At 43.9% G+C, this 288,358-nt stretch overlaps 1 long non-coding RNA gene and 2 other non-coding genes across 3 annotated transcripts; 1 reads left to right on the forward strand and 2 right to left on the reverse strand.

The window, feature by feature from the left end:
• Window positions 1–13,287: 13,287 nt before the first annotated feature.
• On the reverse strand, window positions 13,288–235,276 carry LOC126161544 (uncharacterized). Its single transcript, XR_007534930.1, has 3 exons — window positions 235,084–235,276; window positions 181,708–181,744; window positions 13,288–13,370 (listed from the first exon to the last, which is right to left on the reverse strand). It is a non-coding gene; the product is annotated as an uncharacterized LOC126161544 (long non-coding RNA).
• Window positions 81,123–81,196, reverse strand: Trnat-ugu (transfer RNA threonine (anticodon UGU)). The gene has a single exon. It is a non-coding gene; the product is annotated as a tRNA-Thr (tRNA).
• Trnas-cga (transfer RNA serine (anticodon CGA)) lies at window positions 115,994–116,068 on the forward strand. Its single transcript has one exon. It is a non-coding gene; the product is annotated as a tRNA-Ser (tRNA).
• Window positions 235,277–288,358: the final 53,082 nt, after the last annotated feature.

A 288,358-nucleotide genomic window follows, 5' to 3' on the forward strand; every position in this document is an offset into this window, starting at 1 on the left:
TTTTCGGAAGCCATTCCCTTTTTCATACAGATTTTCTTTCTCGAAACACATCAAAATACGTTAGCATAAAACATGTTTCAGATTCTACAACTGATTTACTTGAGAGATGTAGGTCTATGATTACGTGCATCTGTCCCACAACCTTTCTACAAAACAGAAATGACCTGTGCTTTTTTCCAGGCGGTAGGTACCCTTCGTTGCTCCTGCGACCTACGATAAACTGCCGCTAGAAGGGGAGCAAGTTCTTTCGCATAATCTGTGTGCAATCTTACAGGAATGCCATTTGGTCCACATGACTTTCCACTACTAAGTGATTGTAGTTGCCTTTCTACTCCACGATCACTTATCTCAATAACTGCGTTTTTGGGGTACGTGCGTTGATTGAAAGAACTTCCACAGTGCAACAGTTTCGGAAGACCGAATTCCGTATTTAGTGTTCCTCTCTGTCAACTTCCACTTCGGTGCCAGTAAGGTCACTGAGGGACTGAAGAGAAGACCTCGATCTCCTGACTGACCTTTCATAAGACTAAAACATCTTAGGGTTTCTAATCAGATCGGATGGCGCAATTTTATTTTCAAATTCGTTGAATACTTCTCTTATTGCCAGCCTTTCGCTCATTTCGCTACGGCAAGTTTCTGTCGGTCAGTTAGGCTTTGAATTTGCTTAAATATGTGATAAAGCTCTCTTTGCTGCAGTCTTATCTGAAATTTTCGCTGCAGTTCTTGAAGATTAAGAGGGTTGTTACACACGCTTTAGACCTGAGGGCTTCTTACGCAAAGCAATCGCACACTGTCAGATCAAGTGATCCGGATAGCCAGCTACGTCCACTTTCAACATCTGTTATAGTCGGGTTAGTACTGTATTTCCTCTGCTCTGCTGTGTTTCTTTGTACCCTGGAACTCTGCTCTCCGGGCCACTTTCATTTGCCCTAGCCCGTCCGAGCGTCTGTTAGACAATGATCAAGTCTTCTGTTGTCGGCTGTAGTAATTTATGTATTGAACATGGAGCGCCGGCTACCTGGCGACAGCATACAAAATTAAAATACCTTCAGTTGTAATTGTAACTATGCAGAGAATAATGTGTAAAATAAAAGATTACAATGCAAGTAAAATACGGTATACAGGGTGTTACAAAAATGGAACGGCCAAACTTTCAGGAAACATTCCTCACACATAAAGAAAGAAAATATGTTACATGGACATGTGTCCGGAAACGCTTACTTTCCATGTTAGAGCTCATTTTATTACTTCCCTTCAAATCACATTAATCATGGAATGGAAGCACACAGCAACGGAACGTACCAGCGTGACTTCAAACACTTTGTTACAGGAAATGTTCAAAATGTCCTCCTTAGCGAGGATACATGCATCCACCCTCGTCGCATGGAATCCCTGATGCGCTGATACAACCCTGGAGAATGGCGTATTGTATCACAGCCGTCCACAATACGAGCACGAAGAGTCTCTACATTTGGTACCGGGGTTGCGTAGACAAGAGCTTTCAAATGCCCCCATAAATGAAAGTCAAGAGGGTTGAGGTCAGGAGAGTGTGGAGGCCATGGAATTGGTCCGCCTCTACCAATCCATCGGTCACCGTTACTGTTGTTGAGAAGCGTACGAACACTTCGACTGAAATGTGCAGGAGCTCCATCGTGCATGAACCACATGTTGTGTCTACTTGTAAATGCACATGTTCTAGCAGCACAGGTAGAGTATCGCGTATGGAATCATGATAACGTGCTCCATTGAGCGTAGGTGGACGAAACTAAAATGAGCTCTAACATGGAAATTAAGCGTTTCCGGACACATGTCCACATAACATCTTTTCTTTATCTGTGTGTGAGGAATTTTTACTGAAAGTTTGGCCGTACCTTTTTGTAACACCCTGTATAATACACGGTCCAGTAATATGAATGTGACCACCGCCTACGTTCGATGTGAACGAGTAACAGCCACTCACAGACGGCAGGTAGCAGCACTAGCAATGGTAATGGAGGGGGGGGGGGGGATAGTATGTAAAGCGCGTCGGCGGACGAAACCGAACGAGGTGGCGCAGTGGTTAGCACACTGGACTCGCATTCGGGAGGACGACGGTTCAATCCTTTCTCCGGCCATCCTGATTTAGGTTTTCCGTAATTTCCCTAAATCGCTTCAGGAAAATGCCGGAATGGTTCCTTTGAAAGGGCACGGCCGATTTCCTTCCCCATCCTTCCCTCACCCGAGCTTGCGCTCCGTCTCTAATGACGTCGTTGTCGACGGAACGTTAAACACTAATCTCCTCCTCCCCTCCTCGGCGGACGAAGAAAACAATGCAGTCGTTGTCGTAATGCGGAAACGGAGGGACTTATCTGATTTCGAAAAGGCCATGATCGTTGGCTTTCGGCTCAGGGGTGGAACCACTTGAGAAACGGCTAAGTTCGCCAACTGTTCGCGCGCCGCCGTAATTACAGTATACCGTACATGACAAAATGGCGCCATCCGAAACCCGCGCCGAGGCAAATGTCGTGTACCACTGCTCATAGACGACAGGAGTGATCGACGTGCTAGTATCGGGCAATTGACCTCCCAGATGAACCAGAGAGCTACCAATAGTGTCTCCTCAACGACCTTCAGCCAACGCCGCTGCGTATGGGCCTCCACAGCAGGGCCCTGGTCACGCACCCATGCTGACTGCGGTTCATCGGCGACAAAGGCTGGAATTCACTCTCTAATACAGCAACTGGACGTCCCTTGGGTGGCGACAAGTCGTCTTTCCAGATGAATCACGTGTTGTTCTCCATCGGACGGATGATCATTGGCCTATACGGCGTGAAACATCCCAAAACAACATCCTGCAACAATCATCGAAAGGGTCCAGGCCAGAGTAGGGAGTGTCATGGTCTGGGGAATGTTTCCGTGGCATTCCCTGGGAGATGTCGTCATTCTGAAAGGTTAAATGCCCCAGCATAAGTATGCATCTATGATTGGGTACCATGGCTACCCTATATGCAGTTTGCTTTTTCTCGGCACATGGCATGTACCAGTAGGACAATGCAACGTGTCACACAGCTCGCAGTATACGTGCGTGGTTCGAATAGCACCAGGTTCATTTTACCGTACGGCCCTGGCCATCAAACTTCCCGAATTCAAACCCAGTCGAGATCCCTTGGGACCACCTCGATCGGGCTGTTCGTATCATGGACCCTCAACTGAGAAATCTAGCTCAGATGGCAAAGGTACTGGAGTCGTCACGGCTCCACATGCCTGTAGGTACCTTCCAGAACCTCACTGACGCTCTTCCTGCACGTCTCACTGCTGCAAAACGTGGTTATTCAGGCTTCTGACTCGTAGTCACATTAATGTGAGTGATCAGTGTATTAGTCGAAGGACAAGAAATGGATCCAGTAGTTGAGATAGGAATGAGAAAGGACTGTAAGCTACCGCCGATGTTATTCAATCTGAACACTGGACAAGCAATACAAAAAGCCAAGGAGAAATGGGGAAAGGGAATTAAAGTTTCGGGAGGCTAATCGGTGACATTATAATTCTGTTGAAGACAGCAAAGTACTGGACAATATAATAAGGGGTAGGCAGGCACTGCCAAGTTTTTGAATTCCCTGAGGAATGTTCACAGTTATTTTTAAATATTTCTAAATTTTTGTAACAAGATCAAATATTATCGTGAAGACTCACTAACCTGTTGTTTGCGAGCGAATGTAGTGATGTGTGGAGCGAGTCGCGCGGCAAATGACAGACGCAGGTGTTGCACAGCCTGAAAACATCGCTGTTTGCTTGTCAAGGAGAAACGAAGGTGAAAAGAGTAGCGTTGTAAAAGACTGTTTTCAAAACAGACTATCAGCTGACACATTCTGAGCCAAGTAAATAAAATTAGTGCTGCACTAACGACATGTTCGGTCTTCACATGCTTAGCACTAAGTATCTACGGGCAAACGACTTATCTAGCGTAATCGTAATGAACTGCACACAGAAATCTTTCTCGTCAATCAGTCTATCCATTGAAGAAACCCATCTCAAAATCTCTACAGACTTTCTGAGATTAGCTTACGGATGTAGGTAGAGAAAGGTTGCGGGGGACTTTAATTTATTAGGGTTCAGACTGTTTACCCAAAATATTTACAATTGAAAGTTGAACATCTAACAGACAATTTAACATCAATAAACACTATCAAAATTACAGACCCACTTTCATTACAATAAATTTAAGCAGATAACTTTCATACTGCCCAATCACATTAATGTGACCACATGTCAAAATACTGACTATACTTATACCTTTTGTAGCACGGACCGCTGCATGGCGTGCAGGAAGTCACTTACATTCTACTGCCGTGGTCAGCTGCGCTAGGTATGTCGGTTGAGGATCCACGACGCAAACGGCCTAATTGAGATGGTCCCGCAGATTCTCGATTGGGCTTAAATCCGCGGCGTTTGGTAGCCAGGGAAGTGAGGATAACTGATCCTGGTGCTCTTCTAACCATGGACGTACACTGCTAGCTGTGTGACACATAGCATTATGCTCCCGGTAAATGCCATCGTGCCGAGGGAAAACAAACTTTAATGTTGACACTTTGCCAGGTTTTCAGAGATATGTTAAGATGGCTCTCTTATAAGTGTTTGTAGCTTTGTACGCTGTAAATATTCAAGTATTTATTACTTGACTAAACTAACTTTATGTTTTTAATACGTATTAACACTTTGCCGTCCGCACGTCACGTACAAATTTATTCGCTTGGCGCCGGCAGCGCTAGTTCGGATTACTTGGCTTGTCGCCGCCCGCTTGTCACACTTCCGTTGATGACAAGCTTCAAACACATTGACTTTTGCGAGCTGTAATTTTTCCGCAAAATCCTCTATTTTGCCGTATCGTTCCACAAACTCGAGTTGTCTTTTCAAGTAACTTCTCTGCGAGTTCTACACTGTTACAATAATTATCCATGTAGAGGTGATGCCACTTTCCATAAGAAGGTGTCAATAGTTCCAGCATTGTTTTTGCTAAATGTTGTCCAGCGCCGGAATATATCTTGAGTGAGGAAGTGTATCCCGTATTCGAATCACACAGCATCCGAATGAGTATCACATATTTGGTAATTTTCGACGGATTGTAAACTTTAAAATTTAACTGTCCACGCCGCGGTTTCATTCCTTCATCAATTGAGATGTTTTGACTTAGATTAAACGTTTCTTTAAACTTTTTGGAAAAATAATCAATTACCAATTGCACTCTGAAAAGCCGATCGGCATTATCCGGTTTATTTTTGTTGTCGAAAAAATGTAAAAATGATCATATTTGTCTGAATCGGTAGCGGGACATCGTTTTCCGAAATATAGGTGTGTCTATCAACGGACTCGTTGACCAGTAATCATCGATCCTTGCTGTTTTTACAATTCCCTTAAGGATAACAAGCCCAAACCATTTTCTAAGTTCGGGTCCCGTGACATCGACAAATTTGGCATTTTTTTTATACAGTTTCCTTCTATTGCAATTTTGACTGTAATCCTTGTTGGTTTCGTTGCTAATATATTCAAACAGATCGTTCCCGATATGTAATTCTACGATATTCACGACGCTCTGTGTATCTTTGTGAAATATGTGTGGACCCGTAGATCCTTCAAATTTATTATCGGTCCTCAGTAAATCATAGTCTGTCTTCTTCGTCTGATTCATCCGAATCAGTTGGCAACCGAAGCGTTCGCCGAATTCTTCTTGGACGTATTTCACTATCTTCCGACGATTGTGCTTCACTTTCAGTTTTTTGATATCCTATGTCTTCTTCCCAATCGGCCAAGTCGTCCGTAACGTCAGACAAGACGTCCGCGCATTCATCGTAAATAATCGTATCGTCTATTTCGTCTGCCATGATGAAAGCGCACAAGTAGTTACAAAAACAAAAAACTTGTTGACGTGTGTAACTTATTGCTACATAAACAAAACACCAACAGAATCAAAAAGATACTAAAGTGCTGTCACCGGCCACTGCGGGATACTATGCACACGACACCACTGTGGTGTCGCCGGTCAGCAAAGTGTTAATATCACTTATGCGTTACTCTTTGTCGAATCACTATAAGATGACTGATGCCCGCGCCCCCCTCCCCCACTTTTTTAGCCGATAGTACAACATTTTCCGTTAGACCACAGACCATGAAACGATATTGTAAACTGACCATCGTTTTATTGTATATTTTATCGCCATGTGACAGTTCCACTGGGTCACTTATTTTTGCTGTAGGAAACTATTTCTGTCCACTCTTTAAATACTGATAACATTACGTTTTACGCTGTTACATATATTTCTTACTCGATACATCGTCGGCCACATACCAAGCAGCTAGTAGAACTTTTTACGTAAGACGATCTTAGGCACATCATGCTAGATGATAAAGTGATTACTGCTTCAATGTATACTGTGTTTCTTACATGCCATTCCTTTGCCATAGCAAACTACCTTTGTCACTTTTTCTGAATATATCTTCATGTTTGTCATTTGTTTTTTTTATGTTCATATGTCATCTGGCAGTGTAATGTATTGCTATAACGATTAAGACGTAATATTTGTGTGTTGTCTGTTCTATTGAACATGTCCTATGCAGCAGACACCAAAAAATACAGTGTTCATTTTAACTGAAGACACTGAAATATTTAGGAAACTACACATTGGATCACAAAAGTTATAGTTCCAATTGGTTTGTCCCGGAGGGCACATCCGACGATACCACACTCGACCCGTCACCCCACCCGTGCAGAGGTGGGAACCCTCGCTTTTTATTGCAGATTACGACTCTACGGCAAAATCTAAGTACGATTTGTCTGAAACAATTTAGTTTCGCCACAAATGGCGCTGTAATCAGAAGAACAGAAATGAGTACACAATCGTAATTTCAAATATGCTGCTCAATGGTCCTTGAATATCCAATGGCACGTGGGACCGCATCTCCACTCTGCGAGTGTAGGACAGGCCAGCATTTCATAACTTCTAACTAGAAACGCCCTTCGCAGCGTTGTATTCCTCAGACATTCCGAACAGGGGACTACTCGACGCACCCCAGTGGCCGTATAATGAACTATGACGTATCAAAACTGCGACCGGAACTGACTTATCGTGCAGACGTAGAACAGATAGCGGCTCTAAACATTAAAATACTTGAGCAGTATTTATTGCCTGCACACCTACCTGTCATTTGGAGAACAGACGAGTAAGTGAGCGATGAGTGTTGCAAGCACAGAAGAAAAAACTAAAAAGACTCTGATTTACGGAGAATGCAGGAGAAATGTTGAGGCTGATGTTGCCTTGTATGCCAAGCCTTTTCTAGAGAAAGCTCGCTCTAGTTCGATTTTTTTACAAGGTTATGAACGCCTTTTATGTCTCATGGCAGCGTACAGACCGACGAAAGGAAACCAAGCAACGGTCTTATAGGAGAAGCTAGTGAAATAACTGTACTAGCGGCACTGCACCACAACCCACGGATAAGCGCCCTGGAACTACACCGCGATTCCGATATATCCGTATTGTCACGATACTGCATCGTCACAAGTTTCAGCCATACAACGTTTCACTGCTTCAAGAACTTCATGGCGCCGATTTCCATAATCGTGTAGTGTTTTGTGAATCGGCACGTCAACAAATGCAAACGACCCCCACGTTCTTCGCGGAGATACTATTCTTCGTTGAGTCTACATTTATAAACCATGGTAGCGTTAACCGGTAGATATGCATTACTGGAGTGTAGACAATCCCCACTGGTTACAGCAAGTTGACCATCAATGCCCTTGGTCGGTTAATGTATGGCTTGTCATCATGGGGAACGAACTCATTGGTCCGTATTTTATCCACGACACGTTGAATGGACGAAAATATCGAACGTTGTTGGAACAGGAACTACCGGCACTACTGCAGGATGTTGCCCTGGATGTTCGATAACGTATGTTGTTTCAGCACGACGGTTGCCCAGCGCATTACGCGATTGAAGCACCGGAGGTGTTAGATCGTGCTTACACTGGTCGGTGGAGCGGCAGAGGGCCTACTAATTGGTCCGCTAGGTCGGCGGATTTGGCGTCGCTGGATTTCTTTCAGTGGGGATATTTAAAAGATAAGGTGTACCACTAAGTTCCAACAGGCCTTGAAGACATGGTCGACTGCATCAGAAACTCATTTGTTGACACTCCTGCAGATGCTTATCTCCTGTGTACGGTCATTTGAAATGCGTATCACTAAGTGTGTTGGAGTTGGCGGTACTATGTTTGAACACTTACTCTGACTGGAAAAGTGGAGCAACGTTCGCCGTGAGCCACGGTCTGTGGCGCGTCCAGTAGTTTCCTGTTCGGAATGTCGGAGCTTGGTTGGTGGATTCGTGGGGAGGGGACCAAACAGCGAGGTCATCGGTCCCATCGGGTTGGGGAAGTAAGTCGGCCGTGCCCTTTCAAAGGAACCACCCCAGCATTTGCCTCAAGCGATTTAGAGATATAATAGAAAACCTAAATCAGAATGGCTAGAGGCGGGTTTGAACCGTCGTCCTCCCGAATTAGAGTCCAGTGTGCTAACCCTGCGCCACCTCGCTCGGTTATGTCGGAGGAATACGACGTTGCGAATGAGATTTGCAATTAGAAGTTATGAAATACTGGCCTGTCATACCCTCGTAGCATGGAGGTGGCGTTCCACGTGCCATTGGACATTCAAAGGCGACTGAGCAGCATGTCGTAACTTTACGATTTTGTACCCATTTCTATTGTTCCAGTTACAACGCTATCTATGGCGAAACGAATAAAATGATTCAGATGAAACGTATGCAGATTTTGCTGTAGAACTGTAATCTTCAATAAAAAAACGTGAGTTCCCATAGAATATTTCACGCATGGTGTGGGGTGGGGGGGTCGAATGTGATATCACTGGATGTCCTGTTCCGGGAGAAACAAATTAGGAATTACTACTTTTTGTGACCCGATGCGTAGTTTTCGAGATATTTCAATCCCTTCGGTAAAAAATGAATACCCTGTATATAGTATATCTGGAGGCATGACTGTCTCGACAACTTCGGTGCGGATGCAAAATAGGGCCGTGCCCCTTGCCGGAATACAGGGCTCGCTGCGAGCAAGTAGGTGAACGGACAGTGGAAGCTACAGGCGTGTGAAAAGTTGAGAGTTTGGGTCGGACGGTAAACGTGTCCGGATGTCCGAGGCAGTAAAGGCAACTGTTCGTTTTAAGCAAGAGATCCTGGTTCTAGTCCCACTGAAGCACAAATTTTCAACTCCCACCATGGAATTGTTTCGATGCCAGATTGCTATTGGAGTCGGTCCCTCTTTCAAAATGTATTAAGATTTTAGGGTGGTCCATCTGAAGTTTCGGATGAGATTATCTCCAAAACTATACGTCGGATAAAAATAGTGGATAAGACGAGTTCGTAAGCTCAAAGGGGGACATCAAATGATACTACACGTGACCACCAGCCCCCGCCCCCTTGTGCGGGGCGGGGGGGGGCAACTTATAAATCTTAAATTGAAACACCTATTTATCTTTGACGATTCGGATTCTCCATAAAAAAGTAATCAAGCTTTGTCTGAAACATTTTTTAAACCATTGACAGATGGCGCTGAAATCGAGAAAAATGTAAAATTGGGGAAGAACTCTGATTTACTTAGAATTATCCGAGAAGGACGCATCAAATCGATGAAAAATGTGCACCAATTCTTTCGTTACGCCAAATTAAGCTATTTTTGTACAAAATGTACTGTATCCTACTTTTAGCGTTACCCAGGAACAACGACATGGACGTAGTCGAATGATGTTCCCATGGGGTGCTCCATTAGTGTGAGTTCCCTTGCCTTTCACATGTTGGGATGCTTCATTAGTGTGAGGTCCCTTGCCTCTCACAATTTGGGGTGCTTAATTAATGAAATTATCCACGAAGAATTTGTTCAAAATTTTCCACATTTGTTTCAATGCATAAATTCAGTCGTCTGCGGGAATTGTCCACAGTTTTGAGCAGCACAACCCGTGGTATGGCTGCACACGCTCTTCGAATGCGTTGCTCCATATCGTTTCTGGTTGAGGCCTGTCTTTCATAAACAATATTTTTTAAATAACCCGACAAGAAACAACTGGGAGATGTTACGTCTGGTAAACGTGGAGGCCACGGCATTGGTCCATCGCATCCTACCCACCGACCAGGGTACCGTAAATTTAAAACGTTCCGCATTTTTTAGCGTAATGGGGAGCCGCTCCGTCCTGTTCGAACCACATTCGTTGCCTAGTTTCTGAATCAACATCTTCCATTAGCTCCAACAAATCGTCGTGGAGAAGTTGTAAATAAGATTCCCCAGTAACATTTCGGCAAAAAAGGTCCTATCAAGCAACCGCTTAAATTTCCACATCAGACCCATTAACGACCATTTGTGTTGATTGTCAACGGGTCTGTGCCAGCGTGGATTGACAGGGGACCAATAATGACAATCATGAAGATTTAATTCGCCATTGTTTTTGAATGTGGCTTCATCAGTGAACATAACGTATCTAAGAAAATCATTGTCGTCTCTTATCTCCAAGGTCGATTGACAGAAATGCACACGTATTTGCATATCTTTCGGCGTTAATGCCTGTGTCAGAGTGATATGATATGCATGACACTTATGTGGCTTCAAAATCCTCAAAACAGTTGATTTTGGTATTCCAGTTTGTCTCTGAATCGCACGACTACTGATTTCGGGATCCAGTTGAACACAGGCGACAACGGTAAGGGTACGAGCGTCATTTTCATTGTATTCGCGATGACGAGGTGGACGGTGTATGTATCCATTTCGAGCTCGCCGAGTGCAATTTCGAATAATGTTTTCACTTGGATGTCGTCTTTTTGGGAAACGATCAGCATAGAATTGCGCAGCTGCAGCATAGTTGTTATGGCACTCACCTAAAATTAACATCATATCAACAATCTCTGCAGGAGGATAGTGAGCCATGTTTCGCTAAAGAATAATTTACTTTCGTCAGCTGATGTTTACGGTTCACAATCTGGAAGTGAAGTGAAGTCTGATCGCATTTCACCGACCTTTATACTGAGCCATAATTCGCAGTTTGGCCCCAGTAACGCCACAGCCGGGTGAGTAATGCAACTGTGAAGTATTCCCTAACGAGATTTTAATACCATTCCGCCTCCCTCCATCAAAAACTGTGGCGGGTAGGATACATTTTGTAAAAAAATAGCTTAATTTGGCGTAAGAATTGGTGCACATTTTGTATTGATTCGATGCGTCCTTCTCGGATAATTCTAAATAAATCGGAGTTTTTCCCCAATTTTAATTTTTTCACGATTTCAGCGCCATGTGTCAATGGTTTAAAAAATGTTTCAGACAAAACTTGATTACCTTTTTATGGAGAATCCGAATCTTCAATGAAAAATAGGTGTTTCAATATAAGATTTATAAGTTGCCCCCCCGCCCCGCACAAGGGAGCGGGGGCTGGTGGTCACGGGTAGTATCATTTGATGTCCCCCTTTGAGCTTACAAACTTGTCTTACCACTATTTTTACCCGATGTATAGTTTTCGAGATAATCTTATGCGAAACTTCAGGTGGACCACCCTGTGTTTAGTCACCTGCTTCTGATATCTTATGCTTATATACCATCTGTCAAAGTTACATTTTTAATTATGCTACATTCAAAACGCAATACAGAATTCCTTTCTCCTTACCCTTAATTTCACTCCAGTCTGCAGACGCGTTTGCTGCTTACTTATGCTCTTCGTACTGTAATCGTTTGTTCCAGTTACCTCCTAATATCCTTTTAATAATACACATGTGGTACGTATATGTCTCTGACACAATTGTCCATCTGTGAACACACTGACTGAAATTGCTTTATCTTTGCTCTATATGATTTTCGCGTGGGTGGAAGTGACAGCTGGTGTTCAACAACGAAAGCGAGCGAATACAGTGAATTATAACGTGGCATTAGTTTCGAGGATTTATTACTGCTCTCGGTAAACATTTCGTTTTTAAGTTTGACGCTTGCACGTTTTGTGGTCGTTCCCGGAACTACTATGCCCGCTATTTAGTAATTGGATAATATTCAACATCCAGAAGGAGATTTTCACTCTGTAGCGGAGTGTGCGCTGGTATGAAACTTCCTGGCAGATTAAAACTGTGTGCCCGACCGAGACTCGAACTCGGGACCTTTGCCTTTCGCGGGCAAGTGCTCTACCATCTGAGCTACCGAAGCACGACTCACGCCCGGTACTCACAGCTTTACTTCTGGCAGTACCTCGTCTCTTGCCTTCCAAACTTTACAGAAGCTCTCCTGCGAAACTTGCAGAACTAGCACTTCTGAAAGAAAGGATATTGCGGAGACATGGCTTAGCCACAGCCTGGGGGATGTTTCCAGAATGAGATTTCCACTCTGCAGCGGAGTGTGCGCTGATATGAAACTTCCTGGCAGATTAAAACTGTGTGCCCGACCGAGACTCGAACTTGGGATCTTTGTCTTTCGCGGGCAAGTGCTCTACCATCTGAGCTACCCAAGCACGACTGACGCACTGTCCTCACAACTTTACTTCTGCCAGAACCTCGTCTCCTACCTTCCAGACTTTAAAGAAGCTCTCCCGCGAACCTTGCAGAACTAACACTTCTTTTCTGAAAGAAAGGATATTGCGGGGGCATGGCTTTGCCACAGCCTGGAGGATTTTACCAGAATGAGATTTCCACTCTGCAGCGGAGTGTGCGCTGATATGAAACTTCCTGTCAGATTAAAACTGTATGCCCGACCGGGACTCGAACTCGGGATCTTTGTCTTTCGCGGGCAAGTGCTCTACCATCTCCTGCTTCGCAGGAGAGCTTCGCAGGAGAGCTTCTGTAAAGTTTGGAAGGTAGGAGACGAGGTACTGGCAGAAGTAAAGCTGTGAGACCGGGCGTGAGTCGTGCTTCGGTAGCTCAGATGGTAGAGCACTTGCCCGCGAAAGACAAAGATCCCGAGTTCGAGGCTCGGTCGGGCACACAGTTTTAATCTGCCAGGAAGTTTAATATTCAACATGTTGGCACCTCTAAGTTCAGACTTTTTAAGCTATTCTTTTTGAAATATATTTTATATGCCAGCAAGTCGAATATAAATTTGCTGCACCTTCGTTCTATTTTGTTGTTGTTGTTGTTGTTGTTGTAGGAAGCACTTGAAAATGACGTGCATGGCCGAAATTGGCCAATTGTTCGAGTTTTAATAAAGTGAATAAGCAGTAGACGAGGTGGAAACTTCAAAATATCGTTAAAAATATAGTTATGTGGCCACCATAAAAAGAAAATAAAGAGTTGGATACGTACGGTGAGAGCGAAGAGACGACCAGATCCTCTTCCAGAGTTCCAGCAAGCCGGGACTGCGTCACTCCCGACTCGCGCTCCTGCAACAGAAATAATGCCATACAGCTCCACCTCTAAGCTCTCCGTGTTAAAGGATACGGCAAAGCGGAATAATAAATTACGATAACAGCCACGTGTGGACAGGTGCCAATCCTATAGCGATGGTGGTAGAAAGGCACAGGTTCGCTGTAGGATCTATATGTGGGTAGGATTGGTGGGTGATAGACTCATACATTCTTACATTTTACAGTACTCTTAATAGGATTTTTTATATATGGCAACGACGAGGGTCACCATTTTAACAGCTGCAATTGCTTACACATTTCCATGCAGCATGGTTCTCATATATATCTTAAGTAATACGCGAATTAGAAATTTTACTAACTGAAGTTCGACAATTTGACGGAGAAGATTAACCATCAAATCTACACTGGTGTCTAAAATTAAAGCAACAAACCGAAATTTTATAAGAGTGCTTTTATTTTGCCACAGAACAGTATAGTCAGGTGACAGTAAAGTAGAAACAACAGCAACAAAACGCAAACAACTGCAACACGCATAACGGCAGACAGAAATGCTTTTTGTTTTTTCCGAACTTAACGGATTTACACACACGTTCCTACAACAGGTTAATACGCCCAGCATGAGGTGTTACCACCTCTGGCAGCAATGCAGGCCTGACAAACGACGAGGCATACTGTGAATGAAGCCATCAATCTCATGCTGAGGCAGTAACGCCCATTCTTCCTGCAACGCTGTTCGCAAGTCTTGAAGAGTGGTTGGTGGATGCTGACGTGATGCAACACGTGTCCCTAGTGCATTCCAGACGTGCTCTATGAGGTTCAAATCGGGAAAGCGAGCAGGTCACGCCATACGTTCAATATCTTCCGTTTCTAAGTAAACATCAACCACGCTTGTTCTATGAGGTCGAGCATTATCGTTCAGCAATACTAAGTCTGGGCCCACAGAATTTCGCAACAACCGCACATGTGGTCCGAAGATCTCATCACGAAAACTGACAGCAATAATATCTTGGCGATTTAACCTTACAGTTTCATGAAGTGGTGTTCGAGTGGTCAACGTAATCCCTGCCCACACTATTAGGGATAATCCTCGATATCAGTCTCTCTCCACAATGTTTGGGTCCCGAAATCGTGTTCCACATTCCCTTCAGATGCGAATTCTTCCAGAACCAGTGTCCAGACCAAATCGGGACCCTTCTGTGAAAAGAAAATTGGTCCACTGTTCGAGCGTCCAGGTGGTATGTTGACGGCTCCACTCTAGACGTTCCCTTCTGTGAAGACGCGTCAGGGATACACATACAGCAGGTATCCAACAATAAAGGCCATTCTGCCGTAGCCTTCTGTACACCTACTGCCTCGCTACAACATGTCCACTGGATGCTGCGAGGTCAAATGCCAGTTGCCGTGCACTATTAAGGCAGTACCATCGTGCCCCTACAGCCAAATAACGGTTCTCTCTTGCTATGTTACACTTGGTCGGCCCCGCCCTGGTCTTCGGGACACAGTTTCGATCTCTACAAACTATCACCATATCCGAAAAACAACAGAATGACTCACGTTAAGCCATCGGGCCACATGAGTTTGCGACTGTCCCGCTTTCATTCTTCCCACGATCCTCCACCGCAGAGAGCCTGGTTGGTGTCTTCCCTTTGCCACTCTGCACCGTCTGTGACTGTGTATACAGGGACAGTGGATGTGGGACAACCCGGCAACACTAGCCCGTTTGATAGGTACCCTGACGTCATCATTGGCGTGGTTGTCCGTTGATCAGAGTGCCATCTTCCGAACAGGACACGATCGTACCGAAATCTGTTGACAGTCTGTATAATTATGTCGTGAATTAGACACAGGACGGGGAACTAGCGGTTTGCTGCTTTAATTTTGGACACTAGTGTATTTATTGATTTCAAGAGAGCGTTTGATTCAGTAAGCAGGAAACAGTAGATATATCGCTTACGTATTTTGAAGTTAAAACAAAATTAGCTGACATAATTAAATATCTACATCCACATACGAACTCTGCAAACCACTGTCAAACACAGGGTGTGTCATAATTAATGGCGTTAACGTATACAGTTGAAAGTACACGATACTAGAAACAAAAAAGTCTCGGTAAACATACGGTCGAAATGCATACCTTAAGAGCTACAAGCAATTTTTCATCTTCGATACTGTGAAACAAATCTCTTCTACTGCAAGTTCTTTGCTTTCCATATTTGGGAACTGGCAGTATGGACCAAAAAAAGAAAATAAGTACACTAGACATGTGTTCTAAAACGCATTCCTTAAGAGCTATGGGCACTTGTTCATCTTTACTACTTTGAAACACAACACTTCTAATGATCAAGTGCTCGTAACTTTTAAGGTATGTCTTTTAGAGCACATGTTTGCTGGCTATTTTTTTCTTATTCTGGTCCATACTACCACTTCCCAAAATATGGAAAGCAAAGAACTAGCAGTAGAAGAGATGGTTGGATGGTTGTTTTGGGGAAGGAGACCAGAGAGCGAGGTCATCGGTCTCATCGGATTAGGGAAGGACGGGGAAGGAAGTCGGCCGTGCCCTTTGAAAGGAACCATCCCGGCATTTGCCTGGAGCGATTTAGGGAAATCACGGAAAACCTAAATCAAGATGGCCGGACGCGGGATTGAACCGTCGTCCTCCCGAATGCGAGTCCAGTGTCTCACCACTGCGCCACCTCGCTCGGTAGTTGAAGAGACTTTTTTCATAGTACCGGAGATGAAAAATTGCTCGTAGCTCTTAAGGCATGCATTATCGACCCTATGTTTACTGAGACTTTTTTGCTTTTAGCATCGTGTACTTTCAACTGTATCCGTTTACGCCATTAATAATGATACACCCTGTATATTGCAGCAGGTGCTTAGCATTGCAACGTATGTTAGGGTTTCTTCCGGTTGCAGTCTCGTATGGTTCTCATACACTATTACGGGTCGCACTAGCGTTTTGTAAACGGTAACCTTTGTACACTGAACGCATTTTGCTACTATCCTGACAATAATGAAATCTGCCAACTGCCTTACCTGCCAATGACTCTACAAGATCATTCCATTGTGTATCTTTGCAAAATATTACACCCAGGTATTCCCATTAGTTAACTGTTTCCAGCTGTGATTCACTGATGATGTAGTCATAGAGTACTACTTTAATGCGTTTTTTGAAGAGCACCATTTTATATTTCTGAACATTTAAAACAAGTTATCATTCCTTACATCACTTTGAAATCTTAGACTGGATATTTTTGCAGCTTTTCTCAAATAGTACTTCATTATAGACAACGCATCAAGTGAAAAAAGTACGAGATTGCTAGTAATTTTGTCTGCCATGTTAGTAACACACAACATAAAAGAGTCACAGCATAAATCTCTGGGGAGCCCAGTCGATGATTCCGAATCCAGGATAAATCGTGCATCCTGCGCACTAAGAAATTCTCAATGCAGTAATAAATTTCGTTTCGTTTCGCATATAATCGTACTCTTGTGAATAAACCCTGATGTGATATAGAGTAAAATATTATTCCGATGTCAAGAAATACTGCATCCAACTGCCTCGATCGAAGGCTTGAAATGATGTCGTGCAAGAAAACTGGGTTTCATATAATCAATTTCGAAACGCATTTTGTTTGGCATGTCATTTTATTCGGGATACTTCACTCTATTTGAGGTTTCATTATGTTCTAGCGTTATAAAACAGATGGATATAATGAGATTGGACAGAAAATTTGGGGAGCACATTTTATATTCTTCTTGTAGACGGGTGTGACCTTAATTTTTTTTCAGTCACTGTCACAGAGATCTACGGTGCAGTATGATTCAAATCGGAGCTAAGTCAGCTGCATACTAGGTATAGAATCTGAGAGGGATTCTGTTAGCCCTGCCTTCTTAATTTGAGAAATTGTGGCTGTTTCTCGGGGCGCACACACACACACACACACACACACACACACACACACACACACACACACACACAGGAGTCCCCCATTATATATATATATATTTTTTACACGAAACATACACTTAATATACATATAAACTGTATGTTTCACGTCGTACACGTCAACGGCCATCTGCCCGATTCTGCCCAATGGAGCATAAAACGTTATTCATCTGAAAAGCCATCCGTCTCCATACAGTCGGGACATGGGTCTGCTGTGGAGGCCTACAAGCAGCTACGTTTGCTGTGAGAGGCACCCACATGCCTTGCTCATACTGTGGCATCAAGCAGTCAGGCCTGCAAGATGAGTGGTCTGCCAAGCGAGTGGATTCACTCTTATCTGTCGACTAACATGAACTCTAGTACTCACAATAAAGTTACAAATTACCCTCCTGTATGAATAATGCGCAACGGAAACGCTCATTTGACTATCAGTAATTTACAGAACTCTGACTGTTCACTACGCACTGGCAATACCACATTTTCTTTTTTTATTTAACGGCTTTTATCAACACATGGTCATCGCACTGAATATGAGTGGCGCACACATTATAAATTCTGGATATCATGACAACATACAATTCGAAGGAAAAGGCCACCAATCTTTTTCTTTTCACTATCTTATTTATTCCGATAAATTCTATAACCTAAACACACAAATTCTATAACCTACAACAATGACACATGAGAAATTCCGCCCAGTGGGCATGGCTTTACATTGGTGATTCTCTATCTTATGGTCTCGTAATTATTTAACGCTACAGTGCACTTTCTGGATAGGATGGTGGATTTTTGTTTTTTTTATATCACACTTCGACTCTCACAACCATCATCACGAAACTTTCCTCCAGACCGAGCGGCACAAAAGGAACACGCATAACCCACTACCTCTGCAACTACCTGGCTACTCTCCCATGCAAACCACACATACCCAAATTACATGACATACACCACACTACAACATGGGATACAACACAATAAATAGTCACAAAACTATCACTTTCAGCTTTCCCACTTCAATTAGTATTTATCCCAGTTTCACACGACATTGCCCCACTTCATAATTCTTCTTTCCTACTATGAACTCTGGAGATATATGCACGTCTTCCGGTACAATGCAAGCCAAGTGGCGTTGCTGGATAGACGGCTGACTCACCTTGCTTCTCTCTCAGAGTATTATAGTTTGAATCAAGCGTCACACGGAAACATAACATGCAAAGTAATATTAAGAGCATATTCCTCACACACGCGAGTCCTCAACTGATACCATGGACGAGTACTTCTCTTTATCCTTTGTCTCATACACAGATTGAGACTCACACAGTACTCACCACGTGGAAGTACTCGTCTCTCATTTCAAGTCCTGCACACGCCATTTCTTAAATATTTCAACTTATAGTACACACGCTAGTAATTCAGCTTAACTTAAGCACACGGAAGTATTTCAACTTATTGCTACACGTGGTTTCATTGTGACCGTTGGTCACTTCCGAAGATTTTACAATCCCATAAATATTACCTGCCTGACATTTAATTCTCCCCACAAAAGTTCCTGAAATAGTGAAATTATTATTTCAAACTACTCTTAAATATTCCACATGCATACCATGTCTCCACTCTTTTGTCTTTACGGAACACACCTAAGACAGGTCTTAACAACACAAGATCCAGCGGCAGAGTGCTGAAACATGGCCATTCTTCAGGTCCTCTCGCACCTCTGCCGAGGTGGGGGAGCACCTTGCTACCGTATTGGTCAGCCACATTTCAGGTGCTCAAAGCTCCGGTAAACTTCATCTCTTTCGTTCCACCAAAGGTGGCCAAAGGATCATCTCAAAGATGATCATATATTCACATTCACTATCTGCGGTTAGCAGACGACCATACATTCATTCATTTCACAGATCTCACCAAACCGGATGTAGGGATTTATTTTGTGGGAGTGCACATGTGATCAATTAAATAAATAAATTGTCATTCTTTCCCACACGTATCCGGCTTCGCTGTATTAATTGAAATTGAGTTATTTTACATAAAAAAAGTGTTGTTCTGACAAAAATAATGAAGTATGTTGTACCTATTTTCAATGTCGGGCGGTGCTGTACCCTTTCAGCTGAACGGTCGTTGAGGAAACACTGTTGGTATCCCCTAGGTCCACCTGGGCGGTCAGTTGCTCAACAGTTGCCTATCTGTTTGCCCGTACACATCTCCGCATCGTCATTCACCCCTCCTATCTATGGCCCGTGGTTCACAACAAGTTGTCTCGGCGCCGGTTTTAGACAGCGCCGATTTTTCATGTCCCGTACACTTTAAGCACGGCGCACGCGAACAATTTACAGACTTCGTCGTTTCGGAAATGCTTCCACCATTGCACCGAAAGCCAAAAATCAAGCCTTTTTAGACGCCGATCCATCGCTCTGTTTCCCCATTGCGAGAACGACAGCACTGTTTTCCGCACCCCCTGACACGCTTTATGTACCCTCCACTGCTAGTGCTGCCACATGCCGTCTTTGAGTGGTTACTGCACGTTGATGTCGAACATAGGCGGTGGTCGCATTAATGTGACTGGACCGTGTATTGCTATTAGTGAATGCAATATCTGGAGATACTTTGAAAGTTCTTGAACTGAAAGAAGTAAGATCATCCTGCTTATCATTGGAAAACAGAGTGTCACATTAACACCTGTACTAATTACAGACCAAGTAACTAATTCTAACAATAGAAACACATACATTTTAGGCAAGGAGCGTTTCAGAAGTAAACTATAAGTTCAGAACTAGTAATTTCGAATCATGAGTGGCACAACCAGCCATTAGCTCATAATTTGCAGGACGCTGGAAAACAATGTCTTCAGAACTATTGAAACGTCCATCGAGTCTCTGCATGGACTCTACGTCAACCGCCCGAGGCCCGGGACCCCAGAGATACTTCTCAACTCTGAAGAGGATCAAGGCAGTTTTAAAAGCACAATCCTCGAGAGTAGATTGAGTGCATTAGTAATGCTCTCTATAGACAAAGGCAATGATTCAAAGCACACGTAACTTACTTCAATGCTACTTTTTTGCTTCAAAGGCAGAACTGTATGTTCCATTAAGTTTCGGGTGTGCAGCCGCAAGCATTCTGCTTCTTCTTCTAATATTTCGGCCGTATAACGTTCAGCCATCTTCAGAGTGAGGTGCAAGACTGCCGCTCCCGTGTTAGTTTCGTCCCTTTATACTAGTGTACCGCGCAACTGCGCATGCGGCCACAGATGCAAATGCGCCAGAGACGTTGGTCGGCGGCAGAGACGTGCACAATGCGCCAGTTACATCTATGACTCCGCAGTCGATCTGTGTTGGCACGTCGATATATCATTGTGAGCTACACTGTGACGGCGTCTTTGTGAGTTTATTACAGCAAGTGCCGGATTCCACGATTTATCAAGGTTGAAACCACTATCTCTATTAATTAAATTCAACGTCAAGCGAATTTCAATTGCCTCCTTGACTATCGAGTCCCAAGAAGATGATGTAGTTGCCAAAATTAATTAATAGAGACAGTGGTTTCAACCCTGATAAATCATAGAATCCGGCACTTGCTGTAATAAACTCACAAAGACACCGTCACAGTGCAGCTCACAATGATTAATCGACTGCGGAGTCACAGATGTAACTCGCGCACTGTGCACGTCTCTGCCGCCGACCAACGTCTCTGGCGCATTTGCATCTGTGGCCGCATGCGCAGTTGCGCGGTACACGAGTATAAAGGGACGAAGTGAGCACTGGAGCGGCAGTCTTGCGGTTCACTCTGAAGATGGCAGAACGTTACACGGCCGAAATATTAGAAGAAGGAGAATTCTTGCGGTTGCATACCCGAAACTTAATGGAACAGTCTTTGCGCCGCCAAAACCTGAAGATTCACAGAAGTATGTGTTGTGTGTGCGAGAACTGTTTGTAGGTACGATTCTCTGTCATGAACAGATGATATTGAAGTTATTTCAGAACAATATATACAGAGTGAGTCAGGGGGAAAGGTACGTGTTTTGACGGGTGATAGCATTATTGATTCTGAACAAAAACCTTAATGTCGACATTTGCACTATTCCGAATGGTTTCCGAGATGGAATACTTTTAACGTGCATTTCTATTTATTTTTTGTATTATAGATTGTCATTGATTACAACGTACCACAGTAGTATAGACGAAGTTGAGACGAATATTTTGATACAGGACGTTTGTGGTCTATCAAGTCGGAAAACTACCTCAAACTGGCCTTCAAAAAGTACCTAAGCAACAGCGCATGCACATCGCGCGAGATTTTCAATATTCTCGTGATCTCTCCGCGCAAAATGTTAGTCCTAGACAAAAAATAAATAGGACCTTTATTGTAGCAAGTTTAATTTAGTTTATTTGCGTACTGAGACACGTTTTCGTTGGAGTATGCGGTTTTCGAGCTATTAAAGAAAAACGTACAAATGTGATATTAAACGTGTTCTATCTCGGAAACCATTCGCAGTAGGGCCTATGTCCATATGAAGTTTTTTGTTCAGAATCACTAATACTATCGCGTCTCAAAGCATGTACCTTTCCTCCTAACTGTATTATTTATAGCTATATTTTGTAATAAAATTTTACGTATTGTACATAAAATCTGTAATGGTTTATATGCATGGGCGATTTTGAATCCGCAAGTGAACAGCCAGCTGTTTCAGCCCTGAAACGCTACAGGGTGGGGGAATTTGGTGAATGTGGGAAAGAGAAACCTGTCAGAATCAATGCAAGAGGTCAGGTGACAGTTGGGAGCTGAGGGAGAGGAGAGGGGAGAGAGAGAGAGAGAGAGAGAGAGAGAGAGAGAGAGAGAGACAGAGAGAGAGAGAAGTGGGTGAGGAGTATGATGGGGGTGAGGGGGTGGTGGGGAGAGAGATGGATTAGAAACAGGAAAAGACGTACCTGGAAGAGAGACGGTAGCGGCAACTAGATCCCAGGGGCCTGAGAGCGACACATTGCTTGGCCAAGAAGCTGAAATCTAATTAGCGGAAGTGCTGTCTGTATAAATGCCTGGTGTTCTACTCAAGAGCGGCTCCGCGTGTGGGAAGTACGACTGGCTCGATGCCTGCCACGGGGGAGTTGAGGCCTCTCCACTTAATTTGAAACTCTATGGTCACCATGGAAGGGGAAGCGGCAACTCAGTAATGAAAGTGCCTCTTAAAAATAACATTTTTATTTGCCATTTTCACTTTCAATGGAACTCGGAAGAGTGCAGTCGCAAACATCGGGTTCTCTAGAGGCCTGACCTTTTACAGTCGAAAGTAATCCTTCGAAGCAACCCCAGTTTAATCAGCATTAATACTGTAACAGCCATCACTGTTAACGTTAGAATTATTCCTTGTAAAACTTGTGGTACAGGTACAGCTTCATTTTGAAGATCATTGAAATGAACCAATTGTCACGCTAATCCAGATATTTAGTGTCCTGTGTATCACTGGTATACCTACAGCTGCTTTGAGATATTAGAGTGGCCAACAGATTTAGCTGGAACGCGCCTCGAACTCGCTCGTTTCTTGTAGCGTTTTCAGGTAATGGGCCAGCGAGAAACAAGTGAATCGCTCGAGTATAGGAGCTGATGAACGAGGCGACTCGGTCATACTACTAGCGGAAGAGGATACGATGAAGCATGATAATGAATGACATTCAGTGGAAACTGCACACGCAATAAACGTTTCGATATTTGTACTTTCTTGCCCTCCAGCTTACATACATCGCAGTACCAAAAAATTGCCGCACTTTTCGTCGGTTGAACTTGTACTTAGAAGAAAAATTTTTGTTCGCTGTAATCATACACAATATTTATCAAGCTATTTCATGACCTTTCCGTGGAAGAAATTATGGTCATTACGATGTGACATAGGAGTAATGCTTTGCGCCCCCCCTCTCTCTCTCTCTCTTTCTCTCTCTCTCGCAGTGAGCGTAACCCACAGAACTAAGACTGCCTCTTTAAGCCACGATATGAAATTAAAAACGTTATAGACAAAAATTCGTTTTGTAGAATACAGATCCCTGTTTTGCTCACTTACCACTTCAAAATTGTGAAGCACCTTTGGAAATTAAGAAAAAAGCAAAGACGAAAATATTATGCTGATTATTCCCATAATGGTTCTGAGCTGTAGCTCGGTGGACAGTTTGGTAAATAAGAAATGTTATTCAAATTTTTCAATGCAATTTTCCTAAAATATGTTATCGAGATTTTTTGAACATTCCAGATCCTGTTTTACTTTTTTCTAATGTTACATCTACCGATGTTGCAGAACCTTCGTCTGTGACTGATCGTTTTGGCTTTCTGGGTGTGAGACAACTTAAACAACATTATGAGCAAAAGAAGTGCACCATTTTCTATAATTTTAGTGCGCCAGTTGTGAGACTGTGGTGGAGCTTTAAGCATACCCCTGTGAGGCTATCAAGATCTGAATGCGGTGACCCATACACTGAATAGCCGCTCGTCATAAGACCATGTGGAATATTAAGGCAAAGGCGCGCAGTGGATATTGTGGAAAATGTGAACTTGAACAGAGGTGTCGCAATTAAAAATGAAAAATGGGTACCATAGCCTACGTAGAAATAACGAAGAAGCGTTTCATCAAATATATTGTGTCTTTAAGTTTTATTTATTTCTAATAGGCTTGGACTCGACTGCACAACGGATAAAATGGGTTATTGAACGTGTATGATAATACCCCGGAACAGGGGGCGGGAACTGGAAAGGAAATGCTAATAATATCAAACAGTTTGCTAAGTTCACGTAACCGCCAATGATTGCTGAATTTGTTAACAGATTAAAGGAAATACGAAAAAGGTACATATGAGAACCAATACGCTTTCCTATGTTGAATTCAAATAGCTGAGTGTATGAATTAATTCAAGAAACCGAGACCCCAACTTCAAAGCAAATAATTTCACGCCCGCTTCGTCACGTCGTGTGAAAGTGCTGCACATACGCCATCGCTCTAAAACTCAGATGCAGAGAATGGCTGCAACGGAAGCTGGAAGCTACAAGTTCAGCCCCAGCATCTGTCACCGGCTCTGAGGCAGAGCGTCTCACCACGTTCTCAGCTGGAAACACAGAGGCAGACTGATCGTTCCCTCTCTGGAGTCCTAGGACGACGTTTTCCTCTCTGGAGCTCTGAGGCCAAGTGTTTCTATCCTCTTCTACTTAAAATTTTGCTGGTGCTGCTAACACCGGATTCTCGTTAGTCAATCGCTGTGAACATTCTACGTTCCAACCCATGAAAAATTCATAAAGTCCTTCTTCTTAAAGAAACTGTTGTGATTAACCAATAATACAGATTTCACTCTTACAGTGGTGCAGAACACACACATTCTCTTCCACTATGATTCTAGTTTCACACTTACGCCAATGACAGCGACAGCACGTAGGCACTCACGAGTTTTCCTCCCTGCAACAAAAATAATTTATACGAGCCCATCCTGGGCTCGCTTAAAAAACCCATTTACTCCTGCCCTTCTTTGAGTCCAGCTGATTTCTCTCATTCAGAGTGCCTGATGTCTTCCCATCCTCTTTCGGGTCCCTGTCTTTTTAGAAAGCGTTCACTGCAGCTCACAGCGCGAATTTACAACAGTTCGATCTACTCCCTCCACCTGTATCTGGTACTGGGGCGCTGTGGTCGTTCCAAAGAGCGGCCGTCGCTCAGTGTATACCAGCCAGCGATTTTGATTTTCAGCGGAAGACCCATTTGCGATGTTACCCTTATAGCCCTTGCTTTCTCTCAGTCAGCCAACGGACTCAGCTAACGAAACAATTACGCATATTTTTCAGCACCATATAGAAATGAAATAAAGAAGTACTAATTACATTCACAATGATTAGTGTTCATTTCAGTTACTTGCATGCTTTCATTCTTCGCTTATAATTTGAATTGATTTGATAGTCTAACTTGAACAGCGGGTTATTAATAAAGCTACGCAGCTGATTTGTAAAAACTGCCCCTAACATAATTTTCAGAAACTGTAAGATACGTGAAAATCAACTTACGCATAAAATTTTTTCCAACTCATAGAGGAGATGGTACAGCAACCAGTAATATACGCGGCAGAAATAAACAGCCTTCGTTGCAGGGTTGTAACAGTTATCTATTTACCGATGATGCATTTTATCTGATTCAGTGATACTCAGAGTGGCTACTATGAGTATTATATGGTGTCAGGCACATTGGATACTGAGCATACAAAATGTCCCAGCAAAGAAACTGGCCTTGTCAAATATTCAGAAACATTGCGCGGGGTCCTTGTTGAGATATGTAACGTAGTCCACTGAATACAAAACAGGGTCATACCTAAACAAATCAGTCACCATCTAAATATGTTGGAGGTGTATTTGCTCATATTCGAGCTACAGAAACAGAACTAGGCCCAGTATTAGATGATGGAATCTATGCACAAAGTAACTGAGAAAGTTCGATGCAAGTGCTTCTCTGAGCTGTAGACGTTGGCTCAGAAGAGGAAATCACAAAACTGACGATCATCCACCCAGCCGCCCTCCCCCCCTCCCCACTCACTTACAGTAAGGAAACAAATTTCTTTGGTCCAGACGTCACTAATTCAGCCAGTTTCCTAAACATGAAGCTCGATAACAGCTTATATCACAAATTATCCCGTCAGATAAGCGTCACGTTTCCTCGTATGTGGATGCACACACACACACACACACACACACACACACTCTCTCTCTCTCTCTCTCTCTCTCTCTCTCTCTCTGTATATGCATTATAATTTAAATATGAGATTAAAAGAAATTTTTACACATTTATCAGTATTTTCCCACTGACTAAGAAGTTGTGTATGTGTCAGCACATCATTAGATGCTAAAAACAGTAAGTAGCCCCTTTATGTGTTTGTATGTTGGTAGGGCTATGTAGCGCTCTGCATTAATAACTCTGACAGTGCACTCTGTAAGAGACCCTGTGGCTGGTTAGACTAGCACTTGGAGGTGAACAGCCAGCAGTGATGGAAGTTGCGAGTCAGTAGTGAGCTGTGATAGATGTTTGAGGTTAATAATTAGCAGTGTTGGAGGTTTGCAGTATTAGCGCTAGCGGAAGGTCTGAATGTACACTCCAGGAAATTGAAATAAGAACACCGTGAATTCATTGTCCCAGGAAGGGGAAACTTTATTGACACATTCCTGGGGTCAGATACATCACATGATCACACTGACAGAACCACAGGCACATAGACACAGGCAACAGAGCATGCACAATGTCGGCACTAGTACAGTGTATATCCACCTTTCGCAGCAATGCAGGCTGCTATTCCCCATGGAGACGATCGTAGAGATGCTGGATGTAGTCCTGTGGAACGGCTTGCCATGCCATTTCCACCTGGCGCCTCAGTTGGACCAGCGTTCGTGCTGGACGTGCAGACCGCGTGAGACGACGCTTCATCCAGTCCCAAACATGCTCAATGGGGGACAGATCCGGAGATCTTGCTGGCCAGGGTAGTTGACTTACACCTTCTAGAGCACGTTGGGAGGCACGGGATACATGCGGACGTGCATTGTCCTGTTGGAACAGCAAGTTCCCTTGCCGGTCTAGGAATGGTAGAACGATGGGTTCGATGACGGTCTGGATATACCGTGCACTATTCAGTGACCCCTCGACGATCACTAGTGGTGTACGGCCAGTGTAGGAGATCGCTCCCCACACCATGATGCCGGGTGTTGGCCCTGTGTGCCTCGGTCGTATGCAGTCCTGATTGTGGCGCTCACATGCACGGCGCCAAACACGCATACGACCATCATTGGCACCAAGGCAGAAGCAACTCTCATCGCTGAAGACGACACGTCTCCATTCGTCCCTCCATTCACGCCTGTCGCGACACCACTGGAGGCGGGCTGCACGATATTGGGGCGTGAGCGGAAGACGGCCTAGCGGTGTGCGGGACCGTAGCCCAGCTTCATGGAGACGGTTGCGAATGGTCCTCGCCGATACCCCAGGAGCAACAGTGTCCCTAATTTGCTGGGAAGTGGCGGTGCGGTCCCCTACGGCACTGCGTAGGATCCTACGGTCTTGGCGTGCATCCGTGCGTCGCTGCGGTCCGGTCCCAGGTCGACGGGCACGTGCACCTTCCGCCGACCACTGGCGACAACATCGATGTACTGTGCAGACCTCACGCCCCACGTGTTGAGCAATTCGGCGGTACGTCCACCCGGCCTCCCGCATGCCCACTATACGCCCTCGCTCGAAGTCCGTCAACTGCACATACGGTTCACGTCCACGCTGTCGCGGCATGCTACCAGTGTTAAAGACTGCGATGGAGCTCCGTATGCCACGGCAAACTGGCTGACACTGACGGCGGCGGTGCACAAATGCTGTGCAGCTAGCGCCATTCGACGGCCAACACCGCGGTTCCTGGTGTGTCCGCTGTGCCGTGCGTGTGATCATTGCTTGTACAGCCCTCTCGCAGTGTCCGGAGCAAGTATGGTGGGTCTGACACACCGGTTTCAATGTGTTCTTTTTTCCATTTCCAGGAGTGTATATCGGTCATGGAGATTTATTACTGATGATTCTATAATTTGGTTTGAACTGGTTGTCGCATGATGAAGGTAAAATCTGCTAAATACGTTGTTACCTCAGCAACAAAATCTTTGCTTTGTAACCACATGCCTAGTAGTAGTTAAGGCCTTCAGTAGTTAGAATCTCTTATTTAGCTGGCAATATTGGCACTGCATTGCTGTAGTTCGTGGAATTAAGATTTTGGATGTGGTAAGTGACTTATAATATGTGTGGGTTATTGTTAGGATTTCTTCTTATTCAGGGCCATTCTTTTGTATTAATTAGTTGAAGTCAGGTTATCATTTTTGAGCAGTCAGTTTGCGTTGCGCTAGGATATGGTGGGTCAGTTTGGAAATGATAAGAATAAGTAAAGAGAAAGTGGGCTCAGTACGTTCAGTTCCACTCAGCAGTTGCAGAATTAAATAATGTAGAAGTTTCAGCTTCTCCGTTATTTCAGTTTATGTAAAAAAAATTATTAAGAAGTTTCAAAACGTCTGTAGACTAGTCAATAATAATTGTTGTCCACACTTCACTGGAGTGGGGGAGAGCAGCCGATCATAATAATGTTACGAGGGGCGTTCACTAAGTAATGCATCACATTTTTCTTTCTCGACCAGTTTCGTTCGAAAAAAATTCAGAATTTTTTGTGGGCCATTGTGAAATACACTCCTGGAAATGGAAAAAAGAACACATTGACACCGGTGTGTCAGACCCACCATACTTGCTCCGGACACTGCGAGAGGGCTGTACAAGCAATGATCACACGCACGGCACAGCGGACACACCAGGAACCGCGGTGTTGGCCGTCGAATGGCGCTAGCTGCGCAGCATTTGTGCACCGCCGCCGTCAGTGTCAGCCAGTTTGCCGTGGCATACGGAGCTCCATCGCAGTCTTTAACACTGGTAGCATGCCGCGACAGCGTGGACGTGAACCGTATGTGCAGTTGACGGACTTTGAGCAAGGGCGTATAGTGGGCATGCGGGAGGCCGGGTGGACGTACCGCCGAATTGCTCAACACGTGGGGCGTGAGGTCTGCACAGTACATCGATGTTGTCGCCAGTGGTCGGCGGAAGGTGCACGTGCCCGTCGACCTGGGACCGGACCGCAGCGACGCACGGATGCACGCCAAGACCGTAGGATCCTACGCAGTGCCGTAGGGGACCGCACCGCCACTTCCCAGCAAATTAGGGACACTGTTGCTCCTGGGGTATCGGCGAGGACCATTCGCAACCGTCTCCATGAAGCTGGGCTACGGTCCCGCACACCGTTAGGCCGTCTTCCGCTCACGCCCCAACATCGTGCAGCCCGCCTCCAGTGGTGTCGCGACAGGCGTGAATGGAGGGACGAATGGAGACGAGTCGTCTTCAGCGATGAGAGTCGCTTCTGCCTTGGTGCCAATGATGGTCGTATGCGTGTTTGGCGCCGTGCAGGTGAGCGCCACAATCAGGACTGCATACGACCGAGGCACACAGGGCCAACACCCGGCATCATGGTGTGGGGAGTGATCTCCTACACTGGCCGTACACCACTGGTGATCGTCGAGGGGACACTGAATAGTGCACGGTACATCCAAACCGTCATCGAACCCATCGTTCTACCATTCCTAGACCGGCAAGGGAACTTGCTGTTCCAACAGGACAATGCACGTCCGCATGTATCCCGTGCCACCCAACGTGCTCTAGAAGGTGTAAGTCAACTACCCTGGCCAGCAAGATCTCCGGATCTGTCCCCCATTGAGCATGTTTGGGACTGGATGAAGCGTCGTCTCACGCGGTCTGCACGTCCAGCACGAACGCTGGTCCAACTGAGGCGCCAGGTGGAAATGGCATGGCAAGCCGTTCCACAGGACTACATCCAGCATCCCTACGATCGTCTCCATGGGAGAATAGCAGCCTGCATTGCTGCGAAAGGTGGATATACACTGTACTAGTGCCGACATTGTGCATGCTCTGTTGCCTGTGTCTATGTGCCTGTGGTTCTGTCAGTGTGATCATGTGATGTATCTGACCCCAGGAATGTGTCAATAAAGTTTCCCCTTCCTGGGACAATGAATTCACGGTGTTCTTATTTCAATTTCCAGGAGTGTATTTTGACATCAGCGCCTGTAGTTGATTATGTTCCCACGGGTATCGGCGCTATACGTAGCCTTCAAAATGGCTTCTATAACGGGGGTTCGTACCAAGCAGGGAGCTATCGCTGAGTTTCTTTCTTTTGGACGAAAACCAGAACACATCAGATATTCACGGGCGCTTGCAGAATGTCTACCGACACCAGGCAGTGAACAAAAGCAAGGTGAGTCGTTGGGCGAGGCGTCTGTCACGACTGCAACGAGGTCTCGCAAACCTATCCGATCGTCCGAGTACTGGTTGGCCGCATACAGCTTTGACTCCTGCAGGTAAAGCCACAGCTACGGTGTTCTGAGACTCTGAAGGATTTATTCTGTTTGAAGTCCTCCCTCATGGTGGAACGATCACCTCTGAAGCGTATTGCCCTACAGTCAGGCAACTGAAAACAAAAAACCACTTCAGCGTGTCTGTCACTACAAAAATGCAGATGCCCATGACAACGCAACACACAGAAGTCTGCGTACCCAACAGGAAATCACAAAACTTCATTGGAGTGTTCTTCCTCATCTACACTACTGCCCGGATCTCGAACATCCCGACTTCCATCTGTTTGGCCCAATGGCTGATGCACTCCGCGGGAAGCAGTACGTGGATGATAGGTGCGTTATTAACGCAGCAAGACCTTGGCTCTCACGTCGACCAGTAGAATGGCACCATGCGGGTACACAGGCCTTCCCATTAAGGTGGTGCAAGTCCGTCACGTTGAACAGAGATTATGCTGAAAAATGGAATTTTGTAGCCAAGAGAGTGGGGAATAATATGGTGTATTGGAATGCTGAATAAAACCAACCTGCTTTCAGGAAAAAAGGTGTTTCATTAGTTATTGAACGCCACAAGTAGTTTCCTCTACACAGCGTAGGCACAAGCATGATTGAGTCCATGTGCTGTCTAAACGTTCCGTGCATGAAGCAGAGGGGATAGATTGTCACAAGAAACTTCATGTGGTACAGGTCAAAGACATATCACTGCCGTGAGGGAATATTCGGAACTATTTTCCTTGTATGAGCGTGAAACACGCAGTTCGCTCCTCCAGTTTACTGGTGCACATGTTGGAATAGGCCTACGTGTGGAAGCTGCTGGCTGTGACAAGACTCCTTCCCCTTGGTACTTGTCTGCGATATGTTGCTGTCGCCAACAGAGTCACCCGCTGCGGCTGGGTGTGGAATGTCGCTCTGTACAACACCACCTGCTTTCAGTCATTGCGGTGGTCGTTGGGTCGTCGGGATGGGGGGAGGGGTAAAGTAGGAGGGGGGGGGGAAGGGGAGCTGCGGTAGTGCGAAACTCCTAATCACTGGCTCAGTCTGCCGACAAACACTCGATCTGCGCCAACACAGTCCACAAAGCGAAATGTCAGGGGGCGTCTCGCAGCGCCATGAAGGGATTTAACGAACGAAAATATTAGCGCCACTGTAAACACGCTCATCCTATACCACCAATGGCGACATTGTCTGTGTTTATGCAGTTACTGCATAAGCACAGACACTGTCGCCAATAATGGTGTAATCACGCCTGGTAGGGCTAAAATGACGAATAGAAAGTAACAATTGTCTTTTTAAGCTTAGTTTCACGAATATGCAAGCATCTGGATTGTGACTCTGTGACGTGTGGAGGTTCGGACCGCCACTGGGGGGCGACCGCTCATGACAAGCGGGAAATTCGGGTTCCAGTTCTGGCACAGCACAAATTTTCGTTTGACCGAAGTAGTTGACATTAGTACCCATTCACAATTTGTGAATCATTTCATGATACTCTCATGCTACTCAATACATCCTTCCACTTTGCTTAAGTTAACCGTCGGTTGGCCAGGCAACCCATCAGCTACACACATGCGCGCGCGTGCGCGGTGCACACACACACACACACACACACATACACACACATACACACACACACACACACACACACATGTTGAAGTCAGATATAGTGGGAAAAAGTGTAGTGGCACCAGTTGCAAGATTTCTGGTCATGTCAGCATAGCGCACAGTGGACCAGAATACTGAGTACCTGTTCAAAACAAAAAAAAATCTGCCAAAACATGGCCAAAAATGAGTATAATGTGGTTTCTGACCCTTCTCAAAATGATTTTTGTATCCAAATACAAAAATTCAAAATGGTGGATCCAGTATGGCTGAAAGAATCAGGAAAAAATGAATGAAGTGAAAAAAATGTTTTCGGCGAACACATATAATTTTATTTATTGTAAATCAGCCTCTATTACTGTCTTTATTACAGAAAATATACATTAGTAACAAAAATTGGAACTTTCATAAGCCACCTTAATTTTTTTTCTCTTGTGCTTCTTGTTGATCATCTATATTCTCATCATCATCTTCTTCTTCTCCGACGCTTGTATCCTCTTTCTTATATCCTCCATCATCGCCATCATCTTCTTCCTCGTAATCCTCTGCAACAGGTACCAAGAGGGCAAAAGCTTCAGACGACAATGTTTTCACTCTCCTCAGAGATGGTTTCCGCAATGAAGAAAGATAGGGATTGGTTGTTGCCAGTAGTCTCCGCAACGCATCCTCCAAATTTCTCACACGAAGAGACTTTCAGGCAAAGCTTAGGTAAATTGTTTTATTAACTTGTTTGTTGATCTTCCGAAAGCAGACCGATTGGTAAAATTGTAGTATTTATATTTTTATTTTGTAATAGCTTGCCAGCAATGTTTATATTTTTATTTTGTAATAGCTTGCCAGCAATGTTACAGAAATAACTCTATGATTGTGTGTGAATGTGTGTTTTATTCGTATTTTACTAGAAGTTTCAACTTTCGTATCTTAGAGTAAATAACATCATTTTGCATTTGTCACTTAAAAATGACTCAATGCCAGAGTTAAGACTAGTAGCTGGATTGTAAGACTGATTCGCCAAGATAATACTATACACTATATACTTAAGGAATGAAATAAAAGGCGGACTATCGTGGAATTTAAAACGGGTCTTTCTTTCAATCGCGTTGTACAGTTTCTTTGTTTAGCAGTCTGGTAAGAAGTTTATTAGCAAAAAACAATTTTAAATTCAAGATTAAATAATGAATTAAGTGTTCTTAATTAAGTAAATACGTTGTGGATTGGCCCTCTTTTTAAAAAAGTTTCGGTGTGGTTTCGCTGAACTAAAATATTTCATCCGAACGACGAGGCAGTTTTCTATCTCGGATACCTCGGCACGCGGCTCACAAATGAAGCCACGTTGGACCTGAAATTTAATCATCGAAAGAAACAGCTGGCCGTTTCTAAGGCCAGGATTCAATAGAATCAACATTATTCTAGCCGGCCTATTAAGCAAAACTTCTTAACCGCGAACATGTTCTTTTATTTCTGGCCACGTTTTCACCATTCCGGTCCACTGTGCAGCGTTATAAACACAAAATTATTTTGAGGAATTTGCAAGAAGAGATCTCATGATGAATGCGAAAATATAAATTCGGAAAAAACTGCGTAATGTACGTATTATCGCACGAAAGAAAGATATAAAGTAAACGCCCACAGCAGTAGTAGAGGTTTATATGCCGAGTAGCTCCACAGATGAGGAAGATATTGATTGTGTGTCTACAGTACTTTGAAGTTTGTACATGTGCACTACAGCTAGATAATGTAGTGTTTATATTAGCAATAGTGTACAGGTCCCCATTAGGAGATTGGGAGCTATTAATAAAGAAGTCTGACTCCCTATTATGCTGTCTGTCAGACAAAAAGAAGAAGTTATTAATCTGTGGTGATTTCAGTGTAAGGTTTCTAAGCAGTTCTGATATGAAAAGTGAACTAGAAGTGTTATTAATGACATATATCCTAGTGATCAACTTCCCTACACGTATATCTCAAGACAGTAGCACTCTAATAGATAATGTATTTGTGCAGCAAGAGCATGTAACACTAACACATGCTTTCCCTGTGATAAATGGATTATCAGATCATGATGCAGAACTGATTAACTTTCAAAACCTAACAGGATGTACAGTTCATAAACCTTTAAGTAAAAGTGTAAGACTGCTCAAACCGGTATCTACAGAGCACTTCAGACAAGGTGTAAGAAATGTTAATTGGAAAGATGTATATAATGAGCCAAATGCTAATGATAAATGCAACATATTTCTTGGTAAATTTATATCTCTTTTTGAACGTTGTTGCCCCAGAAAAATTGCTTAATGTAACACCAAACAGTTTTCAAAGAAACCTTGGATTACTACAGGTATTAAAGTGTATTCAGAGAGAAAATGAAAATTGTATGAGACAGCAAGAAGACCCAGAAGTAATTTTACACTATAAAAATAATTGTAACACACTGAGAAACGTTTGCAGAAAATCAAAAAAATATGTATATTACAGATGAAATTAACAACCCAGACAATAAAATCAAATCATTATGGAATGTTGTTAGAAGAGAGTCTGGAAAAGTAGCCACTGGGATAGGTAGTATTAACATTAAAGAGAATGATACCATCCTAACCAACAGTAGACAAGTAGCTAATGCATTTAACAACCATTTCTTAAGTATACGTGAAAGAATTGGTGGGAATATCTCAAATGGTTCAAATGGCTCTGAGCACTATGGGACTCAACTGCTGAGGTCATTAGTCCCCTAGAACTTAGAACTAGTTAAACCTAACTAACCTAAGGACATCACAAACATCCATGCCCGAGGCAGGATTCGAACCTGCGACCGTAGCGGTCTTGCGGTTCCAGACTGCAGCGCCTTTAACCGCACGGCCACTTCGGCCGGCCGGAATATCTCAAAAGAAAAAGCCAAGCAGTACATGGAAGAGGCAGTTTTTAGAAATCCTTGTCAGATTAATTTTCATCTAGCAATCTCTTGTGAAATAAGGAAAATCATTAAATCTTTGAAAAATAAATGTTCTGTTGGGGTAGACGACGCCTCTAACAAGATATTGAAACAATGTGGAGCAGCTGCATCTGATGCTCTGAGTCACATCTGTAATGCATCGCCGGCCAGAGTGGCCGAGCGATTCTAGGCGCTTCAGTATGGTACCCCTCGGCCGCTACTGTCGCAGGTTCGAATCCTGCCTCGGGGATGGATGTGTGTGATGTCGTTAGGTTAGTTAGGTTTAAGTAGTTCTATGTTCTAGGGGACTGATGACCTCAGAAGTTAAGTTACATAGTGCTCTGAGCCATTTGAACCATTTTGTAATGCATCACTAACTCAAGGTATTTTCTCAGACAGGTTAAAATATGCCATTGTCAAGCCTCTCTACAAAAAAAGGAGCACCACAGATGTCAATAATTATCGGCCAGTATCTTTGCGTACAGCATTTTCAAAAACCATCGAGAAAGTAACGTACTCAAGAGTGGTTAGCCGTCTCAACAGTAATGGGATACCTAATGAATCATAGTTTGGATTTCAAAAACGCTGTTCTACTGAAACAGTAATGTACAATTTCACTGCCGACATAATAGAGTGTTTAAATAGTAAAATGTCGCCAATAGGAATTTTCTGTTACATATCCAAAGCATTTGATTGTGTGAACCATGACATTACGTTACAGAAATTACAATTCTACGGTATAAATGGAACAGCATATGAGTGGTTTACTTCATATCTACAGAACAGGAAGCAAAAAACTTCTTTATATAGAATAAGTGATTTAAGGAAATTTCCCACTTCATCTAACTGGGGTGAAATTACATTAGGTTTTCCATAGGGTTCGATCATGGGTCCCCTTCTGTTATTTATATATCTTAATTGGAAAATTCATATTTTGGATCTCCTAAAGCGATTAGGTTCAGCAACTATTGTAATCAGCATAATTGCTTATCTTGAGGACATAGAAATTAGCAAGCTAACATACTTTGTATACTTTCACTCTCTGATGTCATACAGAACAATATTTTGGGGGAACTCAACACTTAGGCAAAAAGTATTCACTGCCCTAAAGAAAGTGGTTAGAATAATGTGTGGGGCTCATAGTCGCATATCTTGTAGGCATCTATTTAAAAGATCAGGAATTCTTACAACAACCTCACAGAACGTTTATTCAGTAATGAAGTTTGTTCTCAACAACATGAACCAGACTAAAAACAACAGTGACATTCATGTTTATAATGCCAGAAGAAAGAAAGACAACACTATCCTCTACTTAACCTATCTTAAGCACAGAAAGGGGTAAAATATGCTGCTGTAAAACTTTTCGATAAATTACCACATGAAATAAAATGTCTGACAGACAGCAGTAATAGTTTTAATAACAAATTTAAATCATACCTCCTTGACAATTCCTTCTATGCCATAGACGAATTTTTGAATAGGAATAAATAAATCTACAGGTATAATATATGCATTTTGTGCCATTTAAGGGAATGGGGTAGCTAATAAAAATTTTAATTTTTTTTTAAACCTTTGACTCATGTGTGCATTTCTTATTGCACTTGATACGTTCCACATCATAACGGTTTCCGTGAGATTGATCAATGGCTCACGTAACTAACTAATAACTAAAGAAGGTATGGTTAAATAAAAGGAATTATTCATACAGTTAAGGGTTATGAAAATGTAATAGGATTTATTCATGTAGTTAAAAGTTATGACAATTTAATATTGATGGGCCACAGGAAGTCGATAGTGAGAAAAGAACGGCAAGTAAAGTAGCGGGACGACATGGACTGAGGGGCAGCAATGAAAGGTGAAGTCGCATAGTAGGATTATGCACTTGACAAAATTTAATCATGGCTTGCTTCAGGAATCATGAAAGAAGACTGGAAGGCATTGGAAGATTTCGGACAGATTGCGTAGTGGTAACACCGAGAATTGTAATATCTCTCTATATTCTACTAATTATCCCTGCACAATTCTATGAGTGAATTACGTTCCTAATTGACCATCTATATACTCGCAGAATCGATGCGAAAAGTAGTACAGTACTATTATTATTCCATGAGCGCATAATTACTCTTTGTAAAGTTCTCTCTGGTGTGTGTTAAGAGGACTTCTAGGATTTTCTCCGCATTGAATAGTTGTAATTTTGCCATCGAGATTACTGGAAGAAAAAGATTGAAAATACATTGTAAGCTACTCAAGAAAATATATACTGAGCATTTACATCAAAGGTGTGTATTATATATGTATTCTCTAATTGGAAATTTGCACGGAGATGTCGTTTCGTTGGTAATCAGAAGGGAACTTCCGATGTATTGGAAACGAACCTGCAATTATTAGATCCAAGAGCTCCATTATTTCATCGGATGATTAAACTCTGTCAAAGCAAACTTTCCGCTTGATCTGAGGTTTCCCGACTGACAACGTAACGCAAAAAAACCAAGACATTTCATTTACACAGGATCGCAGATCGCTTCGAATCATCGAGACTGCGGACAAGGAGAGTCATCGTCCGATTCTGATTAAACAAATAAAGCTTAATTATAGCTTTCTTGAGCGACTGTGATGACTGTGATATGGCTGCTTATGAATGAGATCATTAATAAAATACTAATAACTAAATTTCCTCTTCACCAGCAACCAGTATAAAAAACATAATATTAAATAAAAAATTATAGTCGCATAGTAGGATTATGAACTTGACAAAATTTAATCATAGCTAACACTTGCTTTAAGAATCATGGAAGAAGACCAGGAGACATTGGAAGATTTCGGACAGATTGCGTAGTGGTAACAGCGAGAATTCGGAAATAGATTTTAAATTGTAAGTAATTTCCAGGGGAAATGTGGACTTTCACCATATTTTATTGGTTATGAGCTGCAGAATAAACCATAGAAATAGCAGAAAGGCGAAAGTGACGTAATGGGAGCTGGGTGAACTAAAAGAACCGGATGTTTTCGTGAGATTGAAAGGGAGCATTAGGCAACGATTGACTGAAAATGGAGAAATGAATACAGTAGAAGACAAATGAGTAATTTTGAGAGATGGAATAGTGAAGACAGTCAAGAATTAAATAGGCAAAATGACAAGGTTCGATTAGAAACCCTTGGATAACATACAAGATACCGAATTTAACTGACGAAAGGAGAAAAATAAAAGACGCAGCAAGTAAAAGGGAATACACTTGTTCAAAACATGAGACTGACAGCCAGTGTACAACGGTCAAGAACGAATGGATAGAGGGGAAATAGGAAGGTATAGAAGTCTGTAAGTCGAGTAGCATTCGCTTTCTTGTCCGCCATCAGTCGTATGCTGTTGTATAGAAGCTTCAATCTGGCGCTACATGCAAGTCTAAAAATACGGTGGTATATGCATTAAAACTGTAGACATGACAGAAAATGTCGTGTGACCAGTGAATCGGTGAGGGAAAAAAAGAGATATAACGTAAGTCAAACAATTTTCACTGCCTGGGGAAATTTATTGACAAAAGTCCGAAATATAAGCCATTTGTACGCTGGTCTCTTTTCACGAAGTTTTAAGTCCAGAGGCACAAAGGAGGTTGCATGATGAAACAAAGCTTTTACTGCGACTGAACTACGAACCGTAAGAAACAATATGACAAGGGGATGACTAATGTTTTGGGTTATGAGTTTATCTGGAAACGCCACAAGCGCAGTAATGTTCATTTGCAAAATTAATAAAAATATTTTGGTGTATTATTGTTACCCAGTGTTGAATGGCGTCAGATTCACTGCTAGCAGAATTATTCAATTATTAAATCTGTCACTACTGTAAAGAAATGCCGTCAGTTTCATGCACCATTATATCCCAAATAAAAGCATTCTCAATGCGCTACAAGCCAACATTTGCTAGTAAGTTACCTATCAATACAGGAAGAAAAAGCGTCTACAGACGCTGAAAGCAAGTTCAATCTTGTTCTCACGACAGCTCAGAAAAAATTACGACTTTACCCTGAAGCTGTTTTACTTCAAGACAGAATTATCTACGTGATCAATCATGAGTTAAAATTCATTTTCACTGATGTTATTTTAGTTGACGTCTGGATTAATACATGATCTAATGCTGTACAATTGTGGAAGGTGTTCTTGAACTATGCATGTTGTGTGGATTTGGAATCTCGTTTCATAATTATTGGATTGAAGTCGATTTGGAAGAAGAAGCTAGTGATGTTTGAATAACTAGCATCGACTGTAACAGGGCAGACACGGACGAGTTTACCCCTTAACATTTCCAGAAGTTATTTAAACATTATATACCATGAGCAAAGGTTAAAATTCAGTTTTTGGAGGCATAAAGATAAAAAAGCTAGTTTTCCCTTAAATAAAATATAATACTGTAGAAACGCTGACGCATGCAGATAACTATTCTTTGTGTCACGAAGTTGCAGATTGGCGAATAACCATCGACTATAGAAAATGAAGCACAGAGTGTTCGATTATAACACTCAAAAGATCGTAAGGGAGAACGCAAGACATTTATAAAGAAAGGTGTCGGTTCGCACGTAGCAAGTTTAGGCATTACAACACGGTGATAAAAGCTGGAGAGCTCTGTACGATAGTGAAACTTTGATTATCAACAGAAAATGCGATCTACAAAACATGTTACAGGGAGATGATGGATCAGAGGGAAAATTCTCACTTCATAAGAAGCAGAGGACGAATACAGTCTGAAATCGTGTAAATCAACCTGGCAGCAGCTAAGGAAACAAAGATTAAAGTTTTGTGGACGCTGCACTTTCCCAGGAGTTATTCAAACATTATATACCATGAGCCACACACACCTGCATGCCATACCGTTGCTCGGCCTCCAATGGAATGGATTTTTCGTAACCGACAACGAGCAACCAGGCCCAATGGGATTCGCGCAAAGGACTGCCTTTAAGAGATGGGTGCGGCCGGCATTAATGTTTTACGTCGAGGTTGGAGCAGATTTCCTCCTTAGCTCCTCCGGAGACCCAGACTTATTGTAGACTTGACCAATTTTAAGAAAGACAGTACGCCAGATCTTACATTTCCAACTCTCTTTTTTAACATTTTAAATATGCATCACGGTTTCAGAATAGTTTACACTGATGGCTCCATACAAGGGAATTCCCTTCACTGCTCTCTAACGTTCCCCGACCACGTCACAAGGAATCGCCTTGGCGATCAGTACACCGTTTTCGCTGCGGAGCTCCATGCGCTCCTGAAGGTACTGGAGCACATGCGTCGCCCTGAGGGCAAACGGTTTCTTATCTGCCACGATTTCCTTAGTGCCTTACAATTCCTACAAAACCTGTAAACAGCTGAGAAGTTGGCCCAGCTCGCTCCAACAGCAGGGTAGGCAGGTGCCATTCTGCTGGGTGCCAGGGTATGTGGGGATACCGTGAAATGAACAGACCGATCGGGTTGCCAAAGAGGCCTGCAGAAGACAGGATGTGGCAGAGTATCCTATTCCCCTACAGACTGTCGTTTTTGCACTCCATAGGAAGTTCATGCCGTTGTGGAATGAGGAGTGGCTGGCAGTAACAGACAATAAGTTGTGGTTGGTGAGGTCGACTATCCGGCTGTGGCGTTCCTCTTGGTGGTTGCTCAGGCAGGATGAAGTGACCCCACACGTCTTCGCACTGGGAACTGCCCTCTTAGACATGGCTTTTTACTACGAAGCGAATATCTCCCGTTTTGTGACGCTCGTGGCGTCTGTATGCCACATTTTAACAAAGTGTATTTTATACCGTGATGCAAGGGCAGAAGCAAATATCGACATCTGCTCTCTATTTCTGCTGATGATGAGACGAGTGTCACTAAAGTTTTAAAGTTTTGAGATGTGCCTCGACTTTGGCCTAAACTTTTAGGCTGGCGGTTTCGGTGTGTTGAAGAGTAGGTGGCTCATCCTTTTACCTTCCTTGTGGTCAGCTAGCAACGTATATCTGCTATAGTGCTTTAATTCCTTCTATCACTTTCTTCCTGTTTAGTTGATGTTTTAATATTGGCGGGATACTTCGATTCACGCTTTCGTGTAGGTACACCACACAAATTTCCACATTTTGTCACGTTTAGTTTCCGGTCTTTTTATACTCCTGTGTATTTTCGCGACGCTCGTTTCCAACTGTTTCCGCGCGGGCGCTGAAGACGTTGTTGTCGTGCGCCCATACCCACACATCTATCCACCCCACCAATTCAACGATCCCAAAGAATTAAACGTACATACAAGATTATGACAAACATCAGAAGATCATGACATACATAAGAGGATTAAAATATCCCATGGCTCCAACAATTTAAAAAGTAAAGGACCCAGAGACAGCACAGAGAAGCAGCGGAAGACGTAGGCAGGAATCTATCCTATCAAAAGGAAAGCTCTTGAGTAGCACAGCCAGAGAAAGAGGTTCTAAGAAAACCAGGAACCAAGAGGATGGATGAAAGGAAATTAGCCCACGAAGAAAGAATGAGAGTCCTACGGAAAATCAGGAAAACGAATCTAAACGCACTATGGAATCGAAGAGGGACACTACGCAGGTAATACGAATATGTAAAGGTTGTCCAAAAATTCTTATTACAGACTTTTAGGGGTTCTACAGGGAACTTAGTGGATGAAGTATTCATAAGGAACCCAAGTCCGGAAATGTACCACTGGGATGTAAAAAATCTCAGTTATTTGACTGGATTTGCGATTTCCTGTCAGAGAGGTCACAGTTCGTAGTAACTGACGGAAAGTCATCGAGTAAAACAGAAGTGATTTCAGGCGTTCCCCAAGGTAGTGTTATAAGCCCTTTGCTGTTCCTTATCTACATAAACGATTTGCGAGACAATCTGAGCACGCGTCTTCGGTTGTTTGCAGATGACGCTCTCTTTTATCGACTAATCAAAACAAACTGCAAAACCATTTAGGAAAAATATCTGAATGGTGCGAAAAGTGGCAGTTGACCCTAAATAACGGAAAGTGTGAGGTCATCCACATGAGTGCTAAAAGGTACTCGTTAAACTTCGGTTACACGATAAATCAGTCTAATCTAAAAGCCGTAAATGTAACTAAATACCTAGATATTACAGTTACGAACAACTTAAATTGGAAAGAACACATAGAAAATGTTTGGGGAAGGCTAACCACAGGCTGCGTTTCATTGGCAGGACACTTAGAAAATGTAACAGACCTACTAAGGAGCCTACACTACTCTTGTCCTCTTTTAGAATACTGCTGCGCCGTGTGGGATCCTTACCATATAGGACTGACGGAGTACATCGAAAAAGTTCAAAGAAAGGCAGCACGTTTTGCATTATCGCGAAATATGGGAGAGAGTGTCACAGAAATGATACAGGATTTGGGCTGGAAATCATTAAAAGAAAGGCGTTTTTCGTTGTCACGGAATCTTCTCACGAAATTCCAATCACCAACTTTCTCCTCCGAATGCGAAAATATTTTGTTGAGACCGACCTACATAGGGAGGAACGATCACCACGATAAAATAAGGGAAATCAGAGTTCGCACCGTAAGATATAGGTGTTCACTCTTTCCGCGCGCTATACGAGATTGGAATAATAGAGAATTGTGAAGGTGGTTCGATGAACCCTCTGCCAGGCACTTAAATGTGATTAGCAGAGCATCCATGTAGATGTAGATGTAGCTGTAGATGGAAGTTCGGATCACTTCACGATAAGTGCACATAGTGTGTTATTGCCAAATAACAAAGCTCGATGAAACTTGGACCATACATAAGAAGAACAGCTACAGTACATTACATTACAGAATAAAACTGAAAGAAATACGTAGTGAAACGGACAGAAATGGCACTTTTATTCAAAGAAACTAATTAAAGTGAAGTAACCGTGATTTATGATGGTCTCCTGGGCAATACGAAAGGTGGAAATTTGTTCTTGATAGTGTGCGTGATAACCAAGGACGGCAATGCGTGCTCTGGAACGCGCTTCCGTACAGGCCACAAAGCTGCTAAGGAGCTATTGTGGCAAGGCGTTCTGTACTAGACTGTAACATTTCTTTCTATGTATGGTCCAAGTTTCGTCGAGCTGTGTTATTTGACAGTGGGACATCATGTGGAAGTTAATTCTGTACTTAAGTTTTGAACATCAGTGGGTGCGATGTGTGTGTGTTCGTGAGTCCACAGAGGCTGTACCATTGTAAACTGCAATACACTGACTGGAGGGTTAATCAAATTGTAAGAAACGCTGTGACCCAAGACTCGTATATCTTAGATGTTATAATTGAATTTCCCTTGTCAGACCGTTGCTTTTAATGGCCGTGTGTAGTTGCTGCACGATGCACAAGGGGAGCAGTCGGTGCCTATGGAAGCTGTGGAGGCGAAATGATTTGCTGCGGCGGTGGATGACGTGGCCGTGGCGGTCTCGGGATTCTCGGTTGCCGGGGCAACGTGCCACCCCTACATGGGTCACTGCCCCCTGCCTGGCGCCGGGCTCGGATGGGAATCGGCTTTCTCTCAACCGTCCCTTGTTTGCTCGCCCTAGCGCAGCCCACGGTCGTCAGCTGGCCGCGAAGAACCGTGCTCGCCTTATATTGATCAGTAAGAAGTACGTATCGACCAACTCCATAGCCGAATTCAGGTGCGCAAAGATGAGAAGCGCAGATGTCGTTTGCGGAACGAACCAAGTAAGGCGGTCAGCTAAGGAAAACAGCGCGGGTAAATGACCAGGGAACACGGGAAAAATGAAAGGCTAGCAGGAGAAGGTTTATCTTACTTTATTTTTTCTTTCATATTTTTATTTTAGTTTTTTATTTTCATTTTTAGTTACGCTTGTGAATCGTTGACGGGTGCCGGAGGTGAACCATCTTGTTATTTCCCTGCTGCGTGGTCAGACAGCAGGGTGTTCATTCCACGACAGTTGTAAGGTTATTAGGACATACTAGACTTTTGTGAATAATAAAGATTAATCTTCCTCCTACTGCCTGCTCTGCCCCCCGCCCCCTCCCCCCTCGTCCCCTCGGCCCTACCTTAAAAGAAAAAAAAGTGATCTTGTGAAAGTACAGTTATTTACGTTTCCAAGAAATATTTTTGTTTTACGATGACCATCGCCTTTTTTTCTTTTTTAAAAGTAATAGTTTACACGACTACAAAGCCAAAGGTCTATGCTTTGATACATCAATCCTGGGATTTTTATACAGGGCTATTACAAATGATTGAAGCGATTTCATAAATTCACCGTAGCTCCATTCATTGACATATGGTCACGACACACTACAGATACGTAGAAAAACTCATAAAGTTTTGTTCTGCTGAAGCCGCACTTCAGGTTTCTGCCGTCAGAGCGCTCGAGAGCGCAATGAGACAAAATGGCGACAGGAGCCAAGAAAGCGTATGTAGTGCTTGAAATGCACTCACATCAGTCAATCATAACAGTGCAACGACACTTCAGGACGAAGTTCAACAAAGATCCACCAACTGCTAACTCCATTCGGCGATGGTATGCGCAGTTTAAAGCTTCTGGATGCCTCTGTAAGGGGAAATCAACGGGTCGGCCTGCAGTGAGCGAAGAAACGGTTGAACGCGCGCGGGCAAGTTTCACGCGTAGCCCGCGGAAAATTGGCTCAAGCCACAACTGGAGACCGACAGCGCCGACTTCATCTTTCAACAGGATGGTGCTCCACCGCACTTCCATCATGATGTTCGGCATTTCTTAAACAGGAGATTGGAAAACCGATGGATCGGTCGTGGTGGACATCATGATCAGCAATTCATGTCATGGCCTCCACGCTCACCCGACATAACCCCATGCGATTTCTTTCTGTGGGGTTATGTGAAAGATTCAGTGTTTAAACCTCCTCTACCAAGAAACGTGCCAAAACTGCGAGCTCGCATCAACGATGCTTTCGAACTCATTGATGGGGACATGCTGCGCCGAGTGTGGGAGGAACTTGATTATCAGCTTGATGTCTACCGAATCACTAAAGGGGCACATATCGAACATTTGTGAATGCCTAAAAAAACTTTTTGAGTTTTTGTATGTGTGTGCAAAGCATTGTGAAAATATCTCAAATAATAAAGTTATTGTAGAGCTGTGAAATCGCTTCAATCATTTGTAATAACCCTGTATAAAAAAAGGAGGTAAGGTCGGGGACGGGGACCGCTCAGCCTCCTGAGACCAAATGGAAATGGAAATGCCGTGTGGACGATGATGTCCCATATTTGACCAGTTGGAGACAGATCTGGTGATCTTTCAGTCGAAGGCAACATTTCGACACTCCGAAGAGCATGCTGTGTTACAACAGCGGTATGTGGCCGACCGTTATCCTGTTGGGAAGCACCTCCTGGAATGCTTTTCATGAATGTCAGCACAACAGGTCGAATCACCAGACTGACGTATAAATTTGCAGTCAGTGTGCGTGTGATAACCATGAGTGTGTTCCTGTTGCATCCCAGAAGCTAACCCCAGGCCTAGGTCAAGTATGTTTAGCACGCAGACAAGACTGGTTGCTGGCCCGCAAATGGCCGCCAATGCACGGCCAGCACTGGCACCGGGGCAGAACCAGCTTTTATCAGGAAACACAGCGGACCTTGTAACGGATCTGGGAGATGTGTTAGTTTCTACCGGATTTGTCGATACCAAATCTAATGAGGGCGGTTGTAATTGTTTTCTTATATTTTTGTCAGAATACTTTCTGTGAATTGTAATTTCCCTTATTTTATTCTAATTTGCTTATATGTTCGAGAGTGACAGCATATTGATTAATATTAATAGATGTGACAAATAATATCAAAAAGACTGGCCAAAAGTGGAAGCTTGTCTGTTGTGTGAAATGTCTTTGACGCTGGAGTCGTCCTTGACTGTAGTCAGTCGGCAGTGAACACTCGGTGTGTGACGGTGGAACAATGTACAGGTCGCCGTTATAATAATTTGCAAGTGAACAGCAAAAATGAGTTATTCTACTACTTTTTTATATAAACATCAAGAAGGAAGCACATTCGGAAAAATGGTATTTGAAGCGCCAAAAATGACGCAAACGCATTGAACCAGGGGATTTCTGCAGCCGACGAAACAGCATTATGGTATCATACTTTCACTAGACGACTGAAGCCAACACAAAAAAGTCAAATATCATCTTATAAACATCCACGGAAAAGTGAGTACTGTCAGGAAATATGCTAAATTCAAGTATATAAAAATAGTGAGCATATTTCAAACTCCACTCTGCCCTCCAATGAGGTTTCACTTGACATCACCGAAGTCGAAAATGACGATGCCTTGGGGACAGTGGAATGCACCCTAAATGGCGTATTTCTCGGAACTGTCCTTCAAGTAACCGATTTTTAATGATTGATTGTGTCGTTGTGATCCCAATTTTCACTCAAATTTCTGTCGCACATGCAGTACGATGCGCCAGAGCCATACACTTACATTACCTATGATCTTGCAATTTTAATCACTTAAATATACTACCTAGACAAATGTATTCACGAAATTTCGTTGCTCTACATTATTTTTTGGTGCTGAGATTTTTTTCGTCAGTGAAGTTCAGCACATACGTACATCGGTACACCTGTATATATAATAAACGTAAGTTTGGTTTGTCCGTGCGAGCTGCTGCCACTTCGCAATCCATTCCCGCAGCCCAATGGGGGCTATATGTTAGGGTAGCAGTCCAACACCATCCGTGAAGAAGATTTCGGTATGGAACTGCAGGGATGGGTGCCAAAATAAGGCATCGCGCGAATGGACTTCTTATGGGAAGTCGGTAAAGCAGCAAAGAGTCGAGTGCCAAAGTGTCCGACACCACCCAGAACGTTCCTTCTAGAATGATGAAAAATGTTCTAGAATGTTACAGAATCGTCCAGAATGTTCTAGCATTACCCTGTTGTGACGGGAATACGTTCCAGCTCAGAAGGGTACATATAGGCGATGGAAAGAGGCCTGCGTCAGTGTACAAAGGATCAAGGTAATGTGAAAGTGACATAAAGCGATATAAATTGGCAAGTGGTGAATTGAAAAGAAGGAAACAGAAAGAACAGTGAATAACTGAAACTGATAAGGAGCGAGACGTAAGTTTAGCTTCACAACGGAAGAGAATGAACAGATTGAGAGAAAACTTAGCAGAGATCAAATAAGAGTAGAGGATCAAGTGAAACAGTCAGACATAAACTGCCGAACAAACAAGATTACAAAATGAGCTAACTAGAGTTACAATGAGTGCTGCTTGTGAAAGGCAATGACTCAAGCACATGAAAAAGGTATAGGGTGCTTCATTTCAGATAAGGGCACTCTTGAATACTTAAGTAGTTTTAAGGGTACTTAAGAGCATTTTTAAGCATTCGAGAGTAGTTTTTAGTGTGAAACTTTAACATTTCTACGTTTTTTAATGTTCATTGTTATGATTTTATCGAAGGTTCTCGAGTGATCTAGGATGTTCTCTGGGAACAATCGAAAATAAAGATAAAGCGAAGCGTGACTTTTTCAGTTAGTACTCGTTATATGAACATAAGCGTTATTTGATATCTTCATTCTCATTGTCATCTGCCACTTTTTATAGACGTAATTCCTCTCTCCGCTGTTCCATCTGTCCAAGAGAGTCAGACAACGTACTTACCTCGTGCCATATATATATCTCGTGAAATTACAGTGACGGGAAACTTGGGGGAATTATATTTCGTTCAGAGACTCACTGACGGTCTTTCTCCTTACACACCATTAGCGAATGGAGAGGGAAAGGTGGAAAATGGTGGTAGAGCGACAAGCGCCCTCCGCCAAACACCACTCGGTGGACCGTGGAGCATAAATGCGGAACCTGATACAATTTTTATGTCAGGGCTCGAATATCAGTGTTGATTCCTGTTCCGCTTCTAACTTTAATACTACTCTCTGGAAATTATTTATACATTCTTATACGTTCTTCTTTACAGAAATGGATCCCTAATTGCCTATCTAATGATACCCCCGGGCAAAAACAAAAAAAAAAGAAAAAAGAAGATTTTTAATATTTCTTATAGTTATCGAACGAATTTAAAAATGGAACATTCTGTCATAGTCTATTTATTAAGAGGTATGATCTTACATTAAATGTTCGACTCAATAAGGCAAGTATTAAATTTAAGAATTGTGTATTTGTCTTGAAGCATTGAAACTCATGCTGCGCAAATTACTGAGATTACATTATTCAAGTATTTGAGAATGATAGCACTTAGAAAATTTCAGAAGAAACTTAACACAAAATTTCGAACCGTTTAGAAACTTTTTCTCGTTGACAAACACCTCCTTCCGCCAAAAAGGAAAAAAAGTTATTCACTTACTACATTTTCGGTGTCATGTATTAAAACTTCAACATAAGGCATGACGGTTTCATTCATCTCTTGTTTACTACCAGCTCTAATCACAACACATTTTGTTGTCAGTGCCCACATGTGTCACTGAATTTACCTGCAAAATTATATCATTGTACAATTTATAGTTCTGGAGATACGGCGTCATAAACATTGACATGCGAGAGAAACTCGCTTTTCTTCTAACAGAGCGCAGGTTACCCTCACTATACTCATCCAGAGTTTGATAACGTCAGAAATTAGTGGCTTCCAACAAACTTCAAACATTCGAAATTCTTCTGTACATAGGGGCCGGCCGTTGTGGCCGAGCGGTTCTAGGCGCTTCAGTCCGGAACCGCGCCGCTGCTACGGTCGCAGGTTCGAATCCTGCCTCGGGCATGGATGTGTGTGCTGTCCTTAGGTTAGTTAGGTTTAAGTAGTCTAAGTCTAGGGGACAGATGACCTCAGATGTTAAGTCCCATAGTGCTTAGAGCCATTTGAACCATTTTTTGTACATAGGGGGTTCGAGCCTTAAAAAAAAGTCAGAAAAGTTGAGGTTGTTATTTGTAACTTTTACTTGTCATCAGTTGTACGGGATGGGGAAGATGAAACTGACCCAGAAAATTTTTGTAAGACTGACGCGGAACTGAGACTTCTCAACAAACAGAGGAAGTACCTAGGCAGCAGGAAATATGGGTGCATGGATGCAAAACGATTCGTCAATACCAACTGGTGTAGTCCACTTTGTGGTGCAGTAAGACACTGCAGAGAACATCAGGTCGTATAGATTAGGACGTGTTTGTGGGAAGACGGTTCCATGCAGATAAACGCCCAACACACTGGTGTGTGTACGTAATAAGGTACCCCATATAAAAATATCTGTACTTACATCTGATACACACTGTATATGTGATGTATGCATACATATACAGGTAAAAGGAAGTAGCGCATAAAATAAAAAACATATCGAATATAGGGCACTAAGTCTCAATACACCAGAGTCACATTTCTCAGTTAGCACCAGAGCGAATGAAGTAAACTCGGTAGCACCCATGGAATGATTCTTGGGTTCAGTTCTCTTTACACCATATACAGCTATCTGGACTGTGTGCGTGTGAAAAGCATCAGTCGGTAGGTAAACTCCTCGGACTGCCAGATAAGAGGCAATTTATGTTGCAGGGCTGATACGTCAACGTTATCATATCTGCTGTTCGGCTTTGTAAACACGGCTCTAGGTTGATGGTCAGCTTATCTTTACAACTTCATATAGTTCTCCCGGTGACGAACAATATTGGGGATATGTGATTTTGTTGGACAAAGATAACCGAGAGAAAATGAGACAGACTCCAGAATTCGTCTCCGTTATAAGAGACGCTGCTAATATGAAAAAAGTCACAACACGCTGATAGACAAGATTCCCTCTTGTTTGTGAATGTATTCACGTATGCGTAAAAGTAATTCAGTTATCTCATTGCTGTTCTCTTCCATGACAATCATAAACTGCTTTCACAGAGCTGACGGCTGCTTATGGCACTGTCAGTTACCGTGATTTGTTATGGAAGATCTACGGGATGACTAAAGATTGCATTTTCACCGAACTTATTCAAAGTTTATTCCAAAACAGGAGATTTTATGTGGAATTCCAGGGTCAGCATAGTTGATGAAGATATCGAAGAAATGGCGTACCACAACGAATGTCCTTTCAGTAATGTTATTGAACATCTGTATATATGAACAACCCCTTCCAGCGAACACAATGAGTTTCCTTTATGCCGACCATTTGTCATTAGCAAGTTAAGGGAAATCATTTGAATATGTCTAAGCTCATCTTTCAGATGCACTGCAAGAGTTGAATGTCTATTACTCTGACAATTAACTTCGTCCAAACCCAGCTAAATCCCAGCAAATCTTGAGCACAATCAGGCATGTCGAAAACTTTGCATCACACGGCAAGGGACACAATTAGTAAAAATGGCCGTTCCAAAATAGATGGGAGCCACTCTGGATCGTACTCACGCGAACAGGCAGCACTATAAGACTACGAGAATAGAAGTGGCAGCCAGGAAAATTTATCCTTCACAAGATCACTAGAGCCACATGGGGCTCTCGACCACAAGCCCTGAACGACAGCACTTAACAACATTTTACAGTTTTTCAGTGTATGTAAGCCCAGTCTGGTACAAATCTATACACGCAAACATAGTTGATAAGGCGCCAAACGCTACGTGTAATTTTTTTACAGGTTGTTTGAAACCTAGCCGTCTCCAAATCTATGCGAGGTCTCAGGCATAGCCCCAACAGATATTCGTCGTGAAGTATATGCCAACGAAGAGAGAATAAACCAGGCTGATCAGGAAACCTACCCACTACGGAATAAAATTCCAGCATTCTCAAGTGTGGGGTACAGAAGAAGTTTCCTCGAACTACTTCAGTCTTGCAAACAACGGCAGCTACAACAATGAAGCAATTATGAATTTCTTGTCTTGAGTTTGCATCCATTCGAAGCGAAATACTGTCAACAATTTGATCGAGGACCCCACAGACATGTGTGATGCTGATCGGAAAAACCATGTCTTGCACCAAGCGATTTCCGTATTATCGGCCTGCTGACAGAGCATCTTGGGGGGGAAAGATTTCCCAATGATGAGTACTCCCACACAGTGTTTCTAGAATGGCTCTGTGGCCATGGAGAGTGTCTGAACAACTGGTAGATATTCCGCCCGCTGTGTAACTGGTGTCCATGTAGCCGAACATAACCATTTACAGCCAATGATCGCTTCAGTTGGACCAGAGGACCCAGTTCACTCCGTGTAAACACAGTCCACACAATTAAGGAACCATTGCCAGCTTGCAAGGTGCCTTGTAGACTACTTGGGTCCATGACTTAGTGGGGTCTGCGCCACACTCGAACCCTTCCACCAGCTCTCACCAACTGAAAACGGGACTCATCTGACCTGGCCACAGTTTTCCAGACGTCTCGGGTCCAACCAATATGGTAAGGAGCCCAGGAGAGGCGCTGCACGGCATGTCGTGCTTTTAGCAAAGGTTCTCAGATCTGTCGGTTGCTGCCATAGCCCGTTAATGCAAACTTTCATCGCAGTATCCTAAGGGATACGTTAATCGTCCTTCCCACTTTGATTTCTGCGGTTGTTTCACGCAGTATCGCTTGTCTGTTAACACTGACGACTCTACGCAAACGTCGCTGCTCTCAGTCGTTAAGTGAAGGCATTCGGCTACTGTGCGTTGTCAATGGGAAGAGGTAATGCTTGACGCTTTGGATCTCGGAATATTGAGTTCCCTAAAGATTTCCGGAAAGGAATGTCCCATGCGTCTAGCTCCACCTACCATTCCGCCTTCAAAGTCTGTTAATTCGCGTCGTGCGGCCATGATAATGTAGGAAAGCTTTTCTCATGACTCAGCTGGGTACAAATGACAGCTCCACCAAAGCTCTGCCCTTTTAAACGTTGTGAACACGATACTACCACGATCTGTATACGTTCATGTCGCTGTCCTATGACTTTTATCACCTCAATGTGTGTGGTACAGTCACTGGACTGCATTAGCCAAGCTCTCTTCTGGACATGCCTAGAGGTTTCCACAGCCACCATCTCCTTTATCTTGGCCCACTACCGAAATTTCCGTGTGCTTTGCAATTAATGTGCTTTTTCTAGATCAGGATTTCCTAAACTGTGTTCCGCGGGAAGTGAGTAGGCACTCCGCGAAAATCCATTAATAACATGGGGCATTGTTCTACATTTTGGTGATGCTACTTATTTTTTTATGTTATTGTGATTTCTGTGTTATTGGTTGTGATTTAAAATTATAGTAATCACTGAACAAAACAACTTTTACTCATTTTTAAAAATTTTATTTACGTTCAAAATAAATGTGTGCCATCAGGGTACCAGGATTCTCAAATGTACCGTCAGAGGAAAAGTTTGGGAACCTGCGGTCTAGGTGAAGCAACTCCACGAAATCTATACAATGTTATCCTTTTACACATGAGTTAGTTAACTTTGTTTCCTTCTGGTTTGTCGTATGCGAGCTACTGTAAGATGTTAAACTGCGTCTGAGAAATAAAAGATACAGAAAAAATTTAAGCTAAATAAGAGTAGCGATGGTTCCGCAACTATTTGTTTGCGTGAAGAGTGGTACAGAAATAATCCTTTCCTTTCAGCATTACATGTATGTCGTTTGATTTGCCATAAACATCGAGAAGTCACTCTTTGTGCAGCGTGTTTTGAAGGGTGTCACCTATTCCTACCGGGAGGTAGTACTGCTAGAAGTTGGTACGATTGTATGTCCGAAAACCAACACTTGTTGAAATATGGATCCTTTCACTTGTGATAGTCTATATTTCATTTACAGATGAGGCACGATTCAGAAGAGATGACGTACTGAATTTCCATAATATATTCGTGTGGGCCTATGCCATAATGGAGGTGAGGTATCAGGATCGCTTCATTCATTATCAATGCATGGGCAGGAACTATGGGTGACAGACTTATTAGTCCATAGACTTTACCAAACAGATTAACAGGTGCTGTGTATCACCTATTTTTGCGTGATGAATACCCATGATATTGGAGAATGTTACCTTTGAAAAAAACAACGCCTGTGGTTAATGCACGATGAGAGCACCACACCATTTTCTGCAGCTCGTGAGGCACTACCTTATCGCAACGTTTCATGGAAGATACATTGATTGAGGAGGTCCGGCGTCATGGACTCCCGCTTCACAAGACCTGAATCCGTTGAATTTCTGTTACGGCAACATTTAAAGGCATTGGTGTACGAACAACCAGTCGACAATGTGCAGACGTTATAGAAGCGTGTGACCAATGTTCAGATGGTTCAAATGGCTATTGGCACTATGGGACTTAACATCTGAGGTCATAAGTCCCCTAGATTTGGAACCTAACTAACCTAAGGACATCACACACATCCATGCCCGAGGCAGGATTCGAACCTGCGACCATAGCGGTCGCGCGGTTCCAGACTGAAGCGCCTAGAACCGCTCGGCGACTCCAACCGGCGTGTGACCAATGTGCGTAATGCAATCCGAATGGACCCAGTTGTACTCGAAAGAGTGCGTGTTTCACAGCGAAGAATGGTTGAAGGAGCTATCAGGATGCGTGATAACCACTTGCAGCACTTCACTTCACACTACAGTATACTGAAGTCAGCGTGAGGGCGCCACTATTCAGAGAGGGGAGGCGTTGTCTTCAGTGGTGGGTACCATACGTCGTTGCAGGCGGGAACCACACGCAGCACCGTCTACAGTGTCTACTTCTACGTTACAGATGGGAATGAGAGGACAGATTGGCCCATATCTCAACTGACAGCTGTTTTCGGGAATATCAGTATAGTAACTTTCCTTCTAGATTTGAGCAACACTACCTCCTGTAGGAATATGTCAAACTTGTTTGGAAACATCCATATACATCATGTACAAGAGCGGCCGTGTCACAGTGCCCTGAGGTCCTTTGAACGCTACTTCTGCTTTCGATCATGCCTGAGCGATTTAGGACGAAATCCTGAGACCTAAGTGTTAAGAAGTCTCCAATCCAATCGCATATCTGCATGCACGTACTTTATATACCAGACAGCTTTGTGGAATCGTTCAAATGGTTCAAATGGCTCTGAGCACTATGGGACTTAACATCTGTGGTCATCAGTCCCCTAGAACTTAGAACTACTTAAACCTAACTAACCTAAGGACATCACACACATCCATGCCCGAGGCAGGATTCGAACCTGCGACCGTAGCAGTCGCGCGGTTCCGGACTGAGCGCCTAGAACCGCTAGACCACCGCGGCCGGCTGTGGAATCGTGTCGAACACTCTCTGGAAGAAAAAAAATCCAGCGTCAATATGAGCTCTACTATCTACTGCGTTCTGTATATTATGAACGAACAAAGCAAGCTGGGAGTGACATGGCCGGTAATCGTGTCGATGCCTCCGTAGGAGATGTGCATAGTGTACCGGCATCACAGTTTAAGATAGGGAAGTTAGATTTGGTGCAATATTTCGGAGCGCATAAGTTACAGCCAGGTGCTGGCCGGAATGCAGTAAGTTACGCTGACCAGCAGTTGCGAATGGAATGGAGGCCACAGGGGCCGTCGTACCACTGAAAAGAGTAAACGCAGCAGTTCGCATGTTGCAAGCTATAGGTAGAAGGGGCCCCACTGGCGCAACCGGGGTGTGGGGCATACGTGACTCGGAGCAATGCGCCAGCGAAACAGAAGCACGCAGCCGAGTATAAATAGGTGTTGTTTTCTAACGAGATTCATTCAAGTGTGGCAGCTCTCCTGGACGGCAACGTGTGTCACACTGGCAGGCTACATGCAGCAACAGATGCGGCGACAGCGTCCCAGTCCACGGCGGGTCGTTGGTTCGACACTCTGAAGCCGACGTGGGGTCCGCAGCCAGCCAGGGTGGGCCACTCTTCGGGTCGCTACCGCGAGCAGTCGTCTCGTCTCCCGAAACACGCCGGAGACTTACAAGGCGAGGGCCGCAGGTTCGGACGCCGGAACGGGGGCTGTCGTTGCCGCCGCATTCCCAGCTACGACAGCCGAGGAAGAAGCAGCAGCGGGGCTGAACTGCGGCTCCCGGCGGAGCAGCGCGGAGTCAACGGGGACGGTGGCCGCTGAGTCGGCTGCTGGAGCAGCCATCCTGACGTCATCGGAACTCTACAGCTGGCGAACAAGGCTGGCACGACACAGCGCTGCATTGCACAGGTCGCTAGGGGTACTTCTTCAGCAATGCGGGGCTTGTGACACAGACCGAGGTGAATGAAGCTCTGCAGTGCAAACGAATAAATCATTTGAAAAGCTCGGACGAGTTTTAATACGGCATCTCCTGGCACCCATCCACTACATTTGGTATCAGTCACTACAATAGACTGTGCTAGATGATAAATGGTGCTGTCTTCTGCAATAAAATACAAGGTACTTTTGAAGAGAAAGACAAAAATTTATATATATAAATTTTAAAGGTCTCTTCAATGCCACAGGCAGAGTACTACCTCGGACTGGAGACTGATGGGGAATGAAATCGTCCGTATTTTTTCGGTAGAGCCACTGCTTTAAGGAATCGAGAGAGAGCACGGAAAAAAATTCTGGATGTCCGGAGGGGGTTTAAATCGCGACCCTTCTGAGTGCAAGTCCAGTGTGCTATCCACTGCTCTGCCTCTCTCGGTAACATGGAGGAGAAAAAAAAGAAGGTACCTGTACAACATGGAAAGACACAAAAGTCCGAAGGAGGCAGATGAGTCGTTTCCCGAGATTTGTCACGTGATGTCACGCTCAACAAAAAACTTATCGCCCACGTGTTGCGCTCTGAAGCAGCTGAATCAATTCTGACGCGATTCGCTTGTCCCGCCACGCTATTGCTTTTTCCCTCCGCCGTTCTCCCCAGAGGCTATTTATAGCGTCGGCGGACGGCGACCGCCCCTGGGATAACTAAATAAAAGACGGCTGCCGGCAGGCCCTGTGGCTGTGCGAGGGTGCGTGCGGGGGAGAGTTATGACGAACGGCTTCCGGGGCCCTCTTCCCAGCCGGCTTGCTAGGAGACAATCCGTTCCTCCCTTGGGATTCACACCTGTGCATGTTTGCCGGTACTGCAAAATTTTCATACGAGAATGACAGTGATTCCTTCACTGACATTCGATTTGCAGTATGACAGTGTGTTCGAACGTCGTGAATTATCTCGAAGTTAAACGTTCTACTGACACAGTTACCACGGATTCAGGAAACATCGTTCCTGTGAAACACAACTGTCTCTTTATTCCCACGAAGTAATGAGTGCTACTGAAAGATTCCACATTTCCATACTAGCTGTTACCCGCTGCTTCGCTAGCATATCAGTACTTTTTTAATGATGAGTGATGGTAAGTTAGCTAGAAATTTTACGACATGCCTGTGCATATAGTCGTGTAGAGACATATATATATATATATATATATATATATATATATATATATATATATATATATATATATATATGTGTGTGCGTAGTGCCATTATGTAGGTACGCAATGAACATATTTATATTATTTTTCTGTATGTAGAGTCTGAAAGCATGCATTATATTTTCTAATTTCATTTAAAAATGCCTCGATTCATTACATTCTTCCTGAATTATGATTTTTAGGGGTTTCTGTGGCTCACAAAATACGGGATGTGAGATTTTGCCACCAGAGCAACACACACCAGTCATTCCTCACTTCCATTTTAGTGTGTATTTTGATCGATTCCCCTATGATGACTAATTTTTGATTAACATGTTCAGCTGATAGATTATAATAAAATGTAGTCCCACCAAAAGCCTCCACTTTCCATGTGTAAAGCTGCGCCTCTCTCTATGTCGTGCAGCCTTCACATGATACCGCCATTATGAGTCTTCAAGCGTCTTGGAAGCTGTAAGGATAAATGACGCTCAGCGTGTAAAATGCGATGGGTTTTTGACTGTTCTAAGGTCTCTGTAGATCTTGAGGTCGCCTGACGTTCCGCATCCGAGCTCCAGCGCAACGCCGTACTGGGCAAGGTCCCAGCGGAGGTGGTTTGTCATTGCCTTCCTCCGACCATTATGGGGATGAATGATGATGATGAAGACGACACAACAACACTCAGTCATCTCGAGGTAGGGAAAATACCTGATCCCGCCGGGAATCGAACCCGGGACCCCGTGCACGGGACGAGAGAACGCTACCACAAGACCACGAGCTGCGGACACTCTATAGTCACTATGAGTCACCGACCATAACGCCAGCGTCGTCTGCATGGCAGTCACGTACACCATATTTAAAAATGATGACAATACTCAAAAAGTTTCAACTTTCTAAAGTAGCCTACGGTCTTCCGCAGGGTTTCAGCTATCTCCACACCAAATATCATCTGAATCGGTTCAGCGGCAGAGTCGTGAAAACGTAACAAAATGAGTTACTTCCGCAGTACTGGTATTAGTATGGAAGTATGGAATAAACACTTTGAGAACTGAATAAGGATTGTATTGATTGCGTTTAATCACATTATGTAGAACACATCAACTAATAAAAGCATTTTAATAAATGTGATAAAGTTCAAACGAAAAACAGAAAACAACTTTTTCGAGGAATAAAGATTTTATCTTAATTTGCGTATTATTCTTCAAATCAATAAATATCTTGAACAGTACACTTTGTGATGTAGCCTCTCTGTTTCATCGTAGTTCAAGCTATCTCACAGCAAATTTCATTGATATCGGTTCAGCAGTTTGGTCGCCGAAACGTAACAAACGAGGCTACATTCGCATTTATAATATTACTACGGAAGGACATGGATTAAACTCGTTGAGGATTCTAGCTGTTCCCCACGATTGCGCTCGCGTATTAGTAAAATGAAATGAAATGAAATATGAGTATGGTTAATTGTTCGGGTGACCTTGGTTGGATTGTTTGGAAGTTTGGTACAAATCTTTTTATTTAAAGCCACCTCGGTAACTTGCGCGTCGCTGATGTTAAAAAAGATGTTGAGGATAACGGCCACATCCAGACTCGAGCAGAAAGACATGATCTGGAAGGAATTGAATCCGGGAATCCATGGTCGGGAAACAGCTACGATAAACGCATGACCACGAGCTTTTCACCCAAATTTGAATGCAGTAACGAGGTTACAACTTGTAAGACGCTCATGACGCTCAACGGCTAAAATGTGACGGGTTGGTGATTGATGTTACTATGTAAGTATGGATTAAACTCGTAGAAGATTGTATAAACAAACACTGTAGTCATTACGTTGAATCGTATTATGTAGAACAATAAAAGCATGTTCACAGATATGACAAAGTTCAAAAGTCATAGAAAATAGCTTTTTAAAAAAGAATAATTACTGTTCCAAATTTCGCATTATATTCTTTAAATCAATGAATATGTTGTAGAACACACTTTCTAAAGGGGTCTATGTTCTTCCTCAACGTTCAAGCGACGTTCATTACAAATTTGATCAAATCTATCCAGCGGTAGAGTCGTGGATGCGTAACAGGATTACTTTCGGATTTTTAATATTAGTATGGACTTTCAGAAGGCTTTTGACTAATTGCGTACCTATGGACTATCCCTTCATTTGTGCGGCTGGGTACGTGATTTCCTGTAAGGAAGGTCATAGTACGTAGTAATCGACGTAAAATTCCCCAAGGAAGTGTTATAGGCCCTCTGCTGTTCGTAATGTATATAGACGATTTAAGGAACACACTATAATATAAATCACATCTTATTTCAGTGTAGACGCTGTGAGGAAGACAGAGTCAACTTTTTAAAGGAGCCCTTAAAACTTGGTCACTGCCGGCCGCTTTGCACGATCCCAATTCTCGGAGACACAACCGGGAAGACCTACGATGCCATATCCAGATTTACGGCTAAAGAAGACAAAAAAAATCTAAACGGAATTGTGACCATTGAACTTAATTAAATAAATTAATTAACAACTAAGTTGGTAGCTTTCAACTGTATATTTGTAGTCTAAGCACAACAATCTCGATCTGAAGACATATATGAATGAAGAATAACGACTGTTACCTTGTTATGTGTACGTATACGAATACATTTAAATTGTGGTGGTTAAAAAGTTTTTATGATAGAAACCAATAAAATAAAGGAGACAACCTGAGCAGCCCTCTCAGATTTTTTGTAGATGATGCTGTCGTTAACCGTCTAGGAGGCTCATGAGAAGATCGAAACCAATTGCAAAATGAATTAGACACGAGAAGTGTATGGTGGGGAAAGTGCCAATCGTCTCTCAATAAGGAAAAGTGTGAAGCCATCCACTTGAGTATTAAAAGAAACCTGTTAAGTTTCGGATACAGTATAAAGCAAATTTAAAGGCTGTGAATTCGACTAAATAGCTAGGTAATGTTGTGGGGAAGGCAAACCAAAGACTACGTTCTATCGGCAGATCGCTTAAAAATGCAACAGGGCTACTAAAAGGACTGCCTACAAAACGCTAGTCAGTCCTCTGCTAGAGTACTGCTGGGCCGTATGGGATCCTTACCGTATAGGGTTGACGGAGGACATCGAAAAAGTTCAAAGAAGGGCGGCTCATTTTCTATTACCGCGAAATAGGGGAGAGAGTGTCACTGATATGATAAGCGAATTGGGATGACACTCATTAAAAAAGGAGCATTTTTTGTAGCTGCGGGAGATTTTCGCGAAATTTCAGTTCTAACTTTCTCTTCTCAGTGTGAAAATTTTTTATTGTAATAATAAAATAAGAGAAATCAAAGCTTGCACAAAACCATTTAGGTGTTCATTTTCTCAAAGCACTGTTACATAGAGGAATGGTAGAGAAATAGTCTGAAGGTGGTTCGAATAAATCGCTGCCAGGCACTTAAGTGTGGATTGCAGAGCAGTCATGTAGATTAGAAGTAAGTTTTGAGAAGCAATAAAAATGCATCTTCTTCAAATAATATTTCTTTATTACAAAACAGTTTCCAGCCTATTAGGCCGTCCCTATTAGGCCGTCATTGTGTGACAAGTGACTAGCGCCCACAAGAGACACCATATTACCGTCACAAAGGATCTTTGGCCATGACATTGGTGGGAAATATCAAATAGAGTCCTCATTACTTGTGTCACGTATAAATTTTTTTCAACAGTTAGTCGCTTGGTTTGGTGCAGCTATAAGGGAGAGAGGTTAAGAGTCGAAAATATTACAATGTAAATAGGGACCACTGGGTGAGAGATACATTCTGATACAAATACTGCAAAGATTCTAATGTCAGCAGCTCGACGTTTAGCGGTTAGTATTGCTGCATCTAGATCACGGTTGGCCATGCGATGCCAAACTTCACGCGGGATGAGCATGCGGGCAAAGGATCGACCTCTCTCGGCTTTGCTCGATCCTTCTCGGAAGTGCTCGGTAAAGCGCAACATTTCGTTTACTGTTGTGGTGCGGAATTTTTCGATCGGCACCCATCTCTTCAGTTTGACAGAATTGTCGTCTCAGCGCTGTTTATACTTTGCTATTTGTTCGTGGCATGGAGAATGTTCACAACTACAGTGGCTGTTCGCACAAAATGTGGCAGTCTAGCAATCTATCGTCACAAGCCTTTAAAAATGAACGCCAATGATGAAAGAGAGCAATAAGAATTCTCAACATATATTTGGGAGTGACATAAGTGACACGTACCGAGCTTGCTATGAAACTACATTACAGTACCATGCAGACAATTATAAGGTTTAGTTAACAATGAAAGAGTAAACAGTTACAACGATCGACAGATGGGATTCACTATTCTGTACTTCCATTAGTACTTTCAGCTGAATTTGCAGGCAAGCAGCAAGTGAACAAATTGGTGTTATGAATAGCAAAATTTCTGAAGATGCAGGCATTATTCCACTGTCAGCTGCAACAGTTTTCGATGCAATTCAACGGGGATTATGGAGATTTTATACATTACCACAAAGTAAGTTTGGTAAGTCAAAGTATAGGCCTGAAACGATTTTTCGATTTAAAACTCACTACTCTTCGATTTATGAAGCAAAAAGAAGGGGAGGAACGAAAATCAGAACATCTGGAATGGATTGCAGAACTCACATTTTAAGTGGACCTGACTGAACACTGCCCACAATAAGACACTGAAAAGTGAGACAACACTTGTTTCTGATTTGATGTGGTTGCATTTAAAAATAAAATTTTATTAGGAAGGGACAAATTCTGCCAAAAACACTGTCCATTTCCCTAAGATCACTGGCGTTAAAGGAAACGCAAGGTTGGAAGAATTCATGGTGGTTTTGAAAGAATTACAAGGACAACGTTTTGAGGACCCTGCCAATCTTACATCCATTTTCGATCTGTTTTCTAGACAGTTTGCCATTTCAATTGAAAGCGTCCCTGTGCATTTGCAGCTGCAACTGATTGCTCTGCAACGTAATTCCCGTTTTAATGACAAATACTTTTATCTTAGAACTGTTCAGGACTTCTGCATTCCTTTCCTCAGATATTGCCGGTTGAAGTGGCCGTGCGGTTCTAGGCGCTGCAGTCTGGAACTGCGAGACCGCTACGGTCGCAGGTTCGAATCCTGCCTCGGGCATGGATGTGTGTGATGTCCTTAGGTTAGTTAGGTTTAAGTAGTTCTAAGTTCTAGGGGACTAATGACCTCAGAAGTTGAGTCCCATTTGAATAATTTTTTTTCCTCAGATAGGGTTTCGAAGTTTCCATAATGAGGCTGCAAAGTACTACAATATTTCGATCGATGTATTTGTGTGAAACATTCTTTTTCGATTATGAGACTATATAAATCACGGTTATGTGGCAATCTGAGTCAAAATATCTGTGAAACTGTAGGCATCTCTCTGTGTGGCACTAGTTTGAACAAGATAAAAATTATATTTGTCTTCAGCACGGCGAAAATAGTTCAACAATACTGAAAATTTACTTTGTTTGAGATCTGTGTTGATGCGAAATGTGAAATACAAGACAAGTCATATGCAGTGCGATTGCACTGCCATTTCAGTGCAGTGCGTTTGCAGTTTCCCCTCTTCGCCCTCACACAGCGAGGTGTGGCACTGAAGGAAATGTGCAGCCAGGCTAAGCGATATGACACTCCTACCTACTCATGGCTCAAGAGCTGAATTCTTGGCCAACCCTACTCTAGATTGTGGGGTCCTGGGCCAGAGGTTGGGTGTTAGTGGGTTGTCCTAATCATTTCATCTCATCTACATCGACGCGTAAGTCGTCTTATTGGCATCAAATGGAAAGACTTGAGCCAGCCTGCCAAACATGCTCAATGGGATGTTGATTGGTTGGTTGATTTGCGGGACGGGACCAATCGGCAAGGTCATTGGTCCCGTAGGATTAAGGAAGGATAGGGAAGGAAATCGACCATGCTCTTTCAAGGGAACCATCCCGGCATTTGCCTGAAGCGATTTAGGGAAATCGCGGAAAACCTAAATCAAGATGGTCGGACGCGGGTTTGAGCCGTTGTCCTCCCGACTGCGAGACCAGTGTGCTAACCACTGCGGCACCTCGCTCGTCCGATGAGGTGTTGGGGTGTTTTAGCAAATAACGCCACATGAGCATTTCATTTTAAGGATTAATTGCAATCATTATATACACATGGACATAAAATTATTATTGTTGTTTATGCAGAAGGAGGAAACGTGTTCTTATACAGAATGTAACAGGATAATTGCAGAGACTAAGGACAGTGTACTGAACAATATTAAATCACTACTTACACCACATGCAAATTGATAATTATAGCTATCACGAATAGTATGTTTTTACGTTGGTTAGTACCTCCAAGCACATGTGCCAAGAGCAAGCTATTAATGCTTACCGTCCCCTAGGCAGGACACGAAACAGTTAATCTATACTGCAGCCATTGTCCACTTAGTTGTGCAGTTACAGCTGTGTGGAAAACATCAGGTAGTAAATTATGTGATGTTTGCAGGATGGGCTGATTCAGAGAAGAAACTACTAATACACTGATGTGGGTACATATTAAGATATGACATATGAAAATATACGCACTTTTACCTGTTACAGCCTGTACATGATGATGATGATGATAAGCTAATGATAGACTAAGTAAATAAGAGTGTTTCATTATAATTACAAAAATAATAGTACCAAAGGCATATGGAACGAACAGAAATAATATTGAAGTGCGCAAGTTGTATGTATAATATTGGAGTTTAGCGCTCAGTTCCCGTGTTGCAGAAAAAGAATAATGAATTAAGAATGTTTCTACATTTACGCAAATACACAAATTATTGTTGTGTTATATAACCCAAACATGTTTGACCATAGTTGTGCCATCCTCAGTGGATATTTTATTTTTTTCCTGAAATACGTACAAATAGCTTGTTTTTTGGTTAAGGGACTTGATACATCAGATTTTGTTGTCAACCAAAATTAGCCACAGGTCTAAATTCACAGCATGTCATCTGAAAACGTAAGGGATGTTACAAAATAGTTTGAATTGAAAGTTTATTTATTATCCAGTCTCCACATTGGATGTTATAGTAAAATTCGTGTCATATGCCCGTTTTTGGCCTTACCATTGTAGTATTTTGCTAGTCTTTAGCTGTGACAAGTTTGATTTTACTTACCAAACAAACTTGTCACAGCTAAGCACTGGCAAAATAGTATAACAGCAAGGCAGAAAACGGGCATATGAGACGAATTTCACCGAACGTAAAATATAGAGATGGCACAGTAAACAAAACTTCAGGAGACAGTTAATGACATATCTACTATAGCAAAAACAATAGTTACCATTCTCCCCGTACACACTCTTTACCCTTGTACATCCTTCATCCCAACCCGATATTCGTCATTTCCGTCTTCTTAGCTGGTGCAGTCTGCTTAACTTTCTTTACCCAGAACTCGCTATATCAGAAAACATCTGTTTTGGACACCTATAAATTCTTTTTGTATCTGCCACTATCACTATTGTTATTGTCATTATTAGCGTTATTATTATTGCTGTTATTAGTATTGCTATCAGTTTTAGGGGCAGCAGCAGCAGTAGTAGTACACAACTGCCGGTATTAACTTTATTAGTTCATAGTCAGTATTACTTACAGTGTCACTATAGACACTCAAATCATTTTAATACTCTTCGTCATATTACAATTGTTATAATGATGCAAAAGACACGGCATGAGTGGAACCCTGTTCCGAGGTGAGAGAAGACCTGTTAGCCCTAACTAGATCAGGTTAAATACATAATAAATAAAGAATAACTATCACTCAAGGCTCGTGGTACAACACGTTTATGTCTTAACATTCTTGACGAGGCAGCTATTCTGCGGAATTTACAGGTAAGACAGAAACTATGTAACTTTCTCTACTGTTCATATTTCAAAATTTATTGTTCTGCTCCACGCAATTAAAAGAATTCGCCCATTCTGGGACACGCAGACACTATTCGGCGAAACTGAGTATTTTATCGAGTTTTCGTGTGTCCGGACTACGCATAATCCAGTTCATTTCGGTAATGGGTACGATACGACGGCAGCCGCGAGGTTATCCCTGGTGGTGCAATCAGGGAAATTAACACCAGCGCTGTTGCTGCTCAAATAACGTGCGTCACAGCCCTTTGTTCCGAAAGCCGGAGAGTATTGCTCTGTCTCGAGTGATGACGGCTGTGAGCCACGAGATGAGGTGAGCGGAGAGCGGAGCTGGGAGTGAATATTGTGTTGCGTGATACCCTCATATCTAGCCAATAGAAATCCTGTTAATGTAATTAGTGTTGGCTCGGTGGCTAATATTAGAGCTGACGCCATCGTAGAAAGCATACTGAGCGCTAACAGAAATCCGGTATTCCATCGCCACCACCAAAAAATTTCGTATTTGAAGTAGATGGTTCCACCAGGAAGACTGTTCCCTGTCTGGTATGATTTTTTTTTTAGTAATTTAATTGAAAGCTTTGTTGCTTTGGTAAAAATAAAATTGGTTCTTTCTGTCGTGACAGAATAAATTACTATTAATCGCACCAGATTTGTCGGAGAACAGCAGCAACATGTGTAATTGATCCAGCTTTAAGAAATTCTATTACCTTTTAGCGGAAAATTCGTGCGGTACTCTCCGACGTTAGAAAAGTCGTGGTGTTCCGTTCGGAGCAGGAGGCGACTGTCTTTTCTCATTCGCGATATCGAAAATTACTAAAAAATGAACAGAAATTTTTTTTCGGAGGAAGATCGCGCGGAGAAAACAGGCAGAAGTTACATGAAAGAAACCTAAGGGACCAACTAATTGGATTTGTACGAACATATAAACGGAACTGAAAGAACTTGGAATAAATACTATAACGATGTCGTCACGACAGCCTCCTGTTCCGACAGAACACACGCTGGATCATAAGCTGCATAAATCTTTTAAACAGAAAAGATTATCACAAGTATAATTAATGAAAATAAGGTTGAGAGATTTTCTTTGAAATTAAATAAACTTCAAGTCTTCAAGTATTATATTATGAAACGGAAACTTACATTAACATGGCCACCCATTGTGGCGGTGGAGCGAATTTTCATGATACACATTCTCGCTTGTTTGTGGCTACATATATTTTTAATCACTTAAACTCTTAAATTTACAATAAAATGATTATATCAGTATGGAGCACAATACTTTTGCGTCCGACTCGCAACACATTCACAGAAGAACAGCTAGAGAGCGGCGCGGCTCCCTGCAGAAGTAAAAATTGGCAATTGTTATTTTTGAAACATAGGTGCATCGTTTTTTTTTTTACTGATCGATAGCAGCGTATAACAGTTTATAGCTATCGTGATATTCTGCGCTTTTCAGGAGCGCGGCAAAGATATCTGGTTACAACATTCATTGGTATATGTTAAAAGTTCGCACATACTGACGCGAATACAGAAAAAAAAACTTTTACATGTTAAAAATCGCAGTGATAAAGGCTGTAATGTTACACCTGCTGTCGTTCCCGTTCCATACGAAGTGTTTGATTTTTTGTTACATATTTAGTCGTCAAGAAAGTCATTACCGAAATAGCTCGTCATCAGTTTTGTTGATCAACGAGTAAAATTCCCAGACACAAATATTCTTTTAAGGAGTAAAAGAAACAGGCTGCTCGTGTGATAAGTGTACTACCACGAAAGGCAAGGTTCTGGATTCGTGTATTATGTAGAGAGTGCGTAACTCGTACATGGAAGAGCACAAACAGAAGAGAAACAATAAGTTTCTGTTGATTTCGCTGTGGGTACTCGGTGAAACATTATTGAACGGAAAAAAGACTTATTTGCCACCTGTTCCACGAAGTATTTATTTTTGAGACCTTGGTTATTAGCCCAAGATGTTGTTGTACATTATAGAACATATGTAAACAGGAAAGAATTTACAATTATCAAATTCAAATGGCTCTGAGCACTATGGGACTTAACACCTGAGGTCATCAGTCCCCTAGAACATAGAACTACTTAAATCTAACTAACCTAACGACATCACACACACCCATGCCCGAGGCAGGATTCGAACCTGCGACCGTAGCGGTCGCGCGGTTCCAGACTGAAGCGCCTAGAACCGGTCGGCCACAACGGCCGGCCTTACAATTATCAAAGAAATTAATTTTTCTAAGTATTAATCTTCCGGCTAGTTCATTGCTGCCCCACAAAAATTCCTCTCCTGTTCCACACTCTGTCTCGGACTAGCACTTGCACCTTACGTCGTCAATTATTTGCGGGATGTATTCCAATCTCTGTCTTCCCCTGCAGTTCTTACGCACTTACAGTTTCCTCTAGTACCATGAAAGACACATGTCCCATCATCCTGTCCTTCCTTGTTGTCATTGTGTTCCATACGTCCCTGTCTTCGCCGGTTCTGCGGAGATCATCATCCCTTACTTATCAGGCAATGCGCTTCTATAGAAACCACATCTCAAGTGCTCCAATCCACTTCTTTTCCAGTTTTCCTACAGTCCGTGGTTCTCTACCATGCAATGCTGTGCTCCAAACGAACATTTTCATAGTTATTTCCGACAACTGATGGCAGCAGAAACCCACTTTGCCTGTGACTATCTGCTTCTCATGTCCTCCTTGGTTACTGCATCACGTGCCACTTTGCATCCAAGGTCTAGGAATTCCTAAACTTCATCTATTTCGTAGTCAGCAATATTAATGTTGAATTTATCGTTAGTCTATTCCTCATTACTTTCGAATTTCTGCGATTTACTTGCAATCCAACATTAAACGATAATACTAAATATACAAAATAATACAATCAGAGGAAAGTGATAATAATAATAAATTTGTCGTGAGATCTCATGGGATCAAAGAGCTCAGGTTATTGGTCCCTAAGCTTATGCACTACTTAGTCTAACGTAATCTAACTTACACTAAATGTCGTGTGACTAGGGCCTCCCGTCAGGTAGACCGTTCGCCGGGTGTAAGTCTTTCGATTTGACGCCACTTCGGCGACTCGGCGTCGATGGGGATGAAATGATGGTGATTAGAACAACACAACACCCAGTCCCTGAGCGGAGAATATCTCCGACCCAGCCGGGAATCAAACCCGGGCCCTTAGGATTGACAAAAAAAAAAAAAAATAGAAATGGCTCTGAGCACTATGGGACTTAACTTCTCAGATCATTAGTCCCCTAGAACTTAGAACTACTTAAACCTAACCTAAGGACATCACACACATCCATGCCCGAGGCAGGATTCGAACCTGCGAGCGTAGCAGTCGCGCGGTTCCAGACTGTAGCGCCTAGAATCGCTCGGCCACCTCGGCCGGCTAGGATTGACAGTCTGTCGCGCTGACCACTCAGCTACTGGGGGCGGACATCTAGCTTACACTAAGGACAACACACACACACACCCATGCCCGAGGGAGAACTCGAATCTCCGACGGTGGGAGCCGCGAGGACCGTGACAAGACGCTCTAGACCGCGCGGCTATCCCGCTCGGAGAGGAAAGTGAAATAAATAACGGACATATCGTCTTATAGTGGGCACAATTGAATACAATTTTGATGGATGTTGAGTCCGGTTTAGAAACATTAAGAAATTGACGGTAACTGGTCTCTTTGTACTTTCAGTACTTATCCAGGATGGTGCATGCAGTGTATCCTTGATCACCAGTATTTCCAGCGTGTTGTGCGCAGAGCGCAGTACTTCTGCTACTACCACACAACGGTGTCTGATTTCCAGACAATGCTGCACACGCTGTAGGTGTTTCTGTTTTATGTAGCTTCCACTGTCTGTAGTGTTATTTACATCTGGTGTACACTGATCATTTCACAGATCAACTTCAAATGGTCGTAAGGTCTTATGAGACCAATCTGCTCAGGTCACTCGTCCCTAAGCTTACGCATTACTTTTCACACAGTCAGGAGACAAATACAGGGCGCTGATAATAAAACTAGCCTGGAAAATATTTCGTGCACCTTAAGATAAGCATTTTTACATCATATGCAGCACATAAAGATGATGTATGTTGAATTGTCTATCTTAAAGTGCATGAAACATTTGCCGGTCCTGTTTTATTTTGCCTATCCAGTACATGTCCGGAAACGTTACCTAACAACGCTACAGAGCGTCCAAAAGTTACAAGGGAAAATGTTGTGTCGGCTAGTGTGAGAGTCGACACTGACACAAACAAGGAAGGTGGGAAGTTGCTATGGCCAGTGGCAGGAATTCAAACTGATCTGTACATACCACTTGCAGATTAATAGAACACTTTATTTCTAAAAAGGACAGAAACACAACTTCTTGTTATGAGGTGGCTCGATGTGCTTCCTGTGCATCCTACATGCAATTACTTTTACACACTAATACTACTAAGTATAGTCTTCCTAAAACTCAATACTGATGGTCTCGACGTCTGCGACCGAACTTGGCCCGACCAGCGATGGGCGGCTGGTCAAGTCAGCTTTGACAGAGGGCGCTGAACTGGCGGTGTGGCGCTGCCTGTTCTTTCCATTGGTGTGCGGGTCTTATTGACGTTTTGCGGCACTGTGCTAGTCTGTGTGCAGTCGATGCTTTAGCACTGTACAGAAAACGCCAATGACTACGTCACCTCTGCATCTGTACTCCTCAAGCCATCTTATTGTGTATGATGGAGGGACTTCGTTTACCACAGACACTCCTGCCTTTCCCTGTTCCAGTCGCAAATGGTTCGCGGGAACCACCTTTGCCGGTAAGCCTCCATGATAGCTCAAACCCACCTAAGTTTATCTTCACGGTCTTTTCGTTAGATGTATGTAGGAGGAAGAAACCAACTGGCTGACTCTTTTGCGAACTTGCTCTCTGACCTTCACTAGTAAAGGATATCGTGATGCAGAATGCTTCTCTCTTGCACCATCTGCCAGTGGGGTTGACTAAGTATATCTATGGCGATTACGCACTGTAGCTGTAACTAAACGCACTGCTCTCCTTTGGATCTTCTATATCAGTCATCTCTGGCGTGGATCCCAGACCGATGAACAATATTCAAGTGTGGGTCGAACGAGGGTCTTGCAAACTATTTCGTTCATGGCTGAATTACATTTCTGTCTGGTATATGCCTAAACTGCGACTTGTTTCGCGTCAACGTTCTACTTTAAATCGCTCCATAATCATATTTTTACATATGTTGCGGATGTGAGTCCTTCTAGTGGTTGTTCTGTAATCATTTAATCACACAGTAATAGAGCTTTGTGCACGTTTATTTGCAGTACATCACATTCGCTTATGTTGATGATCAACTGCCAACAGCTGCACCGACTTCTCTGTGTACAACAGCATCATCAACAAAAGGTCTCATAGAACTTCCGATGTTATCCACAGGGTCATTTATGGATACTGTGGAAAGTAATGGTCCTCCAACACTACCTTGGGCTACACCGAAAGCTACTTTTATGTCTGAAAATTTCTCGCTCTCGAAAAGTACGTGTGGTGTTTTCGGCAACAAATGTTAGCTCCAACACTGACAGAATTTAGGCAGAACTCCTCTCATCATTTCTGACAGTATTCACGACGGTTGGTGGCGTCTAGCGTATGCACGCTTGTTGCAACTATGCCCCAGATTTCAATGACAAGTCATTTGTCCTGAATTTTAAGTTGAGTTTTACAACAATTCGTGCACGAATCCAGGCACTGTACTGTAGAAACGTACTTTTATTGTGCTTGTCAATTCATATTTACACCCTTTTTAGTCAAAGGTCATGTTTAGGTCAACTTTTGCCATAATAAGTCATACACTGTGTGATAAAAAGTATACAGACACCCACAAAAACACACGTTTTTCATATTAGATGCATTGTGCTGGCACCTACTGCCAGGTATTCCATATCAGCGACCTCAGTAGCCATTAGACATAGTGAGAGAGCAGAATGGGGCGCTCCGCAGAACTCACGGACTTCGAACGTGGTCAGGTGACTGTGTGTCACTTGTGTCATACGTCTGAAAGCGAGATTTCCACATTCCTGAACATCCCTAGGTCCACTGTTTCCGATGCGATAGTGAAGTGGAAACGTGAAGGGACACGTACAACACAAAAGTGGACAGGCCGACCTCGTCTGTTAACTGACAGAAACCGCTGACAGTTAAAGAGGGTCGTAATTTGTAGGAGGTAGACATCTATCCAGACCATCACACACGAATTTCGAACTGCATCAGGATCCCCTGCAAGTACTATGGGAGGTGAGAAAACTTGAATTTCATGGTCGAGAAGCTGCACACAAGCCACACATCACAACGGCAAATGCCAAACGACATCTCGCATGGTGTAAGGAGCGTGAACATTGGACGATTGAAAAGTGGAAAAACCTTGTGTGGAGTGACGGTACACAATGTGGCGATCCGATGGCAGGGTATGGGTATGGTAAATGCCCGGTGAACGTATCTGCCAGCTATGTAGTGCCAACAGTAAAGTTCGGAGGCAGTGGTGTTATGGTGTGGTCGTGTTTTTTATGGTGTGGGCTTGCACCCCTTGTCATTTTGCGTAGGACTATCATGGCCCAGGCCTACATTGATGTTTTAAGCACCTTCTTGCCTCCCACTGTTGACGAGCAATTCGGGGATGGTGACTGCATCTTTCAGCACGATCGAGCACCTTGTTCATAATGCACAGTCTGTGGCAGAGTGCTTACAAGACAATAACATCCCTGTAATGGACTGGCCTGCACAGAATCCTTACCTGAATCCGGAATGAAGAAAATGCTTCAGCACATGCAACAATATTGTAGGAATTACCACCACGAAGTCATGGATATAAGCATTTCGACCACCGGTACAATCTTGAATTTGACTATCATTTATGCAGCTTATATCTATGGGAAGAAACTGTCCAACCTCCTGAATTCCCTGTGCACCATGTACTAACTGAACGGGTCACCCTTAGCAAATGGTTAGCGATTAAGTAAAGCAGCCATTGGACACTAATTTGGGCTGGAGTATCAAATGGGAAACCTGAATAAAAGTCTACATAAATGTAAAATTTTAAGATGAGTTGTAGATGATTTGCAGATGTAATATCGGTCTGTGATTCGACGGACCAGATATCCCAAAAGGGGAAGCGTGTTACGCCATTGCCTTTCACATCGGTGTCCATAACTTGCAACCAAATGAAAAAAATGGTTCAAATGGCTCTGAGCACTATGGGACTTAACATCTTAGGTCATCAGTCCCCTAGAACTTAGAACTACTTAAACCTAAGGACATCACACACATCCATGCTCGAGGCAGGATTCGAACCTGCGACCGTAGCAGTCCCGCGGTTCCAGACTGCAGTGCCTAGAACCGCACGGCCACCGTGGCCGGCCAACCAAATGAAGAGAAAGCTGTCAGAGCATTTTTGGAGCAGAATCTGAAAGAGTCTGAGCTGACATGACAGAAGTCTCCGTTCCGGTTGTCATACGATTAGCCTCACTGCCGGGATTGGAAAACTGTTGATGCAGCATAGTACGATGTCTATATCACCGCAGTGGTGACCTGGATTAAGCCCTGTTCGAGTCTGGCACTGCATCGCCTCTGGGGGCGAAAGTGATCGACATGACATCCTGTCGTAAAAAGGCTGGTCTGAGCGACCATAAATACAAGTGCTCTAGTTATGTAGTATCTGTCATCAATTACAGTCAGCTGTGACACGTACCCCACCCCATTCGTCGACCTGATGGATGTCATCTGCCTAACTACTACTACACTGCCGAAAACATGCAACACACTCAAGGGAACTTCATTTTACCGACAAGTGAGGCCACAGGTGCCATATGGCCTCTTGCGATAGATTGTCCCAGGAGACTTGCACTTTTTATTGCAATTCGGCGATGGTTCTTTTGGCCCTGGAGAACGATTAAGATCCCGATTCACCATGTCCCACCAATGTTCAATTGGCGAGAGATATGGTGCTCTTGCTGGCCAGGGCAGTGGCTATACACCACGAAAAGTGCGTTGCGTTGCAACAGTTATAAGCCGACATGCACTGTTCTGCTGAGAAAGCACTTCACCTTCCTGTTGAAGAAATGGCAGTAGCACGGGGTAACAGCCTGTGCAATGTAGTGGGTACTGGTTACTTTACCCTGCAGAAACGTGAGATGTGACCGCGAATTGTAAGTGACGGCCCCACACACCGTGAAGTCTCAAATGGGACCTGTCTGTCGTGTTCAAGTGCGGGACAGGTGGCTCACCAAGTCCACGCCATACGCGTGTACGTCCATCAGTTGCATACAGACAGAACCTACTCTCATCACTGAAAACAACAGAGCGCCATTCTGCTCCCCAGTCAACTCTTTCACGACACCAGAGTTGCCATGTTTGAAAGCACACGTGATGTTAATCCTGCTGCACTTAAACAGTTCCCAATGGTCTTTGAAGACACAGCATGTGCACCTGTTTCGTCCTTGGTGATGTTTTCCCGGCCACTGCTGCTGGCACAGTGCGTTGATCTTTACGTGTGGGCGTCCAGAACCTGGTTTGAAAGTGTCGGAATCCATGGACCACTGTTGAAAGTAGCGACACAGCACAGATACATTGCTGCGAAATATGTGCACCACTCGATCGAAACGACCATCCAGCTTCCTGCAGGTCCACAAAGCGACCCTGTTCAAATGGCTGAAGATGTTCAATAGGAATACATACTCGTTTTTCACCTCTAAACTGAGCACAGTCACTGCCTACAAAGTCAAAAGAGAGGATGCATAGAAAGTGCTTCATGAGTGCCGCCTGACTGCCGATGACTATGATAAATGAATCATTAACACTACAATTCCTCAGAATGCACATACGTAGTATGTTCAGAAAGCAAGAGATATACATTTTCATATTTTTTGAAAAAAAAGTGTATTTGAAAAAACTACGAGATATTCTTGATACACTTATTGACTATATTTCCACATAATCACGATCCCATTCAGTGCATGTGGTCAGCTGTGGCAGAAGCTTCTTTATGCCTTCATCTAAGAACTCCCACGCCCTTTCCCCACATCAGTACCCCTCCTCTGCACCTGCTCGTTGGTTGGAAATTTAATTCCACTAATGTCTGCCTTGAGGGAGGTGAAAAGATGGTAATCTGACGGCGCCAAGTCAAAGAGCGGTTCAAAACATCCCAGTCACAGAATCCAAGAGCGCCTTGGTGGCTATGGCTCCGTGAGGGCAGACGTTGTCATGCAACAAGCACAGTCTTCTCCTTTTGTTTTAAAGGCTCCTTCTGAGTGTTTTGGGGTCTTACAAGATTTTTGTGAACTGATGGTCTCCCTCGAGGCAGGAATACGACCAGAATGATGTCTCTTCAATCCAAAAACACTGAGGATATGATTTCTTTTGCCCAAAATGGTGGTTTTGAATATTTTTGCAAATGGGAAATTGGTGTTGCGCCACTTTGACGATTGCCTTTTCGTCTCAGGTGTGTAATGAGGCACCCACGTTTCGTCTCCAGTCACAAAAGTGCTCAGGAAATCCTCACCTTCCGATTCAAGTCACTCAAGGAACTTGTGGGCACTACTGACACGATTTTTGTTGTGCTGCTTTGACAGCTGTTTTGGGACCAATATTGCGCACAAATTCTTGTACATCAGCATTTCTGTGAGCATCTCGTATAAGAGTGTTCTTGGGAGTTGTGGAAACGACATGGAAATTTCATCCAATATCAATCGTCGGTCTTCATGAATAGATTCCTCGAATTTATGCACCAAATCATGTCAAAATGGAGGCCTTCCATTCATCAGTTGGTCATGAATATTCATTTTATCTACATCACTTAAATACACTACTGGCCATTAAAATTGCTACACCAAGAAGAAATGCAGATGATGAACGGGTATTCATTGGACAAATATATTATACTAGAACTGACATGTGATTACATTTTCACGCAATTTGGATGAATAGATCCTGAGAAATCAGTACCCAGAACAACCACCTCTGGCCGTAATAACGGCCTTGATACGCCTGCGCATTGAGTCAAACAGAGCTTGGATGGCGTGTACAGGTACAGCTGCCCATGCAGCTTCAACACGATACCACAGTTCATCAAGAGTAGTGACTGGCGTATTGTGACGAGCTAGTTGCTCGCCCACCACTGACCAGACGTTTTCAATTGGTGAGAGATCTCGAGAATGTGCTGGCCAGGGCAGCAGTCGAACATTTTCTGTATCCAGAAAGGCCCGTAAAGGACCTGCAACATGCGGTCGTGCATTATCCTGCTGAAATGTAGGATTTTGCAGAGATGGAATGAAGGGTAGAGCCACGAGTCGTAACACATCTGAAATGTAACGTCCACTGTTCAAAGTGCCGTCGATGCGAACAAGAGGTGACCGAGACGTGTAACCAATGGCACCCCATACCATCATGCCGGGTGATACGCCAGTATGGTGATGACTAATACACGCTACCAATGTGCGTTCACCGCGATGTCACCAAATACGGATGCGACCATCATGATGCTGTAAACAGAACCTGCATTCATCCGAAAAAATGACGTTTTGCAATTTGTGCACCCAGGTTCGTCGTTGAGTACACCATCGCAGGCGCTCCTGTCTCTGATGCAGCGTCAAGGGTAACCGCAGCCATGGTCTCAGAGCTGATAGTCCATGCTGCTGCAAACGCCGTCGAATTGTTAGTGCAGATGGTTGTTTTCTTGCAAACGTCACCATCTGTTGATTCAGGGATCGAGACGTGGCTGCACTATCCGTTACAGCCATGCGGATAATATGCCTGTCATCTCGACTGCTAGTGATACGAGGCCGTTGGGATCCAGCACGGCGTTCCGTATTACCCTCCTGAACCCACGGATTCCATATTCTGCTAACAGTTATTGGATCTCGACCAACGCGAGCAGCAATGTCGCGATACGATAAACCGCAATCGCGATAGGCTACAATCGACCTTTATCAAAGTCGGAAACGTGATGGTACGCATTTCTCCTCCTCACACGAGGCATCACAACAACGTTTCACCGGGCAACGCCGGACAACTGCTATTTGTGTATGAGAAATCGGTTGGAAACTTTTCTCATGTCATCACGTTGTATGTGTCGCCACCGACGCCTACCTTGTTCGAATGCTCTGAAAAGCTAATCATTTGCATATCACAGCATCTTCTTCCTGTCGGTTAAATTTCGTGTCTGTAGCACGTCATCTTCGTGGTGTAGCAATTTTAATGGCCAGTAGTGTAGTTTCAGTAGATGTTATTCATTCCGTGAATAGGAAACGGATCACAGCACCTGGCGAGATTTCTTACCGACATCTTCCACTCAGAGGGATACTACAAAGTAAGTTTATGCACTGCCGTGTTCCTGCGATGCCCGCTCTGGTCAAGGTATCCTCCCCTACCACTCACTGTTGCCAACCCCCAAATAAAGAAAAAGCCACAGCCTATAATGGTCACAGCACACTTGCGTTCTGAACGTGCCTTGTATTATGCTGTAGTGTCACTCAACAGATTTCTTCAGAGTGCTGCGTTTTCTTTCGGCAGTGTGGACGCTGTCTCTGCTAGATATGAGTGCAGCTAGTTCTGATGCTGCTGGGAGATGAGCTGGTATCTTCCGGCCGGACACCATTATCTGGCTGACTTCAGCTGACTACAGGGCACGGTTCGCAGCCGAGCCCAGGTGCCGCCAGTATTAGACCTGCTGAGCTACAGCCTGTCCTGAGTGCATGTATAGTGCTACTGCAGAGTTGTTCCTGTAGGCCACTGATTTTTCTACTCAGATCCTTGGTTTAGAGCCTTACTCTGATGCCTCCAGCACTGGGCATATCATATGCTGTTGTATGGTTGCACACTCGGGTTAAGTGGCGTGGCTGGCTTACAATGGAGATCTCTGGTATGACACACAAGATGCCTGCCCAGCTCTGATGCAGCTATACTCTCGCCGGGGTGCTGACATGTTTACATCAGTGCGCCTGTCTGGCCTGGTGACTGTGTGCTGGCCACCTCCTGCTGCTTGCCACATGCTGAGTCAAGCCAACACACCGTCCGGAGGCATTCACCACTGCAGGTCACTGATCGCAACAAGAGTTGGGTTCTTTGGGGAAAGAGACCAAACAGCGAGGTCATCGGTCTTATCAGATTAGGGAAGGACTGGGAATGTAGTCGGCGGTGCCCTTTCAAAGGAACCATCCCGGTATTTGCCTGGAGCGATTTAGGGAAAGCGTGGAAAACCTAAATCTGGATGTCAGGACGGGGGATTGAACCGTCGTCCTCCCGAATGTTGCAACAAGACGATACCTGCAACTGCTGTATTAATTATGACGAATAAACGAATGGTCATTCTCTTACAATTTGGTATACGACTTCATGACGGCAAACCACCTGGTTTTACGTAGAAACTGCTGTCAACACCACCTGCTGTGAGGTCAATAAGCCCTTGAGTCAACCTGACCTCCCTACATCAACGAACAATCTTACAGTGCTACTGATTATGTTTGACTATTTGTTTGCGTATACTGAGAAATTAGGGGTTCTTAACACTTCCATAGAGCACACCTGATGTTACATTACTTTCTGTGGAACATCAGATGTCTGCTACAAGATATTGGGTTCTATTTGTCAAATATTCATGGAACCAGTCACATATTTGTAAATGTACTCTGAATAATGTTATAGTGGATGGCAGCTGTAGATATGGTATGGTGTCTATACTTTTTTTAATCTAGGAAGATGCATACTATCTGTCCATCATAGTCTTTTTGAGTCATCAGTCGTATGACTGGTTTGATGCAGCTCCCACCACGAATTCCTCTCATGTGCCAATCTTTTCATCTCAGAGCACCATTTACAATCTACGTCCTCCATTATTTGCTGGACCTATCCAAATCTCTATTTTACTTTACAGTTTTTACCTTCCGTAGCTCCGTTTAATACCATGGAAGTTATTTCACGATGTCCCATCATCTTGTCCTTCTTGTCACTGTTTTCCTTACATTTCTCCCCTCGTCGATTCTGAAGACAACCACTTCACTCCTTACCTCATTAGCCCACCTAATTTTCGACGTTCTTCTGCAACAACATATCTCAAATGCTTCTACTCTCTTCTGTTTGTTCTCCCACAGTCCATGTCTCACTACTATACAATGATGTGCTCCAAACATACATTCTCATAAATTTCTTCCCCAAATTAAGGCCCACGTTTGAGACTACTAGACGTCTCTTGGCCAGGAATACCCTTTTTACCACTGCTGGTCTGCTTTTAATGTCCTACTTGCTCCTTCCGTGTCCGCCGCTCGTGGTCTCGCGGTAGCGTTCTGGCTTCCCGAGCACGGGGTCCCGGGTTCGATTCCCGGCGGGGTCAGGGATTTTCACCTGCCTCGAGATGACTGGGTGTTTGTGTTGTCCTCATCCTTTCATCATCATCCAGGAAAGTGGCGAAATTGGACTGAGCAAAGATTGGGTAATTGTACAGGCGCTGATAACCACGCAGTTGAGCGCCGCACAAACCAAACATCATCTTGCTCCTTCCGTCATAGCTAATCGTGCTGCCTAGGCAGCAGAATTCCTTAACTTTGCCTACTTCGTGACCACCAAATTTCGTATTGGGTTCCTAGATGTTCTCATTTCTGCTTCTCCTCATTATTTTTGGTTTTCTTCGATTTACTCTAAATTCATGTTTTGTACTCGTTAGACTGTTCATTCCATTCAACACATCCTGTAACTCTTCTTCACTACCGCTGACGACTGTAATGTCATCTAGGAATCTTATCGTTGAAAACGCATCAGCCGGTCGGAGTGGCCGAGCGGTTCTGGGCGCTACAGTCTGGAACCGCGCCGACCGCTACGGTCGCAGGTTCGAATCCTGCCTCGGGCATGGATGTGTGTGATGTCCTTTGGTTAATTAGGTTTAACTAGTTCTAAGTTCTAGGGGACTGATGACCTCAGAAGTTAAGTCCCATAGTGCTCAGAGCCATTTGAACCAAACCGTATCACCTTGAATTTTAATCCCACTCTTGAACTTTTCTTTTATATCCGTCATTCCTTCTTCCATGTATAGATCGAACAGTAGCGGCGAAAGACTACATCCTTGTTTACACCGTCTTTAATCCGAGCACTTCGTTCTTCGCCTTGCAGTCTTATTTTTTCCTCTTGGTTTTTCCACATATCGAGTATTGCCCGATTTTCCCTATAACTTACTGCTGTTGTTCTCATAATTTCAAACATCTTGCACCATTTGATGCTGTCGGACGCTTTTTCCAGGTCCACAAATACTATGAACGTTTCTTGACTTTTCTTCAGTCTTGATGGTACCTTTACCTTCCCTAAACCGAAACTGATCATCATCTAACAAATCCTCAGTTTTCCTTTCTATGCTTGTATATATCATGAGCTGTCAAGCTGATCGTGCGACAATCCTCCCACTTGTCGGCTTTTGCTATCGTCGGCATTGTGTGGATGATGTTTTTTTTTAGAAAGTCAGGTGGTATATCGATAAACTCATTCATTTTACACACAAACGTGAATAGTCTTTCTGTTGTCACTTCCCCAAAGTTCTTAGAAATTCGGATGGAGTGTTATCTATCTCTTCAGCGTTATTTAATCTTCAGTCGTCGAAAGCTCGTTTAAATTCTTATTCTAATGCTGGATCCCCTATCTCTTCCCTATCGACTCCTCCTTCTTCTATCACGTTATCGGACGAGTCGTCGTCCTCATAGAAGCCTTCCACGAACTCTTCCAACGTATCTACTCTTTCCTTCGCGTGTAACAGCAAAATTCCCATAGCACTCTTGACGTTACCGCCATTGCTCTCAATTTTACCGAAGTTTTTATTGAATTTTCTGTATGCCGAGTCAGTCCTACCAACAATGATTTCTTTTTAGATTTCTTCACGTTATGCAGATATTTCGCCTTAGCTGCTCTGCACTTCCTGTTTATTTCGATGCTAAGAGACTTATTTCTATATTCTTGAATTTCCCTGAACATGTTTGTACTTTCTCCATTCGTCAGTCAACTAAAGTATTTCTTCTGTTATTCAGGGTTTCTTCGCAGCTGGCTTCCTTCTACCTATGCTGTTCTTTCCATCTTCTGAATATACTGTTTAGAGTGTATCGTTTATGAATAAAGCAAGCTGTGTTTGTGTTTACACGACTTGTTTTCACTTTAACAGCTGACAGTTAGTGTCTGTGTTATATCATAGGAGCCCGTTCCATTCAGCAGCTCACCTCCCACTGGTTTATAGCCCCAGCCATGGCTGCTGTTTACCGAGGCCGTGCTTAATTATCGATCTGGTACGCGTCGCGTGGCAGCGCTCAGTAATTACCGCTGGTAGGGATGGGTTGGGCGTGGTATGGAGGAAGAGGGGGGGGGGGAGGCGTCTAAGGGGCTGCCAGGGGCGCCGTTCTGGGGGCGCGGTGAGTCTGTGGCGAGACTGCGGCTGACTTGCTTTCAGCAGCTCATTAACTAGCGTCGACGGGCCTTTAACTCTACGAATCGATACACTTCTAGGCAAGTGAATTGCTCAAACTAGCCAGCTCAAGACTAATCTTTACAGTCTATCGCTTCATACACTCAGGACGTATCACGGTTCTCCCTTTCGAGTCCGTGGTATGTTTTGCGGCTAGAATGCATACTCACCGACTCAGTCCTGTCACACGAAAGTATCGCGCGAAGGGGTTAGAGAACGTTTAGGTCAGACTGTCTACACCTACATCTACATTTATACGCCGCAAGCCACCCAACTGTGTGTGGTGGAGGGCACTTAACGTGCCACTGTCATTACATCCCTTTCCTGTTCCATTCGCGTATGGTTCGCGGGAAGAACGACTGCCAGAAAGCCTCCGTTCGCACTCGAATCTCTCTAATTTTACATTCGTGATCTCCTCGGGAGGTATAAGTAGGGGGAAGCAATATAATCGATACCTCATCCAGAAACGCACCCTCTCGAAACCTGGACGGCAAGCTACACCGCATGCAGAGCGCCTCTCTTGCAGAGACTGCCACTTGAGTTTGCTAACCATCTCCGTAACGCTATCACGCTAGCCAAATAACCCTGTGACGAAACGCGCCGCTTTTCTTTGGATCTTCTCTATATCCTCTGTCAACCCGAGTGTTTTGCAAGCCACCTCGTTTGTTGAAGGATTACATTTTCTAAGAACTCTCCCAACGAATCTCAACTTGGCACCTGCCTTACAAACAATTAATTTTATGTGATCATTCCACTTTAAATCGTTCCGTACGCATACTCCCAGATATATTCCTGAAGTTACTGCTACCAGTGTTTGTTCCGCTATCATATAATCATACAATAAAGGATCCTTATTTCTATGTATTCGCAATACATTACATATGTCTGTGTTAGGGGTCAGTTGCCACTCCCTGCACCAAGTGCCTATTCGCTGCAGATCTTCCTGCATTTTGCTGCAATTTTCTAATGCTGCAACCTCTCTATATACTACAGCATAATCCGCGAAAAGCCGCACGGAACTTCCGACACTATCTACTAAGTCATTTATGTATATTGTGAAGAGCAGTGGTCCCATAACACACCCTTGTGGCACGCCAGAGTTTACTTTAACCTCTGTAGACGTCTCCCCATTGAGAACAACATGCTGTGGTCTGTTTACTAGAAACTATTCAATCCAGCCACACAGCTGGTCTGATATTCCGTAGGCTCTTTGTTTATCAGGAGCCTTCCAGAAGTCAAGGAAAATAGCATCTACCTGGGAGCCTGTATCTAATATTTACTGGGTCTCACGAACAAACAAAGCGAGTTGGGTCTCACACGATCGCTGTTTTCTGAATTCATGTTGATTCCTACAGAGTAGATTCTCGGTTTTCAGAAATGGCAAGATACGCGAGCAAAAAACATGTTCTAAATTTCTACAACAGATCGATGTCAGAGATATAGGCCTATAGTTTTGCTCATCTGCTCCACGACCCTTCTTGAAAACTGGAACTACCTGTGCTCTTTTCGAATCATTTGGAACCTTCCGTTCCTCTAGAGACTTGCGGTACACGGCTGTTAGAAGGGGGGCAAGTTCTTTCGCGTACTATGTGTAGAATCGAATTGGTGTCCCGTCAGGTCCAGTGGACTTCCCTCTGTTGAGTGATTTCAGTTGCTTTTCTATTCCTTGGACACTTATTTCTATTACAATGAAATGAACACCCTTAGCCGCTTACAGGCGTTGACATACGCCAACGGGGACAGATGAAAATGTGTGCCCCGACCGGGACTCGAACCCGGGATCTCCTACTTACAAGGCAGACGCTCTATCCATCTGAGCCACCGAGGACACAGAGGATAGTCCGACTGCAGGGATTTATCACTGGCACGACTCCCACGAAACCCACATTCTCAACGTATTGTCCCGCACTACATTCGTAGTGCCCCCGCCCATTATACTCATTACTCGCGGCGCGTTGACGATTCCCGTAAGAGTTCGGGCACTGTTTGTGCATTCGCATAGAAGAAGAAGATGGCCAAGTGGCCGGTGAGCCTTAACTATATATATATACTTATTTCTATGTCAGCCATTTTTTCGTTCGTGCGCGGATTTAGAGAAGGAACTGCATTGCGGTCTTCCTCTGTGAAACAACTTTGGAAAAAGGTGTTTAGTATTTCAGCTTTACGCGTGTCATCCTCTGTTTCAATGCCACGGGCTTTCGGCGGTACTATGTTAGTGGAAGCGCTGTGCGTGGTGCTCGGAACTAACCCCATAGACATACCTGTTCGGTATAGGGCACCTACGTACTGGCTAATGACAGGAAAACTCGGTAACTCAATAAAGTAATGGAAGTTATTGGGCAACATGTTACTGAGATGCGCCAAAACATCAAATGGTCTGTAGGGGGATGGGAAGCAATTAATAAGGGCCTTCTCGTTTTCACATTCCTCGCGGAAGGTGCGCAATATCAATCCTAGTCGGGTTACGGTCCATTTTCTGACTGGTCACGGCCTTTATAGCACACGCTTACAAAGCGCGAACCTCTTCCGAAGTGCTGGCTGTAAATGTGCGGGATATGGTTCCAAAGAACACGTAGTAACACGTGGGAACCACCCGCACATATTAAATCACCTCAAACATCTTACGAAGATCTAACAATGGTGCGAAGGGACCCAGCTAAATGGGAATACTAACGAGGTCGCTGGTGCAGCATCGCGCACACTAACAGACATAGTTAAACAAACGCGAACATTTTGCAGAATACAAGCACAGAGACAACAGAAATAGGAGGACGCACGTGGGAGAATACAAGCACCGACACAGACACAAGCACAGACACCAACAACGGCTAGTATTTTAAAAAACCTACGCTGTAACATTACCGAACTATCAGTTTAATAAGCCACAGCTGCAAAATACTAACACGAATTCTTTACAGACGAATGGCAAATCTAGTAGAAGCCGACCTCGGGGAAGATCAGTTTGGATTCCGTAGAAACACTGGAACACGTGAGGCAATACTGACCTTACGACTTATCTTAGAAGAAAGATTAAGGAAAGGTAAATCTACGTTTCTAGCATTTGTAGACTTAGAGAAAGCTTTTGACAATGTTGACTGGAATACTCTCTTTGAAATTCTAAAGGTGACAGGGGTAAAATACAGGGCGCGAAAGGCTATTTACAATTTGTACAGAAACCAGATGGCAGTTATAAGAGTCGAGGGACATGAAAGGGAAGCAGTGGTTGGGAAGGGAGTGAGACAGGGTTGTAGCCTCTCCCAGATGTTATTCAATCTGTATATTTAGCAAGCAGTAAAGGAAACAAAAGAAAAATTCGGAGTAGGTATTAAAATCCATGGAGAAGAAATAAAAACATTGAGGTTCGCCGATGACATTGTAATTCTGTCAGAAACAGCAAATGACTTAGAAGAGCAGTTGAACGGAATGGACAGTGTCATGAAGTGTCAGGAAGTTGTTTCTGAAAGTATTTGTATGGAGTGTAGCCATGTATGGAAGTGAAACATGGACGATAAATAGTTTGGACAAGAAGAGAATAGAGGCTTTCGAAATGTGGTGCTACAGAAGAATGCTGAAGATTAGATGGGTACATCACATAACTAATGAGGAAGTATTGAATAGGATTGGGGAGAAGAGAAGTTTGTGGCACAACTTGACCAGAAGAAGGGATCGGTTGGTAGGACATGTTCTGAGGCATCAAGGGATCACCAATTTAGTATTGGAGGGCAGCGTGGAGGGTAAAAATCGTAGAGGGAGACCAAGAGATGAATACACTAAGCAGATTCAGAAGGATGTAGGTTGCAGTAGGTACTGGGAGATGAAGAGGCTTGCACAGGATAGAGTAGCATGGAGAGCTGCATCAAACCAGTCTCAGGACTAAAGACCACAACAACAACAACAACAACAACGCTGTAACACATGACAGTAAAACAGCTTTAGACACAATATTTAAAGCAGGAAACACAGTGTAGTTTTAATTATCTCCTGGTTATTGTACCAGCAGCTGAAATATAAAATCTGTGACAGAGTGAGTTTTAATCATCTCTAGGTATTGTTCCAGAAAACTTAGAAATCTGTAATAGAGTAGACACAAAGATGATACACGAGTGAGAGAATTACACAAATTGCCCGTCACGATGCTTTTCGCAAAATAGAGCAAAGCAGTTATTGTAGTTATTTGCTATTAGGGATAATTTAGTTTAAAGGTGTTCAATTCCAGTAATCGCGATTTACGACTCAAATGGCTTGAGGTATCTTCGATATGGCTCGGTGGGGGACAGCTGCACAGGCAACTGCATTGAACGCCGCCACGATGCCTTACGGGAGACTTCGTCACCGTTCTAAACATACAGTGTATAAAATCATTGAGAACATAGAGTTCGGGACAACAGCTGGGGATAAGAAGAACCGCATACCAGTCAAGAGTGTTGCTGCTACTGCACTTGTCGACGGACCTTGTGTTTTCTGTGGTTGTAGACTTAATTTTAGTATTGACATTAATGATACATTTTCACACGGTAATGGTTGGCTCACTGTAGCCGTTGTACGTGGAGGTACAGGTGTACCTAGTGTTCCGGGACTTGAAAGTTTTGTGGATAAAGACATTATTGCTTGTCGTACCTACCATGTGGGGGACATCCACTCTTTTGTACTATATCTTTCCTGTCTTCTATTTTGATTCTTATAATATATGTCATTTGTTTGTAATTTCATGTTTCAATCTCCATTCAAAATAATTTTAAGACATGGTGTTTTTATATTAGTCATATAAATGTATTCTTTAATTGTGAAAACGTGAATTACTTAAAGAAATGTTTGATACAACAATGAATGCGGCATATCTCAGTTTCAAATGTTCAGTGTGGCTACATCTTGTAACACAATTAATATCCCACCTGTAATCAGTTTCCTGCCAAATCCTATGAAGCAAGTCTTGATGCAACTACTTGTGTTACGAGTTGTAGCAGCACGTCGAGTTTCTCGCAAGCGGAGAAACAAATACTTCTTTTTTAGTGTAAAGTGATACGCAGAAGTCCAGTGGGGTCAAATAAGATGATCGAGATGGCCAGAATATTGCTCCACCATGCCTAATCCAAGTCGGTGCATTCCTACGAAGATACATGGCAACTTTATGACAATGTGGTGGCGCACCATTCTGCAGGAAAATGAATTCTGTGCCCATATCCTGCTGTGACTGAATTATTAGATAATATTCACGAATTTCCAGGTACGATATGCCAGCAGCAGTTGACTTAGCAAAAAAGGGAGGACCCTCAATCTTCTTAAAAGTTACAGTGCGAAAAACATTTACCTTATGCGATCCCGTACATGTTTGATTACCACATATTCGAATAGTATGCCGATTCGCTTTACCGCAGCTATTGGAAGCCGTCTTCGTCATTCAAAGCAATTTCGTTAAGAAAATCATCTTCGGTCTAGATTTTGTTGAACATTACTTCACAAAACTCAACTCGCTTTTCTTTGTCACTTCCGCTTAAAGCTTGCAGCAGTGCCAGTTTATAGTGATTGAACTGACAGGCGTTTCAATAATACCTTCAACATTGTAAAACCAGGCATATTCCATTCTAATCTGGCACGTCTCTTCGCTTTATCCAGACTACGAATGTAAAACTGCCGAATTTGTTCAACTGCTGAGTCAGACACTGTTGGCTAACCTGGTCCGGCGTTTATGTGATATACAGCCAGTTTCGGAGAAACGATAGTATCAATTAATAACAATCTGTCTCTGAGGTGGTGGCTTGTAACACTTAGTCCTGAATTGTCTCTGAAATGTAGCAGCATATTTGGATCCGTGAAACTATAAACAACACTCCATACGCCATGCAGCGTGTACGACTGCATCATGACTGTCATTGTTACTCATTCGCGCTTGCCACACAGTGGAAACGACGGAAACTAACAGCGTTATGCTGGAATAAAGCTTGAAGACATGCTGCATTCAGTGATGTAACAAACATTTCTGTAAGTTATTAATTCTTTTAACAATCTTCAAGGTTACTTCCGTGTAACTGATTTATAAACATCCTGTATTATACCCAGATGATAGTTGGCAACCAAATGTATTTGTAAAAATTGTAACAAAAGAGGTAGTGTACTCAATTTGGTAAACAGAAATGTGGTACGCCTCTAGGTGGCCGGCCGCTGGTGGCCGAGCGGTTCTAGGCGCTTCAGTCTGGAACCGCGCCACCGCTACGGTCGCAGGTTCGAATCCTGCCTCGGGCATGGATGTGTGTTATGTCCTTAGGTTAGTTAGGTTTAAGTAGTTCTAAGTTCTAGGGGACTGATGACCTCAGCTGTTAAGTCCCACAGTACTCAGAGCCATTTGAACCAACCTCTAGGTGGCTACGGAAAGGCAACATTAAGGGCAGCCAGAAGCTTCCTAACTTGCGGCTGTCCATGATGACGAAGTGGCCAGGAAACGATGATGCGTATATCATAACTTAATAACTTACAGTAAAAAATGAGCAGCCACATAATGAAAGGCGGCTGGTCACCAAATTGGTTCAATTAAGAAAAAACACAGAAGGAGAATTTAAACTAACAAAATTTTCCAAACCTAGCGCTGATCCATCGAAGGAGTATGAAATAAACTCTATTGCCAAAACTCCCGGGAATGGTTGTGCCATTTGAAGATGTGCCCTATATAACACCCACGGTGGGGTATGTAGTGAACATGGCACCACGTCGCGAATTAAACGACTTTCAACGTGAGATGGTAATCCTTGCAAGACGAATAGGTCAGAGCGTATCTGAGGTTGCACAAGAATTAAGATTTCTGAAGTCGATATTGTTTAGAATGGACCTGCAATGTCTAGGGACAGACAAAATCAGCCGCGCGGGTCGACTTCAGGTGTTGCATGAACTGACGTCACGTCACCTCTGCAGAGCCATAGTGGGCAATAGAAGGTCTAGCATGAGTCATATAGTAGCCAGTTTGAATTTGGACAGTCAAGAACCCATTCACACCAGCGCTATACGGTGAAAAATACACCACATAGGCTGAACCAGCGGACAACTAAAAACACATCCGGTGCCTTCCCATAAAGTTCGGCCAGTCAGTTTATTACGTTCAGTATTTACCTACAAATTCTTTTCAAAATAATACCTTTACGCTGTATCTAAGACCAGAGTTCTGACGAGGAACAGGGTATTGCTGTGCCTCTGCTTTTAGTTTATCGGTGCACAGCCGCTGCAGATTTCTTCAGGGAAGTATTGGCCTTCGTAGCCTGACCTTATTTATGAAAGAAACGCTTTCTTGCATGATTTTTCGCTATTAGCAAATTTCGCTGCCTTGGACGTGTTCAAGATACCTGCTTGTGAAACAAATGACAAAGTTACAGCAGCTTCAAGAATAGAAGAATGGAGTCAGAAATATGCATAAAAACTTCTTATAAACCTCCGTTACAGTGAAAAAATATAATCGAATATCGTATTGTCCGCAAATTATTGTGGAGGAAGCTTTATCCAATGGTATGCCTAACAAAGACTGTTTATGAATGTGGTTGCAGCAAGCGCAATTGCATATACATCACTAGCTAGGACGGTTCACAATATTGTCTGTTGAGCTAGAGCGAGGTCGGTATTACACAGACGGTAAAAGATATTGACTTATTTCTTTCGCAACCCAATAGAGGGAACCTTTGTCCTTCATGAATGTCCATAAAGCATTAGTTTACTTTGAATTCTTGACTGATAAACATAGGAAGAGACATGAGTGCAGCTTGCGCGTCACGTTTTGAGACTGTGTTTCTCTATAGGCACCCCAAAGGTCCGAAAATGAGCCATTTGTACAAAAGCGGGTAACACGCTATGGATTGATTAGAAACATGGATGACTTTGAAGTGTCAACGTATTTGGAGGTCTCTTCCAAATGAATACGTGGGAAACCTGGTTTGCCGGCCGTGTGGCCGTGCGGTTCTAGGCGCTTCAGTCTGAAACCGCGTGACCGCTACGGTCGCAGGTTCGAATCCTGCCTCGGGCCTGGATGTGTGTGATGTCCTTAGATTAGTTAGGTTTAAGTAATTCTAAGTTCTAGGGGACTGATGACCACAGATGTTAAGTCCCATAGTGCTCAGAGCCATTTGAACCATTTCAACCAAACCTGGTTTAAAGCATGTCTCTGAGATTCCAAGCAATTATCGACGCTGCGGGCGACTGGACATCTTGTTAATCGTAATTACATTTTTCTTCTGTACATATACGATGTGTGTGTGTATTTTAGTTTGGTGTCAAATACATTTTTCTGCTGATTAATCAGATCACCATCTTACTTAACAGACTGTAAAAACCGTAATAATATGATTACTACCGTCAAATGACTTAACAACTTATTTACACAGATGTGAATTCAGTCTGTAAAATGAAATGTGGGTCTCTGCCAGCTTCAGCCACCCTAAATTCGTTGATTCACATTTAAAATAAAACTGCACTTGACATGATCAACGTTTAAAAATGAAACTGCATACCTGTCAGCGAATTTAACTTTACGGTTGTGTCGTCAGAGATATAAAAACAGAATAAACAAAACAAATGAACACTTGGTCACAGGCTTTACTGCTTATGCCTAAACTAAAAGTTATGCAAAAGATCTCATAAGTGAAATGTCGGGGACATGTGGAGGTTCAAATGTTTTGAGTAAAGGTAGGGAGTGTACAAGCCTTATACACTGAAGAGCCAAAGGAACTGGTACACATGCCTAACGAGCAAGTAGAAGTGCCTCAACACTACGTGGTACGCACCCGACTAATGTCTGTAGTAGCCTAGTGCTGGGGGGGAATAGACACCATGAATCCTGCAGGGCTGCCCATAAATCAATAAGACTACGAGGGGGCAGAGATCTTTTCTGATTAGCACGTTGCAAGACATCCCAGATAGATCAATAATGTTCGTGTCTGGGGACTTTGGTGGCTAGCGAACTGTTTAAACTCAGAAGAGTGTTCCTGGAGCCACTCTGTAGCAATTCTTGAGGTTTGGGGTGTCGCGTTGTCCTGCTGGAACTGCTCAAATCCGTCGGAATGCACAATCCGCATGAATGGACGCAGGTGATAAGACAGGATGCATTCGAACATGCCAGACTCGTCTTTAGATGTATCAGGGGTCACATATCACTCCAAAAGCACATGCCACACACCATTACAGAGCCTCCACCAGCTTGAACAGTCCCCTGCTGACATGCGGGTCGATGGTTTCATGACGTTGTCTCCATACCCGTACACGTCCATCCGCTCGATACAATTTGAAACGAAACTCGTCCAACAAGGCAACATGTTTCCAGTCATCAATAGTCCAGTGTCAGTGCTGACGGGCCCAGCTTTGTATCGTGCAGCTGAAAGAGTACAGTACCACCCGACATTGAAAATAGGTACAACATACTTCATTATTCCTGTCAGTACAACATATTTTTTCTAATAATAACTCAATTTCAATTAATACAACGAAGCCGGATACCAGTGTGGGAAAGAATGACAATTTATTTATTTAATTGATCACATGTGCACTGCCACAAAATAAATCCCTACATCCAGTTTGGTGAGATCTGTGAAATGAATGAATGTATGGTCATCTGCTAACTGCAGATAGTGAATGTGAATATATGATCATCTTTGAGACGTTCTTTTGGTCACCTTTGGTGGAACCAAAGAGATGAAACTTACCGGAGCTTTGAGCGCCTGAAATGTGGCTGACCAATACGGTAGCAAGGTGCTCCCCCACTTCGGCAGAGGTGCGAGAGGACCTGAAGAACGTTCATGTTTCAGCACTCTGCCGCTGGATCTTGTGTTGGTAAGATCTGTCTTAGGTGCGCTCCGTAAAGACAAAAGAGTGGAGACATGGTATGCATGTGAAATACTTAAGAGTAGTTTGGAATAATAATTTCTCTATTTCAGGAACTTTTGTGGGGAGAATTAAATGTCAGGCAGGTAATGTTAAGGGGATCGTAGTAATCTTCAGAATTGACCAACGGTCACAATGAAACCACGTGTAGCAATAAGTTGAAATACTTCCGAGTGCTTAAGTTAAGCTGAATTACTAGCGTGTGTACTATAAGTTGGAAATATTTAAGAAATGGCGTGTGCAGGACTTGAAATTAGAGTCGAGTACTTCCACATGGTGAGTACTGTGTGAGTCTCAATCTGTGTATGAGACAAAGCATACAGAGAAGTACTCGTCCATGGTATCAGTTGAGGACTCGCGTGTGTGACGAATATGTTCTTAATATTACTTTGCGTGTTATGTTTCCGTGCGACACAGGATTCAAACTCTAATACTCTGAGAGAGAAGCAAGGTGAGTCAGCCGTCTATCCAGCAACGCCACTTGGCTTGCATTGCACAGGAAGACGTGCATATATCCTGCAGAGTTCGTAGTAGGAAAGAAAAGTTACGAAGTGGGGCAGTGTCGTGTGAAACTGGGATGAATACTAATTGAAGTGGGAAAGCTGAAAGTGATGTGATTATAATGTTGTGACTACTCCTTGTGTTGTATTCCATGTTGCAGTGTGGTGTATGTCATGTAATTTAAGTATGTGTGGTTTGCATGGGAGAGTAGCAAGGTAGTTTCAGAGGTAGTGGGTTATGCATGTTCCTTTTGTACCGATCGGTCTGGAGGAAAGTTTCGTGATGATGGTTGTGAGAGTCGAAGTGTGAGATATAAAAAAAAAAATCCACTATCCTATCCAGAAAGTGCACTGTAGCGTTAAATAATTACGAGACCATAAGATAGAGAATCACCAATGTAAAGCCATGCCCACTGGGCGGAATTTCTCATGTGTTATTGTTGTAGGTTATAGAATTTGTGTGTTTAGGTTATAGAATTTTTCGGAATAAATAAGATAGTGAAAAGAAAAAGATTGGTGGCCTTTTCCTTCGAACAGTGTGTTGCCATGATACCCAGAATTTATAATGTGTGCGCCATTCATATGCAGTGCGATGGCCACGTGTTGATCAAAGCCGTTGAATAAGAACGAAAATGTGGTGTTGCCAGTGCGTAGTGAACAGTCAGAGTTGTGTAAATTACTAATAGTCAGATGTGCGTTTCCGTTGCGTAATATCCAAGCAGGAGAATAACTTTTAACTTAATTGTGAGTACTAGAGTTCATGTTACTTGATAAATAAAAAATGAATCCACTCGCTTGGCAGACCACTCATCTTGCAGGCCTGACTGCTTGATGCCACAGTATGAGCAAGGAATGCGGGTGCCTCTCACAGTCATCAAGTGTACATGAGTAGACCTTCGGCTCCGAAAGCCCGTATCGATGACGTATCGTTGAATGGTTCGCGCGCTGACACTTTTTGACGACCCAGCATTGAAATCTCCGCCCGTTTGTGAAAGGGTTGCATTTCTATCACGTTGAAAGATTCTCTTCAGTCGTCGTTGGTCCCATTCTTTCAGGATCTTTTTCCGGCAGCAGCAATGCCGAAGATTAGAAGTTTTGCCGGATTCCGGATATTGACGGTACACTCGTGAAATGGTCATACGGGTAAATCCCCACTTCATCGATATCTCTAAGATGCTGTGTCCTATTGATCGTTCGTCGACTATAACACCACGTTCAAACTCATTTAAATCTTGTTAACCTGCCATTGTAGGAGCAGTAAGCGATCTAACAACTGCGACAGACACTTGTTGTCTTTTATAAGCGTGGCCGACCGCAGTGCCGTATTCTGTCTGTTTACATACCTCTGTATTTGAACACGCATGCCTATATCAGTTTCTTTGGCGCTTCATTGTATTACGTATGTGAGGGAGCAAAGTGTCAGAGTGCAAATCCGTTGACGCTTTGTGCATGTGTGTTGCACAGTGTCTAGTAGCCCGTCTATCGAGTCACCTCGCACTTTTTAGTTCTGGGCATACAGTGAGCACGTAAAGACGCCTGGAACAATATAGTCTCATGCCAATTGTGAGTGCGTTCTGTCATTCGATTTCTTAATGCCGAGGGGTTCCGCCTGATTTCATGCAGCCCACATAACGTAACAGTCAACCGTGGCAGCAAAGTGTGGGAATGGTGCAGGAAGTTTTCAGCAGTACGTACAGACATCCATGATGCACGCGGTCATGGAAGGAAGCGAGTGTCAACCCGTGATCCTGTTCAGAGCGTGAACCAGGCGGTTAGCAGAAAGTCTACAAATGATAATTCAGAACACACGAATATAAATGTTGTTATCAGACATGACAATTCTCGGCTACACACTGCCGCTGTAACAAACATGTCCCAGCGGCATTTTAGATGGGAGATGTTTAATCACCCACCATGCAGCCCGGACTTGGCTCCCTCTGATTTTCACCTCTTTTTTCACATGAACCGCTATTAGGACAGAATTTTGGCAGAGAGAACGAAAGTAGAGTATTGGCAGAAAGCACAGGTGGCTGACATGTATGACGAAGGTATTGGACAGTTGGTACAACGTCACGACACATATCTAAGTCGGAGCAGCGACTATGTAGATTGCAGGAAGGTGAAGCTAAATCTTGCAAATAACGCATTTTTTATTTCGCGACTGATATGACGTTGAAAAGAAAATATCTGTCGTTTATTATTTATGGTTTTTTCTACGCTATAGCGGACAGCGTGCCCAATTTTTTGACGTACGTGAATAATTTTTAAAGCTTATAGTGGCCTCATTACGATATGACTTTGGTCTTTTGTTTTTAATGCAACTATATATCAGTTCTGTCACAGGAGTTTTGTTGCACTGTTAAGAGCCTTCCAAAAGGACTTCAGCGACGTAAGCCATGTGCAACGTAAGAAAATACTAACACGAGAAAAGAGCCGCAAACCACTGTCTCGCCATCAGGAGTAGACGCCCCACGAACGTCTGCTTTGCTGTATTCAATGCAAGGAAAAATTTAAGCGAGATACAGCTCGTGTGTGTACCTCTGTGCTTGATGCCCACTAGTATGTGCTCTGCTGTTGTATCGATCAGCCATCTTGCTTCTGAAGATATTATGACTCTCAATGCTAGAGCAGCGGTGTGGTTGTATGTTGAACGGTAATATGATTGTGAAAAAGCACTCACGATCTGTCTTTGCAAATAGCAACAAGAATCAAGAAACTGGAAGCGTGAAGAATTCAGTCCCACAGCGTATAACAAGCGAGTGAAAACAGAAATTCATCTAACATTTTAGAGCGTTAACACACATTGAACAAGTCACTACGGGGCAAATGAATGTACGAGTGGAGACATTACTTTTCAACGCATTTCATTCTTTCCAGATTTCGCTCTGTCAACTACTTTATGCTAATGGTATTCAGAATGGGTTACAGTTCTCCGAATGATGTCTACGAATCGAATGCTGCAAAGTGATGTGACGATTCTGTGCAAGATTTTGTTTCCAGGTGGAGAATCGTTTACAAAACCTGGGCAAATTAATCTGCGCTATATACACAACTGATTAGTTCAAAGTCAATGCTACATGAGAGAAGTTGATAAACAGCGACCATGATCTGCTGATGTGTGGCGCGGGCCTTACAACAATCACATCGCTGGTCCCTATTTTAATTATGGGACTCAAAAAAATAGTCACAATAATCTACTGTTCTTAATAGCTGTGCTGTCAGATTTACTGGAATATACGAGGGCTGTCCAGAAAGTAAGTTACGATTGATCGCGAAATGAAAATCACAGTGAAAAATCAGAAATGTTTCATTTGTAACAGTTAGCTACACCTTTCAGCTACTTTTCTACGTAGTCGCCGTTCTGACTCAGACATTCGTAGTAGCGTTGTACCAACTTTCCAATACCCTCATCATAGAAGGCAGCAAATGGTTCAAATGGCTCTGAGCACTATGGGACTCAACATCTATGGTCATCAGTCCCCTAGAACTTAGAACTACTTAAACCTAACTAACCTAAGGACAGCACACAACACCCAGCCATCACGAGGCAGAGAAAATCCCTGACCCCGCCCGGAATCGAACGCGGGAACCCGGGCGTGGGAAGAGAGAACGCTACCGCACGACCACGAGATGCCGGCCTAGAAGGCAGCCGCCAGTGCTTTCCGCCATTTCTCTACGCTGGCCTAAAGCTCGTTGTCTGTGCCAAAATGTTGTCTTCATAGCCAGCGGTTCGTTTGAGCAGAGATGAAACTCAGTGGGAGACAATTACGGGCTGTATTGTGGGTAACCAAACATTTCCAATTGAAGCGATGCAGGAACACCTTCATTGCCCCTGCAGAATGAGGCTGAGAATTGTCTTGAAGAAGAAACCGCACGACAGTTATGTAATGTTGGTTCCATAGCTTCAGGGGAAAATTCTCACCAGGCCCTCGTACTTGGCGGGAGACACTATTTTCTATAACATCTTTACACGCTCACTAAGAGCTCAGGAATGAAAAGAGCGACATAATTCCACCTAGAGTCATACTAGAGACACTGTCCAACACATCTTTACAAAGCTTTATCGGATTTTCATAGTCATTTCCATTTCGTGGCCGATCGTAACTTACTTTCTGGACAGCCCGCGCATACAGGGTGGACCGTTAAGTCAGTTGTCAGAGATGCGTTTGTCACAATAATACTAAATAAATGAAAATACAAATTTATTATCAACACAGAAATGCGTGTAGACTTAAAAGATCCTACAAAAGAGGGGCCAACTGTTGGTTTCCGTGCTGTTCTAAGCAATCATTGCATCTCTTCCAACATTGATTTACAAATTTTGTCTCAAGTCCCGCGACTGTAGGTTTTCAAATTTTGGTTACATTAATTCCTTCAAATGTTCAATATCACGAATCTTGACGGAATAAGCCTGTCCGTATACTGTCCGAATACTGAGCGACCGAAGCTGGCAGGAGCGGCGCTTATATTCTCCTCTCGCAGAGGCCGCCCCCGTCGTGGTGCGGTCCTAATCAGCGCACACTGTACGACGTCGTTTCACCGAGTTCTCTTCTCTTGCGTTCATCATCTTCGTTCCGGCACTTGAGGTTACGCCAGAACACTAATGTCATAGAGCGAAGTGGCGCAGTGGTTGGCACACTGGACTAGTGTTCGGGAGGACGACGGTTCAAACCCGCGTCCGGCCATCCTGATTTACGTTTTCCTCCATTTCCCTAAATCGTTTCAGGCAAATGCCGGGATGGTTCCTTAGAAAGGGCACGGCCAATTTCATTCCCCGTACTTCCCTAATACGATGTGACCGATGACCACGCTGTTTGGTCCCCTTTTTAACGAGAATAAATGAAGAAAAACTCTTTAATCTCATCTTATTTTCATGATCAGATGTACGACGCAGGCACCTTATTGTCGCATAACATTCTTCGAATACGAGTTTCTTAAATCTAGTCAACTGGATCTGGCAAAATATCGTCCCTTATCTTCTAAAGATTTGTATTTAAGTTCTCTGAACATTCCTATAACACTTCAGTATGACATGCTCTGACATGTACGGTCCTGTCAGCAGTTCACGCAATTCGTTTAATGTGTACCGACACATCGACTCAATGAGGACTCTAAAAGAGTCGCTAGTATTCTAGCATCAGTCACATGAGCTTCTTGTACGCAGTTTCCCTTACTGGTATATTACGCTTTCCGATAACTCTTTCAATAAATCTTAGTCTTCCATTCGTAGCCGATTTGATGTGTTCATCACATGGCATATCCTTGTTTTGTATCATCCTTTCCGAATATTACGTTCTTAGCCACACTACATCTCGACCGGATTTTGTCTCATTGTCAGTTAAGGACTTTCCCGTTGTTTATGGCACGTCTTCCATCAATCGCAACTCTTGACAGAGTGATACATATTGTCAGTAACTGTCACACTATTCTTTGCCATGACAACGTCAAGAAAAGTTCTCCTGACGAAATGGGAAAACCTGATAAACATGCCAACACACTAAGTCTATCGAGAACAATCTCCGAGCACTGGCAACCAGCATACAGCCAACTGTGGCCCACGAAGGGAAAATTATCAGAGAAATGCCGGGAAAATGAACATTCTCGCTAGATGTGGTCTGCCCTTGTCTTCTAGAAATCCAGCACACTCTCACGCTCTACTCACCAAAATGAAAATTCTAGCCGTCGTACAATGGTCTTTCGTGTCTCCCTTCCACATGTGAAATCATTTCCTAAATTAATAACCATGAAGGAGAATCCGTTATTAGGTATGTTCACATTCATAAAGCACAGATATATTGTGTAGCGAAGTCTCTATCCTTCTTCACTGACTGAGATTATCCTTAGTTTACGTAAATTTTCTCGGAAGAATGCCGGAATTGTTTCTGCTTTAAAGATCAGACAGGTTCATCCCTTCATCCATAATCACTTCAATTAGTACTGGACCTGTTATAACCCATCTTTCGATAGGACTTTGTCATCCAGTTTTATTCATTGTCACAACCTATGGCTGTTCGTCATACAACCCTTCTTAGGACACAGTGGAGAACAAGGAGAAGATCTGACGTTTTGTGTTGAAAGTTTCCGAGATGTGAAACTCACAAAATAAAATTGACAACTATGAGCAATAATTAGGACAAATGAAATAGTTACATGAGGTAAATTTCTTCATGAACGTAGTGGTATAATCATGAAAGAATTGTGTACACAATGAAATAAGTCGCAGATACTGAGAACCACCTTATTTAGAAACTAGCTGTAATGGGAGATACTATTCTAGGACTAATAACTGGAGGGCCTGTAGCAGCACTTTAGTCTTTTGCCCCTTTGCAGTGAACTCGTTGCATCTACTGCTCTGAAAAGGAAACATTTTTTTCACCTGAAGGATAAAATACGCAGCAGAAATCCAGTTCTTACCGTCATGCACATTTCTGAAATCCCAGCCCACAGAATAGGCAACTCAAACAGGTGCTGTGTAACGCTGGTTGCCTGCCAAACAGGCATTCTAAAATGTCACGGAACCAGTCGCATACGAAGGCAGTGGATGCTTTAGCTGATCACAAAGGACGTGAAAATTAATTTCACTGGGTCTCTTTCATATTCATACATAAATCCTACAATAAAAGTTATTCTCCTTTGATAAAGATATTATCTAAGGCTGGCATGGGCAACTAATGGTGACCGGCGGGAGTGATTCAAATGCTTGCTTAAGCTCGCGTGCCGTCTCGTTAGGTGATACAAGAACAGAGCTACTGGCGCGAAGAGTAAGAACCATAGCGTCCGTGACGTTAATATTTACGGGATAACGTACCAGTATGAATAACACCCTGCGTTTTTCAAATCATCACATTTGGCGAGTAGTTCCTAATTTTCGTGCCCTTGTTGCATATCATCACCGTTTGCGACCTACCAATATGTACCACAGACGTAGACAGTAAGAGGAAAGTAGCGTGTGTGTGCTGTCGGCACTGATCCAAAAGCGAAAATACTTCTCCCCGCATCCTTTCAAGGTTTTGAGCAGTTTCTCCCACTCTCCGCAGGCACACGAGCACGTGGAGCAAAACTTCGCGCTCGGAGTGGAAAGGTGTTTCTCTTTGTTGTTTAAATCCAGCGGAGGTGGAATGGCACTGCGCATAAGCGGATTAAACAAAAAAGCCACTGTTATGCGCCAACAGCTGCAGACCCGTGGCGAGCTGATCGTCGGCGGGAGTATCCGAAAGTAAGTCCCGGAAAGAGCATAACGCGATCTTCTCGCTCTCCTTACCACGAAATTCTTCCGCGGGCCGGATTGAAACCAATCTTGAGCCGCAACTGGCCCAGCAGGCCGCCGTTGGCCACATGTTATCTGAGAAATACACTGATGCATTAAATAATTAAACCAAGTAACCAATAGACCCATTTGGAGTTGCGCCGTGACACCCGAACGTTCCGGCTGGATGCATCTCTGGCGCGAGCGTGGACTTGAAATCAAATCAGCTTATTAAGGCTGGTTCACACTAGGCAGTAATTTAGTCAAGTGGTGAGTGATTTCGTAACTAAGTGTCTGAACAACATTGTTTCGTAAAGTTAGTAAGTAAAACTTTTAGTAGGCCCGATGCTGTAAGTTGAATAGTACTTGGTCAAGTAGCTTCCCCCACCCCAGCTCACTAACCACTGGCGCGCCACGGGACACTTGTCAACACCGTCTGTTCAGTAGTGCGCATTATTGTCTGTTTTCGTTCCGTTCTCTCGTTTCAATCATCTGTTTCTTTCTTTTCAGGCCGATATTACAATATCACATTTCTTTCAAACAGAAATATGATCAAATTTTCGTCAAATTTATTTGCCAAAGATCTTTGACGTGGTGCTAAAAAGGAGTATTACACTATCGTCATATTTTTCATCAAAGTTCAAGATGGCGGACAACAACAACTTGTTATGGGTTGCAATTGCTTGTATCACAATTGCACTGTGTGTGCATTTGGAAGAGACGCAGCGGAAAAAAGGGAAACATACTTGGGTGAAGACGTGGGTTTTACGTAGAGATAATAAAAGCATTCAGCAAAATTTGTTACGGGAGCTGGAAGTGGAGGATGACAAGTGTTATATAAATTACTTACGAATGGATGAGGATGCGTTTCAGTGCCTGCTCAGTAAAGTGGTTCCTTATATTACAAATCAGAACACCAATTGAGAAAAGCTATATGTGCAGAAGACAGGCACTGCATAACACTGCTATTTCTCACTACAGGAGAGAGATACTCTAACTAATAACACAGCACTCGAATACCACAGTGCACAGTAACCAAATAATTCTGTAAACGTGTGAAGCGATTTATAAAGCACTGAAGGAGAATTATGTGAAAGTAAATAAAGTTTTTACAGTCTATGGGCATTACGAACTATTTTTATTTTTGAATAACTTAATTGACAGAATTAGTGTTGCAACAACTATAAAAGTAATAAAAAGTACGAAACAGATGAATCACTTTTTTTAACTTATGGCATACAGAATTCATAATTAGACAATCTAGAATGGAGAGCTAAGAATTTTTTCTACATTTTTTTTTGTTTTACAGTGTGTCCTTTTCCTCTATCCTGGATTGGTGAAAAGGTACTTCGATGTTTCTACATGTAGAGGTAGATGGCTGTAGCTGTGATCGTGAATTTGAAGTCGCCTGCAGCATATTCCACCTGCCTATCATCACACGATTAATAACACGCACTGTGCCCCTTGCTCACAGCCAATCCCAGTCGAAGCAAAGTTATTAAAAAGAGTCGAAGAAACACACCAACTAACTTTTCAGCCATGTTTACAAACACAATATAGACGTCCAATAACTGTAGCGTGCCAGCACTCCAAGCGGTTAAAATCCAAATTGCTGTGAACAGAAGACGAACGACTTTTATGATGAAATCTACGGTGAGGCGCTAGAGTTGATCGTATTTCTTTGACGAAAGGTGAGATTGGACACGTTTCCCTACTACACTACCACACTTCCTTTGTATCAATATTTGACATATCAACATTGACACATACGTATGATAGTGTAATACCGGCCTCAGCAACATGGTTCGTTGGAGTGACAATGTAATAGTTAACTTTGTTTCTCTTTACGTAGAACAGGAGCGCTTGTGGAACGTGAATTGACCACTGTACAAAAATAAAGCAGCAAAGGCAGAGATGGAAAATACGATAGGAATACCGACGTTTCAGGAGAAGCAGATTGAACTAGAAACTGAAGGTATCAGGTCAGTATTTACTGTTTAGTTTTACATTCTGAACACTGTACTAAAACAAGAAGGTCCAACCCACATCATAACATTAACAGTACGGTATTAAAATTATCACACCACATATTCTTAATGTATCTACCTAACCACAATAAAACAGGAAAGTGAAGGAATAAGAATCATCAGGGATAGGCGCTGACAACGTGTATGTGCCAAATGGTTTAACATATTGAAAGAACGTTACAGAAACTATGAAAATTCAAATAAATTTGGTAAGCCAATATTTAACTAGTTGAAGGAGGAGTGTCAGGGTCCAGCCAGTAGCAAGAAGGTACAACACTGCCTGCAGTTTACTTTCTGCAGGTGTGACTTCTCTTATTCAACTATCCGTGCACTGGATTTTACTATGGACTTACTCTAATAGAAAATTTGAAACAACTTTCCGATATTCTCAGTGTTGAAAAATTCTGTTTTAGATCTTCATTTGCGAGTTCTTTCAGAAGCACATTTGATGCCCCAAGCAAATCTCTTCGAGCAGTCCATTTTCGCACCTATTTCTCTTCACCTCCCCGTCGTGCATCACGTCGGAAACCCTTTCACATAAATCACCTTAATATTTGTGTGTTTTCGTCTGAAGCGTGGATTACAGCATGGAACTTATTACAGACGTGAGTCCTCTAACGGAACACATTTGCAACTGCATACACTGCATCACTTAGTTTTCGTCTTACGCTCACCACAGTCGCATGAAACACAGCTTCGTTAACACGTTCACGCCGGCGCTGCGAATTGTGTTTCTAGCTGTGGAGGAGACGAGCGATTCATACTTTCCTTCACCTGGTGGCGCTGATTTCCCTATGTTCTGTACCTCATAGTGAGCAGGTGGTCCTGAGTCGAATAGCTGCTCACCTGTTGTTGTTACTGTTGTTGTTGTCGTTGTTGTTGCTGACTGGTAATGAATCAATAAAGTGCCGCCCTCCTCCCCCACCCTACCTCACATTCTTTAAGAAATCAAACTATCACGTATAAAATACCGTTAGACATTTGATTACTTTACGAATGAGTTATTTGCTAGGTGTTTGGCATTATGCATGTAAAACCCTTCTAGTTGTAGACGTAAACCGAGACTGAGTAACATTTACTTTTCCTGGAAAAGTTGCTTTTCTCCTAAACTGTGAGTTGTACAATGACATAATTTTTTGGGTATATTCACTGGGTATATGTTAATATTACCTTCAAAATGGTTCGCGAATTGAGTTAGCAGTGAAGAAATAATAAATTAAAATTTATGTTTGATGCTGAAGTTTTACTGCATGAACAACAAACATTTAGTAAGCAAAAACTGTTTTCCTCTCATTACTTTCGGTCATTGTAAACAATAACAAGTTTTGAAAATGTTTGAAATTATGTGTAAAGTTTGTTGGAAGTTGCCAAGTGCTCTCATTTCCAAATACTTGGGGAATATATTGCGGGTAGTTTGCACGTCGTGAATTTCGCTGCCTCTCGCTATATACACAGTTTCTAACTTTAATACATGACTTATTGTCTTAAACCTTTAGTAAAATATTATAAGATTAACCCTTGAACTTAGCAACGTATATATCCGTGCACGCCGGCTGGAGTGGCCGAGCGGTTCTAGGCGCTACAGTCTGGAACCGCGTGACCGCTACGGTCGCAGGTTCGAATCCTGTCTCGGGCATGGATGTGTGTGATGTCCTTAGGTTAGTTAGGTTTAAGTAGTTCTAAGTTCTAGGGGACTGGTGACCTGAGAAGTTAAGTCCCATAGTGTTCAGAGCCATTTGAATTTTTTTTATCCGTGCACCGTCGTCGTGCCTCCAGTGCTAACGACGTATACATGCGACAGGAGTTCATCGTGTCAGGATTACTAACGTCAGATGAGGGTTTTCCAGTAAATACACGCTATATGTGGACAACTGTGCCACTGGCCTTGCCGCAGTGGTAACAACGGTTCCCGTCAGATCACCGAAGTTAAGCGCTGTCGGGCTTGGCTAGCACTTGGATGGGTCACTGTCCGGGTCTGTCGAGTGCTGTTGCCAAGTGGGGTGCACTCAGCCCTTGTGAGGCAAACTGAGGAGCTACGTATTGAGAAGTAACAGCACCTGTCAATAAAACTGGCAACGGCCGGGAGAACAGTGTGCCAACAACATGCCCCTCAATATCCCCATCTGGTAACGCATTAGGGTTGAGGATCACACGGCGGCCGGTCGGTACCGTTGGGTCTTCAAGACCAGTCTAGTCAGTGGTTTCTTGTTTTATTTGTAGACAACTTACACACAAGCCCACCTCTATTCCACTACTTGCAAAAAAGAAGAACAGTTGCAGTATTTACAGGTCTCATGAACAGAAAAGATACACCAAAACTTGAAGGCATACTGCAAAGAAGACAGATGGAATTTAGGTCAGCATACACTGTGATAGCTTTGAAGCGGTATAGCAAAAGAGACGTATGTATGTTAATGGCACGCCATACGGATGCAATGAAACAAGCTGTGAAAATGGAGCGACAAACTAAAACCGGGAAATTTGAACCAGAATTTGTGTTCAACTTCAGCAGTGCAGAGGAAAATAAAGACATGTTATTCGTACTTCGCTGAACGAAATGTTTTCGTGAAACAATGAAATGGCACAAAACAGTCTCTCGGAAAAGACTATTTCATTTACCCAGTTTTATCTCAGTTTTTTTCGAGAAATTTTGGAAGAAAGGAATGAATCAAGAGGTCATCACTCAGACAAGGAAAATTCATTGCAGTTTCGAGAAACGCGCTTTCCAAGCCACGTTGGAACGTCAGTAAAATAACATGGAGCTGTAAGGACATGCATCGTCTGCATCAAGAACAAAAAATGAAAGGAATCGACTTACTGCTGTAAACAACGTGATGTGAGACTGCGTGCTGTGCCTTGTTTCAAAATTATTACAAAAAAAAAAAAACTTTGGAAGCGGCGTCTTTGCATGTTATCTAGTTAGAGGAACGTCAACAATAAAGAACATTCAAAGTATACTTTATTTTAGGAACTTATTGGTGAGAATAAATACAGAAGAGCCTGCGATGATAACCACTCAGAACGGTAGGTGCTGCGGTAATGTCATAATATGTCTACTACGGTGGGGAATGTCGTTTGTGCGTTCCGACCCCACACCAATATGTGCATTCATCAGTGAAAGGGTTAGTGACTAGATTATGAAATCTGCATATCTCCAGCGTGCTGGGTAGTAGGGGACAACAATTCAGTTTAGATTGTGATGCAAAAAGAGACAGCCAAAGTTGCAACTGAAACTGATGTCTATATAGTCGGTGACCGGCTTATGTCTACGCCCGTTCCCAAACCAACCAATGATTTACCAGGTAAAACTTCCGTCGATAATAGTAGAAAATAAAGTGCGTACATATGTCTATAGTGACAATTAACGTTCAATTACGAATGAGACAACTTAATTTTTTTTTTAATTTCGTCAATAACTATGTGAAGTATAGAAAATCAAGCCATTAGGTAGGTAACCAGAAACTGTGTCGAAGTAACCGTCTTGTCTGATGGCGAGCTATTAGTCACATTTTTGCCTGTCAGTCCGTTTTATTAGAGTCAGCGATATTTGATGCCTTACTGTGCGTAAATGCAGCAGATTTACGGCTCTAGGTCATCCATAGACGCGCTTAGAGAGTGGCACATCATCTGCAGACAGACGCCCCCACTTCGCAAACCAGAGGTCGGGGGAGTCCAAAAATCGTCACGCCCACGCATTTGGACACAAAAATTATTGTAGTACGAACACTAGGCAGCCAGATTTTCTGAGAAGATGATTGGCACCTGGTCACTGATGAAGTTAAACCGATCAGTGCGAGAGACAGTTAAATGTAACTCTCAAATCTCCGACCACACTAAATGGAACGAAGAAACGGAGGGTTGCAGACGTCAACAGATTTAGAGCATAGTAAAGTACTCCTTGCGAGGATTTCTCATCACATCCTTGTCCACGGCAAAGCGACAGTGACAGTGGCAGTATCCTCCGAATCGAGGTGCCCACAGCCCAAACTTGACACTGTCGCGTTTTGAGAAGCCCAATCCATTCACGAGCATAGAGGCTAAGTGCCTCATACAGCGTGCACCCACGTTCTGGCCACCAAACGTACGGATATCCGGCGATTGCCACACCAGTACAAGGGCTGACGACAATCGCTTTGTATCGTATTACGCCTCTTGTGACGTGCTACAATGCCTAAAGCAACCTGACAGACTTTCCTTTATGTTCTGTCACGGTCAGCATATATTACTCATTCTCATTTATGTGTGCTAACTTTTTCCTGTCACTAAGTTCACATGTATTCCAAAAATGTGCAGCATCATTAATTTTCCAGTATCACTACAGACTTGTCAGTGTGACAGTGATAGCGTTACATAATTATTTGGATGAAGTGTTGAGTCTTCTTTCAAATGGTTCAAATGGCTCTGAGCACTATGGGACTCAACTGCTGAGGTCATTAGTCCCCTAGAACTTAGAACTAGTTAAACCTAACTAACCTAAGGACATCACAAACATCCATGCCCGAGGCAGGATTCGAACCTACGACCGTAGCGGTCTTTCGGTTCCAGACTGCAGCGCCTTTAACCGCACGGCCACTTCGGCCGGCGAGTCTTCTTTCAAGGTAATGTCGAGGTAAGTAGTATACCATTCGTTCCCCACATATTTTAACAGCCTAAAGAATGGAACCTAAGATATAACGTAGTAGCATATGCGATGAGGTACGAGAATGGTGTCGTTTAATCTCATCTACACAAATTTAGTTAGGCAAATTATGGTATTAATTTGAATAGTCGTTGGTGAAATTTGGACATGGGCGAACACCTATAGGCTGCTTTATGGTGCTTAAGAAGTACAAACTTACAGATTGTATTTAATTGTTCTTTTCTAATAATCACAAATCTCTCCGCTCAGAAAGAACTGTATCATACTTTACCGACATGTTTCTAACCAACGATTTTCAATTAAAGAACTTATTTTACCGTCTTATCGTAGTAACGCATACTTCGTAGGAACATTAATTTCTAGGTAGTACATTCCCTAACAGCGCTCTGAATAAAAAATTGCAACACGACTCTTTCAACTCTGACACAACTAATGTGCATAAACGTATAATCGATATTCATTAGGATACTACTTGAAATCGAATAAAAAAATACTGACCAGTACGACAGCTGCTGACAGGTGTGAGTATTACACAACTGTAAGCCGTAGTTACAAATTCTGACACAAATTATTTACAGAAGAAAGGAAAGATTGGTAGAAATTAGACTGCTGCAATAGATGTCGAAGCACTCGAAAAGGAGAATACTTGGGAAGGGACTGAGATAAGTTTGCAGCCAACCCACTTTATTCTTTCTATACACTGAGTAAGCAGTAAAGAAAACCAAGGAGAAATTCTGAAGGAGTATTAAAACTGAGGGAGAAGAAATAAAAGTTTTGCAGTTTGCCACTCGCATTGTAACTTTGTCTGGGGCGGTACGGGATTTGGATGACCAGTCGAACGGATTGCATAGTGTCTTAAAAAAAAGTCGTGTGACTAACATCATGAATATAAATGAAGCTTAATGGAATATAGTCGACATAAATACAGCGAAGTTGAGAATATTACATTAGAAAATAAGATACTGCAACTAGTATATAAACATTGCTATTTGGGCAGCAAAATAACTGACGATGGCTGAATTAGAGTGTACATAAATGCAGACTGGCAACTGCAAGAAACGCATCTCTTAAAGAGAGAAATTTGTTAACATGAATTTAAATGTTAGTAACACTTTATTGAAGATTTCTGTACGAAGTTTAGCCTTGAACGGAAGCGAAACGTAGGAGACAAACAGTTCAGATAAGAAGAGAATAAAAACATTTGAAGTGTGGTTCTTCAGAAGGACGCTGAAGAATAGTTGGGTAGATCGTGTGATAATGAAGGGGTAATCAATAGGACTGCTGATATTTTTGAAGTATCGGGATTCAGATATACCGATACCTTTATCGGTGGTCGATATATCGAAAATTACTCTCGACATATCGATATAGCAACAGAACGGATATTGACGTACCGGCCAAAAAAATATCGGATGCACATTGTAAGCCAGTTAAGTATTGATTTATTATTAGATATTCTGTACATCATCAAGCTAGCAGCGTGATTATTCGCTTTAGATCAAGAATTGAATGACAATCGATCCACGTTCATGCTTGATGATAACTACTTTGCTAACAATGGTAACTCCAGTTAAGTGGCACAATGAAAGCTGTCCCATGGGTCCGTCGTTCAGTTTCGTCACATATCGGATTTGTCTGGAATGCTTCATGTCGACTTTCCTGTTTTTTCAGTTCAGCAAAGGCCACCGACGTAGCAGTTGTAGTGTCAAAATTGTGTGGTGAAATTAAACGTTGCAGTTTCTGCTCGTAGCGCCGAGCGCCGATTACGTCAGCATTTCCCCTCACACGTCTCCGCCCACAGCAAAGACCAGTCTTGTCATTTAGATTTTTGTTCATCAGTTTCAGTAACAGTTTTTGAAGAATACCAATGTGAAGAAATAGCACACTGATTGCGTTAAAAATTGATTTTTAACGCAACTAATGCGCTATTTCTTCAGATCGGATATATTGTTATTCCATTCACACAACCACCCCCCAGGGCAATAGGACTACTACTTTGTGTCTTCTATACTTGTTTCACACAGACAAAGAGGAAGACTGGACATGATGAAAGCTCATACCGTAGTAAGACCCCTTCACACAGTGAAGGTAAATTAAGTTCAACTACAATTTCAAAAGAACACGTCAAATATTTATCGAAAATTGCGAAAAAATATAATACAAAATAAAAATATCGGCACTCGATACTGCCACTTCTATATAGATATAGGGTGCAGTGCATATCAGCCCTAGTACTGAACTGCGGATATAAATGAACTCGCGGCTCAATATGTCTAGAAGAAAGGGGAGAATTGAGCCTCAGGCATCAAGGAACTGTCAGTTTGTTAATGAAGCACATGTGGAGATTATGAAAGGAGACCAAGGAGTGAATGCAGTGAAAATGTTCAGATGGATGTAGGTTGCAGTAGTAATGCAGAGCTCAAGGACTTGTACAGGATAGACTAGCGTCGAGAGCCTTTTGTAGAACTGAGGACAGCAACAACGTGCAGCGTGTGCCCGAAATGCACAGCCAAAAATTCCGAGGTTATTCAGGGATATTTCCTGAGTATTTTGATATCAGGCACCCGGGGACTTCAGTGTCTTGTTACAGAGTAATTTCATATAATTCGATTCCGTACTACCCTTTATCATTGTATCTCTATTCTACTCAAAATATCTTCACGACAATCCAAATATCGACGGTATGTGGAGTGCAAGTTGTTTGGAAACAGGCTTTTTAGACTCAGATACTGTGCTTGCTGTTGTCAACAGTAATTCCCACTTTGTTCTTGGACATGGAGCTTGTATTCAGTAACGAAAACACAACTGTATTTCAGGTGCGTTTATATTTTTACAGATGTAATGACAATATGATTTTTACACCCATTTTTATTCAATAGTCAGGATGATTACTGTTTCCGGTATATTGTACATAAGTGTTACTATACTATTTTTCTTGAGACGACTGACGACTGAACCCACCTAAATGGACGATTCAAATTATTTACATACGTAATGACGACAGGATACTTGTAATTACCTTTTTTATATCCAACAATCACGATTGTCTGTATTATCACTGTTACTTACTGTTTTACTTGTGTAAGGACGATACGAGTTTTTGTAAGCACTGGTTTTTGTTCGTCTTGTGTTGTACATAGTAGTTCTGTTCTACTTTTGTTTGTATGAAGTTCCTGTTAATTGATTGAATAACTATATGGTGTCTTTTACACTTGATTGCCGTATCTGTAATCCGTTCAACTGAAGATTTCATTTATGTATCCATAGCGTAAATAATTTTAAATAAGTTTTGCATTGTACTGTTAAGCTGAGCTTGTATCTATGCCCATTTTTCAGTTCAAACTCTCGCACGTAAGTCATTAGCTTTGGTTGAAACTAATGTGATAGCCTACAGTCGAAATATTGCAGTCGATAGATGCCGAGCAGGATGTTTTACATGTTAACAGATGCCTGCGAGTGTCATAGACCGTTTCTGGCCTTTTCACTTACGTGAAGATACAGGGTATAACAACAATGTACGGCACAAACAGCAAGACACATTCCTCACACGTACACGAAGAAATTATCTTATATGACCATGGCCCTGGAAACGCTTTGTTTCCATGTTATAACTCATTTTCTCTAACTCATTAACCATGGAAAACACACATGAACAGAACGCACCAGCATACCAAAAGCAACTCTTTCTTACAGGAGATTTCCAGTATGCCCTCCGTGGGCGCTACAGCCTGGAACTGGGCGACCTCTACGGTCGCAGATTCGAATCCTGCCTCGGGCATGGATGTGTGTGATGTCCTTAGGTTAGTTAGGTTTAATTATTTCTAAGTTCTAGACGACTCATGACCTCAGAAGTTAAGTCGCTTAGTGCTCAGAGCCATTTTGCAATCCGTGGGCATTGATATGTACGTCAACCCGCTGTCTTAGTGAATCTCGGATGCGCTGATGTATTCCTGGAGTACTGGTTATGGTTCCGCATAATTCCATTATACGGACACGAAGACTTTGAACATCTTGTACTGTGGTTCCATACACAAGGCTTTCAAATCCCCCCACAAATAAAGGTACAGTGGGCTTAGGTTCGGAGAGCGTGGAGGCGATCTCTCCCTATCCATCTGTCACCGAATCTGTTATTTAGAACGGACGTCAGCACGAAAATGAGGAGGTGCTCCATCGTGCATGATGTTCATGTTTCGTCGCACAGCTAAAGGCGCATCTGCTAACAGATCAGTTACAACGTTCTCTAAGTTCGTCCGTTGAGCCTGGGTGGAAGAAAATCAGGCTCTCAGTCACCAACAATGCCGGACCAAACATTGTTGATGACTTCCTTCAACATTTGCGTAAGTATAGACGTCTGCCTATTCATGCCGAAAGTGAAAATTTACAATCTGATATTTTGAAACGACGCCTCATCTATGAACTGCACCGTTGCACTAAAATTAGGGTTGACACTTTGTGGAATAAACCATTCGCAGAAGAGTACCCCCGCATTAAAATCAGCTGCTGATAGTGCCTGCACACACTGTAAACGGTATGGATACAGCTGGTCCTCGTGTGACATTCGCCAGTCAGTCATTTCGTCAACATTCAGTGTTGCAGCTACACCTCTCGCACTGGCACTAGGGTCGTCGTCAACTGCATGACGAACTGCCGCTTAGCTTTGCGGTTTCCTCGTCCTTTTAAGCCTCTGCATGTCGCGAGTATCAGGCTTAAATGCCCCAAGTTCCCTCTGTTGACGATCAACGGCTTTAGACGTTCTCCTGTCGGGGTACCTTCGTCCTGGAAATCTCTCCCCGTACAAACGTTGAACGCGAGCTCCATTGCCGTCAGCTAATCCGTACATCAAAGTACATCTGCCCTCTCTGCATTTGTGTAAACTACTGTCCGCAGCTCGTGGTCGTGCGGTAGCGTTCTCGCTTCCCGCGCCCGGGTTCGATTCCCGGCGGGGTCAGGGATTTTCTCTGCCTCGTGATGACTGGGTGTTGTGTGCTGTCCTTAGGTTAGTTAGGTTTAAGTAGTTCTAAGTTCTAGGGGACTGATGACCATAGATGTTAAGTCCCATAGTGCTCAGAGCCATTTGAACCATTTTGTAAACTGGTACTGCACCAGCCAAGTTTGTGATTAACTCTACGTTGTAACCCTTGTGCTTGCGACGATCGCACAGAGAGCTGGAACAGTTGAAGTTACCTGCAAACAAGCAATGACGTACGTCGCGTGGCAACAGAGACATTTAAAACAAAATACTATCGATGATAAAGTAACCAGACGTCACGAAGTGTGCATATTGCCCATGATTCTAACGTTCTGTTCTTGTTTGTTTCCCGTGGTTAATGAGTTGAAAAAATGACTTATAACATGGTAACAAAGCGTTTCCAGATCCGTGTTCATGTAAACATAATTTCTTCGTCTACGTTTGAGGAATGTGTCCTGTAATTTGTTCCGTACACTTTAGTTACTCCCTGTATTTTCACTGTAAGCAAGGTAACTAGGGTAACAAATCATATAAATCATTAGAGTTGTATAACGAACCGACTGTTATCAAGGGTCCCTTGTACCAAAATACTTAGAAAATAGCATTTAAGAACCTCCGAAATTTTCAGGAGGTGGTGACCCACAGCTCTTACATATTTGAAAAATGTGCTGCGGCCCTGAGCAGCTGGGAAAAATCTTAACTTACACAACCACTTTTACTCGTCTGACCCTCATCAGATTCCTATACAGCAAATAAAATAATACCTAAGCAACATTACAGGTTTGAACTCTCACGAATCTGCCAGCTGACATGTACGTTAACAGCAACACACACGTAATGCTGTATGACGTACTCATGTAAAAGTATTTACAGCATCAAGTTAGACGAAATATAAAAACGTTGCCAGGTGATAAAACCATGAATTATTAACTAAAAATTCATATTGATACAAAAATGAAAGTGTACCATAACAAGGTGACGCGATTCATTACGAAAACCGCGTATCATAAAGACATAAATGGTTAACATTTGTACAGAGACATTGCATACCATGTTGTAGTTACAATAGAGATATCAATACGTCTGGCCTTAATTGTATGTTAGTACCAGATTATTTTTCCACCTGTTTTAAGCATAATATATCTTTGTTTTTATTTATAATATAAATTCTGTAAATAGCTGCTCATGCCTGTTTAGTAGCTGCACTATTGCTTTTATTCTTTTTATACTCTGTAAACGTAGCTGCTGTACCCATAACGTTATGTTATCTTAGTGCATACAACTTAAATATAGCTAGGCTCAGACGCTTGTTGTGTCTGACGTCACGTTGATAACGTCATTCTAGCGTCAAATCTGTCTACTTAAGAGCTCCTATATGCCGCACTGTGCGGAATTAGTAGATCTACATTAGCTGAACACTTCATACAACATGATCTCATTCACTGCATGCTTGTCTCTGTGAAAAAATTATCAATTGGTCACGCATTACACGCAACAGCCGCTTCAGTATCTTACGTGCGATGCTGATACAATTATTTGTCCATGAAATTGAGTGTGTTTCATCTGTTATAGTGTATATAATTAGATAATCGGCTAGGCACTCATTTATGGATCAGTACGGCCTGTCCCACAAAAGTTACTGTATGATGAAAGCAGTACGTATTTGAATGAGTCTTTAAGTCGCTTAACACTAATGCCTATGCGTACATGGAAGCCATTACTCCTATGCGTTTGTTTTCTGTCACCGCAGATGTAACACGCGCAGATTGCTATTAGATGCAACGCACAGAACACCTGTTATGACTGTCACATGTACTTATCGTAGCAGACGATACACAGCTTAGTAACTGTTAGATTCTAACTTTTCTAGGTGTAGACCTCTGTGACCACTTTTCGCTCCAACAGCAAACACTGATCAGTTGGTCAGTCGCCTCTGTCTGGAATGAATCTGTTCACTACGTTAATAGTTTTAACAAGAATGAGTGCACTACCGAGAACAGTTTTTGTAGATTGATGACGTAATTTACATTACGATATAACAGGTAACTCTGTACAAATGTAAACCATTTACATCTCTATGACCGGGGGTTTCGTAAAAAGTCTCATCACTGTACGATGGTATGCCTTTACTTTCAGTGTATAATTCATGGTGCAAGTTCTAACGATAATGAATTTGTACTTCGCTTAACATGATACTATGAATACCTTTCTGTGAGTACGTGACATTCCAGTATGTGTGTGTTGCTGTTAACAATTACATCAGCTAACAGACTCCTGACAATTTAAGTCTGTAATGTTAATTACGTATTATTTTATTTGGTACGTAGGAACCTGATGACAGCGAGACGACAAACTGGTGATGTGAGTTAAGTATTTTACTAGCTGCTCACGACGGTTGTTGTTGTTGTTGTGATCTTCAGTCCAGAGACTCGTTTGATGCAACTCTCCATGCTACTCCATCCTGTGCAAGCCTCTTCATCCCTGAGTAACTAATGCAACCTACATCCTTCTGAATCTGCTTAGTGTATTCAACTCATGGTCTCCCCCTACGTTTTTTTAACCCCAACGCTTCCATCCACTAATAAATTGATGGTCCCTTGATGCCTCAGAACGTATCCTATCAACCGATGACTACTTCTAGTCAAGTTGTCCCACAAAGTCCTCTTCTCCCCAATTCTGTTCAGTACCTCCTCATTAGATACGTGATCTACCCATCTAATCTTTAGTACTGTTCTGCGGCACCACGTTTCAAAAGCTTCTATTCTCTTCTTGTCTAAACTATTTATCGTCCACGTTTCACTTCCATACATGGCTACACTCCATACAAATACTTTCAGAAATACTTCCTGACACATAAATCTATACTCGATGTTAACAAATTTCTCTTATTCAGAAAAACTTTCCTTGCCATTGCCAGTCTACATTTTATATCCTCTCTTCTTCGACCATCATCAGTTACTTTGCTTCCCAAATAGCACAACTCACTTAGTACTTTAAGTGTCTCATTTCCTAATCTAATTTCCTCAGCATCACCTTATTTAATCTGACTACATACCATTATCCTCGTTTTGCTCTTGTTGAAGTTCATCTTATTTCCTCCACTCAAGATACTGTCCATTCCGTTCAACTGCTCTTCCAAGTCCTTTGCTGTCTCTAACAGAATTACAAAGTCATCGGCGAACCTCAAAGTTTTTATTTCTTCTCCATGGATTTTAATACCTACTCCGAATTTTTCTTTTGTTTCCTTTACTGCTTGCTCAATATACAGATTGAATAACATCGGGGAGAGGCTACAACCCTGTCTCACTCCCTTCCCAACCACTGCTTCCCTTTCATGTCCCTCTTCTCTTATAACTGCCATCTGTTTTCTGTACAAATTGTAAATAACATTTCGTTCCTTGTATTTTACCCCTACCACCTTCAGAATCTGAAAGAGAGTATTCCAGTCAGGATTGTCAAAAGCTTTCTCTAAGTCTACAAATGTTAGAAATGTAGGTTTGCCTTTCCTTAATCTATTTTCTAAGATCAGTCGTAGGGTCAGCACTGCCTCACTTGTTCCAACATTTCTACGGAATCTAAACTGATCTTTCCCGAGGTCGGCTTCTGCCAGTTTTCCATTTGAGTGTAAAGAATTCGTGTTAGTATTTTGCAGACGCGTCTTATTAGACTGATAGTTCAATAATTTTCACACCTGCTTTCTTTGGGATTGGAATTACTATATACTTCTTGAAGTCTGGGGTTGTTTCACCTGTCTCATACATCTTGCTTACCAGATGACAGAGTTATGTCAGGGTTGGCTCTCCCAAGGCTATCAGTAGTTCTAATGGAATGTTGTCTACTCCCGGTGCCTTGTTTCAACTTAAGTCATTCAGTGCTCTGTCAACTTGTTAATGCAGTATCCTATCTCCTATTTCATTTTCATCTACGTCCTAATCCATTTCCATAATGTTTCCCTCAAGTACATCGCCTTTCTGCTTTCCCTTTTTTGCTTAAAACTGGTTTTCCATCTGAACCCTTGATATTCATGCAAGTCGTTCTCTTTTCTCAAAATGTCTAATTTTCTTGTAGGCAGTATCTGTCTCAGCCCTAGTGATATACGCCTCCACGTCCTTACATTTATCCTCTAGCCATAGCTGCTTAGCCGTTTTGCACTTCCTGTCGATATCATTGTTGAGACGTTTGTATTCCTTTTTGCAGGATTCATACACTGCGTGTTTATGTTTTCTCCTTTCATCAATTAAATTCAATATTTCTTCTGTTACCCAAGGATTTCTTTTAGCCCTCTTCTTTTTACCTGTTGTTCCTCTGCTGCCTTTGTTATTTCTTCTCTTAAAGCGACCCACTCTTCTTGTACTCTACTTCTTTCCCCCGTTCTCGTCAATCGTTCCCTAAAGCTCTTTCTGAAACTCTCTACAGCCTCTGGTACTTTCAGTTTATCCAGGTCCCATCTCGTCAATTTCCCACCTTTTTGAAGTTTCTTCAGTTTTAATCTACAGTTCATAACCAATAAATTGTGGTCAGAGTCCACATCTGCCCCTGGAAATGTCTTACAATTTAAAACCTGGTTCCTGAATCTTTGTCTTACCATTATATAATCTATCTGATACCTTCCAGTATCTCCAGGCTTCTTCCATGTGTACAACCTTCTTTCGTGATTCTTAAACCAAGTGTTACCTATGATTAAGCTATGCTCTGTGCAAAATTCTACCAGGCGGCTTCCTCTTTCATTCCTTACTCCCATTCTACATTCACCTAATACTTTTCCTTCTCTTCGTTTTCCTACAGTCCCCCATGACTTAAATTATCGTCTCCCTTCACTATCTGAATAATTTCTTTTATCTCATCATACTTTTTATCAGGCTCTTCGTCATCTGCGGAGCTAGTTGACATATAAGCTTATAATACTGTTGTAGGCGTGCGCTTCGTGTCTATCTTGGCTACAATAATGCATTCACTATGATATTCGTAGTAGCTTACCCGCGCTCTTGCATTACCCCTATTTGATTTTGGATTTATAACCCTGTATTCACCTGACCAGAAGTCTTGTTCCTCCTGCCACCGAACTTCACTAATTACCACTATAACTTTAACCTATCCATTTCCCTTTTTAAATTTTCTGATCTACCCACCCGATCAAGGGATCTTACACTACATGCTGCGATCCGTAGAACGCATATTTTCTATCTGCTGATAACGACGTCCTCCTGAGAAGTATCCGCCTGAAGATCCTAATGGAGGACTATTTTACCTCCGGAATATTTTACCCACGAGGACTCCATCATAATTTAATCATATAGTAAAGCTGCATGCCCTCGGGAAAAACTACGGCTGTAGTTTCTCCTTGCTTTCAGCCGTTCGCAGTACCAGCACAGGAAGACCGTTTTGGTTAGTGTCACAAGGTCAGATCAGTCAATCATCCAGACTGTTGCCCCTGCAACTACTGAAAATGGCCGGCCAGTGTGGCCGAGCGGTTCTAGGCGCTACAGTTTGGAACCGCGCGACCGCTACAGTCGCAGGTTCGAATCGTGCCTCGGGCATGGATGTGTGTGATGTCCTTAGGTTAGTTAGGTTTAAGTAGTTCTAAGTTCTAGGGGACTGATGACCTCAGAAGTTAAGTCCCATAGTGCTCAGAGTCATTTGAACCATTTTACTGAAAAGGCTGCCGCCCCTCTTCAGGAACCACACGTTTGTCTGGCCTCTCAACAGATACCCACTCCTCCGTTGTGGTTGCACATGCGGTACGGCTATCTGTATCGTTGAGGCACGCAAGCCTCCCCACCAACGGCAAGGTCCATGGTTCATGGGGGGCCTGACGACGGTAATGTGACATTTTTCTCCGAAATTCTGTCGGCGGTGATGGGGTTCACGCTCTATAGACTCTGTTTATATTGGGCGTACTATTTACGAACACTGTACAATACGAAAACTTTGATACTTTTCTCACCATTAATATGAAAAGTGTCCTTATCAAAAAAGTTTCGAAAGAAAAGTATCTATACCTTTGGTATCAATATTTATCTTTTACAAAAACATGCCTTCAATCGGCTAAATCTCTTCATCTCTGTTTTTAAAGTCTACGCATTATCGAGAGAGGTAGTCGATTGGAATTTTACACACACACACACACACACACACACACACACACACACACACACACACGAGCGCTCGCGCGCGTCTTCCTCCACCTTTGATCCACCTTTGATTCACTTTTAAGAAAGCAGAATGAAATGAACCTGTATATAGTTACGGGGATAACTCAAACTAAACTAGAAAATGGAAAAACCAGTTCAGACTCCCAAATTTATAACAGTATTTAAAGCGAATTCTTCAGTTTAATCAAATTTATCATCGGAGATGGTATTGATAAGATTTGATTTTCTAGGACATCTTATTAATATGGTAGTTTTTGAAACTCATTTATCCTTAAAGTACGGTTTTTGTTTTACGCTTATCTTCGACCCATGTCGTCACATATTCGTAGTAACAATTACGTGACGCTCTATTCACTCTCTTATTATCTTGTTAAGTAAATAATATTACCTTGCTGCTGTCGTGCTGTGGTTTCTGAAGACTTTTTCGTGTTACAAGTTTTTCCAGAAGAGTTCAACTTTTTGAATCAGATTTGGCACGTCATTTCATTATTATCCAGTTTATCAAAATACTGCAACTTTCACTTGGTAGGCGCCGTTCTGTCTTATAGGGAGCACATTGTGCTCATGTGGAAGCGATCTAGATGGTTGTAAAACAATAAACTGGTAGCCAAGATCGCAGGAACTCTTTTTATTCCATGATTACCGGTTTCGGCGAAACTAAAGCCGCCATCATCGGATCTTAGGTCACATACAAGTTACAACATCAAGGCAAACAATGGTGATATTAATAGTTGCCTATAACACGCAGGCCTTAGAAAATTGTCATACGTAGCACATAAGCGTCTAAAAGAGATGGTATTATAAATGTTAAGTGTCTCCATCACACACAAGCGCAAGCTAGGTACCAATTTTGTAGAGCCTGCGTGTTATAGACAACTATTAATATCACCGTTAATGAGATTTTCACTCTGCAGCAGAGTGTGCGCTGATATGAAACTTCCTGGCAGATTAAAACTTTGTGCCAGACCGAGACGCGAACTCGGGACCTTTGCCTTTCGCGGGCAAGTGATCTACCAACTGAGCAACGCAAGCACGACTCACGCCCCGTCCTCACAGATTTACTTCTGCCAGTACCTCGTCTCCTACCTTCCAAACTTTACAGAAGCTCTCCTGCGAACCTTGCAGAACTAGCACTCCTGAAACAAAGGATATTGCGGAGACATGGCTTAGCCAGAGCCTGGGGGATGTTTCCAGAATGCCAGGTGCTGGCAGAAGTAAATCTGTGAGGACGGGGCGTGAGTCGTGCTTGGGTAGCTCAGTTGGTAGAGCACTTGCCCCCGAAAGGCAAAGGTCCCGAGTTCGAGTCTCGGTCCGGCACAAAGTTTTAATCTGCCAGGAAGTTTAATATCATCGTTGTTTGCCTTGATGTTGTAACCGGTATGTGTCCTAAAATCCGATGATGGCGGCTTTAGTTTCGCCGAAACCGGTTATCATAGAATAAAAAGAATTCCTGCGATCTTGGCTACCAGTTTATTTTTTTGCAGCCATTCTGTCTGGTGATTCAGGTTTCTTGCACTTTAACTGTAGTAAACAAAAATCCAAAAACAGGTATGTTGTCAGTAAAAATACTAGTTAAGAGAGTTTAGAAAAAAAGTGTCGTTATCGCTGCGGAAGTACTCGACCAAGGAGCCTCGATACTTTTTCCCGTTTTCCTGGTCCCATCCGCGGTGAGCCCCGTTGCGACGGCTCGCCGGATCGCTCTGAGAGTGCAGACCGCGGCGCGAGGCGTGCGCGGACCACGCCTTTCTGCGGCCGGCGGGCCAGCCAATCAGAGCACGGTACTTTTGGGCGAGCAACAAGTGTGCCACGGCCGCCGCGCGTTTGCGCATGTGGGCCGCGACACGGCGCCGGCACTTTGCACTGGGCTGCCGCACTCGGCCACAAAGGGCTCGCTCCTCGGAGGAGAGAGGCTGCGGCCGCCACAGAGTGCGTGATTCAGCACTCCGGTTGGCGGAACTCCGCTAACGGGTTTCCTGTCCACTACAAGTTTCTGGAGACAATACCTATTTTAAGTAAACGATCATAGTGCAAGTCACACTACTGAATATCCCTCATTTTCGACTTTTTTCTTATCGTTTGTTTTTAAATTACACGTGTTTCTGTCAGATCAATGATCAAATTCGCTTTGTGCTATAGTTCAATTCTTTTATCTTGGCGGTTCGCGCATGCCCGCCCAGACGCGGGAGATTGCTGCGTTGTCAGTCGTACGCGCCAAGAGAAGCAGCGCCATAGTATAGTACGAAAACTTTCGTTTAGGAGGGGGGGGGGCGCAGTTTATGAAGTAAGGCCACCACGGCCGCATTAATCCTTTCGCTGCTACAGAGACGTGCTCCCCGCATTTTGCCATCACTGTACTGCTCGCTGTGCAGACACATGGTGTTCCGACTGCTTTGACACACTTTATCATTCGATTTCACAAAAACTATTTGGCCCAAAAATTTGATTATTCACATCTTCTTGACTGATACCTTCCCCCCATAAATGACTTAATTTTGTTTCGATGTTCAACGCAGTTATTGTGCAGCATTAAATGTAGTAAACCATTGCACGCAGTTTTGAAGAGATTGCAGAGGCCAAAGTCCATAGCGTATACTTTCCGTATGGTCGATTTTAGTTGCCACTAGAAATTTCAAAAATTACATTCAAACGAATAAAATTCATGAAGTAAGACCCTTCTATATTGTTTTGCAATACAGAAAATATTAAGCACCGAACAAGGTTTGAACTCAGAACCTTTCGTGTAACAGCCCAACACTGTAACCATTACGCTAACGCGGCTCATCCTTGAATAATGTTCCTAGAGGACTTTAAAATGTGACGCAAAATACCGACAAAAAATGTAGATATGACTATGAATTACTCAAGCTTAGACGAAGTACAATAGGAAATAAACAATTACCGCTATTCTTTATTGCGAAAAAGTGGTTAATGAGAATGATACAAACACCTTTCCTTGTTATCGCCTGAATTAGGAGGCTTAATGCTTGTTTGGTTTAATTAATTAATAGAATATGAAGCAATTGGTATAAAGAATGCTTTTTCCATACTTTCTATAAAAGAAAGTCTGCTATCAAGACATTGTTTTTGTTCAATTACTTTATTTATGACTGAACGTTTCTAAAAGAAGACACTCGTCAGTGCGCTGCACTGCAGTCCAGCTCTGGCAACGTCGTTCTCTGTTCATTGGCTGACTGTGTTTTGTGACATCAGATAGGCAGAACGAACCTAAACTCAGCCGCCGTCGTAAATGACGCGCACTTTAGTCGTTTGTTGTATAAATTTGAGGATTATTGCCATTACGCTTCGTTCCCTCGAAAACTCAAGTTGTGCTTCATCTCTAGTACAGTACATAAAAAAACTGATCTGTACTCCGTCCGAACACGTCTCGGAAGACCCAACGGCAACGACCGACCGCCTTGTCATCCTCAGCCGACAAGTGTCACTGGATGCAGGTATGGTAGGGCATGTGGTCAACACAACTCTCCCATGGCCGTTGTCAGCTTTCGTGACTGGAGCCACTATTTCTCAATCACGTAACTCCTCATTCCGCCTCAAAAGAGCTGAGTGCACAACAGGCTGAACTTCAGTGATGTAACAGGAGACGGCGTTACCATGCTGCAAGGTGTTGGCACTTCATTACACAACATCAAGGAAATTGCTGTTACTTCTGTAAGGTGCTTTTAGTGAATAAGACTATGTTGATGACTAGTTCAGAAAGGTACGATCATTTTGAAGTCGACGTAAAAATTCATTATAATAAAAAAAAGTTCGTAGGACAGATGAACACGTAAAACATTATATTCAAGTTAACAGATGCCTTAGTCAAGAAAATTTACAACAGAAAATTCTACTGCGTGATATGGAGATCACATTGCAACAATACAGGTCTCGAAGTAAGTTTTATTGGATACGATGTTTTTCGAGTTATCCGATCATACCAAGACGTTTTTATTTTAATATAACTTGGAAACTGTTCTTCCTTAGAAAACTAGTCGTCAGTGAAACGTTATTCGCTACAATGTTTTCAATATCGATTTTATTGGACTCTGATAAGTGTCTCGGTCTCGTCAACCATAAGACATGTTCGGATTTCGGTTTTCTTTTGTTCACAGCACAGCTGTTGTTTATTCGTATCATGTTAACTACATCTACATCCATACTCCGCAAGCCACCTGACGGTGTGTGGCGGAGGGTACCTTGAGTACCTCTATCGGTTCTTCCTTCTATTCGTCTCGTATTGTTCGTGGAAAGAAAGATAGTCGGTATGACTCTGTGTGGGCTCTAATCTCTCTGATTTTATCCTCATGGTCTCTTCGCGAGATATACGTAGGAGGGAGCAATATACTGCTTGACTCTTCGGTGAAGGTATGTTCTCGAAACTTCAACAAAAGCCCGTACCGAGCTACTGAGCGTCTCTCCTGCAGAGTCTTCCACTGGAGTTTATCTATCATCTCCATAACGCTTTTGCGATTACTAAATGATCCTGTAACGAAGCGCGCTGCTCTCCGTTGGCTCTTCTCTGTCTCTTCTATCAACGCTATCTGGTAAGGATCCCACACCGGTAAGTAATATTCAAGCAGTGGGCGAACAAGTGTACTGTAACCTACTTCCTTTGTTTTCGGACTGCATTATATGTGAACCTAGGATTTTTAGTGCAAAAATTGGACAAAAACTGTATAACGTTCTAAGCGTAAAACATGCGAAAAAGTTGCCAAAACTAAATCCGAAAATTTATTATGTAATCCTTATATAACTGATTAAATCACAGGTATCCCAAAAGAATTCGCTGTGACATTCAACAATCTAATGAAATACACTGGTGTACAAAACTAAAGGACGAAAGTAACTTTCAAATGAAGTGTCACTGGCAAGCAACATACCTCGACGAAACTTGAACGATACATAGAAACAACTGCTAGAGGGTAGTACAGAAAGTGTCTAGAAGAAATTCTCAATGGAACCAGCAACAATGACACTTTTGTTAAAAGTAAATTATTACGCTGAAGTCACCGCGATTCATGATGTTCTTCTAGACATTAAAAAGGCAGGACATATACCTTAATAGGATGTGCGATCATTCGATCATCGCGGATACCTTTGCATTCTCTGCAAAGTGCTGGGCAGAAGTTTGACTAAGAGTTCTTGTGAAAGAGCGTTCCATTCCACTCCGATCGAGCAGACAACGGCTGAACGGACGTTGGTGCATGTTCACATGGTGCAGTAGTCTCCCCAATATGTCCCACACGTGCTCGTTGGGATGCAAGGTAGAAGGAGAGGGGAGAGGGGAGAAGGGGGGGTGGGCGCAAGTCTGTCCATCCGCCGAATACGCCCTCGTTCCAAGAGGTCCTTCACCTGCGCTTCTTGATATGGTCGCGCCCTGTCATCCATAGAAATGAAGGCAGAGCCCAATGAGCCCATAAAAAGACGCACATTAGTAGTACAGTGTCACAATATCGTTGACCAGTGAGATTGCCATGTTCAGAGGTTTGGAGGTCAGTATGCCCATGCAGCGTTATGCTTCCCCACGCCTTGACCCCTGGACCACCAAAACGATCATGTTCGGCAATGTTCCTAGCTGTATTACGTGTTCCCACCTCTGAATCATTACTCGGACTGAATTTCCTCTCATCCGAGAAGAGCACGCGACCACATTCCACATTGGTCCATTCCCTACGGTTTTGTCACGGTGCCGCCCATTTGCTGGCGTCAACGAAAACAAACGTACTGGTCATCGTGCAGAAAGACATCTCCATGCAGTTGCCGTCCAACTGTGGAGCGTGAGATTGGATGTCTCAAATCATGTTAATTGGGACTGAAATTGCACCCTGTGATTGTCGTAGGTCCCTTCTTGTCTGCTGGACAGTCTAGGTGTCATCTGCTTCAGTAGTTGACCGTGGACGACCACTTACTATCCTTTGGCAGCCGTGTCTGTGGTTCCGAAAGCTCCCCATGAACGTGAAACATCGCTGTGAGCAGTACCAAACTCATGGGCTTCGTCTTTCTTAAGTTTTTCGATGATTCTTCGCCGTGTAAAGTCATCTAAATGTTGTTTTCGGGCCGTGTCTTAATGAAGAACACCTCCACAGAGCACCGTAGCTGCTCGTTGATCGACTCACACTGTCTTTTCCGGTCCTTCAACTCCTCGTGTTTTGAGGTTAGCCCCATCTGCCGTTATGGTCACGCTGACCTCACGCCGTGTCACGTACCGATTTCCGTGCACAACTGGGAGACCTTCGGCTACGTGCTCCCGTATTTTCATTCATTTCCACAGAGTACTTAATATGTTACATAACTTTATCTAGCTCCCCTTTGAGGTTTGCAGACTACCGTACATATCTGAGAACACGTATCATCTTCAGCCACTCATTCAGAATTTGAACTCAGATCTGTCGTGTGGTCGAGCTTCGACCAACTACTACTGCACCTAGACGACGTAATGTAAATGTCTCTTTCAAAATATAATTAAAGAGTTTCACCCACTACGATTTGTGAATAAATTGCAGAATGTTAAGGTTTTGTGTTTCGTGTTGAACGAGCAGGGATCGGAGCAACAGGGCCGCAGATACTGTGTTGGGAGCGGCCTGGCCGATCAAAATGACACCTTCAGCCGACCGCCTACCACCGCGAGAAGAAACAGTCGATTTTTTTTCTCATTGCCTGCGACTACCATTATCTAACTGCAAAACGAAACAGGTGGAAAATTTATATGAATTTGGTTGGTTGGTTGGTTGGTTGGTTGGTTGGTTGGTTGGGGAAGGAGACCAGACAGCGTGGTCATCGGTCCCATCGGATTAGGGAAGGAAGTCGGCCGTGCCCTTTCCGAGGAACCATCCCGGCATTTGCCTGAAATGATTTAGGGAAATCACGGAAAACCCAAATCAGGATGGCCGGACGCGGGATTGAACCGTCGTCCTCCCGAATGCGAGTCCAGTGTCTAACCACTGCGCCACCTCGCTCGGTTTATATGAATTTCATTTTTGTTATGTTGTGTTGCCATTTGTATTTCGTCCTGAAAATTTGTTTGTCGTATGACTTAACAGGAATCATTTATAATAGTGCATAAATTAAAAATAAATATGAAATGTGAAGAAGATACGAGATAGGGACAATTTATTCTGTATCAGTCCCAGTTTTTTTTCGGAGAACTTACAAGGGAAAAAGCGAAATAACTGTGTTTTTACGTTACGAAATACATAATATCAGAAAGGATATCGTCTGCATAAGATATCGTCTGCATAAGTATATAACACTGATAAAAATGCAATCATCCAAACAATACTCTATCTTTCACGGTTGAAAGTTGGAGACTGATCATACGATCCACTTAACAATCAATATGGAAACTGATGAATTTATAACCTTATAAAAGTCTGTTCAATCGTTCAACTATTTTAAGTTTAATGGTAAGTTTTATGTACAGGATAAAGTTTAGCAACGGGATGTACATTAGTAGGGCAGATGGCACACATCATCTTAAGTACGAAACAGCTTATTTAAAGGTAAATGTTAGGTGCTGAGACAAAATATATATGTAAAGAAGATATCTTGATCATATTTTTATAGTATATTAGGGGTCCTACGAAGAAATAAATGAGTTGATGTTTCACTTCAGTAAGATGCATAGGGAGACAGTTTTTACAATACAGCATGAGCAACATGGAGTCTTAAATTATCTGGACCTGAGGATCTCGAGATAGAATTTCTTTTAGGGAACCCACGTCCACAGGTGCGGATCGTGACAAGTTCTCATGCCACCCCCATAAGTATAAAGTAGCATTTTTCAAAAACGCGGAGCACGGTGCTAATTCCATACCTGTAAGTCCGGAAAACAAGGGGGAGGAAATGAAAACTCTTAGACAAATAGCGGTAGAAAACCGTTCTGACGCGGGTTTCATAGATCGGTTGGATGTAGTAGTTAGGCATGGTAACCAGCAAAATGATAAAAATCTAGACAAATACTGAGTGATGCCATACTGGGGGACCATCTCACGTAAATTAGCGAGGATGTTTAACAAGAAAGGGGTTAATGTTGCTTTCAAGACGGACAACGAACTAGGACAGAGGATGAGTGGTAATATCGGCACAGATGGCTGTATGAGGAAATTTGGAAAGTATGAAGTAAATTGTCAGGCTTATGAAGAGAGAGATGTGGGGCAGACAGAATAGAATTTTAAAATTAGATTTAACGACAACAATAATTGAAAGAAAGGCTCGTCAGCTGTAGCAAAGCATCTCAAGAATGAGCAGCATTCTTTTTTTTTTGGGGGGGGGGGGCATGAGGGTGTTGCACGTTGAAGAAAAATGATGGTTGCCATCAAATGTAGATGAGGTAGACATTTATTGTGCCTAGAAAGAGGATTGCGTCGGCGTTTTAAATGAGAGGACGGAAGGGTCTAAAGGGCATTTCTGGGCACACGTTAGCGATATCCTGCTTAAGAAACAGCCGCCAACATATTTTACCTAGTGACATAGCATATACGCATTCTATTTCCGTTCAGATTGCAGCGTAGAGTTACTTTTAAGTTGAATGGATTGGGACCAGACAGGTGTTTCTCAAAGACTGACAGACAGCACTTTCGTTGGTGCTGACCATTAGGCTTTAAGTTAAATCATCGTTGGTATATGATGGCAGCGGCTTTCCGTTTGCAGCTGTACCTCGGGAATGGTGGATGCACCGGGTTGCGATATTTTATGTTTTATGGTTTGAGTTGAAAATGCAGGGGTGAAACTTGTTAAGTTGTGACGAGGCCTAATGGTATCGTTTTTTTTAAGGTAGGTTGTAGCTCAGGACGTCAGTAATCCTTATATGTCTATCGGTATACGGACTGTTTTATCTTATTTCCTTGTTTTTAGCACTTGGAAAATGGGATACCAGTAGAAAATTGTTTTGACGCGGGTTTCATATACCGATTGTATATAGCAGTTAGGCATGGTAGCCAGAAAAATGATAAAAATCCAGACAAATACAGAGTCATGCCATACTGGGGGACCATCTTACATAAATTAGCGAGGGTGTTTAACAAGGAAGGGGTTTACAGAAACACGTTGGGGCAATAATCACACCATTGAAAACCGGGCTGCATATCCTCAGTATTGCTTGAATAACAGCTGTATGACGGCTTCACATCAGTGATCCATTTAACAGTCTGTCTCCATTTTTCCCGGTCTTCTGCGTCTCAGGGTAGCTGGCCCGGTGTCTAGTTTTTCTCCTTTATCTCGACCATATACCGCTTTTCGCGGATGATGTTGTAGTATACAGAGAAGTTGCAGCATTAGAAAATTGCAGCGAATTTCAGGAAGATCTGCCGCAGATAGGCACTCGGTGCAGGGAGTGGCAACTGACCCTTAACATAGACAAATGTAATGTGTTGCGAATACATAGAAAGAAGGAACCTTTATTGTATGATTATATGATAGCAGAACAAACACTGGTAGCAGTTACTTCTGTAAAATATCTGGGAGTATGCGTACGGAACGATTTGAAGTGGAATGATCATATAAAATTAAATTTTGGCCAGGTTGAAATTCATTGGGAGAGTCCTTAGAAAATGTAGCCCATAAACAAAGGAGGTGGCTTACAAAACACTCGTTAGACCTATACTTGAGTATTACTCATCAGTGTGGGATCCGTTCCAGGTCGGGTTGACGGAGGAGATAGAGAAGATCCAAAGAAGAGCGGCGCGTTTCGTCACAGGGTTATTTGATAAGCGTGATAGCGTTACTGATATGTTTAGCAAACTCAAGTGGCAGGCTACAAGAGATTATAAAGGAAGCTGTTGTACTCCTATGGGACTCTCTTTCAATTAGAGACAGTAGTGAGATTTTGCACCGCACACAAAATATTGATTAATTATTTTTTGAAGTCGAGCATTATATCTACTGCTATTGCAACGAAAAGGAAACCACTATTCTGGTGCTGTTAACTTACTTTGACGTACAAACAGCAAAACAGTCTGCGTGCCAATAATAAATATTCTCGACAAGAGTCTGCGAGCAAAGACAGATTAAACCTATGTACGGGTAAATATACCTACAGAAATTAAGCGAAGTTAATTATGAAACTTCCCTACTTCACTAACATATTCACTGAATACATAGACTGAAGAATGTGTGAACGGTCAGAAAGCAAAAATGGTGATCCACTTATAAGAGGGAATAATGTTTTCTTCATAAGTAGGGCTACTCCGAAGAAGAATATGTGATTTGGAATATGCTTCTCTTTGATTTATCACATTTCACTTTCCTTTATTTTATTGTGATAAGCCTAATTTTTTTTAATTGAAATTGTTACATGAAAACTATTTTGCAAAAAAAAGGAATGATGATAAAGTGTTTGTTATACATTAAATGTATTCTCAGTTGCGAATATGGACAGCAATCAGCTACATAATGGAATCACGACAATGAAAATTTGTGTGGGACCGGGACCCGAACCCGAATTTCCCGCTTATAGCGAGCGGTCGCCATACCATTAGACTATCTGAGCAAACTTCCATACGTCGTCAACCATGTATCAACACCCTGCACTCGTATATTAATTTTGTATATTCCCGTACAGGGAGACATTTTAACTGAAAGTCGCTTGTACGGTGTTGGCGGATAAATATGATATTGGAGTGCCTGTGTTCAGAAATACGATGCCAAGATTTTTCGGACACGCATGCATCGCCGCCCGGCACAAATACTCATTGTCAACATTCCATTATGCAGCGGACTGTTGTCCACGTTCGCAACTGCGAATACATTTCATGTATTTCATAAAGGCTGTAGTTACCGCAGTGCCTCTTCTTTCGAACATGCCTGCACATCAGAAGGAACTTCGCATCGTATTTCTGTACAACACGAGCACTGCAATATCGTCAAGTGTTTGTTAATCTGGAGAATAAGTACGCTGCATAAAAGTCTGTCATTGGTTCGAATCTCCCTAGCGACAACTCTCTTCTTGATATTTCTAAATAAATTTCATATTTATTAACAAATAAAAGTTAGTAAAACAGTACTGAATCATATCTTAATGAAAGTAATATCTTCTTACTTTTAATTACCAGTTGCACTGAAAGAGTATTCGCAACAAATTGAAATTTAGTAGTAAAATGCAAAGCATCCAATGGAAAACAAACTACTACTTTTAGTTCTAGACATCGAACTACATTCAGGATGAAGAAAAATTCGCATATTCGGACTTCGCAGCACGATATCACAGGCACCAGCAAAACAAAAATTTCAGTCAAAAAATTTCGTCCTGCGCATATTTCCGGCAATAAATGGGCGTTCAGGACTGTTAAAGTGGCAACACTTTAATCACATGTACGGTAACACCTCTGTCGGCATATAGAAGTAGTGCTGCGCAGCTGCAGCGGACAGCGTTTTGGGTTAGCATGCAGAAGGTCGAGGGGTCAATTCTGGGTGGAGGCGTATTAGTTTTCATTTGCTAAATGTAGTCCGTGTGGTACGGTATGTGGCTTCTTAATCATCATACAGCTATGACAGTGGGTCTTCTACAAAACATTTTCACTTACGTACTACGAACACAGATACATAAGTACTCGTACAATCGGTTTCATTGCTTGGTTCTTAAAGTAGCCTTTTGCACACTGTTGACGCGAATCGTTTCGCACCACTGCATCTACTAGATTCCAAACCTGTTTCCTGTGTACCCTCCCCCAATGGTCCCACCGATTAGTACCAAAATATTATTCTTGTCACAATCAGGTACGTTACATTTCGTTAGAGTCTTACGTCATCACTAGTGCTGGCTAGCAACGTGCCTTACAAATAATTTCCTAATTCGGGTACCATTTATGTGGTGTCATCGCCAGACACCACACTTTCTAGGTGGTAGCCTTTAAATCGGTCGCGGTCCGTTAGTATACGTTGGACCCGCGTGTCGCCACTATCAGTGATTGCAGACCGAGCGCCGCCACACGGCAGGTCTAGAGAGACTTCCTAGCACTCGCCCCAGTTGTACAACCGACTTTGCTAGCGATGGTTCACTGACAAATTACGCTCTCATTTGCCGAGACGATAGTTAGCATACCCTTCAGCTACGTCATTTCCTACGACCTAGCAAGGCGCCATTACCAGTTACTATTGATACTGAATCATGTACCGTCAAGAGCGACGTTCACCATTAATGGATTAAAGTTAAGTATCCCACCAGCTACGTCCGTTTTTTCTAAATTCTAATTTCATTGTCCTGTTCCAGACCTCACGCCAGCCTGCGTGAGCTAAAACGCGTGCCTCTCGGCTTCCTCTAGTAACACGGTGTTGACTCTCCTGCCAACCACAACAATTTACATGTATTATCATCATGGAACCACTAATTAAGACTTTCAGCATTGAGTCCGATAAGCGCATGCTGTTTAGTAAGTATCTCCAAGGGTTACCACTGGGGAAGCGTATACAAAAAACAGGTTTGGAATCTACTACCTGAAGTGGTGTGAAAGAAATCGCGACCACGACGTGCAGAAGGACTCTTTAAAAACCGACCAATGGAAACGATTGTACTTTCGTTTCCGTGTTCGTAGTAAGTGCAAATGTTTTGTAGAAGACCCCACTGCAATCGCTGTATGACTATTAAGACGCCATACACCATGCAACACAGACTACATTTAACAAATAAAAACAAACACGTCTCGACCCAGTGCATGCTAACCTAAAACGCTATCCATTGCAGCAATTGCGCAGCTCTACTCCTGACAGAGGTAGTTACCGTACATGTGGTAACTGTGTTGCCAGACTGCCAATCTTTAAAGTCCATTTACCTCCGGAAATATGCGCAGGATTAAATTTTGTGAGAGACATTTTTGTACTGCTAGTATGGGAGGAACGGTGCTGCGAAGTCCGAGTGCACGAATTTTTCTTCTCCCTGTATATTTCAGACTCAAGCGTTTTGCATGTCTGTGGCAAATTTTATTTTCGTTTGGCCAGTACTTAAAAACAAAGAGATGTAATTTTCATTAAAAATTATGATTGAGTTTTTGTTAATTCACATATGTAAACGTAAACAGCAGTCAGTGAATGGGCCTTTGGCTTGTTTCGACTGGGCGACTGTTACCTACAAGGCAGTACGACGAGCGTTGTATGGGCGTTGGATGTATGGTCAGCATGTCACCAGTCCCTTCAACTGTTACTCCCAGTAGACGAATCCTGACGACGCCGCTGTCCCTTTATTCAAGCAGCTCATCATTTGCCCTGAGGATGGCTGAGTGGATCCCGTTCCAGGCCTTCCAAGCTCACGAAAAAACAGACTGTACCAGGAATCGAAACCAGATATCGCAGCATCAAAGACAATGACGTCATCCATGTTTTTTTCATTTTTGTATTTTTATTGTTAATTTTATATTTTCTGTATTTCTTGTTTTTAATTTTTGAAAGTGACACAGTTATAAAATTGAACGCTTTCAATAAGCGCCGAACGACCCCTGGTTTACGACACTAGCGCTCTGCCAACTTTTTTCCCTCTTATAGCCCACCCGTTCGCTCTCCTTTATAGCCTTAGTCGGCCAGCTTCAACAGCTGTATTTCATGAAAGATTAAACGGAGGCGAGAAGTTTTTCCTTCTGGAATGGGATTATTTGTGTGCAGCAAAAAATAAAAAAATAAAATAATTCAATGTGCTTCCTACTTCGGTATCTCCTTAGTCATGTGAACATAATCTAAAAGTAATTTTTTAAGTAGTGCGTCCTGCCTTTTGCATGTTGAATAAAATGTTTTTAAACTAATTGCTATTACTGTTGCTATATATCGTATGTGTAACTTTTTAATTGTTTTGTCCACTAACGAAAAGAATCTTTCCATCGTGGGGTGAAAAAGGGAAAAAATGTAAAAACTCGCACACATATGCTCCTATTTTGCAATAACAGTGGTTCGATGGTGCTGCCTTTGTACCTGGTCTTTGTTGTGTAGCACTGTCCCTCTGTGGGCAATGCCGTTTCGCGATTCTGTTGAGGCCTTCGCGGCTAGCGTAACAGCCAAGGCCACCGAAATCCCCACCGCACTTCACACTCAAGAGCCGCGTCCTACTTTAGCATGCTTTTCATTTTGTGATGTTTGTTTTGTATCTGAAACAGAATTTTTAACGTATTACCGAAGCTCTTTTGTTGATCTTTTCTTGTATATTTTATACTACTCTTCTAGCACGCATTCTCAGTACTCTTGTACATACCAATCGGCTCCGCAGACATTCTATAACATTTCCGTTTGATAATAGAGTTTGTATAAAAGTAAGAAAAAACATATTCTACAAACGAGAATAGAATCACTGACTTCGCTATTACAAGACGTATATGTTACGCGTGGAGCTATCAATGATTATTTTAATGGCATAAAAATGTTTTGTGGTTAATTTAGGGTGTCGGTTGACGTCCGAGCTTGCCCTTAGGAAGCAAAAAACCAAATTCTGGTGCCCAATAGAATGCGGACCTGACTCAAAATACACTACTGGCCATTAAAATTGCTACACCAAGAAGAAATGCGGATGATAAAAGGGTATTCATTGCACAAATATATTATACTAGAACTTACATATGATTACATTTTCACGCAATCTGGGTGCATAGATCCTGAGAAATCAGTACCCCGAACAACCACCTCTGGCCGTAATAACGGCCTTGATACGCCTGGGCATTGAGTCAAACAGAGCTTGGATGGCGTGTACAGGTACAGCTGCCAATGCAGCTTCAACACGATACCACAGTTCATCAAGAATAGTGACTGGGGATCGACTGAATGATAGAGCCACGGGTCGTAACACATCTGGAATGTAACGTCCACTGTTCAAAGTGCCGTCAATGCGAACAAGAGGTGACCGAGACGTGTAACCAATGGCACCTCATACCATCACGCCGGCCGCGGTGGTCTAGCAGTTCTAGGCGCTCAGTCCGGAACCGCGCAACTGCTACGGTCGCAGGTTCGAATCCTGCCTCGGGCATGGATGTGTGTGATGTCCTTAGGTTAGTTAGGTTTAAGTAGTTCGAAGTTCTAGGGGACTGATGACCACAGATGTTAAGTCCCATAGTGCCCAGAGCCATTTGAACCATTTGAACCATACCATCACGCCGGGTGATACGCCAGTATGGCGATGACGAAATCACGCTTCCAATGTGCGTTCACCGCGATGTCGCCAAACATGGATGCGACCATCATGATGCTGTAAACAAAACCTGGATTCATCCGAGAAAGTGAAGTTTTGCCATTCGTGTACCCAGGGTTCATCGTTGAGTACACAATCGCAAGCGCTCCTGCCTGTGATGCAGCGTCAAGGGTAACCGCAGTCATGCAAACGTCGTCGAACTGTTCGTGCAGATGGTTGTTGTTTTGCAAACGTGCCCATCTGTTGACTCAGGGATCGAGACGTGGCTCTACGATCCGTTACAGCCCTGCGGATAAGATGCCTGTCATCTTGACTGCTAGTGATACGAGGCCGTTGAGATCCAGCACGGCCTTCCGTATTACCCTCCTGAACCCACCGATTCTATATTCTGCTAAAAGTCATTGGATCTCGACCAACGCGAGCAGCAGTGTCGCGATACGATAAACCGCAATCGCGATAGGCTACAATACGACCTTTATCAATGTCGGAAACGTGATGGTACGCATTTCTCCTCCTTACACGAGGAATCTCAACAAAGTTTCACTAGGCAACGCCTCTCAACTGCTATTTGCGTATGAGAAATCGGTTGGGAACTTTCCTCATGACAGCATGTTGTAGGTGTCGCCACCGGCGCCAACCTTGTGTGAAAGCTCTGAAATACTAACCATTTGCATATCACAGCATCTTCTTCCTGTCGTTTAAATTTCGCGTCTGTAGCACATCATCTTCGTGGTGTAGCAATTTTAATGGCCAGTAGTGTATAACGTTAGCGAGGATAATACACAATTACGTTAATAACTCGTGGAGACGGCCAGTGACTGCGAAATTGTTAATTCAGTGCAGAAAGTACACAGAAAGATAGGAGTGAACACCATTAGATTACCAAATTGCGCATTGAGAGCAAGGAGCTGGATGAGTGACTTTAAGATCACGGAATCGCCTCCTGAGGGGAATGAGCTAGATTCGTTTCTAAACTGGTTCGGCGGGAGCGACGATGTGCCATCGTGCGAATCTGTCAGTGTATACATTAACAGGCCGACGGCAGCAACGGCTAGAAGATAAGATTTTCTCCCTCCTTTAGTGCATTCATGCTCAGAAAAAAACTGTACCATCTTGAACGACTCGGGATAGGACGCTCATATTCACAGGACATGTACATTGGTATGTTCTGCAGAAATGATTAGCATTTGTGCCAAACGGCTTGCGCGTTCAAGGTCAACGTTGATTAGCACCGCAACAGCACCTACTGGTGAAATATTCCTGCGGCTCTCGTTGTCACTGTGAACTGAAGGTAATGGATCAAAGTGATCCGAGCAGACATGCAGGATGCCTCATAGACGTATGCGTCAACCGTGACGTCGAATCCGTGTGGTTGAAAGGGGGCGCATTACTGGAATGAGAGAGTGTGACGTACCCATCCGGGACATTGCCGCTCGTCTGGGACGAAGTGTTTCGGCAGTGCAGAGGTGCGTGAAGAACGATTCAGTGAATGCCGTAGAACGCGACGAGATGGGTCAGGTCGCACCACCCAAGGGAATTCCCATATCAGCCTTTGAAATAGCCTTATGTTAGCGGACAATTTCAGCGAAAATGGCCATTTAACGTTAACAGCTTGAAAGGTCTCTGTTGGATTCCTTTCATGTTAATTTCTTAAATATGTTGTCATTTACGGCATAAATTCCTCTTCTAAATTTACTGTGGTGTTTCTGACTATCTGGGAGGAGACTGAGCAGTGAAACGTGTTACTTTTACACATAAACAAGAACGATCTGTCACACTACTACACTTTAAAACACAGTTTATATGTAATTCATGTCACACAGTCTCGTATGGAAACTACATCCGCTTTCTTTTATATACTGTATATGATAAGATACTGTCATCCCCCTTCCTTTCTGTGTTAAACAATGAATGAGCAAATGTATTTCTAGTTGCATGCTTGATGGTAGCAGACAAGCCTGTCTGCTAGAGAACAGTAGGACCAACGTCGGAACAGGTAGCTACGCTTTCTAGAAGCAAAGAGGTTTCTATTCTTAGTATGCTCCTGTCCGTCCCTTGTCATGTTGGTATAGGGAGCTGCCTCTCTGGTCACTTCCGTTTGTATTTGTGAAGCACGCTCGGTAGGAGCCCATCAGGTCAGTCTGTCCGCGGCGAGCGTCTGAAGTGGTAAGATCTCCGGCTAAGCGCGTGTCTGCTAAGTCCGTAGGACAATGGATTTCTTAAGTTCAGCCTAACTGAAAATTTAATCACCTTTTCAGGTTTAGCTCTAAAATATCTAATGTTATCTTAAATTGCAACGCAGTGTATTTCGAGTGTGAAGTTCAGAATATCTTCCAGTAGTTGCTTTGTCACTACTTTGTGAGTAAAGTGGAACCACATGTTGATCAGTAACTCTAACTAAGATCATCAATCTTAAATGCGAATGTGCGTGAGATTATAACGTCTCGTCTTGACAATATTTTTCAATATAGCAACTTTTCTTTATGTTCAACCCACGTGGGGTGTACTTTGTGAGACCAGTACCATGTGCTTATACAATTGTTTGACCTGTCAGGATAATAGTAAGACGATAGTAACCAGTTCGAGATTTTTCTTTTGTAAATTGCTTTTCGATCTAATTTATTTTAATTATCAAAATTATTGTGGAGTTACACTCTTTGTGTAAACCAAGTTGACCATGTGAAGCATGTGGTGTAATCATCAAAGTAGCCCTCAGCTATTCTTTTCGGGACGATTTCACAGAGAGTTAGTATAAATTTAGTATACCAGTGTGTGGTAATTACATGACGGACAGGATTGCGCTACGAACGTAACTTCTTTGGGTGAAAATTGAATCGGTTGGTTGTGGTTAATTTCCACTTGGATATGTTTCAACGTTCTTCGTGTGTTATTTTATGAATGCAGTGTTGTACGCAGTCTCCCAATCTTGGCTTCATATATGATGTGTTCCGTAAGATTACAAACTCACATTTTCACAGTCCTAAATAAGGCACCAGTTTAGTTATGAATCGAGTTTGATATGCTGAAATTTTAAAGGAACAATGATCAATGTTAAAATAAATGTCCAAATATAAACTGATTTATTTCTTTTTATTTAAATTGTCTTTATATATATATATATATCACTGGTTATCGTAAGATGAATACTAAAAGATTATAATTAATGTTAGTCTGGTTGGGAATTTGGTAAGCTAGACTGGATACCTGGTGAAACAGTTGCGCTGTAATGCAAGGTTAACTCCCCCACACAGCACACAGCTTTTAACCCGCTTTTATTGTCTATCAGCACTGCTTTCAGAACAAATTAATGCAACAACATTACAAGCTCTTGGAATTCTAAATCTAAACAGAGATTTTTTAGAGTTTTTAGAGAACTGCGTCGTACTACTTTAGGAATTTTATGTCCGGTCAATGTACTTCAGACCCTGTAAATAGGCAGGAAATTGTTCATGATAACGAATGGGCCTCCATGCTATATGTAGGAAAGACTTCAGAGGTACTTGCCATGAAACTAGAACTCAAGATATATACTCCAGCTTTTTACACCAGAAATACTGTCCCCCACATTCTGTTCAACAGTAAAGATAAGATTCCGCCTTTAGAACAGAGTGGATTTTATAGGGTTTCCTGCAATCAGTTAGACTGTAACTGTTAGTTTGACTTAGCATGAATGGAGCTGGAGTGTCAAAAAAAAAAAAAAAATAGTCCACCGTTGCCGACCATGCACTGAATGAATTTCTTTCGTACGGTGTTAAAAGTGATGTTCGCATTAGAGGAACTAAAGGCGGAAAACTAACATTCCTCGAAATTCTGGCCATTAACAAGGACCAATCAAAGAATTGTGACCAAACACTGTTCCATTCCTAACCCTTACTACTGTAGCAGCAGACAGTTAATATTTCTCTCATTGTTAGATAATATATTGGTTATAACTGTTCCACGCCCACATCCCATAGAGTCCTTTATCCCCTCTGCCCTCCCTCCCCCTTCTTTTTTCGGCTTGTTGATCACATTCACCAGTTTGTCCACATAAAACAGTTTGAGCCATTTCTCACTTGTACAACACATTTGGTTTTTACAGTTAATGTTTGAATAAATTGTGACAGGAGATTTATTTGCTCAGAGTCTCTTTGGGTATTACATTATGCTCGTGTTTTTATATCGGTATGATAGTAAAATGTCACGTCTTTGAAAAACAATCTCTGTACAGCTATGAACTCTCGTTGAAGTTGTGTGGACTATCAGTTTAGTATTAAGTTAGCTGATGATGACTCGGGAGGCAGAAAGTCTGTTCATAACGAACTATTAAATAAAAATTATTGTGGAACATTAACATTGTGTATTCATCTTTTTAATATGCCTCTGCTCCTTCAAGAACCGACAGAATATTCCATAAATATTAAGCGACATATTTTCTTAAACGACAATATTGTATTTATGGCTTATCGGCTTATGGTTACAATACTACTACTATAGAGTCTGAATTTTCCGAAACTTTATAATCCTAACCATTCACAGGTGAACAGTATTCGAAATACTGTTATTGAAACGGCTATTCTTACAGATCCAGCAGCTGGAGGGATCTGTCTCACACGCTCTATATCAATGATCTCAACTGGTTTATCCCTTCATTTTAAGCGACTTCAGTTCCCAATCAAGGCTTCGTTTGCAGTAACAGTAAACAAGGCTCACTGTCAGAGAGAGGGTAAGAGGACAGAGGAAGAGGGGGTAGGAAACGGACGTAGAGAGGGGGCAAGAATATGAGATGGACAAAGAGAAGGATGAGGAGGAGATGGACAAAGAGAGGGGTGAGGAGGAGATGGACAAAGAGAGGGGTGAGGAGGGGATGGACAGAGAGAGCGAGACCGAAGGAGTTATGATACAGATCAGATACCCCAACATATTTAGCGATTGCCAGTTTCAGAAAATTATTTCAACATCCGCTGGCAGAACATTATGAAATTAAATATATTGAGAACGAGTGCTTTCTCTTTTCTTTCTTTTCCATTTAAGCAGACTCAGCCATGGTAATGCGTGGATGGGTACAGTAAGTGTTCAATAAATGCGTTCATAAACCTATGTACATTCACATTTTGTTCCATACCTAATTATCTAGACTTTATCCTTTTAATTTACTAATTCGCATTTGTTCTGAAAGGAAGTCACAGAATCCAGTCAAACGTATGTCGCTATTCTACTCCGTGTTGCGGCGCTCCGAGACCCAAAGCACATTTCTTAATTCTTACAAAACTTAACAAATTCTATTTACATAAATAATTAAATCGTAGCTCCTACTACAATGTCAACATGCCACAGCTGATTGATAGTGTGTCTGTAGGGATTTTTTCTCTCCTCACAGCTGAATTACACATTATGTATAATTTACCGTCCGGCCACGGTAGCCGCATGGTCATCGTGACCGATTGTCAATCCTCTGGGGCCGGGTTCGATTCCCGGCTGGGTCGGGGAATTTTCTCCGCCCACGGACTAGGTGTTGTGCTGTCATCATCATCATTTATCATCCTCATCGACTGCAGGTCGCCGAAGTGGCGTCAAATTGAAGACCGGCACCCGGCGAACGGCCTGCCCGACAGGGGGCACTAGCCATACGATAAATAAATAAAAATAATTTGCTTAACAAATTAGTTTCGCGCTTATCGCACAACCACGCTTGCTCATCGTTTAGCTGAATTCGTGACCACGGAAAAACGGAGTAAGTTCGTTTGAGTTTATGGCAAATTCTGATGACAGTACGACAAGACAATTAAAATGACTTTCAAATGAAGTAGCAGGGCACTGAAAAACTAAGGGTTTTACTTTTAGTAGTAACGGAAAGAAGTTCTAAGTCGGACTTCTCATGGAAAGAATGGGGCATGTCCGAGGTCTGCTTCAACTGCTTGTAATACACCTATTAGGTTAGTTGGATTGCTACTGCAAACATGATGTGTTGCGTTTCTTACAGTAACAGTGTTTAGTTTGAAGTGTGATAGTAGTGTGCCCCTCTGAGGATCTTTAAAATATGTACATCATCACAAGATGAAGGTGATAAGCCATCGGTTAATCAATCAGCTAAAAATAGAAAAAGTTATGACACAATGGGTAATGTTTGTAGGAACCCGAGGGAAATATCTCGTTAGCGCCTAGAACCGCTCGGCCACTTCGGCCGGCCGATGGCCTCCAACCTAAGTGTAAAGATACGAGTTACGCAGTGACTGCAAATGCTCACTGTCTGCATTTTTTCAGACAAATCAGCTCCAAGAAAGAGGACAGCTTTTCTATTTATTAGGTAAATGGAATGATAAAGCCGGCCGCTGTGGCCGAGTGGTTCTAGGCGCTTCAGTCCGGAACCGCGCGACTGCTACGGTCATAGGTTCGAATCCTGTCTCGGGCATGGATGTGTGTGATGTCCTTACGTTAGTTAGGTTTAAGTAGTTCTAAGTCTAGGGGACTGATTACCTCAGCTGTTATGTGCCATAGTGCTTAGAGCCATTTGAACCATTTGGTGTCGATGTGCATTTACACATGAGCGCCTTGCGGCTAATAGCTGTGCAACTGTGCTTGCCCCACACGCGAGTAGAGGCACGAGTGTTGGTTGCATGCCTCTTCCTCAACATGTGCGTGCGAGTGATTCCATTCACACCTGTGTCCACACTGGGTGCCTTTACTTCCGTGTGAGACACGCTATAGCCGCGCGGTGGCTATCCGCAAGGTGCAGAGTTGAAGGCGGCACCTTAAGCATCAAACGACATGTTACCATGAGTGAAATTCCTGTTTGCCAATAGGTATCCACTGATTTGCATCCCTGTTGCTCTTACAACATTAATTAGATATCCTACAGTGATGCAATATTTTGTGCTAGCACTGAAGATTTAGGGAATAAAGGAGTGAATGAAGTTATTTTTTTCCTTTGGCAGTGTGTGAGCAAAATCCTCGATCCAAAAGTAAGGGCTCTTGTAATATTTAGTGATTCGTGCTGAGGACAGAATAAGAACCATGCAGTATTCATATACCGCCAGCATCTCGTTCATACCATTAAGAGGTTAGGTAGTACCAAATAGTATTCCCAATAAAAAGACAGTCTAACACAGAATGCGATAAAAACTTTGGTTTGATACAAGAGAAAGTTATTGCAGAGTTATCAAAGCGCATTTGAAACCGCGAGAGGGAATCCATCCTTTACAAGGTCATTCCTTTTGAGGAAGAAAGTAAAAGAGACTGAACGACCTTTCTAAAAGCATGTTAGAAACTGCTCTTTCAACACACAACCACTCAGAGATGTTCTGGTTGCGAAGGAAGATAAGCTGCCCAAATACTTACAATGGATCCTGAACACCACTGCATTTGGAACATTCTGTTGATCTAGAAGTATACGTTGAGCCTGAGGATCGACCGCAGGGACCTGACCGGTTCTTATGGCTCATCGAGCATATAGTGGTGTTCTGTAATATGATACCTTTTGAAAGATAAATCACGATTATTTTGAAAATACCTAATTACGGGTTTATCTTTTTAGAGTTCCTGCCAATACCTTATGGAAAATAGGCAGACTTTTAAGAACTAAAATAGTTTTATGATCAGTGTGCAAGAAATTTGTGTTCCAGGCCACCACATAACGAACGAAAATCCAAGACCAACAAACAGAAACTTCTTATGCTAAACAACACAAAGAAGGGACTAAAACTTACCTATAAGTGATGGACTAACACGCTATTTCCGTGGTAAAAATATACGTCTTTTGCATGTATCGTCATTTCTAACGTACAATTTCAGTTGTCTTTTTTTTCTAAAGTGCATCTTCTTCTGCCCGCATCTCGTGGTCGTGCGGTAGCGTTCTCGCTTCCCACGCCCGGGTTCCCGGGTTCGATTCCCGGCGGGGTCAGTGATTTTCTCTGCCTCGTGATGGCTGGGTGTTGTGTGCTGTCCTTAGGTTTGTTTGGTTTAAGGTGTTCTAAGTTCTAGGGGACTGATGACCATAGATGTTAAGTCCCATAGTGCTCAGAGCCATTTGAACCATTTTTTTAGTACATCTTCTACAAATATTAAATTTAGCATCATGATTGTACTGATTAAAGTCGATTGTAGTGTTTTAGGTATTTTTTTGCAATCTGAAAAGTTTAAATCTTCTCCTCTGAGAAATGTACAAAATGTGACTTACCCATTTTACCGTGAACTTTTCACATATTAATACCATGCCTGCAAATGGTTATTACTTATGCTGTAAACAAATAAGTGTTTAAATTACAATATTTCTAAACATGACATCGTACTAATATGGCGACAATTTTATTGAGTTCTAGGTTTCCGTCGATTTCAGTGATGTCCGTATATTCTCCGTAGCTCAACTATAGGTCCTTTTGCCTACTTATTCACTACAATATTCGATGATTTTAATACAGCACTCTGAGCCGCCAGGTTATCTCGCCGTCCATCCCCGTCTCTCGCGGGAGCCGTGGGCTCCGTTCGCACACCTGCCGCGCTTCGGCCGCCTCGCTCATGCTACGGCGCCGTCCACACCTTCTGACTCACCTTGTCCGTTCGTACACAGCAACAACCCGTCTCTCCGCTGCTCGCCTCCACACTGCACTAAGATCTACGGCCAAGCCGCTCGTCTCACAAGCTGATGCGTTAGGAGAATACGAATATTCCCGAATACAGTATTTTTCCTCTGAGAACAAACATACTGTACGACGGAACGAGGAGGAAGGTAACGAGGAGACAGAAAATGAAGTTTTACGTTTACAAATAAAAAACTTGGCGTTCTGTGAGGTTGAACGTCTCCACTACGAATGTATGAGCATTTAAAATGAAGAAGCAAAAAAGTACGCCTAACCGACAGCACGAAAAGTTATCTATACGTACGATACTGCAGTGTCTGTGTTATTCTGATTACAGTGCAAAGTTCCTTCGGACATGCATGCATGTCTAAAGGAACAGGCACTGCGACAACCACAGCCGTTATGAAACTCATCAATTGAATTCGCATTTACGAATAAGGACTATCATCAGCTGTAGAATAGAATGACGACAATGAAAATTTGTGACGGACCGCGACTCGAACCCAGATTTCCCGCATAACGCGAGTGGTGACCTTACGATTTGACTATCCGTCCACAACTCATGGCCAGATTCAAATATCCATATGTCGTCAACCATGCGTCTATGCCCTGTAGCCCTACATCCATTATCTACACTCCTGGAAATTGAAATAAGAACACCGTGAATTCATTGTCCCAGGAAGGGGAAACTTTATTGACACATTCCTGGGGTCAGATACATCACATGATCACACTGACAGAACCACAGGCACATAGACACAGGCAACAGAGCATGCACAATGTCGGCACTAGTACAGTGTATATCCACCTTTCGCAGCAATGCAGGCTGCTATTCTCCCATGGAGACGATCGTAGAGATGCTGGATGTAGTCCTGTGGAACGGCTTGCCATGCCATTTCCACCTGGCGCCTCAGTTGGACCAGCGTTCGTGCTGGACGTGCAGACCGCGTGAGACGACGTTTCATCCAGTCCCAAACATGCCCAATAGGGGACAGATCCGGAGATCTTGCTGGCCAGGGTAGTTGACTTACACCTTCTAGAGCACGTTGGGTGGCACGGGATACATGCGGACGTGCATTGTCCTGTTGGAACAGCAAGTTCCCTTGCCGGTCTAGGAATGGTAGAACGATGGGTTCGATGACGGTTTGGATGTACCGTGCACTATTCAGTGTCCCCTCGATGATCACCAGTGGTGTACGGCCAGTGTAGGAAATCGCTCCCCACACCATGATGCCGCGTGTTGGCCCTGTGTGCCTCGGTCGTATGCAGTCCTGATTGTGGCGCTCACCTGCACGGCGCCAAACACGCATACGACCATCATTGGCACCAAGGCAGAAGCGACTCTCATCGCTGAAGACGACACGTCTCCATTCGTCCCTCCATTCACGCCTGTCGCGACACCACTGGAGGCGGGCTGCACGATGTTGGGGCGTGAGCGGAAGACGGCCTAACGGTGTGCGGGACCGTAGCCCAGCTTCATGGAGACGGTTGCGAATGGTCCTCGCCGATACCCCAGGAGCAACAGTGTCCCTAATTTGCTGCGAAGTGGCGGTGCGGTCCCCTAGGGCACTGCGTAGGATCCTACGGTCTTGGCGTGCATCCGTGCGTCGCTGCGGTCCGGTTCCAGGTCGACGGGCACGTGCACCTTCCGCCGACCACTGGCGACAACATCGATGTACTGTGGAGACCTCACGCCCCACGTGTTGAGCAATTCGGCGGTACGTCCACCCGGCCTCCCGCATGCCCACTATACGCCCTCGCTCAAAGTCCGTCAACTGCACATACGGTTCACGTCCACGCTGTCGCGGCATGCTACCAGTGTTAAAGACTGCGATGGAGCTCCGTATGCCACGGCAAACTGGCTGACACTGACGGCGGCGGTGCACAAATGCTGCGCAGCTAGCGCCATTCGACGGCCAACACCGCGGTTCCTGGTGTGTCCGCTGTGCCGTGCGTGTGATCATTGCTTGTACAGCCCTCTCGCAGTGTCCGGAGCAAGTATGGTGGGTCTGACACACCGGTGTCAATGTGTTCTTTTTTCCATTTCCAGGAGTGTATATTCCCATACAGATCAGACGCTGTACGTGGAAGTCACTTGCCCGGCATTGGCAGATAAATACGATATTGCAGTGCCTGTGTGCATGCATGTTGTGAGGTAATGGTATGAGTTAAAGGCATGTAAGTTGAATAGTACATGAGTTATTGGAGGTCAAAGTGGCCGATTACTATCGATCGCGTCAGGCCATAAGTACTCCACAGTTACAAGAAAAAACGGTAGCAGCATGATTATAAATATATTTATTCATCTATGTCTTTGTTTATATCCTATATATACTATTCATGAAGAAATTGGTTAAATATTTACCGTGTTTTACAAAGCACAGAGACATTAGGCTACTAGCCTACCTTTTATTCTATTCCTTTGATATATGTTTATTTAATTTGTTTATGTGTCTAATAATGCGTGTTAGAGCGTGTTTATGGTCCAGCCATAGGAATATTTATTTAATTTCAAGTTATTTAAATGTAAATCCAGTATTTCGAATGTGTTTCATTATGTTTGTGTGGGTGCGTTTGCTTGAAGATATGGCGCGAGCGCTCTTGCCAGTCGCAGCGCTCGTGAATGGGGAGACTGGATGGAAGCGGGAGAAGAGCATCGTTTCGAGAAAGGATGAGGAGTTAGGGAGAGTGCAGCGCGAGGGACAGTCGCACAGGACACGAGAAGTGCTGGACGCGACGGCGCGACGGACGCACAGTCGCGGGGACTTGGAGAGTGGAGCGGTTTGCACGTGGCGTGTCTAAGTCTAGGTTTCTGATGACCTCAGATGTTAAGTCCCATACTGCTTTGAGCCATTTTTGAACAATCATGGTTCTGGAGACAGCTGTAAACATTTTTCCGTGAAGGCATTGACCGTCTTGTCTCAGTGAAATAAATATATTGACATTATGGTGATGATTTTTAAAATAATAAACTGTTAAATGATGCTTTTCGCCTGGCCGGGCGCTGTGGTCGGGCGTTTCTAGACGCTTCAGTCTGCAACCGCACGACCGCTACGGTCGCAGGATCGAATCCTGCCTCAGGCATGGATGTGTGTGATGTCCTTAGTTTAGATAGGTTTAAGTACACTACTGGCCATTAAAATTACTACACCACGAAGATGACGTGCTGCAGACGCGAAATTTAACCGACAGGAAGAAGATGCTGTGATATTCAAATGATTAGCTTTTCAGAGCATTCACACAGGGTTGGCGTCGGTGGCGACACCTACAACGTGCTGACATGAGGAAAGTTTCCAACCGATTTCTCTTACACAAACAGCAGTTGACCGGCCTTGCCTGGTGAAACGTTGTTGTGAATCCCGTGTAAGGAGGAGAAATGCGTACCATCACGTTTTCGACTTTAATAAAGGTCGGATTGCAGCCTATCGCGATTGCGGTTTTTCGTATCGCGACATTGCTGCTCGCGTTGGTCGATATCCAATGACTGTTAGCAGAATATGGAATCGGTGGGTTCAGGACGGTAATACGGAACGCCGTCCTGGATCTTAACGGCCACGCATCACTAGCAGTCGAGATGACAGGCATCTTATCCGCAAGGCTGTAACGGATCGTGCAGCCACGTCTCGATCGCTGAGTCAACAGATGGGGGAAGTTTGCAATACAACAACCATCTGCAGGAACAGTTCCTCGACAATTGAAGCAGCATGGACTATCAGCTCGGAGACCATGGCTGCGGTTACCCTTGACGCTGCATCACAGACAGGAGCGCTTGCGATGTTGTACTCAACGACCAACCTGGGTGCACGAATGGCAAAACGTCGTTTGTTCGGATGAATCCAGGTTCTGTTTACAGCATCATGATGGTCGCATCCATGTTTGGCGACATCGCGGTGAACGCACATTGGAAGCGTGTATTCGTCATCGCCATACTGGCGTATCACCCGGCGTGATGGTATGGGGTCCCTCCCATTGGTTACACGTCTCGGTCACCTCTTGTTCGCATTGACGGCACTTTGAACAGTGGACGTTACATTTCAGATGTGTTACGACCCGTGGCTTTACCCTTCATTCCATCCCTGCGAAACCCTACATTTCAGCAGGATAATGCAAGACCCCATGTTGCAGGTCCTGTACGGGGCTTTCTGGACACAGAAAATGTTCGACAGCTGCCATGGCCAGCACATTCTCCAGATCTCTCACCAATTGACCAATTGAAAACGTTTGTTCAATGGTGGCCGAGCAACTGGCTTGTCACAATACGCCAATCACTACTCTTGATGAACTGTGGTATCGTGTTGAAGCTGCATGGGCAGCTGTACCTGTACACGCCATCCAAGCTCTGTTTGACTCCATGCCCAGGCGTATCAAGGCTGTTATTACGGCCAGATGTGGGTGTTCTGGGTAATGATTTCTCAGGATCTATGCACCTAAATTGCGTGAAAATGTAATCACATTTCAGTTCTAGTATAATACATTTGTCCAATGAATACCCGTTTATCATTTGCATTTCTTCCTGGTATAGCAATTTTATTGGCCAGTAGTAAAGTTCTACGTTCTAGGGGACTGATGACGTCGGATGTTAAGTCCCAAAGTGCTCAGAGCCATTTGAAACATTCTTTTCACCTGTCTCATATTCATTTGATTGTTCATTGCACATTGAAAACTGTCTTTAAATAGAACCACATCAGAGAGAAACTATAATTGTTGCTGAGTTGTAAGAAGCAGATACGTGTCTCGTTATCTCTGTCTGCGGAGGTTTGTTCTTCAAGTTCCCGGCAGAAAGCTTGTCAGCCATTGTTGACTAGTGGACAAAGGGAGAAAAAAATTTATTTATGAAATAAAGTTGTATGGCATGAATGGCTGGGAGACCCCGAAAGGCAGATTCAGTAGCCTGTTTGGAAAGGTTTTTCCTATCCTGAAAGTAGAAGGGCACCTTTCTTTCACAGAGTGTGAGAGTTACGTGTATCCTGTAATGTTGGTGACTGCAATGAGTGTGTATGTAGTGTGGTGTCATGGGTATGTTGGATTATGAGTGAACCTAGAGGGTTAAGCTCGGTACTGGCATACGGCCTACTCCTCTCGAATGGCACCAAGGGCGGCTGACGATCTTAAAGTCGCCATTCGACGAGCGGATCACGAACCCTGTCACGTCCCCCCACTCCATGAGACCCCGCGCAGAGGTCGGTAATTTAATCCAGGATATCAGTGAAACGAGAGGTGATCAGCCCTTGGCGTACCCAGGCGGTTACCAAACCAAGTACTGGCCGTGCCTGAGGTTGCTCAGTTTCGGTGATATGACGAGAACCGGGATTATTCAACGACGCAAGGCAGTCGCTTATTTATGTAATAGATGTGTACAAAACTGTGTTTTTACGTTAGTGACATAGTTTATGATAACCGAATAGTTCTACAGTGAATCCGACGATATTCAATGCTAATAATGCTACAGAACAGAATAAACGTATTTTCCGTAATGTGAAGATGAACATAAATACACTTGTGTCGTCTGCCAATATATTTCAGCATAAAAATCAGAAAAAATCTTCGATTTAATAAAATGAAAGAAATTATTCAGTGCCGACTAGCGGCTGAGTAGTTTCTTTAAAGACGTCACGTAACAGCCTGCTCAATCTGTTGGATGTACCAACTACTGAGTGTCACTATAGCTGTACAGAGTTATCCCTAGGCTGACCCAGGTTTTCAGAAGATGGCTGCGCGAAAACTACGAGACATGCAGAACATAGAAACAGGCCGGGAAAAATATCGTCTTCATTTGTTGAATTTTGGAACTTATTGGTAGCGGATGTTGTCGCATGCGTACCGAAAGGAATGTGACTATCGTGTTGGTAGTAGCTCTTCCTACGCTACTAATGCATTACTTAGTGGAACAAATTAGTGTGTATGATATATTATTAAGAATACCATTTAAGCAAATTTATGCCTGTTATTCGACTTGCGACTTCATAGCCAAAGGTACATACATAGTCTTTTGGGTTTAGCAATTCTATGTTATTTGCCATACTGTGGCTCCGTGACTAAGTGCCAGACCACAAATCCAACGGTCCGGGATTCAGTCCTCCGTTGGCCCTAAGCTTTTCTTCTGTCTCATACCATTTACCTCACCCTTAGCGTGATTTGTTAATATGAAAACTGTTTAATTACGCTGGCGTTTGTACTGCAGATCCCCTCAGTAAGTTAATTCAGAGACCAGAGGAAGGCTGGATCATACCACCACCAATACGACAACGCCTAGTAAAGAGTTATGATGTTCAAAACAACTTTTGGGTTGATTTGGTAGCTCTGAAGTATGTAAATATTTGCACGTTTGTGAAAAAATTGAAATTGTTATAAATAAGAAATCATTTTAATTTTTATCTCTTCATTTATTTTTTGTTGCACTTTCCTCTATGCTTGAGAACTTCATTTGAGATTTGTACAAATAACTAAGAATAATTGATTAATTATTGTATAAAATATATCTTGTGTAGTTCGTAAGTCAATATTTTTCAACGTAGGTCCCTTTTGGCCGATGTACTCTGTTCAACTTTAGTGGAATGGATAGACTTCATCCTCGGAATGAGAGTCATTGCTCTGATGAAAGATGATTTCCGATTTGGAATAAGAAATAAAATCTCTGGTATCCTTACCAATAAACTGATGCGGATTATTTTTATAGTATTCGCTGATCATTCTCGTAAGCCCTTCCTTTTGGAGGACAATAATTTAAGAAAAAGTCTTTCGCTGCCTAAAAATTCTAGGTGAAACATACCCAGCAGATGAAGTAAAATTTTACGTTTTTGGTGCAGTGTTGTCGGCTTTTTTCATCTGATTTCCTTTTTCGTTCCTACCCAGGGTGGAGTAAGAGTGTTATATCCATCCCACGGCAAGAAATCAGCGCACAACATCAGTCTCATTCTTCCCAATAGATCCTGATATTGCTGTGAAATTAGATTTTTGTATTTCCTTTTCGCCAACATGAAGAAAAACCGGCCGAGTGCGAGTAGGACTCACACTCAGAGCGTTACGTACAAACTTAATTACGTACGCAATTAAAAAAAAAAATTATTATTATTATTATTATAATTTATTGTGGATCAGTGACCGGTGCACATCACTATGGCGAAATGCTTGTCCCTAACCTACCCCACCTATCCAATCGGGGAAAGGAGATCTACCGTTCAACGCGGATAAGTGCCACGTGTAGTTTCTGGCGACCACTCACGTAGATGAGACGTGAAGGCTGGGTTAAAATGAAGACTGAAAAACCTGTTGCCCCACCGAAATTCTATTCCGTGATCCCTCATTTTCCAAGCACATATTTTACTGCCTTTTCATATACACATATATTTTCGTAGAAAGCTTACAAGGAATCCACGATGTCAGGTGACTCGTTTGGAATAATTACATTTTATTTTAGGATAACTCTCATTTTTTCTTCCCTCTCATTTGCATATTTTAATCAGATTACAAGTTTGAATCACTCTGATCATCTTCAGATCTAAGACAAAGTAAAACTAAATATCTACAATTAGCACAAAGGAAATTTACCTACGTAGTTGCGCCAGCAACCCATCTTGTTTACTCAGAACCACATATCAGAGTACTGTGTTGTGCAACTGTGGTCAGTGGTTTAAACAGGTAAATGTTGGTCAGGGAGGGGGGGGAGGAAGAAAGGGAAATGGAGTGCGGCTCATTGGGGTAGGGGCAAGGAAGGAGGGAGGGGGTGGTGAGGATGTCATGAATTTAACAATAGACGCCGTGCTAAAATTTTAGAAGTATAATTATGTAAAAATTCTGCTTGGCACACTAATAGCGTAGAACAATGGGTATATAAAATGTAAATGGCATAAAATAGCGAAGGACAAAAAGACCGTAAAATTACAGAAGTGGAACTATGTAGAGGACATAGAAAAACATGAAGTATCATTAAATATTATGAATTAAAAAAAATTAAAAACAATAAATAATCAAGATGAAACTAGGTGCAGCAACTAGAGTTACAGGGAACAGGGTGTGACAGTTACGATCAACTGCACTTGCTTCTATTTGGTAGGGTTGTAGAGAGCGCAGTTTAGCAGTTGTGTGGAAGCCAGTCTGCGTCTCTTCTCGGCGAATGAGGCTGTTGACCACACGCGAGCTGCTTTCAGTGTTTCTAAATAACGCACTGTTAATAAAACCGTTCTGCTGACTTAATGTGCTGCCAGGTTCTTGCAGACGGTGTGTCGGAATCTAAATTTCTTCCAGCATTATCAGGACGTGCCCTTAGGTTCATCGTGCAGCATTTCCAAATGCGTATCATTGGTTCCAACAGCACGGTTAGGTGTTTGAAAATGCTCACCAAACACGATTTCATTAGTGTGAATTGAAGCGTACTCTTCGAAGCGTATTTCAAACGTCCTGCCTCTCTGCCCTGCATAACCTTTTAGACAGTTTCCGCACTTTAGTTTACGTACACTTGCTGCCGTGAATTTTCTATTCACACGGTGACTCAGTCTGAAGCAAATAATATCATTAATTTTAATCCGTATACGGAAATTGGTCTTGCGAAATTGTCTAGCAATAATTCTGAAACCCATCCTTTATAACTAATGGGCATGTACACGACTTTCTTGTCTTCCTGTTCAACTGTTTGTGTGTCGCCATTGGCTTTACGCTATTGTCGTTGTCTTAATTTTCTATGCTCACTTAGGTACTGATGAGATTGTGTAACAGTTGCTCACGGCAACTTGCTTTATAATAGCCATTTCTTTATTCCTCTTAAGCTCGCTTAGTGGAAATTTTAATAAGTTATTAATTATTGATCTAAAATAGGCTATCTTTGTACTTTCAGGGTGCCAAGTCTTAGCCAATAATATTTTCTGCACAGGTCGGTTTTCTTACACGCTAAAACGGCGTTGCAAAACTACACTGGACTTGCGGTATGATTTGAAAGGCGACAGGTAACTGCCCGCATCTCGTGGTCGTGCGGTAGCGTTCTTGCTTCCCACGCCCGGGTTCCCGGGTTCGATTCCCGGCGGGGTCAGGGATTTTCTCTGCCTCGTGATGGCTGGGTGTTGTGTGCTGTCCTTAGGTTAGTTAGGTTTAAGTAGTTCTAAGTTCTAGGGGACTTATGACCACAGCAGTTGAGTCCCATAGTGCTCAGAGCCATTTGAACCATTTGACAGGTAACTGTAAGTTCACGCCCTGACAGCACTCACTTCAACTTGTAAGCCTTCCACATATCTACCCAGCCTTGTGTCTGCTGAATTGATTCTGCCCTCTGACAGTGGTTGTTGTTAGCCTGCATTAGAGGTTATCACATTTACCAGCATCTAAATGAACTTGAATGCTGAAGTAATATTAATGAAATAGTGGCCCTGTCTTTATTGTACTCAACTGTTAATCGGTGATTAATATACCAACACGGGATTGATCTTTTATGTAAGTTATGGCACAAGTTAATTGATTATAAAATAGTACAGACGGAACATGTTAAAGGTGATGACAAAATGAATCATGAACTGTTACAACACAAATAGATGAAACAAATAATTAACACTCCACTGGCTGGCGATTGATTGGCAAAGACTAAGGCTTGTCAGATTAAACCATTTAATCTGGATCAAAAGACGGATGATACAATCTGAAATTAACTAACGCTGAATAGACTTTGATGGATTTATTCTACACTGAAGTTGTACTACCTTGAAATAATAATTAAATCAAGACCCTACACTGTCGACAGGCGTTGATATACATCAACGGGGACAGTTGAGAATGTGTGCCCTGACCGGGACTCGAACCCGGGATCTCCTGGTTACATGGCAGACGCTCTATCCATCTGAGCCACCGACGGCACAAAGGATAGTGCGACTGCAGGGACTTATCCCTTGCACGCTCCCCGTAAGAGCCACATTCCCAGCTTAATGTCCACATACTACATTCGCAGTGCCCCTGCCCATTACACTCATTACTCGCGGTGGACAATCTTACCGAGTCCCGTAAGAGTTCGGGCAATATGTATGCATCCGCACAGGAGGAGGAGGTCAATGGCCGGTTAGCCATGACTATGTGAAGATAGTATCCATTCTTTCGGACATGTCCGTAAGAACAGATGTCATCTTCATATACTTTTACTACCTTGATGGAACCGAGAACTGACACTTTTTTTCCATGGCCACTTTAGGCAGCGTGTTTTGAGTTTCCATTTAGCTCTTGAGTCAACAATACATTTATTATGGAGATCGTTGTCTGGACGGCCTGAATGCTGTAGCGTGTCTGACCAGGGACTTCCGTTAAACTAAGAGAAGTGCTTTTGTGTCGCAACATAGACCATTTCAGAGCCGCCATAAATGTTGCGTTCATTCTAAAATTGTTTTGAAGGCCTGAGGCTTCCCAAAAACTCTGCAGTCAGACAACACCAACTGATAGCTCCCTCTAGTGTCCAGTTCATTGTGAATACGGAAGCCCCAAAATTTTTATGGCCGCCATCCCTGTTCACAAAGGGTGTTTACGACATTGTCGAAACGCCTTGGCCGGGTGACCTACATTTCTCTCGTCCTCCTGCCCCTTCAGTGGCTAGAGGTGCCTACCAGGTAGACAGTTTTTCCACCTCTTCGGCTGAAAGCATAATCAGCACACGGGTGCGAGGAATTCTTGGAACCAGCATACCGTCCACGATAACTGCTTCAAGATGTTCCTTCCCCCAATAGCTGCACGTGGCTTCCAAGGCCCAAAGATCCACTGCAAGATTTTTTGTTAAATGATCAGACTGGGTGCTTGTTCTCAACTCAAGAAAAATACTATTCGACGGAGAGCCACCATAAACATCCCGCATGCATTAACAACGCATGTATTCCCATTAATGCCTGCTCATACTGGTAACTTACTGTCGCCTCACAAAAATGATGTCTTGAGTGTAAAATCAACATTAAAGATTAGCCTTGAATATGGACATGACTGAGAAAATGTCTCGTCCTCTCTGTGTTTACGCACCTCTCTTGTAACCGTAATGAAGAGATAGTTGATGGCTCCCTTATTCCCATGGTCGCTCAACAGTAAGCCTAATGTCTGGATGAAATGCACTCATTCTCTCCGCTGTATCATTAACATCGCTTTGCTCTTCTGTAACTAACAAATTAGCATCATCGACATAGCGGTAATATTAGATAACTTTGTGTTTTACTGCAAGGTTGTTAGTGAAGAATTGGTTTTCTAAATGATTAAGGAAAACCGCAGCCACAGTGCCGGCTAAGGAATTTCCCATGGCTAGCCCTTCAGGGTGGTGGTGCATCTTACTGTTAAACTTGAAACTGTTGTAGGGTAAGGTCAGTTTTAGAAGCATTATTAATTCAACTTTTTCTCCTAAGTTCATTTTATTGTGTTTTATATCGTTGTGCTTAATTATCTCTAATGTCTCGCGGACAGGCAAGTTAGTATACAAATTCGCCACTTGTATGAGTGCAGAGATGAAATCAAATGGTATGACTGTACCCTTAACCTTCTATGCGAACTCGAAAGTATTGTTTAAACTATACTGCTCGTGAAATGTGTATAGGGTTTTCAACTTTGTGCTAGTGTTGTGTTTATCTGGACATTAGGACTCTGCCTAGTGATGGATGTAACTCTCATGGATTTGTCCTTTTTATGAAGCTTCACCTGTGCATCATCGTCTGGCGTTTCTAGGTTCATGACCATATGTCGCTTTTTTTCTCTGTCAGAAAACAGAAAATCTGAGTTTTCAATTTTGCGCTTTAGTTGTGCATGGAACGTTTTTGTAGGATCTCTAGTCACTTCGTTAATCCCGTTTCCAGAGAAATTTTTTTTCGTTTTGTTCACATAATCTCTGTCACTCATAAGGACCACAGTTTTGCCTTCATCTGCCCTGTCTCTTTGACTTCTTATTTAAATTACCTATAACCCTAATTTTATTTTTACGGCTACTTTTTGACTGCAACTGTATTTTTAACGCGTTGGTGACTTTGCCGGCAACATCATTCTGTTTATGAGTGAGAAGCTCTGCTACATCAACGGCGCATTTGACCTCTGCTATAATTACCTTTACATCTTTCTGTCCTAAAGGTAGTTTGCGATTATAGTTTTACCCTTACGAAGGTTGAAACTCGTGTTTTTTCTGACACAGTTTTGTTTTCACGTTCCCTTCCACCAGTAATACATAATATTTTCACATGATGCCTTGCAATTATTTTTGTTCTTTCTTTGTCCACTCTATTAGCAGTAAATGTACATAGGATGACCAACTGTGTAGGAGACTGCGTCTTAGCTGCCTTTAAGTTCAATAAGCACAGCTCTTCATTTCATACGTCCTTGTTCTAGTAGGCGACCATGATTTCTTATTTTAGTCGTATAATTACACTTTTCTCTTGTATTACGCGGGCTGTTGCCTTTCTATTCCCGATCTTAATAGCTCTATGAATAGAAAAGTCTCTCACCACCGGAGTGGGCACTTTTTTCACTGTAGTGGACAAATCCGTATCAAACAAGGGACAAAGTCCTAGTGACCCGATAAATGCAACGCTAGCACAAATTTGAAAACGTTAAACACATTTCACGAGCAGTATGGTTTAAAAAATACTTTAGAGTTTGCGAACAAGTTAACAATAGTCATACAAACTCATTCAATATCTGCATCCCTAGAAGTGGAGCATTTGAACACTAACATGCTGTCCGCGAGGTATTACAGATAATTAAGAACAATTTTATGAAACAGAATTAAGTGGCCTCAGGAGAAATAGTTGAAACGATGGTGCTTCTAGAACTGACTTTATCTTACGAGGTGCATTCAAGTTCTAAGGCTTCCGATTTTTTTTCTAATTAACTACTCACCCGAAATCGATGAAACTGGCGTTACTTCTCGACGTAATCGCCCTGCAGACGTACACATTTTTCACAACGCTGACGCCATGATTCCATGGCAGCGGCGAAGGCTTCTTTAGGAGTCTGTTTTGACCACTGGAAAATCGCTGAGGCAATAGCAGCACGGTTGGTGAATGTGCGGCCACGGAGAGTGTCTTTCATTGTTGGAAAAAGCCAAAAGTCACAAGGAGCCAGGTCAGGTGAGTAGGGAGCATGAGGAATCACTTCAAAGTTGTTATCACGAAGAAACTGTTGCGTAACTTTAGCTCGATTTGTGGGTGCGTTGAGAAACAGCACACGCGCAGCCCTTCCCGGACGTTTTTGTTCCAGTGCAGGAAGGAATCTGTTCTTCAAAAGATTTTCGTAGGATGCACCTGTTACCGTAGAGCCCTTTGGAACGCAATGGGTAAGGATTACGCCCTCGCTGTCCCAGAACATGGACACCATCATTTTTTCAGCACTGTCGGTTACCCGACATTTTTTTGGTGGCGGTGAATCTGTGTGCTGCCATTGAGCTGACTGGCGCTTTGTTTCTGGATTGAAAAATGGCATCCATGTCTCATCGATTGTCACAACCGACGAAAAGAAATTCCCATTCATGCTGTCGTTCCGCGTCAACATTGCTTGGCAACGTGCCACACGGGCAGCCATGTGGTCGTCCGTCAGCATTTGTGGCACCCACCTGGATGACACTTTTCGCATTTTCAGGTCGTCATGCAGGAATGCAGGATTGTGTGCACAGAACCCACAGAAATGCCAACTCTGGAGGCGATCTGTTCAACAGTCATTTGGCGATCCCCCAAAACAATTCTCTCCACTTTCTCGATCATGTCGTCAGACCGGCTTGTGCGAGCCCAAGGTTGTTTCGGTTTGTTGTCACACGATGTTTTGCCTTCATTAAACTGTCGCACCCACGAACGCAATTTCGACACATTCATAACTCCATCACCACATGTGTCGTTCAACTGTCGATGAATTTCAATTGGTTTCACACCACGCAAATTCAGAAAACGAATGATTGCACGCTGTTCAAGTACGGAAAACGTCGCCATTTCAAGTATTTAAAACAGTTCTCATTCTCGCCGTTGGCGGTAAAATTCCATCTACCGTACCGTGCTGCCATCTCTGGGACAAATTGACAATGAACGCGGCCTCATTTTAAAACAATTCGCATGTTTCTATCTCTTTCCAATCCGTAGAAAAAAAAAATCAGAGGCCTTAGAACTTGAATGCACCTTGTATAACTACTACGCATTCAGCGGTAAGATACACCACAACCTGAAGGTATAGCCATGGGAAATTCCGTAGCTGCCATTATGGCTGAGATTTTCGTTAATCATTTACAAAAACAATTTTTCACTAAAAAAACTGCAGTAACACGCAAAGTTCTCTACTATTGCCACTATGACTATGATGTTATTTTGCTCGTTAAAGGAGATCAAAGTGATGTTAATGACATGGCGGAGAGAATGAGTGCTGTTCACTAGCAAATTAGGTTCACAGTTGAGCGCGGAAATAATGGAGCCCTCAGCTATCTCTACATTACGGTTACAAGGGATGTGGCTTAACACCGTTTTCACGTGTACAGAAAACCGACCTGTGCAGAAAATATTATTGGCTAAGACTTAGCATCCTGAAAGAACCAAGGTAGCATATTTTCGATTCATAATTAATAAGTTATTAAAACTGCCACTAAGCGAGCATAATAGGAATAAATAAGTCGCTATTATAAAGCAAGTTGCAGTGAGCAACTGTTACTCAGTCTCATAAGTAACTAAGTTACTATAGAAAATTAAGACGACATCAGCTACGTAAAACCGATGGCGGCGCGCTAACAGTTGAACATGAAGAGAAAGACGTATACATGCTTTCGGAGTAAGAACTTACGACTTTATACTTCCAAAGTTTACTCTTTGATTATCTTCAGATAGTAACTCAGTTTTCGCTACTTTATTGCCACTTTTATAATCTATTTTATTCCCCTTTTACAGTTTTACGCACGTGTTCTAGCATCTTAATGGAAGGATTCTTACATTATTGACTTTTGCAGTTTCAGTATACGATCTTTTCTTGTTAAACCCATAGCATCCCTGCCACTATCGCTTCCCCGCCCCCCTCCCGCCCCGCTATTGCCATCTTTGCCCGCTATCACCCCCCCCCCTCCGCCCCTTTCGCTCCACGCTCAATTTAATAATTTCACTATTTGATGCCGTTTACATTTTACATACCCATTGTTCAACACTATCATTGTGCCAACGAGAATTTTTATGTACTGATACATTCTATAATTTTAGTACAGCCTCTCTTGTTAGCTTATGATATCCCCACCACCCCACTCTGCTTCATTTCCCCTCTCGCTGTCAGCCTCACTCCATTTCCTCTACCTCCAACGTGTACATATTTAAAACACTGACCACAGTTGGAAAACACAGTACTCTTACGTGGTTCTGAATAGACAAGACGGGTTGCTGACGGAGCGATTAACGTAAATTCTACTTTTATGTACAATTCGTTTCTTTTCTACTTACTGTAAAATATTGGATGGTACATTTATTATTTTACTTTTCTTTTTAGATCTGAAGATTATCTAAACATATCATCTAATTAAAAATGTGCAACTGAGACGGAGCAATAAATGAGAATTATCTTAAATAGCTACGAGGGGCGCTTGGAAAGTCTGTGCAAAGTCCGAGAGATGGCACCACCGTCGCGTATCAAGGTCATGTTTAGTTATTAGCATCTTTGGAAAGAACGCACACCAAGTTTCAACCGTATTGGTCTATTTCTTTGTGTTTGGCATTCGTGTGAGTCAAGGGCGTCGAGTGATTGTCAAAAAACTAAAGAAAAAGATTTTCGTGTGTTGATTAAACATTACTTTTTGAAAGGCAAAACGCCTCAGGAGACTAAAGAGAAGCTTGATAAGCATTAAGGTGACTCTTCACCTTCGATTAGAACAGTTTATAAGTGGTTTCAAAATTTTTGGCGTGGCCATATGGACACAAGTGATTCTGAACGTTCTGGACGCCCTGTGAAGGTTACGACTCCAGGAATCATTGATAAAATCCATGATATGGTGATGTTTGATAGAAGAATTAAGGTGTGTGAGATTGCTAGTGCTGTGGGAATCTCGAATGAACGAGCACATAATATTTTGCATAAACATTTGAACATAAGAAAGTTATCCGCAAGATGGGTTCCGTGATTGCTCACGCTTGACCAAAAACTGAATCGTGTGAAGTGTTGCAAGCATGGTTTGCAGCTGTTCAGGAAGAATCAGCAGGGCTTTAAGCGTCGTTTCATCACTGTGGATGAAACATGGATACATTCATTACTATACTCCTTAGACCAAACAGCAATTTAAACAATGGGTTACAAAGGGAGAATCTGCACCAAAAACGGCGACGACCATTCCCTCGGCTGGAAAGGTTATGGCGACTGCCTTTTGGGATTCGCAAGGGTTAATCCTCATCGACTATCTGGAAAAGGGTAAACCTATTACAGGTGCATATTATTCATCGTTATTGGACCGTTTGAAAACCGAGCTGCAAGAGAAACGCCGACGATTGGACCGCAAAAAGTCCTTTTCCATCACGACAATGCACCAGCACATATCTCAGCAGTTGTTGTCGCAAAATTAATGAAAATAGGATTGCAACTCGTTTCACATCCCCCCCCCCCCCCCCCCCCTGTTCCCAGACTTGGCTCCCTCAGTCTACTATTTGTTTCCCAATTGTAAGAAATGGCTGGCGGGACAAAGATTTTATTCAAACGAGGAGGTGATTGCAGCAACTAATAGATATTTTGCAGGCTTGGACAATTCCTATTATTCGGAATGGATCAACAAATTAGAACAGCGTTCGACGAAGTGTGTAAGTCTAAAACGAGACTATATCGAAAAATAAAAAACAGGTTTACCTCAAACACGTAAGTAGTTTTTATTTTTGCACGGACTTTTAAAACGCCCCTCGTATACTGTACTGCTCACCCCTGTCCCAGGTTTGTCTTACTGTCGGTATAAGTTGTGCGTTAAGAGTGATACACAGTAGTACAGGTATGTCCACTGATTAACAGTTCACTTGTATGACCTCCTGTATGGGATCACCGAATGCAATGGCAAAGTAGCACGCCGAGGCTAAGCTGCCCTGCTACACAGCGGCCGAAACCTCGTCACAGTACTTTTTCTTTGATTGCTGTTGCATTGCTTTGTCTTTCGTGTTGGTGTCTGCATATTAAAGGCTTTTACATTGTTATGAAGACGTTTTTAGAGAAACAAAAGTAATTGGGATGATAAACCGACAAAATCATATCATCACGATTCTTTAACCAATCACCAGTGCCTATGGATTTCTTACACTACAACATTCTAGGAACATCCGTGGACAGCCACAAAAATGTTATCGATGATTTCTGGGAACTCCCAACGCAAATTATATATCATTAAATCGTGATAGGTTTCGAAGATTGTAATCAATAAATAATGAACAAATTCTTGGTTAGCACACGCAGTCTGTACGTCTACAGCCAACACCAATCGCGACTTCTTAAAAGAGATTTCAACACCAGTCCTGAATACTTCAGCGTACCCCATGCAGGAGTTGATCTCCACGTAATTTCTGCAGCTACGCATCTGCTCCGAAGTTTCTGCATAGGCGTGCCCAGTGAACGTCATTTTTACCAAGCGTACAGTTCGCCTTCTGCTGTAAATTGGCTATGTTAATACTGTGACTATGAATTTAGGCTCTTTGGCGTCGCACTTGAAACGCATTTGCGTGCATATACACGAGAATAAACGGCGCAATAGGCGACGCAGACCTTGCATTCGTCGGGGATCTCATCTGGCTCGAACGGTTAAGAGCGCCCCATCCTCGGACTGTTTCTTTTACGGGTGCACCAACTTTATCTCCTGCCCTGTTACTGCAGAGGAACTCCCGGTGTATAAAGTATAATCAGCATCGCCGCCGAGGCCGCTGGAGAAGACCTCGCTTGCTCCAATCATGAGACAGCTATGAACCTGGATGGCTTCCTGGAGGAGAGAAGCGCAACTGTAGCCAAGTGGTAAAGCAGTATCTTCTCGTAAAGAGGCAATCACGCCAGAAGGTCTTCTCTCAAAGGGGTATTGATGTGGCATGTGACGGCCTCAAATGCAGCAGCATTCCACAAGGATTCTCTGCCGAGTCAAGACGCAGGTGTAGCCAGGAAAGGTCCAGCAGAAGCACTATAACGCCGTAACCTCACAGGAAAGTAAATAATAAACTGTAGCCAGTCACGATTTTTGACCTTTAAAAATACACCTCGACAATGTTTTCACAGCCATTATTTCATCTATTAATAATATACAAGCACCCCTTTCAGGCTTACAGATTATAATACAACAGGCTTTCTGCAAATGGTCACAATTTTTCAGTGTTCTCACAATGCGCACATGTCACCATACTTTAAATGAATAGAAAAAAGAACAAAAAATAAAATAAAAAAGGTGAAGTAAAGAGAACAAAATTTTATGTACAACTTGTACAGAAATCAGACAATTGTTGTAAGAGCTGAATACATGACAGAGAGGTAGAAGTCTAGAAGGGAGTGCGACAGGGTTGTAGCCTATTTATAGTGTTATTCGATATGACACTGACAAAGCAGTAAAGGAAAACATGAAGAAATTTGGAAAAAATAATTACGGTTCGGGGAGAGATAATTAACATTTTAAAGGTTTGTCAGCGACACTACAGTTCTGTTAGGGATGTCAAAGAATATGGAAGATCAGATGAAAAGAGATTGTAAGAAAGAAATTAACAAAAGTTACATGGTGTAATTTAACAAATGTTGAATGGTGTCTCTTAAACCGGATGCGGTTTCACTAGTAGCAGTGGACATTAAAGTTCCACTTGAAATTACACTGATTAAAGTCGCGCTATTTACAAATGAATAAAATCCAACGGATGTAGTATTATTATGTGATCTGACTATCCTAAGGAACAATTCATCACTGATACGCATAAACAATACAGCAGAAATTGCCTTGGCTTATGAAATGGTCTACTATGGATTATGGTGACCTAGTGATAAATTTTATCACAGCACAACGAGACGACGAAATAGCTGTCACTCAGGAATTCTCAACGCAAACTTACCTAAGGTGTTCTGAAAATAATTTACTAATGATAAGAAATGATTGATATTTGAATAAATTGCTCGGAGCAGGAATGGGTCCAGTTGAACTATCGATCGAATTAAACACGTCAATAGCTCTACAACTATCTCTGCTTAGGTCATTAGTGAAAGCCTCGTGACTATTGAGTGCTACAATTTTGCAAAAGCAGTTCAAAAATTTTTTTAATTAAATTGATGAGAGGAACGGAACAGCGCTAAACAAATATAAAATGAAAAAAAAAAATCTGGGTGAATGAGATATCTGCTTGCCAGACCCGATCACGAATCAGAGACACTCCGTAAACAAAACGGGATCTAAGCGACACAGATGGTAACGACGACTGTCACTCTGCTACTTCTTCGATAAACCTGCCTAAGCAACCACACTGTTCCAATATAGCTCGTCAGATAGTCAAGCAAAGAAAGACTTCTCCTGCATATGGTTGTTACAATTACTGCGTCAATGTAAGCCCATTGTCGCTTACATCCAAGACTCCCTCTCTCTCAGTTTATGTTAATACAGCAACGCTTATTAGGGCACCATATCAAACACGAACAAAACACAACGTCACTCTATAGCTGCTCAAACGAAATAAACCGAAGCAGATGGCTTATTTTCCTTCCAAACTGACAGGCCACGAGTGGCGACCATGCCTTCACTAGATGTTGGACGAAGTCTTACCTCAGTGACATAAAAAAAGAAGGTTCAAATGTCTCCAAGCAATATGGGACTTGACATCTGTGGTCATCAGTCCCCTAGACTTAGAACTACTGAAACCTAACTAACCGAAGGACATCACACACATCCAAGCCCGAGGCAGGATTCGAAACTGTGACAGTAGCAGCAGCGCGGTTCCGAACTGAAGCGCCTAGAACCGCTCGGTCACAGCGGCCGGCTCAGTGACCTCAGGCAGATCCCTGCGTGTACCCGAAGCAACCGTGAATATGCGGAAGTACATCAAGGTACCACAGATATAACAGCAAAGATCCCTCGCGAGACGAAGTTACTCAAAAACAGAAGATGTGGAAAGTGACTGTTTATGATGGCCACCTTTCAAAGTAAAACAAGTTATATGGAATGTAGTCAAATTCAGTGATGCTATGAAAATTGAACGCTAAGTGTTGATGAGCAAATTAGATTAAGAAATGAGATACCTAAAGTAGTAGACTAATTTTACTATGTCAACAGCAAAGTAAGTGACGACAGTAGAAGCAAAGAGAATATATAAAATTTGTGAATATCGAATAGAAATTTAAGTCTCAGGTAGTCTTTCCTGAGAATATTTGTCTGGAGTGAAGCGTTACGTATATAGAAATAGAACGCAGACTGAATAGTATAGACAGTAGAACAGAAGCTTTTAAAGTGTTGTGCGACAGAAAATTACACTGGCATATTCAGTGACTAATGCAGAGTTACCGGCCCGAAATGCGGGAGAGAAGCTTTATCACAATTTGATTAAAAGAAAGGGTAGGTTGACAGGACATATCTGAGGCATGAACGAATGTTTAATTTGGTAATGGAGGGAAGGGTGGGGGTAAAAAGTACAGACGGATCCCAAGACTTAAGTAAGTTCGAAAGGATGCAGCGTGCAGTAATTATCTAGAGATAAACTAGCGTTGAAAACTGCGTCAGACCAGACTTCGCACTGAATGACTACATCAGTAATAACTTCAAAAAGTCATGAAGTGTCCATCATTCTGATCAGCACTTACAGGGTGACAGTTTTTGAACTATACGGAAAAAACGTAAATTAGTAAGAAACTACAGCAAGCACACACTTTATTCAACACGTAAACATCACTAGAGATATTCAGATTTAGGTCCTGACATGTTCGAGATGTCTGTCATCATTGACGATGGTGTGGCGCAAGCGAATAGCGAAATTCTGCATGACCCGCTGAAGCGTCAGAACATCGATGCTGAATGATTGTTTTCAGCTAAGTAATGGGTTTGGTATTATTGGTGTACACCTTCTATTTAATACAGCTCCACAAAAAGGAGTCGCATGTGTTCAGATCCGGAGAATATGGCGGCCAATCGAGGCCCATGTCAGTGGCCTCTGGGTACAGCAGAGCCAGAATGCGGTCCCCGAAGTGATCCTACAGGACATCAAACACTCCCCAGGTTCAGTGGGGTCGAGCTCCGTCTTGGATGAACGACATCTTGTCGAAATCAGGGCCACTTTGGATAACGTGCATGAAATCATGTTCCAAAACCTTCACGTACCGTGGGTAGTCACAGTGCTATCAAGGAATATCGCACTGATTATTCCGTGACTGGACAATATATACCACACTGTCCCCATAGAGAGTTACGAGACTTCTCGATCGCGAAATGCGGATTCTCAGTCCCCTAAACGCAACAGTTATTCTTACTGATTCGTTGGTTGGTTGGGGAGGGGGGATGGGGGAGGGGGGGAGGGGAAGGGACCATACTGTTTGGTCATCGGTCCCTTGTTTATAAAAAACAAGTCCACAAGGGGTAGAATAAGACAAAAGACACGTACAGTACAATACCAAAAGGAACGAAGAACGAAAAAAAAAGAAAAACGAAGAAAAGGCAACAAACACTAAAAGGAACAAAAGAGGACAAGGAACAAAAGAGGACAAGGAAACAACAGACACCCAAGAAACAATTAGAAAAGAGTAAAACAAGAAAGCAGATTACAGTGGCTGGCCGCCCACCAGAATAGAAAGGGAGAAGCCAGCCACTCGGCTACACATTAAAACTTCCATCCTAAAAGCACTAGGGTGGAGGACACAGAGGAACAAAGGACATGCACTAAAACTCAGATAACATGATAAAACCCACCTTCACGAATAAAACGTAACATTGAAGCTGCTGTTGAAGCACTGTCGCCTAACACCGAAGGTAGAGTGCTCGGAAAGTTAAAAGTGCGCCGCTCGAAAGTGGGCAGTCCAGCAAGAGGTGGACGACCGTAATTTGGAAGCCACAGCGACACTGAGTTGGGTCTTCACGACGGACGATGTAACCATGTGTAAGCCACGTATGGCCAATGTGGAGTCAAGAAAGGACAACTGATTCCCTGCGAGAAGCCTGCAGGGAAGACACATTTACAGTCTCCTTAATGAGACACAGTTTATTGTACGAACTGTTATGCCACTCCATCTCCCAAAGCTGAAAAACCTTGCGGCGTAAGACAGAACGCAGGTCAGTTTCAGAGAGTCCCATCTACAGAAGCGGTTTCTGGGTTTCCGCGTAGCCTGTTTGGCCGGCCTGTCAGCAAATTCATTGCCTGGGATGCCGACGTGTCTTGGGGTCCAGACAAACACCACGGAACGGCTGGACCATTCCAAGGCATATATGGACTCCTGGATGGTCGCTACCAAAGGATGGCGAGGGTAGCACTGGTCGATAGCTTCCCCCCAGGGGGTCCACAACTCTTTTGTGGATACGTGCGTAGAAAGCACGGGACCCCAAGCTAATGTGGCCCTCCTTCCTTTCTGGGCTGCATACCTTCCTATTCCACATCCTTCCCCGTCCCCCATCTTCGCCCCCCCCTCACCTCCGCCTCTTTTCTTGTCGTTCTCCCCCTCTGGGAGTATGTTTTGTGCCTATGTCAGGAGACGGATGCTCGAAAATGTAACACATTCTTCGCTTTCTCTGCTTGCAAGTCTTCATCCTTCCTTTGTCCTTCTCTTTTCCTTACCTCTTCTCTTTACCCTTTTCTCCACTGTGGCGTTTGAGACCTCTCTTCTTTCCTTTCCCTTTCTTTGTTTTTCCCTATCGCTTTTTTCCTCCCTGTGTGTGTCTGGCGGCCGACCCACGCATTTTCGTGCGTAGCCGGTGACGGGGTAACGCGTAATTCCCCGCCCCGGTTAGACAGGTAGGACACGTACATACCCCCTGGTAACAGTCAGGCCCAGGGAGGGGTGATTACCCAAGCTAAAGCCTTCCGAAAGTGCCGATTGGTCCCTCCGTCCGTTTCTCGGGAGGTGTGACCTGAGGTGTGAACCTAAGGCGCGAGTGCCCTCAGAGAGGGCCCCCACAAGGGAGGAGCACGCCATCGGAGACGCCGGTAATCATGGGGGATACCTCCGCAATGGTTTCCTCATCTTCTACTATGTCTGCTCACAAGCATAAGTTCAATGAGTCTCAGCCACAGTTCTTCCATCGTTGCCACAGTTCCTTGTTGTTTCTCGGTCTGACAAAGGTCACGACTTCTCCACGGTCAACCCTTTCATTATTCAGAAAGGTGTCGACGCAATTGCAGGTCCTGTAAAGTCCTGTTCCCGATTACGATATGGCACCTTGCTGTTGGAAACAGTCAGTGCCCTCCAGGGACAAAAATTGCTGCGTACTTCACTGCTACACACCTTCCCTGACCGGGTGGAAGCGCACCGTACTTTAAATTCATCACGTGGGGTCGTTTATACACGCACCCCCGACGGATTGTCCGACGAGGAAATTCAAAACTACCTGTCTGACCAGGGCGTCACGGCTGTTCATCGAGTCATGAAAAGAGTTGACACAAATATCGTTCCAACCTGTACTGTCTTCTTGACATTCGACAGAGTTCAACTCCGATCGAACATAAAAGCGGGCTATGAGATAATTTCCGTTCGCCCTTACATCCCAAACCCTACGCGTTGCTATCGGTGTCAGCAGTTCAATCATACCAGCCAGTCCTGTTCCAGTCTGGCCAAATGTGTTACGTGTGGCAAGGATGCCCATGAGGGTGCTTGTCCACCTCCATCCCCTCATTGCATCAACTGTATGGATGACCACACTGCTTCCTCCAGAGATTGCCCCATTTTTACAGACGAAAAGCTCATTCAGGAAATCCGAGTGAAGGAAAAGGTGTCGACCTTTGCTGCCCGAAAATTATTCGCCAGTCGAAAGCCCACTGTGCCTCAGACAGGTAAATACAGCACTGTCCTTGCCTCTCCTCGGCCAATAAAGGAGGCGGCCACGCATACTTGTGATCTCACCTTTAGTGCCACGGTCGTCAGTCGTCAGATCGGCCAGCGCAAAGATCGCCCGTTCAACGTCCTCACTTTCGCCTGCTCACTCGATGGCTCGCCCTTCATCGGGTTCTGCTAAATCTCGAGCCCACAAGTCAGACACCTGGACTTCCAAAAAAGAGTCTACTCATGAAGATTTTTTACGTACCACAACTTCACAACCATCGGTTCCTCCTTCATCTAAACATCCTGTTTCCAAGAAGGCTAATAAGAAACCCAGTTCCTCCTCTTCTCCGCCGCGGCGTGTCTCATCTACAGCACCACCTGGCGGTAGCCGCCCTCAGCCGTCTTCTGCGTCGCCGAGGCGCACTGCTGGCGACCGATCAACCGGCCGATCGCTGGTAGCAGGAGCTGCTCTTGAACAACCTATGGATCAGGATCTTCTGCCTTCGGCTGAGTGCCGTTTCACGCTGTCGGTCGCAAGCTCTGAGCAGTCGTTGAGTTGACGGCAACCTTGGTCACATTCTTCCATTTTCTGTCCACCCTATGTCCGTTATCCATTGGAATATACGCGGCATTCGAGCCAATCTCGATGAATTGTCTATCCTCTTACGATCCTACTCGCCGGTCATCATCTGTCTTCAGGAAACAAAGCTGCGTTCCCACGACCGCTTTGTTTTCCCCCATTTTCAGTCAGTCCGATTTGATCTCCCCTCTGTTGAAAGCACTCCAGCACATGAAGGACTCATGATTCTTCTCCATGGTATTCTCCATTATCACCCAATCCCCTTACACTCTTCCTTCCAAACTGTCACTGTCCGTCTTTCCCTTTCTGGATACACCATCTCTCTTTGTACTGTATACATTCCATCGTCCACACCAATGGCACGAGCTGATCTCCTCCATCTTCTTGGTCAGCTTCCGCCCCCCTACTTACTGGTGGGGGACTTCAATGCCTACACCCGTTTTGGGGATCTCCGCATCCTTGTCTGCGTGGCTCACTATTGATCGACGTCTTCCACCAAGCGGATCTTGTTTGCCTCAACACTGGGGACCCTACATTTTTTTCTGCCTCCACGACAAATTTCTCTCATTTAGACCTTTCGGTTGGTACTGTTCCGCTAGCTCGGCGCTTCGAAAGGTTCACCCTTGCTGATACACACTCGAGTGACCACTTTCCATGTGTCCTTCGACTGCAGCCACAACTGCCATATATGCGCCCGAGACACTGGAAGTTTGCCCAAGCAGATTGGACACTTTTTTCGTGTCTAGCGACATTCGATGACCGTCACTTTCCTAGCGTCGACGATGAGGTCACTCATATTACAGACGTTATTCTTACTGCTGCGGAACGTTCAATACCTTGCACCTCCGAATTGCCCCGGCGCCCCCCAATATCCTTGGTGGAACGAGGCATGCCGTGACGCAATACGTGAGCGGCGACGTGCTCTCCGCATTTTCCGCCACCATCCTACTTTGGCCAACTGTATCCGCTATAAGCAGTTTCGAGCGCGATGCCGTCGTGTCATCGGCGATAGCAAGAAGGAAAGCTGGAAATTCTTTACTAGCTCATTTAACCCCTTCACTCCCTCCTCGGAAGTCTGGAGTCGGATTCAACGGTTATCTGGCGCGCCTAGTTTCTGCCCGGTCTCTGGGCACAATGTCACCCATGATACATTAGTGGACTCCGTCGCAATTTCTAACTCATTGGGTCAACACTTTGCTGAGATTTCGAGCTCTTCAAATTACCCGCCAGCGTTTCTCCCGAAGAAACGTGTAGCGGAAATGCAACCTCTTGCTTTCTCCTCTCAAAATCGCGAAAGCTACAATACTGTTTACTCCATGCAGGAACTCCAACATGCACTCTCTTCTTCTCGCTCCTCCGCCCCAGGATCGGATGGTATCCACATCCAAATGTTGCTGCATTTATCATACCATAGTCTGCGTTACCTCCTTCGCCTTATAATCGAATTTGGACCGACAGTACTTTTCCCAGGCGATGGCGGGAAGCTATCGTCGTTCCCGTTCCGAAACCTGGAAAAGACAAACATCTCCCCTCTTGCTATCGCCCCATTTCTCTCACGAGTATTGTATGTAAGGTTTTGAGCGTATGGTGAGTTGCCGTTTAGCTTGGTGGCTGGAGTCCCGCAGTCTTTTAACACCTGCCCAATGCGGTTTCCGAAAGCATCGTTCTGCAGTTGACCATCTTGTTGCTCTCTCCACTTATACAATGAACAATTTTCTCCGGAAACGCCAAACAGTAGCAATAATTTTTGATCTGGAGAGAGCATACGATACCTGTTGGAGGACGGGCATCCTCCGCACACTGTTCTCTTGGGGCTTTCGAGGTCGGCTGCCCCTTTTTCTTCGCGGATTTATGGCAGAGCGCACATTTAGAGTGCGGGTGAACACTACTCTCTCCCGTACTTTCTCCCAAGAAAACGGGGTACCCCAGGGCTCCGTGCTAAGTGTTGTACTGTTTACTATTGCCATAAATCCAATTATGGATTGTCTCCTTCCTGATGTCTCGGGCTCCCTCTTTGTGGACGATTTTGCGATCTACTACAGCTCTCAACGGACCAGCCTTCTTGAACGACGTCTTCAAGGATGTCTCGATCGACTCCACTCTTGGAGTATCGTAACCGGCTTCCGCTTTGACCGTTTGTGTTAATTTTTGGCGTCGTACGGAGTTTCTTCCACCTTCCTTACATCTAGGACCTGTCAACCTTCCGTTTTCGGACGTTGCTAATTCTTGGGTCTTATGTTTGACAGAAAACTGTGTTGGTCCTCCCACGTGTCCTATCTTTCGGCTCGCTGTCTGCGATCCCTCAACACCCTACGTGTCCTGAATGGTACCTCCTGGGGAGCGGACCTAGTGGTCCTTCTCCGCCTCTATCGCGCCTTAGTGCTCTCGAAATTGGACTGTGGAAGCATAGTCTACTCCTCTGCTCGGCCCTCTGTTCTTCGGCGTCTCGACTCTATCCACCACCGTGGATTACCTTTAGTGTCTGGAGCTTTTTACACCAGCCCTGTGGAAAGCCTTTATGCTGAGACTGCTGAACCTCCGCTGTCCAATCGGCGAGCTGTCCTTCTGAGTCGTTATGCTAGCCATCTGTCTTCCATGCCTGCTCATCGGGCCTATGACATTTTTTTCGACGCCTCCTTGGATTTAGGGTATGCAGGCCGCCCTTCCTCCCTACTACCACCGGGAGTCCGCTTCCGTCAACTGCTCCATTCTCTTTCCTTCCGCTTTCCTAAAACTTTCTTGACGACTTGGGGTACAGCACCGCCTTGGCTCCGTCCCCGGACTTGCCTGCTCCGTGACTTTTGTCAGTTCCCCAAGGATGGTACCCTTCACTTATTTATCGTGGGGCATTTGCTGCTCTATGTGCAGAAATGAAGGAAGCCACATTTATTTAAACTGATGGCTCCAAAACATCGTTTGGTGTAGGGAGTGCCTATATTGTTGGCGACACCCCAAATCGATTTCGGCTTCCCGACCAGTGTTCGGTTTATACTGCAGAGCTTTACGCTGTTCTCCAGGCTGTCCAATTCATCCGTCGCCATCAGCGGATACAATATGTTATCTGTTCAGATTCTCTCAGCTCTCTCCTCAGTCTCCAAGCTCTCTACCCTGTCCACCCTCTGGTCCACCGGATTCAGGACTGCCTACACTTGCTCCACTTTGGGTGCGCCTCTGTGGCGTTCCTCTGGATCCCAGGACACGTTGGTATCTGTGGAAATGAGGCGGCCGATATAGTGGCCAAGGTTGCAGTCTCTCTTCTTCAGCCAGCTATTCGCATGATTCCCTTCGCCGATCTACGGAGTGTTTTATGTCGTCATGTTGCTCTTTTATGGCACGCACATTGGTCGACACTTCCCAATAATAAATTGCGGGACGTGAAAGCTCTTCCCTGTGCTTGGACCTCTTCCTCCCGAACTCGTCGTCGGGAGGAGGTAATTTTAACTAGACTCAGGATAGGGCACTGTCTTTTTAGCCATCGACATCTTTTAAGTGGCAATCCTCCGCCACTCTGTCCCCTCTGCTCTCAGCTGTGGACGGTAAGACACCTTTTACTTGAGTGCCCCGTTACGCGCCCGTCTACAGCTGTCGCCGGATATATTTTCCATTTTAGCAGTTGACACGCGCTCAGCCGATAGCGCTCTCGAGTGCCAGTGGGATGACGTCAGTCATTGGAAGTTCCTTTTGGGGACAACCACCCCCCTTCTACAGTGGTTTTTTAAGCTTTCCTTCTGCTTTTAGTTTCTCCAATTTTTTGAGTTTCTTTCTCATTGCTGCTGGTTTCCAGTTTCGTTTTTTTACCTTTTCCTAAGTCAAGGACCTGGCGCTAATGACCGTAGCAGTTTTGCGCCCTGAAACCATAAAAAAAAAGGTCGATAGCTTGTAAAATGCTCAGGGAGTCAGTACAGAGAAGAAAGGACTAGCCAAAGCATGGACAATGGACAGATGTATTCAAGTGCACGAGATAAGACCACCACCTCTGCAGTGAATGCACTGCAGCCATCGGGTAAAGAATGGTGTTAAATATGAAGCGAAGCCAACGCGATCATCAACCATCGAACCATCAGTGTAAACCACTTCAGAGCCCAAGAGCACTTCAAGAAACCGAGAGGAAGTGACAGCAGAGAGCCGCTGGGTTAACAAAGCACTTAGGGCCATGCGAAGGTCCAGGAGAAGCTTCGGCCTAGGGCTACACCATGGAGGTATACGTGAATGGACCTCGAGGATAGGTGGTAAAGGCAAGCACTCCAGTTCAGACAGAAGTGAACGTATGAGGACCACAGTCGTTAGCCCTGACCTGGGAAGCCTATGCGGGATCGTGGTAGGGAAAAGAAGATGGTAATTAGAATGTTCAGGAGACCTATGAATGTGTGCTGTGTAATTGGCGTGCAGTTGTGCACGTCTGATCATCAATGGAGGGACTCGAGCCTCCACCAGTATGTTGGTCACTGGACTCGTCCTAAAGGCTCCTGTCACTAGTCGAACTCCGCAATGGTGCAATGGGTCGAGCAAACGCAATGCAGAGTGTGCCGCCGAACCATAAACCAGACTCCCATAGTCAAGGCGGGATTGAACAAGGGCTCTGTACAGCTGCAGCAGTGTGGAGCGATCTGCACCCCAGTTGGTATTGCTAAGGCAGCAGAGGGCATGGAGGTGCTGCCAACTCTTCCGTTTAGGCTGACGAAGATGAGAAACTCAAGTCAAACGAGCCTCGAAAACCAGTCCTAAGAATCGATATGTCTCCATGACAGTGGATCATAAATAAGGTAAAGTGCAAGTTCCGGATGAACAGTAAAACGCCGACAGAAATGCATGAAACACGTCTTCATGGCTGAAAACTGGAAGCCATGGGCAAGAGCCCTTGACTGCGCCCTGTGGATGGCTCCCTGTAGGCTACGCTCAGCAACACCAGTACTGGTGGAGCAGTACGAAATGCAGGAGTCGTCTGCATACAGAAAGGGTGAGATGGACGGCCCTACAGTTGCTGCTAGACAATTAATGACCACTAAAAATAGAGACACTCAATACAGAGCCCTGCGGGACCCCATTCTTCTGGGTAAGGAGGGAACTATGGGAGGCACCAATTTGAACACAGGAAGTATTGAGCAACAGAAAATTTTGTATAAAAATCAGGAACAGGACTCGGAGACCGCAGTCGTATAATGTGGCAAGGATATGAAATGCAGATGTTACAGATGTTGCCAGGTGGTGTCATATACTAAATAAAAAAAGACGGCGACCAGGTGTTGGGGTCTAGAAAAGGTTGTTTGCATGGCAGACTCGAGGGACACAAGATTATCGGTGCTAGAGCGACCCTGGCAGAAGCCTCCTTGACGTGGAGCCAGTAGGCCACGTGACTCCAGGACCCAACCCAACCGCCGACGCACCATACGTTCTAGCAGCTTGCAAAGAACATTGGTGAGGCTGATGGGCCGATAGCTATCCACATCAAGCGGGTTTTTACTGGGTTTGAGTACCAGAATGACGGTGCTCTCCATCCATTGCGATGGAAAGGTGCCATCGCACCAGATCCGGTTGAAGATGACGAGATGTCGCTTTTAGTCAGATGAGAGATGTTTAATCATCTGACTGTTGATGCGGTCTGGCCCAGGAACTGTGTCGGGGCAATGTGCAAGGGCACTGAGGAGCTCCAACCCTGTAAGTGTAGGATTCATTGTGGCGTGCAGTGAAATAGAGGACTTTCCCTTCCAGCCGCTATTTGAAAGTGGGAAAGGCTGTGGTGTGGGGGGGGGGGGGTAATTCTCCGACGCATAGTGTTCAGCATAGTGTTCGGCAATTGCGTTAGCGTCGGTAGAGAACACGCCATTTGTGTTAACACCGGGAACAACTGTTGGTGGTCTGCTACCTGAAAACACGTTTGATCTTTGCCCAGACTTGAGAAGGTGATGTATGGCACCCAAAGGTCGAGACGTATCTCTCCCAACTCCAGCTTCCATCCTTTGGTAAGATGGTGAATGCGGGCACGGAGGCGTTTAAAGGCTATGAGATGCTCCAGGGAAGGGTGCCGCTTATGCCACTGTAGAGCTCGCCAACGCTCCTTAGTTGCTTCGGCGACTTCTGGCGACCACTAAGGGACTGCCTTTCGGCGAGGGCACCCTACAGAGCGAGAGATCGCGCTTTCCCGAGCAGAAACGATTGTTGTAGTCACCTTCTCAACCATCATATCAATGTTACCGTGTGGGGGAGATTCAGCGGTGACAGCAGAGGTGAAAGTTTCCCAGTTGGCCTTGTTTAACGCCCGTCTGCACAGGCGTCAGTGGGTCTGAGGCCGGGGCAGTGACAGGAAGATGGGGAAGTGGTCACTACAACATAGGTCTTCGTGTGCTCTCCAGTGGACTGATAGGAGAATTCCTGGGCTGCAGAGTAATAAATCAATGTCCGAGTAACTGCTATGAGCCGCAATGAAGTGTGTGGCGGCCCTAGTATTTAATAGGGAGAGGTCGAACTGAGACAGTAAAGTTTCGACATTTCTGCCTCGGCCAGTAAGCATGGTGGCACTCCACAAGTGGTTATGAGTATTAGAATCCTGGAAAAGTAGGGAGGGTTTAGGGAGTTGAGCAATCAGTGCAGCCAATGCGTTCAGGGGTACTGCACCATCTGGAGGAAGATATACGCTGTAGACAATTATTTCCCCTCATCGTTCTTATCCTGACAGCCATAGCTTCAAGCGGGGTTTGAAGGGGCACCGTTCCACTACAGACCGAATTTAGGACATGAACGCAAAGTCCACCTGGCACTCTATTATAGTCGCTACGGTTCCTGTAATATCGTTTATAGCTGCGGAGGGCAGGTGTCCGCATTGCTGGGAACCAGGTTTCCTGGAGGGAAATGCACAAAGCAGGTACAAAGCTTAACAGCTGCCATAGCTCAGCCAGGCGGTGGAAAAAACCGCTGCAATTCCACTGGAGGATGACGTTATCGTGAGACTGGGAAGGCATGGAACAAAGAATGAGGCAGTTTACGCATCAGGGTCACTTGCTGCCACCGATGTTTTGCCTGAGCAGTGTATATCCAATGTCTCAGAGGGTCCCACGAGATCTAGGTCCACAGTGGACGCCAGAATCTCCACCTCATCCACAGATGCAGAGCTTGTAGACAGCAGTGGTGTGGGTGCCACGGCTATTTCCTTGTTCTTGGGTGTCCTCTTTTCCGATTTCTCGCGCTGTTACTTAGGTTTCTCTAGCTGGGAGGGCTTCTTCGATTCAGTCTCCAGGACTACAGAGAACCGTGAAGCTCTATGACCAGCTACCTGTGGCTGCTTCAGCCACTGACGGGTGTCCACTTTGCCACTGGTAGGAACCTGGGAAGGGCCCTTTCCTAGCGAGAGGAGCCGAAGAAGACTTGTGCTTCTCCAGCTTAGAAGTGGGGAATTATGTCCCCGAAGGTTGCGAGGGGGGGGGGGGTGGTTACTGCTCCTAAAGTAGGTGATGTGGAAGCAACAGGGAGGGAAATGCTCCCCGCCATGAGGATGGCTGGAATTGGTGCAATGGATGGGGCTGTAACAGTAGTTATAGCGGCGTTGTAAGATGTTTTCATGTGCATGGGATGGAGTTTGCCAAATTTCATTTTAGCCTCAGTGTAGGTAAGTCAGTCCAGGGTCTTGTATTCCATTATTTTCCTTTCCATCTGTAGAATCCTACAATCTGGCAAGCAGGAGGAATGATGCTCTCTGCAGTTCACACAGATGGGAGGCGGGGCACATGGAGTATTGGGATGAGATGGATGACCACAATCAGTATGTATGAGGCTGGAAATACAGTGGGAAGACATATGGCTGAACTTCCTGCACTTAAAGCACCGCATTGGGGGAGGGATAAATGGCTTGACATCACAGTGGTAGACCATCACCTTCATCTTCTCAGGTAATGTGTCACCCTCGAAAGCCAAGATGAAGGCATCGGTGGCAACCTGATTAAACCTTTGGACCCCAGTGGACATGCCAGACGAAATGGACATCTCGTCGCTCTAAGTTGGGGCGCAGCTCGTCATCGGACTATAAAAGAATATCCCTGTGGAAGATAATACCCTGGACCGTATATGAGCTCTTATGGGGCGTGATGGTAACAGAAACATACCACAGCTTGTCACAAACGAGTAATGCCCACGACTGGGCAGATGAGGCTGTTTATATCAAGACTGACCCAGACCACATTTTGGACAAGCTCTCCACTTCCACAAACTTGTCCTGTAAATGCTCTACAAAGAACTGAGGCTTCATGGACACAAAGGACTTCCCATCAGCTCGCGTACATACAAGGTACATGGGGGAATAAGATTTGCTGCCATCCTTAGCCTGGCGTTCCTCCCATGGTGTGGCCACGGAGGGGAACGATTTGGGGTTGTAATTCTGTGCGTTGAATTGAGCCTGTGAACGCTTAGAGACTGCTGGAGTTTGACCACCAGGAAGAGATGATATACTACGCTTCATCGCGTGTCATCTGTCCTGATGCCACCCACTCTGACCAGGGGCCCTCCCCAAGGGCGCCACCCAGCCGCAACAAATGCCACCTGGCAGTATGGCCTTTCCCGGGAGTCCTGATGCTCCAGCAGGATGGGCTTCTACTCCTTGGCATACGTGGGGAGTTAACGGCGCAGGCATCAGCAGAGCGATCCCTGTGTGGTCAGGGCGCTACAACCAACAGGGTAAATGACGGTTCAAAATTGGTTCAAATGGCTCTGAGCACTATACGACTTAACTTCTGAGGTCATCAGTCGCCTATAACTTAGAAATAATTAAACCTAACTAACCTAAGGACATCACACACATCCATGCCCGAGGCAGGATTCGAACCTGCGACCGTAGCGGTCGCTCGGATGGCGACTGTAGCGCCTAGAACCGCACGGCCACTCCGGCCGGCGGTAAACGACGGCCCCACCACAGTGGACTGGCTACTGTGCTGGAGAAGAGGTACAAAAAAGTTCATGGTCATCGTCGGCGCAGAAAGCGACAGCATATAGTGCATGGGGGAAAACGCACCCAGGAAGATGTCCTTGCCCAAGAGATGGAAAATGAGTGGGATTGCAATGCGACGAAAAAGTGGGCCCAAGCTAGCAAAGCACGATGGACATGATGCACCATGTAAGGCGCCCTTCCCCAAGTGGCTCGCTCTTCGGGAAAATTTAAAAGATGGAGGTCAAATCCCACAGGGGACCATCACATAAAGGGCGAAACGTGTGAGACTCATTTTAGTCGCCTCTTACGACAGTCATGACAGGCAGGAATACCTCGGGCCTGTTCTTACATCCCCCCCCCCCCCCCCACACACACACGCACGCACACAGGGGGGGGGGGGGTATACGCGTATTGACGAACCCCTCCAAATGAAAGTGAGCTCCATCGCTAAACGAAACCATGCATGCCCATACTAATTCCCATGATGCCCCACGGCCAGCCGTGCAGCTTGAACGTCCTAGCGTACACCGTTCAGAAGTTACGACGATTTTATTTCGTATAGGTCAATAACTGTCACGCTGTAAATAATTAGGATGAAACCGTACTCTGCTTGATCATGACTTTCTCGCATTTATTGTATTCAAATATCATCATTCTACTTTCCATGATCAAGTGCAATTTTAGTGTACGAAAGTGAAGTGATATGCTGAAAACTGTGCGAGACGGACTTTGTTTGGAAATGAAACACGTTGGCATTTTCGATCGCTGCCTTGTCGGCAGCACGTCCTGTTCACCAGACGTGCCCACTCCCGTCAGCTGACACACATGACACGCTGCTGAGTTGGCAGCGTCCTGTTATCTTCCGCCACGCTACGACTACCGAAGAGCTTAGCACTATGCTCAAACAGCTGAGCGGATCTGCTGGGTGAAGGAAAATTAGCACACTCTGAGCTTACACTGCCATTCCTTGCGTAGTAACACCACAAAAATTCTTACACACTTAAAAGCCAAAGAAACTGGTACACCTGCCTAACATAGTGTAGCGCCCCTCGCGTGCACGGGGGAGTTAAGCAACATGACATGGCATGACTCGACTAAGTCTGAAGTAGTGCTGGAGGGAATTTACGAAATGGTTCAAATGGCTCTGAGCACTATGCGACTTAACTTCTGAGGTCATCAGTCGCCTAGAACTTAGAACTAATTAAACCTAACTAACCTAAGGACATCACACACATCCATGCCCGAGGCAGGATTCGAACCTGCGACCGGAGCGGTCGCTCGGCTCCAGACTGTAGCGCGTAGAACCGCACGGCCACTCCAGCCGGCAGGGAATTTACTCAATGAATCCCGCAGTGATGTCCATAAATCAGGGGTGGAGATCTCTTGTGAACACCACGTTGTAAGACACCCCAGATGTGATCAATAATGTTCATGTCTGGGAGTTTGGAGACCAGCAGAAGTGTTTAAACTCAGAAGAGTATTCCTGGAGACACTCTGTAGCAATTCTGGACGTGTGGGATGTCGCATTGTACTGCTGGAATTGTCCAAGTTCGTCGTAATGCACAATGGGCATGAATGGATGTAGGTAATCAGACAGGATGCTTACGTACCTGTAACCTGTCAAGATTCGTATCTAGACGTATCAGCGGTCCCATATCAGACGAGATGAACACGCGCCACACCATTGCAGAGCATCCACCAGCTTGAACAGTCCCCTGCTGACATGCAGGGTTCATGGATTCATGACGTTGTCTCCAGACCCTAACACGCCCACCCGCTCTTCAGAATTTGAAACAAGACTCATCCGACGAGACAACACGTTTCCGGTTATCAACAGCCCAATGCCGGTGTTGACGGGCCCAGGCGAAGCATAAAGCTTTTTGTCGTGCAGTCATCAAGCGTACACGAGTGGGCCTTCGGCTCAGAAAGTCCATATCGATGATGTTTCGTTGAATGGTTCGCACGTTGCGACTTGTTTATGGCCCAGCATTTAAATCTGCACCGAATTGCGGAAGGGTTGCACTTCTGTCACGTTGAACGATTGTCTTCAGTCGTCGTTGGTCCCGTTCTTGCAGTACGTTTTTCCGGCCGCAGCGATGTCAGCGATTTGATGTTTTACCGGATTCCTGATATTCACGGTGTACTCTTGATATGGTTATACGGGAAAATTCCCACTTCATCGCTACCTCGGAGATGCTGCATCCCATCACTCGTGCGCCGACTACAACACCACGTTCAAACTCACTCATATCTTAATAATCTGCCATTGTAACAGCAGCAACCGATTTAACAACTGCGCCAGACACTTGTCCTATACAGGAGCTGCCAACGCCAGCGCCACATTCGTCCTGTTAATATCTCTCTGTATTTGAGTACGCTTGCCTATACCAGTTTCTTTGGCGATTCAGTGTACCAAAATTTTGTTACGCGATTATTTTCAATATTTTCGGTAACATGCACTGCGGAAAGTAAAGCTATGGGGAGGGAGGGGAGGGCGTGAATCGTGCTTGGATAGGTGCAGGCAACAGAGCATTTGTCCGCTAAAGGCAAAGCCCCACGTTAGATTCCCGATCCGGCACACTGTTTTTAAACTGCCAGGAAATTTCAACCCTTCTCGTACCACACATGGAAGTCTCGCTGAGAGATGTATTAGAAAGTCTTTCGGCAGCTTAAATGAAGGTCCAAACTATTTGATTGCAACCTTTCTAGACCCAAGGTTGGTAGTTCTTGAAGCTGAAAGAGGTCGACATAAGATCCAATTGTGTTTGCGAAGAAGCTTCCACAAGTAGCAGTATATCTCCTGTGCCTGCTAAAAGAAGGAGAAGAGACAGTATCAAATGTGAGTCTGGAAGCTCACGACGCGTTCTGAGACTGCCTAAACGAAGGGGCAAATGGAAATAACAATATCCAGTGTGACGTTCAAGAAACAGACGTGATTGTATGTGGAGTGACTGTTACTTGAAGACAGTTTGAATCGATATCAATCGTCAGCATCATGTTTAGTAGTCAGTTAGTGCGACAAACTTTGCCAGAATTTATCTTCCACTACCTTGTAGCAGGGTATATAGAAAAATACTTACTTTCTGAAGTTTTCCTTGTTTACCATAACTAGTGAAATCACTCATTACCACTTAAAGCAGAGAAAATGGTCTTTATCCATCGTAATTTGCCTCAAGTTCAGGATGATTACTAGTTTATTTTCTTGCTAAAATGAATAACAAACGGCGTTTTGATTCGAACATAATGTGGTTTAATTAGTCTCTTGAGTATCTTAGATGTGAATTAAATAAAGTCGACTTTATGAAATTTTCGTAATTTATTGAAAATTCGGTATCCGCTGTATAGTGACGTATTATCCACTATCCGTCCGGGTAGTAAATTTAGATTCGATATCTCAGATATCACATATCTCCGGATATATGTTTCATCTCCAATACAGACTGAATTGCTTGTTTGCTTCAAACAATGTAAGTCCCTAAATGCTCCTGTATCAGGAGCTTCAGTGCAGGAAAGAAGAATTCAAGTTTGTAAAGAAACTGGTACGACCCGTTTTGCATCTTGATCATTGCGTTTGCCTACTCATTTACAACAACTCTGACTTCTTTACACACTTCTTCTCGGTTCTTTCGTGAATGCTCTTTGGCAGAATTTTAAAGCGCTTGCTGAGCCGCATCTGAAATTCATCGTTCTCTGTGAAGTCTTTCAGTGTATAGACACAGTAGCGTACTACTTTCGGTGGACTCTGTGGGTCCTACCTGCAGCCGCTTTTTACTGGAAAGTCGTAGTTCCCACACTCCGCACCCCGTGTTGCCTTTACATCCATCACCCATTTCTTTGCTTTGATGTAAATTGCACTGTGATTACCTGCTTCACTCTTTTACCGTCTGGTGACACCCTTGCTGATCGGCGTATATTATTCTGTCGGAATTTTGTGCTCTTGATGAACATGTCTGTAAATGTTGCAATAGTGATGAACCTAATACCTATGTCATGTAAACCGGGTCTTCCAGGTGGCGAATGGAATACAACTTCTTTTCCCACTTCTGTCCTCACATTCATATCGCACTGTAGGGCAAATTTGGTGATAAAGAAAAAGCTCAGGGGCAAGACGATCTGGTATGAGGACAAATGAGTTAAGGCATTATCCATAGAGCTGGCTACAACTGTGTAACGGATAAAATCAGGCCGACTGCAGAAGAAATGGTTGTTAAACATCAGCGTGGTTTCAGAAAGGGCCGTTCGACTGTGGACAACGTCTATGAACTGCGACACCTCACCGAGAAGATGTGGGAATATGCCGAAGAATTTCATGTGCTCTTCACAGATTTTAAGAACACATAAGACTGCACTCACTGGGAGAGCCTGATGAACTGCCCGACAGAGTTTGGAGTAGCCAAGACGCACGTTGTTCTAGTGCGAGTCTGATTCAAAAGGGAAACTGGAGCTCGGGAACTAAGTCATGGAGAGAGTTAACATAAACACAAGGTTGAGGCAAGGAGATGACCGGCCGCTGTGGCCGAGCGGTTCTAGGCGCTTCAGTCCGGAACTGCGCTGCTGCTACGGTCGCAGGTTCGAATCCTGCCTCGGGCATGGATGTGTGTGACGTCCTTAGGTTTGTTACGTTTAAGTAGCTCTAAGTCTAGGGGACTGATGACTTCAGATGTTAAGTCCCTTAGTGCTTACAAGCGAACCTCCCCATCGCACCCACCTCAGATTTAGTTATAAGTTGGCACAGGGACAGGCCTTGAAAAACTGAACACAGATCAATCGAGAAAATAGGAAGAAGTTGTGTGGAACTATGAAAAAAATAAGCAAAATATACAAATTGAGTAGTCCATGTGCAAGATGGGCAACATCAAGGAAGTGTGAGCTTAAGAGCGCCGTGGTCCCGTGGTTTGCGTGAGAAGCTACGGAATGAGAGGTCCTTGGTTCAAGTCTTCTCTCGAGTGACAAATTTCATTTTTTATTTTCAGACAATTATCAAAGTTCAGGCACTCACACATAATCAACTTCGCTCTCCAAAAGTCCTGGCCATGTTCAGATTTCCTTGGACATATGCAGGATTTGACGGTCTACATACAGAAACATTTGAAAACGTAAAAAAACATATGTTTTGACAGAGCACAGGGAAAACTGTGCGACTGTGAAACTGTTGCATTCATTTGTTGCAGTTTATCTGGCAAACTCTTATGTTTTCATCACTTTTTTGGGAGTGATTATCACATCCACAAGAAAACCTAAATCGGGCAAGGTAGGAGAATCTTTTTACCCATTCGCCAAGTGTGCAAGTTAGGTGGGTCGACAACATATTCCTGTCGTGTGACGCACATACCATCACCAGTGTCGTATAGAATATATCTGACACGTTTTCCTGTGGAGGAATCGGTTGACCTATGACCTTGCGATCAAATGTTTTCGGTTCCTATTGGAGAAGCACGTCCTTTCGTCTACTAATCGCACGGTTTTGCGGTGCGGTCGCAAAACACAGACACTAAACTTATTACAGTGAACAGAGACGTCAATGAATGAACGGACAGATCGCAACTTTGCGAAAATAAAGAAAGTAAAATTTTCGCTCGAGGGAAGCCTCGAACCAAGGACCTCTCGGTCTGCAGCTGCTCACTCTAACCACGGGACCAGGGCGCTCCTCAGATAACATTGTCCTTGATGTTACCTATCTTGCGCATGGACTACTCAGTTTGTATATTTTGCTTAATTTTTCATAGTTCCACACAACTTCCTGTTTTCTCGATTGATCTGTGTTCAGTTTTTCAAGGCCTATCCACTGTGTCTATTTATAACTAAACCTGAGGGGGGTGCGGTGGGAGGTTCCCTTGTTAGAGCCATTTGTACCATTTGCAAGGAGATGGGCTGCCACCGATATTGTTCAACCTGGTGCTCGAAAACATGAGGTGGGAAACTTGCCATAAGAATTTCGAAGGGATTGAAGTAAAAGGTGAAGAGATCGCACATCTTGCATTTGCCGATGAGGTAGCTCTGTTGCTCAGATCTGAGGAAGAACTGAAGCGGATGAGCGACAGCGTGAAGGCGGCAGCGAATCCATGGTGTGAGGCAGAAACCAAAGCAAGATACAAGCCGCTAACCGATCGTGCGGTAGTCTGAATCGGCTTTTGAAATCAACGGATTTCAAACTTCGGCTGTACAAAACAATAATCTAGGCCGTGGGGCTTTATTTTTGGGAAACATGGAACGTCCAGTAAAATACTTAAATAACTTTCTCGTTTTCGAACTGAAAGTCTTAAGAAAGATCTATGGTCCAGTGCAAGATGAGGTCACTAGGGAACGGACATCCGTCATATTTTGATCTAGATGGTACACTGATGAGCCAAAACATTATGGCTATTGTCCAACGTGAGGTTGAATGCCTCCTGTTGGTGTTGCGGGCACGTGACGCAGTAAGGAAAGAATGTAAGCGGGAGAGAGAGGCGAATGGGCATTCATTATAGCGAAGCTACGGGTCGAAAATGCGGAAATCCACTAATATAAGCGGTTTTGACAAAGGGCAGGTTGTTATGGCACTGCAGCTGGAAGCGAGAATCTCTGAAATGGCGAAGCTGGTTGCCCGCTGGCGTACTATTGTCATGAGCACCTGTGGGAAGTGGTTGAAGATGGTGAAATAACAAGTGGACCGTATGGTATTGGACGACCACGTTTCATCACTAAACGAAGAGGTCGAAGTATCCCTCACTGTATAATCCAGGATAAGCAGCGATCTGTAGCAGATTTGGCAACAGTGTACAATGCTGGTGCACGCAGAAGTGTTTCGGACCACAAAGTTCAAAGGCCATTGTTGAACACACGACCTGTTCGTGTTCCTGTGTTCACCTGACGACATTGTCAGTTATGGCTACAGTGGACACAGCATCCCTAAGTTTTCACCGTGGATTAATAGAAACGTGTCGCCTGTCGAGTGGCATTTCTTGTTACACCAGGTAGACTGTTGAGCCCCTACATGCCGTCATCCAGGTGAATGGCTGCACGAAACATGCACTGCATCACAGATGGGGACAGCTGGTTCCGGTGGAGGTTCGAGTCCTCCCTCAGGCATGTGTGTGTGTGTGTGTGTGTGTGTGTGTGTGTGTGTGTGTGTGTGTTTGTCCTTAGGATAATTTAGGTTAAGTAGCGTGTAAGCTTAGGGACTGATGACCTTAGCAGTTGAGTCCCATAAGATTTCACACACATTTGAACATTTTTGAACAGATGGAGACCGGTGAGGGCAGAATTATGCTATGGGGTACACTGAGTTGGGCTTCCATGAGATGTGTGGAAGTAAACGAAGGCAGCATACCACTCAACATTTTTGCGAATCACCTGCATCACTTCATTCTTGAAGTCTCCCCCTATGGCGATGACATCTTCCAACAGGATGCAAGGTCAGAATCGTGTTACAGTGGTTTGAGGACTATTATAGTGAACCCACATTGATGTCTTGGCCATCAACTCTGTCTCATCTGTTCCCATTGGAACACAAATCGGGCGCCAGCTGCATGCCCGTGAACCACCGTCCTGTCATTTGCGGGAACTGCTTGATCTGTGCGTAGACATCTGATGCCACATACTTCTGGAATCCTGTCAATTAAAGGCTCTGTTGTACTGTGTTTGAAAAGTGAGACAACACGCTGTTAAACAGGTGGTCATAATGTTTTGGCTCATTGGCTTATGTACAGCAAACCGAGTATTGTAGGTCCGATTAAAGCTAAATGTCGTATATGGGCAGGGCATATCGATCGGAAGAACTAGCACCAATGACCTCTGAAATCCATCGATTCCACTCTCTCCCTTCTTCCCTCCCCTCTTCACCCCCTCCCCCCTTCCCACGAAAGAAGACCACCACGCAGACCAAAGAAGAAGTGAAGAGTCGGGTTTTATAATGATCTGCTGTAGACCGGCGTGGACGGTTATAGGAGGCAGAAAACAGGAAATAGAAGCCAGTGGGACAGGAGCCTTGTAGCTGCGTGTGGTCCTCTGAGTCTGACCGCATAAAGTAAAGAACTCTATCTTCAGGCCACAAGTGGCCCATCGGGACCATCCGACCGCCGTGTCATCCTCAGATGAGGATGTGGGTAGGAGGTGCGTGTGGTCATAACACCGCTCTCCCGGTAGTTATGATTGTTTTCTTTCACCGGAGCCGCTACTATTCGGTCGAGTAGCTCCTCAATTGGCATCACGAGGCTGAGTTCACCCCGAAAAATGGCAACAGCGCATGGCGGCTCGGATGGACACCCATCCAAGTGCTGGCCACGCCCGACAGCGCTTAACTTCGGTGATCTGACGGCAACCAGTGTACACACTCTGGCAAGGCCATTGCCACGCGTAAAGTAAAGTAAAATAAAATAAAATAAGTAAGAAAGCAAATGTGTATAGGGTTTTTCTGAAAATAGACGCTAGCTGGAACATTTCAAGAAAAGAAACAGCGTACTCTGATGTATATATGCAGACTGAAGCAACGAAAGAAAATTTGTACCAAGGCCAGGATTCGAACCTGAACTTCCTGCTCGCTTGGCAGACACACTAACCACTGCGACACCCTGGCACTGTGGCTTTGCACAATTGCACTGACTATCCTAGTACGGCTCCCTCTACAATCCAAATTCCCATTCACGCCTGAGCTTAATTGTTAAACTCGAACAGTTTTGAAGAGGCTCTCCAAGTCTATTGGAACAGCAAAAAAAAAAAAGTTCAAATGACTCTGAGCACTATGCGCCTTAACTTCTGAGGTCATTAGTCGCCTAGAACGTAGAACTACTTAAACTTAACTAACCTAAGGACATCACACACATCCATGCCCGAGGCAGGATTCGGACCTGCGACCGTAGCGGTCGCTCGGTTTCTGACTGTAGCGCCTAGAACCGCACGGCCACTCCGTCCGGCTATTGGAATAGCACCTCAGCACCGAACGAAACGGGAAATCCTGCCCGAAACACAGACAGAGGTTCTTTAATCAAATGGAACTACATGGTTCCAAAGATATTTTCAAGTCCCAAACATCTATGATGTATATATGCAGATTGAAGCGCGAATGAAAATCTGTACCAAGGCCGGGATTCGAACACAAGCCTCCTGCCACTAGGCAGATGCACCCACTTTGGCACAATGGCTTTCCACAATGCTTGTTAGCACGCCTCCCTCCTCAGTCCAAATTCCCATTCACAACACAGCCCACTTGGTATTACCCCTAAACTCTACTAGGATTAAAACACCTATATCTGGGTTTTAGGCACGATCCCCCGTTTCGTTCGATGCTGAGGTACTATTCCAATACTGTTTGAGAGCCTCTCAAGGCTGTTCGTGTTTAGGATGATACCAAGTGGGTTGGGCGTTTAAGAGGCTGCCATGTTCAGGTTGGAAAGTATGTAAGGAAGGAATTACGGTACTGGTAATTTTCACCTCGGATTGATCTAAGAAAACACTCTTATTTACCACTGGGAAAAGTTTAAAAATGCGGTGTATTAAAAATGTAAGAGCATTACCACTGGAATATAAGGCCAACAAAAGAATTCACCAATTTAATTCTCAAACTGGATAAACAATAAGAACTTTTCCACCAAATGGCAATGATATATTGAGTAGATTTCTAATTTACATTATATACCTGCTAGAAAAACATTTCTGAAAGATATCGAATTACTGTACTGTAATACAACTTGACAAGGTCGAAATATATATATTTTATGTTTACAGCTTAACGTAGTTGAACACGAAATTGTTGGGTGCGAAAAAATATTTTGCTCTCCATAATTCCCTGTAAAACATTTTTTATTGTTTAGAGATGAGTTATAAGTAACGCGACGTTGAAAGTGCGAGCATGTATGTTTTTTTTCTGTGTTACGGTCGTCGCCACGCGATCTGCAGTCATTCCTGACCTCGCCGTATTTACCTGTGAAGATGAAAATTTAATAATTGCTTCAGAATCCATTTACACTACCTGACAGTTGTGCAGAGTGTTCGTCAGTGCGCCGTACCTGCAAAAAAAAAAAAAAAAAGATATTTTATTATAAATTTTCGGTTTAGGTAAAACACCAATGTTGCAGCTAAAGATTCTACGTAAGCAGTCTTCCTATATTACACACAACTGAATACCAGTGCTGAAAATATATCGGGCTTCGAGACACCTTTCAAAATCAACTCTCCCTCATTCTCTATTTATATTTCTTGTCAATAAACGATCCCACACATCTGTCTAAACACACTCGTGCGGCTAACGGCCTGACGCAAGCCTTACGAGTTGACGTCAGTTGGACGACTTGTGTGTCAGTCGTCGTAACTGTTACTTTGGCGTTTGTCTCTGTGACAGTGTGTATGTGTATTGCAGTGAACTGTTTATGTTGCTGGTGTTGATGGGAGATAGAAAGTAAAGGGCGAAACCTGGAGCTGGCACACAACCAACTGTTTCCGAATAGCACCAAGGGACTGATAAATTTAATGGCCCATCCAGCCGAAGGGTCACCATCAAGAGCGCCACTACCCTCACCTCATGAGGCACAGCTGTGGAGTGAATTGTAATCTAACCAAGACGTTAGCGTAACCTCTGATGATTAGGCCTTACGTCTTAACCTCTTCCTTGACTTCCTCTTTCTAACGAAATAATGGTGATGGAAATTTTCTTACCAGCAAGATTAGAACACTTTCTCTCCGTGTTGAGTGCAGCCGCACTGTTTTCACGGCGCACGTACAGGGTGTTACAAAAAGGTACGGCCAAACTTTCAGGAAACATTCCTCATACACAAATAAAGAAAATATGTTAATTGGACATGTGTCCGAAAACGCTTAATTTCCATGTTAGAGCTCATTTTAGTTTCGTCAGTATGTACTGTACTTCATCGATTTACCGCCAGTTGGCCCAATTGAAGGAAGGCAATGTTGACTTCGGTGCTTGTGTTGACATGCGACTCATTGCTCTACAGTACTAGCATCAAGCACATCAGTACGTAGCGCCAACAGGTTAGTGTTCATCACGAACGTGGTTTTGCAGTCAGTGCAATGTTTACAAATGCGGAGTTGGCAGATGCCCATTTGATGTATGGATTAGCACGGGGCAATAGCCGTAGCGCGGTACGTTTGTATCGAGACAGATTTCCAGAACGAAGGAGTCCCGGCAGGAAGACGTTCGAAGCAATTGATCGGCATCTTAGGGAGGACGGAACATTCCAGCCTATGACTCTCGACTGGGGAAGACCTAGAACGACGAGGACACCTGCAATGGACGAGGCAAGTCTTCGTGCAGTTGACGATAACCCTGATGTCAGCGTCAGAGAAGTTGCTGCTGTACAAGGTAACGTTGACCACGTCACTGTATGGAGAGTGCTACGGGAGAACCAGTTGTTTCCGTACCATGTACAGCGTGTGCAGGCACTATCAGCAGCTGATTGGCCTCCACGGGTACACTTCTGTGAATGGTTCATCCAACAATGTGTCAATCCTCATTTCAGTGCAAATGTTCTCTTTACGGATGAGGCTTCATTCCAACGTTATCAAATTGTAAATTTTCACAATCAACATGTGTGGGCTGACGAGACGCACGCACTTGTGCAATCACGTCATCAACACAGATTTTCTGTGAACGTTTGGGCAGGCATTGTTGGTGATATCTTGATTGGGTGCCATGTTCTTCCACCTACGCTCAATGGAGCACGTTATCATGATTTCATACGGGATACTCTACCTGTGCTGCTAGAACATGTGCCGTTACAAGTACGACACAACATGTGGTTCATGCACGATGGAGCTCCTGCACATTTCAGTCGAAGTGTTCGTACGCTTCTCAACAACAGATTCGGTGACCGATGGATTGGTAGAGGCGAACCAATTCCATGGCCTCCACGCTCTCCTGACCTCAACCCTCTTGACTTTCATTTATGGGGGCATTTGAAAGCTCTTGTCTACGCAACCGCGGTACCAAATGTAGAGACTCTTGGTGCTCGTATTGTGGACGGCTGTTATACAATACGCCATTCTCCAGGGCTGGATCAGCGCATCAGGGATTCCATGTGACGGAGGGTGGATGCATGTATCCTCGCTAACGGAGGACATTTTGAACATTTCCTGTAACAAAGTGTTTGAAGTCACGCTGGTACGTTCTGTTGCTGTGTGTTTCCATTCCATGATTAATGTGATTTGAAGAGAAGTAATAAAATGAGCTCTAACATGGAAAGTAAGCGTTTCCGGACGCATGTCCACATAACATGTTTTCTTTCTGTGTGTGTGAGGAATGTTTCCTGAAAGTTTGGCCGTAGCTTTTTGTAACACCCTGTATATCAATTCTGTTGCAACGGCACAACCTTCCCAGGCAGTGATAGGAACAAATATACGCCGGTGTGCAAAGCTAAAGGACGAAGATAACTTTCGTATGATGTTCACTACCAAGCTCAATGGAACTCTTACCATACAAAAAAATAACTGCTAAAGTGTAACACAGATGGTAACTGAAAGAAAACCGCAATGAGACAAACAGAAATGACACTCTCATCCAAAGACAGTCGAAATGGTCCTATAGGTCCCCTTCATTATCATTTTATTTTCTTTCCAGTGAACTTTGCATCTTACAGAACAATTCGGGTGTTTTCGTTGCCAAATTTCGTACTAGAGAAAACTGAGCTATGATTCAATCTAGCCGTAGCCTATTTCTTTCTACGACTTGCAAGCATCATACGGCTGTCATGTTGGTTCTTTTCAGACTTGCAAATGCGTATATAACGCCATTATATGTCTTCCATGTTTTTATATGTAACTCAACTCTCGACTATGATTCCATAAAATGTTTATTCTTTGTTCTCCTACTCCAAAACTCTCTGAGAGTGAATGAATGAATGTGGTGTGTTTCATTTTGCTGTACGGTGATTTAATCTGCTGCAGAGAATCAGCGGTAGTCTTACAGAATGGCCAACCCTTGTATTTTTCAGGTAGGCAAAGAGATTTGTTCCCTTTGTATGAAAGTTACCGGTATTAGGTTGGTGACGTAAGCCTCATCTCTGGGCTTCCCTGGCCACAGATTTGTGTGGAAGAAGTTTGAGAAGTGTGAGATGGGCAGCTTCTAGTTCTCCAAGGGTCTGCAGCCGAGGTCTTTTCGAAGAAGGGTGAGTTGATTTAAACGCGTGGCGCTTTGTCTCTTAGCGAGAGGGGAGCTTTTTGTAATTCAGTCTCACTGAACTTGCACATTGTGCAGTTTTTGGCTTCGCTTTTTGTCCTATAAAGATTGTTTTGCTGGGTCGCAGCAAGGAATGCAAGGCTTTTTCAGACTTTCAGTTTGATTCCTAATGCAGACTTTGATCCGTAAGATGAACGTAGCACATCGATGTTACATATGTTAAAGATATCTCACGTAGGAAGCGCACTCTCGGTTCAGTGTGAGTGTTTGTGTGCCTCAAACTGCATGTGTATACATTCTAATCTTATCCTAATCTTGATAATTTTTGCCTCTTTGTGAATTTTCTTTGTTTCATTACTATAGGTCCGGGGGAACCATCCACGTGGGTTAATATCAGAATTTGTTGGCCCTCTGCCATTACCCTTTGTCTATTCAAATGTGTCCTATGTAAAATTTTAATTGTTCGCTGCTGCGTGGTTTAATGTTGCTAAAATTGGGCCACGGTACGTAGAAACTGTCTCTCCCTGAACCACGTGGCTACACGAGTTAACTGTGAGCCAAACTTTCCTGTGGCTCGCTGTCTCTGTGGTGGTGGTGGTGGTTCTTGGGATGTTTAAGGGGGACTAAACAGCGAAGGTCATCAGTCCCCCATTCCAAAATCAGGCAAGCCGAAAATCTACGGAGCAGGTAAAAACCAAGGGGGGAGGAGACGTCCCCCCAGGCGCTAAAAGAACACAAATGGAGCAACAAACATTACAGACAAGAACAGCAACAGACACAAGGACAAAAGACACAGAAAGGGAAAGGTGCAGGACCTCCCTAAATCGAACCATAAAACGGACTACTACGGATAAAATTTAAAACGTCATCAGCCATGGAGGCATCGTCGGATAAAACCAAAGCCAAAGTGCCCGGGAGATTAAAAGATTGCCGGAGTGTGCGCAGTCGAGGACACTCCAGCAAAATGTGGCCGACCGTCAGCCGGGACCCACACTGACACAGGGGGGGATCCTCCTGACGCAACAGATGGCCGTGCGTCAGGTATGTATGGCCGATGCGCAGCCGACACAGGACTACCGAGTCCCTGCGAGAAGCCCGCAGGGAGGAACGCCACACGTCGGTCGTCCCCTTGACAGCCCGCAGTTTATTCGGGGCTGTCATGCCACGCCACTCAGCAGCCCACACCCCAATCAGCTTACGGCGCAACACCATCTGCTGGTCGCGAGCCGTAAGGCCGACCTCCAAAGCCGGGGCGTCGATCGCCCCTTTGGCCAGCCTGTCTACACGTTCGTTCCCTGGGATGCCAACATGACCGGGCGTCCAAACCAGGACCACCGAACGACCAGAACGGGCAATGGCGGAAACAGTCTCCTGAATGGAGGACACCAGAGGAGAGGAGGGATAGCAGCGGTCGATGGCCTGAAGGCTGCTCAGGGAGTCGCTGCAGATGACGACGGACCTACCTGAGCAGAAACGCATATGCTCAAGAGCGCGCAATATGGCCACCAGCTCTGCAGTAAAAACACTGCAGCCAGCCGGCAAGGAGCGCTGCTCAACATGAGCAGCATGAGCAAAAGAGTAGGCAGTGCGACCATCAACCAGGGAACCATCAGTGTAGACAGTCTCACAGTCCGAAAATGAGGCGAGGAGAGCAAGAAAACGGCGACGGAGGGCCACAGGCGGAAACGAGTCCTTGGGTCCCTGTGCCAAGTCCAGACGGACGGACGGCCAGGACAAACACCAGGGAGGCGTAGGTGCACGGACCCGGAAGGGAGGCGGAAGAGGGAATGAACCCAATTCCGACAGCAGGGACTGAACGCGGACAGCGACGGAAAGCCCAGACCTAGGTCGCCGTTTGGGCAGATGGAGGACCATAGCAGGAAAAAGCAGGCGACGATTGGGATGATCTGGCGAGCAATGAACGTGGGTGGACAGCATAGTCGACGCGCAGACGATGGCGGCGAATCCGCAGCGGGGGAACCCCGGCCTCCACCAGTAGACTATCCACGGGGCTGGTGCGAAAAGCGCCAGTGGAAAGCCTAACCCCACAGTGGTGTATGGGGTCTAACAACTTCAACACTGAGGGGGACGCAGACCCATAGGCCAGGCTCCCATAATCAAGCCGGGACTGCACAAGGGCCCTGTACAACCGCAGCAGCGTGCAGCGATCTGCACCCCAAGACGTGTGGCTAAGGCAGCGGAGGGCGTTGAGGTGCCGCCAGCATTTTTGCTTCAGCTGAGTAACATGAGGAACCCATGTGAGTCGGGCATCAAACACGAGTCCCAAGAAGCGGCAAGTGTGCACCACTTCAAGCAGGTGGCCGTCGAGGTAAAGTTCAGGATGAGGGTGGACCGTCCGACGCCTGCAGAAGTGCATAACTAGAGTCTTGGGTGCAGAGAACTGAAAACCGTGAGTCAGAGCCCATGATGCTGCCTTGCGAACGGCGACTTGCAGCCTGCGTTCGGCGACTCCCGTAGTCGTGGAGCTAAATGAGATGCAGAAGTCGTCGGCATACAAAGAAGGAGACACCGACGACCCCACTGCTGCAGCCAGACCATTAATGGCCACTAAAAATAAGGAGACGCTCAACACCGAGCCCTGCGGGACCCCATTTTCCTGTATGTAAGAGGAACTAGAGGTGGCACCGACTTGCACCCGGAAAGAGCGGCGCAATAAAAAGCTTTGAAGAAAAGCCGGGAGCCGACCACGAAGACCCCACTCATGCAATGTGGCGAGGATGTGATGCCTCCATGTGGTGTCATACGCCTTCCGCAGATCGAAAAACACAGCAACGAGATGCTGACGTCGGGCAAAGGCCATACGGACAGCAGATTCCAGCCGCACCAAATTGTCCACTGCAGACCGGCCCCGACGGAAGCCACCCTGGGATGGAGCGAGGAGACCGCGCGACTCAAGGACCCAACACAAACGCCGCCCCACCATACGTTCGAGCAATTTGCACAAAACGTTGGTGAGGGTAATGGGACGATAGCTGTCCACCGCCAGTGGGTCCGCACCGGACTTCAAGATGGGGACAATAACACCCTCTCGCCATTGCGACGGGAACACGCCTTCGCTCCAAATGCGATTAAATATCGCGAGAATGTGTCTCTGGCAGTCCCTGGAGAGATGCTTCAGCATCTGTGCGTGGATGCAGTCCGGTCCTGGTGCTGTATCAGGGCAATCGCCGAGGGCAGCGAGGAATTCCCTCTCGCTGAAAGGAGCATTGTAAGTTTCAGAACGACGCGTGTGGAACGATAATGGCGTCTGCTCGGCCCGCTCCTTGAGAGAGCGAAAGGCGGGGGGATAAGTTGCCGTCGCAGAGCTCGTAGCGAAGTGCGCAGCAAGGTGTTCAGCAATGGCGGCAGCGTCCGTGCACACAGCGCCGTCCAAAGAGATCCCAGGGACACCCGTAGGGGTCTGGTGTCCATAAATCCGCCGTATCCGGGACCACACGAGCGAGGGGGAAACACGGGAGCCCAAGGAGGAAACATACCGCTCCCAGCACTCCTGCTTACGCCGTGCAATAAGACGGCGGGCGAAGGCACGGAGCCTCTTAAAGGCGATGAGGGTCTCCAGAGACGGGTGCCGCCTATGACGCTGGAGAGCCCGCCTACGGTCGCGAATAGCCTCAGCAATCTCCGGCGACCACCAGGGGACAGCCTTCCTCCGAGGGAGGCCAGAAGAACGGGGGGATGGAAGCCTCGGCCGCTGAAATGATGGACGTGGTTAAAACACGAACCACCTCGTCAATGTCACCCTGTGGGGGAGACTCAATGGTTGCAGCGGAAGTAAAAGCTGGCCAGTCAGCCCTGTGGAGAGCCCAGCGGGGCAAGCGCCCAGAAGAATGACACTGGGGCAGTGACAAATAGATGGGAAAATGGTCACTACCACACAGGTCAGGGTGCACTCTCCAGTGGAGGGATGGGACAAGGCCAGGGCTGCAAATAGAGAGATCGATGGCCGAGAACGAGCCATGGGCCACACTGAAATGCGTGGGCGCACCGGTGTTCAAGAGGCTAAGGTCGAGCTGAGCCAACACATGCTCCACGGCACGACCGCGAACATCGGAGACAGTCCCACCCCATAGAGGGTTGTGGGCATTGAAATCACCCAGCAGCAAAAAAGGTGGCGGCAGTTCGGCTATCAGAGCAGCCAGGACATGCTGTGCGACAACACCATCAGGTGGAAGGTAAATACTGCAGACGGTGATAGCCTGTGGCGTCCACACCCGAACAGCGACAGCCTCTAAAGCTGTTTGTAGAGGTACAAACTCGCTGTGAAGAGAGTTAAGGACATAGATGCAGACGCCACCAGACACCCTTTCATAAGCTGCTCGGTTCTTAAAATAACCCCGATAGCCATGGAGGGCGGGGGTTCGCAGTGCTGGAAACCAAGTTTCCTGCAGAGCAATGCAAAGGAAAGGATGACGGCTGAGAAGTTGGCGGAGCTCAGCTAGATGGTGGAAGAAACCGCTGCAGTTCCACTGGAGGATGGTATTAGCCATGGATGGGAAAGGCGTGAAGGGACTGGGGAGGCAGATTACGCCTCCGGGGCCCCTGCTGCTACTGAGTCACCATCTGGACAACAGCTATCTATTGCATCCGAGGGACTGGCGAGATCCATGTCCTCAGCGGACGCCAGGATCTCCACCTCATCTTCGGACGCAGAGGGAGAAGGTTGCGGTGGGACAGGTGCCACCGCAATTTCAGGATGCTTGGGAGCCTTTTTCTTCGACTGCTTTGCGCGCTGAGCCTTAGGTGGTTCTGGCTGGGAGGGCCTCACTGGGTCAGTCTCTGGGACTGAAGACGACCGTGACGCCCTACGACCAGCGACCGGTGGTTGTTTGACAAACTTGCGGGTGTCCGCTTTGGCACTGGGCAAAGCCTGGGATGGGAGGGCCCCAAGGGACCCCTTCCGAGCGAGAGGAGCCGAAGAAGGCTCACGCTTCTCCGGCTGTGAAGGGGGAACAGATGTCCCCGGTGGTTGGGGTGGTGTTGCTCCTGAAGTAGATGGAGCAGGAGCAACAGGGAGTGAAGTGCCCCCCACAACCAAGGGGGCCGGTGAATGCTGACCGAGCTGAGATCGAACTGGTGTTGCAGCAGCGGCATAACTAGTTGGCATTGGCACAGGATGTAGCCGCTCAAATTTCCGCCTTGCCTCGGTGTAGGACAGGCGGTCCAGGGTCTTATATTCCATTATCTTCCTTTCTTTCTGGAAGATCCTACAGTCCGGCGAGCAGGGGGAATGGTGTTCTCCGCAGTTAACACAGATAGGAGGCGGGGCACATGGAGTATCAGGATGTGAAGGACGTCCACAATCCCGACACGTGATGCTGGAAGTACAGCGAGATGACATGTGCCCGAACTTCCAGCATTTAAAACACCGCATCGGAGGAGGGATATATGGCTTCACATCACAACGGTAAACCATCACCTTAACCTTTTCGGGTAAGACATCACCCTCAAAGGCCAAGATGAAGGCACCGGTGGCTACCTGATTATCCCTCGGACCCCGATGGACGCGCCGGACGAAGTGAACACCTCGTCGTTCGAGGTTGGCGCGTAATTCATCGTCGGACTGCAGAAGAAGATCCCTGTGGAATATAATACCCTGGACCATGTTCAGACTCTTATGCGGCGTGATGTTAACTGAAACATCCCCCAACTTGTCACAATTGGGCAACCTCCGTGACTGGGCAGAGGACGCCGTTTTGATGAGCACAGAACCAGAGCGCATCTTGGACAAGCCCTCCACCTCCCCGAACTTGTCCTCTAAATGCTCCACAAAAAACTGGGGCTTGGTTGACATAAACGATTCCCCATCAACTCGCGTACACACAAGGAACCGGGGTGAATAGTCTCCACTGCCTTCTTTTGCCATACGTTCCTCCCATGGAGTGGCCAGGGAGGGAAATGATCGTGGATCGTATTTCCTGCCGTTGAGGTTAGACCTCGATCGCTTAGAGACTGCTGGTGGTGGCCCACCAGCGAGAGATGATGTACCACGCTTCATTGCGGGTCATCCGCCCTGATGCCACCTACTCCGACCAAGGGCCCTCCCCACGGGCGCCACCCAGCCACAGCAAAGGCCACCTGGCAGGATGGCCATTGCCGGGAGTCCCGATGCCCCGGGGCGATGGGCATCTACTCCTTGGCATACGTGGGGAGTTAACGGCGCAGGCATCAGTAGAGCGATCCCTGTGTTGTCAGGGGGCTACAACCAAGAGGGTACATGGCGGCCCCACCACAACGGACTGGTTACCGTGCTGGATCTTAGGTGCAAAAAATGGCCAAGGTCGTCGTCGCAGTTCAAAGAAACGCTGCAGAGTGCAGTGTGGTAATCGCCCAAGAGATCGAAAACGAGCGGGACACCATTGCAACGACGAGAAAGACGGCTAAAGGTCTAATTGCACGACGGATACAGTGCACCATGTAAGGCGCCCTTCCCCAATTGGCTCGCTCTTCGGAATAATTTAGAAAGATGGAGGTCAAACCCGAGAGGGGACCATCACATAAGGCCGAAACATGTGAGACTCCTTTTAGTCGCCTCTTACGACAGGCAGGAATACCGCGGGCCTATTCTAACCCCCGAACCCGCAGGGGGAGCTGTCTCTGTCCTAGAGTTTACTTATTGCTTTGATTTTGGAGTATTAAATGTATCCTGACCGGATTATTCAATTTCATTTGTGGCTTTTGATTTCATGTTAAGCACGTAAGCGTATATGTGTGGCGCTCGTTGAAGTTGTTTCTCCGAAGCGAGGCTGAACTTTAAATGCAACCGTGATGCTCAGATTTACCCTTTTATTTAATCATTTCTCAACACAGCGGAACAAACCTCCTAGCTTCGTTGCATGTTGGTGTTGGGGCCATCCTTACTGTTCTTTGAGTGAATGTGGGTCTGAATGCGAGACCGAAAACTTTCCGGTCGTCCTCTAATTACGACCGCGATTCTAAATTAAGAGCGTCTGTTGTGAATCGTATAGCGTTTCACAAGCAATCGTACATAGTTACCAGACAACAGCAGTTATGTAGAAATAAATAATTTTGTTTCGAGTCTTATCCAGTGTACCGATGTTATATCTCCTTTATCCACGCCATTTACTTCGAAGTTCCCTTGTTAGCCCGTCCATAGCGTTTCCATGCGCACAGGTCCAATAATTAGTGTTCACCTTTTATTTAAAACAAATTCTTTAGAATAGATCTTGTTTTCAGGAATGTTGCTGCAAGCTGCTCTTATTCACAGTGTTCACACACTTTTTACTTTATTTTAATATTTGATTCATGTGAACAATCCCTCGATCATATTAATAGTTACATCCCATTTTTTATGAGTGGCATTACAATGAATTTTCTTTTATGAGTTTTTCTTGTGACTAAATTAATTAATTTTCCAACTCAGTCGAACCTCTTGTTTGTCGTGAGGCTAGAGGTGGTGGCGACCCTATCTTTTACTTTGGTTTTAATGTCAGATAGCATTTCCATTTGCGTGTGGCTCTTTTAGCCCACAGGATATAGCTCAGGGCTCCACTCATTTCATAAACACCACGTAAGTGCGCGTCACTCACATAGTAATTACACTGAAGTCACTGTGATTCCTGATGGTCCCCTGAAAACGGCGAGACATGGCACCTAGTAGCATGTGTGATCACTACGAACAGCAGTGCATGCTCTGCAACGTGCTCCCATTCTGGCCACAAGATTGGCAAGAAATTTCTTGTGGTAGGGCACTCCAGTCCTCCAATTGCGCGGTTCACGACTGCTGAATGGTCGTTGGTGCATGTTGACGTCTTCCTGATGCATCCCACACGTTCGACGGCGATTTAAGTCGAGTGAGCAGGCAGTCCGGTTGGTTGGTTTAAAACAGGGGAAAGGGACCAAACTACGAGGTCATCGGTCTCTTGTTCCTAATAAAACAATGCCATAAGTGTAAGAATACAACAGATGAGACACATAACACAAAACGGAAAGAAAGGAAAGACCACAAGAACGAAGGAAAGGCAACGAACACTAAAAGGAACGAAAGAGGATAAGAAAACAACAGAGATGCAAGAAACAGAAGAGAGTAAAACAAGGAAGCAGATTACAGTGGCTGGCCGACCACGAAAATAAAAAGGAAAAGCCAGCAACTCTGCAACACAATAAAACCCGGGACCCCGTGGTCGGGAAGCGAGGACGCTACCGCGAGACCACGAGGGGCGGACCAACACGTTATTACACGGAAACTAATTACCGGACGAGTACCAAACTCGATAGCATTAATGTCAATGACATGGCCAAGAGAAATAATGCAGATTCAGTTCAGCTGAAACACTTTTAATGTGCTGCTTCGGTACTCCATACCATTACATACCGGTACCATTACTGCTAAAAAGGGGATCAGTACGGCGCCCATCAGTGTCCAGGAGAGTCTGAAAGCGCAGGATTGCATTCTACACAGCATAACGAAGTATGTCCGTGGGTATACTGGCTGTCTCTCATGATATGCTGCGCTTCAGGTCAGCACATACGTGAATATTCTCCTGGTAAGCCCCGTCCTTCAGATAGCCCCACAACCAGAAATCACGGGGAGGCAGATAAGGTGATCGTGCCGACTGATAATTCGATCCTTTCGAAATGTGTTTCGGAGAAGCAGGTGAGCTTCGCAAGTGATGTGCGGTAGGAGACCATTTTGTATGAAAACTGTCGAGTTCAATGTGTCACTCTCCCGTATGGCGGGTATGACGTGCTGGCGAACCATTTGCAGTAACGCTGGCCAGTCACACTGCACGTCTTTGGTCCTTGAGCGTCAACCTCTTCAAAAAGGAATGGACCAATGGTGAAGGTAGCCGTGCAGCCACACCGTAAGGTGTGTCGTCGGCCTCTTCCCGGAGCGACGCCCTTTTCTCCAGGTGATTCGAACTACTACTTCATCATACTACGCACAGTAGGTGGAGAAAAAGGTCCATTTCGTAATCCTTTCAGCCGGCGATATTCTCGAAGTGCGGCTGCAGCATTATTGTTGTTTTGATAATACAGCTTCACTAATAATGCCCTGCTCCTATTGTCCAAGCTCATGTTAACACATCAGCAAGCGCACTGCGAATGATCAGCTATGAGAGACTATGAGTTACGATGAATGATCACGGCACCTGGTGGCCATAGTTGGAACTGTACGATGGCGCTGTGACGCATGAAAATCATGCACCCCATACTCTGTACATTAACACTAGCCAAGTTTGGTACTCACATGGTAACTAATTTCCGTGTTATAACGTGTTAAAAACGGAATGTTTAATTACGAGGGTGAGTCAAATGAAAACCTTAAATATTTTTTTAAATATTATTTATTGTGCAGAGGTGGTAAAAAGCTGTATCACTTTTCAACATAATCTCCCCCACGCTCAATGCAAGTCCTCCAGCGCTTACAAAGTGCATAAATTCCTTCAGAAAAAAATTCTTTTGGCAGTCCGCAGAACCACTCGTGCACCTCGTGGCTTACCTCTTCGGAGGAACGGAACTTCTTTCCTCCCATTGCGTCTTTGAGTGGTCCAAACACATGGAAATCACTTGAGGGCAAGGTCTGGTCAGTATGGTGGGTGAGGAAGACACTCAAAATGCAGATCTGTGATTGTTGCAACTGTTGTACGGGCAGTGTGGGGCCCTGCATTGTCATGTTGCAAAAGGTCACCTGCTGACAGCAATCCACGTCGCTTTGATTTGACTGCAAGCTGAAGATGATTTTTTAGGAGATCTGTGTATGATGCACTGGTGACAGTAGTCCCTCTAGGCATGTAATGCTCCAAAATGATTCCTTTTTCTTCCCAAAAGAGAGTCGGCATAACCTTCCCTGCTGATGGTTCTGTTTGAAACTTCTTTGGTTTTGGTGATGAAGAATGGCGCCATTTCTTGCTCGCTCTCTTCGTTTCCGGTTGGTGGAAGTGAACCCAGGTTTCGTCCCCAGTAACGATTCTTGCAAGGAAGCCATCATCTTCTCGTTCAAAGCGCCGAAGAAGTGCTTCACAAACATCAACACGCCGTTCTCTCATTTCAGGAGTCAGCTGCCGTGCCACCCATCTTGCAGACACTTTGTGAAACTGGAGCACATCACGCACAATGTGGTGTGCTGACCCATCACTAACCTGTAAACATGCTGCAATGTCATTCAGTGTCACTCGGCGGTTTTCCTTCACTGTGGCTTCAACTGCTGCAATGTTCTGTGGAGTCACAACTCGTTGCGCCTGACCTGGACGAGGAGCATCTTCACTGCAGTGACACCATTTGCGAACTTCCTACTCCATTCGTATACTTGCTGCTGTGACAAACATGCATCACAGTACTGGACCTTTATTCGTAGATGAATTTCAATAGGTTCCACACTTCCACTACGCATAAAACGAATAACAGAACGCTGTTCTTCCCTGGTGCAAGTCGCAATTGGGGCAGACATCTTCATACTGATACTGCGACGGTATGTGTGCATCTGCACTATGCTGCCACCTACAGGCCATTCTGCACGCTGTTTGTAGCACGATTACCAACTTACGAGATAATGGCGCGAAATTTCGATTTGTTATTACAAATTTAAGGTTTTCATTTGACTCGCCCTCGTGTAACCAGTCGGTAAGTCAAAAATGTGTTTAATTTTGTTACTTACCAGCTTTTATTTTGCACTGTTCTCTGTTTTGTTTTATTAGCCTTATACTTTCATTACTTTGTCTTTTCGGATCTATATTCTTGTTTAAAGTAGATGTCAGCTGACCTTTAAGGTACGAAGTTGCTACGCTGTCGGGACAAGTACTGCGTACAGGCAGAAGCGACACAGATAAACCAAGGCTAGACAGATATCGTTTACTGAAGGACAGGGGCCACCGATCACTGCGGAGGGTGGCTGTAAACGAAACACTGATGAGTTAGAAAGTGCCACCAGCAGTCCATCCAGCACGATGTCTTAGCGTAGGGAGTTAAAAAAGAATGGTGTGCAGTGGCCAAGTATCTCCTCATATGCGACACATTTCTGTAGTGAATGATAAGGGACGCTTGATGTGTTGTAAAGAGTGGAGGTACGGCACAGTGGATGCCTAAGAAACGAGTGATTTAGAGCGATGAGTGAAGCTATACCCTATAGCAATTCGATGGAGGGGTTTTGGTTTGGCGATTGTCGGGAGAACGTTGCCTGCCGTCATGTCTAATGCCAGCAATGATGTACACAGGAGCTGGTGTTAAGGTACGGCGTGTTTCTCGAGGTTTGACTGTGGTCTCTTTATTTCACTTAAGAAAATGCTGAATGCGGACCGATATGAATATATTTTACAACATTGTGTACTGCTTACATTAGAGGAACAGTTTAAAAATTATGATGACATCAGCATGACAATGTACCCTGTCATAAAACAGCATCTGTGAGACAGTGGTTTGTTTGTGGACTATAACATTCCTGAAATGGTCCGGCCCTACCCAGAGTCTCGATCTGAACTCGATGGAACACCTTTGGCATGATTTAGGACGTCGACGTCTCTGCAAACCCCGTCGTCCAACATCACTACTTTCAATGGTTTCTGCTCTTGAAGATGAATTGGGTGCCATTCCTCAACAGAGACTCAGATGCCTCATTCGAAGTGCCTTCAGCAGAGTTCGAGCCATTATTCTGAGTTCGAATATAATAAATTTCCTAGAGACCGAAGAGCTTATGTCCGCCAATCGGCACTGTCTTAGAAAGCATCGATCGTACGAAAATTTTCCCACGTGATATACTGTGAACTGTGGATGAAGGGCAACAGGCAGATTCCATAGTACTAGATTTCCGGAAAGCATTTGACATGGTGCCCCATTGAAGACTTCTTAAAGTAACAGAACCCAATATGTTGTCGTTGACAGCGAGTATTCATCAGAGACAGGTGTATCGTCAGAGTGCCCCAGTGAAGTGTGACAGGACCGCTATTACTTTCTATATACGAAAATGATCTGGCAGGAATTGTATGCAGCAATCTGAGCAGGTTTGCTGACGATGTTGCGGTGTACGGAAAAGTGTCGAAGTTGAGTGACTGTAGGGGTACACAAGATAACTTGTCAAAATTTCTAGTTGGTTAGATGAATGGCAACTAGTAGTGGCATGTTGTACCCTCCGCCCTGCGCCATACGGTGGCTTGTTGCAGTATGTATGTAGACGTTGACAGATGTAGGTTTCACTTTTGATGTATTCCATGGAGGTGTGTTTGGACACTAGTAAGTCATGTTGTATATTAATGACCTTGTGGACAATGTTAATAGTGACATCAGACTTTTCCCACATGATGCAGTTGTCTGTAATTACTGTGTTAAATCAGAATAACACAATAACATCCAAAATACTTAAATGATTTATTGGCTCTGAGCACTATGCGACTTAACTTCTGAGATCATCAGTCGCCTAGAACTTAGAACTAATCAAACCTAACTAACCTAAGGACTTCACACACATCCATGCCCGAGGCAGGATTCGAACCTGCGACCGTAGAGGTCGCTCGGTTCCAGACTGTAGCGCCTAGAACCGCACGGCCACTTCGGCCAGCTAAATGATTTATTCACAACGATACTGGTTCACAATAGCACTTCATAATCCACAGCAAGTACAATAGTACAGGGCACTCCAATTCACATCCGAGATCTGTGAGGCAGTATGCTAAGTTTCACAGGGTTCCTAGTACCTGCGGTTACTAGTCACAAGTACGAGGAAAGGCAGGCATAGGACTGGCTGTACGATGCTGTTGCAGTGACCTATATACACCATCCTGGTAGTCTGGGAACAGGGCATGTCGTGGCACCAGGCCCTGAGTCGAGACTTGCTTCCATCTCACAGAAAAATTTAAGTCAGTGAGGATGGGTGTAAAAAAAAAAAAAGCAAAGAAAAAGAAAAAACAAACCTTAAGGTTCGGATACAGCAATAGTAGTGTCCTGCTTGATACAGTCATGTCGTTTAAATATCTGGTCGTAATGTTGCAAAGCGATAGGAAATGGAACATACATGCGAGGACTGTGGTAGGGAAGACGAGTAGTCGACTTTGGTTTATTGGAAGCATTTTAGGAAAGCGTGATTCATCTGTAAAAGGAGACCGAAATAGGACACTAGTACGACCTGTTCTTAAGTACTGCTCGGGTGTTTGGAATCCACAGCAGGTCGGATTAAAGAAAGACATTAAAGCAGTTAAAAGGCGGGCTGCTAGTTTTGTGACCATAAGATTCAAACAACACGCAAGTATTACGGGGTGCTTAGGATCTCAGTTTGGAAGCCCTGTAGGAAAGGCGACGTTCTTTTCGAGGAACAATATTGAGAAAATATAAAAAACCGGAATTTGAAGCTGACTGCAGAACGATTCTTCTGGTGCAAACATGCATTTCGCGTAAGGGCCACAAAGGTAAGATGAGAGAAATTAGGGCTCGCTCGGAGGCATATGGACAGTCGTTTTTCCCTCGCACTTATGCGAGTGGAACAGCAAAGAAAGTGAACAGTTGTGGAATAGAGTACCGTCCCCCACGCACCGTACCGTGGTTGGCGTAGTATACGCAGATGTGGATACACGCGAAGAATACTCATATTAACGTCCAATAATAGTTGTCCGAATACTTTGACCATATTTTGTGTGTAAATTCGGACTGCAAGTCCACACTCCACGATAGCAACGAAGGTGGTGGAAGACCTATTTCGTACCGTTTATCAGCATCGATACCCTAGGCGACGAGCTTTCATGTCCGTAGCGGTTACGGGAAAAGTGCCAAACGCCAGGCTATTACGCCCGCGGACCAACCTCCCGCTCGCGGGCCCTAACGTGCGCAGCCACTAGAGGGTCCGGCAAGTGTCTGAAGGTCGGCGTGCGCCGCCGACCGTGTGACGGTCACACCAGCCCAGAGTGGCCGCTGGTGCCAAAGTGGGCGGCGGCCATTTGGCCGCGTGCCGCCGCTCTTGTCCGGCCAGAATAGCGCACACTTCATGCGAAACAGCTGCCGCCTTCCGCGTACTCCACTCCCGCCGCCGCCTCTTCCCAGTTTCTTCCGAAGCGTGTCGATTCCGTCCACAGCGACTTAACACAGTGGAACCGCATTAGGAAATGTTGTGTTGCAGCTGTGGTCTTCAGTCCGAAGAACAGTCTCATGCATCTTTCCACGCTAGTACATCCTGTACTCAAGATTTGGCCTTGTACTACAGTACCACCCCCCCCCCCCCTTTCCCTTTTCCTACTTCGCTCCACCGTCAGACTGACAGTTGTTTGACGCCACAGGATCCGTGGTATCAATCGAACCCTTCTCTTAATCATGTTGTGCGATAAATTTCTTCCCCCCCCCCCCCCCCCCCAACACTTCGAATAGGTACCTGTTCCTTAGTTATTCGATTTATCCCTCTAATTTTCAACTGTTTTCTGCAGCACCCAATTTCAAAGACTTCCTTTCTCTTCTTGTCTGGAGTGTATACTGTCCAACTTTCACATCCGTACAGCGCTACAATCCAGAAAAATACTTTCATAAAATACTTGAAAATACTTGGATCGCAATTCTGCACTTGCCTCCACAAGCACTGATTGAATGGTAGTTGCAGTCATTAATCTTTGCAGCAGGAAACAAATGTGTTGTAAGTAGGCTGTTTATGTTTTCTTATTGGCAACGTTACGTAGCGCTCTGTACGAAAATCACTGGCTGTGCTGTGTGCAGTCTGTTGCTAGTTTGCATTGTTGTCTGCCATTGTAGTGTTGGGCAGCTGGATGTGAACAGCGCGTAGCGTTGCGCAGTTGGAGGTGAGCCGCCAGCAGTGCTGGATGTGGGGAGATGTAAGTAGGCTGTTTATGTTTTCTTACTGGCAACGTTACGTAGCGCTCTGTACGAAAATCACTGGCTGTGCTGTGTGCAGTCTGTGTCTAGTTTGCATTGTTGTCTGCCATTGTAGTGTTGGGCAGCTGGATGTGAACAGCGCGTAGCGTTGCGTAGTTGGAGGTGAGCCGCCAGCAGTGCTGGATGTGGGGAGAGAGATGGCGGAGTTTTGAAATTTTTAAAATTGGATGTCATGAACTGCTATGTATATTATGAGTTTTCAACATTATTAAGGTAAATACATTGTTAGTTCTCTACTAAAATCTATCATTTCCTAACTATGCCTATCAGTAGTTAGTGCCTTCCGTAGTTTGAATCTTTTATTTAGGTGGCAGTAGTGGCGCTCGCTGTATTGCAGTAGCTTGAGTAGCGAAGATTTTTGTCAGGTAAGTGATTTGTGAAAGGTATAGGTTAATGTTAGTCAGGGCCATTCTTTTTAGGGATTTTTGAAAGTCAGATTGCGTTGCGCTAAAAAAATATTGTGTGTCAGTATAAGCACAGTCTTGTATAAAATGTTCAAGAGGGGACGTTTCAGTGTTACTGATTGGATGATTGCATCTTCAGAATCCATCATGATAGCTATAGGATTCCATCCATGTACGTTGCTCTTAACAGCTGTGAAAAAGCGATCGTACGTTTCTCGCTTTTTATTGGGTAGCAAGGCGTACACGGTTGCAACTGTGTTTGTTTCCTCCTCAGAACTAGAAGTATCGGCATGAACAATAAATAACTGTCCAAACTGCTTGCTGGAGTTTTTGAATGTTCCATCGACAAAGAACGAATTGCAGTCTGTTAAACAGGATTTTCCCCTTTCGCTGGCGAACACCAATATCCTATCATTTGGTCCTCTGTCGTCATCTGCAAGTAAAAATTTGCTCCCATCATTCATTAGCAAAAGATGTTCTTGCAGAAATATTCCTGCAGCATCGGTCGGATCTTGTGTGGATCCCATGCTTTTTTGCCTGATGCGTTGCAGCGATCGTTTTGCACTCCTGTGTGATGGCAGTGGTGTGACGATGTCGTATCCTTGATTGAACAGCGGCCCTACTTCTTCGGCGTAAACAGAAGAAATTGAAGTGTCCGTTGCTTTTGCACGCCTTTTGGCGTTTGCCACGTGTTTTCGCACTTCATTAGCTGCAACGTCCGGAATACGCGTATGGCTGCCTTCGTCTAAAACTAAGTTGCTTCTGGTGTATAGTCTTTCTTTACACTTCTTGTTTAAGTTTACCCACCGCCAATAACTTATACCTTCATTGTTGGTATATTCCACTATATACTGGTAACCGTGTCCATAGAAGTACTGAACTGCGGTACGCTACTTGTTTGGTGTCCCTGCAGACCGCCCGCTACCTGTTCGGCCGGGTCTCCTCACAAATGTCGCTCCTCACAACTATCGCTCCTCACAAGTGTCCCAACCCCGTACGGCTGGTCCCGGCGGAGGTTCGAGTCCTCCCTCGGGTATGGGTGTGTGTGTTTGTCCTTAAGATAATTTAGGTTAAGTAGTGTGTAAGCTTAGGGACTGATGACCTTAGCAGTTAAGTCCCATAAGATTTCACAAACACTTGAACAATTTTTTTTTTTTTTTTTTTTTGATCGGGTTGTTTGAGAAGAATCGGGTCTCAGAAAGTAAATTTTTCGTGAGACACAAAATACTGTTTTACTACACAACGGCTTTAAGTACGGCGTCGTGGAGTTGCTATGTAGCAGTTGACCTCAGAGAGAACAATATACCAGGCGTGTTTTTTAAGTAAGTACCGTTTTGAAATAAAAAAAGACGTGCTAAGATATCTCAATAATTTTATTTTTACATGAAAGCCTGTACCTTAATCTACTTTTCTACATAATTTCCGTCAATATTGAGGCACTTGTCATAACGTTGTACCACTTTTTTGAATACCCTCCTCATAGAAATCTGCTGCCTGACTTGTTAATCACTGCATCACCACTGTTTTGACTTCGTCATCGTCTTGAAGACGCTGACCGTCCAGGTGTTCCTTCAAGTGCAGGAACAGACGGTAGTAACTGGGCACAAGATCGGGGCTGTACGGAGGATGATCTAGAGTTTCCCATCGAAAAGATGTGATGAGATCTTTGGTCTGATTCGCCACATGTGGACGGGCATTGTCTCGCAGTAAAACTATGTCCTTGCTCAACTTCCATAGACTTGCTTTGATTCTGGTGTGGCGTAGGCCACCCATGTTTCATCGCCCGTAACAATTTGGCTTCAGAAATTGTCACCGTCATTGTGGTACCGCTCAAGGAAAGTCAATGCACTGTCTAAACGTATGGTTTTGTGGACATCCGTCAACATTTTCGGTACCCAAAGTGTGCACAATTTTCGGTAATTCAAGTGCTCGGTCACAATGCCATACAAAACAAACGAGAAACATTGGGAAAGTCGTCCCACAAAGAGGAAATCGTAAAGCATCTGTTTTCTCTCATCTTATTCTCCACTACCTGCACCAAACTTTCATTAACGACCGAAGGACGCCCACTCGGTTGTTCATCATGCACATTTGTGCGGCCATATTTAAATGCTCTCACCCACTTTCTTACCATTCCATCACTCATAATGTTTTCTCCGTAAACCACACAGATCTCACGATGAATATCGATCGCTTTTAGGCCTTTAGCACTAAGAAATCTTACAACAGCCCTTACTTCACAATCGGCGGGACTCAAAGATTATCGGAGGCAGCTTAAACACTCAGTCCACAACGTAAACAAGGAAGAATCAGACTGTAATGCCGTCAGTGCGTAGATTAAGGTACAGGCTTCCATGTAAAAATAAAATTATTGAGATATTTTAGCACGTCTTCTTTTAATTTCAAAACGGTACTTAGTTTAAAAAAAAAACACGCCTCGTGCACCATTACAGCTTACACATTAGTACACAATAGAAGTTCACAATTTACTCAAGATTTATTGCTGCAGCAGTCCATATGGAGCACAGCAACGATGCATATGGAGCATACGAAATGATTACATTTACAGATCAATAGCCGAAGTCATTTTGAGATACCAGATGTCGACCCACGCTGTAACACCCATATTAGTTCGTGACGTAGCTTCCACGAGCGGCAAAGCAGGCGCTGACTCTGGCACCAAGTCGTTCGTACTGTCGGCTAATATTGTGCGGGGGTATGTTATGCCACGCATGCTCCCTCTGTTCACTAAGCTCTGTATGAGTTGTTGCGTGAAGAGTCGCATCTCAGTCACATCATACCCGCGCGTGCTCGATTGGAGACAAAGCCGGAAATCGTGCTGGCCAAGGAACTGGTGCATGTCCTGCAGAGCACGTTGAGTTTCGCAGGCAGTGTGTGAGTGAGCATTATCCTGTTGGAACGGCACATCAGCTTCCTGCCACAAGAGCGGCAAAAGAACGGGTCTAATAATGTTCTGCAGGTACCGAGCATTGGTTAGCGTCCCCTTCAGAAGTGAACGAGAGTTGTCGCTTATCGCCCCTTAGACCGTAAGGCCTGGGGGTGGGACCTGTGTGTCTTGGATGATGATGATGCTGATGCTGATGATGATGATGATGATGTTCGGTTTGTGAGGCGCTCAATTGCGCGGTTATCAGCGCCAGTACAAATTCCCTATCTTTGCTCAGTCCAAACACGCCACATTCATGAATGATGATGAAATGATGAGGACAACACAAACAGCCTGTCAACTCGAGCAGGTATGTGTCTTGAACGAATGTATTCTACTAGACAGCGCAGGTCAGGTCGACTCTGCTGTGAGTGGAAGAAAGGCTAGAGGTGTGCGTGCCAGTAGTCTCATTACTAATAATCGGTTCGCAACAGTTCGTGCTGGCACGTCTGGACTCACACGCCCTCTTATCTGTGCTGTGGTATCTCTACGATCTGCCACTGCCTCCATTACAACAGGACGATCCTGGAGGGCGTCTGTGCTGCGTGGACGTGCAGAATCTCGTCTACGGTTGTGAGAATGTTCACGTGACCACTGATGCGACCATCGTTCCACAAATGACACAGCACGTCCAACTTGTGTGGCAGTTCTCCCAGGGGACCATTCCACCATTCGGAAGGCCACAATTTGTCCCCTTTCAAACAGGCTCAGTTGGCTGTAGGAAGCACGAGTGCGTCTCCGCGGAATGGTTGTTTCACACGTTTGCAGCAGACTGAACCTTCTATCTCTGAGCATTCCCTATTAAAGGGTAGGCATAGATGGGGCTCTCATAGCTGTGCCAGTACGCTATATGTTGGCGGACGATGTTGGAACCGTTATCAGTACATCTACTAACCCCCAGGTGGCATATGGCCTCATCAGATCAAAGTAGACGTCTTTCAAGGTGTACTAATTTTTTTCTAGCAGTGTATTTTAGCCATCGAGTGTGGTCAGTAATCCAGTTTGAATGTATTGAATATGATCCTTTTTCGAACCTGATGATGCTGATGAAGCAACTAGCGCTCTGTTTCCAATGGACGGATTTTAGTGTGTAAGTTTACATTATTCATATTCTTGTTAGCAATAAGAGAGTGTGTTATGAACATGCATGTTTATTCATAATCTTCCCAAAATACAACCACAATCAAAGTATAGCAACGAAGACAGTAGTAGGTATGTTCCCATCATCTTTATCTTGTCCATCCTTACTGGGCACTCGTAGATATTGTTATAAAATGATTTCTGCTCGTTACGTATGTACAGCAGAATTTTATTTACATCGGAAATGGTTCAAAAGGCTCTGAGCACTGTGGGACTTAACATCTGAGTTCATCACTCCCCTAGAACTTAGAACTACTTAAACCTAACTAACCTAAGGACATCACACACATTCATGCCCGAGGCAGGATACGAACCAGCAACCGTAGTAGTCACGCGGTTCCGGACTGAAGCGCCTAGAACCGTTCGGCCACAACGTCCGGCTTATTTACATCGAGTAGTTTCCTCTTGTTCATGCGAGAGGTCCGTGATATTCTCTTTCATCTTGAAGATTTGCCTTACATACTTCTTTGAGCAGCTTGAACTGGAAAGGAGTTCATCAATGAAATGCAGTTCCATGAGGATCGTTATAGAAAATGAAACGGCTGTTCGTAGATATCCGAAACTTTACTAACAGCTCATCTCCGGACATGGCCTCTTCTTTAACTTTTGATGTTGGGACACGACGACCTGCTACACGAAACGCTGTCAAAAAGTACAAAGACCAGGTACCTCCAACATATATAATTTTAAGAAAAGTGAACATGACCCTTTTTCCCCACTCACCGATTCATTTAAATGTGCAGTAAAGGTTAACAAATTTATCTTCAGTAGAAATCTTTTTCTTGCTATTGCCAGTCTGCTATTTATATCCTCTGTACTTCAGCCAGCATCAGTTATTTTACTGCCCAATAGCAACACCTATTCACTACTTATAGTGTCTCTTTTTCCCATCTAATTCCCTCAGCATCACCTAATTTAATTCCATCACATTCCACTAACACTGTTTAATTTTTGAAAATTTTCTCATGTTTGGAGACGCTATACATACCGTTTAACTGCTCATCCAAGTCGTTTTCCGTCTCTGACAGCATTACAATGCCATCGGCGTGCCTCAAATGATTTTATTTCTTCTCTCTGAACATTAATTCCATCTCCAAATTTATCCTTGGTTTCCTTCAATTCTCGGTCAATGTACAGACTAAATAATATCGGGCATAGAATACAACCCCGTTTTGCACCTTCATGACTGCCTACTTTTCATGCCGTTCACATTTTATGACTACAGTGCCGTTTGTGGTATACACAGCCTTTTGCTCCCTGTGTTATATTCCTAAGAATGTATTCGTCAGCACTGTCAAAAGCTTTCTCTGAATCTACAGAGGCTATAAATGTAGGTTTATCTTTTTTTTAACCTGTCTTCTAAGGTACGTCGTTGGGACAGTGTTGGCTCCTGTGTTTCTACATTTTTCCAGAACATAAACTGATCTTCCCGAACGTCGGCTTCAACCTGTTTTTCTGTTCTTCTATAAATAATTGGTGTTCGTATTTTGCAGCCAATAATTATTAAACTAAGAGTTCGGTAATATTCATATCTGTCAGCAACTGCCTTTTAGTAACTGGAGTTATTAAATTCCATTTGAAGTCTGAGGCTATTTCACCTATATCATATACCTTACACAGCGGAGAATAAACATTCATGAACATTTAAATTGGGCAGGGCACAATACCTCAAACAGACGGAAATTTCTCTGTAGGGTATATACAATGCAAGAATTTAGAAAAATATATACACCTAAAATAAAAAATGGTTCAAATGGCTCTGAGCACTATAGGACTTAACATCTGAGGTCATCAGTCCCCTAGAACTTAGAACTACTTAAACCTAACTAACCTAAGGACATCACACACATCCATGCCCGATGCAGGATTCGAACCTGCGACCGTAGCGGTCGCGCGGTTCCAGACTGTAGCGCATAGAACCGCTCGGCCACTCCTGCCGACCCTAAAATAAAAATAAAATTATAAAAGTAAGGCCAGTCATTGGTTCTTCCGAATCTCTGCTATTGCGATTTTGTTAAACGCTGCACAAAGAGCAGAAACTTCATATTATTCGATCCTGGAATGAGCGTTTTCGAAAGATGTATATTCCGCGTTCGGTTTTTTGATGATGTCGGTTTTTTTATATTCATTTACGCTGAATGTGGCACAAAAAGCGACCGTATATTTATGTACTCGGGTATGCAATGGTTTGTTTGCGGACAACAACATTCCTGAAACTGATTGTTCGCCCCAGAGCCTGACCTGAACTCAGTGAAACACCATTCGGATGAATCAGAAGGTCGACCTCTCCTCAATACCTCTCATCGTATATTACATATTTATCATCATTCCACAACTGCGACACAAGGTCTGATACGCGTAGCACCTTTGCTCCTTCTTGCCCACGCTTCTGAATGTATGGTAGTGGTGTGTGTGTGTGTGAGTGTGTGTGTGTGTGTGTGTGTGTGTGTGTGTGCGCGCGCGCGCGCGCGCGTGTGCTTGTGTGTGTGTGAGGGGGGGATCACACTTAAGCATAAAAAATTGTGTGTATGAAAAAAACGTTGCGTAACAAATCATGTTAAATGCCAGCGTGATTCTATATTTTTTCTTATAGAGTATACTAAACTATAGTCTGGGAATTGGAAAGGCCGAAAGTGCCAGAACTGTATATTTTTGACGTTTTTTCCTGTAAACCGATGAGTGTGCCATGGCTAATAACTACAGAGTCGGAAGTGTCAGAGAAACCACCTTGTACTTCAAAGTACCTCCACTAGATTTAGCAGCTATTAAGTTCCTTCGTCTTCAATGTGAGGAACGCAGAACGTGCCGAGCGAGTCGGACCACAGTGGTAAACATGTTATAACGTGGCTTATATTTCGCTCGCTTTCCTACAAGCCAAAGGCAACAGTACAAAGGTGCCCACCGCTTTACGATGGAAACGAAAGACAAGATTAAAAATACGAAGAAAAATACTGAGCTAAGACTGCAAGAAAAGCCGTAGTTAACAAAGAGGCAGCTGTTGGTCAGAAAGAACCACCGCAGCATGAAGTAAGAATAACAGAACTGCGTATTATGAAGCACAAAAAAATAAAATAAAATATTGCAAAATTTTGTGGTTCAGACTGTGTGAACTTGACATCCTAAGATATAATCCATGCCTTTCATGACCAATAAATTAAGTGCTGAAAATAGGAAAGACCTGAAAGTCATTGTCGATTTTCTTGAAATGAGGTACAGGAAATTTTATTTTTTTGTGTCAGTCATGTCAACACTGTATGTTGTGTTACTGCTCAGTAATAAGTGAAGTGATGCTGTGCACTTCGGTGATTCCATGGAAGTGAAGCACAGCACTTACACTTTCCCTAACCTTTCATTTTTATAGCTTTTTTTTTCAAATTCGAAACTTATTACACTTCTGCTACACTTTTTCTGTCAGACATTAAAAATGACGCGCAACACTCAAAATTTGTATTCTTTCGAATAAAATGGTTTTTAATGTGGACCTGTCATGATTTTTTCCTATTTACTTGTAATTCCGTACTTTCAGCGTTTCCAATTTTCAATCTAAACCTGTAGAACTGACTCGTACCACAGTAAGCATTGCAACTACGATCCACGGATCACGCAAATGACTAACTAGCTAACTGGCTCGCACGTCAGGAACACTTCAGCTGTTTTCACCTTATGGAGACGGCAGTGAGAGTGGAGAGGGAAACACTCCCATGAAATTTTTCCGATGCCTTCCATTTTCATAGAAACATATGCTATCTATTAAGCATCTTGGTTTACTTTTCAAGAAAATGTCATGGGCAGTAGTAACTTAGCCTTTACTTACACTAAACTCGCCATTAATTGACCACCGTACTTGGAAAGATTAAAGTGAATACTTTTAGTGCCAAATTTTAGTGTTCCATAACAAAGTTTTTTCAAAAAAATTGCTGTATTTCTATACGCGACAAGGTAGCTGATTCTTTGATTTTTTTTAGAAACGAGCCACACTTTTGTGTTGAAATAGGCAGATACACTGAATAAAAATAATAGTACATCTTGAAACTTCCTGGAAGATTAAAATTTTGTGCCGGACCGAGCTTCAAACTCGAGACCCAGGCCTTTCGCTACCCAAGCGCGCCTCACGACCCCTACTCACAGCTTCACTTACGCCAGTACCTCGTCTCTTACCTTCCAAACTTTACAGAAGCTCCTGCGAACCTTGCAAGACTAGCACTCCTGGAAGAAAGGATATTGCGGAGGCATAGCTTAGCTACAGTCTGTGGGATGTTTTGTGGAAAAAAACCTGGGGAATCGTCGCAGGTGTTTCGTTTATGAGAACAGATATAGTTCAAACCACGAAGCGTGTATGTTGATATCCACTAAGGGCGCTTATGAACATGCTAACTACGTGGGCTGTTCAATAAAGAATGTTCATAATTTTTGTATGCTCATAGTTTCTTGAGCTAAAATTTAATCTTATGATATTCTGTTAGCTTAATGGACAAAAAACAGGCCGTAGTAGTTTCATTGTTGGGACTCCTTGTTCCCGCCTGTGAGAGGTAGGCAAGGTCGGACATGTTCAGTATCGCCTACCGCTGCAATGGACGTAACAAGCGAGGAACAATATGCGGCTTTGAAATTCTGCTTTCGTATCAACAAATCTTCAGCTGAGGTCCATACAATGTTACGGATGGCGTATGGAAAGTCTGTTCTTCCCTACTGCACAGCTCGAAGGTGGTTTAAAATGTTTAAAGAGAGGAGACAATCAGTTTCAAAGGAAGGTGGAATCGGTGCTACAGTTACTGCTCTTACAAAAGATAACATCAACACTGCTGCTGTCATTGAGAGAGAGGATCGACCAATTACCTTAAAATCACTTTTTGAAATACTGAACGTTTCATTGGGTTCCTCTCATACGTTGGTGACAGAAAAATTACACATGGCACGTGTTTGCGCGCGATAGGTTCCAAGACTGTTGATTCCCGAACAAAAGGACATTCGCGTGCAGGTCTGCAAGCAGTTACAGTTGATGTTAAGAGGAAAATCCGGGGTTTCTTTCAATGTAATCACTGCTGATGAAACTTGGCTACGTCATTTTGACCCTGAGAGCAAACAGCAAAGCTAAGTGTGAAAAATCTCCTTCATCGCCAATCCCCAAAAAAGCAAAAGTGGTTGCTTCTGCTGGGAAAGTTATGGTCATCTCACTCTTTGACATTTATGGAATGGTTTATCAGCATGTTGAACCTGCACACACATCAGAATCTGGACAATACTACAGGGATGTCGTGAAAACATTGCAAGTCCATATCAGGCGCAAAAGACCACATTCCCGTGAAGCAGGCTGGATGCTGCACCACGATAGTGCGCGGCCGCGTATTGCCAATGTTGTTGCCGAATATCTTGCAAAAATCAACGTGATGTGCATCCCTCATCCTCCCTATAGCCAAGATTTAGCCTCATGTGACTTTTTTCTATTCCCTAATATAAATAAACGCCTTCGTGGGAGGCATTATCAATCATCAGAAGCAGTGGTGAAGGCTGCGGAAGCGATTCTGAAGGACCTCTCAAAAATTGGTTTCCAGCATGTATTTGTAGGCTGGCAAAAACGCTGGGACAAGTGCATCGCGTTTATAGGAGACTACTTTGAAAAGGACCATCAAAATTATGAGGGTGAGTAAAGGTATGAACATTCTTTATTGAACAGCCCTCGTGGCAACCTTAAATCCAACATCATCATCACGTATATTACCACTTAAAAAAAAAGGGTGAAATGTAGGTAAAAGGAGGTGTGACGATCTCCCCATCTTCTGATGTGCCCATGGTGGTGTTGGGCAGGACTGAAGTGAAAGTAGGTGCCAATATGATATCATTAAACCACATTACACCTCATATGAATTTCTCAGTTCTGGCCGTTGCTCGCATGTGTCGATACCTTTCTATTTGAACCGTCGCCGGGTCGAGGATGGCGTCGGAGGACTACATACTTTTGTACCATTATAGATAATCAATTCCAATCCCAAAGAAAGCAGGTGTTGACAGATGTGAAAATTACCGAACAATCAGTTTAATAAGCCACAGCTGCAAAATACTAACACGAATTCTTTACAGACGAATGGAAAAACTAGTAGAAGCCGACATCAAGGAAGATCAGTTTGGATTCCGCAGAAATACTGGAACACGTGAGGCAATACTGATCTTACGACTTATCTTAGAAGAAAGATTAAGGAAAGGCAAACCTACGTTTCTAGCATTTGTAGACTTAGAGAAAGCCTTTTGACAATGTTGACTGGAATACTCTCTTTCAAATTCTAAAGGTGGCAGGGGTAAAATACAGGGAGCGAAAGGCTATTTACAATTTGTACAGAAACCAGATGGCAGTTATAAGAGTCAAGAGACAAGAAAGGAAAGCAGTGGTTGGGAAGGGAGTGAGACAGGGTTGTAGCCTCTCCCCAATGTTATTCAATCTGTATATTGAGCAAGCAGTAAAGGAAACAAAAGAAGAGAAATTTGTTAACATCGAGTATAGGATTAAATGTCAGGAAGTCGATTCAGAAAGTATTTGTATGGAGTGTAGCCGTGTTTGGAAGTGAAACATGGACGATAAATAGTTCTGACAAGAAGAGAATAGAAGCTTTCGAAATGTGGTGCTACAGAAGAGTGCTGAAGATTAGATGGGTAGATCACGTAACTAATGAGGTGTTGAATAGAAATGGGGAGAATAGAGAGTTGTGGCACAACTTGACTAGAAGAAGGGATCGGTTGGTAGGACATGTTCTGAGACATCGAGGGATCACCATTTTAGTATTGGAGGGCAGTGTGGAGGGTAAAAATCGAAGAGGGAGACCAAGAGATGAAACACTAAGCAGATTCAGAAGGTTTTAGGCTGCAGTAGGTACTGGGAGATGAATAAGCTTGCACAGGATAGAGTAGTATGGAAACCTGCATCAAACCAGTCTCAGGACTGAAGACCACAACAACAACAATGCAAGACGAATAAAAGAAAAAGTGAAATAAAAATAAAACATAACCAAGGAAGCGAGTGCTTCATTTCTCGCTTTTCTGTTGCTGTACGCTTCAGATGCAGTGTGTTAGAAGCATTCATAATCTCTACATCTCTCTATAAACTCTGTCCTCACACCTCTATCTCCCCCGCTATCCGCCACGTTAGTCATTTTAAGCAGCGTATATTTTCCCGCGCACAGGCCGTAAACGATCATTAGATGGGAAGTTGCAAGGACAGCGCTGCATGCTGCACAGTTTTTTGGGAGAGGTGATATGGGCCGAGACCCAGCGGACCGCCTGACAAGAAAAATTGGTCAGAAAACACCTACGTAAGTCCTACTCATCGAGCAGCCGATAAACTGACCCCAGTAAATTGTTAAGTTTGTAGGGCCCTGATCATTCGATCTGACAGCCGTGGTTTCTTTGTGTGGAGTTACGGGAAGAGCTTGTGTGCGCGCGCTTCCTTTGCTGAAAACAGTTCGAGAACTCAAAATGCGTGTTTATAATTGTGCTCGAGTCAGTAACTCTACAATGATTCACAAAGTATGCTTACGAAACAAAAAATTTAACTTGCTTTTACATTCTGCGTTATTCTTATCAATATGCACTATAGATTTATGGTCGTTTGTAGCCACTGTGTTGCTTCTGAACTGCGCCGCAGATTTCCGTGATGCAGTGCGCTCTCGACGCCCGCGACTCCCATCTGTCTCACACGCGCAACGAGTGGATCTGGAGAGCGGTCCGCGCATGCGCAGTGCGGCCTCGGCCAAGGTCCCCGCGCTGCGCACAGTGCCGGACCAGCTGCAGCGCGATCAGCTGACTGGACAGCTGCGGCCGCACCGCGACCGCGTCCTGCGTCAACACGTGGCGCTGTGGAGCGCGGCCGGCCACTGTCTGGGGAGAGCGGTCAGATGGCCACCAAGACAAGGGACAGGCTCGGGTGCTGCGTTCCAAGTGCAGTGTTCCACGACGGGGATTAGCCTTCGCGCGGCCTAAATACGTAGACACGATAGCGGTTAGTTAAATCCATGCATATTATAAAAATGGGTATATCTATGTATGTACACTACTGGCCATTAAAATTGCCACTCCACGAAGATGAGGTGTTAGAGAAATATAACCGACAGGAAGAAGATGCTGTGACATGCAAATGATTAGCTTTTCAGAGCATTCACACAAGGTTGGTGACAGTGGCGACACCTACAACGTGCTGACATGAGGAAAGTTTCCATCCGATTTCTCATACACAAACAGCAGTTGACCGGCGTTGCCTGGTGAAACGTTGTTGTGATGGCTCGTGGAAGGAGAAGAAATACGTACCATCACGTTTCCGACTTTGATAAAGGTCGGATTGTAGCCTATCGCGGTTGCGGTTTATCGTATCGCGACATTGCTGCTCGCGTTGGTCGACATCCAATGATTGTTAGCGGAATATGGAATCGATGGGTTCAGGACGGTAATACGGAACGCCGTGCTGGATCTCAACGGCCTCGTATCACTAGCAGTCGAGATGACAGGCATCTTATCCGCATGGCTGTAACGGATCGTGCAGCCGCGTCTCGATCCCTGAGTCAACAGATGGGAACGTTTGCACGACGACAACCATCTTCCCGAACAGTTCGACGACGTTTGCAGCAGCATGGACTATCAGCTCGGAGATCATGGCGGCGGTTACCTTTGACGCTGCATCACAGACAGGAGCGCCTGTGATGGTGTACTCAACGACTAACCTGGGTGCACTAATGGCAAAACGTCATTTTTTCGGACGAATCCAGGTTCTGTTTACAGTTTCATGATGGTCGCATCCGTGTTTGGCGACATCGCGGTGAACGCACATTGGAAGCGTGTATTCGTCATCGCCATACTGGCGTATCACTCGGCGTGATGGTATGGAGTGCCATTGGTTTCACGTCTCGGTCACCTCTTGTTCGCATTGACGGCACTTTGAACAGTGGACGTTACATTTCAGATGAGTTATGACCCGTGGCTCTACCCTTCAAAAATGGTTCAAATGGCTCTGAGCACTATGGTACTTGGCATCTGAGGTCATCAGTCCCCTAGAACTCAGACCTACTTAAACCTAACTAACCTAAGGACATCACACACATCCATGCCCGAGGCAGGATTCGAACCTACGACCGTAGCGGTCGCGCGGTGTCAAACTGTAGCGCCTACCCTTCATTCGATCCCTGTAAAACCCTATATTTCAGTAGGATAATGCAGGTCCTGTACGGGCCTTTCTGGACACAGGAAATGTTCGACTGCTGCCCAGGCTAGCACATTCTCCAGATCTCTCACCAATTGAAAACGTCTGGTCAATGGTTGCCGAGCAACTGGCTCGTCACAATATGCCAGTCACTACTCTTGATGAACTGTGGTATCGTGTTGAAGCTGCATGGGCAGCTGTACCTGTACACGCCATCCAAGCTCTGTTTGACTCAATGCCCAGGCGTATCAAGGCCGTTATTACGGCCAGAGGTGGTTGATCTGGGTACTGATTTCTCAGGATCTATACATCCAAATTGCGTGAAAATGTAGTAACATGTCAATTCTAGTACAATATATTTGTCCAATGAATACCCGTTATTATCTGCATTTCTTCTTGGTGTAGCAATTTTAATGGCCAGTAGTGTACGTATGTACAACACCTGCTTCTAAATCATTGGACCGATTTCCACTGAACTATTTACACATATCACTTACTGTCTGGAAAAAATCACTGTGGGGATGAACAAGCAGTGTAGCCCGCGACGCGCGATTACTAACAATTTAGTCATCCAGTATTTGAGAAATGGGAGCAGTTAGAGATTTCCAACACTCGCAATTAAAAACCCTTACGAGACTTTTTCTCGCTGATGACCCACAAGAAACGACGGAAGGAAAAGAGTTTTTCGCTGCCGATACAGTAAAACTGCCGCATGAAGCACGTCGTTTCAATTTATTAGTTCTTTACTACTATCCTTACCCGCGACACATTTTGCAGACGGTATTCATACAGACCACTCAAGTAAAAGCAAAATTATATCAATGTACGACACGTAGTTAACGAAATACGACAAAAGTTTTTTTACACCTACTGTTCAACCAATATATTGAGAAAGAATGCAGAGAATAACAGAAGATTCAGAAGAGGGATTAAAATTCAGCATGAAGGATTGTTGAATGATAAGAGTGGCTGATGAAATTGCTGTGCTCAGTGAAAATGAAGATAAATTACATGATCTGTTGTGTGGAATCAAAAGTCTACTTAGCACAGAATACAGACCGAAAGTAAATCAAAGACGAAAGTGTTGAGAAGCAGCAGAAAGAAGATCAACCCCATATTTAACATGAGGATTGAGTGACATGTAGTCGACGAAGAAATATCATTCCGGTTGCCTGCTCTCATGCAACTGTTGTCTGAAACGCAGCAGGATTGTGTCTCCAGGAAATCTGGTGCTGTACCGAAGCTTAGCGCCTGCAATGAGAGAAACCAACATCACAGAAGTGCTTCAAAGATGCCTACCACACATGTGACACTTTACCAGGAGACAGATGGCCATGGTCCAACTGTCCACCAGGAGGTGACCCCAGCACTGCTAGAGACGATGAGACTTATTCCTCTCCACAAGATAGGTGATCAAAATTAGGCCTGACTGTATCCTAGCACCAAATGGGCCAGTTAAGTCTAAGTGAGTTTTCCTGAGCAAGGTGCAGACTCTGCACGGATTTTATGAATCAGGATTCTTGCTGGAGAACTGCCCTCAAGACACTGCTGCCATTCATGCCTGACTTTGTGATTCCAGCAGCCACCAGCTGTGGACTACGAGTATTCATGGACTCATCACCATGAAAGACAGGGACTCTGTCATTCTGGAAGACTTTTGGATTTGTAAATTTATTCCTGCTTAACACACGTCAAACTTAGTCACTTCTGCTCCCTATGGAACTTCGATTTTTATAAAGTGTGTGCTTAATGAACTTAGACTCATTGACAATGTAACTAATCTTCAGCCACCAGAAGGATTATTATTCTATTTCAAGATGTGACATGTTTCAGTCCATGGCAGAGTAGATGTAATATTCACCTTTGATTGATATACTTGCCTAGCCATTGCTAACTGAATATTTTTCGTGCCGCCACCAGACATAACAATTGGTGAAGCAGTTTTGTATTCACAACAGGCTCACACATGTGTTCTGATCCATGTAGTCAGTGCTTGGGGTGTTTTCAATTTGAAAACACCCTCGTTATAACATTGCTTATAGCATGTCAGAAACGGTTGATCCCTCTGCCCAGGTGTTGATAATACACCTAAAGATGCAGCGCACCCATGGACTCCTAATAGAGTGTCAGACGGTCTTCACCAATCACCTCTGGAAAACTCCTCCTGCCTCTTCGAGATCAACTCTACAGTGAAGAGTTTCCAGTTGGTGCCACCAGCTTTCCAGCCATTCGATAGGAAAGTTTGACCATGGGCAAACTACACTCCATGCATGAGGCAGCATTTCTTGACTCACAATATCTCAGGCGACGACCAATGGATCACTTTCTTCGTGGCATACATAGACCTTGGCATTTACCACCCATTACAACAGCCGAATCAATGCTCTTCTGTATGGTAAGCTAAAGACCAGTTTACTTGAATAATTTGAGTCTCAAGCACACTTGACGGCAGCCCACCACGAGGTTTTTAGCTGTCTGAAACTCCATGGAGTGTCATACAGAGAATGGATTAACTATCACTGATATGCTGCTTCCTTGTTTAGAGACATGATTTTAGTGCATGCCTCATACGACAGTCTTACAAGTGATCTCTTGAAACTCAACGCTCCAATCTAGAAACTTGTATTACCATCATCGAGGCATTCAAACAATCTCTTTGGTCTTCAGCTACCCTCAAGGACCCTTCACAAGTATTTACAACTCGAACAACACGTCCTCAAAACCAATTACAAAAATGGTTCAAATGGCTCCAAGCACTATGGGACTTAACATCTGAGCTCATGTGTCCCATAGACTTCTTAACTAAGCTAAGGACATCACACACATCCATGCCCGAACCAGGATTCGAACCTGCGACCGTAGCAGCAGCGCCGTTCCGGACTGAAGCGCCTAGAAGCGCTCGGCCACAGCGGCCGGCATCCAATTACAGATTGGACTTACGAAGCTCAGGCAGACAGGTGGCACCGTGGCATCTTTCCTACATCTTCCTTCCTGCAGTCAGTGTTTCTTCAGCCATCGGCATTACCAGTCCGTTACCAGCAAAAGTGTATCTCTAATGGGAAATCTAGGCATACAGCCAAAGTGTCTCAGTTAGTTTTGAAGATGCTACTGGACTGGACCTGCATAGACCACTTACACATAGAGGCAGACAACATGGATGAGCTGCACCCAGACATAGCAAATATAAAATTAGTGTTTCAACACACACTATGGAAAGTCTCCCATTAACTGCCAAAAATCAACAATGTGCCTATCTTCTTGCAGCATATATGGGGTTCACTGGGCCCATTATCGACTGAGAATCATATAGTAGTGTCAAGTCCCCTCTCCTCCAAGCCTCTAATACCCCAATGTGAAGCTATAGCAACGACGTTATAAAAATTAATCGACAATTTACTGCCCAAGTACAATAACAGTTGCACAACATCATGGCGAAGATTTTGGTAGTGGATGCACGAGAGCAGTCAGTGTCTTAGGCGTGGACGTTTTTAATGCAGTTGAGTTCGAAATTCACGACTCCGTCCCTAGCAGTCAACTCTTTGGGCACAATCTCATATACTGAAGATAGGCTTTTTCAAAATTTATCTCTGTATTCTCACAAACCCCTTTGGATAACAGAAAATGTGGAGTCCATGTGGTCCTTCTTCCAACGCTAATGCTGAATTTTTCTAACGGCAGAAATGTTCGTTTGCTCTCATGGATAAGGTTCAGGGGGAATTACAGCGCCTACAAGATGAGGGCAGCCTCCCTCCAGTTCTCAACAGTCAATGGGCCACGCTCATTGTCGTTGTTCAAAAACCAAATGGTGCCTCACAAGCATCAACGCCCAGTCATTCATTGACGATACCAGATACCTAAGTTAGCGGACATCATGGTCCATCCAGAAGGCAGGAAAGTGTCTGCAAAAATTAACCTGACATTGGACAAAGAATACTAACGTATTCTAGTCATCAAGGCCCCCTTCGGATTGTTCCAATAGAACAGACTTCCCTCTGCTATAGCTAGCACCCCAGTGATATTTCAATATCTGGAGCACCTCATTCCAAATTTACCACAGACAGCAAACTACTTAGACGACATTCTCTTCACAGGAAAAGTTACCCAGGGCCTGGCCAACAACTTGGATGCTCTCTATCCATGGTCCTTCAACAAGCCAATTTAAAATGTGACAAGGTCAAATGTTGTTTTTTTCGTTGGTCAAGTTGAATATCTTGGACACATTTTCAATGCCTCTGGCATCCACTCACACCTCTGTACAGTGTGGCAGCACAAAAACTTCCGTCTCTAAGCAATGCTAGCCATCGGAAATGAGTGTTGTGACAGTTAAATCCTTACTGAAACTTTATTCCCCAAGTGGCCACCATTGCCGAACCATTGCATCACCTACTGTGGAAAATTCTATTGGCAACGGACCCCAAGAGTGTGACGAATATTTCAGAGACTTGAAACAGGACCTTCTCCATCCCTCATTCCTCAGAGAGTACTACCCCATCAAATCTCTTATTATTTCCACGGATGTGTTAGATTATGGGATGAGGTAGTCATGACCAACGTGACTGTGTTTGACACAGTGGAATGCCCAATCGCTTTCATGTCCAAAACCCTCACCGCTGTTCGTCGAAATTATAGCTTGATTGAGAAAGAAGCATTAGGCATCTTTTTGTCCTTACAAAATTCCAGCCGGCCGCAATGGCCGGGCGGTTCTAGGCGCATCAGCCTGGAACCGCGGGACCGCTACGGTCGCAGTTTCGAATCCTGCATCGGGCATTGATGTGTGTGTTGTCCTTAGGTTAGTTAGGTTTAAGTAGTTCTAAGTCTAGGGGACTGATGACCTCAGATGTTAAGTCCCATAGTGCTTAGAGCCATTTGAACCGTTTTTGAACAAAATTCCATGATTATGTATCGATAGGCATTTCACATTATTCAACGACTACAAAGCTTTCCATTCTCTTTTCAGTACTACAGCCAACAGTCCCACAAAAGTCACATGCCGACTTCAGTGGTTGCTCCTGTCCCTACCAAGTTACAATTATAGTATTCAGTGTCGCTCTACCAAACAACACTCAAATGCTGATCGCCTTTCCTGCTTACTGCTGGGTCACGATTCAGTGTTCGGCAAGGATCTAGAGGTGTGTTTCCACCTCCCTATTGCTGCAGAAGAAGCTGTGGCCAACCATATACTTGATGTCAAGCTTATTGCACATCCCACAACAGAGGATCCAAGTCTCCGCAAGATCCTCCACCTGGTAGCCTGCAGTTGGCCACCAGGCTGCAAACAGGTCTGGCAGCCAGATTTCAAAGCCTACTGGCACCACTGCAACCAGCTCTCAACTCTGAACGCCTGCTGCCTGAAGGAGAAAACAGCCACACCTGGCTGGTCACCCCTTCATCTCTCCAGCTCCATGCTATGTCGCTACTCAGCGTCAGGCGCTGAGGTGTGTAGGTGTGTTGCTCATTAAATGTCTGGCCTGCTATTTGTATTGGATGGACACTGCTATTATTCATGTGGTATCCTTTTGCACCACCTATCAGAGCAAGTAGGCTGCTCTTCCATAGTCTTTCTTCCCTTGGCTAGACTCTTCCAGTCCTTGGTCCAGGCTTCACTTGGACTTCGAACGAACTTCTTTGGTCACATTCAGATTATTGCAATATATGTGGTTAGAAGGTTCCATTACGTTTCCCACATATCTGCCACAGAATTAGTCAAACTGTTCAGACCTTTCCACAATTTTTTTTTTCATTTATGACTTCCTGATACCACTGTCACAGAAAATGGTCGCCAATTTGCATTTGCAGAATTCTTCACGTTCTGTGAAAAAAATGGCATCACCCTGCTTCACACAACACCCTTCGACCTTGCCTCAAAAGAGACCAGTAGAATGTTTCGTCTGCTCATTTACAACAAAAATGTCTAAACTGCGCCATCTCCATCCTCTGGAAGACGCTGTCACCTTTTCTCTGGAATCCTACAGGTCAAGCCCACAGAAGAGCTTGTCTTCTGGAGAGAAACTTCATAGCTGCTCTCACTGGTCACCTGCAGTTTACAGCCGTCTTACTCAGTGGTCCAGCTGCCACCATTTTTCACTTAAAGACCCAATGTGGGCCTTTGGTTTTACTGACGGATGCCAATACTGGTTTCCAGCAGTAATGTCCAAATTACCAGGCAGGGCCATGGCCTCGGTGACACTTCAGGGTGGGACACAGTGCTGCACACATGTCAATCAATTACAACGTCGCTGTGATCCTCCTCTTGACACCGAGAAACTGCTGTTTCCTTTGTTCCAGAGACAGAACCACCTTCCTTTCCCACACCAGACGCTGCTGGACCATCTCAGCTGCTGCAGTGGCCCCGTAGAGGTCTCAGAAGGTGGACCAGCAAATATAAAAGGAGGCAATGACTATCTGTTGTAGGCAGAGAAGTACAAACAGCGGAATGAGTCCGTAAGGAGAGCACAGTGGCTCGAAAATAGACTAGTTATTAGAAGATACCTGAGCAAAAAATCACCCAGGGACAATTCAGCCCTTCTAAAACTTCCCAAATGGGCTGTTGGTCATGTGATTGTGAAGTGGAAATGCGAAGGAATAACTACAACTAAACGAAGACCAGTCAAACCTTACGTACTGATTCACAGGATTTGTAGAGCACTGCACAGAGAGGTCATAAAATATAGCATGAAATCAGTGGATGGAACTACACCTGAGATGCAAAGTGCTACCAGCAGTCCAGCTAACAAAACGACTGTGGGTATGGATACAGAAATAATGAGGTACAACGGTCGAGCATCTCCTCATAAACCACAAATTTCGGTAATCAGCGCTAACCGACGGTTGAGGTAGTGTAAAGGTCGCCGTCACTGTACAGTGGATGAATCGAGACGAGTGACTGGGAGTACTACACCCTCTAGTAATGCGGTGGAAGGGTTTCGGTTTGCCAGATGTTAAGAGAACACTTGCTGCCATCACATAGTGCCAACAGTGATGTGCAGAGGAGGTGGTGTTTCTGTATGAAAGCATACTTCGTGGTTAGCGTGTGGTTAATTTATGACGCTTAAGAAAAAGCCGAGTGTGGAAAGATACAAAAAAATGGTTCAAATGGCTCTGAGCACTATGGGACTTAACATCTATGGTCATCAGCCCCTTAGAACTTAGAACCACTTAAACCTAACTAACCTAAGGACTTCACAGAACACTCAGTCATCACGAGGCAGAGAAAATCCCTGACCCCGCCGGGAATCGAACCCGGGAACCCGGGCGTGGGAAGCGAGAACGCTACCGCACGACCACGAGCTGCGGACCGGAAAGATACATTTTACAGCACCTTGTGCTGCGTTCAGTATAGAGACTGTTCAGAGACGGTGACTATCTATACCAGCATGACAACTGCGTCATAAACAGCGTCTATTGCAAACAATCCTGTTGGCAAAATGTCCGCAACTGAGCATTACAGCAGAGGTTGAAAATACCGCTTCGGTTGTAAATTACTTTATTTTCACGCGACCGGTTTCGGACTGTTATAAGTCCATCCTCAGGGGTACATGCGGCGCTCGGAGACCACAGCACAGCTACGACACCTGAGGATGGGCTCATAACAGTCCGAAACCGGTCGCGTGAAAATAAAGTAATTTACAACTGAAGCGGTATTTTCAACCTCAGCGCCTATAGGGTAATGGTCTGCCAACTATGACATTTATGAAATGCAATAGCGTGTCAAATGGTTCAAATGGCTCTGAGCACTATGGGACTCAACATCTTAGGTCATAAGTCCCCTAGAACTTAGAACTACTTAAACCTAACTAACCTAAGGACATCACACACACCCATGCCCGAGGCAGGATTCGAACCTGCGACCGTAGCAGTCCCGCGGTTCCGGACTGCAGCGCCGGAACCGCTAGACAATAGCGTGTCCAGAGTCTCTATCTGAGCTCAGCAGACCACATGTGAGATTAGTGAGAAAGTCGATTTCGTCCAAACCCAGCAACCAACATCTCTACCTTCTCGGCTATCGGCTCTTGAGGCAGAAGGGGTTGCGGTTCCTCCAAGAACATTCACTGAAAGTGTTCCCACCAGATACCGACCCATCATAAAGGTGAATGTTAGAAATACCCTGTATTAATGTTCGCTGATAGGCGTCCGGACAATTTTGATCAGCTATGTACTTTTTGGTGTCCCCAGTTGATCGAGTCGTTGGATGTAATGCTGCTATGAAATGAATAGATTAGCACGGGAAAGGAAATCCTGGCGTGTCGCATCAAACCAGAGAACTGACTTCGGTAAGCAACCTGTATTACGCATTTTCTACAATTTGAGAAATACGTGTTCGTTTGTGTTTGGTCGTCCCTGGACTTACATAGGAACACAAGTCGGATTGTGGCAATCTGCTTCTGTTCTCGATGTCTCAAAACTATTTCCTTGGCACTGTCGAAGGTACTGATGACACACACTATTTTCCTAAACGACGTAGTTGCACTACTGTCACAAAAGGAACTGTTCATTGGTGGATACGGATAAATTGTATGCAATGTTATACACAAGCGGCGCACCACGAAGGAAGTATCCGAATGCGACGGAAACAAGTCAACGTCGCGTTGTTCCACCTCTGGCCCTTATACAAGCAGTTATTCGGCTTGGTACTGATTGATAGAGTTGTTGGTTGTCGTCCTGAGGGATATCGTCCCAAGTTCTGTCCAACTGTCGCTTTAGATCGTCAAAATCTCGAGCTGGTTGGAGGTCCCTGCCCATAATACTCCAAACGTTCTCATTTGAAGAGAGATCCGGCGACCTTGCTCGCCAAGGTAGGGTTTGGCAAGCATGAAGGCAAACAGCAAAAACTCTCACTGTGTGCCAGGGGGCATTATCATGCTGAAATGTAAACCTAGGATGGCTTGCCACGAATGGCAATAAAACAGGACGTAGAGTATCGTCGATGTAAGGCTGTGCTGGAAGGGTGCTGCGGATGACAACCAAAGGGTTCTTGCTGTGAAGAGAATTAGCACTCTAGACCATCACTCCTGGTTGTTGGGCGGTATGCCAGGCGACAGTCGGTCTGTTGTCCCATCGCTGTCTGGGGAGTTCCCAGACACCTCTTCGCTGCTCAACATGGCTCAGTTCGAAGCAGCACTCATCAATGAAGACAATTCTAGTCCAGTCTATACCATTCCAGGCCAAAGACGTACCTGGAGACACCCTGGATAGTGGTGGGATACCAATGTATTATCAGCCACCATACTGGCCGACAGCCGGGGTGATAGTCTAAGATCCCATCTCATTTCATAGCAGGACTCCTTCACTTGTGATAGTCTCCTTCTCGTGTTCTCCAAGCTTCATATGTTATTTTGTTTCCGATATACCAGAATAACTACTTCTACTGCGTCGTTCCCAATATTGATGTTAAGTTTGTCGGTAATGCCATTTCTCTTACAGGGGAATACACACGCTACCGTCTGTATACCCTCGTGTATGCCGAATAATTTCTTCTGGCGCCAGAACTCGAGTGAGGAGATCTCCTACCGATTGCACAGGAGTCTTATGCAGAGGACTCTTCAGACGGATCCATGAGGAAATGTGGAGATAAATCTCCCAATTTTGGTAGCCAAGGAGTTGGTCCTCTTCGAGCTGTCAAATTTCCATCGTTTGTTTCCGGAAGCCATCTGCAAAAAGCGAGGGTGTCCCATCACGTTGGAACGTTTGCTGACGAAGTGACAGTTACAAATTTTACAGTAACTACACCACTACCTCTTACAAAGCTGTCTAGTATCTAGCACCCGTTAGGCGGTACGGAAGAACGTACAGCCAAATATGGTGATGAATGATACCAGCCCATTCGTTGATACCGAACCGTTGCCAAATCTGCGTTAATGTGTGGCACGAGGCTTTTCGTCTTCCCAAATGTGGCTGTTTCGACAGTTCAAAACAACAGTCGAAGTGAAGTCAGCTTCAAACATTTGAAAGACCGCAGCATAGAAATGTGAGCAAGTAGACATAATGATGTAATAAAAACATGCTAAAACTGAAACATGGCTTCTGCGGGTGGTAAGGGTGGGGCTGCTGGTCACGTACAACACGTCAGACGCTCGCGTGCGGCATAGACAATGTTTCTAATACTCGGCGTCTGGTTCTCTTCTACGTGATGAAGGATGTCGTCGAAGTCGAGAGGGTGGTTCATCCTTCTCCTAGTTACAAACGCACCGGTTTCTCGCAGCTGTTGTTGTAGCCAGGTAAAATGGTATCTGATACGATGAGACAATCCGGGAACCGTTCTCGATACACGGGTTGTGCAACTCTACCATTGCGGTTAGCTTCACCGTAAATTATCAGACACTGTGTACTCTTCAAAAGTGTATCCAATCTTTTTGTACTGTCCCGCTGACTGCTCAATGAAGGACTGACAAGTGAGCGGAACACTGAATCAGTGATTGTAAATAAGGCTGGCGGGCACATCATGCCAGGGGCTGACGACAGCGTCCTCTTTTAAGTTTGGATACATATCGTAAACCTGGATATTTGAAACTGATCAGGTGTTCAAATTTATTTTAAATCCAAACGGAACGTTTCTGGACACGGGTGTCTTATCGAAAATTTATCTACTACACTGAAGTGCCAAAGAAATTGGCGTAGGCATGCGTATCCAAATACAGATCTATGTAAACAGGCAGATTACGGCGCTGCGGTCAGCAACGCCTATATAAGACACTAAGTGTCTGGTGCGGTTATTAGATCGGTTACTGCCGCTACAAGAGCAGGTTAACAAGATTTAAGTGATTTTGAACGGCGTGATATAGTCGGCGCCTGAGCTATGGAACACAGCATCTCCGAGGCAGCGATGAAGTGGGGATTTTCCCGTAGGACCATTTCACGAGTGCACCGTGAATATCAAGGATGCGGTAAAACATCAAATATCCGACATCGCTGCGGCCGCAAAAATATCATGCCAAAACGGGACCGACGACCACACAAGTGCTGTCCTTTCACAAATTGTTGCAGATTACAATGTTGGGGCATCATCAAGTGTCAGCGTGCGAACCGTTCAACGGAACATCATCGATATGGGCATTCGGAGCCGAAGGCTCACTCGTGTACCGTTGATTACTGCCCGATACAAAGCTTTACGGCTCGCCTGGGCCTGTCGACACCGACATTGGGCTGTTGATGACTGGAAACATGTTGCCTGGTGGGACTAGTCTCGTTTCAAATTTTATAGAGCGGATGGACGTGTATGGATATGGAGACAACCTCATGAATCCATGGACCCTGCATATCAGTAGGGCACTGTTCAAGTTGATGGAGGTTCAGTAATGGTGTGGGGCGTGTGTTGTTGGAGTGATATGGGACCCCTGATACGTCTAGACACGACTGTAAGAGGTGCATAAGCATCCTGTCTGATCACCTGCATCCATTCATGTCCATTGTGCATTCCGACGGATTTGAGCAATTCCAGAAGGACAATGCGACACCCCATACGTCCAGAATTGCTACGGAGTAGCTACAGTAACAGTCTTCTGAGTTTAAACACTTCCGTTGGTCACCAAACTCCCCAGATGTGAACGTCATTGAGCATATCTGTCATGTCTTGCAACGTGCTCTTCCACCCCCTCGTCCTCTTACGGATGTATGGACAGCCCTGCAGGATTCGTGGTGTCAGTTTCCTCCTGTTCTACTTCAGATATTAGTGGAGTCCATGCCACGTCGTGTTGCAGCACTTCTGCGTGCTCGCGGGACCCCTACACGATATTGTCCGCCGCTCGTGGTCTCGCGGTACCGTTCTCGCTTCCCGAGCACGGGGTCCCGGGTTCGATTCCCGGCGGGGTCAGGGATTTTCACCTGCCTCGAGATGACTGGGTGTTTGTGTTGTCCTCATCATTTCATCATCATCCAGGAAAGTGGCGAAATTGAACTGAGCAAAGATTGGGTAATTGTACGGGCGCTGATAACCACGCAGTTGAGCGCCCCACAAACCAAACATCATCATCCTACACGATATTAGGCACGGGTAGAAGTTTCTTTGGCTCTTCAGTGTAATTACTGTGCCAGCCACAATGCGTAGAAGCCTGTAGCGGGAGTTATGATACACCACATACGCAGCGTGTTTCAAAGTCTTTCGCCAAATCTCTACGGCTTATAGATCACGTCTTGGGGAATAGGGTTTGTTGGATATTTCCCGGCGACGTTAGGCGTCTTTAATAGCTGATAGTTATTCCAGCGTCGAGGGTCGGTGCAACTTGCACCACGGAGTCCACCCACCGTTCCGGAGTCTGAAGATGGTTCTTAAATAGAATCGAAACCGGTCACTCCAATAAAAATAAAAAGTTGCGATCAAGACTGTTTTTAATCTTGAAAAATATACACAAGTGTCCTTAGTTAAAGTTACAATTTCAAAACGCTGTAAGAGGAGAATCATTGCAGAGAATGACGTCAAATTTGAACAGTGTATTATCGACGTAGTAGGAATGTCGTGGAAAAAAACGATAACTTTACTAATAGACAGCTCTGTAAGCATCTTAACGTAATTGGGGTCGGCTACAAATGACAGATGAATCGCAGTACGGCGTCTGTGGGTTGAGTTGCACATTACACCCGTGCTGTTGAATGTGCGTGACTGCACAAGTTCGGCTGTGAAGAGTTGTGGCACTGTTAGGTATGCCCATCCACGACAAGGTCGTACCACATCGGGTGGGAAGAATCGATTCTTAATTGTCCTTAGGTAAAAAACCTCATAAAAAGCAAAATGACTTCTGTTTCATTGTGTCCTGAGACTGGCGCAAAACATGTTTAGTATGCTGTTCATAGTTTTCTGTTGCAAGTTGAAATCGAGAAACGGCTTGTTCCACAAAAAATTGGAATGTTCAGTATGTGTTGCACAATGCGTGCCTTCAATTCAGCTACGTTCGTAATGGGAACACCGAACACATCTTTCAGATAACCCCACAGCCAGAGGTCACACGGATTAACATCAGGTAATATGGGTGGCCATGCTGTAGTGAAATGACGGCAGATAATTCTAGCATTTCCGAAATGTCTCTGCAGCTGCCGCTTCACCGGTTGTGCAATGTGAGGAGGAGCGCCATCTTGCAAAAAATGATCCTACCACTCATCCATGCTATTGAAGTGTTGGAATCATACTGGTGCGCAAAAGACTTTCGCAGCGTGAGCCTGTGACGGTATAACAGGACACGCAGGACTCCTCTCGTCGGAAAAACACAGCCCTACGATAAATGATTCCGTAAACACGCACTACCTCGTCACCTTCGTAGAGTGAAGTGTCACCGGATGGTGTGCGTGTGGATTTTCCGTTGGCTATATTCAGCATTTCAGCGTACTGAGATGTCCTTGGAGATGAACATGGGCTTCGTCTATCCACAGAATCTTCCTGGGCCATTCATTGTCCACATCACTGCGGGTAAGAACTTCCAGAGCCTACATTCGTCTTGCTGACAGGTAAGGAGGAAGCAACTACGAACACGGATGATTCTGTATAGATAGCAATGCGGCACGTTTCGTAGGATTTTATGCACTGAGCTTGCAGGCAACGCCATCGTTCGGGAAATTCCCTTCCTGCAGTGCTGTGGCCACGTTTTCGACAGACGTCGGATTAAATGGTTCCCTCCCTCTGCCACATTGCACTTCAAAAAGGACCGGTCTTTTCGAATTTTGTAATAATTTTCTCCAGCCTCTTAGCACACAGCGGACCAAAGCCTTTTTTCATACTCTTTAGTGTTCGGAACTTCGGCAGGGATGCTGGCGTACGGCCGGCCGCGGAGGCCGAGGGGTTCTAGGCGCTCCAGTCCGGAACTGCGTGACTGCTACAGTCGCTGGTTCGAATCCTGCCTCAGGCATGTATGTGTGTGATGTCCTTAGGTTAGTTAGGTTTAAGTAGTTCTAAGTTCTAGGGGACTGATGACCTCAGATGTTAATTCCCATAGTGCTCAGAGCCATTTGAACCATTTTGTGGCGCACAGTCACCGTTCTTCTAAAAGAGCTTTACCAGCACCTCGTGGTCCTTCATGGAAACAGTCATGTTTTGAGTCTGGGATGCAAACTGATAACAGCTGTGTGCCGCTCGTCGACTGGAGCGCATATTCTGAAGGGAACAGCACCATCTACAAACATTCATTACATTTTTTCGTCGCATGACGTCCCCCCTTGCGTCAACAATACTCAGTTCAAATTTCACGTCACTGTGAGCATCGGTTCCTTTTCTACAGCGTTTTGAAACGGGAACTTGATTTGTGGACACCCTGTAAATATGACTTAACGGCTTTTAATATACCCGTGCGCTTCGCATATCAGACCTCTCGAGTAAATTGAGCACCTTAAATACATAACGTGGTTCGCACTCACTTCTTAGGTTCACTAAAGCGAATCTTCAATATTGTAATAGAGGGCGTTAAGGTCATCGCCTGAAAGTAGTCTATAACCACTTACAACTGACGAGATTCTTTGTATCAGAAGATGGAATGATACATTGCTAGTCTATTTTAGCTTGCGTTGTAGTGGTAGATTTTTTTTTCCAATTTAACTGATCTCTTATGGACCGATGCCGAAATTAGTCACTTGTTAAGCGTAGAGCACAAAAATATTCGCTATCTAGATACAACATTGTGATGGGAAAACCAAAAAATTACTGCTGCCTCTAACTTTGAGTTTGTCTTGTTTTGAATATGATCTGTTGTATGCCTTTGAAGACGGTTGTCATTATTTAGTTTACCAGTTATTAAATAATCAATTTTGTTATTGCTTTCAGCTTCAACCACTCATCTATTGTAATGAAATTCGCTTTTCTCATTAAACAGGTGCATTCTGAAATAAATGGCCATTCGCAATATTCAAGTGATTGTGGGTAGTTTCTGAAAGCAACATTCAGAAACCAACTGACAAATCATCACTTTCTTCGTATATCCGGTCGCATTGGTAGCCCGCGCATCACATTTTTTGCACAATTTGTCGCGAAGAGTGGCTGTTATTGGAAGTAGGCGTGAGGAGTTCCCATTTGTTAATATTCATTGCTGAAAAACAGTTGATCTACGATGCGTGATACAAATGCAAAGGAATGGGACGTCTGTGTGGAGTAAGGAGATTTAAATTGTGGCGCTTAAGAGAAACACAAACCATAAAACCTAACCCATTAAAGACCAGTAACGTTTAATTATGTTGCGTGTAGCGTTATATAATTATAAAGACGCTTAAGAGACCAAGAACAGGTTATCTAATGTCTAAAATGGGAATGGAGAAAAGCTACTGTAGGAACACCTCGCAGAAATTGAATGAGGCTATGTCAGAGGGAATGTGGGAACGAACCACAGATCGTGAAGACAAACGTCGAATTCATGCTGCAAAAGTTTCAGCAAGGAATGGAAAGTTGTTTCAGACCAGGCCCATGTAGACGTCAGAAACTTCGAAAGACCTGAATGTTTTTTCTCCTTGCAAATAAAGTCGAAAATACGGGAAAAACTGTTTAACATTTAATTCGAACAGGTGAGACACAACGCAACACACCCACAGGTCAAAAACACGATGTAAATGGTGGTGATAGAAAGGAACTAGTTTCTAACCATGCTACTCGTTCTTCTCAATCATATAAATGATTGCAATGTGGTTTCTTGTGTAAACATTAGGAACGAACTAAATCTTAATTCCGTAGAGCAATTCACACGAACGCTTCATGTGCGATTCTCTCGTTCTTAACAAATCTTAAATTATCCTTCAAAGCCAGTGAAGTAAAAGAAAAGCAATGAGACGATAGAAAAAAAAGCAAAATCTGCGAAGGCGAGATAACCTTTAACTTTAAATTCGCATACGATATCTGCGAAAACAACGATGTGGAAATAAATCACTTCGGGTTAAAATGATACGCTAGTGTCGTAAATTCTACGTTTAAAGTGAAGCTAGTTAGGAAATATTCTTGATAAAGGAGAGACCATTTAATGAAAAGGCACATGGCAAGTATAGGTTCCTGTTGACGCGAAATTATTTGTTCAGAGAAACTTTTAAATGTCTAGAAAATAAAGATGCAATGTAAACGTTTATCAGAGCTCAGAAGAAGTTATTGCGCTATATACCACTAACGGGAAAAATAAATACGTTTCTGAGACACAAGTAAATATAAGGCACAGGCAGAAACTAACTGGAAAAAAATGGTTCAAATGGCTCTGAGCACTATGGGACTTAACATCTGAGGTCATCAGTCCCTTAGACTTAGAAAGACTTAAATCTAACTAACCTAAGGACATCACACACGTCCATGCCCGAGGCGGGATTCGAACCTGCGACACCAGCAGCAGCGCGGTTCCGGACTGAAGTGCCTAGAACCGCTCGGTCACAACGGCCGGCAAACTAACTGGAGAAACAGACTTTTCAGGCAGGCGCAAGGAAATGAAATATTGTATGGGCCACATTGCAAGTTAGGAAGTAACCTAGATAAAGGGGCGACACCGTAACGAAAACGCAGAAAGCAAGTGAAGCTTTCCGACGGCGTAAAATTACTTCTTCAGAGGAAGTTTTAACTGTCCAGAAAATGAAATCGCAATGGAAACGGTTAACAGAGTAAAAAGAAAACAAAATTACTGTGCTACAAGCAACACCTGTGAAAAAGAAATATATCTCTCAAACACAATTAAATAGCACACACACCAGTGGCACGAAATTATAGAAATAAACACTTCATAAGACACCAAGAAATGGGAACGACATTAGCAGGACTAGCAAGACCTGCTGATGTAATAGTGCTTATCTAAAAGACGTGAAACAAGTAATGATATTTTCTGGCACTGTCCTCAGAGTGGCGATGTGGCGTTTGAAGCAACATTTCAGTGTGTTCCGTACATGCGCAAGGGGGGATGGCATTGGCTTTGTTGATGTAACACTTCCCGTATTTTCTTCAAATGGTTATGGCAACCGATGATAAATTTAAATACGGTAGGGCAGGCTTGGGGGTTTGAACTCCATTCCTTCGAAGTTCATGGCTGACGCCTCGTAACACTCGATCAGTGCCTACCGTACGTGAATGAGCACGTTCTCAAGCATGCGTTGGTGGCCAGGGAAGCAGCATACAGTCGAATCAATGCGGACGACAATACATCTCTCTGCAAGAATTCTCTGCAGATTAGTGCAATTTCTGTATTGGGAAGCATGTGTTTAAATGTTTCTTATATTCTAGATATGTCCACAATGAAGAAAGGAAGTAGATTAGAAGATTAATATTTAACTACGGGAATTTGTTACCTAACTAGGGACAATGTTACCAAGCCATATGAAACGGAACACACGTGCACAAACAGTAGTAACGAAGGCGAATGGAAGATTGATACAGGGTGAGCATACAGTCTTTCCTTAATTGCAAAAAGTTATTTCTAAGGAATTATGCGGTTTCTAGCAAACACATGAAGCTTCCACATGTCTACGCGTTCTTTTTTTGAGAATGATAGCGTAAGTCATGACATTTTTATGCATACGTTTTTACATGTGCTCTGACAGAATCTGATTTCTTTTCTGTCTCTCTTGTTACAGATTACGTAATTTAGGAATACTGCTGTCACAAGGGCAGAAGAAGGCGCTGTGTGTTTTGTGGTTTGATGAAGCACAGTTCCTATTACAGTTTAGCGACAGTTCCGAAGTGCCAGCGGTTGAGCTCTGCTAGTTCTTAACAGCAGAAAAGGATGGTATTGAAAGTTGAAAGAGACTGGCAGAGTTGGTGACGAGGCAAGAAACTGCAGACCTAGAATGAGTGACGACATTGTCGATACTGTATGAATCCCTACAGCATTTCAACGCAGTGCACGGAAATCGACTCATCGTGATTCCAGGAAAAAATGCATACCTCAGATCACTGTGGTGAAGATTTTACAAAGACGGCTGTAGTTACATGCATACAAGGTGCACATGTTACAAACTTTGCAGCCAGATGATAGACCAGACACGCCTAATTTGCTAGGAACATAACTGAAATAATCGATGCAAACAATGTCTGCCTTAATAATGTTTTGTTTTTCCGGTGGAGCAATTTCTCACAACTCCGGGAAAGTATACAGGCGTAATGTTCTGATCTCGGGGTGGGACAACCCGCATATCATGGTACAGCAGATAAGACAAAGCTAGAATGCGAATTTGTGGTGTGGCGTAATACACAATATTAGTGGACAACGTTGGAACTTTACGTTGCACAACAGCTACAGGAATTCTACAACAAGGAATAAAACTGTACAATAAATTACCAAAAGAGATTAAAGAAATTGTCAAAATACACTTATTTAAAAAGGCAGCTAAAAAGTACCTGTTATGCAATAAATTTTAAATATTGAAGGATTATTTAGCTATAACAGAGTAGGGGTTTGATAAAAATATGTTATACAAATAAATAATAATAATAATGATTATAAAATATCCAACATTCCACATAACACCTTCACTTTGTGTTTTTGTTTTCCTTTTTAGAAATACTTACCGTCAAGCAATGCATAGCACAATACTTACACTTCTTCCTCTTTCTGAACTCAACAACTCACTCATTCTGGAGGGATGCTGACTCAATTTTTCAGGATAGAAAATTGGAAGTTGCGGTACAGAAAATGGCCCAGAGATCACCAGTGTGTGTGTGTGTGTGTGTGTGTGTGTGTGTGTGTGTGTGTGTGTGTATGCCAGGAGTAAATCTAATTATTGTCTCTAACTAGAAGTCTGTAAATATATGTGTATACGAATTAGCTTATTTTAAATTGATCTGAATTTGTGAATACTTTGACGTGTCCTATATCCTTGTACAAAGAGACCTACGGATGAATAAAGCTACTACTTCTACTACTACTACTACTACAATTTGGTGCACCGCCACACTCCAGGTTGCCTGTTGCTAGTTCTTACAAGGGAAACTACTTATCATCGCACGCACCTCAGATTCGGTGGCAAAATGGTCCTGTGGACAAACCGTTAGAAACTGAACACAGATCAAGCATGAAAACCGGAGGAAGGTGAACGGGACTGTGAAAAAAGAAACAAAATACAAGCAGTGAAAGGCCCAAGCTCAAGACGTGCAATATCGAACAACGTGTACGAATCACGGAATCTTGGTTGTATGGTTACGGCGTTGGACTGCGAAGCGGGAGATCCGTGTTCATATCTCTCTCGCGGCGCGTTTTTCCTTTTTTCACAATATTATGAACTTTCCGTCCGGTCATTGACGTGTTTGTTCTCCTTCTGTAGTCTTAGCAATTGTCATACTAGGTATTGGTTATAGAATATGAGTCTTGTAGTAAGAATATACTGCCGTCGCAAGTAAATGTGATGAATAGTGAGAGCAGGCGAGATGGCGCAGAGAGCTCTTACAGAAATGAAAACAACAAATAAACGAATGTTAACTGTGTAACAAGAAAGGAATTCAAGAGGCGGTACTTCCGTACGGCAAATCGGAGGTACGTACGTCAGGAGGTCCCTTCATTAGAACTCGCTGTTGCAAACTGACGTTACACAACGACACAGACATGTATTTGAAAACAGCTAACAGACATGTCAATGACCGGATGGAAAGTTCATAAATTTGTGAAAAAAAGGGGACACGAGGGAGATTCGAATACGGATCTTACCTTTCGCATTTCAACACAGTGACTACATAATCATGACCCCATGGTTATTCAAACTCGCTCAACGTTACGGATGTTGCGCCTGGACCGTTCACTGTTCCTATTTTGCTTCTTTCTTCACATTTCAGTACAGCTTCTTCCGGTTTTCCTGCTTGATCGGTGTTCACTTTTTGACGGGTTATCTACTGGGCCATCTCACCGCTAAATCTGATGGGACTGCGATGGGGAGTTTCCCTTATTAGACGAAACCTTTCCGGGCAGACAGATCGGTAGAGACGGTTTGAATCGTGGTCCCCACGTTCACCAGACACAACACCCTTTTTTTATGGGTTGCGTTTAAAGTGTTCATTTCACCAGTTCCCGATGTGCAAGCTCTTACGACACGAATACGAAATGTTGTAGCGGCGGTGACGGAAGAGGTGCTGACAAAGACGTGCATTCTAATAGAGTATCGCCAAAACTCCTACGGGCAACAGACAGAGGACCTGTCGAAGAAGTGTATCGATAAAATACTTTATGTATTAAGCTACCATTCGTAACAACTTGCATGTATTTAGGATAGTTCCTTGGAAATACATTTTTGTAATTGGGTTCAAATGGCTCTGAGCACTACAGGAATTAACACCTGAAGTCATCAGTCCCCTAGAACTAACTAACCTAAGGACATCACACACATCCACACACGAGGCAGGATTCGAACCTGCGACCGTAGCCGTCGCGCGGTTCCCCACTGAAGCACCTAAACCGCTCCGCCACCGCGTCCGGCTTTTGTAATTAGGGAAATGTCTTATGCTCACTTTGTAATACCTAGCGGTATGTAACAGAACAAACGCCTACTGATAAGAGTAACGATACACGTTTATTGGGAAGTTCTGCGAGGGTAAGGACACCCGCTTACAAGACTCTAATCTCACCATTTCTAGAGCGCTTTTGCAGCGAAGCGGTTTCCTTAAAAAGTAGCCATGATATCAGGCGTCGAATGAATACAGAGACACGCTGCTACGATTATAACAAACCAGTGCAGTCCATACGAAAGCAAAACGGTCACGGAACATAAACGGGAATTTTTGGAGAAAGGGTGGTGCTGTACTCGGTAAATCCTGCTCGGTAATTTGAAATTAGTTGGTTGATTTGTCGGGGTGGAGAAGGGGGGAGGGGCGACTACACAGAAAGGTCATCCGTCCCACCGGACTCGGGAAGGGTGCTTACAGAAGCACCCAGACAGTCACTTATTCTTCGCGCTATACGGGAGTAGAATAGGACGTGGAACAGGAATGGTATTGTCACAGAATACTTTCCACCACGCGCTTTAAATTAACTAGCGGAATTTCTAAGGTGATTTAGCACTCGTCAAGCGTTTTTATTGTTTCGTTCACTAGTGTATTATGAAAAAGAACGATTGTCTTTTCTGCCTCTGCATGTCACGTTTATAATTAACGTAACTGCATTCTCAAAGTTCTTCCAGGATCAGTATTTATTTCACTGACTGCATTACTCAAGTATCCTCCCAAAATTCTATAAAGAAATTGTTGCAAAATGGCATAACACATCTACTTCACATTTTTCGGGACTTTATTAATAATCTCCAGTGACTTAAATCCGCCACCACTTTTCATTTATATCCTCAGCTTCTGCTTTTAGCCTGTCTTAACACAGACCGATGTATTCTTGTGCACTATCACCGTGATGGATAGACAGTAATTATGCACAACTTTTCTCTTTCATTAATGAACTAAAGCTTCAGCTTTCTTACAGTGAATGACCTTCTGCGATTTGCTTTATCATTAAACCAAATTCACAGGTACTTGTATTAGAAGACTGGCATTTCTGACTACTGAATGTCCTTGTCAAGGATTGTTAATTATTCTTATGTTTTTGTATTTTATTTATTTAGTTTTGTTACCTTTGGTTAGTACACTGCATTGCGGTTTTCAATTTTTGGAACAATATTGTTATTGGAGTTTCGGCGAGTGTGTCTCGATAATGCGTACAATTTTCTTCAGGTAATAAATACACTGAGTGTTGCATTAAACAGATTTACATATGAAAAATTATGACGGGTGTTAAATGGTATTGATTCAGTTTCATTCACGGAGCTACGCACAGAGCTCACAAAACAAACACTGGCAATAACACATTGCAACTCACCAGTTCTTGGGAAAAACCAATGTCAGCGGTACGAAGAAATTCAGAAGCTCGACGCCAGGCGGACACACAGAACACACACACACGAGCACACGCTCTTTAGCACACACGACCGGACCGTAATCTCGCAAACACGCGCGCGACGCGATTCGCAGCGACGCGAAACCACAAGCGCAACGAGACAGCGACCGTCAGCTGCGACTGGCGGCCGGCGACTGACGGCCGCTGCTCGGAGACGTGGCAACACTGCCGCGTCGGCTTCCCGCGCGCGGGAGAAACAAGTGAGCGGCGCGATACGACAGGCGCGCGCGCGGAGCTGCAGTGCGCTTGTTTAACAGTGCTGTGATCAACTCTTGAGGAATACGACTGTAAAGGAGGCATCCAATAGACGTTCTTGTTGAAGCGCACGTGCTCGAGTGGTTGCCAACTCTACATAGGGCCTAACAGTATGTCAGATCGTCCTGCCCTCTCGCATATTATATTCACTGGCAAACTATTTCAGTTTTAATGACCCTCCCATATGGAATGTTAATGGAATTTATGGTCTGCCACGCACAGACAATACAGGGTTTTCGTTTTTAGCGTTCCGTACCTCATTCGGTTGAAACCTAACCCCTACAGGATCATTTTGTTGTCTCTCTGTTTGTGTCTGTCCATTATTCTCTGGACTTGTTACAGGTGTCAAATTGAAATTTATGTCTGGAACAAATGTTTATGATCCCTTGGCGATGTGTGTAATTTAAGATTCAAAGTCAATGCTATCAAAAGATATTGCCATATATGACACAAATGTTGATACTCGCAGGCTCATGCATCATAATCTAAAGGTGAACTAGCTACTTACACGTCGATTCTGGTGGTGTAGCAATAAAGAGAGTACCTGGAAACCGAGAGGTACTGGAATAGATTTTCAGTCACACCATGGATTTTTTATTCTTCTCTTTAATGTAGATCTCACCTCTCAATGATGTGAGGGGTCGCCACAAACAACATGTGGTTCGGATTCCATGTTAAATTGTAGGTCCTCTTTCCCCTGTTAGATACCTTGTACAGGTTAGGGACACTCAGATTGCCAGCGTGGCGTCCTATAGAAAGATTTTCACCAGGCTATTGAGCCATGAGAAAATATTATTATTATGTCTAGAAGGTTTCAGATAGATTATATAATGGTAAGGCAGAGATTTAGGGACCAGATTTTAAATTGTAAGACATTTCCAGGGGCAGATCTGGACTCTGACCACAATCTATTGGTTATGAACTGTAGATTAAAACTGAAGAAACTGCAAAAAGGTGGGAATTTAAGGAGATAGGACCTGGATAAACTGGAAGAACCAGAGGTTGTACAGTATTTCAGAGAGAGCATAAGGGAACAATTGACAGGAATGAGGGAAAAAAATACAGAAGAAAAAGAATGGGTAGCTTTGAGGAATGAAATAGTGAAGGCAGCAGAGGATCAAGTAGGTAAAAAGACGAGGGCTAGTAGAAATCCTTGGGTAACAGAAGAGATACTGAATTTAACTGATGAAAGGGGAAAATACAAAAATGCAGTAAGTGAAGCAGCCAAAAAGAATACAAACGTCTCAAAAATGAGATCCACAGGAAGTGCAAAATGGCTAAGCAGGGATGGATAGAGGACAAATGTAAGGATGTAGAGGCTTATCTCACGAGGGGTAAGATAGATAGTGCCTACAGGAAAATTAAAAAAACCTTTGGAGAAAAGAGAACCACTTGTATGAACATCAAGAGCTCAGATGGAAACCCAGTTCTAAGCAAAGAAGGGAAAGCAGAAAGGTGGAAGGAGTATATAGAGGGTCTATACAAGGGCGATGCACTTGAGGACAATATTATGGAAATGGAAGAGGATGTAGATAAAGATGAAATGGGGGATATGATACTGCGTGAAGAGTTTGACAGAGCACTGAAAGACCTAAGTAGAAACAAGGCCCCAGGAGTAGATAACATTCCATTAGAACTACTGACAGCTTTGGGAGAGCCAGTCCTGACAAAACTCTACCATCTGGTGAGCAAGATGTATGACACAGGCGAAATACCCTCAGACTTTAAGAAGAATATATATTCCAATATATATATATATTCCAATCCCAAAGAAAGCAGGCGTTCACAGATCTGAAAATTACCGAACTATCAGTTTAATAAGTCACAGCTGCAAAATACTAACGCGAATTCCTTACAGACGAATGGAAAAACTGATAGAAGCCGACCTCGGGGAAGATCAGTTTGGATTCCATAGAAATGTTGGAACACGTGAGGCAATACTGACCCTACGACTTATCTTAGAAGAAAGATTAAGGAAAGTCAAACCTACGTTTCTAGCATTTGTAGACTTAGCGAAAGCTTTTGACAATGTTGACTGGAATACTCTGAGGTGTGCCTCCTCCGTAAAACAGCATCGGCGGCGACCTGTTGCAGATCTGACGACGAAGTACACCGCTGCTGAAGCCACAAGTGTGAGCAAATGCACCGAAAAGCCAAAGAAATTCGTACATCTGCCTAATATCGTGTAAGGCCCCAGCGAGCACGGCAGTCGACTAATGTCTGAAGTAGTGCTGGACGGAATTGACACCAAGAATCATGAAGGGCTGTCCATAAATCGGTAAGGATACGAGGTGGTGGAAATCTCTTCTGAACAGCACATAGAAAGGCATCCCAGATATGTTCAATAATGTTCATGCCTGGTGAGTTTGGTGGGCATCGGAAGTGTTTAAACCCAGAAGAATGTTCCTGGAGCCACTCGGTAGCAATCCTGGTCGTGTTAGGTGTCGCATTGTCCTGCTGCAACTGCCCAAGTCCGTCAGAATGCACAACGAACATTAATGGACGCAGGTGATCAGACAGGCTGCTTACGTATGTGTCACCTGTCAGAGTCGTATCTAGAAGTATCAGGGGTCCCATATCATTCCAACTGCACACGACCTACACCATTACAGAGCCTCCATCAGCTTGAACAGTCTGCTGCTGACATGCAGGGTCCATGGATTCGTGAGGTTGTCTTCATACTCGTCACACGTCCATCCACTCGATACAATTTGAAACGAGACTCGTCCGACCAGGCAACATATTTCCAGTCATCATCAGTCAAATGTCAGTGTTGACGGCCACAAGCGAGGCGTAAAGCTCTGTGTCGTGCAGTCATCAAGGGTAGACGAGTGGGCCTTCGGCTCCGAAAGCCCATATCGCGGATGTTTCGTTGAATGGTTCGCACCCTGACACTTGTTGATGGCCCAACATTGAAATATACAGCAATTTGCGGAAGCGTTGCACTTCTGTCCCGTTGAATAATTCTCTTCAGTCGTCGTTGGTACCGTTCTTGCAGTATCTTTTTCCGGCCGCAGCGATGTCGGAGATTTGATATTTTACCAGATTCCTGATATTCAAGGTACGCTCGTGAAATGGTCCTACGGAAAATCTCAACTTCATAGCTACCTCGGAGATGCTGTGTCCCATCGCTCGTGCGCCGACTATAACATTACGTTCAAACTCACTTAAATCTTGATAACGTTCATTGTAGCATCAGTAATCGATCTAACAGCTGAACCAGACACTTGTTGTCTTCACAAGCTGAGACATTGTTGCGAATAAAATAGTGACCCGTATATACAATAAGTTTCCTTATATTTACGTCTATGGTCAAAAACTATTTGTTAACAAATTACCGGTTTCGGTCTGTAGTGACCATCATCAGATCTGCAGCAAAAAGTAGGAAAAAACATAAATACACACGCAGATTGTCTACAGTTTAAAAACAATAAACAGACAATAATAAAAAGTAAAACTGACATATGTATGCATTATGGTCTATTTATTGATTTTAAGCTGTAGACAGTCTGCGAGTGTAGTTATGTTTTTTCCCATTTTTTGCTGCAGATCTGATGATGGTCATTACAGACCGAAACCGATTATCTGTTAACAAATAGTTTGTAACCATAAACGTAAAATAAAGGAAACTTACTTGTTGTCTTTCTTAGGCGACCGCAGCGCCGTGTTCTACCTGTTTACATTCCTCTGTATTTGAATGCGCATGCTTATACCAGTTTCTTTGGAGCTTCAGTGTAAATCTTCTCACACTGTTGATCGTGGGCCTATGCAACAGATGAATCCTGCATTTTCCCGTGTTCAACCATCTACATCGCCAGTGAACGACTGCAGCCGAATGGGATCATCGAGTTTAGAGCGTGGCTCAGTGGAAACGTGTCGTCAGTTGGGCTTCGATGGGACCTGTGGTAGCATTTGAGGGCACCATAACAGCTATGGACGACGTGAACTTTATTGCTGGCCACCTGTATCCCTTCAGCCTTGGTGTTTGCTCCGGCGGCGCCTTCAGAAGGATTTCGAGGAGCATAATACTAAACTCACATTACGACTTTGGGCACCGAATTCTCCTGATTTTAGCCCGTTGAACACATCTGGGATGCTTCTGACCGTCGGCTAAACAGGCTCGTAATTTATGGAAATTGCGTGACCTGTGCGTAGAGATCTTATGCCACATACTTCTGGAAACCTAATAAGGGGTTTTAGAGTTCCTCCTAGCAGAATCGCTGCAGCAGGTAGACCAACGCGTAATTAAGTGAATGGTCATAATGTTTTGGTTCATCAGCCTAAGATTGCGGTAAATAAGTATGAGGGAAACACCGATTAATCAGATTGTAACCAAATAATTTATGGAACTTCTTTTTGATCTCGTTAGAAGTGTTAATCTTCATTATTTAACAACATAGTTCCTTAGCTGCTAGTACGTCCTTGTACATTGGAACCAAGTATGTATATCCATTGATTACATTTTGTGGTTTGTGTGCTACAACCACGATATTATTGCACTTCGTCGTTATTGGAAGCGCACGATGATGTTACAGTAAACAAGTCCAGTGGTGACCAAGAAACCGCACCGTGTTCTCAATACTTTCAGGACATTAGTAGACCACAGACCGGGGACTAGGGCTGGATTAACGATACACTAGTTCGAAAGGGATCGAGATTTCTAGATACACGGCTCGATACAGTATCGAGCTTGTTCGAACAGTCACGTGACATTTGACTCGCACGGCGGGAGTGCAAGGGATATAATTTTATTCCTTCATGCGTTAAGCATGTGTTAAGCAGACGATGTCATATGTCTTGTTTATATTATTATCGCAAAAAATGCTGTTTAGGCCAAAACAAATTTTTGTTGTTGTATCTGTCTTATAAAATTCTGATTGTTTTTTCATTTAAATTAGCCTCCGAAAACTTGTGTTTCATTTTACAGTTGCCACACAAAATAGTGTTTTTGTTTCTGGTTGGGGTTCAAAATGGTTGAAATGGCTCTGAGCACTATGGGACTTAATTTCTCAGGTCATCAGTCCCCTAGAACTTAGAACTACTTAAACCTAACTAACCTAAGGACATCACACACATCCATGCCCGAGGCAGGATTCGAACCTGCGACCGTAGCATGCCTGCGGTTCCAGACTGTAGCGCCTAGAAACACACGGCCTAGAAACGCTGGCGGTTCAAAATGGCTCTAAACACTATGAGACTTAACATCTGAGGTCAACAGTCCCCTAGACTTAGAACTAGTAAAAACCCAACTAACCTAAGGACATCGCACACATCGCTGCCCGATGCAGGATTTGAACCTGCGACAGTAGCAGCAGCGTGGTTCCGGACTGAAGCGCCCAGAACCGCTCAGCCACAGCAGACGGCTTGGGCTGCGGAAAGCCTTAGAAAATGCTTTGTGACTCAATTTTTAGTAAAGTCACAAATAATATTGTTTCTGCTTGAGTTTATAGTAGCCACACAAATACTCAGCTTTGGTTTCAATTTATACTAGTCTAACAAATGTCAGGTTGTATATGAGTTTAACGCAGTCTTAAAAAAAAAAAAAAATCTTGCACGTGTTTCTTTTTATAGCAGATGCAGGAAATTTACTTACGATCTGGGTACACGAGCCTGTTCGAAGACTTTAAGCCTTTACTTGTGAATCCTGTTAATTATATCTGCCGTCAATAACATTTTTCTGTTATTCCGTTATTTTTAACACATTTTTGTCCAATTTTCTTTACATGACAGTGATTATTTTTATAGCTAGATAGACATTATGAATATATGCTGCACATAACGTTTTTCAACCTTGCTGATATACAGACCTTCACGAACAACCAATGTTAGTTTCATTACAATACTCATAGCGATCGATGTGACGGTAGCACGCACAAATCGCGTTGATGGAAGAAATTTCAATCAACTGAGTATCAAAGACACGAAAGGGAGTGGCGTACAACTTCCGATCACCACATTCATCAGCATGAATAGTTATACTCTGTACGCTAAGGTGTGTGGCGGAGGATACTTCTCGTACCACATCTCCCCCTCCCCCATCCTCTGTATCCTCATCTCTTCCTGAATAGTGCATGGGAAGAACGAATGTCGATAGGCTTTCGTATGAGATTAATTTCCTAAATTTTCTCATTGCGGTCGTTTTGCGATATGTGTACTGTTGCGTAAAGTAGCCCGAATTTTCTGAAACATAATTGTGCTCTAGAAATTTTAATAGCTAAACTTCTATGATGCACATCGCCCCTGTTGTAACGCCTTCCTATGATCTCGTGCTTATTAAAAGAATCCATTATAAAACGCGGCGAGTCCGCAGCTCGTGGTCGTGTGGTAGCGTTCTCGCTTCCCGCGCCCGGGTTCCCGGGTTCGATTCCCAGCGGGGTCAGGGATTTTCTCTGCCTCATGATGACTCGATGTTGTTTGATGTCCTTAGGTTAGTTAGGTTTAAGTAGTTCTAAGTTCTAGGGGACTGATGACCATAGATGTTAAGTGCTCAGAGCCATTTAGCCAAAACGCGCCGCTGTTCTTTGGATACTCCGCATCTCCTGTATTATTTCTACCAGGGAATGGTCCCAGACTAACGGGCAATACTGACAGACCTGCCGAACGAATGTTTTGTGCACCACTTCTTTCGTAGTTAATTTACATTTTCTTATGATTGATTCTTCTAACGAATTTCGGTATGGTTTTTACTTGTCTTACAGGTATCGTTACGTAACTGTTCCACTTCAGGTCACTTCGGGGAGTTATTAACAAATATTTTACGGTTGTTACAGTTTACAGCAGTTTATCGCCAACAGTGTAGTAGCACGATGATGGATATTTCTGCCTACTTATGCGCAGCAAGTTACCTTTATTTGCGGTGAGGATCAGCTGTCTTTCCTTGAATCTAGCGTTTACCCTCCCCGGATCTTTCAGCATTTTGCTACAGTTTTCTGACGTTGCAACTTAGCTACGTACAACAGAGTACTCGGTGAACAACTGTGAGGAGTTCCGACGTTATGCATTAGATCATTTTTATACAAGAAGATTTTTTTGTGACTCACAAATTAATAAGTCACATGAATATCGATTTAGATAGGTAAAAGTAAGACCTCTTACTGTTTCTGTAGGGTTATGAACATAGTTTATTTCGTTATCTTCCAGAGAGTTACAGCAACAAGCGATAATTTTTATAGAGCATTAGTTTTTCTATCATGTATATGATGTGTTAAAGCAACTGTATACAACTAAATTTAAATGAAATTGTTGTCAATTTTACATAAGGAGCTATAAAAGTTCAAAGTTTCAGAGATGGGTGCGACGTACTGTACATAATTGTCCGGTTCGGATGGATGGTCTGGCGCAGGAATGTTCATTAAAGCGGCACGTTCAAACGACTACCAGTTGTCCTAATTGCACGACTCAATACACCTTATAAACGACTTGCAGGTGAGATGCAACGTTCTGGTGTCACGGACCGACAAGTTTCCTCGCCGCCCTGTTTGAAGTCAACTGACCTTTGGTTCGGTGACATAAACATTATTCTTTATTAGATATCCCAACGCCTGGCTGACAGAGGCCTTCGATCATGATATCTTACGGCATAAGCCATGGCTACTTAATTGGCAACGTGTCGACATTCGCCGGGCCTCAGCAATGTGTCAACGTGCTCGCTGGATGTGTATGCCAACAATGTCCGTGCCGGACCGAACCTCGTTTGTGCATTCCCACCTGCCTTGTTTACGGCAGCGTAAGGCTACATTCTACATCCTAACAGAAAATGACTCCAAACAGCTCATCGAGAAAGCTTGTCGCTCCGTGACAACAGTAACTTAACATCTCGTCTGCTGGTATCGTAATTACATCCGTCTTCTTGCTGCAGTGGCTCATGGACTGAAACTTCTTGATATTGTTGGCTGGTGATTTGTATCATAGACGGCAAAAATCACGTTTAGAGATATCATGGTGTTACGTGCTAACATCGGCTTTGATTCTATCTTATTCCATCCTATCCTATCCTTTTCTTCTACCTTTTTCTTTTCCTTTGCTCTCTGTTTCTTTTCCACTACTACCTTTACCAGCAATTTTCTCTTCTTTCAATTTCTCTTCTCATCTTTTCTTTCCACTTGCTTCACCTTTTCTTTTCTTTCATCAAATGCAAAGATTATATGAGCCACGTTTTTTATCTATATGTGTTAGCTACTGCATGAAAGCAACCAGCATTGCAACGCGAAGATTTTCTCGAGCCCATTCGTGACTATTGCCGCACGGGATTAGCAGAGCGCTGCACTCATGCATGGACTGTGCGTGCGGCTGGTCCCGGCGGAGGTTCGCGTCCTCCCTCGGGCATGGGTGTATGTGTTTGTCCTTCGGATAATTTATGTTAAGGAGTGTGTAAGCTTAGGGACTGATGACCTTAGCAGTTAAGTCCCATAAGATTTCACACACATTTGAACATTTTGAAGCCCCCCGCCCCCACCCCCTGCAATTTTCAACATATGGGGGAATAAAATGTGAAAACTAATGTAAACTACAACAAAAATGTATCTTAACGTGAAAAAGCCGTCTGATGAAGAACCTGTCGGTACGAAACAGGTAACGGCGCTATTTGCGTTAATAAACAGTTTGACAAAAAGTGGCTGGTTGCTGTTATCTTCTCTTCTAGAATCAAACTGCATTTTGTACACAGCCAATGTATTCTGTGTACAGCCATGGTCTCAAAATACCTGTTTTCCACAAAATAGCAGTAACATAACAATGACGCCACTGTAGTGACACCAGCTAGTTAGAACGGAATGCAGTAAGGGATTTAATATCATGTGGGCTCATCAATGACTAGCCAGACAGGCAAAGTTAAGTGTTTACTTTCATTTCTCTTTCTGGTACAGTCACTGTTATCCACCCGCGGATTTGTTGCGAAGAATTAATATGTTAGGAAGTTGACTACGACCTAGCCCATTTCCTTGTCAGATAACTTTGCCCAACTTATAAGTGTTTATTATACACACATCAAAAAAAGTTTTGCATCACCCCTGTTCCCAGAACACCTGAAGATACGCGTTGACCTTGGATACTGTATCACAGGCACAGTCACTCTGACTGTTCAGAGATGTCACTAAACCCGCCGAAAGATGTAAACAACCATGCATGAGAAGGGGGTCCGACAGCCGATCAGTTCCAGTCATTCCACTAGGAAGGAGGTACACGGCTCGTGTTGCCTGTAGTTCAATCATCATAGACGGTGAACACCGCGGTTCGATCGCGTCCGCATTGTTATTTTGTGCCAGGTCGGGCTCTCAACAAGGGAAGTGTCCAGGCGTCTCGAAGTGAACCAAAGCGATGATGTTCGGACATGCAGGAGATACAGACAGACAGGAACTGTCGATGACATGCCTCGCTCAGGCCGCCCAAGGGCTAGTACTGCAGTGGATGACCGCTACCTACGGATTATGTCTCGGAGGAACCCTGACAGCAACGCCACGATGTTGAGTAATGCATTTCGTGCAGCCACAAGACATTTTGTTACGGCTCAAACTGTGCGCAATACGCTGCATGATGTGCAACTTCACTCCGGACGTTCATGGCGAGGTCCATCTTTGCAACCATGACACCATGCGGCGCGGTACAGACTGTCCCATCAACATGCCAAATTGACCGCTCAGGATTGGCATCAGGGTATCTTCACCGATGAGTGTCGCATATGCCTTCAACCAGACAATAATCGTCGGAGAAGTGTTTGGAGGCAACCCTGTCAGGCTGAACGCCTTATCCAGCGAGTGCAGCCTGGTGGAGGTTCCCCGATGTTTTGGGTTGGCATTATGTGAGGCCGACGAACGTCGCTGGCGGTCATGGAAGGCGCCGTAATGACTGTACGATACGTGAATGCCGTTCTCCGATCGATAGTGCAACCATATCGGCAGCATATTGGCGAGGCATTTGTCTTCAGGTACGAAAATTCGCGCCCCCATTATGCACATCTTGTGAATGACTTCCTTCCGGATAACGACACCGCTCGACTAGAGTGGCCAGCATGTTCTCCAGACATGAACACTATCGAACATGCCTGGGATAGATTGAAAATGGCGGTTTATGGACGACACGACCCACCAACCACTCTGAGGGATCTACGCCGAATCGCCGTTCAGGAGTGGGACAATCTGGACCAACAGTGCCTTGATGAACTTGTGGATAGTATGCCACGACGAATACAGGCATGCATCAATGCAAGAGGACGTGATACTGAGTATACGAGGTAACGGTGTGTACAGCAGTCTGGACCACTTCCTCTAAGGTCTCGCTGTATGGTGGTACTGTTGTGTCTAGACAAGACAGTCTAGACAAAAGGCGAGGAAGCCGAAAGGGCACGCTCTTAACTCACGCAGGCTTGCTTAGGTCTGAAACAGGATACGTAATGAATGCTATCAAGAAAAGTACGTAGCTGCTGGAATACTTAACTTTAATCCATCATTTGTATACAGCATTCTTGATGATACAAGTGAGACTCTCTCTAGAAATGGTTAATGGCGCCTTGCTAAATCGTAGCCATGGACTTAGCTGAAGGCTATTCTAACTATCTCTCGGCAAATGAGAGAAAGGCTTCGTCAGTGTAGTCGCTAGCCAAGTCGTCGTACAACCGGGGCGAGTCCTAGTACGTCTCTCTAGACCTGCCGTGTGGTGGCGCTCGGTCTGCAATTACTGACAGTGGCGACACGCGGGTCCGACATGTACTAATGGACCGCGGCCGATTTAAAGCTACCACCTAGCAAGTGTGGTGTCTGGCGGTGACACCACAGGTACAACATGCAATGCGTGGTTTTCATGAGCAATAAAAAGGGCGGAAATGACGTTTATGTTAATCTCTATTCTAATTTTCTGTACAGGTTCCGGAACTCTCGGAACCGAAGTGAGGCAAAACTTTTTTTGATGTGTGTAGTTTGATTTCATGCTTCAGTTAGATGTTCTTTGTCCACAGTGGTTGGAGGTCTTTGGACGCGAACTCTGAGCAGAGCAGACACAGCTGACGCGTTTTACGTAACTTGACTTAGTGACAGAGAGACGAAGGAGACGCACTTCTGGGTGGAGATTCGACTTATATTTCTTGCTAACGGTGGTGCAATCTGAACTAGCAGACGATTTCCGCTGACATCCATATGCACCGTTAGCAGTCTACTCGTCAACACACAACAGTTACGGTGAGAGCATGTAGTGATATTGGTTGGTTAGAACGGAATGAAGTTAGGGATTTTCCACACTTAAATAAATTCACGTAGGTTCATCCATGGCTAGCCAGACGGGCAAAGTTGCGTGTTTGCTTTCATATCTCTTTCTGGTGCAGTCACACAGTCACTGTTATCTACCCGCGGATTTGTTGCGCTGAATTAATATGTTAGGAAGTTTATTACCACTGACTCCATGTCCTTGTCAGATAACTTTGCCCAACTTATCAGTATATGTTATTGTTTCACATCATGCTTCATTTGGATATTCTTTGTCTTGTGCTCAACTAAATTCTATGTAACGTTCTTATTAATTCATATACATTGAACATTTTTAATAAAAACTGTTTTCATCTGGCCCAAGTTTTTGGATTCATAGTTACTGAATTCCTTTTTCAAGCTGTTTATTAATACTAAATTATGGGAATCTCAATACCCAAGACTTACTGCTAAGGCTACCTTTTTTTAATAGCGTGAAATAACATCGGTTTTGTAACATTTTAATTGAGTATTTGAGTTCTTCAGGGAGTGATCTACTTCTTAGCAGCCCAACTGCTGCAGATTATTATACCATTCCAGAAGGAAAGGTGAACTGGTTTGGCAGTTCGCAAACTATGCACTGAAAGACATAGTATACTTGCAAAACAGGAAAATTTTAATTAGATGGGCGAGTTACTTCAAGTTGTATACGCTCTCATACGCCTCGGATCACCAGAAAACTCTATGCCAGATCAGAAAATCATAACGGCATTCCGTTACAAATAAATCTTTCTAACAAAAGCTGAAAGCAATTTTGTTAGTGCTAATGTGCTGCTACTTATCGTCAGTTAGCGACAGAGGTGGGAGAGTTTAACTTGTGAGAGACGAAAGGTTTCGTCAGTACCCTGTCAGGTCGTTGGCGTTGGAACGGCAGATCTGACGCCTGAATGGAAAGAAAACTGACAAAAGACTGTACTGTTTATACTTCCAGCACGAAGACAGGTACGTTGGTCGCTAGTCAACATGTGTTTCGTAATGAGTTTTGCAGAAGGAAAATGGTTGTTGCAGAACTGCACGGTGGCAGAGTCTGCAGCTGAGGGATACGTCTCAAGGAATACCAGTCTTCCAAGATGATAATGTCGTTCTATAGTGTCCATATCATGTTTTATTCATTCGTCTCCACAGCCGGGTACTCAGTATATCTGACTGCGATGCGGAGACCACGGGTTCGATTCCCTGTACTGGCAGGCAGTTCGCCTTGGTGCGGCCACACGGATGGGCGCACCATGCCCAGTGAAACCAAAATAGCAGCTGTATGAATGAGAAGTAGCAGGTCCAAGGTCTCGAAAGCTGGCAACGACCGGGAGAGCGGTGTGCTGATTCCACGCTCCTCCACACCGCAAATGACGCCATTTGGCGTAAGATGGCAGGCGGCCGGTTGGCACTGCGTACTCCTATGGGCTTGGATTGCGGTATTTCTTTCTCTGTTGTTCACTGGAGGCATCCTCGGCATAGTCTCTCTCTCGCTCTCTATTTGTCAAATTACTGAACGATTTGATACGCATTTCCCTCACATATTTCTTTCCTTTGCATTGGAGTCATAATTTCGCGTTGCACTCCCATCCACTATGCAATGGTTCTTTATTAACGTGACCATTACGGCACTCCAATCCCGGTTATCGTTACCAGTAATATCGTACTACTTTTCTGCGAAGTAACAGACATATTTTTGTGACAATATTCACATTTGGTTTTATTAATGTATAGGTACTCCGATGTATCGATATATTACAGTGATATGGTTCTTATGTGTATTCATTTCTGTTAGACTGTCATAATCTTTGACTTACTTGTAGTCGTTTTGGCGCGAATGCGCACAGAGCAGTCTTTGTTTCACTTTGCAGAAGTTAAGTTGTTATTTCGCTTTGTAAAAGAACAGTCAAGTCTCGTGTTTGGTTAAAGTGGAAATTAAATATATGAAGATTGATACAAAACTGTTTTCTTGATGATGTGACAATTAAGAAGTATATGTGAATTTACAAGAAGTTTAATAAAAATGTGGTTCGTGAACACCAAGTCAAAAATTATTTCTGCCATACCATTGTTCTGATCTGGAATTATTTGATCATTAAGAATTTCGTGAAAAACGTATTTGTTAGGTCTTCAAATATTGCTAAAATACAGATCTGGACCTTCAAGCAGTCCAAGTGGAATCACCCTAGAATCAACAAGATGAGCCATAACAACTTCGACGAAATCTGCGTGGGAATCCATTCAAGATAAGTGACAAAATTAATGACCTTTTTTACAGTGACTTCATTATTTCCATTCTGACGGTACCATCCATAGTCAATAACTTTGTTGTTGTCCGATAAAGTGAACATATGCTGCGTGAGAAACATTATTAATCTGATTTCTAACCTACTTTGCAAGTGGTGGTATTGTTAGAACTACCTGACCGATTACTTTTCTACTGGTTCCCAACACGCGTCTTGCAGAAAGCCCCACAGTATTTTTAATAGTTTTCTTATTAACAGGCCGTACTTTTCCATTTCGGTTACAGTAAAAGCTCACTTTTAAAAAATGGTTTGCGATAAGCACCCGTGACAATTTTTACTTTTCTGTTTGTTTCTTTTGCTGTACATCCCGCCACTCCTTAAAGTAACCTAAATGTAAAAATACTAATCAACTGTTTCTATGACTTCAGTATTAATTTGAACTATTGTATTCTCAGCTGTACATTATTTTAGTCGTGTTGTAATTATATTCTCAGCTGTACATTATTTTAGCCCTGTTGTAATACTAATCAATTGTTTCTATGACTTCAGTATTAATTTGAACTATCCACTAGTTCACCATGACTGAATATCAATGGAAACTAAAAGTTGCTGTAACCGGTCCCAATTCACTTTCATTTCCACTAAGTGTTTAGGTGGATCAAACCACCATCAACAGGTGCATTTATATCTTTTAACAAGGCATGCATGTCTTGTATATATGGCTTTTGGGTAACCTATGGCACTGTCTGTTGGCGAAAGCAAAGAAACCAAGAAACATTAATATACTAAAAGGTGGCGGTTTTTGATCACACAGGTGAGTAGTATTACAGGGTGATTACAATTAAACTCTCGCTAGTTGGCCCAGTGTAGACGGAAAACTATTAACGTATGGGTACCCAGCTTTCTAGGAGTTATGTTCAGACTGTGCGCTGCAGGATTTGCATTATTTTAGTGTTAGTGTCATGACATGCCATTAATGACATAGGGTCGAAACACAAGCATCATTGCTCATTACAGCTGCAGACAGTCAACATGGGTCTGGACAAATCATCTGCACCGTGTGTTCATTCAGATATACCTGCGTGTCCGAATGACATTTGTATCGGACTACGCAGAGACTGTAAAATACAGACACGGCTATAACTTGATTTTTGAAATGTTATTTATCATTTATAACATTATTTACATTGTCAATTTTCCTATCACAATTACACAACAAAGCAGTACATAACTGACATCATTTGTGCAAGTGAATACTTAATCAGTAAGTAAATGCTCATTCAGTAGTGATGGGTCTCTCTGACTATGAGGTACGACTAGTTACACGATGCTTTACATGACAGAAAACAGAGTAACTAATTAAAAGGGAACAAAGTCTCAAGCAACCCACGCAGGAGGATGACTGATGGACGTAAAATGCTCTGTATTGCACGAGGTGTTAAAACGCCATGTAGAAGGAAAAGGAAATTTTGTGACATGGCTAGGACAATCAGAGGAGTAAAACTCATTTCGTATTACAAATAAATGCTATGCTGTCTTAAGGAAAGTAATTCAAGAATCAAAACACCTTTGAATAAGTTCACGAAATCGATAATTCCGACAGTAAAATTAAATCTACATGAATAACAATTGAAAAATGAATTCAGAAATCTGTTATGAAATGTGAGGATATTGTTATTAAAGAAAATATCCAAGTAATAAATGACACCAGTCTGGTACCCAGCTTAGTTAAGAATTACATTTTTCAAGTAAGTCAGAGGAATGGCGAGGACGGTTCAAGGGATAAAGCAGTAGAACAATGCTGAAGCAATGACACATACATACAACTAAATCACAATTGCTTCATAATCTGGTGAAGGAACTACCAATGTTGTTAACTCTTCCAAAACCAAAAGCTCTAATGGAGTTGATAGTATCGCAGTTAAAGCACTGAAATTATATTTTCGCACACGAAGAATATTTTCAGCCACGGACGCCATACACTTCTTTTTATGTATCTCCTTCTCGAAGTTACTGGAAAGTATTGTGTATACCGTACTCGTCCCATATCAGACCTCTCTCATTATAAGGTACTAGGTAAATGCCATTTGGATTTCAAAAAGAACACTCAACAGAACATATTATTTTTCATTTCGTGAAGTAGAGTATACAAATTTTACGTAAAAAAATATTTCCAAAAGCTATTTTCTGCGAACTCCCAAAAGAATCTGATGGTGCAGTTCACATAAATCTTCTAAAGAAGCTCAAATATTACGGTGTCAGAAATTTTGCTGAAATATAGGTTTCATCCTATATATTCTATGTGATCAAATGTATCCGGACACCTGGCTGAAAATGACTTACAAGTTCGTTGCGCCCTCCATCGGTAATGCTGGAATTCAATATAGTGTTGGCCCACACTTAGCCTTGACGACAGTTTCCACTCTCGCAGGCATACGTTCAATCAGGTGATGGAAGGTTTCTTGGGGAATGGCAGCCCATTATTCACGGACTGCGGCACTGAGGAGAGGTATCGATGTCGGTCGGTGAGGCCTGACACGAAGTCGGCGTTCCAAAACATCCTAAAGGTGTTCTATAAGATTCAGGTTAGGACTTTGTGCAAGCCTTTCCATTACAGGGATGTTATTGTCGTGTAACTACTCCGCAACAGGAGGTGCATTATCAATGAACATGTGCTCGACCGTGTTGAAAGATGCAGTCGCCATCCCTGAATTGCTCTTCAACAATGTTAAGCAAGAAGGTGCTTAAAACATTAATGTAGGCCTGTTCTGTGATAGTGCCACGGAAAACAACAAGGGGTGCAAGCCCCCTCCATGAAAAACACGACCACACCATAACACCAACGCCTACAAATTTTACTGTTGGCACTATACACGCTGACAGATGATGTTCACCGTGCATTCACCATACCCACAACCTGCCATCGGATCGCCACATTGTGTAGCTTGATTCGTCACTCCACACAACGTTTTTCCTCTGTTAAATCGTCCAATGTTTACGCTCCTTACACCAAGCGAAGCGTAGTTCGGCATCTACCGGCGTGATGTGTGGCTTATGAGCAGCTCCTCGACCATGAAATCCAAGCTTTCTCACGTTTCACGTAACTGCCATAGTAATTGCAGTGGATCCTGATGCAGTTTGGAATTCCTGTGTGATGGTCTGGATAGATGTCTGCCTATTACAAATTGCGACCATCTTCAACAGTCGGCGGTCTCTTTCAGTGAACAGACAAGGTCGGCTTGTACGCTCTTGTGCTGTACGGGTCCCTTCACCTTTCCACTTCACTATCACATCGGAAACATTGGACCTAGGGATGTTTAGGTGTGTGGAAATCTCGCGTACAGACGTATAACACAAGTGACACCCAATCACCTGACCTCGTTCGAAGTCCGTGAGTTGCGGGGAGCGCCCCATTCTGCTCTCTCACGATGTCTAATGACTACTGAGGTTGCTGATACGAAGTGCCTGGCAGTAGGTGGCAGCACAATGAACATAATATGAAAAACTTATGTTTTTTGGAGGTGTCCGATTACTTTTGATGACATAGTGTAACTAAAAGGATGGAGAGTGTTGCATAAACAAAATCAAGCAAAGTACACAAAGAATCAGTATCTTCTGAATGGAAAAAAGTCTCTACATCTCAGCTCTACCACAGGGATCGGTGTTGGATCCACTCTTGTTCTAGTTGTATGTATAAGATCTTCCGCCATATACTCAAAAAGCAAGAAAGCTTGAAAAGGCAAATCGACTGCCACTGAATTTAAATGAAAAACAATACGTGGAGTTCAGTACTGCATGAGACCTGACTGTAGCATTTGAAATTATGCATAACGGTAAATAAGTATATGAAACAGAATATCCTAAATTCTTATTTCTTTATGATGATAAGAAACAGGATTGGAAGATTGTAGATCTTCTTAAACTAATTTCAGCAACTACCCATTACATATAATATCGACTTTTGCAGATGATCACATTCTTGGGGAGCTCCCCATAGACGAACAAAAGTATTTGTTGTGCTAAACCGTGTAATAAGGATAAGGACCTCCCTTACACAGCTCTTCAAACAGTTGGGCATACTGACGATACACTCACAGTGTATACAGAGTGTTACAAAAAGGTACGGCCAAACTTTCAGGAAACATTCCTCACACACAAAGAAAGAAAATATGTTATGTGGACATGTGTCCGGAAACGCTTACTTTCCGTGTTAGAGCTCATTTTATTACTTCTCTTCAAATCACATTAATCATGGAATGGAAACACACAGCAACAGAACGTACCAGCGTGACTTCAACACTTTGTTACAGGAAATATTCAAAATGTCCTCCGTTAGCGAGGATACATGCATCCCCCCTCCGTCGCATGGAATCCCTGATGCGCTGATGCAGCCCTGGAGAATGGCGTATTGTATAACAGCCGTCCACAATACGAGCACGAAGAGTCTCTACATTTGGTACCGGGGTTGCGTAGACAAGAGCTTTCCAATGCCCCAATAAATGAAAGTCAAGAGGGTTGAGGTCAGGAGAGCGTGGAGGCCATGGAATTGGTCCGCCTCTACCAATCCATCGGTCACCGAATCTGTTGTTGACAAGCGTACGAACACTTCGACTGAAATGTGCAGGAGCTCCATCGTGCATGAACCACGTGTTGTGTCGTACTTGTAAAGGCACATGTTCTAGCAGCACAGGTAGAGTATCCCGTATGAAATCATGATAACGTGCTCCATTGAGCGTAGGTGGAAGAACAAACTTAAATGAGCTCTAACATGGAAATTAAGCGTTTCCGGACATATGTCCATATAACATCTTTTCTTTATTTGTGTGTGAGGAATGTTTCCTGAAAGTTTGGCCGTACCTTTTTGTAACACCCTGTATTTGTTCCCTTGTCAAGTTAGCAGTCAACATTCAATCACAGTTTGAGAAAAGTGTAACATATACACTGACGGCGAGAATACCACACCATAAAAAGATAATTAACGTAGAGTAATTAAATTTCTGGATCACATTTATCTAGGTAACACAGTTAAGTGATTAACATTTCAAGATCACAGGTTAACGTAAGCACGAGATAAGCCGCTGCAATTGTGAAATGCTGGTACATTAATAACCGGTGTAACCGCCAGAATGTTGGAAGCAAGAATGCAAAAGTGCATGCCATGTGTTGTACAGGTGCCGGATGTCAGTTTATTGGATGCATTTCCAAGCCTGTTGCATTTAGCAGATCAATTCAGGGGCGGTTAATGCTTGTTCTGGATGACGCTCGAGTATTCGTCCGATGAAGTCCTGTATGTGCTCGATTGAGACAGACCTGGTGATCGAGTGGACCAAGCATGAAGTCGACAGCCTGTGGATTACAACAGCGGTACCTGGGAGAGCTTTATCCTGTTCGAAAACACCGCGTATAATGCTGTTCATGAAAGGCAGCACAGCAGGTCGAACCACCAGACTGACGCACAAATTTTCAGTCAGAGTGCGTGGGATAAACTCTTAACTGTTACTACTGTCATACGAAATCGCACCCCACGCCATAATACAGGTTTAGAGGACTTGTGTGTCTAGCACGCAGACAAGCTGGTTGCAGGCCCTAAACTGGCCTACTTCTAGGCAACTGCCATCATTGGCACCGAGGCGGAACCATCAGAAAACACAACAGACCTCCACCCTGCTCTCCACTCAGCTCTCGCTTGACGCCACTGAAGCCGCCAATGGCGGTGGTTTGGGGTTAATGGAATGCTTGCTACAGAGCATCTGGATCGGATGTGTTCCTGAAGTAACGGATTTGTAAAACTTAGCTGTGTCACTGTGATGCCAACTGATGCTCCAATTCCTGCTGCAGATGCAGTTACGATGTGCCAGAGCCATACGCCGAACGCGATGGCCTTCCTACTCCGTAGTGCCATCTGGCCGTCCGGACCCCGGTCTTCTTTCGACCGTACATGCCCGTGACCATTGTTGCATAAATCATCAGTAGTGGCTACATTCGTGGCAAGTCTTTCTGGAATATCGCAAAAGGAACATCGAGCTTCTATGGCCCTATTAAACGACCTTGTTCAGACTCAGTGAGGTGTTGATAATGGCGTCTTTGTCGCCTTAAAGGCAACATCAACGCAACACATCTCGTCTTGAAGGTAATTAACGCACAAAACGTTACATCGTGTATTTAAAGCAATAATGATTTGCATCCTCATAATGCCGCTATCAGAGCCACCTTTTTGTAACTGGCGCGAAATTTGTACAGACATCATCTTTCAGATGTATAAACAGGCCTACCAACATTCGTTTATGGCGCACAACTCCTTCTTGGTGATGAAATTGTTTTTCCGTCAGTGTATAGATACAGTGGTGTGTAAAACTGAAGGACAGAATAACTTTCGCAATATATGTCAGTGTCAAATATATCTCGAAGGAACTTGGACAATACATAGAAACAAGTGCTGTTGTATAATACAGTACAGCAGGTAACTGGAAGAAATACGCAATGAGACGTACAGAAATTACACTTTTATTCGAAGACAATAATAACACTGAAGTCACTCGTGATGGTCCCTTGGAGATTAGAAACTGTGGGAAATGGTTCCTAATAGCGTGTGTGATTACCACGGACAGCAGTGCATGCTCTGCAATGTGATCCCATCTTGAAAGTCTCTTGAGGTTTGCTGCCGGATCCTAAATTCAACTCGATTCATTATTTCGGTGATACAACTCTTCGCTATCTTCAGGAGAACGTTGCTTCTGCTGCTCAGTCCCGCTGAGAACCGATGCCAAGTCTGTAAGTCGACGTTCTGCACTCATGCTCATAAATTAAGAATAATTGCAGAATGTGCTGCCACACAGCGTGGCACTACACAAAACTGGCGCTAATAGCATAGGCACATAGGAAACACACACGACACAGAGCTGCAAGTCCACGGTATTGGTGATAAGTTGAGAAAAGCGTCCCGAAACACATGTGCTACAAAGCGCCACTGTTTCCTGCGCATGTACCCCAACATCAATATGGGGTATGATCACCATGCACACGTACACAGGCCGCACAACGGGTTGGCATACTCTGGATCAGGTGGTCGAGCAGCTGCTGGGGTATAGCGTCCCATTCTTGCACCAGGGCCTGTCGGAGCTTCTGAAGTGTCGTAGGGGTTTGAAGACGTGCAGCGATACGTCGACCGAGAGCATCTCAGACGTGCTCGATGGGGTTTATGTCTGGAGAACAGGCAGGCACTTCATTCGCCTGATATCTTCTGTTTCAAGGTACTCCTCCACGATGGCAGCTCGGTGTGGCCGTGCGTTATCATCTGTTGTTGTTGTTGTTGTTGTTGTCTTCAGTCCTGAGACTGGTTTGATGCAGCTCTCCATGCTACTCTATCCTGTGCAAGCTTCTTCATCTCCCAGTACCTACTGCAACCTACATCCTTCTGAATCTGCTTAGTGTATTCATCTCTTGGTCTCCCCCTACGATTTTTACCCTCCACGCTGCCTTCCAATACTAAATTGGTGATCCCTTGATGCCTCAGAACATGTCCTACCAACCGATCCCTTCTTCTGGTCAAGTTGTGCCACAAACTTCTCTTCTCCCCAATCCTATTCAATACTTCCTCATTAGTTATGTGATCTACCCATCTAATCTTCAGCATTCTTCTGTAGCACCACATTTCAAAAGCTTCTATTCTCTTCTTGTCCAAACTATTTACCGTCCATGTTTCACTTCCATACATGGCTACACTCCATACAAATACTTTCAGAAATGACTTCCTGACACTTAAATCTATACTCGATGTTAACAAATTTCTCTTCTTCAGAATCGCTTTCCTTGCCATTGCCAGTCTACATTTTATATCCTCTCTACTTCGACCATCATCAGTTATTTTGCTCCCCAAATAGCAAAACTCCTTTCCTACTTTAAGTGTCTCATTTCCTAACCTAATACCCTCAGCATCACCTGACTTGATTCGACTACATTCCATTATCCTCATTTTGCTTTTGTTGATGTTCATCTTATATCCTCCCTTCAAGACACCATCCATTCCGTTCAACTGCTCTTCCAAGTCCTTTGCTGTCTCTGACAGAATTACAATGTCATCGGCGAACCTCAACGTTTTTATTTCTTCTCCATGGATTTTAATACCTACTCCAAATTTTTCTTTTGTTTCCTTTACTGCTTGCTCAATATACAGATTGAATAACATTGGGGAGAGGCTACAACCCTGTCTCACTCCCTTCCCAACCGCTGCTTCCCTCTCATGCCCCTCGACTCTTATAACTGCCATCTGGTTTCTGTACAAATTGTAAATAGCCTTTCGCTCCCTGTATTTTACCCCTGCCACCTTTAGAATTTGAAAGAGAGTATTCCAGTCAACATTGTCAAAAGCTTTCTCTAAGTCTACAAATGCTAGAAACGTAGGTTTGCCTTTCCTTAATCTTTCTTCTAAGATAAGTCGTAAGGTCAGTATTGCCTCACGTGTTCCAGTATTTCTACGGAATCCAAACTGATCTTCCCCGAGGTCGGTTTCTACTAGTTTTTCCATTCGTCTGTAAAGAATTCGTGTTAGTATTTTGCAGCTGTAGCTTATTAAACTGATTGTTCGGTAATTTTCACATCTGGCAACACCTGCTTTCTTTGGGATTGAAATTATTATATTCTTCTTGAAGTTTGAGGGTATTTCGCCTGTTTCATACATCTTGCTCACCAGATGGTAGAGTTTTGTCAGGACTGGCTCTCCCAAGGCCGTCATTAGTTCTACTGGAATGTTGTCTACTCCGGGGGCCTTGTTTCGACTCAGGTCTTTCAGTGCTCTGTCAAACTCTTCACGCAGTATCGTATCTCCCATTTCATCTTCATCTACATCCTCTTCCATTTCCATAATATTGTCCTCAAGTACATCGCCCTTGTATAGACCCTCTATATACTCCTTCCACCTTTCTGCTTTCCCTTCTTTGCTTAGAACTGGGTTTCCATCTGAGCTCTTGATGTTCATACAAGTGGTTCTCTTATCTCCAAAGGTCTCTTTAATTTTCCTGTAGGCAGTATCTATCTTACCCCTAGTGAGATAAGCCTCTACATCCTTACATTTGTCCTCTAGCCATCCCTGCTTAGCCATTTTGCACTTCCTGTCGATCTCATTTTTGAGACGTTTGTATTCCTTTTTGCCTGCTTCATTTACTGCATTTTTATATTTTCTCCTTTCATCAATTAAATTCAATATTTCTTCTGTTACCCAAGGATTTCTACTAGCCCTCGTCTTTTTACCTACTTGATCCTCTGCTGCCTTCACTACTTCATCCCTGAAAGCTACCCATTCTTCTTCTACTGTATTTCTTTCCCCCATTCCTGTCAATTGTTCCGTTATGCTCTCCCTGAAACTCTGTACAACCTCTGGTTCTTTCAGTTTATCCAGGTCCCATCTCCTTAAATTCCCACCTTCTTGCAGTTTCTTCAGTTTTAATCCACAGGTCGTAACCAATAGATTGTGGTCAGAGTCCACATCTGCCCCTGGAAATGTCTTACAATTTAAAACCTGGTTCCTAAATCTCTGTCTTACCATTATATAATCTATCTGATACCTTTTAGTATCTCCAGGCTTCTTCCACGTATACAACTTTCTATCATGATTCTTAAACCAAGAGTTAGCTATGATTAAGTTATGCTCTGTGCAAAATTCTACCAGGCGGATTCCTCTTTCATTTCTTAGCCCCAATCCATATTCTCCTACTACGTTTCCTTCTCTCCCTTTTCCTACACTCGAATTCCAGTCACCCATGACTATTAAATTTTCGTCTCCCTTCACTATCTGAATAATTTCTTTTATTTCATCATACATTTCTTCAATTTCTTCGTCATCTGCAGAGCTAGTTGGCATATAAACTTGTACTACTGTAGTAGGTGTGGGCTTCGTATCTATCTTGGCCACAATAATGCGTTCACTGTGCTGTTTGTAGTAGCTTACCCGCATTCCTATTTTCCTATTCATTATTAAACCTACTCCTGCATTACCCCTATTTGACTTTGTGTTTATAACCCTGTAGTCACCTGACCAGAAGTCTTGTTCCTCCTGCCACCGAACTTCACTAATTCCCACTATATCTAACTTTAACCTATCCATTTCCCTTTTTAAATTTTCTAACCTACCTGCCCGATTAAGGGTTCTGACATTCCACGCTCCGATCCGTAGAACGCCAGTTTTCTTTCTCCTGATAACGACGTCCTCCTGAGTAGTCCCCGCCCGGAGATTCGAATGGGGGACTATTTTACCTCCGGAATATTTTACCCAAGAGGGCGCCATCATCATTTAATCATACAGTAAAGCTGCATGCCCTCGGGAAAAATTACGGCCGTAGTTTCCCCTTGCTTTCAGCCGTTCGCAGTACCAGCACAGCAAGGCCGTTTTGGTTATTGTTACAAGGCCTGGTCAGTCAATCATCCAGTCTGTTGCCCTTGCAACTACTGAAAAGGCTGCTGCCCCTCTTCAGGAACCACACGTTTGTCTGGCCTCTCAACACTGTGATCCACCTATTAGATAACTAACATGTTGACGGAGGTGACAGTAGAACTTTTGGTTTGGTCACCACGTTGGTGCGGGTGTGGAGGGGCCCCATCTCTATTTGGGAGAGTTTAAAGGGGTTCAGATTGTGGCCTTTCATGTGGCGGGACGATCTTTCGGAGAACTGCCACACAGGTTCGACGTACTGCGTCAACTGTGCAACGATGCTGGTATCAGTGCTCACGTGAACATTCTCACTCCTGTAGACGAAGTTTTGGACGTCCATGCAGCACAGACGCCCGCTGCAATTGTTGTAAGGGCAGCAATGACAGATCGCAATGCTATCACATGGCAGACAAGAGAGCTTATGAGTATAGTAACGTATCCATATTTCATCCACAGTGACAAAACGACGCTCAAAGTCCCGCAGATTCTTCCCGAACAGCTGCAAACCTTCCTTGCAAAATTTCACACTATTCCGTTTTTGGTGAAGCGTGAGCAATCGCGGAACTCATCTTGCAAATAGCTTTCTCACGTCCAAATGTTTATGCAAAATATTACGTGTCCATTCATTTGAGATGCCCACAGCACTAGCAGTCTGACGCACCTTAAGTCTTCTGTCATACATCACCATATCATGGATTTATCAATGATTTCTGGAGTCATTACCTCCACAGGGCGTCCAGAACGTTCAGCATCAAAAGGTTCAAATGGCTCTGAGCACTATGGGATTTAACATCTGTGGTCATCAGTCCCCTAGAATTTAGAACTACTTAAACCTAACTAACCTAAGGACATCTCACACATCCGTGCCCAAGGCAGGATTCGAACCTGCGACTGTAGCTGTGAGCGGTTCCAGACTGAAGGGCCTGGAATCGCTCGGGCACACCAGCCGGCGTTCAGCATCAATTGTGCCCATATGGCCACTCCAAAAATTTTGAAACGACTTATAAACTGTTCTACTCGAAGGTGCAGAGTCACCGTAATGTTTATCAAGCTTCTCTTTAGTCTCCTGAGGCGTTTTGCCTTTCATAAAGCAATGTTTAATCACCACACGAAATTCTTTTTCGTCTGTTTTTTGACAATCACTCGACTTCCTTGATTCACACGAATGCCAAATACAGAGAAATAGACCAATATGGCTGAAACTTTGTGTGCGTTCTTTCCAAAGATGCTACTAACTAAACATGACATCGATACGCGCCGGTGGTGCCATCTCTCGGACTTTGCACGGACTTTTCAAACGCTCCTCGTACTCCTAAGAGTAAAGAACAATCTACACAATGGCTTACCAAGGGAGAAACTGCACCAAAAAAGGCCAAGACCATTCCTTCGGCTGGAAAGGTTATGTCGACTGTCTTCTGGGATTCGCAAGTGGTAATCCTCATCGACTGTCTGGAAAATTATTACCGGTGCATATTATTCATCGTTTGAAAACCGAGCTGCAAGAAAAACGCCGGCGATTGCACCGGAAAAAAATCCTTTCCCATCACGACATTGCACCAGCACACACCTCAGCAGTTGTGGTCGCAAAATTAATGGAAATAGGATTCCCACTCGTTTCACATCCCCCCTATTCTCCAGACGTGGCTCCCTCGGATTACTATTTGTTCCCCAATTTGAAGAAATAACTGGCGGGACAAAGATTTTATTCAAACGAGGAGGTGATTGCAGCAACTAATAGCTATTTCGCAGACTTTGACAATTCCTATTATTCGGAAGGGATCAACAAATTAGAACAGCGTTGGACGATGTATGTGAGTCTAAAAGGAGACTATGTCGAAAAATAAGAAAGATTTACCCCGGACACGTAAGTAGTTTTTATTTTTGCACGGACTTCTCAAACACCCCTCGCATGTGAGCACTGTTTCGTAGAATGCGTTCGTCAAAGGCGCGCTGACCCCACCCCACGTCTCATGTCCCATGGTACTATAAGCTACAACCATCGTTCTCACTTGTTGTTTTTGGAGGGGACGCTAACCAGCGCTCAGCACTTGCAGAGTGTTGTTAGATCCGTTATTCCAATAGAATAATGCTCTCCTACACAACGCCTGTGAAACTCAATGTACTATGCAAGATGTGCAGCGACTTCCCTGGCCAGAATGATCTCCAGACTTGTTTACAATTGAGCACGCGTGAGAGATGATGGGAGGAAAAGTGAGTCGCGCCACTCGTCAACCAACGACACTTCTAGAATTACGTGAACAGGCGTAGTAGGGGTGGAATAACGTATCTCAGGACAGCATTCGCCATATGTACGATCGACTGGATGGCAATATCAGCGCCTGCATTGCATCTTGTGGAAGCTACATCACGTACTACCATGGGTCGATACTTGGTACTTCAGAACTGCTTGTGCTGTTCACCTGTAAATGTAATCATTTTATGTACTCCATATGTCCAGTTGCAACAACAGACCTTGAGTGAATTGTAAACCTCTAAATGAGTGAACGAATTTTTTCCGGCAGTGTAGTTAGCGATGCAAGAATCAGGCGTTTATTCCAGAAGGCAAGGTGACGAATTTATCCCAGGAAATATCTAAGGAACATCGTTTCCGATTTTAACGACCAAGCTTGGTTCGTGAAAACGTTTTCAAATGGCTCTGAGCACTATGCGACTTAACGTCTGAGGTCATCAGTCGCCTAGAACTTAGAACTAATTAAACCTAACTAACCTAAGGACATCACACACATCCATGCCCGAGGCAGGATTCGAACCTGCGACCGTAGCGGTCACGCGGTTCCAGACTGAAGCGCCTTTAACCGCACGGCCACACCGGCCGGCAAAACGTTTTCCATCGGCGGGTTTAGAACTCATAAATCTGCAGGACGAAATGGCTCTGAGCACTATGGGACTTAACTTCTGAGGTCATCAGTCCCCTAGAACTTAGAACTACTTAAACCTAACTAACCTAAGGACATCAAACACATCCATGCCCGAGGCAGGATTCGAACCTGCGACCGTAGTAGTCGCGCGGTTCCGGACTGAAGCGCCGCCTCTGCAGGACGGCAAGTAAGCAAAAACAGAAGTGATATGTGTTTGCGAGACAAATACACTCCCAGTGATCGCCATGAAACAAGTTACCAATAATCAATGGAAAAAGTAACGATCTAATAGGAGACTTGTTACTAACAATTTCAGTAAGATTTCAATTAGTAATACCTGAAATTATCAGAAAATGAGGAGAGGAAAACGATCTTAAGTATTATGAGAAAATTATTCTGAACAATTTTATACACAGTCTTTTAACTGTCTAGATCGTAAAAAATGAACCAGATTAAATTTTATAACTAGTTTCGGCTGTTCACACAACCATGCTCAGGTCTATCGTGGTAAAGGCATAGTGTCAATGTATACAGCAAGGTTAGACCTACCGTTTGCATTGCTTGCCTCCACGTAAGGAAGGAAAATCAGCTATCAGATGAATGTGAACCACAACAAATTTTACGGAGTTACCGAAGTAGGCAAGTACTAAGCACGAAGGACAAACAATTCTCATGTAAGTTAGATCTTCAATAAAGTGTTGAGTGTACTAACGCGATGTTGAAAAGAGTGATTCTAAACCTATAGGGATAAAAGAAACAAATAATTTCATTACAAATAACGAAATAAATCAGCAAACAAGCTATAATGTGTGATAAGCAGAGCACAGGAATAATAACAAGGAAAAAAGAATACCACACTCATTAAAATTGCACTCGAGTATAATTTTTTTATATTTCATCGTTACACAACTATTCAAAGTTTATACTCATGTGTAAGATTAATAAGCGTGGTATGTTTCTTTACTTATATATGCTCAGCTTACCACAACTTAAGTCTTTCATTCTGAGTAATTTCATTATTTATAATTAATTTTTTATCTCTATAGCAAGTAAGTTATTAAAGTTATCTGTTATATTAGAATCGAACGTCTTTCATGTTTACTATTTCCCTGTTTTTGCAATGCCTTACAAGAGATCATCCGACAATTGCTTTTCCTTTCTTACGTAGTACCAAGATATGCAGAAGACGCAGTCTGATCTTACTGTACACATTGACACAATATCTTTGGTATGTCATTACCCTTTGTACGTCACTTTACCTCTGAAAAGATACAGGCCTGAACGCTATTTAAGTCAGTTTCACCTAATGCAGTTTTCTGTTTCAGCTTTCTCTTTCAAATCTGAGGATGGTCATATGAACAACCAGATCTAGTCGTCAAATTTGATGTTGTACATTGTTAGCGATCTAGAGAATTAAAAAATTTTGTACAAATTTTGTTAAAAATTTTCTGCAGATTACATTGCTCGTCTACTGTCTAAAAGCGACTGTGCTTCTTTCAGCCTGCCACCGGCGACGAAGAAAGCATGCAGGGCGTTTCGGTTCTGCCTTTGCAAACAAACCTACGTGTCTCACTCACTTATCACCAGAGCGCTAAAGAACTGACGAGGTGTTGTCTCTTTGAAACACGGTTGCGGTCAACTGCCAGAAATAGAGTACACGGTAGGCAGTGAATGAATAGTGTAACTTGATTAACGACCATCTAATCACGTTTCTCGGTAATTAGCACTGGCGCCTCTCTAGAGCAGCGTTGTTTGCTTCTTAATTACATACGCTGTTCGACGTTCTCTGAGGCGTAGCATTTGCAGCGACATATTCCCACGCGTGTTTTTCCTCCTAGAAGAGCTCAAATGACGAACAATTTTTCCGGGAAATTTTGGAGTGAGGAGCTGCGATATTTTAATTTACTTTTTATTTACATTCCCCCTATAAAGGTCGGGTGATGGTGACCATGATGAGACTCTTCATATAAAACACAGCGGCAGGAGTAAGAAAAACAATAAAATAAAGCCTGATTAGACAATGGTAGGCGGTGGGTCGTGAACCCCTTTGAGCATGACGGTTCTGTGGCTCCTGGTAACAGAGTATAAGTAAGGGATCCGGATGTAGAACACTTACGTCACGTGCCACATGTTAAAGGAAACTGCCTCAACTGAAGGGGGACACTATGCGGAAAGAACAGTTAGTGATACCGCCTGTAACAGATGTGATGTTAGGGTTTTTGTGACATGTTTTATTTGAATTTGGATCGTAGTGAATTTCACGTAGAACATAAAGGATGTTGTTTGCTTTGACTTCTGTTGATTAATAATACGTAAGGTAGCAACAGTTTCTGTTTCATTTTCTTCGTTGCCCCTAAAAACGAAAACAGTATGTGATAGATCCTTTTCTTACAACAAGAGCTGGATTTATTTGATCGTTTCTCAGATTTGCACCCAGTTTCGAGTGCTTCTGTTCCTCCTAGGAGCACGTTCGTTGAAAATTCTTTCAGATGAGCCACCGGAATTAAGGACCTAAATAAAATCCCCTGGAAAAATAAGTTAGTAGTAGGCAAAACATATCTGAGGCCCTAAATTAAGTATCTAGCTGTAAAAAAAAAAACATCCAAATATTGTGCAAAATAATCTGTCTAAACCTAAGAAATAAAACAGATTAGAATCAACAGTTGATGCTCCTTAAAAATGATGCACGAAAAAGCAAATAGATGCTGATTGAAAATGAAAACTTCAATGTTTAACTTACAATTTTAAAGAGTACTTAGGTATATTTGTGTATTGAATTACGTAGACATTTCTGTCTGTTATAGTGTGGCCTCGACATATTTGTGTTATCTATTCCCAACGATATTAAAAAGGTTCAACAATTTTTCAGTCTCAAACATTTTTGGTCAGAGAATCATACAGATATCAGGAAAGAGAATGTGATTTCTCAATCGACAACTCAGTTGCTGTGTATAAGCATCACTCAACGTTGCGTCACATGTTCCTCTGTTCTACTTTATTTCTTACTTTTAGACAATTAACTTCACAAAAAATTTTGTGTTTTCAAGCTTTGTTCAGAAACTTGTTCTCGAAGTGTCCTGAACTTAGTAAGTGATTCGAAGAAAGCCATTTAAAAAATGAAATATCATTTCAATGCAAATGTTTATACGCAAACTAGCTACACCTGGAAGAGATGATCTTTTTGAAATCTCATTTGCTTTCCTAACGTCTTCTGTTCTCGAAATATTCTGAATTTAGTACGTGGTTCGAACGAAGCCATTTTCAAAGATAAATACCACACAGATGCAGCTTTCTTTGCGTAAAATGGCTTGCCCTGAAAAGATGAACTTTTTGAAACTTGATTTACATAGGTAACAGTGGCTGTTTGTGAATTAACATTTTAATCTTCCCTCAAATCACAAATTAAGTTTTTCTTAATTATACGGATTATGTTCTTGTTGTTGTTGTGGTCTTCAGTCCGAAGACTGGTTTGATGCAGCTCTCCATGCTACTCTGTCCTGTGCAAGCTTCTTCGTCTCCCAGTACCTACTGCAACCTACATCCTAATGAATCTCTTTAGTGTATTCATCTCTTGGTCTCCGTCTTCGAGTTTTACCGTCCGCGCTGCCCTCCAATACTGAATTGGCTATCCCTTGATGCCTCAGAATATGTCCTAACAACCGATCTCTTCTTCTAGTCAAGTAGCGCTACAAATTTCTCTTCTCCCCAATCCTATTCAATACCTCATCATTAGTTATGTGATCTACCCATCTAATCTACATCATTCTTCTGTAGCACCACATTTCGAAAGCTTCTAATCTCATTTTGTCTAATCTATTTATTGTCCACGTTTCACTTCCATACTTGGCTACATTTCATACAAATACATTCAGAAAAGACTTCCTGACACTTAAATCTATATTCGATGTTAACAAATTTCTCTTCTTCAGAAACGCTTTCCTTGCCATTTCCAGTCTACATTTTATATCCTCTCTACTTCGACCATCATCAGTTATTTTGCTCCCCAAATAGCAAAACTCCTTTACTACTTTAAGTGCCTCATTTGCTAATCTAATTCCCGCAGCATCACCCGATTTAATTCGACTACATTCCATTATCCTTGTTTTGCTTTTGTTGATATTCATCTTATATCCTCCTTTCAAGAGCATGTCCATTCCGTTCAGCTGCTCTTCCAGGTCCTTTGCTGTCTCTGACAGAATTACAATGTCATCGGCGAACCTCAAAGATTTTATTTCTTCTCCATGGATTTTAATTCCTACTCCGAACTTTTCTTTTGTTTCCTTTACTGCTTGCTCAATATACAGATTGAATAACATCGGCGATGGGCTACAACCCTGTCTTACTCCCTTCCCAACCACTGCTTCCCTTTCATGCCCCTCGACTCTTACAACTGCCATCTGGTTTCTGTACAAATTGAAAATATCCTTTCGCTCCCTGTATTTTACCCCTGCCACCTTCAGTATATGAAAGAGAGTATTCCAATTAATACTGTCAAAATATTTCTCTAAGTCTACAAATGCTAGAAACGTAGGTTTGCCTTTCCTTAATCTATCTTCTAAGATAAGTCGTTGGGTCAGTACTGCCTTATGTGTTCCAACATTTTTGTACGATCTTCCCCGATGTCGGCTTCTACCAGTTTTTCCATTGATCTGTAAATAATTCGTGTTAGTATTTTGCAGCCGTGGCTTATTAAACTGATAGTTCGGTAATTTTCACATCTGTCAACCCCTGCTTTCTTTGGGATTGGAATTATTATATTATTCTTGAAATCTGGGGGTATTTCACCTGTCTCATACATCTTGCTCACCAAATGGTAGAGTTTTGTCAGGGCTGGCTCTCCCAAGGTTATCAGTAGTTCTAATGGAATGTTGTCTACTCCCGGGGCCTTGTTTCGACTTAGGTCTTTCAGTGCTCTGTCAAACTCTTCACGCAGTATCATATCTTCCATTTCATTTTCATCTACATCCTCTTCCATTTCCATAATATTGTCCTCTAGAGCATCGCCCTTGTATAGACCTCTAAATACTCCTTCCACCTTTCTGCTTTCCCTTCTTTGCTTATAACTGGGTTTCCATTTGAGCTCTTGATATTCATGCAAATGGTTCTCTTTTCTCCAAAGGTCGACGGATTATGTAAAAGTAGTTAAATATTAGTTTTGCAAAAGTAGACCTTTCGTTGGTCAGCTTGATACCACACTTGTCCATTTCTCACGCTTCGTCTGGCAATGCAAATTCGACAAATCTTTTACTCAAATGAACAATTAAGTTTTTCTTAAATATCCTGATTACTTTAAAGCAAATAAACATATCTTGGTCAAATATTTGTATGTAGCGAAAACATAACTCCGAATAAGTAACACAATAACTTTCTAACAGTCTTTAAAAAAATGTTAATGATAACTCCAACAGCTGTGGCACAGCTATAATACCGTACATCGGCTGTCTGTTAAAATGTCGTATTTGTCCTGCTTTCTCAGAAAAACAAAGGCGTGCCTCTTAGGTCATTGCACCGGGTCCACATCAGTTTCAAGTGTACTGCGTTCTCCAGAACCCAGAGTGGGAGGCAGCTCCGACGTTCTTTGCTTTGAACATGTAACAACATTTTCCACAATTGTTAATCAGAGGCTTTCTTCCTGCTTGTCGCCCTACTAGCGCCACTTTTATGCGACTCCTACCAACTTTCGTTCCCGGTGTTTCGGTTTTTTTCCATCAGTGTACTGTGTTGTGGCTCAGTCGGTAAATGTAAACATAGTTTATGTAAATGACATGTACTACATCGTAGTCGTGGAGATAAAAAGAACGACGACGTCAAAAAAGGTGTGACTAATGACAGATCTTAAGCTTGATCCAGTGGATGAATATGAAGATGATTCAGCTTTAATTTCGCTGGAAAGTCGGTTCTTAATTATTAGCTGTTTACATCTGATCCTCGACAACTAAAATTCGTATCGTGGAACACGGAGCGGGAGAAAAAATTCGTGGTCACTACTGGGATTCTCTTTAATAATGGCAGAATTTTGTGTAATGATAGGGGTATGTCATCAGTTTTGTCCTACTGCAAATACCACATGTAGGCCGATGACTTCCATTTGTATCTAACAAGGGGAGGCTACGTCGTACGGATCATGGATTTTCTTCAAGCTTTGTGCACCTCTAGTAGTCCATTAGGACAATATAACGTGCAAACGGTAAGGCAAACTACTTAGGTAATTTCGAGCATATCACGAGAGAACCACCGCGTAGAATAGATACCGTTTCGCTGCTCCAGAGCTCGATATGATGCTAGTCAGGTGGTCAGCGTTCAAGCTCCGGAAGCGGCTGATTGCCGTATCAAGTCCCGCACTTTTTTTTTAATGCATATTTCTTTCAGCACTGGTCTTATTATTTCATATATATTATATCTGAAAGGTAATATAATGGAAGAAACACGTGTATTTGGATGAACTTTTATATTATACTCTGTGACTGTTGTTTTCAAAACATTTGCACGTACACTACTTGTTCATGCTACATTAGCATGGGCTCACCGCCACGCAAATTAACTGCCGTATGGGATCTGTCTCTGTGTCTGCAGGTCGAAGTGTCCAGGTACAAAGCACTCCAGGGTAACCTAGCCGATTGCAGACATTAGGGATTTCGAAAATAACGACAGGCAGACATGTTCAGGAAAACTTTTTACGTTTGGTCGTCTACTAGTCGATATTTAAAAATGTAATACTTTATGTAACAATTAAAATTAGTAAACAACATGAAAACTCAATAAACGTTAATGCAAATAAACGTGTCTTTTTCATTACATTATCTTTCAAATGTCACATTTATGAAATGCTAAGACCAGTAATTAAAGTAGAAGAATGAGAGGGACGCGATCCAGAGATCCACAGATTACAAAAGTTTGAACGCTAGCAACTTTTTTATTTGTTTATTTTTTTCTGTACCATCACCGATGTGTTGCAGAAGCTCGTGCTTCGGCATGCCTCATACGAGGTGCATTCAAGTTCTAAGGCCTCCGATTTTTTTTCTAATTAACTACTCACCCGAAATCGATGAAACTGGCGTTACTTCTCGACGTAATCGCCCTGCAGACGTACACATTTTTCACAACGCTGACGCCATGATTCCATGGCAGCGGCGAAGGCTTCTTTAGGAGTCTGTTTTCACCACTGGAAAATCGAAGAGGCAATAGCAGCACGGCTGGTGAATGTGCGGCCACGGAGAGTGTCTTTCATTGTTGGAAAAAGCCAAAAGTCACTAGGAGCCAGGTCAGGTGAGTAGGGAGCATGAGGAATCACTTCAAAGTTGTTATCACGAAGAAACTGTTGCGTAACGTTAGCTCGAAGTGCGGGTGCGTTGTCTTTGTGAAACAGCACACGCGCAGCCCTTCCCGGACGTTTTTGTTGCAGTGCAGGAAGGAATTTGTTCTTCAAAACATTTTCGTAGGATGCACCTGTTACCGTAGTGCCCTTTGGAACGCAATGGGTAAGGATTACGCTCTCACTGTCCCAGAACATGGACACCATCATTTTTTCAGCACTGGCGGTTACCCGAAATTTTTTTGGTGGTGGTGAATCTGTGTGCTTCCATTGAGCTGACTGGCGCTTTGTTTCTGGATTGAAAAATGGCATCCACGTCTCATCCATTGTCACAACCGACGAAAAGAAATTCCCATTCATGCTGTCGTTGCGCGTCAACATTGCTTGGCAACATGCCACACGGGCAGCCATGTGGTCGTCTGTCAGCATTCGTGGCACCCACCTGGATGCACTTTCCGCATTTTCAGGTCGCCATGCAGGATTGTGTGCACAGAACCCACAGAAATATCAACTCTGGAGGTGATCTGTTCAACAGTTTAAGGCGATCCCCCAAAACAGTTCTCTCCACTTTCTCGATCATGTCGTCAGATCGGCTTGTGCGAGCCTGAGGTTGTTTCGGTTTGTTGTCACACGATGTTCTGCCTTAATTAAACTGTCGCATCCACGAACGCACTTTCGACACATCCATAACTCCATCACCACATGTCTCCTTCAACTGTCGATGAATTTCAATTGGTTTCACACCACGCAAATTCAGAAAACGAATGATTGCACGCTGTTCAAGTAAAGAAAACGTCGCCATTTTAAGTATTTAAAACAGTTCTCATTCTCGCCGCTGGCGGTAAAATTCCATCTGCCGTACGGTGCTGCCATCTCTGGGACGTATTGACAATGAACGCGGCCTCATTTTAAAACAATGCGCGTGTTTCTATCTCTTTCCAGTCCAGAGAAAAAAAATCGGAGGCCTTAGAACTTGAATGCACCTCATAATACTGAGGGGTAGGTAAATAGAAGTTGGTCCTCGTCGGCTATCAAACAGGAAGCAACACAACATGTCGCGTCATTACGACATGAGGATGGTCCGTTGTGCCACTCGCTGCGGATCGTTGCTTGTCTTCTCGGATCAATGCGGTTGCCATTGGCAGTTAAGTTCTAACAAAAAGAAATGGTACGTGGCTCATTTTCTCCTACCACGGATAATCCAGCTGCGAAGTGGGATATGGAACGTGCTCCAGAGGAAATTTGAGAATTTTTGCTGATACCATCGCACAGTTCGTTCATTTAAGTATTACCAAAAATCGAGGACTGTCTTCTCACAGCCACCAAAGAGCTACTCGATGGCGAATCCACGTCACAGTATTCGGTTTTGCTCTTGGAAAATATACCTCATCCGGGAAGAGGAGCCACTGTGCAGCCATCCGATCGGGAGTCACGTGTGCGAGGAAAGCCGACGTCTGGTGCGACAAATGCAAAACATCCTTCGCCGATCCGCAGACAGGGCGTGGGTCATCCGTACCCATTACTCCTCAGGTGACACGCAATGGAAAGTCCGCGAGGTGAATTTGATGTAGGCGAGACTGGCACACATGCTTCGCACTAATCGATGCGTGCTATGCGGACTGAACGTCCTTATCATAACACGCCACTATACAGGGTAAGTCACCTAACATTACCGCTGGATATATTTCGTAAAACACATCAAATACTGACGAATCGATTCCACAGACCGAACGTGAGGAGAGGGGCTAGTGCAATTGGTTAATACAAACCATAAAAAAATGCAGGGAAGTATGTTTTTAACACAAACCTACGTTCTTTTAAATGGAACCCCGTTAGTTTTGTTAGCACATCTGAACATATAAACAAATACGTAATCAGTGCCGTTTGTTGCATTGTAAAATGTTAATTACATCCGTAGATATTGTAACCTAAAGTTGACGCTTGAGTACCACTCCTCCGCTGTTCGATCGTGTGTATCGGAGAGCACCGAATTACGTAGGGATCCAAAGGGAACGGTGATGGACCTTAGGTACAGTAGAGACTTGAACAGCACATTACGTCCACATGCTAACACATTTTTATTGTTCTTTTTCACTGACGCACATGTACATTACCATGAGGGGTGAGGTACACGTTCGACGGGCGTTTCATAGGACGTGGAGGACGCATACAGGTAAATTGGCCAGCCCGTTCTCCTGATCTTACACCTCTGGACTTCTTTCTGTGGGGTACGTTAAAGGAGAATGTGTACCGTGATGTGCCTACAACCCCAGAGGATATGAAACAATGTATTGTGGCAGCCTGCGGCGACATTACACCAGATGTACTGCGGCGTGTACGACATTCATTACGCCAGACATTGCAATTGTGTGCAGCAAATGATGGCCACCACATTGAACATCTATTGGCCTGACATGTCGCGACACACTCTATTGCACTCCGTAATTGAAAACATAAACCACGTGTGTACGTGTACCTCACCCCTCATGGTAATGTACATGTGCGTCAGTGAAAAAGACCAATGAAAATGTGTTAGCATGTGGACGTTGTGGTGTCACCGCCAGACACCACACTTGCTAGGTGGTAGCCTTTAAATCGGCCGCGGTCCGTTAGTATACGTCGGACCCGCGTGTCGCCACTATCAGTGATTGCAGACCGATCGCCGCCACACGGCAGGTCTAGAGAGACTTCCTAGCACTCGCCCCAGTTGGACAACCGACTTTGCTAGCGATGGTTCACTGACAAAATACGCTCTTATTTGCCGAGACGATAGTTAGCATAGCCTTCAGCTACGTCATTTGCTACGACCTAGCAAGGCGCCATTACCAGTTACTATTGACACTGAGTCATGTACAGTCAAGAGCGACGCTCATCATTAATGGATTAAAGTTAAGTATCCCACCAGCTACGTCCGTTTTTCTAAAGTCTAAATTCCTTGTCCTGTTCCAGACCTCACGCCAGCCTGCGTGAGCTAAAACGCGTGCCTTTCGGCTTCCTCTAGTACCCGGTGTTGGTTCTCCTGCCAACCAACAACAGACGTAATGTGCTGTTCAAGTCTCTTCTGTACCTAAGGTCCATCACCGTTCCCTTTGGATCCCCACGTAATTCGGTGCTCTCCGATACACACTATCGAACAGCGGAGGAGTGGTACTCAAGCGTCAACTTTAGGTTACAATATCTACGGATGTAATTAACATTTTACAATGCAACAAATGGCACTGCTTACGTATTTGTTTATATGTTCAGATGTGCTAACAAAACTAACGGGGTTCCATTTAAAAAAACGTAGGTTTGTGTTAAAAAACATACTTACGTGCATTTTTTTATGGTTTGTATTAACCAATTTCACTAGCCCCTCTCCTCACGTTCGGTCTATGGAATCGATTCGTCAGTATTTGATGTGGTTTACGAAATATATCCAGCGGTAACGGTAGGTGACTCACCCTGTATATGGGGGTAGTTCGTTTCAATATCGTTCGGCGCCTTGCTCTGTTGCAGGGTGTATATCGCCGTCGCCAATGTCAAGCGCGTGGGCTATAGTGCAGTGCGGATGTAACTTAGTTCAATGAAGATATGGCCAATGTAGAAGAAAGGCATTAGTGGTGAGAGATGGATCGGCACTAAGGCCTCCAGCAGCATAACGTCATCATGTCTTCTTGTGAGAGCTGGCGGGAGATCAGAAGCGTCTGCACAACATGGGGAATGCGCGACGCCAAACAGACGTTGACATATCGCATATATTGTAGAAATCTAGTCCTAAGTGGTGGTTAGCCCTGATCTCATCTGCTTCATAGATGCCCGCAATTGACGGCTATCGTGCGCCGAAGGTCAATTGTGAAATCAGTGCCCAAGCAACATACATTGCCACATACTTTAATGGGGGGGGGGGGGGCGACGCACCCATCGGGCAGCCCCTTACCTCTAACAGAGCAAGCGATGTTTGGACTTTGAGACTACTGCCCTATTCCACGCTGTAGGTCGCCACCCACACAATTCTGCGCGGACGTCATTGCCGCCACAAAGGAAGAGTACCGGATGGTCGCATTAGGCAGTGCACCAAACAGTGTGTCGGCCAAGTGTCGGAGATCACAGGCCATCAGTTCCAAAGCGAAAGCGTACAGTATCGCTGAGAGAGGAGAGCCCAGTTTCACCGAGCCTAGTCCCGGATCGGAGGCGTGAGACGGCCGTTTTACGACACCCTGGACGTCGCGCCGCAAAGAAGATGCATCACTTCCTCTACGACGGTGTCCGGGTACCCCATTTGTCGTAGTACCCCCGTCAAAAACGCGTGATCAACACCCTTGAAGGGCCTGGCTGAAGTCGAGGGAGGCCAAGACCCCAGGCATTTGGCGAGCCTTGGCAAGTGCAATGATGTTGCGACGCCGACAGAGTGCAATGCGGATGTTATGATCGCCTCCTAACGATGGCTGCTCCTGTAAACGACATAAGGGACTGTCCGCTTGTGACGCGCCACCAGCAGTCGAGCGAAAACCTTCACGCCACTGCAGAGCAAGAACAAGGGACTACAATAGCAGATAATGGCTCAATCTTGTGGTTTATGTAAGGGTAGGATCAGTTTTTCAATGAAGACTCCAGCTGCACAGTGGGAGACAGTGGATCACGGAAAATGTCCTTCTAGGCTGCCGCCAGCAAGGTAGAACTGCAGAGGGAAGCCTTTGGGTCCTGGCGACTTATGAGCGGTTCCCGTTTGTATCGTTTCAACGGCCTTCGCTACCGTTACATCTTCAATCATATCCATTGCCACAGCCGGGGGGACCGTGCCAAAAGTGAGTTGACGATTCTCTGCGATAACCTCCGGATTATGGCAATGCTCCGACTATACAGCGTTTTACAAAAAGGTACGGCTAAACTTTCAGGAAACATTCCTCACACACAAAGAAAGAAAATATGTTATGTGGACATGTGTCCGGAAACGCTTACTTTTCATGTTAGAGCTCATTTTATTACTTCCCTTCAAATCACATTAATCATGGAACGGAAACACACAGCAACAGAACGTACCAGCGTTACTTCAAACACTTTGTTACAGGAAATGTTCAAAATGTCCTCCGTTAGCGAGGATACATGCATCCACCCACCGTCGCATGGAATCCCTGATGCGCTGATGCAGACCTGGAGAATGGCGTATTGTATCACAGCCATCCACAATACGAGCACGAGGAGTCTCTACATTTGATAGCGGGGTTGCGTAGACAAGAGCTTTCAAATACCCTCATAAATAAAGTCAAGAGGGTTGAGGTCAGGAGAGCGTGGAGGCCATGGAATTGGTCCGCCTCTGCCAATCCATCGGTCACCGAATCTGTTGTTGGGAAGCGTACGAACACTTCGACTGAAATGTGCAGGAGCTCCATCGTGCCTGAACCACATGTTGTGTCGTACTTGTAAAGGCACATTTTCTAGCAGCACAGGTACAGTATCCCGTATGAAATCATGATAACGTGCTCCATTGAGCGTAGGTGGAAGAACATGGCGCCCAATCAAGATATCACCAACAATGCGTGCCCAAACGTTCACAGAAAATCTGTGTTGATGACGTGATTGCACAAGTGCGTGCGGATTCTCGTCAGCCCACACATGTTGATTGTGAAAATTTACAATTTGATAACGTCGGAATGAAGCCTCATCCGTAAAGAGAACATTTGCACTGAAATGAGGATTGACACATTGTTGGATAACCATTCGCAGAAATGTACCCGTGGAGGCCAATCAGCTGCTGATAGTGCCTGCACACGCTGTACATGGTACGGAAACAACTGGTTCTCCCGTAGCACTCTCCATACAGTGACGTGGTCAACGTTACCTTGTACAGCAGCAACTTCTCTGACGCTGACATTAGGGTTATCGTCAACTGCACGAAGAATTGCCTCGTCCATTGCAGGTGTCCTTGTCGTTATAGGTCTTCCCCAGTCGCGAATCATAGACAGGAATGGTCCGTGTTCCCTAAGACGCCGATCAATTGCTTCGAACGTCTTCCTGTCGGGACACCTTCGTTCTGGGAATCTGTCTCGGTACAAACGTACCGCGCTAGGGCTATTGCCCTGTGCTAATCCATACATCAAATGGGCATCTGCCAACTCCGCATTTGTAAACATTGCACTGACTGCAAAACCACGTTCGTGATGAACACTAACCTGTTGACGCTACGTACTGATGAGCTTGATGCTAGTACTGTAGAGCAATGAGTCGCATGTCAACACAGACACCGAAGTCAACATTACCTTCCTTCAAGTGGGCCAACTGGCGGTGAGTCGAGGACGTACAGTACATACTGACGAAACTATAATGAGCTCTAATATAGAAATTAAGCGTTTCCGGACACATGTCCACATAACATCTTTTCTTTATTTGTGTGTGAGGAATGTTTCCTGAAAGTTTGGCCGTACCTTTTTGTAACACCCTCTATAGCCTCGTGTACCTTATCCAGTCGTCGTCCACCGTCCGCCGCGACAACGTGGAGCAAGCTGCGTCGCCAGCGTCCTGTTTCTCCAATGATAAGACACATGGACTGTCGCTCCTGGTCCTCTGACTTCAGTGCGCCCCGACGATCGCCCTCAAGATGGCGGCGTGTGGAACGTGGTGGTCTGGGTCGGCCGTGCAGGCGAGTGCTGCAGTGTAGAACATCCCCGTAGGAGGCTGTAATAGCAGTCCATGGAATGCCACCTCCATACCGCCGCGTCTCTACCATAGCCAATAAAAGTCGTATGAAGGGCAGGCTTGGTGCAGAGTAGCCACCACGAAAGGGCAGAATGGTAGGCGCCAGTACGACGAGTACGGTAGTTCCACGTGTTCTCTATCAGCCTCCGACATTCCGAAGAAGCGAAGTGGACAACATTCAACTTCCATGGACCACAGCTCTGCCATACTCTCTGACAGCCAAAGGTGATAGCATAGATACAGGCCGTGTGGTCGGAAAACGTTATAGGTCACATTTTGCAGCCCTCGTCCTCATGGAAATAGGGCGTGGCCTGTAAAACTGATCGATGCAGCTATATGTATGGCTGGTGTAATGGGTAAAGCAGAGCAATCGCCATAAACGAGCTCCCATGAGTCTACAAGCTGAAGATTACTGACAAATGTGACAAGTTCTGCGCACGAAGTGTGACGTGGTAACTGATCCTTGGGCACTTGGGTGCAGCTGAAATCCACTCCCAGTAGCAAGGCACCCTGCTGTCCCATAAAAAGGGACATGATCGCTTCTGTGATGAAGCTAGATAGTTCACGACGCCAAATCCGATCCGTACGGCGCATAGATGTTTATGAGCCTGCTTTCTTGGATAGTAAGAACCATATCTCTGGCGTCAGGGGGGCACATCGGCAAGCATATCTTTGCGGAAGAGCACCGCCATTCCATTACCAATGGCATACGCGTATGAGGCATAAGTCGCGTATCCTAATGGTCCTATGAACTCTTCGACATACACCTCCTGAAGGTGGGCTACGTCAACATCCGCTGCGTTGAGCTATCTTTAAGCATGGCCAGTTTATAGCGTGCATTTATGTTGTTGATATCAATTGTTGCTAGGCAGTACGTCTGATCGCCCTTCCCTTCCAGTAAGTTTGTGACCGCCAGGGATGACTCCTTTAAAGCTGCCGATGCTGCCGCAGTCACTGTGACGGGATGGTGCTGGCAAAGCATAGGGGGCGCCCCCACACCCACGACGTCCGTGGGGTGCTTTGATTCCTCTTCGATGTGATCCGCCAAGAATCAGCTGTGACACTTGTTAGCCGCTGGAGAGAACTGTTTGTGGAGCACTCCCGCGCACACTCAGCAGCAGAAGGTGGATGGTCGGGGGCAGACGCAGGTACTGTAGTTGCCGCGACGGGCTCCGGTGTTGGGTGGAGGCAGGGGGCAGATACCATACGGCGCCGCTCCTTGCGTTTTCGCGGGGACCGTTGTTTGCGGTCACGATAGTCCATTCCGTAGTGAGGGCCGCAGTGGTCCGACAGTGTCCCCGTCAGGAGGAAGACAGAAGTCGGTACAGCTCCTGGTTCGACCTCCATCTTCTCGCCTGTGGGTGCGAGTGGTCGTTTTCCTTATGCAGTTCGTTGGAGACAATGTGGGGGGAGGTATGTGGTCCACTGAGCTGGGCTTGATCATCGATGGCGGCAGGGTGTGTCGATCCAGGACAAGAACATCTTCTGTTGCTTTCATTGCCACCGTGTAGGAGAGGAAGATAGTGCTGTAGGCGTCGCAGGGGATGCAAGGTCGCCGACCTGTGACTGAAACAGTATGCGTTGGATACATGCCGAACGAGCGGACATGGCCTTCTTGGTCCCAACAGCCGCAACCAGCACAACTTCGTGGTTGTTGATCGTATACGACGATGGCCCTGTAACTAAGTAGGACGGCACTTGCTTCGTCAGTTCAATTCTGATTTGTCTCACACCGTTTAAGACATGATATGTCTCGAATGGTTCAAATGGCTCTAAGCACTATGGGACTTAACATCTGAGGTAATCAGTCCTCTAGAATTAGAAATACTTAACCTTAACTAACCTAAGGACATCACACACATCCATGTCTGAGGCAGGATTCGAACCTGCGACCGTAGCAGCCTCATGGTTCTGGACTGAAGCGCCTAGAACTGCTCGACCACAGCGGCCGGCATGTCTCAAATGTTTGCCCCTTTTCAGCCAGGTGACTTATCAGGCTACCGTTCGGTTTGAACACTGTCATCACATCTGGCAGGACTTAAAGGGGAGCTCGAATACTCACAGTGCGCCGAGGCCAAATCCAGCGTGGTCTACCGTGACGGCCCCTTAATGACGGTCCCAGTGTCTAAGTTTGAGAACACCAGCGTGTCTGCACACATCTGTGCACATCTCATTTATCAGTTCAATATACAACGCTGCTAGTAACTGATAAAGTGGATTCCAATGATGTCCTGAAGTGCAATATGAAGATCGTCCCAGATAAAACGTTCAGTTTCATGTGTTCGAGGGCTTGCGCGGTCCGCTTAAAATGAGATCTTACAAGGGAACCTCCCCATCGCACCCCCCTCAGATTTAGTTATAAGTTGGCACAGTGGATAGGCCTTGAAAAACTGAACACAGATCAATCGAGAAAACAGGAAGAAGTTGTGTGGAACTATGAAAAAAATTAGTAAAATATACAAACTGAGTAGTCCATTCGAAGATAGGCAACATCAAGGAGACTGGGAGTCAAGGAGCGCCGTGGTCCGTGGTTAGCGAGAGCAGCTACGGAACGAGAGGTCCTACATTCAAGTCTTCCCTCGAGTGAAAAGTTTAATTTTTTATTTTCAGTTTATGTGACAAACTCTTATGTTTTCATCAATTTTTTGGGAGTGATTATCACATCCACAAGAAAACCTAAATCGGGCAAGTTAGAAGAATCTTTTTACCCAGTCACTAAGTGTACAAGTTATGTGGGTCGACAACATACTCCTGTCATGTGACGCACATGCCGTCACCAGTGTCATATAGAATATATCAGACGTGTTTTCCTGTGGAGGAATCGATTGACCTATGACCTTGCGATCAAATGTTTTCGTTTCCCATTGGAGAGGCACGTCCTTTCGTCTACTAACCGCACGGTTTTGTGGTGCGGTCGCAGAACACAGACACTGAACTTATTGCAGTGAACAGAGACGTCAATGAACGAACGGACAGATCATAACTTTGCGAAAATAAAGGAAGTAAAATTTTCAGTCGAGGGAAAACTTGAACCAAGGATCTCTCGTTTCGCAGCTACTCACGCTAACCACGGGACCACGGCGCTCCTGAGCAAATATTCTCCTTGATGTTGCTTATGTTGCGCATGGACTACTCAGTTTGTATATTTTACTCATTTTTTTCATAGTTCCACACAATTTCTTCCTGTTTTCTCGATTGATCTGTGTTCAGTTTTTCAAGGCCTATCCACTGTGCCAACTTATAACTAAATCTGAGGGGGGTGCGATGTGGAGGTTCCCTTGTTAGTTGTGGCCCGGCGGTAACAGTATGCCATGGCGCTCTCGAAAGACGGATGTGATTCATTTGCAGCGGCGAGAAGGTTAACAACAAACACCGGCTTACGTGCTGCAATACAGACGCGACGCAAACTAAATATCTTCGCCTCACCGCTGCCGAAAGGTAACTATCACCACTTGACTGCTACCACCTCGTGTTCAGCCCTGCATTGCAGCGGTACATATGAAACACGTAAAATTTTTCTTGCGATTTTCTCGAAATTGCCGAAGTAGGACGCCTTACCGATTGTATATTATATTTTCCTAATGGACTACTAAAAGAGTACAAACTTAGAATAAATGCGTGACACGAACGTCGTGGGCCCCCTTGTAAGGAAAAACCGATAAACCTAAGGACAGCTACCGAGAATCTCGATATCGATCTGAGTCAATATCTAAATGTGAGCAAAATATAGTGTTAAGGCTCAGCTCAACCAAAACCCAAGTGGTTCTGGTTGGTCATTGTAGGCTCGTTAGACCGAAATACAGGATATCCCTAATATCTTTAACCCTAAATTGGACAAATATCAAATTCTCTGGTGCAGAAAATTCTTTAGAAGTGAGCAACTTGTACAGACACTTACGCTTCCAATTATTGATCACAGCGATGTTACCCTGCAAGGCTTTTCTCAGGAAAGCTCATGTGCATGGAACTGATTATGAATGCCTGTGTTTGGTCTGTCTGCGGTGTTCGGCTCTTCGATCGTATTTGACCATTATACGCATAGCTATCCTGGGTGAGTGCAGATAAGCGTAGGTATTTCCATGATCTCATAGCTCTCCTCGACCTTAACGTTTTTGTCTCAACAACACGTCTGAAACACGTGTTCCCACCAGGGTAAAATCTTTCTGTCCCCTGCATCGTTCAGCCACTTGCTGGAAGACCTTCTCAATAGCAGGAATCCGACTCTAGAATGACTTCCCGCCTTACATTAGAGAACAGAATAACATCTCCAGCTTTAGATAATTGTTAATGACATATCTACTAAAGCAACAATAATGATTACCACTGCTCCTGAACGCATTAGTTACCCCTGTACATCCTTTTTTCCTGCCAGATCTTCCTCATTTTCGAGAATTCTGAGCTGATGATTCAAATGGTTCAAATGGCTCTGAGCACTACGGGACTCAACATCTGAGGTCATAAGTCCCCTAGAACTTAGAACTACTTAAACCTAACTAACCTAAGGACACCACACACACCCATGCCCGAGGCAGGATTCGAACCTGCGACCGTAGCACTCCCGCGGTTCCGGACTGCAGCGCCAGAACCGCTAGACCACCGCGGCCGGTTCTGAGCTGATGCTGTATCCTTAAATTTCCTTTCTCCGAAACTCGTTATACCAGAAAATACCTATTTTGTACATCTGTAAAGTCTTTTAAATCTGCCATTATTATTATTATTATTGTCATTGTTGTTATTGTCAGTTTTACTGGCAGTAGTAGTAGTAGTAGTAGGAGCAGAAGTAGAAGTGCTGCCAGCATTAATTCTTTTAGTTCACAGGTAGTATTATTTACTCACATTGCCACTATTGAAACTCTAATCATTTTAAGACTACTTGTCATATAATTTATTAGTTAACTGTAATGTAAGGAAAGTACTGCACCTATGAAATACCGCTCCACTATAAGAGAGGGACTGATAGCCCTAATCATATCAGGTTCAATAAATAAATATATGTTATACTAGATGCATAGTAGTCTGTTCTCACTCTAACCCATAACTGTAACCTTCTAAAATTAATTAACACAATTACATAGACATTGAATTACTGACTAATCGAAGAACATATAGAAATGAGTTTATTATGACTGACTTACCTATGGAACATTTGAAATAACAGTTAACTGAAGAATATAACTTCATTTTACCAAATATTCTCTCTAGGCTATATTAAGAAAGAACACTGAAAAATGAAGCGTGTAACCATATTAGAGAATAATAACAAAGAGTTACAGGGCTGAAAAATGGTAGCATGATGTCCTGATTCGTGTGATTAGGTGACCAGATTGAGGATCCAACTACGCAATTAATAAAGTTCCCAAGAGCATTCTCAACCCTGGCGGCAACCAATGGCGGCAAAATCAGTATACTCGTACTTGCGGATGAGATATATTTCTCTTATTCTTAGAATGTTAGCTTTCTTATTTTGCTGCATAGCCCCTTCAATGCTCTTTAGATATTTCTGTGCTACAGAACTGACTTCCAGTAAAGATGCCTCGTCAACAATGACGTCTCATATACCAGGCTGACAGATTTATAAGAATCTTAGAACAGCGAATATTAGATTGTAATGGACCATAAATGATGGATCGTTAGTCACATTTGCGTTTTGGTGTTTCATCTACTAAACTAACAAAATTTGGCTGACAAATGGACGTCGCACATGGTTCAAAGAGACAAACAAATTGTACATAATACAATGAAAGCTGATTTTTGTCAGGAGTTTCACGAGAAACTGACAAGAAGAAACTCGAAACAAACTCAGCTGCCCGTAAAATAATGATTACCATTGCTCCTGTACGCACTAGTTACCCCTGTACGTCCTTTTTTCCGGTCAGACCTTCCTCATTTCCCAGAATTCTGAGTTGGTGCTGTCTCCTTAAATTTCCTTTCTCCGAAACTCGTTGCTGCTTCAAAACTTTAGACTGGAAAGTTTTTGATTAATCACGTGAAAGGCGATTTTCATAATGTAGCTTATGATATAGCTGGCAGACGACGTTTGGAGCACTGAGGCTACGGATTTTTAATGACTCCTCCTTTTCAGTGCATCTGACGGCACTGTTACCGGGGAAGCTGATGTGAGGTTCGTGTTCGGAGAGCAATGGCATCCGCTGAAATCTCGTGTTACGAGCCGCGTGCATCACTGGACACAAGAACAGAAGAGCACGTGCTCGACAGCCATTCTTGAAGCATAAACCTTTACATTTTATGAGCGGTAAGCGAGCGTTGACTGGCATAAATGACTGCTTTGAGTTAGTGCCCTTTGCACCATGTGTTTGTTGAAAGAGATCTGAAATTAGTTCTGTCGTGAATTACGTTGTTTACGTGGATAAAGTCGATGAGACGGACCTGGAAGGCGACCAGAGAGGGGCCAAGGTGAATGCAGCAGTTGGCGTACGTGCCAAGTGCACTCTAGTAGAGCACGTGCTCTGTACAACAAATCTTTGATGATACTACGAAAAGGAATGTTGCGTGGAGTGGCGGACTGTCATCCAACGACTGCGATTAAGCACAATGGTAATGAACAGCATAACTAATACGAGACGTTTCCTTAAGTGTCGGGAAGTGTGATAATAGAGTTCATAATAGACATTAATAAAGGGCCAGTAAAATAAAACTGGCCCGGAAAATATTTCGTACATCTTAAAATAGGCAGTGTAACTTAGAAATGTGTCATATTAATAAATAATTGTTTCACAGAAGCTGCTTGTTGGTAGCATTTTACCGCTCTAATTTCGGGCGTTGCCCATCATCAGTGGTATCTGTATTACACAAAAGACACATATTTCTTACAATACGGTATTTACAATGTATATAGTAGTGTTTTATGCGTAAGTTTGATTTTCAGTTCATTGTAAAGTAATTGCCTTTTAGGCTACGGGAGGCTCTCTAGCGTACGCCAATACCAATATTTCGTAATATTCATGTAATAATGCGATTGCGTGGTTTACATATACATACATGTAATCAGCATAAGGAATATTTTATGAAAAATATGCTGCTGCCATTGGCAGTTGTTGTACATATAATGATTATTTATGTTATACGTCATAGAATATCTATACATTTACTTCTCGTTTGTGTTATCTTCGTTAGCAGAACAAATGAATCTGTTGTTGCATTAAGGCATACAACTAAAATTTTCAACGAATTCCTTGTTTCTTAGATTGCTTAAAAAAAAAAATAACTGTGCGGTAGCTTTGTTTCGTGTGCAAAAATATCTACAATTAAACATTCTGACATTATTTTAAAAGAAGAGTCCAACTGAAGAAACAAAAACATTGGTCGAAAATTTCAGCTAAATAATAACACACAGGTGTGCTGAAACATGTTTGGACGAAAAACCTAATGTGAGAATGATCTGCATTTTGCGAAACTAGATGAAAAACGATCCTATAGTTACAAGTGTTGCCTTAACTGCGGCTTCTCCTGCACTGTGTGTCACTCTTCATAATACAGTTTTCTGCACCATGTCCTTTACTTATATTCCTTCTTAATTTTCCGCTTGTGTGTTCTCAAACATGCCACGACTCACTGAATTTCACTTTACCAGCATATACTGTTAAGAGCCAAAGAAATTGGTATACTTGCCTAATGTCGTGTAGGGCCCCCACGAGCACGCAGAAGTGCCGCAACACGACGTGGCATGGACTCGGCAAATTTGGTATACTTGCCTAATGTCGTGTAGGGCCCCCACGAGCACGCAGAAGTGCCGCAACACGACGTGGCATGGACTCGGCAAATGTCTGAAGTAGTGCTGGAGGGAACCGATACCATGAATCCTGCAGGGATATCCACACATCCGTAAGAGTACGAGGGGGTGGAGATCTCTTCTGAACAGCACGTTGCGAGGTATCCCAGATATGCTCAGTAATGTTCGTGTCTTGGGACTTTGGTGGTCATTGGAAATGTTTAAACTCAGAATAGTGTTCCTGGAGCCACTCTGTAGGAATTATGGACTTGTGGGGTATCGCATTGTCCTGCTGGAATTGCCCAAGTCTATCAGAATGCACAGTGGGCACGAATGGGTGGAGGTGATCAAACAGGATGCTTGCGTACGTGTCACCTGTCAAAGTAGTATCTTGACGTACCAGGGGTCCCATATCATGACGTGGCATGGACTAGACTAATATCTGAAGTAGAGCTGAAGGAAATTGGCAGCATGAATCCTGCAGGGCTATCCATACGTCCGTAAGAGTACGAGAGGGTGGAAGAGCACGTTGCAATACATCCCATATATGCCCAATAACGTTCATGTCTGGCGAGTTCGGCGGCCAGCGGAAGTGTTTAAACTCAGAAGACTGTCACTGGAGCCACTCTGTAGCAATTCTGGACGTGTGGGGTGTCGTATTGTCCTGCTGGTATTGCTCAAATCCGTCGGATTGCACAATGGACATGAATGGATGAAGGTGATTAGACAGGATGCTTACGCACGTGTCACCTGTCAGAGTCGTGTCTAGACGTATCAGGGGTCCCATATCACTCCAACTGCACAAGCCCCACGCCATTACAGAGCCTCCACCAGCTTGAACAGTCCCATGCTGACATGCACGGTCCATGGATTCATGAGGTTGTCTCCATACCCGTACGCTTCCATCCGCTCGATACAATTTGAAATGAGACCCGTGCGACCAGGCAACATGTTTCCAGTCAACAGTCCCAATGTTGGTATTGACAGGTCCAGGTGAGAAGTAGTCATCAAGAGCACACGAGTTGGCCTTCGGCTCCGAAAGCCCATATCGATGATATTTCATTGAATGGTTCGCACGCTGAGACTTGTTGGTCCTCCAGCACTTAAATCTGCAGCAATCTGCGGAAGGGTTACACTTCAGTCACGCTGAACGATTCTCTTCAGTCGTCGTCGTTCCCGTTCTTGGAGGACCTTTTCTCGGCCGCAGCGATGTCGGAGATTTGATATTTTACCGGATTCACGGTACACTCTTGAAATGGTCGTACGGGAAAATCCCCTCTTCATCGCTCTCTCGGAGATGCTGTGACCCATCCCTCGTGAGAGCCCACTATAACACCACGTTCAAACTCACTTAAATCTTGACAACCTGCTATTGTGGCAGCAGTAACATATGTAACAATTGTGCCAGACGCTTGTTGTCATATATAGACGTTGCCGACCGCAGCGCTGTATTCAGCCTGTTTACATATCTCTGAATTTGTGTACTCCAACCGATACTAGTTTCTTTGGCGCTTCAATGTATAATCTGTAGCAAGCTCTCTGTCGTGCAGAAGGCTAGCCCTCTGCGTAAAGCTGCAGTGCGGCTAAGTCGTACAAAAAGTGTGTATTTCAGAGGCTGCTGACGTGCCGCGTGCAAAGTGAGCAGTGATTGCGGTCAACGACACACGCTACATACGCAACCCGTGTGCAGGCGCGTGGTTAGTACAAGGCCATGCGTGGTCGACTGATGAAGGCAACGAGGCCGCTAGCGAGCAGTCACCAGGTGTCCAGCAGGTGACTTGAGTAGTCTCCCAGTAACGGCTGGTTACTCTCTCTGAGGTGTATATCTCATATATTCTGAGTTTACCTGAGGCACAACTTCCGGAAGACGAAAATGAATTTCGGAAACTGTTTGTCTCTGTCGTGTTTACATGTGAAGCCTTGAAGCGGCTTTACTAGACATGGCAAATATCGGTTTTCCGATCGTCAGATGTTTTACACAAATGGCCTCTGGGAAACAGCCGTTTCGATTCCTGATTCAGTCAGAAAGTGGCTACTTCGCTTCAGTTAAATATCAGAGGTAGGAATTACATCCTCAGTCCATCATTTTTATTTGTCCTACGCTGCACAAAAAAACACTCCGACCAAAAACCGGTTGTGTGTTTACATGGGAGGGAAAATCGGCGGTGGAAGAGAAAATCCGGCAGCTAAAATTACATTTTCAGAATCGATACTAGAGTGTTTACTCAGTCAATCAGAAGCGGTATCGGTAATTTGGTTTACGAAATCCGGTTTTGGGAGCCCTATGTAAACATATTTATGGTGGCTCTTCTGCTGATGAACACTGGAACAAGCTTCGCAGAACAATCTTACTGCGAAAACAAAAGACTGGGGAAAGAATCTACATGATAATAACAGATGCAAGATAATTCACCTTCTTATGTAGCTTCTCTTTGTCGAAGTATGAGCTGTTTCATATGTGGTCTGCAGTGTGGTTGACTGCTAAGTTTGTGCAGCAACAATTTCTCTCTCTCTATCTCTCTCTCTGTCTCCAGTTCTCTCGTACTATCTATGTTTGTGTTTGTTTGTTTGTTTGTGTGTGTGTGTGTGTGTGTGTGTGTGTGTGTGTGTGTGTGTGTGAGTGAGTGTGTGTGCGTGTCTTTGCCATTGATGATGGTGATGCCCTATCCAGAATACCACCTACTAAACGTAACTTTAGGATTTTTTTTCCCCTTCACTTCACGGAGTATGTTAACAGCTAGTTCAGTCTTCACCAAAGTCCTCTCGGTCAAACTATATCTCTCTTTCTTGTGGACTTATCGTTGTTAGCCAAATGACTTTTACATTCGTTACCAAGTACCATGAAAGGGGATCTCCTGCCCTTCAATCGCAAATTTTGCTGATGTTACACACTCCAGCGTCAATTTCCCACACGTCTACAGAAACTCCAGAATCAGGACATCACTTTATCCGTTACTCAATAATGTGTTCAGCAACGTCATACAGACCCATGACGCAGTCATTTTCCTTTGCAAGAACGATGTCATAGTCACGGATAGCTTATTGACGATGAGGCATGGCCCATGAAGACAGTGGCTGGGCTCAGAGCGAGGCGGTTAAAATATCTGATCTTGATTCATGTTCAATCATTGCCTACTATAGGATTAATGATGCGATGACAGACTAATTCCCCGCTTTAGGCTGTGAGTAAATGCCGTGGAAACAGCCAGCACGTACGTGGGTAGCGTAACAGGACTACACTGGTCTTGCAGTCTTGCAGTATGATATGAACGGCTACAGGCAACTATGAGTTCACGCCCTGACAGCAATCACTTTAATTACTAAGCCTTCGCCACCGAAGTGGCCGAGCGGTTAAAGGCGCTACAGTCTGGAACCGCACGACCGCTACGGTCGCAGGTTCGAATCCTGCCTCGGGCATGGATGTGTGTGATGTCCTTAGGTTAGTTAGGTTTAAGTAGTTCTAAGTTCTAGGGGACTTATGACCACAGCAGTTGAGTCCCATAGTGCTCAGAGCCATTTGAACCATTTTTTTACTAAGCCTTCCACTTGTCTACTTGGTCCACGTCGTAGCGGCCCCTTATTCGTTAGAGGGCCCACACAGCCAACACGCAAGATGGGTTGCGTCCCCCTTTCAAGACCACGGAGAGAAACATCGCCAGCGGTCAGAAACAATAACAGACTTTACAAATAAATACGGAACTACTGAGCCAGACAGTATGTGACAGTATTCCACCAATCAAAACACGTATGACTTATGTAGCACTACGCCGACTTGGCTTTATGAGCACGCCTAGACCGTCAGAGTGCCAGTGTTTACCCACCGCTAGGAATAGTTCCGGCTAGTACTTACGCCGGCCCTAGCCTTGTAGTAGCACGTTGTATTTTGTAGGGTAGATTTTTTTCAGTATTTTCTTCCATTATCTTGTTTCTTTATCTGGTTTGCCACCACAAGAGCTGTGGGGTTTCCTTGTTCTTGCATTTAAAACTTAGTGTATGACAAGAAGGCGTTTTTTTCTTTAATTAAATTAAAGTGTGTTCAAACTGACTGTTAGTTCATTCCTGCCAACTGCAGGAAACTACAGTCAATGTGTCTGCTAAACTGATTTTCCCCTTTGACAGTGGTTGTTGTTGTTTGCCTGCGTTAGAAGTTATCACTTTTATCAGAATCTAAATGAACTTTAATGTTAAAATAATTTAATGAAATGGTGCCCCTGTCATTATTGTAGTCAATTATTGGTTCAAATGGCTCTGAGCACTATAGGACTTAACTTCTGAGGTCATCAGTCCCCTAGAACTTAGAACTACTTAAAACTAACTAACCTAAGGACATCACACACATCCATGCCCTAGGCAGGATTCGAACCAGCGACCGTAGCGCTCGCGCGGTTCCAGACTGTAGCACCTAGAATCGCTCGGCCACCCTGGCCGGCGTAGTCAATTATTAATGAGTGATTAATATACCGGCCAACGGCCT

Source organism: Schistocerca cancellata, chromosome 2 (genome assembly GCF_023864275.1).
Source record: "Schistocerca cancellata isolate TAMUIC-IGC-003103 chromosome 2, iqSchCanc2.1, whole genome shotgun sequence".
Taxonomy (NCBI): Eukaryota; Metazoa; Arthropoda; class Insecta; order Orthoptera; family Acrididae; genus Schistocerca; species Schistocerca cancellata.